This window comes from Chionomys nivalis, chromosome 1, assembly GCF_950005125.1.
Source record: "Chionomys nivalis chromosome 1, mChiNiv1.1, whole genome shotgun sequence".
In the NCBI taxonomy this organism is placed as follows: Eukaryota; Metazoa; Chordata; class Mammalia; order Rodentia; family Cricetidae; genus Chionomys; species Chionomys nivalis.
The window spans coordinates 122,292,943-122,562,543 of NC_080086.1; the positions used below are offsets into that span (position 1 = coordinate 122,292,943).

Below are 269,601 nucleotides of genomic sequence, written 5' to 3' on the forward strand. Positions count from 1 at the left end.
CCTCTGAGGAGAAAGACGCTTGGGAAGCGCTCAGAATGTCTAAAGTTTCAAGACTATAGTATGGATAACAGCTTGTTGAGAGTGTTGATCTATGTATCCTCAGGAGCATCGATGGGTTTTCCCTGCATGCCACTGTGGGAAGTCCTCTTAGAGCCTGGTCTGGGACCAATAACTAACAAGGAGCTTAAAGAAGAGTTAAGAATGCCCAGGCGGTGGTGGCACACATGTTTGATCCCAGCACTCGGGGAGGCAAAGGCAGGCAGATCTCTGTGAGTTCAAGACCAGCCTGATCTACAGAGGGAGTTCCAGGACAGCCAGAACTACACAAAGAAACCTTGTCTCCAAAACAAACAAACAAAAAGAAGGGCTAAGAGGCCTTCTGGGGAGGAAGTATGCGAGGCTATGGGCTCAGCTCTGTATTCAAAATGGAGCTGCCAAAAGCACGAAGATGGGACTGTATGTTAAGTTTTCACCGAGGGAACACGACCTCATCCAGGCCAAGTGAGGTGAGATGAGCGTGAATCTCCTACCTCCCCTCTCCGGTCTGCCTACTGGATGCAGAAGACTCCGAGGCCATAAGGAAAGCAGAGCCATTAAGTTCAGGAGCCTGGACCCCTGAGTCACCATGTGGACGGCCTCCTCCTAGCCAGGAGCACCCCTCCCCCGCATTAGACAGTTTAGACAATTTGGTGAGAATTTGCCTCTGTGGTGTGCAGCCAGGGAGATTTGTGGGTCTGTTTGTTTTATCAGCAAACATTACCATGAGGCAATCCCTTGATGAGGGCAAGACTGAAGAAGAAAATGGCCCAACACTTCTAGTACCTTCTGGCCTACCTCCAACACAGGCTGGGAGCTGTGGTTCGTTTCCCTTCTCTCGGCCTTGATGGCATAAGCATGCTATGTCAGAAACACAGATGAGTGCATTTGTGTCCTCTCAGAACGTCAGAATTTGTGGAATAACGAGAAATCCACAAGGTACAGCTGTTTTGCTGGCAGCATTTTAGCAAGTAGCCCCGCTTCCCTTGATAGCTCTGGCCAAGGCAAACACTGGTTCTTTTACTATGATCCTAACTGCTAGTAGTAACACTCAGATCATATATCATCGGCACACAGAATGAAGAGGGGGAGAAAGGCCACAGAAGAGTTCAGAAGATTTCAAAAGAGACCAGAGAGGCATGAAAACACAACAAAAGTATCCATAGGTCTGGCAGTGGTGGCGCACACCTTTAACCCCAGCACTGAGGAGTTAGAGGCAGGCAGCTCTCTGTGAGTTCAAGGCCAGCCTGGTCTAAGAATGAGTTTCAGGACAACCAGAGCTACAGAGAAATCCTGTCTTGAAGAAACAACAACAAAGTCAGCCAAACAAACAAAAACAAGAGTCTCCACAGGGGTTAGACTATGAACCATGCAAGGTTGGGGGGTTGCTGGAAACATAACCAGACTCACAGGTTTGAGCAGAGGTGCAGGGAAAGGCACTGTAGGACTGTGGAGGCCTGTGAAGCAAAGGGCAGAGCCAGGTCAAGACAGATGGACAGACAGAAGACCATGATAGACAAACAGAAAGACAGGCAGATGACAATTTCAGTCGACTGGACTAGCAGTGGGAACCACACCAAATGGAAGCCCAAGGACAGAGGGGAGCTGTCTTTTGGTCCCTTGACACACCCTCTTGCCTGAGCTGGGTGGCCAGGTGACAAGCTGATGGGGTCATTGTTATTATTGGGTTAAAATGTCTCCCTCTTTTGGGGGCCCTTCAAGGGAGTTTCACCTTTTCCGATCTGGTTTTCCTGACATGATTTTGACATGCCGTTTGCTTCTGCGGTCTCAATTTATTATAGGTTGGCACCCAAGAATAAGTCATGTGCCAGCCTCTATCACATGGTTGGTACCAGCAGACGGTGCTGCTCACACGCCTACCAAGGTACAGAGTTGTCCTCCACCCTCAAAATGGAGTTTCTTGGGCCAACGCACAGTCTGAAAACCACTGTTTTACACAATCGAGAGTGACTTAGGATCCTTGCCTTACACATCTTCCTGTTCCCATCCCAGGCCCTGCCCATCTGGCCATGCTGACTGTCTAGCTGGTTCCTGTTTGAAGTCTATCTCCATTCCAGCTGTTAGCAGCATCATCTTAGGGCCTCTCTACTCTGCTTTGGGGCTCCCTAGGATCCCAGTGCCTCTTCTTTCCTTTCCAGGTTCTACCCCATCCTTTCTCAGAGTCCAGATGAGCCCTGCCTATACAGCAGGCTTACAATGATGCAATGCCTCCATGCTAAAGGCTTTCTGTGCCTTGTCCATTTGACTAGGAGCAAGCTTATGGTTCAGACAATGGACCATCCATCTGCCTCTGCACCTGGACATCATGATCCCATTTTACAGATGAGAAGACCCGGGCATGGAGAGTCTATGTCACCTACTCAGGAACACATTCTAGGACTAGGCTTAGAATCCAAGAGTGAAGCTTGTACTCTAACATCACTATGTCATGTTGCCTGTAAACCACAGATGTTCAACAGATGTGTTCAGTAAAGTAAACGGGGCTGATTGGTTCCCTAGAGGGGGCTCTGCAGTATTGTGATGTGGCATCCTGAAAAAGATGGCATCTGGGGACGGTCACGTAGCCTCACCCACCTGGCTTACCTTTCAAGGGTCTCAGGAGTGTGTATATGTGTACTTATATGTATGCATGTGCCCTACATAGGTCCAGCAAGGGAAGTACAAGGAGAGATATGGAGTGCTATCCAATAAAAATAAGATATAAGCCGGGCGGTGGTGGCGCACGCCTTTAATCCCAGCACTCGGGAGGCAGAGGCAGGCGGATCTCTGGGAGTTCGAGGCCAGCCTGGTCTACAAGAGCTAGTTCCAGGAAAGGCACCAAAGCTACAGAGAAACCCTGTCTCGAAAAACCAAAAAAAAAAAAAAAAAAAAAAAAGAAAAGAAATAAGATATAAGTCACAAATATAAATGCATATATGAGGGGCTGGAGAGATGGCTCAGCAGTTAAGAACATTGCCTACTCTTCCAAAGGTCCTGAGTTCAATTCCCAGCAACCACATGGTGGCTCACAACCATCTGTAATGAGGTCTGGTGCCCTCTTCTGGCCTGCAGGCATACACGCAGACAGAATACTGTATATATAATAAATAAATAAATATTTAAAAAAATAAAAATAGGCCGGGCAGTGGTAGCGCACGCCTTTAATCCCAGCACTTGGGAGGCAGAGGCAGGTGGATCTCTGTGAGTTCGAGACCAGCCTGGTCTACAAGAGCTAGTTCCAGGACAGGCTCCAAAACCACAGAGAAACCCTGTCTTGAAAAACCAAAAAAAAAAAAACCAAAATAAATAAATAAATAAATAAATAAAAATAAAAATAAATAAATGCATATATGAAGCTTTTCTAGTAGCTACACTTAAAATGGAAAAAAAACATGAGAAAACAAAAGAAATATAATAAATGAACCCTAATATCCTCTATTTGAGCCATTTTATAAGAAATGCTATCATTTTAACATGGAATCAAAGAACGAAAAAAAATGGAAGAAGAAATATATGACTGCTTTGTTGTTGCTCTAAACCTACGAAGTCCAATGTGCATTCTACATGGTCAACACTGCTCAGTGAGACCAGCCACATCTCAAGTGTTTGTTGCCACTGTATTGCACGGCACAGCTCCAATCTGGGCAGTCGAGGTCAGCATGACCCCGAGAATATGTTCTAGAAGCCTCAACATTGTGTTTCCTAAAGCTCTGGAAAGCCCAAGTGGTCAGGCCTCGCTTAGCAAAGCTCGACACGACTCTGTAAGTAGCAGGCGGGGAAATCCATGCTACATAAACACAAACTGCTATGTGTTAAGATCCAGGGAAAGCGGCAGACAGTTTTAATCTGCTGCAAACCCGGCATGTGTTTGTACTTTTCTATTTACAGTAGGCCCTGTGAGGCGGAGGCCTGTAAACAGCTCAAGCAGCGCCAAGTGGCCCAGCACTCCACACAGCTGCACCGCGTTCCCCAGACCCTCAGGTTACAGACCAGCCCAGATTAAACCAGAAAGTTTTCATGACCAAGGAAATGTGAGGGGGAGGTGGGAATTGGAGCAAAGAGCCAGGCCAGGAAATTGTTGCCAGCTGTGGTATGTGGACGCCAAAGATGGTAGACGCCTTGAGTCCTGCCCTGTGTCATCTGGGCTCCGAGCGTCTACACCTAGGAGAGGGACTCCAAAAGCTCTAGCTTAGCCGGCTGGCCGAGAATGACCCGCAGGAGGCTGGGCCATCACGGTCAGTGCGTGGCTTGAGCAGGCACACAGGGACCCTCGCTCAGCACGCCGCCTAACTTATAAAGTTTTGTACTCCCACCTTGCAATTCTTCACTTTTGAACTGTAGGCTTACGTTTTCATTTTGTAGTGGGCCCTGCAAACTGCGGATCTAGCCAGGGTTAGAGGCTGATGCGGGCAACAATAAACCCTTCCGGCCCAGGATTCCTGAAGGGGAGGGGTTGGGTGCGCTGAGGTTGCCCCGCAGTGACTCAGGAGAGCCAGGCCCTGGAAACAGCACGGGGATGTTGTATATCCAAAGTTCAGCTCACATTTAAAGAAAAATACCACAACCATTTCCTACCAAAGTTTAAGTCTTTACTCTTTCGCATACAAACCCCACATATTTTTAACCTACCAAAGAATGTGCCTTTTAAAGCTGGTTTGCAGCCCTTCCTGAGGCTGAGATCCCTTCTCCCTGCTCAAAGGGAGAGCCCTAGGGCCTAGAGAGCTGTCCTGTTGGCTTCAAAGCCACATCCTACAAAGCTGGACTTGGAGAAATAATGAGCTGGGGTTGCTGGGCCACCCCTAGATTTACCAAGGCCCCACGGATCAGGGCAGGTAATTCCTCCTGGAGGAAAGTCACAGAACTACCATTGTCTCCTGCTCCTTCACCTCTCAGGAATACCTTCTCCGTAGTTCTTCTGTCCACCTTAATTGTCCTTTCTTTGGCTGGACAGTCATCGTTAGCGCACAAATGTGTCCCCAAACCCCACATCCTAAAACAATTCCAGCAACAAATATACTCGGCCACTCCCTGCTTATTTCCCTTGAGAGCAAGCTTTCTGGAAAGAGTTATCTAAACTTGCTATTTTCGGTTCCTTTTGCCTTGGTCCTTCTCTCTAGGTTTTGTAGGGTGTGTGGGTGTGTGCACATGTGTGGGCACATGTGGGTGTGTGCACATGTCGGTATGTGCACATGTCGGTGTGTGCACATGTGTGGGCACATGTAGGAGCACACAGAAGTCAAAGGTTAACCTCCTCCTGTGTTATTCCTCAGCACCCAGCCACCTTGTTTATGAAGCAGGGTCTCTGACTGGGACACCTGTGTGAGAGTGTTCTCAGAGTTCAACCGAGAGAAGAAAGGCCACCCTGTGGGGTCCCAGACTGAGAAGCAAGCTAAGCATTGGTATTTGGGAGGCAATGTGACCAACTGCCTCACACTGCTGCCTCCATGCCGTCCCCACCACAATGGGGAGTCTCTCTGACCTGAGAACTAAAGTCCCTAATACAAAGTCCAAAGACCTTTCCTCCTTTATTTTTCTTTCATTTATTTATTTAGGGATTGTGTGTACATGTGTGTGCATTAAACCCAGTACCTCACACAAGGTAGGTAAACACTCTCTCCACCTCTGAGCTACAGCCATACTTTTTATTGCCATTTGTTTCTTCTATTTTGGTTATTATAATCGCAGCATTCTTCCCTTCTCTCTCCTCCTCTAAACACCTCCACATTCTCATCTTTGCTCTCTTTCAAATCTATGGCCTCTTCCCTTTGTTATTACATGTATACACATGCTACATCCATCCTTTTTAAATTATCAATTCATTCATTCATTCATTCATTTATTTATTTTAGATAATATCTTGCTAAATTGCCTTGCTAGTCTGCGACTCAAAATCCTCCCACCTTGGCATCCTGAGTCCTGGGACTGCAGGTGTCTGCCACCGCACCACCTTACAGCTACCTTTGCTACTATTGTTCCTTCCTGCCTGCCTCTCCAAGATCACATTTGAGTTCATTTCCCTTCTGCAGCAGACAGCTCTTTGTTGTGAGTCACCAGAGGATGAGATTTCCTGGCTTTGTGTTTCTCAAAACACCTCTATTTCTCCCCTGTCTTTGTTTGCTTCCACATAGTAATAGTTGGAAGCTAGTGATAGTCTTTGGGGCTTCATTCAATTGTCTTCTGGATTCAGCGGTCTCGCTGGAGAACCGGCCATCAATCCGTTGCATCTTTCTTCTGGCTTTTAGGATTTGTGTGTGTGTGTGTGTGTGCGCGCGCGCGCGCGCGCGCGCGTGTGTGTGTTTACTTTTCAGTATGCACTCAGACTCCCCATAAGGGATAAGAAGAGCTATGGGAGGGAAGGAAGCAGCATGCTCCTGTGACCTCAGACCAGACAAAGGTGTCTTCTTCATGATGATCAGAGGAAGCCCTGGAGATGACACCATACATCTGGCAACCACCACAGACACGAGGACCTGAATTCTTTCCCAAGGATACTGTTGAGTCCGATCACTGACCTGCAGGATCATAGCCCTAGGCTAAGGTAGAGGGAGATGGAAAGAAAGGAGTGGAGGGACCCCTACCTGAGCAGTTAGCATCCAGGAATCCAGAGCTACCTTCTGACTCATGGCCCTTGACCCATGGCATGTGAGAGCACATGACAGACGCCATGTTCCGGCAGACACAGTAAGAGCCAGTGTCATGCTAAAACCTAACATTCCCAGTCAGATGAGTGCAGTCACAAGATCAGTACCACGAGAGAAGGACCTTTGTCTGTTGTATTCATTGCTATGTCACTGGCTCATAGACGAGCATCCATCTGTCGTGTAGCAGGCACTCAGTGCACATTTATCAAATTAATTGAATAGGATGAACCTTAGTTTCTGCCTCAGTGGGATTCTCCCCCCACCAGGAAAGTGATACATTTGTCCAGCCAGACAAGCAAGCATCTCCATCTCCAAATCAAGACAACCTCTTCTAGCTGTGTGGTCAGTCTTCCTGGGGAAGGGGGGCCTTTCTCCTGGCTCCTTGCACAGGCTGAACGACAAACCCATGGTCTCCCACTCCACTTCATTCTTGGTCTGCATTTGAGAATCCTGCAGCAACACAAGCAGTTAGTCATGGTAGTTGATGCAAAACACTTTCTTTCTTTTTTTCTTTTTATAAGAACAGGGAATACGGCTCAGTCACCAATGTACTTCCCAAGCAAGCACGAGGATCTGAGCTGAGCTCCAGCACCCATGAAAAAGCCAGGCACAGCAGGACACCCATACGCAAGCCCCAAGGAAGTGGAGCTAGGCCAGGTCAGCCAGTCAAACTGAAGACTAACTCCCAGGCTGCAAGAGACCATGTCTAAAAAATAGAGTGGAAAAAGGGAGAAGGGCTTGTGTTGTGGGTACCAGATGATAGGAGGAAAGACACTGGATATATGCATGAACTTGTCAAACAATAGACAATACTATTAAAAAAATAAGGTGGGGCTCTATTGAGGAAGACACCACATGTTAACCTCTGGCCCACACATGTGCGCATACACATACATATGCACACAAAGGGGATGGTGTTGATGGAATATTCATATGAGTTATGATGCTATCTTTTCAGAACCCAGGGCTGCCAATCTAACTGCCCCTGTGTCGGGGGCAGCAGAAAGAAAGGTTTGGGTGCAGCAGGCTTAGTTAGCAGAACAGAGGCTGGTTGGGAGCCTCCACCCAGTGTGTTTATCTCCAGACAAGCCTTCATGCAGTGTCGCGAAGAGCAAGGAACAAGAGCTGTGAAGAGCTGCCCGCCGAAGTCTGTATTTAAAAGTCTAGCCTTGGGAAGTTGCCAATAGAGAACCTGAAACTTTCTGGGCCGAGCACCCTAGGAAGAAAGGGTGTTGCTGGCATAGGACCATGTGGGATTCAGAGGGTTTAGAACAAAAGGAGGTCTTCTAAGCATAGCCTGGGTAAGGCTGGAAGCCTGGGCTAGAACATGGATGGGAATTAATAGCAGGCACCTACTTTATATTCTGTGTGAGACTGCCATGGATATGCAGTTTTACATGCCTGGAGACTGTAATAAAGATTACAGCACATGCAGAAACATGGCTGAGCAGACACAGGCAAAGCAGTAGGCTGGCCTATCTCAAGTGAAGATTCCAGGCTCAGTTACCATAACCACGACCAGAGCAGAACCAGGCCTGTGCCTACCTGAAGCAGTGTGTGTGTACCATGGGACCAACATACTTTAAGCTGTTCCATCTCCTAAGTATTTCTAGACAAAGATAAACACGCCCAGAAAACTGACCTGCCAAACAGTAGAGAAAAGACGTAGCATTCTGAACTCTGTTTAGCAAATGGCTGGAAAGGTTAGAACGGAAAGCTGTCTCCATGAGGATTAGGATGCCTTTCTCTGGGTTTCTCTGGGTTTGTCCAGGGAAATCCCTGGGTGCTCTCTGACCATGGCGGCCCCCACTGATAAAGCTGGGCTTCTCTCCTTTCTGTTCTCTTTCCAGGGAAAATCAGGGCCCCACTCCTCAGGACACCCAGCCATAGTCAGGCTCTTTGAAGAGACGACACACAACGTCCAGACAAGTCACTGGACCTCCAGAGCTCCAGCTGACGCAGTCTTGTGCCACCTCCATCCGCCCAGAAGGGTGACAGAGGAGAAGCAGATTTAGGCTTTGGGGTTTTATGAAATTGCTTTGACTTTCTTGTTTGTTTCTGCAAAAGAAAATACTCATCCCTGGTCCCGGGGGAAGCAGGGAGGGGTGACCTGCAGCCTATTTCCACGGTGGTCAGTCCCCCCTAGGAGGAAGGGAGCACACAATTTGAAGAGCCAGGCCCCTGCTCCTGGAATGGAACGGACGAGCTGCTGGGCTGCTCCTTGCAGACTGTAGCCATTTCTCAACGACTTTATTTCATTTGTTATGCTCACTGATAGCCTTATTAGGTGATGTGGAAAGAACGTTGTCTTAGTTTAGGTTGCCAAAACAAACAAACAACAAACAGAGCACACCTCGGCTGGTGGAATGATAGCCCATCACCGTGTGAAAGCACTTCCCGCGAAATCGAGCCATTTAAGTTTGCTCGCCGGAGCCTAGATAAAGGTGAAAGGACAGAACCAGCTCCACAAAGGGGGCCTCTGATCTCCTCAAACATCCCGAGGCCCACATGCACAGCTGCACACATACAAACTCACACAATGACAATAAAGTTTAGGGCCTGGAGAGATAGTTCCGTTGCTGTTATTCCAGAGGACCCGAGTTCCGGTCCCAGCACCTACATCAGGCAGTTCACGACCACCTATAACTCGAGCTCCAGGGCACTTGGCACTTCTGGCCTCCTCTGGCACCTGCACACACATGCAACCCCCACATAATTACATAAAATATAGTATTTTTTAAATTTATCCTATCTGGGAGCCTTAAGCAACATTTATTTCTACAATTGGGAACCGGAAGTCTGAGATTAGGATTCATGGCAGGCTCCAGTGAGGGACCTCTTCGGCTGACTGTTATTTACTTCCTGTTGTGTGCTTTTATGGTGGACACTCTGTTGTGTCTTTTTTACAAGGGCATGGAAACTATTTGTAAGGGTTCTGACTTCATAAGCTAATCGTCCCCTGTCACCTTCTAGCACACTCCATTAGCCACGCCCTGTGCCTGTCTTTTGTGTGGACCCCAACTTTCAGCCCATTTTAGAAAAGAGACTCTGTAGTGTTCATTAACTCACTGGAGAAAGATACAGAGAAGCTCCTAAAGTCAGCCCTGTGGTTCCAGATCCCCAGCCCTACCCATCACTTCTGTGTGCTCCCGGGATTTGCCCTTCTTATACCTTTGTGCCATGCTGTCTTTGTAATCCACATCACAGAAAATATCTAGACCGGAGGAAAAGAACCCAGTCCCTGCTGATCTCTGTCCATGGCTGGTTGTGTGGTCTCAGACACATCCTTTGTTCTCGTTGAGCCTCTGCTTTTTCATTTGATAGTGATGAATCTGTACTTGTCTTCCTATCAGTTGATGGAAAGATCAAGTAAAGTTAGAATATACATGCAGAAAGAAAGAACCAATATTGTTCTGGTCTCCACTGGCCCTCTGCTGTTTTTCCCTCCATAAAGGACCCAGATAAAGGCTAGCTTTCAGCCTGGCTCCCAGAATGAAGACAGAGGTATGGGTTTAAGGGTGAGCCCAACATCTACCACGAGTAAGAAATAAAATGCTCTATTAAGACTCAGGCACATTTGTTGCTGCAGCCTTAGCTAGCACGTGTTAGTTGATGCTCTGTCCAGTCCTTCCAGGTTCTCCCGCTCGAAGCTGAGTATCATCGACTTGTATATACATACATATATATATATATATAGAGAGAGAGACTTGTATATATATATACGTATATATATAGAGAGAGACTTGTGTATATATATACATATATATATGGAGGCAGAGGCAAGATACACAAAGATCATCATAGGTTCAAGACAAGCCTGGCAGATAGATAGCAAGTCCAAGTCAAGGCTGCATAGTGTGATACTGACTGAAAAGGTAGATAGGTAAACAGACAGACAGACAGATAGGTTTGGTTGGTAGATAGATAGATAGATAGATAGATAGATAGATAGATAGATAGATAGATAGATAGATAGACAGATAGATAGACAGACAGACGGACAGACAGATAGATAATGTCTTTGCATAACAGTCAAGTCCTCTAAAAACAGCAGTGAGATGAAGAACAGCTTGAGTTCTTCAAGAAAGCTCCTTCCTCCCCAGCACAGGAAGTCAGACAAGGAAATGGCAGACAGCCCCTCAGCTCTCAGTCCTGCAACTGCTGGCCATGGCTGGAAGCCACAGTCTCCCAGGCCTCTCCATGGTGACAGGAAACACAGCTGCTTCTCATTTGCCACCTGGTCTAAGCCAAGACCAGCTCTTCAGCCAACCCACAGGAGTCTCAGCCAGGCTCTCTGGGCCATGGCTTCTAAGAGAATCTTGCCTCTTTCTCTAAGAATGGGACAGGCGAAGGAGAGGAGCGGACGCTCTGAAGGCCCTGCAGGAAGAGGCATCATTGCTGTACACAGACCACTGTGCTTATAGTTACTCCCTCCTGTGCCCACAAGAATTATCCACCCAGTTTCAGACCCTGGGGACTTGTGATGAGTCCTGGAGAAGGACCTCCCTTTCCTTGCCCAACTGGCACGGTGCTGTGTAACTGGCCTTGGCCATGTTAGGATACACATGCAGAAAGAAAGAACCAATATTGTTCTGGTCTCCACTGGCCCTCTGCTGTTTTTCCCTCCGTAAAGGACCCAGATAAAGGCTAGCTTTCAGCCTGGCTCCCAGAATGAAGACAGAGGTATGGGTTTAAGGGTGAGCCCAACATCTACCATGAGTAAGAAATAAAATGCTCTATTCAAGACTCAGACACATTTGTTGCTGCAGCCTTAGCTAGCACGTGTTAGCTGATGCTCTGTCCAGTCCTTCCAGGTTCTCCCGCTCGAAGTTGAGTACCATCGACTTATTTGTAACCCAAGATCTGAAATTCCTGCCCTGCTTCTGTTTCCAGTGTGGTGGCCTCACCTTTCTCGTGGTCACTTCTGGGCATCAGGTGCCAAGTATACAAACTGCCCTGGGCCCCTCAGTAATCAGGCCCTCTTCTTCCATTGCAACCATCCACCCTTCTGCTTAAACTTCCCAAGCACACTTGCGAGTGCCTCCCTTCACGCTCATGAATGAGCTACATGCCACTCACTCCCACAGACAGCCCAGGGCAGCTAGAGGAAGCCAAATTCAGGCACTCCCTTTGCCTTCCCTGACAGAGCCTGTACCTTCATTCTGATGGGATCCCACAGGTGTGAGCAGGGGTGACCTTGGGGAGAGGAATTCCTTCCTCCAACTCCCAGAAGGTAAAGCAAGTCCCTTCAGTCAAACCTGTGCCTCTCCTCCAAACAGGATCTGGACCTGGACCTAGGGGAAAAGAACCAACCCCTCTCAAGCCAGACTTCCCTGCAGCCCTGGTCTTGGAAGGAGGCTCTTTTTTGTTTGTTTTGTTTGTTTTTTGAGACAGGGTTTCTCTGTGTAACAGCCCTTGCTGTCCTAGAATTCACTTTGTAGACCAGGCTGGCCTTGAACTCACAGAGATCCGCCTGCCTCTACCTTCGAGTGCTGGGATTAAAGGCGTGCGCCACCAGCATTAACCATCTTCTTTGCCATTGCAGGAGCTCTCCCCACCTGAGGCATGATAAACTCTACTCTCTCATCTGCCAGGTCTGGCCCCATTTCTCTGTCCACAAGGTGTGGATTCCCACACTTTTATCTCAAAAATGAGTTGTGAGCATCAGCTTGGAGCCCAAGACACTTCCTCCCCTCTGCTTCCCATGGCAGAAAATTTGAAGGCTCATTCTCTGCGCCACAAAAAAAGCACAATTTAAGGATGTTATCAAAAAGAAATCTGTTCAAATGGTTCTAATGGTAAATTCTACGTGTTTTCAATCAAAAGTCTTTAACTTTTAATTTTTTTCTTATTTAGTTTATATTCATAATTATAAACTTACCTCTGCAATCCAGCTAGACTTTGAGTGGAACGAGGAAACTATGGAACCCGAAGAACTTCAGTGAGAGCAGAGATTATAGGGTGTTTCAAGTAGACAGGTGTTGTCTGAGGTTTTCTGTCCTGCCCAGTCCTTGTTCTGCCCAGTTCCTCCAGTCGTTAATTCCCAAAGAAATCACACAGAGGTCTACATTAACTATAAACTGATTGGCCCATTAGCTCAGGCTACTTATTAACTCTTATAACTTATATTTAGCCCATTATTCTTGTCTATGCTAGCCACATGGCTTGGTACCTTTTTTCAGCAAGGTAATCACATCTTGTTTCTTCTGTGGGCAGGCTCACAACCGCAGAAAAAGCTTCCTTCTTCTCAGAATACTCCTGTTCTCATTGACCCGCCTCTACTTCCTGTCTGGTTGTCCCGCCTATACTTCTTCCTTCTTGGCTACTGACCAATCAGTGTTTATTTAAAATATAATTGACAGAATACAGACCATTCTCCCACACCAGATGGGGTGGGGACACTCTCCTGAGCTACAGAAGGATTGGTCTGGTGGGTAAGATGCCTACAAATCAGGAGATTTAGAGTTGTTCACAGCCAGCAATGATGATCTTCTTGCTGGTCTTGCTATTCCTGGACCCAAACGCTTCAAGGCTTCCACGATGTTCATGTCTTCTTTCACCCCACAAAGACCACATGTTTGCCATCCAGCTACTCAGTCTTGGTGGTGCAGATGAAAAATTGGGAACTATTTGTGTCTGGCCCAGCATTTGCCATAGACAAGATGCCAGGACCTGTATGCTTCAGGATGAAGTTCTCTCATCCTCAGATTTCTCCCTGCAGATGGACCTGCTGCCAGTGCCATTATGGTGTGGGACATCACCACCCTGGCACGGGAATCCAGGAATAGATCTGTGAAAGGAGAAACCCTTATATCCAAATCTATTCTCTCCAGTGTTCCGAAGGCGAAAGTTTTCTATTGTCCTTGGAACTCTGTCCGCAAACAGCTTGAAGGAGATGTGGCCCAAGGGCTCACCATTGGCTGTGATCAAAGAACACAGTGGGGTTGAGCATGGTTGCAGGAAGTGTTGACAGTAGACAGTGGCGTCTGCAAAGTTACTTTTAATTTTTTTTTTAAATGAAAAGTAATTTTCTAGAAAGAAAAATCAGTTCAAAGCCAGGGATGGTGGCACATATCTGTGATTCTAGAACTTGAGAGGCTGAGGCAAGAGAATTGTTAGTTCCAGGACAGCCAGGGCTAACAGAGTGAGACCTTTTCAGAAAGGAAGATTGGGAGAGTAAGGGATGAAGGGAGAAGAAGGGGGAGAGAGGAGAAGGAGAAGGAAGAGGAAGACATAATCTCTTCAAAGTAACTAGATTTGTCCAATTCATGCCTCCATTACATCTCTGGTGCAGAAGAGACATGAAGTGTATCACCGGTGAGCCATGTCCTCCTAAAATGAAGCACTTAGCTGGACAATTGCCAAGCCGTAGCAGAGTCAACTTTCTCCCAGCAAGCAAGAGGGGAGCAGTGAGCTGGTGGGGAGCAGCTCTGCCGTCCCATGCTCTCACGGGAGTCCTTGGGCAGCCCGCTCCACAGCCTTCCGTCCTGTCTGTCTTTGTTCTCCACTGATAACACAGCCTCTGCAAACAGAAACAGCACTTGGTCATGTTTGTTTTTCCCTCTTCCTCTGCTCCTCGCTTTCCAGTTCTGTTCCAGATCGCCACGAAGAAACAGCAGTAACTTCAGCAAACGCAGAGGCCTTAAAATGAGTTTGCCAGGGAAGCACTTTTGATGTTTTTCTGGAGGGGAAGGCTAAATTTTTACTTATATCAGTATGAGGGTGGCACGGTGAGCATGCAGAGATTAGAGGTTTGAAGTCACCAAGGCCTTACTCAGAAAGTGTGTTTGCCCCCTGAGCTTTCCCGCTGGCCCTATTTAAGGTGGGCTCTCACAGTCCCAGGCTGGCCTTGAACTTGCTATATAGCCCTTGACTTTCCAACCCTCTGATCTCTACTTCCAGGGTGGTAGGGGTTACAGGTGTATTCCACCATACCCAGTTTTATAGAGTACTGGGTCAAACTCAAGCCTTTGATCATGCCAGCCAAGCACTCCCCTGGAGGAGCTGCATTCCAGCCCCTGGATCACGATTGTTTTATTCTGAGACAGGTTTCATTACTTAGCCTTTACAGATCTAGCCTTCTCTGTGTAGACCAGGCTGGCCTTGAACTGCCTTCAAGTGCTGGGATTAAGGGTGTGCTGCACCACTCCCAGCGAATTGCCATTTGTCACTTAACATTTCAGAAGCATTTGTAATGACCAAGAACCTTAGCTGTGAGTCTGGAAATGCCAAAGCCAGGACACAGAGAAAATGAGAATGAATCAGCCCTACCTGGCTATTCTAGTTGTTATTAGCAACCATGACACCTATCTGATCACTGTGTGATTTCTTCGAGGTCACAGTGGCTCCTCATGTGGACACATTGTCTTAGGTCACTTGTAAGTAAGGCCGCTGTCAATGCCCCATTTTACACGTGATGAAAAGAGGCTCAGGGAATGTACATGGCTGCCCAAAGGCATTTGAACTTAAATGGAGGGCTTTTTGCTTTCCTTTTTAATTTCAAATATAGAATTGGCCATCCAACTTTAACCCTTGATTCATTTAATTTCAAAATTGAAACATGAATTTTGATGATTCCCAACACAGTGTGGCCTATTAGAATAGAACGCAATATATTCTAGTCTATAATCAATATAGAATAGATGCCTTATAATTCAAAATTTTCTACAAGTCACACTTACACAGAAAAAAGAAAAGAAATAAAGTAAAAAGACCTAGTAGGAAAAGGGGGGGAGGGAGGAAGGGAGGAGAGCAGAGGAAGCAGTGTGCAGTAGAGAGTCCCCATCTCTCCCTCGACCAGCAATAGTCACTTAGTTGTGGCCAAGACCCCTGTCTCGGGTTAAGGAAGAGATTACAGATTTTATACACTCTAATTTTTTTCAGAAAGCCAAAAACTGAGGTAAAAACAGGAAGGGGCTTGAGATGTTTCTCAGAGGACGCACTAAGATAGTCCAGTTGAAGGCACCATTGCATAACAGGACACCCTTGAGCCAGTGAGAGGACTCACTAATTCAAGTAACTGTCTGAGGGCTGATTCTCCACTATGGGCTCTCTCCAGCCAGTTCTCAATTTAGAACAGCCACCAGGATCATCATGCCAATCAAGTGTAAACCAAGTGTCTGAAAGCTGAGCTGGGCTGGGTGGTGGTGGCCTTTAATCCCAGCACTCGGGAGGCAGAGGCAGGTGGATCTCTGTTAGTTCAAGGCCAGCCTGGTCTACAGAGCAAGTGCCAGGACAGGCTCCAAAGCTACAGAGAAACCCTGTCTAGAAAAACAAACAAACAAACAAAACAAAATAAAAAACAAACAAAAAGCTGAGTTGGCCTTAACTGAGAGGCTCCTTGCCCCAACTGCTCATCTACCAATATAACTGTTCTCTGCTCTAAGACCTCAGGAGAGATCTTTGTCTCCACCCTAACACTCACCTCACTCCTGCCTCTGTTCATTCAATGAGCATGAAAAATAGAGGTCTCGCCGGGCGGTGGTGGCGCACACCTTTAATCCCAGCACTCGGGAGGCAGAGGCAGGCGGATCTCTGTGAGTTCGAGGTCAGCCTGGTCTACAAGAGCTAGTTCCAGGACAGGCTCCAAAACCACAGAGAAACCCTGTCTCGAAAAACCAAAAAAAGAAAACAAAAAAGAAAAAAAAAAAGAAAAATAGAGGTCTCCTCTATCCCACAATAAAAATGGGAGATGCTCCAAATAATACCACCAATAATAATCAAGGCCACACGGCACATCTCCATTCAGACTGCCTATGCATCAGGTGAGCCAAAGGCGAGCATGGCTAATGATCACTGTTTTGAGAGCTCAGTTTTGATGGCTTGAAATAAATTTAAACTTGAACTCTGAAATTTCATATTAAATTATTTTAATAGTCTTTTTGTACAGGGAACTAAACGCAAGCTAAGCAAGTGCTATGCCCCCGAGCTACATTCCCCAGCCCACTTGGTTTTGTAATAGGGGCTCACTAGGTTGCTCAGGCTGGTCTTGAACTCGCTCTGTAGCCCAGGCAGGTCTTCTTGCACTTGTGATCTTCCAGCCCCAGCCCCTCCAAGTAGCTGAGCCTTCATCACCAACCCAGCTTCAGGTCTATACATACATTCTTGTAAAATACCAAACTCAAGGCTGTGTCTAGGCCAGCTACCACCACTACCCCCAGTTAGAAAGAAAGGTGATGCTTGGAGCATCACAAAGCATTACTGCCATCTAGTGGTGGCCTTGCAGTCACAAGCAAGTTCCCCAAGAGGACCTGATCATCTTCTAGGAATGTTTTTCAGTAGGTGCTCTCTGATCATGGTGTGTCCAAGGGAGCGTCTTAAAAATGGACATTGCTGAACCCTATAGATCCTGGGTCTCCATGACAGACTCCAAACACCCACACTTAAAGTGAATGTCCCAAGTGATCTTCAAGCATGCTAAACTAGGGAGAACCATCCATCTAAAGGACTTGTCTAAATGACGCAAGCTGAGAAAATCCAGAGGCAGCAAATGTTGGAGGACTCATTCACCCTAACGCTGAACAGAGCGAAAACTGCTGTTCTCTGAGCCTGCTGGGCTCCATGGAGCTGTTTTATGTAGGAATAACACCCTGTGCACTGTACACACAAAGCTAAAAAGAATCTAAATGCACGAGTGCTCTCTCTCTCTCTCTGAAAAACCCCTGTTGGCAGGTTTCTGTAGCTCCCCTCCCCTTGTCACCCAGCCTGCCTCTGTCCCGTCCCTGTCTAGATCCAGCCAGGTGAACCCCTTCATAGACCCTCCCATCTTTCTCCCCTGCCTCTGCAATCTTTGCAAAAGGTCCAGTCAAGCCATAGCAGCACTCCCGCCCTTCCAAAGTGTTCATCCCGGCGTCACCTTCTCAGAAGTCTCTTTGGGGAGCCTTTTAGGCTAAAGTGGGTACCCCCTTTCTAGACCCCGCAAAGTGCCATATGCAACCACACTGCTTGTCACACCCCCACACAACTGCAAACTTTTCATGGACAGAGCTGTGTCTCCATGCCTCCGCAACCTGGCCAAACCTCTACCACGTAGCTAGCAGGCTTCGTTCAGTATTTGCTGACTGAATAAGTGTTTTCAAACACAACAAAACGTCTGTCTGATTTTTTTCAATGATAAAGTAGTAAAACTGGGAGGGGTGCGGAGAAAGGGCAGGAACAGAGCAACCTGGGAATGTCCTCACCACCTCCCAGGAAAGGAGTGATTTCCCCAGAGGACAGAGGCCTGTCACATCTTGCCCAGCTAATCTGACAGAAGCCAGCTGCAGTGGTTGTCCTGCCCTGGGGAAGGCGTGCTGAGGCTGGGAACCACATGCCGCTGTTTGCCCTTGGGGACAGGGGCACAGGGGGAGGGTAATTGACTTGTCTCCCGATTTATTTATTAATTCCTAGCTGCACCATTTGATGTGGTTTCCAGGAGGCACGCCGTTGAAATCTGTTCACTGCTTTCACTGCCTACCCCCCACCCCCACCTCACCGCACTGCAATGGCCCCTAGGGAGCCTGGTAAACCTCAGAGCCAGCTCACCAGCAAGACTCCAGGCAGGCAGGGTCTAGACATGGTGCCACCACACAGGAGAGATGGGCTCCGGTGAAGGGCTCTGCACCCTAGGCTGCAGATTTGGGCATGGTGAGATGAACAGACAGCTCAGCAGGATGCTCAGGCCTGCCTCTCCTTGGGATGTCCCTGGGAACAAGTCCCCAGTCATGAAAAGGAAGGAAGACCCAGTGAGCTGCCCGGCGTGTTGGAACAGATCTCTCATCCCAGCACTGGGAGGTAGAAACAGGAGGATCAGGAGTTCAAGATCATTCTTGACTACAGTCAAGTTCAAGATGAACCTGGGTTACAGGAGCCCCTATCTCAGGCATGTGCTTACAAACACACACACACACACACACACACACACACACACACACACATGCCACACACCAAGCAGGGGGTGAGGCTGTAACTCCATTGACAGAGTGTTTTCTAGTGTCCACTGGGCCCTGGGTTCAGTCGCCAGCACTGCATAACCTAGGCATAGTAGCCAACCTGGGCTACACAAGACTTTGTCACAGAGAGACTAGGAAAGAGTTGTTGGAAATGAGGGGTCCTGGTTTGTCTGTTTGTATGGCTCCCCTGACCACAGGCATTGGGGGTCACCCTCGGTGAGCAACAGTATTTATCATGGTGCTAGGCTGATGTCCTGACTTTGTCCCCTGTTTCAGGCTCCCCAAATTTCTGCCTGTTTCCTATAATTAATATAAATAGTTTTCATAATCACAAGAGCAAAATAAAGAAAGAGCAGAAGGTTGTGACCTAGGCACGAGCATGCATCTAAACCTGCATCCTGCACACAGCCTTGTGACCACACTTGGACAAACAGGGTCACGATGGTCTGCATGCATGCTGTGAGGACACCATGGAAGATACGTGGTAGGGATTTTGCTCCTCGGTGTCCCCATTTTGCTCCCCCACCCCCTGATCCTCCCTACAGAAACTGTTTTTCCTCACTCTCCTTTGAAGACTTTTCCCCCTCCACCCAGTCTGTTCCCGGATTCTCCTTCCCCCTCTAAAGACTCAAATGGACTCGGTCCACACCAGGACCTGCCCTTCAGCTCCACTGAGCCAGTCATACAACCCAGGAAGTCTTTTTCCCTCTCCACCCCCACATTCACAAGCATACATACATGCACACATATGCACATGCGCACACACACCAGACTCTGTGAGCCTCTCTCAGAAGAGTGTCTCTACACATCTTGGCTCCAGGTACATCAGGGCCAGACCGAGAACCTCTTTCTCTGTGTGTCTTTTACTTTTTTTTTTTTTTTTTTTTTTTTGGTTTTTCGAGACAGGGTTTCTCTGTGGTTTTTGGAGCCTGTCCTGGAACTAGCTCTTGTAGACCAGGCTGGTCTCGAACTCACAGAGATCCGCCTGCCTCTGTCTTCCAAGTGCTGGGATTAAAGGCGTGCGCCACCACGGCCCGGCTGTCTTTTACCTTTGTCATAGACTCTGACCTAGGCTAAGAGAGGCCAGCAAGGTCCTTGTCTCCAGAGCAAAGCTTAACGGAATGCCCCAAACCTCAACGATCAATTCAAATGTTTGAAGAAGTATTTTTAAAACTCAAAATTAACTCCAAATATCCAGGATGAATGAAATGTCAAAACTTTTAAATAAAGACAAGCTCCCAGTGACTGATTTTGTGTGTGCCTCAGGCACAGTTGAGTTTGGCCGAGCATGGTCTCCAGAATGAACCCATCTGTAACAGAAAAGAATATGTGCCTCTGAGCCCTGCGCCCAGCGAGTCTGTGCCTGTCCTCTGTACAATGACATTATGACGTGAGGCGCTCAGGGTCCCCAGCAGCCCGTGGGACACAGCCCTGGAGTCACCAGGACTCAGGAGGTCAGCTATGTGGCTAGTGCAGCAGGGTCAAGCATTCCAGCCCTGGGAGGACCTGATCCAAGAGGCGGAGGCCAACACGTGATGAGTGGACAGAGGGATCAAGAGATGGCCTAAGGAGGTGAGGGGTCAGGAGCTGAGCAGGTCTTTGTGATGTTTCCTCCCAGCAGCTTCAGACCTGTTCAGGCGGGTCTGCCTGCCTACCCACTCGAGGTCATGGCAAATGCCACCTCCATTACTTCCTCAGGCAAACAGATGCCTCAAGGAAGGACACCTGGCCCCTGAGTCCTTAAGACCAATGAGGCCATTACTCCAGAGGACTCCGACCAAGTGACCCACAGCCTGGCCCACGTGACTTGTCAGGACTTCTGAGTGTAGGAGTAGAGATATGTATATATCTCCCAGGATTCCAATTACTCAGCTCCTAGGGACCCTATTCCAACCAGGGAGGGTCACCTTGGCCTAGAGGTGACCCTCCCTGAGCCAGGAAGGAAGCCCAGGGCTGCTCATTTCCTCTTCCCTGCCTCAGGAACCTCTGAAGTTCCAGGCCAATGTCATCTCCAAGGCACAGGGGAGTAGGGGAGGGTGGCGGAGGGTGGGATCTTTCTTCACACTGCCAGAAGCACTGAGCACCGAGTGGCCAGGAGAGGCTGGATGTAGTGCAGCCAGTAAATGCCATGGGTACCCGAGGAAAGGCAAATGCAACCACGGCCCCCGTTCTGAGGTGAAATCCACAGCCGGCAAATGCCAGGGGTACCCGAGGAAGAGCAAAATGCAACCACAGCCTGCGTTCTAAGGTAAAACCCACAGTCTACACTCTGTGTGTAGTGTGCATGTGTGTGGAAGGGACAGGGGACAGCTCCAGCCTATAGCCTTCTGCTAAAGAGGCCCAGGCAGGCTGAACTCACTTGAAGCAGGTCTCCGGTAGGTTTCAGTGGGCTTTGTTGTCAACCAGAAATTCTTTTTGTCTTGGGAGCCTGAGCTGCAATCACATTTACTCACTCAACAAACACGAGTCTCCCACTATGTACCATGCCTGAGGCTTTCCCACCCAGGCTGTATGTACCCCTAAGCATACTGTACACACACCCAAACTGAGCACTCTTTCACCGGGGCTGAGTGCAACAGCCATTGTGGTTGTGTGCAGCTGGTTCACACAGACAGCCACACACACACAGTCAGGACTCTCTTCCTTTCTGCTTCTTCCCAATGGATGACACCAACTGCTATTATCGGACACGGGACTTGGGTACCAATTGGTGAAATATCCAGGGGCTCATTGTGGAGGCCAGAAACCCTGCCTTAGGGCCCTGTCTCTGCCTCTCGGGCCCTGGTCCATTGCACTGTGAGGAAGGAGTGCTATCAGGCTGACACAGGATTCACAGGTCAGGGGACTCCAAACACAGAACCAAGATCTGAAAAGAAAAGACTCGAAGGTAACACGGTTCTAACACACTGCTCCTAAGCCACAGCCCCACTCACAGTCCAGTTTTCCGCACTAATGCCAGCTCTGCCTCATCCACAACGTGACTTATCACGAAGCCAAGCTGTCTTCAGGGGAACCCCTACCCCCCCATACACACACACTGTCTTCAGGGGAACCCCTACCCCCCAATACATACACTGTCTTCGGGGGAGCCCCTACCCCCCAATACACACACACTCTGTCTTCAGGGAAACTCCTACCCCCCATACACACACACACTGTCTTCAGGGAAACTCCTACTCCCCCATACACACACACTTTCATCAGGTTAGCCCTGTTAAGAGTTCTCAGCAGCTCCCCACCACCTAAAGTGAACATTGACCAGCATTCCAAATCCTTCTGAGAACTGAGGGGATCTTCTTGACTCCTCTCTCCCTTGTCTCTCCCAGAACCCTTCCACCCAAGCCAATGGGCACACACATTCTAGCTAGACGGTGCCCTTTTACATCTATGCACGTTTTGCAAAGCCTATCCGTATCTCCCCCACAACCTCCAACCCCTGTCCCTTTCAGCTGGCCCTCCCTGCCGTGCCCAACTAAAACTAAGGCTACTGCAAGGAAACTTCTCTGGTGGCCACAGCTGGGTGCTGCTCTCTTTACCTACTCGGTACTCTCTAGTGTGTTATCCCTACACACACACACACACACACACACACACGTATACACAGGTACACACACACGTGCACACACACAGTACACATGTACACGCACGTGCACACACGTACACATGTACACACACGTGCACACACACGTGCACATACACACACGCACATACACACGTGCGCGCCAACACACACACACACATCTCCTCCTACAGGGAAATTGCCTCTTGCCCACTAGAGCCCCAGTTAACCTCAGAGTTGAGGCTGGGGCCAGGTCGCCCCTCTCCTCTTTGCCTACTTATTTCCCCGCAACACAGGGCTGGGTACCCTGGCACAGGCTCTGTCACCCACTTAGCCCAGTTGAGCCTCAGGGTTGATGTGTTGTCTCTCTCCAGAAGGGTGTGACCCCAGCCCCCTGTGGAAGGCATCAGCCTCTGGCTGGGTGGCTCTGAGGCTTTAAGTCAGGCCGGGGCCTGCTCAGCTGGGTGGGGACCGCACACATTCCTTCGGAATTAAGCAAGGTCCCGCTGGCTCCAGGCTCCTCAGGATGGAGATCATCCGGTTTGCTTGTAGAGCAGCCTTTCTGTTTCCCCGGGCTCTGAGCCCGTGTGGTTCCAAAAGAAAGCTCTTCAGTCTCCCAGGGCAGTGACCTCAATAGCCACAGGGAAGGGTGAAAGGTCACATCTGTGGTCATTTGGAAGCCTGGGTCAAGGCCAGAACCTCTGCCCTCTGCCACCCCCTGCCTCGCATTTCTTCTGTCATGTATCTACCACACTTATACACACATGCACAAATGTATGCCGACGTGAATACACAGACACATACACAACCACACAGAGACATGTGTGATCGTGTACATACAAGATATTCATATAAACACACAGAGTGTTCCCACATGAATGTGTAAGAATACATGTGTGCAAAGAGACAAATACACACTGACACACACGCACAAGCAAACACAAACCCTATAGTAGCTGAAGGAATGTGCTCATGACAAGGCCCACAAACGTCACAGTTTCGTGACCGACCTTTATCTCCACTGAAATCACACAACCCCTTCCATTAAACTTAGTCCACGAGACTAAGACAAACATGTGACCGTGCCTAGGTTCAGTCCCCGTAACTAACCGCAGTGACAGGACCTACTCCAAACCAGCTCGGAGCCCTGGACGGTCATATAAGCCTCTGTGACCCCAAAGCATGGTGATTCTGTATGAAAAGACAGTTCTTTTCCATCCACCTTCCTGCCTTCACCAGAGATGAGCAGATACACCAAGAGAATGTTTTTCTGCCATCTGCAGGAAATCAGCCCATAAGAAATACACAAATTGCTCACCGTTGTGTCCAATGCAAGTATAAAATCATAAAGATTTCAAAGAATAAAAGTGTCCGTAACAGGGAGGCTGGGGAGAGGACCCAGCTGGTAAAGAGTTTGCTGTGCAAGCTTGGAGACCTGAGTCAGCACACCTGTCACCTCGGGGTGCCCCAGTGGAGGCAGGAGGACCCCTGGGGTTTGCTGGTCAGACTATCCAGTCAGATATGGATGCCCCTGGTTTGTTAAGAGACCTTGTCTCAAAAAATAAGGTGGAGACTGATTGAGAAAGATACCTAATATTGACCTCTGATCTCCGTGCACAAGCACACACACAAAGACACACAGACACACACATACACACAGAGAGAAGAGACATTCACACACAGAGGTATACAAACACACAAATGTCATGACGTAAATAATAACTCTTAGCTGTTGTGCAATCCCGCGGCCACCCTGCATATGACCCCCGTGACCTCCATGTCATAGGCTGAACTGGGCACCCTCAAACTCCTGAGTTGAGCCCCCTAGCTCCCGGCACCTAGGAATACAGCCATATTTGGAAAAGAGAGCACAGCCGGGCACTTTAAGATGGGATTGCTAGGGTGGGCCCTGACCCAGTCTGGCTGGTGTCCATATAAGGAGAAAAGATTAGAGCACACAGAGCCCAGGGGCTCAGTGTAGAGGGGGCCACCGTGTGAAGAGGTGACAAGCTAAGCAGGGAGGCTAAAGAAGCTTGATCTTGGACTTCCAGCATCCAGAGTCGTGAGAAAACACATTTTTATAGTCCAAGCAACTGGCGATGATGGCATTTGCAGTGCGAAGGCTGGGGCGACCAGGCCCGGAAAGCCACCAGGTAGCACCGGGAGCTCTGAGCGCTGGGGCTGAGCTGCTGTAGGGCTCTCTGCTTTTCTCCTGCACAGGAGTAAACTTCTAAGCCCCTCAGCACAACCTGCTCCTGGTTCAAAGGTCACCTTGCAAGCACACCAGAGGCCACTGGGCAAGGCAGAAGGGCTCAGCACAGAGAGCGGGTAGGCCTCTTAAGCCTGGGCCAGCTCACGGACTGGCACAGAGTCCAGCGTCTCTCCTTGAGCTAAGGAAGGGCTTGGCAAAGCCGTCTTGTCAGAAACCCACGTCCACTCGGAGCAAGCTCAAATTAGTTTGCCCTGCTGCTCTCAGCTGGTTGCAATTGCGGCCCCTCGTGCTAGGATTTCACTTTCGACACTGATTTATGGGAAACACAAGGGTTGCCTAAAAATCACTTGAATTCCTGCTCAGTGAAGCAATGGTTCAGCGAGGCAAAGAAGGAACGAGCCCAGCCCTGCCACCCCACAGGGGTGGGGAGATGAGGTGGGAGTGTCCCCACAGAGGGGAAGACGCCCAGAGATCAGAGCCACTCGGGTGGGCCATCCCACCCCCAGCCCCTCAGGGGCCGCAAGGGCTCTTTGGAAAAATGACATATTCACGAGATCAGATTCTCAGCGGCGCTGAAAATAAATGAGCCAGAGGTATACATGTCAACAGGCATGAATCTCACCCACATGTGGAGAGAAAAGGCTAATCACTGAACATATACTACAATGTCACAATTTAAACGAGATCTCAAGTGTGCGAAACAACCCTGGGAATGCCCTTTAAAGACTTACACATGAGGAGGGGAACAAGAGAGGGTAATGGGAGGTGAATGTGATCAAAATACGTTATGCATGTGTGTTAAAATGTCATAATAAAACCCATTATTAGGTATAATTAATATATCCTAATTTTTTAAACTATCATAACAAGTCAGGCAACAGCTGCATATTCCTGTTATTCCGGCACTTTGACACTGAAGGCAGGAGAAGCAGAAGTTCAAAGGCAGCCTGAGTTATATGACATTTCTGAGGCCAGCCTGAGCTATATGACAGATCTGAGGCCAGCCTGAGCTTCAAGAGACCTGCTTCAAAATAACAGCAACCAAAACTTGCATGCACTTTTAAAAAACAATAAAGAAATTAGAGAAAAATGAGAACCCTCAAATGTAGGCTAGTGGTTACTTTGGCAGGGGGGGTGACAGAAGGGACGTGCATTCAGGAGCTGCACATTCGGGAGCTGCACATTCGGGAGCTGCACATTCGGGAGCTGCACATTCGGGAGCTGCACATTCGGGAGCTGCACATTCGGGAGCTGCACATTCGGGAGCTGCACATTTGGGAGCTGCACACAGGGGCTCTGGATGTATTGCTAATTCTGTTTCTGAGACTGGTTCACAGCTCCATAGGTGTTCATTATATCACACATGCACGCACACACACACACACACACACACGCACGTTGGTTAGTCTGTTGTTGTTTTATATTTAACCTTGTTTTGGTCTACATTTAAAGATAAAGCAATGTTTTCCAGACTCAGAGTCAGGCATGGCAGGAGATTTGCTGTAGGGTCAAGGCCAGCCTGGGCTACAGTAGCAAGACCATGCTCTGGAGAAGAAGGACGAGGGAGAGGAGAGGAGAAAGATTATTTTTTCATTTTTGCATATCAGGTCCCCTGACTGAAAGTCCCCCTGAGCAGCATCCCAAGTGGCTCCGTGGCATTAAGAGTTGACATTAGGAGCTACCCCATGGAGAGAACAAACATCCAGCCAAGCCTCCCGCTTCTCTTTAGGGATAGTCTCAGAACAGACTGCCACAGAATGGGGTGGCCTTCCTTGTGCTCAAATCTGGAGAGTAAACACACTGGGGGCTCCTGCCTGAGGCCTCAGAGGGCTGCAATCACCTTACAGCCCTGCTCTCCCAGACTGCTTAACCCTCACAGGCCCTGGGACCCTCCCTGCACACCACTCCAGAAAATCTAGTCCCCTGCAGGGCTGCATTGGCCTATCGGCAGGGCAAGCCTGAACCACAGTTGGGGCTGTATAGCCCAGTTGCCCCAAGTGGCCCAGAGTGTGCCCCCCTCCCCCACTTTCTTCCTCAGTTCCTCCAGAAACTGAGTCTGGCCCTGGAGCCTACTGATCTCCTGCCTCCCAGCTGCTGCCTGGTTTGTTATAGCTGAGTCTCACCCTCCAGCACCCAGTTTGTCTGGATGTTATCTGCAAACATGGCTGACTTCTGGAAGCTAGAATTGCATCTTATTTATTCGTTCAACAAGCATGATAAATACTTCTGATGTACTATACGCCTTGCAAGACGCTGGGGATTGGGTCTTACTCAGGAAGATCAGACCGAATTACGGAGCCAGAGTGACAGAAGGCTAGAGTCACCAGCAGGGAACCTGGAGACTGGGTGAGGACCTTCTAGTCAGAGCCATCACACACGCACAAGGGGAACACAGGGGTGACGTCACTTCTAGAGGTCACATGTTAATAAGGTACAGAGTCAAGATGGGTCCCAGAAACTACAGGACCCTGAGACCCAGTTGAATGTCCCTCCTGAGCTTGGTAGTCAGCGCCATTCTTGGAAAACCTGCTGGTGGCAGAGTCAGGCCTCTGGGAGCCATGTCTCCCCTCTATCTGGAGGACACACACTGGAAGTAAGCGGGGGTCACATTCACAGTGCCAAATCTCAAGACAAAATCTGCACTCCCCTTTTTCCCAATAGGGTAGGGGTGGAATCTGAAAACCTGAGGATCATCTCTTAATAGGCAGTGACTTCTGGGACGCGCCCCCTCACCCTGAGAAGCACAGACCCTCACCCTGGAATCTGATCTTAACTTCCTCTCTTCTCACCTGCCCCTGTAGTCCTTCCCTCCCATCCAGCGGGCCTCAACCCATGAGTACCGACACTTTTGGTGGGGTCGCAAATCTGATATCCTGCATATGAAAGAGTTATGTTGCAATTCATAACAGTAGCAAAATTATAGTTACAAGGTAGCAATAGAAATAATTTTATGGTTGGGAGGGCAGTTGCCACAACATGAGGAACTGTATTAAGGGTCGCAGCATTGGGAAGGTTGTGAATCACTCCCAACATAAAAATGAAGCAAGGCTCCCTAACTGAGCTTTCTACTCTCTACTCTTTGGTCCCGGGACCCCCAGAGGTCGAGCCTAGTTTCAACTCCCCAGAACCTGCTAAAGGGAAAAGCAGGGTCCCGTGTCTCTGTCCGGAGAGCAGAGCAGCTTGGGTGGCATCCGACTCAGGAAATAAGCCGGGTTTCCAGCTTTTCCACACGAAGCGCTCCCTTTCAAAGCCCCGACTCAAGGATCCCCACATGAGTGCAGGGCCGAGTGCACAGCCCAGTGCACATCTCAAATGACAGCTCTGCCCCATTTCACAATAGCACGGCGACAGCCCAGCCCCATCCAGTCTGAGACTGTTTTGCTTGGCCCGCAGCATGTTTGACATGAATCCTGTTGCCAACATTGTAACACTAGGAGAGGTCACATAAAAATCCAGATTTGAAAGGAGAAGAATGGCTTCCCTGAACTAGTTCACTCACCCTCCAAGGAAGAAGCCCCTGTCCACCCCACCACTCCTCATTGTCACCCCCTCCCCATTGTGCTCACCCCGAGGGCCATTTGTTTCCTACCATCTGCCCTGTCTCTCCTTTCAACATGTTACTTTCCAGGCCACAGGGGCTTTGGAATTTGTGAATTCTCATTTTAGGGTCTGAGGATGATTTTGCCCCTGGAAAATGTGGCTCGGTGGTCTATGAATTCTGCAGGCCCGCTCGCTCTCCCCAGGCGGCAGCTCTCTAGTGGGGAGGTGAAAGGCCAGCTGGGCGGGAGACTCACACTTAGAGCTGGGACTTGGTGTGGAATGCAAGGAGAGGCCCTGAGCCAGACCATGAGAGAGCCATCCTCAGGAAGGCATGGAAGCAAGGTCAGAAATGAGCCTGGGGTAGGCTGTGTGCTGAGAACTGTGATCATCCAGCCTCACCATGGAGGATCGATATTTTTCTCTTTAAATCTTAAAGTGGGCTCATTTCTACAGCACAATATCGCCCTTCAGCCTTTTTCCCTACCCCAGACTCAAGACTTCCCTCATCTCTGTCCACAGAAAGGGGAGGCATCACCAAGGTCTTAGTCAGGTCCCAAAGACCTCGAAACAGACGGCCTGAGAGGCTCCGTCCCCGCAGAATGCACAGAAAACCCAGTCATCTCCATCTCTGACTTAATGCTTATCTGCCATCATACGTTTAGAAAAGTCTTCTTGGAGAAAAACCCAAGATGGAGATAATTGAAACCACTTTCCTGCTAACTGGGGCAGAACAGTCCTGATATGGTGTGAGAAAGGCTAGGGAAAGGGTATCTGTTCTCCGCAAATGAGTGCCAAGCTCCCTCCGGCTTTGACGTCACTACTCTAATCCATCATGACTACTCCTACTAGGCCATGGGCTCGGCCTCTGCACACTGTGGGCTCCAAGTACCTTGGAGGGGGGCTCGCTAGCTGTGGAGGGTCCTGCATGGAGCCACCGGCTCTCCCGCCTAGCCCAGTTTGGTTCTCTGATTGATGCGTTAGCGTGACAGTCGATGGAAGCCACCAGGCTCTTCTCCAGCCAAACGAGGGACTCTCTTTGCCTCTGGCTGACTCAGACCCTTAACTCCTGACATCCCTCTCCCTCACCAGCTCATGCCCTTTCCCCCTCTAAACTTTGGTTCTGTGGCTTCTTTCTCACTGCCCCTCCCCCGACAAGTCCACAGAGCATCCTACCCCCACAAGAGGTGGGCTGCCAACTCTGAGAGAAAGCAGTAGGGACAGTCAGAGGAAGCTATGCAGAAAGGAGTCAGGCATAGGCAGTTTGCCTCCAGATTTTTATAGCTGCAGTCCAGAGCCGACCAGGACTAATGCTCTTTTTGCCCTGAAGCCAAGCACCCTCCCTTTTAACCCCTGCTCTCATCCTCCTCACCCTCCCTTAAGCTACCTCCTCCAGGCCTTTTAACTGCCAACAACCTACTTTCTCAACTTTGATTTATGGTGACCAGAGGGATAGAAAGAAGTTAGAGCTAGCCCCACCCCCAACATCCTTTTAAAACCACCCAACATTCTGGGCAGAACTTTTCTATTGAAAGGCAATCACAAGCCTACACAGTCCCATATGGAGCTGCACACAGACACACACCCTCACAGCCAGAGATAACAGGGTCAAGCCCTCCCCAGACCCACTGCCCACCCCAGCACGCTCTCTCACACGCTGGGCACTCGGGCACACGCCCCACCAGCCTGCCCTGCACCATGAGCCATTTGGGCCTTCTTTTGAGGAAAAACACTCGGCTCCCAAGAAGGTTCCTGACAGGGCCGTTTTTTTTTCCAGAGCCGCTGGATAAATTGCTTTTGTGCAAAAATAAACACAAGTGAACTGCATTAGCTGAGCGAGTGACACATTAGTTACAGATGCAGGGCCTGTCAGAACATTGAGGGAACAGCTTTTATTGGGGAAAGGCTGAGAGACTCATAAATAACCAGTTGGCAATCTCACATAAACATTTGTGCGTTCACATAAACACCGCCTACCACAAACGGGGCCTGGCTGCCAGGAGGGCTTGGAAGAGCCCTTTCTGCCCGTCCTCAGAGAATAACGAGGAGGCTGGAGGTGGCGAAGGGTCACAAGCCCCCTTTCTCCCAGAGTTCCCTACTTCTTGGACCCGCAGCCTGTGCTCTGTGGGGTGGAGAGAGAGATCCAAGTTCTAAATCCTAAGCGTCCGCCAGAGAAAGAGGGTCAATGCCCAGCTCCGATGGAACAACTGGTCCATTTTCCTCCCTCGACAGAGAGCTTGCATTCGCTGGCCCAGAAAGCAGAGAATGGTGTGCTGTTGCACTGGGGGCTGGCCTGCCCAATAAAGCCAAGAGAAGGATTTGAAAAGAGCTTGGAAATCCTTCTCAATACAACCCCAGTGGTTCCCATCAGAATCGCTGGGAAAGTGGGATGAAGCCAGTATCCCCCCTCAGCACCAAGAAGGAAGGCTACAAAGGGTGGCACCAGCCTCATCCCGTTCCAAGACACAGGGCGCCTAGGCTTCCTCCCACTGGCTCTTGAGATTGTCCTTGCATTGGCCTTGAACTTCCTTTCTTTCCTCTGAGACCAATACTTCAGACCACATCTGTTTGAGACCACAAAGAAGGGCAAGGCCGGCCGTATGGACTGACCAACCAGCTCGTTCTCACTGCTTTCCCTTCTGTACCAAGCCTGGTCCCCTCACACTCCACCCCTTTCCCAAGCAAATGGCCTTTGGAAAGTCTCTGGTGCCCTTATTTGCACTGAGGTGAATGAAGCCTTGCTATTGGGCTATGTGGCCTTCGTTTGTTTCCGTCCCCCTCCCGCATGAACAGGTAGGATTCAGTGCAAGCAGACAGCCTCAAGCTTCATGGCAAGTTTTAGACTAAGCTAAAGGGGGAAAGGGAAATTGAGGATTTTCTGCCACCCCCCCCCCCCGCTTGTATTTGGGATTCTTTTAGGAATGAGAGTATAAAGACAAAGGAGAGCTCCCGGTTCTCAAGATACCTCACACCAAAGACTGGCCCCAGCACCAGCAAGTGCACCCTCTTCTCTCAGCTCAGCGTTCACTACTCACCGATTTCTGCCACGTGAAAGACCAGATATAACTAGACTGAGTACCTTTCTGTTTTGTCCATTGTGTTCCTCTATCTAGTCCCATATTTTCTTCAATCTGGCCTCCCTCGCTGTCCCCCATGCACCTTGGGGGTCCAGCCCATCTGAATTAAATACTCATCTGGGCCTATAACTTTAGACTTAATTATTGGATGCCTTTCTCCTTCTGCAGGCCCACATCCAAGCCATCTATCCAGACACCTTGGAAACTGCCTTTTCCTAGAGTCTTCTCTCAGTCTCTCTGTCTCTCTCTGTGTTGCTCTGTTTTTGTCTCTGTCATCCTGTCTCTCTGTCTCTCTCTCTTTCTCTATGTCTCTATCTTTGTCCCTGTCTCTCTCTGTTTCTGTCCTTCTGTATCTGTCTCTGTGTCTCTGTCTTTGTCTCTGATTTCCTGTTTCTCCGTCTCTGTCTTTGTCTTTTCTCTCTCTCTCTCTCTCTCTCTCTCTCTCTCTCTCTCTCTCTCTCTCTCTCTGTGTGTGTGTGTGTGTGTGTCTTTCTGTCTCTGTCTCTCTCTCAACCCTTGGAGAACACTTGAGTGTCTTACTGTTAACTTTACCTCTTGCTCTGGGAACCAGTATTTCCTTGCATCCCACCCCCTCCCAGGGTTTAAGCTCTCAGACCGGGGGCATCCCTCCTTCAGATTCTCCCTCCTCCAAAACACTCATCCAGTATCCCTAGGAAGTGGTACCTACGCTGAAGCGGTGAAGGGAGGTGGTGATACAGTCTGGAGTTCTGGTTCTGACATAATGGGATGGGGTGATGGGGTGTACGGAGGGAGATGGCGGCTCTTCTGGAAACTGGCCCATAGCCTTCCCCTAGGCAGCCTCCTTTAGGCTTTCATTTTGTAGCGGAATAACTCTGCTTTGGAAGAAAAATTAAGATGCCAGGCAGGTGCCAACAGCCAAGCACCACGGCTCTATTGACCAAGTCTCTGCCATCTAGGCTCTTCCTTCCTGTGAACAAATGGAATGCTTTATGGGAAGCTAGGAAGAACAGTCCTAGATGGCAATGTGGAAGGTTCTTTGGCCAAGACAGCCCTCAGGAGGGAACACAGTGAAGCCATAATTTATTGCATTCGATATTTTCACTTCCAACCTTATTTTTATAGACGTTATTTCATAGGCTACAGCTTAAACACAGATGGAAAAGATTCTGGGTTTGTAATAAGAGATGGGTTCTGGTGGGCCCACCCCGCTGCTCTACGCCTGTGAGTGAGTGAACACACATGACCGTGGCCTTAGGTGGGGCTGGGAAATGCCTTTATTGTGTATGTAGATTTCCATCTAACAGTCCGCGCTCCTCTCTTCTTCCACATGGCTCTGCCCTCTGCACGCTCCCAGGGGACAACGTGATGAACATGATGGCGGGCAAGAAGAAGAAAGGACAGAGCAGCCTCTGCAATGGCCTTGCCTGGGTGTGCTCTTCTTTGAGTCCTCAATGTTCTCAGAGCCAAAAGGCCCAGCTGCAAAGAAGGAAGGTGGAGGACGCCTGGTATTGTCTCCATGACTGTGCTGTATGAATTGCCTTGCCCTTGGCGGGGATGGGGTCAGCATCTGGTTGGAAAATAGCTTTTAAATCCTTCTAATGTTGCCTGAGGTACTCTCCCTCTGTGCTGTGGCACAAAGTTCCATCTCAATGAACATCTTTAAAATCGGGATTGAGGAGCCTGGGGGAGAGCATGGTTAGGAAAATGCTTGCCTTCCAGGCACAAGGACTGGGCTTCAGGACAGAAGCTATGCTTGGTGGCATGGAGGCAGAGACGGGAGGATTCCTGGGACAGTGCATGCTCTCTAGGTGGCTGTGCCTACTTGACTTGTACCAGGCCAATGAGAAACCTGCCTTACAAAAGGAAGGAAAGAAGGAAGGAAGGAAGGAAGGAAGGAAGGAAGGAAGGAAGGAAGGAAGGAAGGAAGGAAGGAAGGGTAGGTAGTGACTAATGAATGAAATCTAAGGTTTCTAAATACCACGCCCGCCCCCCCCCCCCCATCACGTAAATGTACACACACACACACACAGGCATACTCACATAGAACATGACTGAACCTGGTGTGGCAAGGTTTGTTGACCCATCCTTATTTAGGGAAAAGAGAAAAGGAACACGAGAAGGGACCGAAAGTGGTAAATATTTGAAGGGAAAGAAGTAAGAGAGACATAGGAATGTAAGAGGAGCGTGGCTCAGACTGGAGCCAGGAGGTGGACCCCAGAAGACATGTCCTAGCCTAGCAGGAGTGTCCTGGCCCACAGCATGGCCCACACACATCCACAAACTCCATGAGTGCAGGCTGAGGCCAGCTTCGCTGCTGGCAAGCAGCGTGCCTACCCGAGCATGGCAGGCAACTTGAAGACATGCCTTAGCAGCGGCCCTCCCTGCCCTCCCTGGGGGAGCTTTTCATCAGACTTTATGGAGCTTTGGGAGTTTGTGTCAGGCTCATGGGGAGTCAGATGCAAGAACAGCCCCCACACAGCTTTGAGGCCAGGGGAAAGCAAACACAGGGAGGAGAGACCCGGGGAGAAAACCCTCTTCTGATGACTCTGTCCTTGTGGGGGGACTGCTCTGTGGGGTGACATACCTAGGAGAGGCTGGGAGGCCATTCCTGAGTGGCTCTACCCATGAGGACCTCTTGGCAGAGCTCTGTGGGAGATGGCTGCTGGTGGACTGGCAGAAAGGTTTCTTTGTTTGCATTGCGGACATTTCTGTACTACACAGTCACCACAGTAAATTCTTGGGGCCCGTTCTTGGGATATCCTTGAGGGTTTGACAGACCAAAGGAGGTAAAAATCTGTACTGAGAAAGTCTTCTACCGTCTTAGACTTGGTGACCAGTCAATTGTGCATGCTCACCTGAAGCAAAGTTACACCAGCACTGAGGGAGTCAGGAAGGAGCCGAAGTCACACCAGCACTGAGGGAGTCAGGAAGGAGCAGAAGTCACACCAGCACTGAGGGAGTCAGAAAGGAGCAGAAGTCACACCAGCACTGAGGGAGTCAGGAAGGAGCAGAAGTCACACCAGCACTGAGGGAGTCAGGAAGGAGCAGAAGTCACACCAGCACTGAGGGAGTCAGGAAGGAGCAGAAGTCACACCAGCACTGAGGGAGTCATCAAGAAGCGGAAACTTTGAAACAGGAGTGAGTGAGGTTCTGCTTCAGGTAGCAGAGAGCTTCAGGAAGGCAGTGCCCACCACCTGACCTACTTGAGAAATCCGGCCCAGGGACCCAGAAACTACATTTCAGAAATGGTTCTTATGAATAAAGAAGATCCGCAGCTTCTCAACTCCCTTCTTTGGAGGAAATGCATCCCCATATACACTCTAGGACTGGTGGGGTTACCTGTCAATCACAAGGCTCCTCGACAAGCACTCTTGAGAACCAATTTGAGCTCTAACTCTGCACTTGGACTTTTCAACCCTGATAATCTATATATGCCCTCTTAACTCAAGCCTATTTGAATTGGTCTTTGGCCATTCACAGCTAGAAGAAAAAAAGTCCCAACTAGTACACATGGGTAAGAAGCGAAATATGCTTCTCTTAGACACGGCCAACCCATATCCCACGGGCCACATGTGCCGCAGCATAGCTCTGACTGTGAACCAACACAAAATCATAACCTTACAAAAAACAGCATGAGATATTCGGTACTTTTTTTTTTGGTGACTCAATTGTATGTTCTCGGGTGTGAATTTTGTAGCCAGTATTGTGTTGCAATGTCAGAAGGTTGCCATGCCTGCAAGTTTAAGCCAAGGAACTAAATCAGAATGAAAATGTGTTTTCCCAGGAGCAGAGGCCCATAGACGTCTGGAAAAGGAGCAGAGAAACTGGGACAAGAAGGGTGGACACAACAGGCGAAAGACACCCCTACTCTGTCCCTGCCGTTGGAAGAACCCACATTTCACACGAAGGTGCTCACAGGCACACACACGTGTACAAGCACACTTGTACTCTAAAGAGGGCATGGGTCCTTGTCTCCCTTGGAATCCAGCTCTCAACCTCAGCACGTAAGGTCTCCATCTCTAAGTATCCACTCTCGTGACTGACACTTTTAAGTCCTCGAGTCAACAGGAGACTGAGTCTGTTTGTTATGGCAAACCTTGAATCACGCTGTCTCCCATTTTAGCGGTGTTGGACAGACTGAAGGGTGCAAGCGGGTAAAAGAAAAACACAGATGGATTCGTCAGTCGAGTCCTTCCTCACGAATAGAGTGTGATAGCAGTGTTCCATGAGAGTGGCAAGCACACATCCTGTTCCGTAGGTCCTGGCCCCTCGGCACAGTGTTTGCCACATTTGCAAACCACAGGTGTGGAACACTTTCTGGGATACATAATTTACGATCCACCTACATTTGCACATATGCATCTCAAGATGCAAATGCATGAAGCGTGAGACTGACTCTTTACATTGGCAGCTACCCAGACACGGAGCAACGCCACAATGGCGAATGATTCATTAGTATAAACATGTCTACTAAGGTATCACCAAAATTTTCAAACTCAAGCTTAAAGTTAGCCTTACTTAAACATTTTGTTAAACTTTATGTGTGTTTGGTGGAACTCACCAGTTTGAAATTCTGGGAGATCGATGTGGCTTGAATGTAGGATGTCCTCCATAGGATCACGTGTGTGACACTTGATCCTCAGCTAACCGTGCCTCAGAAAGTTGTGGAAACTTCGGGAAGTGGATCCTTGATCAGGTGGGTCACTATGGGCAGGTACGGATGTTCTGTAGCCCAGCCCCATCTCCTGTCATCTTTGCCTCCTGACTGATAATGTCACAGTGTCACATTCCTGTCACGGTGCCTCATCAGCCATGATGGACTATAACCTATACCCATGAGCTGAAATAAACCTCCCCTACGTCACTGTTGCCAGGCCTTTTGTCACAGAAGCAAGGAAAACAGTGAATACAATCATTTTGAAGATTTTTAAAGACAACAGTATTTATTACATTTATTGATGTGTCTATTTCTTCATTTCAGATTCGTGTATGTGCACTCACACCACAGCACACACGTGAAGGACAGAGGACAACTTGCAGGGGTCAGTTCTTCCCGTCCACCTTGTGGCTTCTGGGAATCAAACTCGGGTCCTTGAGCTTGGGGGCAAGCACCTTTATTTGCTAAGCCATCTCAATGGCTCTAAAGCTAAGCTTTTTAAAGTTTTCGTGAGAAGGGATGGTTAGATGGTTCACCAGATAAAGTATTACCTGCACAAATATGCAAGCTGGACTTCTGTCACCAAGCATCCAGATGTAGCACAGATGTGGGTACCTGAAATACCAGCACTGGGGAGGAAGAGACAGGCCCTCCTGTGATTTGTTGACCAACCAGTCCAACCAAATTAGCAAACTACAGGTTCAAGGACAGACCCTGTCTGAAAAAACAATGTGTGGTTAAGAGAGACGTCCCAAAAGGCCCTCATACACACATGCACACCCCGTACAAGTAAATACAGATACACATTTTTACGCGAGAAGCAATCTTAAATTTAAACTTTTACAGTGAACCCTGCCGTTGTAAAATTAAAAGAGGTGACGTTCCTGTGCCAATTCCCGTCTCTGCATAATAAACTGCAAACCTTAGCTGCTCACAATGAGTGTCTGCTCTTCCACAGTTCTCCCAGTTGTCTGTGAGGCATGGTTGCTTGGCGATGTGCATTTCTCATGCAATCAAACAGAAGCAGGGCCTGAACGCTGAAGCCAAATGCAGCCTTGATGGGATGGTGTGTACAAGATGGCAGCATCTACATCCTCCTTCCCTGCCTCAAGACGGATAGAGCAAATGGGATATGCTTAAGCATGTTACTTTTGGGGATGTGGGTTTCTTATGGCAGTCTTGACTCTTTCATGAATAACAATTTCAGAGGAATCAAACTCTTGATACGATGATAGGCCTACCCCATGGTGAGCATTCTTTTTGTTTGTTTTTGAGACAGAGTTTCTCTATGTAATAGTCCTAACTGTCCTGGAACTAGCTCTGTAGACCAGGTTGGCCTCAAACTCACAGAGATCCACCTGTCTCTGCCTCCCGAGTGCTGATATTAAAGGCATACGCCACCACCACCCAGCCAGCTGGGAGTATTCTTTTTCTAAAGATTATTTTATTGATTTTTATTGATTTCTACATTTTTCTCTGCTCCCCTCCCTATCTCTTCCCTCCCCTTCAATCCTCTCCCATGGTCCCCATGCTCCCAGGTTACTCAGGAAATCTTGTCTATTTCTACTTCCCCCACGGTGAGTGTTCTAAGACCTCAGGTAGAGACCAAAAGCCTTTGATGATCCGTGCTCGGAAGTCATGTAACATCATGGTCACTGCTTCCATGGGTGAAAGTCACAGAGGCGACCCAGATTTAAAAGGGTGGACCATGAAAGCAGCTGATAGCAACAAGTATAGTTCATTGCTGCGGTGCGATGGGAGGGCTGTCTCTGAAGAACAATTACCCGTGGTCTGGTTCCAACGAATCCCCTTCCTCCAATGTGCAAAAACACCTGCCCACCAAGACCTCCTAAGGCCTCAGCCATTAACACCCTCAGACTCAGGTTCCAAAACCAAGACTCAAGCATCTAAGTGGGGTACAGGTGCACACGCGACCCTTCAGGTCCTAAGGTTGTGAGCCAAGAGACAAGTTACCTTTCCACACAACAGTGGGGCGGGCACAATGGGGGAGCAACGGGTGCTCACCTCCCAAAAGGAAGAGCAAACCTGCCACCCCGCTCTGCATAGGCCTCCCGCTCTTTCATTAGGCCTGTGTCTTCTCTCCAGAAGTGTTTTCCTGGTTCCAAACTCCTAACGACTGTGCTGGTTAGCTTTCTGTCCACCTGACCCAGAAGATGGAATCTCCCTGGAGGAACTGTCGCCCTTAGCCTGGCCCACACACAAGCCTGTAGGGCACTTTCTTGACTAACAGTTGACCTGGAAAGGCATAGGCTATGATGGGCAGTGCCACTCCTGGGCAGGGGGTCCTGGGTTGGATAAGGAAACCCACTGAGCAAGCCATGGGGATGAGCTACATGGTCCCTGCTTCACTTCGGGTTCCTGGCCTGCTCGAGTTCCTGTCCTGGCTTTCCTCAGTGATGGACTGGACTCAGACAAACCCTTTCTTCTCCAAGATGCTTTGGGTCAGAGAGCAAAACTAGAACAATTGTCCTTCCTTTTCTTTTCTTTTTTTTTTTCTTCCTTTTCATAAGAAATAACCAATAGCTATAGTCAAGAGACTTGTTTATTTGAACTATACTTCAGTCCAACTTGTAGAATTATTTTCAAAACTTTGTGGGCTTGCTTTTCTCCCCCCCCCCACTTTTTAACTTTTATTTATTTATTTTTTTAAAAAATTAACTTTAATTTTTAACTATGCAAATGTGAGGAGGGGCATTTGCCCATGAGTGCAGTACCAAGGAGGCCAGAAGAAGACATAATAAGATCCTCTGGATCTGGAGAAACCAAGGGCCACAAGGTGCCCGATGTGGGTACTAGGAAAGGGCCAGTAAACACTCTTAACCTCTGGGCCATTTCTCCAGCATCTGCAGGCTTTTGTATGCTACATTCTAACTTCCTCCATTAGACAAAAGCAACAACCATTTATTTACTTTAAGGTTTATCTTGACTTAAGCCACCAGTATGGAGCCTGTTGAAGTCCTTAGAAGCCCTGCTGTCCGGAAGAGCTGAGAAAGTATCTCCAAGGTCTTCAGAAGCCTTGCTGTCTGCCCACGAGGCCTACGAGACATGCCCTTGAGTGTTACTGAGGCATTACCGAGGGATTTGCAGCCACACCCTTGGCTTCCTCTCCTTCTCAGCCCACAATTTACTGGCAGCACCCCGGCTTGCGCCTTTGCCCTGAAGCCTGTTCTTCCGTTGAGAGCCTTCAGCTGGAACAGCGCTACTGCCTCCTTAGATTTCCTAAATTCCGCTCCAGAGTGGAACAGTGCCTTCCTTAGTTCATGGTTACCGGCTCTTCTGCCCAACAAAGTCAGCTGGGAGAAGAAGACGGGGCTCTTTCATGGCATTGCTTGGAAATCGCTTTAGACAAGACTCCCTACCGCCGTGCCAGTGACGGCGATGGCCCCACATAGGCCAGTGATGAGCTCATGCCTCCTTTGCTCAGGTTTCCTCCCTGCATCCCAAGACTCCAACCATGTTCTCCTCAATGCTCCTCCGTTTCCGCCTTGTGAGGGCCCCAAAGCAAAGGCCACGGTGGGTGTCGGGTTTTATCTCTCTGTTCACCACTCCCAAACTGTGGTACTGGCCTTCCCAAGAAAGGCCGAGAGAACACTTCCGTTGTTTTAGTGCTGTGTGCTCCTTCCCCAGTGAGTGAGTCTGAGCTGGCCTGTGACTCACGCTAACAAATGGAATGTGCTGGAAATAAGCTGCCTAAGTCTGGAAGCGCTCTTTTAGAGTACTGCCAGCTCCTCTTTCTCCCTTCCGAAACACGGCTGGGAGTACTGAGCGCCTTGCAAGACTTCCAGCTACCCTGCTGGAGAAGCCAGTTGCTCCATTAAGAGCGGTCCACAGACATCCAGGGGAGAGGGAATGGGCCAGTGCTGCCTGCTTTCTGCCCAGTCAGCCTCTTGTGATCCCAGACACCCTTCCCTGACCACGGCCTGAGACTCCCAAGCAAGAGCAGTGGTGGATGCCCTGATAAGCACACAGGACTCCCAGCACCACAAGAGATAATAAAGTTGTGGCTGCTCTGGTTTGGTTTCAAATTCCATTTTGTTGGTGGTGTTTTTCTTTGTTATTTTTTTCACTTTTAAAAGATTTTTAAAAATTATATGTATGTGCGTGTGCCTTCACGTGGTTGTGTGCACGTGAGTGCAGGTGCCCAAATCAGCCAGAAGAGGCATCAGATTCCCTGGAGCTGGAGCTCTAGGGGCTTGTGAGCTGCCTGACGTGGGTGCTGGAAATCTCGGATATTCCCTAGATGCCCTCAACCACCTAGCCTCATCTTTAAAATTAGCATACAGAGTTACAGGCTCTTTTAAGACATCTTCTCTCCTTTGCTGGTGGAGCCTCCCCACTCACTGCATGGAGGCTGTTTTAAACCACCAAGGTTGGGAGCAGTTTGCTATGCAGTAACACATAATCAAGACAGCCTTAAATACGGCATTATCGTCTTAGTTTTAGTTCTTTGGCTCATTCCTACCACTAGAATGCAAATTATGAGTTCTTACCTACAAAAGCATGACTAGCGATTTTATTAACACTGAAGGAAATTGAAGTTAGGTAAGAACTATGTGGTAATATATATGTATTTCTCTAAATACCATTGCCCATAATCAGAACCTTTATATTCTTAGTAATAAATAAAACTCTGCCATCTTTTATATCTTATATATTTTCCTTCATCTAAAACTCATTTTATATATATTTTCAATTATGCCATTTTAATTTTATCTCTTTTATGACTTTTATTACATTTTTTCTTATTTTTATTTATTTATTATTTATTTATTTATTTTTGGATTTTCGAGGCAGGGTTTCTCTGTAGCTTTTTGGTTCCTGTCCTGGAACTAGCTCTTCTAGACCAGGCTGGCCTCGAACTCACAGAGATCTGCCTGCCTCTGCCTCCCGAGTGCTGGGATTAAAGGCGTGTGCCACCACCGCCCAGCTCTTATTTTTATTTTTGTCTTTGTTTATTTTAAGACATGGTCTTACTATGTAGCCCTGGCTAGACAGGCACTCACTATGTAGACCAGGCTGGCCTTGAATTCATAGAGATCTGCCTGTCTCTGCCCCCGAAAGCTGGTGTATGCCACCACATGTGGCTTCTTTTTTATTTTAAATTTATTAATTATTATTAGGGGGCACATATACCATGGCACACATGTGTCAGTCAGAGGACAACCTTCCAGAATCGGTTCTGTTCTCACACGGCGGGTCCTTTGGATGGAATTTAAGTAGTCAGGCCTGTGTAGCAAGTGCTTCTACCCACTGAGCCATCTCCCTGGCCTTTTATTTATTTATTTGAGATGGGGGTGTCACTGTGTAGCCCACATTGCCCTTAAACTCACGGAGTCACTCCATTCTCAGTCTCCTGAGCGCTGAGTTTTAAATGGGAGCCACCATGCCTGGCTCATGTCATGTTAAATCAGGATTTGCTTGTTAACTTGATTGATGGCACCTGAGGATGGAGACATAAGGACTGTGTCTCCCTTAAACTGATGACATGAGTGTCCAAAGGGCTTTGACAGACAGAAGTGAAACCGAGCACTCATAGAGACCAGAGAGAGTACAAGGGTGACCTGAGGAGACGAGGGAGGAGTCTTGATGAAGCGGCATGCTAAACTGCCCACCTGTCTGTCTGCTTTCTCAGGCAGCCGCTACTCCACTGGCCGAATCTGAATGGCCTGGGCCATGGTAAAGGAACAGAGCAGAGCTAAGCAAGCCCAAGGCCACCCCAAAGCCTGATTAGCCCAGAGGGCATCAGGTCTTCTGGAGGTCCCGGGCTAGAGCCAGGGCCCAGTAGCCCCACACAGTGAAGCCCAATGAGAATAGGTCTACTGATCATGGAGATCCAGGCTCCCCACCGCATTTTTGGGTGTCTGGGGTGTGTTTCCTATCCCTCCCCGCTTCCTAGACTCTCTTCTGAGAAACTCTAGTCTTTTCTTAGCAAAACGGTGGTGGGAAGAATCTGTCTCTCGCCGGGGAGGAACTGGGGCAGGGTCGGTGAGGGAACTGAATTGAAGAGATGGCAGCAACAGCCACCTCTCTAAGATTAGAAAAACCAAGGTGTGTCCAAGGCCAGGAGCACACATGTGTCTTAGACCCACAGGACCACACGGACAGACAATCTGGCCCCCAAGACAGGTGCTTCCTTCTAGCATGTGGGGCCACTGGAGTCGGCACATGGGTGAACAGCTGGCACAGAGCCAAGACTCATGACAAAGGGTGAGCCCCTTCTCTTCCCCACCCAACATGGGGCTTCCGGCAAAGCTTTTCGTCCCTTTGTGTCCCCATTTCCCATGAGCAAAAATAAGGAAGATGTGGGGAGAGAGAAAGGGAAAGAAGGAGCGGAGAGAAAGGAAGAAGAGATGGAAGTTAGCCTTGCCAGCTGTTGTTAGTGTGCAATGGGAAACCCGGGTGAAATTCTATGGATGGAGGTTGGCACCAGGGAAGTTCACATGTGCAACAGAGAGGATAGTGGTGAGGTGGGACGACTCCATGCTGGAGAGCAGCCTGGGATACATAAGAAGACCTCAGTATCCATGATTTTTATGCTTAAGACGCCTCCGTCTTGCCTACCATGGAGCTTGTTCTCTGACACAATGACTCTGGCTCAGGTTTAAGCCCCGAGACTGCAGACCCTCAGGTGACTTGGGTGAATCCCTTCCAGAGAGATTCCACTCTGACGCTAACCTCAGCAGAGCCAGTCCTGACTGGCCTTGATTGTGTGGGGCGCCCCAGCTTGCACTGGCTCCTGGAGCCTTCCTCTAGTGAGTGTTCACTCCCTGAACTCTTCTCAAACCCATGACCACTCAGCTAGGGCCATGACGAGACTTCAAAGGAAGTACAGAGCTGCCAGCTCCTCCTGGCTCCTTTCTTTGTGGACAGACCTCTCTCCCGACCCTCTGGAAGCTCAAGGAACTTCCCAGTGGGGCCCAGTTGAGAGACTCCAGCTAGGGAATACTCACCCAGCCCTGACATAAAGGTGAGGAAGATGAGGTAGTTTGAGAAACACATGGAAAATGAAGGCACTCACTCCCTACCTCTCCCCACCTCTCCAGCACTCAGAGGATGGGTGGGAAAGAGGCCAGAGGCCTTGAGGTCCTCCAAGGCCAAAGCATAACATAAGTCCATGAAGTCCGAGACCCGGGCTCTGCCCTAAGTCTCACAGAAGGAACAACACCCATGTACAACTCTGCTTGAGCCTATTGAACCGTGAGCGTCTATGAGCAAGACGGCGGAAGAGGGACACCGGCCACATCTGCTGCCTCTCATATTAGACAGTCTGGACTCACATCACAACTTTACCAATTATTAACTCCGTAACTTTGAATTGGCAGCTAAGTGAGTCCATTCACCCATCTGTTAAGCGTGGTAAATAATAATCATTAACTCATGACACCGCTGTCAAGATTAAAGCACTTAATCTCTTTATAGTGTTATATAATGTCTCTGGGGTAATAAATTCCCCATAGGTATTAAGTCTAATTATTACATGGGCTTGAGTATCTCCACATCCTCAGGTATAGAATCAGGTAAACTTATTGGTTATCTTAGTCTGGGTTACTATTGCTGTGATGAAATGCCATGACCAAAGGAACTTGGGGAGGAAGAGGTTTATTCAGCTTATGCTTCCTCATCACAGTTCATCATCCATGGACGGCAATACAGGAATGCAAGCAGGGCAGGAGCCTGAAGGCAGGAGCTGATGCAGAAGTCATGGAGGGGTGCTGCTTACTGGCTTGCTCTGCCTGTTTTCTTACAGAACTCAGGACCACCATCCCAGGGAAGGCACCACTTACAATAGGCTGGGCCCTCTGCCATTGATCACTAATTAAGAAAATGTCCTACAGTCCAATCTTATGGAGGCATCTTTCTTTTTCAGTTGAGGCTCCTTCCTCACTGATGACTCTAGCTTATGTCAAGTTAACATAAAACTAGCTATTGATGTAAAAAGTACATTGTATCTGTATGTCTTTGATTATGAGGGTGAACCCATCTGGGTATCTGTGTTTCTGTGAGCGTCTGTCCTCATCCGAGTGGGCTCAGCTCATACTGACTGCATCCTCTCTGGGAGGGGCAGATGCTCAGTCAGCAAGGGAGTAGGTTCCCCTGGTGGATGAAGCCTACAGCATACGTACCTGTTGTTTCTGCGGGTTCTGCTATCCAGAGTGGTAACGCTTCAAGCACACGCAAGACTGGGATTTTATGAGTCTGCTTCTTTCTTTTGCCTCGATGAGGACCCTGTGACATGCATCTTGTCTAGCCTGAGACAGCCAGCCCTGCATAGGACTGGGATTGTCATCAAAAGAGAAGAGCTGCAATGTTTGTCACCGAGTTGAAACAGTCTGTTACATAGCCCGCTCTCTAGAGAGCAGATTTGCTGGATTCCTGCCTCTGTCTCCTTGGGTGTGACCATAAGGTTTTATGTAATAGATGCCCAGGCCAGAAAAGAAAGCATTTGGTCCTCTCCTGTCTATGGAATGGGGGATGGTGGGAAGGGACTAGGAGGGAGGAGGCCAGATGATCACATCTGGCCCACTGGGTTCTCTCTGGAGATGGGTCCATGCTCCTAACCTCCCTAAGAACTCTGGGAAAAAGCGGCAGCCTCCCAGCTGCTCCAAACCACCCTGGCCTCTGCCTGTGACCACAGGGCTTCAGATCAGGGCAGGGGAGCCTCAGAAATGCAACTTTCACAAGCCGGCTTCAAATCCCACAAGGCCTGACTGCTGAACCAAGGGTACAACAGTCCAGCAAGGGAACTCCACAGGCAACAAGGAATCTGGGTCCAGTGGCTTCCAACCGGCCCAGGAGGGACTGGACCATGGGTTATGTAAACTCAGCTCAAGTATATCAGTGGTCAGGGGTGAGAGCAGTTCTGGCTGGGAAATTGGCAGTCACCACACCCCAAACCCCAACTCCTTCTTCTTGCCAGATGTCACTCAGTTGTCCTTGTCTAGCCACACATCCTAACACCATGTCAGTGGGAAAAACTGTGGAGAGTAACCTGAGAACTAAGCTCTTTTATGTAAGAGTTGAGATTGCTTCATGGGACAGGCTAAGTTGTCAGGCCCCGTGATGTTTAAATCACACTGAGCATTTAATTGTTTTTCTCACTAACCATTATGGAGGGGTTGGGAGAAAGGCCAGTTTGGTTGTAAATTAATAAATAAGAAAATTTCTTTTTTCCCCTGCACAGATGAAGTCTGAATTAAATTTCCAGCCCTGTTGCATACACAGAAAAAAAGGCTCTCCCACTGGTCCGTCTGACTACTGACCTAACAGAGGGTACATCCTGGCCTTCTGGACCCCAAACTACCTCCTCCCAGAGGGATGAGACATGGCGACGGCAGAAAAGGACACGGTCACCCTTCACCCTGCGTACTCACGCCTTGGTCCTCGTGTGCTCACACACCGGGGCCCACCTCCTAACCTGATCTGTGTGGATTTGTTGTTGTTTTGCTTTGGAAATGGGGAACAGAGTTGTTGTTTTCTCTCCGACCCCTTTTCTTCCTGGACACTTAGCATCCCTCCTTCTCCTGACCCCTTCTGGTCCAGAGATGTGGGAATGGGGACTGCAAGGGAGCAAAGATCTCCTCTGAAGGCCTACACAGTCCTGTGAGGAGGGCAATGCTGCCCCCTGCTGGCCCCATATGAGAAACAGTCCACATTTCCCTGGGAGACAGGATCTGACAGAGACAGGATCCCCTTTTCCAAAACAGCCTCTGGCCTTCTTTCCTTGGTTATCTGGTGTGCAGGCTGAAATATCAGCCCCCCTTTTCCAACGGTTTGGAACTGTATTTGACCATCAATGCTGTTTTCATCCATATGAATGCCTAGATTCTGTGCAGGTGAGAAGGGATATTTACCACGCGAGCAACGTTCATTAGTGACTTTTAGCCTTTATTATGTTCCTTCGACGACTATACGTGAATATGGCATTGGATGGTCTGGATTCCTTTGGTCTAGGCACCTTTGTTAATTCTAGCATCAGTGATCACATTGGGGGCTCCACAACAAAACCGCAGAACTCTTGGAAGGCAGGATCCTCCCAACACACCTCAGGGGTGTTCTTGTAAACTACTTGACAATGTTCTCTTCGGTCGACATCACACTGATGGCCGAACTGCCCTTTCTCTTTAAAGTGTGTGTGTGTGTGTGTGAGTGTGTGAGTTTGTGTGTGTGTGATGTGGCAGAAGGGGATTCATGAGCAGATGTCTGTCCTAGGGAGCATTAACTGTCAAATCGACAGTCTAGAATCACCTGAGTCTCAGTTGAGGAACTGTCTTTATCAAGTTGTTCTGTGCGTACATCTGGGAGGGGCTGAATTAACGGGACTAATTGACGTGGTGGGTCCTAGCCCACTGCGGTGGCACCATTTCCTGGGCAAGTGGTCCTGAACTCTATCAAAAGGCTATGGGCATGAGCCTGTAGGTGAGCCAGCAAGCAGCGTTCCTCCATGGTTTCGGCTCCAGGTTCCTGCCTTGAGTTTCTTCCCTGACTTCCCTCAGTGATGGATTGTAACCTGAAGTGTGAGCCAAATAAATGCTTTCTTCTCCAAGTCGCCTTTGGCCACGACATTTCATCCCAGCAATGGACACCAGACTTAGACAAGATCAATTACAGCCTTTCAGGGGGTAATTTGCTCTTTCGCTGTGCATTTTAGGGATGAAACTCAGCTCACCCGGCTTGCCCATCAAGAGCTGTTACCTCTGGAGCCTCTCACTGGCCCTGCTCATCATTTCTGTGGCATTTTCATTTTGTAGATGGCATTTGTCCATTTTACAGATGAAGAATTGATACCCAAGAGAAAAAACAGCACTCCGCCTAAGGTCACATGACTCACGTGACGACCAGTGATGGTTCAAAGGCTAGCCAGGTGCTGGGTGCTCAGAACAGTCTTCCTCTAAGAACAAAGTTATTCCTTATTGTCTTTCTTTCTTTCTTTCTTTCTTTCTTTCTTTCTTTCTTTCTTTCTTTCTTTCTTTCTTTCTTTCTTTCTTTCTTTCTTTCGACAAAGCTCATAGAGCCCAGACTAGCCTTGAATCCATGAAGGATGACCTTGAACTTTTGGGGGGTGATGGGGATGATTTGAGATTGTTTCTCTGTATAGTCTTGACTGTCCAGAAACTTGCTCTGTAGTCCAGGCAGGCCTCAAACTCAGAGATCCGACTGCCTCTGCCTTCTGGGATTAAAGGTGTGCACCACCATTCCTGGTTGACCTTCAATTTTAACAATTTATTTACTTATTTGGAGGGATGAAATCAGGCCACGGTGCTCTCATGAAGGTCAGAGGTCAACCTTCGGGAGTCAGTTCTCTTCTTTCCCCATGTGGGTCCCAGGGACCAAACTCAGTCTTGGTCGCAGGCACCTTTACCTGCTGAGCCATCTCACTGGCCCCTGACCTTGAACTTTTGATCTTTCTGCCTCCACCTGCGAACTCCATCTATGTACTGAGATTACAAGTGTATACCACCATGCCCAGTTTTATGTGGTACTGGGCATCAAAGAACTCTATCTACTGAACTACATCCTTGGCCCTGTATGTTTATATATTAAATACAAAAATGAAAAGAAGATTCACCAGAGATACTTATTTTAAACGCTGAATCTTGGATCTGTCCTTGCATTGTCTATTGAATGAAAAATAATATTTTAAGAGCCTGAAGCGATGGCTCAGAAATTAAGGGCACTTACTGCTCTCGCAGAGGCCTGGGTTCAGTGTCCAGCATCCACATGGTAGCTCACAACCATCTGTAAGTCAAATTCCAAGGGATCCGACACTCTCTTCTGACTCCTACAGGCCCTGTGCAGACACGGTGCACATACATACTTGCAAACAAAACAGTCACACAAAATAGATTATCAAATCTTTTTAAAATGGGATTTTAAACATACACCAAAATATTTAAGCTGATTTTTATGTGACCAGTTGGTGAATTAAAAATAACTCTTATCTATCTTTGCTTTTTGCAATAGGGTCTCACCCTCTACCCTAGGTCCATCTGGAACTCACTATGTAGCCCAGAGCAGTTTTAAACTCCAGCAATCCTCCTGCCTTCAGAATACCAAGTACTGGGATTACAGGCAGGAGCCACCAGGCCTGGGTTTAGAATGAAATGTGGGGTGGGACAAAAATGTCCAAAGTGGGATTCCTACGTCAGCCCTCAGTCCAGAGACCTAGAGAAATGTAGAGCTACAAAATCAAGCTGCTGTCCTTAGCGGCCCCGCCCTCCGCCACCCTTCCTGAAGTCCCCGGTACTGTTCCTCAACCCTTTCCCATCAGTGATGATGGGGTTTTGATGCCTCTTCCAGGCTAAGGGGCTGAGGATGCCCTGGGGAGGGCCTATTCTAGGAAGCTCTGAGGACAAAGCTGTGGCTTTTGCCTTCAGATAGACATATACCTACATGCCATCCTCCAGGTCCAGGCCTTGCATACCACAGCACGTGGTGCTCTACCCGCAAGCTTCCTACCCAGCTTCATGGTCTAATTTCAGATCACAGGCCAAGTCCGTCATGAAGCTAAAGCTCACTAGAAGATGTGGTGTGGGCTGTGCAACAGGCGTAAAGCTTCGCTGGGTTTGAAGGGTTGAGTCCCAGCCTGGGTCCATGGTCATTCACATGTAAAACAGCTGGTAAAAACAAAAACAAGCAAACAAACCCCACAGAGGGATATTTCCCCAAATGGTAAGTACAGTGAGAAGACATATGGGGGGCATTTTAGTACCCACGGAGATATCCTATGGTCGGCAGATGGAAGAAAATCGGGGTGTCTGTCTCTTTTTTCTAATTGGGTCCTCAGAACGTGGTACTCTCCTGTTCAAACCCGCTTCTCAATAGCTGGGGCTACTTGGCTCTGCCCAAGCCCCATCGTAAGGAAAAATTATGGGGAAGGGATGCAGTGCCACCGTGTGGTGGAAGACTGTCTGTTCACCCAGGGATAACTTTACTAAAGACCCAATGGAACTTACTAGTTCTTTGTGAACTCATGGGAGGAAAGTGATGAAGACTACCCAACCACCCAACTAAAGCCTAGTGTTCTGTGCTAGGCACACTCCATCACTGCCAGCTCCTCTCTTAGCAGATGTCTGAGCTTGGGCAGCTATAGAACCTATGGCGTCTTGGTGGGCTTTCTCTAGAATGGGGATAGCAAAAGCATTAGTAGTGACTGGCTATGTGCAGTGTTCAAGGAGAGGAGACTCAGAAATGGTGCCTCTTGCACAATCATGATGACCTGAGTTCAGATACCAGGACCCACATAACAAGCTCCTGGTCTACACAGATTTTAATCCAGCCCAAAAGGGATCGAAGGCCTTCCTTTGGCCTCCACACACCCACACACGGACACCTCCCGCGTCCCACCACACACACAAGCCCAAATGCAGATGCACAAATAAAAATAATGGTTTTAAAGAAAGAAACTAGAGTTTCTTCTCTTTCCTTCTGGGATGGTCTAGGAAATCCAAGAGTGTGCAAAGGCAGGGCTGAGAGAAACCAAAATCCAAAGCTTAAAATGAGCAATTCCCTTGCCTCAGCTTACACACACACACACACAAATTTGCTAGTTCTCCTTGGAACCCCTTCAGCTTAGAGCGACAGGTCAACCTGGTGTGCAGGGCTGTAGGGATTTCTCAGAACTGGTCACCAAGTCCTTACCTCTCCTCCAAGTCCTGCTCAAGGGCTTCCTGAGTGTAGGTGACAATCTCTAGAGCTGCAGCCTGGGGACCTGCATGGCCACACACTCGCCAGGCAGGTCTCATGTATTCCTGTGGTTTGTGAAGCATACTGCAGTGCTCCTCGGCAGTGATCCTCCCTGGAGCCCAGTGGTGGTCCCCCCTGGAGCAAAGTGGTGATCCCTCCTGGAGCCCAGTGGTGGTCCTCCCTGGAGCCCAGCAGTGGTGCTCCCTGGAGCCCACTGTAAGCCATACTCTTCAAGTAGACAGTAAGCCCCATGGTCTCAGGCCCAGTACACCTCAGTGCTGAGACCTGGGGAAGACTCCAGTGAACTGTGTAACACCAGGCCCCAGCTGCTGTCTGGACAGTACACCTGTACATGAGAACTGGGCATTGGTTCTTCACTTAGCTTTAGCGTCTGAGCCTATGTGTTGTTTCTGTACCACCCTTCCATTCATTTGACGTGTGCTGTGGGATGTGGGATGCCCCTCTGTATGCTGTGAATATGTTTTACTACCACTGGCTAATAAAGAAGCTTTTTTGGCCTATGGCAGGACAGAATATAGTTAGGCAGGAAATCCAAGCAGAGGGACAGTGAGAGAAAAGGCAGAGTCAGGGAGGTGCCAGCAGCCACTGGAGAAGAAAGATGTGAGGTAACAAGCCACATGCCTCTTAGTAAAATATAAACTAATAGAAATGGGCTAATTGAAGTTGTAAGGGCTGCCTAGGAATATGCCTGAGCTAATAATAGGCCAAACAGTATGTAATTAATATTAAGTCTCTGAGTGGTATTTTAAAAGCGGCCGTGGGACCCGGCGGGACGAGAAACCTCCAGTTACTGTTGTATGCTTACTGATTGGCACCATGGGACCTAATATCTGAATGGAATGATGGGTGGTGAACCATTAACACTTGGAGAAACGTGATTCCCCCTTGCCCCTGCCTCCACTCCCGTTTGTAGAGACCGGGTCTTGTGAGGTAGCCTTGGATGACCTGGCCTCAAACTTAGGGCGATTCTCCAGCTTCAGCCTTTCGAGGGCTGGGTCTACGGGTGTGCACCACATAGCCAGCAAACATGGTCGTTTCAGATCATCCTAAATATAATAAGCAAGAGCTAAAGCGAGTGCAGTGAGGGGGCAACTGTACTCAAGCTCATCTCTGAGGAAGGATGACTGAGCCCAGATGGCTGACAGGCCTGCTACCCTAAGATTTGGGGAAGATGATCAGAGATAAGGACTGGCTTTTGCAAAGGCCCAGAAGCAAAAACAAGGAACAGAAGCAGAAAGCCAGGTTGGCCAAAAATTAGAGAGCCAGGTCAGAGTAAAAGGACTGGTAGGTGGGCAGAAGCCAGTTTAAACACCCGGGCCTTCGGAGCCATCTGCAGCCCTGTGCACTTCAGTCTGCATTCAGGAAAAAGCCATGAGGCAACAGGAGCTGATTTGTCTTCTCTGGGCTTCTGGATGGCGAAGAGACTCAAGAGGGGTAAGAAGCGGAGTAAGGTAATACTTCAGAGTCTTCTGCCAGGGGCTGTCAAGATGCTCAGTGGGTAAAAGCACGTGGTACCAAGAAGGACAACTGGAGCTCAATTCCTGGCACTCACCTGCTAGGCGGGAACGTACTCCCAAAAGTTGTTTTCCGACCACTACTTGTGTGCCACGGCGCAGAGACATACACATGCATGCACAAGCATGCAGACACACACTAAATACGAATTCAAAGAGTCTGGCCAGGCGTGATGGCACACACTTTTAATTCCTGCACTCTGGAGATAGAGGCAGGTGAGCCTCTGTCTACATAGTGAGTTCCAGGACAACCAGACTACATGGTGAGACCTTGCCTCAGATCAAACAAAGAGAGTCTTCTGTGGTCATCCAAGAAACCCAAGTGTGACAAAAGCCGCCATGGAGAGGTGTGAGGACTGCCACTGGAGACATCCAGGACCTGATGACGGACGCGGGACAGTAGACAAATATGGTCAGCCCCTAAACTTCCCAGTCACAACTCAGCCGCGTGAAAGGTGAAGGAGGTTTTCTGATCTGAAAAGTCTAGGGCAGATCTGGGGAGGCCGTCTCTGAGTCCCCTCCCCTCGGTAGAGACAGGTATGCCACACCAAAGAGCTCTGGTCGAACCCAGAGCCACAGGTGTTTAACCTCAGGCCAGTTTAAGGATGAAAGATTACGGCAATTTTCAGTTTAGCCAGAAGGGAATTCTCAATAAGAAAGCACCAGCCTTTCATCCCAGCCTTTGGGAGACAGAGATAGGTAGATATCTGTGAGTCTGAAGACAGCATTATCTACACAGTGAGACCCCATCTCAAAAAAGGCCCTGAACAAGGGTGGGGGTGGAGGGTGGGGGTTGAGATGGGTGAAACCTGGTGGTCTGGTTCAGTGGATGAGGTCATTTGTCACCACTCCTGATGGTCTGAGTTGGAGCCCAGGACTCAAACAGTGGAAGGAGAGAACAAATTCCTAAAAAATGTCTTCTAACTTTTGCATGCACACTGTGGTCCAGACACCACACACACACACACACACACACACACACACACGTCGCATACTATACACAATAAACAAATAAATGTAATTGCTGACTCGAAAAGACGATCAAAGTAAAATGTGGCAGCCACCTCAGGCAAAACCCATCATTGTCACACATGACAGACACTCAGGTCTGACGACTTCGAAAGGCAATGTTTTGTAGTCACACAATCAAGCCACAGGAAGCGCGAGTGGGGGTGGGAGGGAGAACTCTTAAGAGGCACGGGTGCAACGGGTGTAGTGGTCACCACGCGATAAATAAATCTTTTAAAATCTTAATAAATAAATAAAATTCAAAATTGAAAGTGGTTACCTGTCGTTTAACTACAGCACAATCTGGGTCTCCTTGGGCATGCTCCAGTGGCAGGAGACAGCCGTGGAACAAAGCTGCCAACAGTCACGGGCACACGGAGGTTAACTGTGCAAGCTCTCCTCTTTGGGGCAGGCTTGCATTTTCCTGTAGCAGAGACTGGGGCTTTGGTTTTATGCCGCTGGTTTTAAGTGGGCTCATTCGTCCAGATGGCCGGCCTCTGGCTGTATTCTGACCTCCTGAGAGTTCAACAGGAGCATCCCATCCCTCCAGCAGGCACAGGCCACTTGCTCCATGGCTAAAGGGAGCCAAATGGGAGAACTGAGTCAGGCAGGATCTGTGGCAGCTAGCCCCCAGCTCTGCCTGGAGACTAAGACATGACCGCAGGGATGATGGAAACCACACACTACAAAGACATCCTGAGAGAGAGAAAGCCAGTGCCGCCATGGAGGAAATACGGGCCCCAGGTGGGCTGCTTTCCAATTTTTCATTAGAAGTTAGAACGTTAGATAGCTCATTTCTGCGAATTTTGCCCAACATGAACGTAAATTGTCTTTTAAAACGTAAACATTTTGTAAGCCAGTTCCAGCAAGCTAAATGAAGCCTGACTCCTGGCCAGATTTGTTCTACAGAGTGCCCTGGGCCCCGACACTCCCCGTGCAATGGTAACGCGTCAGTAGCTGACATTCTTAGCAGTTTCTGTCACAGCTGAGGTCACACAGCTGAAGTGCAGATCGACAAGGGACAGCAGCCAAGCCAGGCAACCACACAAACTGAACTCCGAACTGGAGGCAGCCATTTGACGCTCTCCATTAAAGCACATCTTTGTCATCTGTCAAGAACATTTGTCCCTATTGACTATACTCTGCCTCCAGACTCTACCAAACTGCACTCCTTTGGGGTGTCACTCACAGCATTGATGAGCCTGTCTTCAAGCCACCCACAAAGCTGACGTCAGCCTGGGGTACATCAGGTTTCTCTCCTGCTGGGAGCCGTTCTGCTACCATGTCCTTTACAGTTCCTGTACCTCAGATTCAGTCACCTAACTCCGTTGTCCACAGGCCTAATCCCTTGGGCCTGGAGATAACTGTGCTATGGCATCTTGGGGTTCATTAAGCTTTTTCTCACAGATATTTTTACTTGATTAAAAATATTATGGTATGGGAGGTTGCACCCGGGCATGTATGTGCCACAGTGTTCATAGGGACACTACAGAGGGTGGCTTTGGGGAGCTGGTTCTCTCCTTCTGCCTTGGATTCAGGCATCAAACTCAGGTTATCTGACTTGAGTGCCAAGAGATTTTACCTCACTGAACCAGCTCACCTGCCCTTGGTTGTTTTCATTGCTCGTCAAAGCCTGAACCCCCCTATCAACGCCACTGCAAAATTAGTCAGATCATACACTTTCCAATCTGTTGAGGTGTTGCTTTTTCTTTCTTTGCCCAACAATAATTTCCAAACAATAAAATAAAATCCAAACAATAGTTTAGATTTCTAGATTATGCTAGTTCCGCTTCCTATCTGACCAGAAATTAGTTTGCAAAGTCACTGGCTAGGCCAACTGCAAGCAGGAGGGACCAGAAGCAGGTTTAAGAAGAATACTGGCTATGGAACAAATATTTCTCAGAACTGAAACATCCTTCCTGGTGGGAGGTTTGTGAGACCCAGGAAGCGAACTAAACTGAGAATTCTCCAGAAGCTTCCAGAACTTAGAAGATTCCAAGGCCCTCTCCAAGATCAGATGAGCGTTACTAACTGCTGAAGGGAGGAGACTTAACTCACAAGCTCCTTGCAGGCCTTGCAGAGTCCCAGGGCAACAGCTCTTCGGGGTGGGCTTCTTCGTGATATATGTAGATACACACACTCCATAGTAACCCCACACCCACACTCCGCGTAGCCCTGTAAACCCATTGGTTTGTTGTTAGATTTTGGTGAAACTGCTTGATCTGCTAGTGCCGGGACAGAGAACAGACCCATCCTTACCTCCCCGGGGAAAGTCATACCCTGTTCTGATCCTAAGAGTTACTAGAAAAATGGAACTAGCTGCCTTAAAAGAAAGTTCTACAGGGGGGCTGGAGAGATGGCTGAGTGGTTAAGAGCATTGCCTGCTCTTCCAAAGTTCCTGAGTTCCCAGCAACCACATGGTGGCTCACAACCATCTGTAATGAGGTCTGGTGCCCTCTTCTGGCCTACAGGCATACACACAGACAGAACATTGTATACATAATAAAATAAATTAAAAAAAAAAAAAGTTCTACAGCTTTAGAATTGGGTTCTTCCGTGTGGCTGGACAAGGGCATCTTCCAACGGTCTGTGTTTGTTCATGGTCAGTTTCTGTCATCATGACAAAACACCAGTGAAAAACAAATGTTTCTTCTGTTTATGACTGGTGCTTTGCTTCCCGCAGATGGCAGGAGCGGGCAGTAGAGGACCGGGCTCAGCTGCTGGGAAACAGGGAGGAAAGTGTGGGGCACAAGGTGACGTCCAGAAGGGCACCCCCCCAGGGACCCACTTCCTCAGCTGGGTCTCCCTGTCCAACACATCCCCCACTTCCCAACAGTCCAATGAAGAACCCTCCTCACCCAATCACTCCTCCAAAGCCCATCAGTTGGCTCGTGGTTTGGGGGCGATGTTTTAACACCAAGCCGCAACAGTAACTGCCGAGGGTTGGAAGTGGACACTTGGCAAATGTGATCACTTTTAATGCCATGTATGTTTAAAAAATCAATTCTCTTTTGAAAAGAGATTTTTCCAACCAATTTTCTCTTGGAAATGCTGTTTTGTTTTTGCTTCTAACATTTTTTTGGCAATGAAGATCATCTGTACAATAGAATACTGTTTACTAATCAAAGAAACACAATGAGGGTTTGGGGGCCTGTGAGATGGCTTATCTGGTAAGCATTTCCATGCAAACCTGAGGAACGGAATTCCATGCCCAAGTTCTAACCCTGGAAGGGGAGGACTGTCCTAAGCTGTCCTTTAACCTCCAGCTGCGATTGGTGGCAGGGATCTCAGGTCTATGTTGTTGTTGTTTAAGATTTGTTTCTAATTGTGTGAGTGTGTGTCCTTGCTCTTGAGTGTTGCTGTCCAAGGAGGTCAGATAGCAGGTCCCCCTGGAGCTGAGTTACAGGAGGGTGTGAGCTGCCGGAAGTGGCTGCTGAGAGCTGGACTCTGGCAAGAGCGGTGCCCATTTTTAACCACGAAGTCATTTCTCCAGCCTGTTTGTTTGTTTAAATAAGCAAAGTTTTTATTTTATTTTTCACGGAACTCACATTTGTTTCCCGGCTCGGGATTCACTGGGCCTCCGTTCTGCCGAGCAAGAGTTCGTGTGTCCAGGGTATGGGAGGGTGCGGCCTGAGCGCGAGGGTTAGGTGAGGCATCCCTGTGTGCTGGATCCCGGGCTAGGGCGGCTGCTAGCTGAGAAGACAAGACGCCTCCTCTGGTGACCGCCATTCCTGAGTGATAGCAGTGTTAGGAAGGGGAATGGAAATTTCCCAGTCACTTGTCCCAGCTACACACGCCAGGGGAGGGTGGGGTGCCTTGACCCCGGGTTCGGGGAGGGGCTGCAGGCAGGGGGTCTAATGCTAGGGAATGGGGCAGGTCCCTCACCCAGGTGCCATGCTTGTGGTCCATTTGGTCCTGGAGAACCACCCGGAAGCAGTGGTCTGGATCCGGGCGAGGGCAGCGACGGAGAGCCCGCAGGAAGCCACCCCGCTACAGGAGAGCCCGGGACCTCGGTGTGCATTCCTGGTCCTGGATGCGTTTTAAACACCCGCCTAAAGTCCGAGAACAGCAGTCGGCAGCCGTCGGAGTTCCACTGCTGGCTGGATACTGCTCAGTGGCAAAGCCGCTCGGAAAACGAATGCACCACTCCTCAGCGAATTGTTTTCCCGTTCGGGCTAAGGCAGGAAGCGAGGAGACTAAGGGAACCCTAATTTCTTCCTGTACTAATACAAAATAACCGCAAAGCTTAGCTCCAAAAGGATCGTGCTCCAGGTGAGGCTCGAACTCACAACCTCGGCATTGCTCTGCATGTACTGCTGTATAAGTACCGCGCGCTAACCGATTGCGCCACTGGAGCTCCGCTGTGCCGGCCTCGCGAAGGCTCTATCAGGCCCAGGGAGGCGTCGGTGGAGCATGCGCAACCGCCGCCACGGGCGCCGCTCGGGACTCCAGCCTCCTGTAACTCCGGAGCGGACTCACGGCTACCAGCCGGTGTCTGGGGACCGAAGGATCCGGGAGAGACTCGGCGAGGGTTCCCCCAGGGGCCGCGGGGACGGGTTCGCACGGCCGAGCCTGCAGGGGAGCGGCGGCGTCCTCCGCGGGACTGCGCTCCCGGCGGCCCAGCCCCCAGCACGCGTAGGCCGGCCTGGCAGGGGCGGACCGAGCGACCCCGCGGCTGCCGTCCCCGGGAAGCGAACCCCGAGCCCCGACCCGCCCTTCCGATGGCGCGGGGGCGAGCGGCAGAGGCCCGGGCGGCTCGGCCCGAGGGGGCTCGGGGTCCAAGCTGCCGGTGTTTCCTTTCCTGTCATCTTAAAACCAAGTTTCACCGTTTAAAACCAAAAGAGCTAGAAATCTCGGAATATCCGTTTCTTTCCCCAAACTAGAAATACCGGAACACCGGACCCAGGCCCAAGTGATGACTTATGGGCCCTGTGTACTCTGTGAGTCCCTTTTCCTCGTTACAGAACGTTACAAACACCGTGCTTTATGAAAATACAAGGGGAGAGACTGGAGGTTCAAAATACCGCAGAGAAAGCGAGTTCGGTTTCCATCACCCACAACCTGCGGCTCACATCCCTCCTTAAACTGCAGTTCCAAACACACACCTACACTTAATTTAAAAAATAAATCTTAAAAAAGGGGGGGGGGGAGAAAATAGCAGGAAGGCTACTTGGGAAGGAGACAAAGGGCAGGTGCGGGGTATGAGAAGGTAGAGGAGAATGAGTATTATCAAAGTACCCGATAGGCTTTCATCAGGGTCGTGAAACCCATCACTTCATACACAGAGTAGATGCTGATAAATGCTGGGTCTGTTATATTCGTTGTAGTGCTATGCATTCGTTTGTTTCATCTTATAACAACAACAAAAACACTGAGGGTATTTTTTTTGTCCTAGGCACTTTGCATCCCTCAGGTGGTTAGCAATCCTTTCCAAATCCACCCCTCCCACCCACCCCCAACCCCCGTCCTGGGGTCAGGCTCTCACTCACTTTGCCACCTAAGTTCCTGCCAACATATTGGTGACCTTGTTTGGTGACCTCTGCTTTCCTAAGAGAGAGAAAACCATCAGATTAAACAGCAGATTGGCCAGGACACTGGATGTGATGGGAGGCAGGGGTGGGGATGGACACGTGGGGCTTGAGTAAGTGATGAGGCAGCGTGAAGGCCATCACTGTGGCCAGCTCCGTGGTAACAGATTTGGGGTGACAAATGTGGCTTGGGGCCCAGCTTCAGAAAGCCTTGACATTGAGCAGGAGAGGTAATGGCGGCCAGGTTGACAATGTGGACATGTCAGAGTCTTCACACAACGGTATCGAGGAAGGCGTCTTTAGAAATCTGAAAGGCCAGAGGAAGGCGTCTTTAGAAATCTGAAAGGCCAGCCAGATGCGGTCTTACTTCTAACCTGTAATTCAGGGACTCAGGTGAGGCAGGAGGATTGATGTGAATTCATGGTCAGCTGTGCCACTGTTCCATGCCAGCTTGAGCTACATTATGAAACCATGGTACAAAACAGAACAAATTAAAGAGAGACACACACACAGAGAAAGAAAGAGCTGGTTGCGGTGGTCTTTAATCTTAGCATTGCAGAGGCAGAGGCAAGAGAAGCTCTCAGTTCCAGGTCAGTCTGATCTACAGAGTAAGTTCCAGAATAGCCGGGCTACCCAGAGAAACCCTGTCTCCAAAAACAAAAACAAAAACAAAACAACAACAACAACAACAAAAACCATAGCAGCGGAGTGTCCAGTGTCCACATGCAGACTGGAGTGTCTGTAGAGAAAGGAGTCAGATGAGTCCCCCCAGATAGTTTTGTAAAATTCAGGAGACATACACCAGAAAGGGGTGACCAGTACTGCCAGCGCAGCCTGGATGCCAAGTCCGAGCGAAGGATGTCAGGATTAATAAAACACGTATTCTGGATGTTGCAGAATCAGAAGCTCTTCATTGTACATCACCAAGGGGGTTTTATACCAAACCCAGACAGGTGGGCCAACAGGATGGAGACCTCACCGCTAGATCCTCAGGTTAGGGCATACTCAGGAAGCAGGTAAACAACTCTGAGAGCATGGAACTTGTAAGTTTCTTAGAAACCCAGAACAAGGGCAAGAAAGGTCACCAACAGGGGAGGTGAGGCCAGGACCGCATTAGGTCCCAACACAGTACCCTACCACCAGGCCTCGAGCATGTCACGGCAAGACGTGAAATCACGGTAAGACATGAAGTATGCTGCAGCATGCCGGCCTCTGGGCTCCTGAGAGTCTGGGTGGGCAAGTCCAGGGTAAAAGAGGGCAGCATCGACTTTGAAGAAAGTTCCTCCCTGACGCTGGAAATGGGTGAGAAGGTAAATGCATGGAGGGTAGGGGCTATTTGTTTCTCAATGCTGTAAAGAGGGCACAGCTCTCAGTAAATAAGAGAGTTGTGAAGCCGCTTAAGGCATCTTCCCAAATCCACTAGCATTTGGGGAATCTGTCCCGTGTGGTGCTTTGAATAAGAATGGCTCCCATTGGTTTACGTCTTTGAATGCTATTAATCCGGGAGAGGCACTACTTGAGAAGGTGTGGCCTTGTTGGAGTAGGCGTGGCCTTGTTGGAGTAGGCGTGGCCTTGTTGTAGTAGGCGTGGCCTTGTTGGAGTAGGTGTGGCCTTGTTGGAGGAACTGTGTCACTGGCTTTAAGGTTTCAAAAGTCCATGCCAAAACCCAGAGTCTCTCTCTCTGCCTATGGATCATGGTGTAGCTTCCAGCTACTGCTCTTACGAAATCAGCTAGGGTTCCTGGATGGGGGTCATTAAGACTGAGGAAATGTCAGATGAAAGGAACTGAGACAGAAAACACAGGATAGAATTGGGAGGTCTGGCTTCCTATGTATAACCCCAGCAGCACAGACATTAAGGGCAACATTGAATAAATGGGACCTCCTGAGACTGAGAAGCTTCTGTAAAGCAAAGGACACTGTCATTAAGACAAAAAGGCAGCCTACTGACTGGGAGAAGATCTTCACCAACCCCGCAACAGACAAAGGTCTGATCTCCAAAATATATAAAGAATTCAAGAAACTAGACTTTAAAAGGATAATTAACCCAATTAAAAAATGGGGCACTGAACTGAACAGAGAATTCTCAACAGAAGAAGTTAAAATGGCCAAAAGATACTTAAGGTCATGCTCAACCTCCTTAGCGATCAGAGAAATGCAAATCAAAACAACTTTGAGATATCATCTTACACCTGTTAGAATGGCTAAAATCAAAAACACCAAGGATAGCCTTTGCTAGAGAGGTTGTGGAGAAAGGGGTACCCTCATCCATTGCTGGTGGGACTGCAAACTTGTGCAACCACTTTGGAAATCAGTGTGGCGGTTTCTCAGAAAAATTGGGATCAACCTACCCCTGGACCCAGCAATAGCACTCTTGGGAATATACCCAAGAGATGCCCTATCATATGACAAAAGCATTTGTCCAACTATGTTCATAGCAGCATTATTTGTAATAGCCAGAACCTGGAAGCAACCTAGATGCCCTTCAATGGAAGAATGGATGAAGAAAGTGTGGAATATATACACATTAGAGTACTACTCTGCGGTAAAAAACAATGACTTCTCGAATTTTGCATGCAAATGGATGGAAATAGAAAATACGATCCTGAGTGAGGTAACCCAGACCCAAAAAGAAGATCATGGGATGTACTCACTCATAATTGGTTTCTAGCCATGGATAGGGGCCACTGAGTCTATAATTTGTGATCCTAAAGAAGCTAAACAAGAGGGTAAACCCAAGGAAAAACATATAGATATCCTCCCAGCTATGGGAAATAGACAAGATTGATGGGCAAAAAAATTGGAATCTTGGGGGTGGGGTGGGATGGGGATGAGGGGTGATGGGGAGAGAAAAGTGTGAAGGAGAGGATGAGGGGAACTGGGGGAATCGGGGTGATTGGGGTTAAAGGAAGGTTGGATAGGGGAGCAGGGAAACTCATACCTTAGTTAAGGGAGCCACCTAAGGGTTGGCAAGAGACTTGAACTTGGAATGGCTACCAGATGCCCAGGGCAATGTCCCCAGTTAGTTCATTGGGGCACCTGAGGATAGGGAACCTGAAATGAACCTATCCTATAATCATACTGATGATTATCTTGCATATCGCCATAGAACCTTCATTTAGCGATGGATGGAGATAGAGACAGAGACCCACACTGGAGCACCGGACTGAGCTCCCAAGGTTATAATGAGGAGCAGAAGGAGAGAGAACATGAACAAGGAAGTCAGGACCATGAGGGGTGCACCCAACCACTGAGACAGTGGGGCCGATCTATTGGGAGCTCACCAAGGCCAGCTGGACTGCTACTGAAAAAACATGGGATAAAACCGGACTCTCTGAATGTGGCAGACAATGAGAGCTGACGAGAGGCCAAGGAGAATGGCACGGGAACTTTCATTTGGCGATGGATCGAGAGAGAGACAGAGACCCAATTTGGAGCAACGGTCTGAGCTCTTAAGGTCCAAATGAGGAGCAGAAGGAGGGAGAACATGAGCAAGGAAATCAGGACCACGAGGCGTGCACCCACCCACTGTGACAGTGGAACTGATCTATTGGGAGCTCTCCAAGGCCAGCTGGACTGGGACTGAATAAGCATGGGTTGAAACTGGACTCTCTGAACATGGCGGACAATGAAGGCTGATGAGAAGCCAAGGACAATGGCACTAGGTTTCGATCCTAATACATGAACTGGCTTTGTGGGAGCTTAGCCTGTTTGGATGCTCACCTTCCTGGACCTAGATAGAAGTGGGAGGACCTTGGTCTTCCTGTAGGGCAGGGAATTTGGACTGCTCTTCAGTATGGAGAGGGAGGGGGAATGGACTGGGGGGAGGAGAAGAGGAGTGGGGATGGGGGAGGGGAGCGGGGGGAGGGGGCAATATGTGGGAGGAGGGGGAGGGAAATGGGAAACGGGGAGCAGTTGGAAATTTTAATTAAAAAGAATAAAAAAATGAGAAAAAAAAACATAAAAAAAAAGACAAAAAAAAAAAAAGAATTGGGAGGTCTGTTTGGTCATGCTGAAACAGCCAAACAGCCCAGAGTTTGTTTCTCAGAACTTGCTAATATGCAAAGCACAGCACAGAAAGTCAGTCCGTATCTAATCACAAGACCATTCCTGTCCTTGAGTGAGCAGCCTCCTAACTGCCGTGGCTTGCTGCTGGGGCAGCCTCACTTTCTATCTTGATTATCCTGAGGTTTGCCATCAGTGGGATACTTTCTACTTTCTGCTAGACAGAGTGTTCTTTTCTCAAGGGCAGAATCAGAAGTCTCTCACAGCCCTCGAGGTTTTTGGAAAGAGCAGAGCAAGCAAGCTTAAACTCAAATCACTTGTAAGTCAACATGAACTCCAAGTGGAAACTGAGTCACACCTGGGCTCCTACACAGCACCTGTCTGCATGCCACCATGCTCTCCTCCATGATGATAATGGACTAAAACGTTGGAACTGTAAACCAGCCCCCAATTAAATGCTTTCTCTTGTAAGAGTTTCCTTGGTCAGGGTGTCTCTTCACAGCAACAGAACACTGACTAAGCCACGAAGAGTCTCAGACAGAGCCACCTGGTAAATCATAAGCCGTAGAGTCACTACTGAGAATCCAGCTTTTGTTCTCCCGGTCCCATTGTATACCTGCTGTTTCATTAGCTCATCCAATAGTGGGGACCAGATAGTGTGGATATGTGTACAGATAGTGGGGATCCCCACTGTGTATAGGGGAAGATGCTATAGGGAACATCAATAGCTTGGGTCCCAAAGAAACTAAGGCTCTCAAGGAGGAACCTAGAGGGGGTAATACTGAGATGGGAGAAGGAGAGAGGGTGCCAGGACCACAGACAAAACCTTCTGAACGCTGCAGACTGCCTACCCTCCTCAGGCTGTCTCCAGAGATCAGGGCACAAGAAGTCTCTTGTCTCTATACATCCTAAGGAGCTCAAATTTCTTCCACCGGTTTCCTCTAAATCCGGAAGCCTCAACTGGAGAATGTTTTCCCCACATAACTCATTCCAGCACACTAACATTAATCTTCTAAGACTCGGTCTCACCACATAACCCGGGCTGGTCATAAACTCAGGACCCTCCGCCTCTGCCTTCAGAGTGTGGGTTCCCCCAGCCTATGCCATCAACCCTTCTGCCTTGAAATCATCTGAACCATTATGAAAGTTGTGTAATAAAGCAGTGATTTTTTAAAAATAAAATACTAAAATTTCTCTAGGTGGATGGGTAGTTAAAACCTGTGATACCTGTAATGTAAAAAGAGTCTCAATCTTTCCCATATACCAAATAACAAAATGTGTATTATGTAAGGTGTGGGGAAGGCTTTGCGGTGTTAACAGATAAGTTTTAAAATAACATTGTCATCTTGGCATAGGAATGAATGTACTGTACATTAAAATGTATGAAATGCAATGACTCATTGTAACATCAGAAATAGACAAAAACTGTTTCCTAAATGAATGTTTGGAATTTATGCCTTTTGCACTGAAAAAAATTGTTGTTTTTTTTTTTTTTTTACTTCCGTGTTTTTGTGTTTAAATGATGAGATGGACCAAAAGGGTTCCAATTGCCATGTGCATGTGCCATCCAGCAAATTACTAGAGTGGGCTCTGGCTGTCTTTATTCCTGACAGGGAAAGGTCAAACAGCATGTAATGGCCTCTATAGTTTCCCTTCATGGCTTTGATTTCTGCTATTCAAGAGGCATTGTGATGAGCCACACAAACATTTTGATTAGCTGAGTACAATTTGCGAGTCCGGAGAATGAAGTTCATCTTTATTCAAATCTATGGAACTGCCATTTTATGGTCCCCATTTGCCGTTTTATCAAACTTCTTATATTTCTTATTTTTAGCCAGAATTGCATTATGTATTAAGAAGCATAAATGTGCTGTACAGAAGCCAAATCCTTAATGGGAAGCCCCTGAGCAGTCACCATGGACAGACAGATGGTGTCTGGGTGCCGCTGTGGGTACTGGTCACAATCACCCAGGAGCTTCCGAAACGATTCTGTCATAATTGGAAGATCTTCAAAATTATTTTGGGGCTTTTGGTTTTTGTTGGTTAGTTGGTTGCTTTCTTGAGATAGGATCTCATGTTGCCCAGGCTGGCCTCACACTCACTGTGTAGCAGAGGCTGGTCTTAAACTCCTGATCCCCCTGCCTCTGACTCCACCCCCCAAGTGCTGGGATTACAGACATACACCACAGTACCTGGCTTTTAAGCATTCTTTAAAGTTTGTTGTTCTTTGAAACTGGACGGATGACTCAGAGGTTAAGAGCATTTGCTCTCTTCCAGAGGACCCAAGTTCAGTTCCCAACCCCTATGTTAGGCATCTCAAAACCCCCTGTAACTCCAGCTATAGAGGAGCTGATGCTGTCTTCTGGCATCCGTGTACACTCACACACATGTGGCATATATACATAGACACACACACACGGTCACATAAATAAAAAACAAATTTAAAAAAGAATTAACCACTTAAAATACACAAATGCTACTTTTCTTAAAATGAAAAGATGTCATGGGTTGGGCAGTGGTGGCACATGCCTTTAATTCCAGCATTCAAGAGGCAGAAGCAGGTGAATCTCTGTGGGTTCAAGACCAGCTTGGTCTACAAAGTGAGCTCCATGACAGCCAGAGCCGTAACACAGAGAAAACCTGACTTGAAAAACCTTAGAAGGAGAAGGGGAAGGAGAAGGAGGAGAGAGAGAGAGAAAGAAAAGATGCCATAGCCACCTATAACAGGGTGAACCACCTTGAAGTCTTTCCAATGTTCTGTGTTTGTCAGTGTCTAATTGCTTTCTACCCATGTGGTTCCTGAGTGCCCCCCATCACGTAAGTAAATGATCCTTTGTACTTTTAAGAGAGATAGCAGGAGAGTTCTAAGGCTTAAGTTCTAGGGAAGTCTCATGTAGGTGTAAGCAGATAACAGTGTGGAGGATTTGTAGCATGATTAATAAAAACCCAGAGACAGATATTGGGGTTCAACTTGAAGGTCAGAAAAGCAAAACAGCCAGTCACTGGCTCAGTCTGAAATGGTGATCCTGCCTCCAGGAATCCTCAGAATGAAACTGTGTCTGAGAGCTGTCTCCTCCCATTTTCTATTCCTCTCTAGAGCTGGAAGTAAAGGCATGCACTGCCCAGTTTCTATGGCAAACTAGTGTGACTATTGAGATTAAGGGTGTGTGTTACCATTGCCTGGTCTCTAAGGCTGACTAGTGGGGCTGTTTTACTTTTCTGAACTTCAAGTTAGCTTTATTTACTAAAATACAAATGAAATATTACTACAAGGATACCTGAAGTGAAGGAGCATGGGGCCTGAAGTGGTTTGAATGACAATGGCCCCCATAGGTCCATAGGGAGTGACATATTAGGAGGTGTGGCCTTGTTGGAGGAAGTGTGTTGATGGGGATGGGATTTATGGTCTTAGATGCTCAAGCCAGGCCCACTGTTTCTCACTCTCTTCCTGCTGCCCGTTGATCCGGATGCAGAACTCTCAGCTGGCTTTCCAGCACCATATGCTGCCAAGCCTCTGAATTGTAAGCCAGCCCCAATTAAATGTTTTTCTTATAAGAACTGTCGTGGTCATGGTGTCTCATCACAGCAATAAAAACCCTGACATAGACAGTGTCCTTCTCTGTGTATTAAGTCAAAACAAAGAAATGGTAAGAGCTGGTTGGATTATAAAGAATTCAAGAGATTGGTAACATACAGTGTTGATGGGAATGTGGGAAAAGGGACTTCTGATTTGGTTTTGTTTTTATATTAAATTATTTTATTTTATATGTATAGGTATTTCACTTGCATGTATGTGTGGGCTTCAGAGGCCAGAAGAAGGCTTCAGATTCTCTGGAGCTGGAGTTAAAAAGATGGTTGTGAGCCGCCATGTGGGTGCTGGGAATCAAACTTGGGTCTTCTGATAGAACAGCCAGTTCTCTTAACCACTGAGCCTTCTCTTTAGCTTCTCTACCCAAGTTTTAAATACACATAATCACTGATGCAACAGATTCCATCTGATACTGTCATGTAGACACACCTGAACTTGGGAGCAACTAGAACTGTCCAGTTGAAGATGTGCTGTATTGTAAAATGTACCACTATCATCAGTAAAAGGAAATTATTACCTTTTTAACACAGTACCATGACCTGTATCATTTGGTCTCTTAGAATTTTCATCTTTACTTATTAAAGCAGTTCCTTTAGAGAGATGCACAGTTTTAAATAATGCATCCCTTTTGATGCATACTGCTTTCATATTAGCTTTTAGCAATGTAGTTTCTTCTCCATAGGAAGCAATAAGGAGAAAAACTGCTCAGTGTGTTTAGAGTGTAGGGTGCTAGGAGCATTGGGTGCTGAGAGCACAACCTTGGGAGTTCATTTTTGATCTTACAAAGACTTCTTGTTTTTTTAAATTTTTTTTGTTCTTTCTTTCTTTCTTTCTTTCTTTCTGTCTGTCTGTCTGTCTGTCTTTCTTGTAGTTACAAAATGTCTGACTCCTGTCAGTAGGAGAGGGGTAGAGAAGCTGATACATCCAGTTAGTGTGACTGCATTACATTCTCCAAAAGGGGATTGTTCTGAGAGTGAAGACCAGCGAACATGAATTGTGACTGTCACAGACAATCTGACCACGTGGCCACCCTAATCACTGGCCATTCTAACCACGGTTCCTTTTTATATTACAATGCATGAATGCATAAGGTAGATTCGGGAAAGCTCTTTTTCGATGTTTTAAACTGCAAGGACACCGAGGATGGTGTCGGAGGCAGATTATCACTCCTCATCCCTCTCTGCCCCGCAGGGCTGGAGCTGAGGACCACACAACATTGGTCCTCCATCTTCTGGCGCCCTTTCTGGCCTTGTCAGCCAAGGTGCTAGAGACCACTACAGGGGCTTCTCACCTTCTGTCCAGTGCTTTCCTTCTGCCTCCTATGGCTCATTTGCCAGTGGGTGGCTTCCCACTTGGGATTGGACGACACATGTTGCCCACACACCCGCAGCTTTAGCCTGCATCTCTTTAACCAATTTCTCCGCCATCCAGTGGGCTGTCTCCACCTGTGAGCCCGAGGGCCCAGAAGATGCTGGAAGGAGCACCCACTCCTGCCATTAACACTGAGTTCTGGTTCTTCTGCATCCTCATCAATTCCTGGTGTTAGACCTTCATACGAGCTGCTCCTCTGGGTGTCAGTTTCCCTCTGTAGATTTAAGGATACTGAACATTTCTGGGTGTTCTTATTGTCCATTTGCATTTTTTCAGTGCTGGTAATGGGAATCGAACCCAGAGCCTTGTGTGTGAGGGACCTGCTCTACCTCTGAGCTATGCTCCAGACCCCACTCATGCTTCATCGTAAACGGGGGTTTGGATGGTTTGTTTACGTTTCTTCTGTTCATTTATATCCTTTTGTTTCGTTTGGGTCTTTTCTGGAGACTGATGATAAATTCTTTTATTATTATTTATTTTTGGTATATATGTGGGGTGCATGGGTATATGCAAGTATATACGTGCCATGACACATGCAGAGGTCAGAAGACAGTTTGCAAGACTCCATTCTCACCTCCCACCGTGGATCCTGGGAACTGAATCAGGTTGTCAAACTTTTTAATATTTTTTTTAAATTATGTGTGTGACCTAATGACTCTTAGAATCCCATGATACCTGGACTACAAGAAATGCCAAGGTTGGCATGGTCCACAGCATTCCAAACTCCCAAGACTAGACACACCTACTCTCATCCAAGTCATGTGGAAGTATGTCCTGAAGAGGGAGGAATGGTAGAATACTGGGGTCCCTGGGTTCTGGAGAGATGTTCAGTGGTTAAGTACACTTGCTGTTCTTGCAGAAGAGCTGGGTTCAGTTCCTGGCACCCACATGAAGACTCACAACCATCTGTAACTCCAGTCCCAAGAGATCTGGTGAGGACATCAGGTAGGCAGGTAGTACACATATATTCCTGGTTGTGAATACACACGTGTATCCTGGCTAATACACTTCAGTTAGCAAGAACAGCTAGTGAGAAGTGTAACTACAGAAGCCAAAAAGCAAGGTTAGTACATTTAGGGACTTTCCCAGATCCTGAAACTATGGACTAGGTCTTTGATGGACTGGGTCTTTGTTCCTGTTTTGGTGGGTATTGGGGCCTCCATGCTGACTTCTAAGATGAGAATGGTGCCTCCAACATGGTGTTAGTTGTGCTAAGGTCTCGGGGCCTGCTATACCTAAAACAAAAAACACTGAATGGTCATGGAAGCTCCACATCTGTTTTCTCAGTTAACTGAAGCCACCCCCATTTAATCACATGCACGCATAACCATTTCATTTGCTTCTGCTGCATCGGGTCAGTGATTTGAACTGTATTCTGCAAGGCAAATCAGCCACTTCTCCTGGGGTCATCTGAGCAGACCTAACACTGCTGGCCACTTCCTCTCATTCGCATCTTCCAGGATGCTAGCCCAGACTTCTGCACAGGGGGGCAGCAGTGTGCCAGATGATGCCTGGGCAGTTACAAATCTGTAACCAGCCTCAGAAATTCCAATTTGTAGCCAGCTACCTTCTCTGCAACTGGCCTGAAGTTGGGAAAGTCTTAAGGGGCTGATCAGGCTTGAGCCTGTGGGTCTGATACTGTCTCCATGTAGATAAGGATGGATTTGATGTTCACACTGCTGTAATCTGCTGTGTGCTAGTTGGGAGAAATACCCCACACAGTCAGGATTACAGAGCTGAACTAACTATGTTGTGAGAGTACGATGGAAGACTCCGAGTTTGGCTTGCTTCCCCCCTATTCACCAGCATAGTTCACAAGGTAGTCCTTTTATCCACAGAAAGTTATTTGTTCTTACATATTTGATGGGTACATGAAAGGGGGTATGGGGGGGGGGAGACAGATAGACCAACGGGTCCAAGTGACTGACACACCAGCTCAGTCTATGGAAGGACTAAGGGACCAGCTGGTTATCCATAGCCATGTTCAGTCAGACCAAGGAGTATCTAAAGTTCTCTATGACCTGGCTCACCGTGCAATCCAGGGGGTCTAGCAGTACCCCGCCCAGTAAGCAAGAACGCCTTGATGAACTAGGAGCCCAGGGTTGGTGTTGTTTTCTTCTGATTCCATGCCACAGATGAGCTTCTGTATAGAGGAAAGAAAAGGCAACTGAGAGCAGCCGATTTGATCTTGATTATTAACTTGATGGGATTTACAATCACCATGGAAACAAGCTTCTCAGCATGTCTGTGCGGGAGTTTCTAGTTAATTGAGCTGGGAAGGCTCACACGAAACGTGGATGGCATTAGTCTGTGAGCTGGGGTTTTAGGCTGGCTAAAAAGGGGGTAGTAGCTGAGTACCAGCACTGGTCTGCCTTCACTTCCCGACTGTTAACACAGTATATAACTGGCTGTTTCAAGCTCTTGCCACCATGACCTCTCCACCAAGAGGGATTGGACCCTAAGAGCCAAAATACATCCTTTTCCTTTCCACAGTAGGCAAAGTAACTAATACAAACAGGTAAGATCCAGAATAGATCAAGGATCAATATCCAGAAGGCCCTAATCAATCAAGAACTAATCAATAGCAGAACCCATGGGTAAAGGGGGAGCTATTGGGCTTTTTGATGCTGAAGTCATCCAGATAACGAGGAGGCCCATGGAATCCTAGAAGAATATTTTATCCACACAGTCCAAAATTAGAGTGGGCATCTTTTGTTTTGTTTTGGTTTTTGCTTTTTGTTTTCTGAGACAGGGTTTCTCCGTATAGCTTTGGAGCCTGTCCTGGTACTTGCTCTATAGACCAGGTTGGCTTTGAACTCACAGAGATCTGCCTGCCTCTGCTCCTAAGCGCTGGGATTAAAGGCATGCACCACAACTGCCTGGCTAGAGGGAATCTTGATAGTGATTATACAACTGTATCTTAGCCTGAATCGAGAGCATTCCTATCCCAAATTCTACTTACAGCCTCACTTATTCACATTATTTGATTGCATCAATTAAAATACAGAGTAACTACCATTCTGTCCTTTGTAGTATGAAATAGAACATCTGCTGGTTTCAAAACAGCCCCCCTCTCCGTTGATGTGAATTTATCCGCCCACCTACCTACCCAGCCCTCCCTCCATTTAATAACACCCAAAACAAACCTAACACATCATAGATCACTGTGTAGCCCGTGTCTTTGTTTACACCCCCTCTGGTTACTTATAGATGGGAAACATAAAGAAGGGAGTTGGAGTTATTTAGGTACCAAAGAGTACTCTGGAAGGAAATGTTTAGCAAAAATGTGCTAAATAAATATCTGCGAAGATAAAGGCGTAGAAAGGGGGAAGGGTGGTGGAGCGGAAACAGGAAATGCCCTGCCTGGTGGGTGAGATTCTTGCCGAATATCTGTCTGGGTTTTGACTTACACCGGGGGAGCTGCTAAGTCTGGGAAGTAGAGAAGTAAGTCTGCCCCGTGTGAGGCTGCAGACAAGGGCAGGTGGGCATGAAGGCCACAGAGGAAGACACTAGAAGTTCCTCTATCCAGTGGTTCTCAACATTCCTAACGCCTCAACCCTTTAACGTAGTTCTTCATGTTGTGGGGACCCCAACCATAAAATTATTTTCATTGCTACTTCCTAACTGTAATTTTGCTGCTGTTATGAATAATTAATGTAAATATCTGATATGCAGGATATCTGATATGCGACCCCTGTGGAAGGGTCGTTGATCCCCCAAAGGCCTGACCCCCAGGTTGGAAACTGCTGTCTGTGGTCTGCATTCTGGTGTCAGAGCCTGAGACAGTTTCTTCTTCCCCACCCACTCGTTTCTCTTGTTTATTCCCCTCCAGTTTCTCCAAGAATTCTTTTTTGTTGTTGTTGTTGTTGTTTGTTTTTTGGATTTTTCGAGACAGGGTTTCTCCGTGGCTTTTGGTTCCTCTCCTGGAACTAGCTCTTCTAGACCAGGCTGGCCTCGAACTCACAGAGATCCGCCTGTCTCCGCCTCCCGAGTGCTGGTATTAAAGACGTGCGCCACCACCATCCGGCTCCCCAAGAATTCTGAGTCCTGAAGGGAGAGGGGAAAGGCAGGTGGTCGGTCATACACCCCCACACTCCTCTCCATTCCCACACTCACATCTAGGTCTGCCCCAGGACAACGTGGGCTGAGGAGCCTCCTGCCTGGCAGGCTAGAACACCCAGGACCATCTTCACCTGTCCGTGGCTTGAAGCATGCAAGGGTGGTTTGTGGTGGCCCCCATCTGTAATCCCAGCGCTGAGAGGAGAGGATAGAGTTTGAGGCTAGCCTGAGTTACACAAGTTGGCCAACACCCTGAGTTACAAGGTGATTCCTTGTTTCAGAAACAAAACCAGATGACAAAATCCAAAAAGAACATGCAAGTGAGTGAGGGACAGGGAAGCTCGGTGACAAGCTTGCCTAGCAACCCGAAGGCCCTGGTTCGATTCCCAATAGAGTGACAAAGAGCTCAGAACAGCACAGGGCACCTCATTCACGCCCTCTACTGCTCGATGCTGACGTTGCTTCAGTTGGACTGAGCCTCAGCTGCAAAGCAGGGTGCACGGGAACAGCTTCCCACTTAGGGCCCGTGTCTAGCCAACTACACTCCGCAGGACACCAGCCTTGAACTCAGTGCTCCCGAAGAGACCCGATGCGGGCGGGAATTGACTCCGGTGATGGCCTCCCTGTGCTCACTGTCGCCTTCAGTGCGCTTTGCGCTCTAAGCGTCGGATTTTCAAACCTTTATTCTCCCTATCACAATATTTCCTTAGGGGAGGTGGTCTCTAGGAGAACTGAAAGCCGGGCATCCTGCATCTTACTCGGACCAAGTAGGTACCAGAATCCCTCTTCGGACCCAAGCAGCTAGATGCCCAGAGGATGCTGGCCAGATCCCAGGAGGTGGGTCTGGTCTGGGGCTTTAATCCCGGCTCTGGAGGGCCCGCCCACTTCGGTAGGCAGGGGCAGGGATGAGGTCCGGGTTCAGGACCTGAGGGCTCATACCCAAGAGTCACACAGCGGAGTGGCAGGGGGTTGCTCCGCTCTTTGTCCTCTGGGAGGTTAATTAAAGAGGTGACCCACAGGAGGCTGGGCAGACTGACCTCTCCAACTGCCCGATTGCCTGGCAACACGCGGTGGGCAGAAGAGTCCTGCCTGCCGACCATGGAGCACCGTGTGAAAGTGAAGGCTTGGGTAGAAGAGAATCGGGCCTCCTTCCAGCCCCCGGTTTGCAACAAGCTAATGTGAGTCCCCAGCACCCGTGACTTCTACCCACCCCTTTTCTTGTTCCTCTTCCCCCTCCTCTTCCTTTTTCAATCCCCTCCCGCCCTGGCCTGGAGTTCCCCAACCCTAGAAGTGTACCGAAGGGGGTTTGCCATCCACCTGGCGCTTTCAGGCGAGGGTGAGGACTGGCTGTTTCAGGTTTCAGTACCTCAGTCTGTTCCTCTTTCTGGAGACCACAGTAGAGACGGTGGCTTTGACTTCTGAGTCTGACTTGAGTGTGTCTGAGGCTGTGAGAGATGAAGTGGCAGGATGCGACATTCCTTCAGTGATTGAAAGCAGCCATACATACACCTTGGGAAAATCATGGTTTTCAATGCCCCAAACTAGAATTTAGGAATTGGAGACAGCTGGACCACACACCTCAACCCTGGCAAACCCTGAAGCCACAGTGTCAGAGAACCACCTTCTTTGGACGGTGTGTGTGTGTGTGTGTGTGTGTGTGTGTGTGTGTGTGTGTGTGTGTGTGTATGTCAGGGTTTCCATAGTGGCCTTGACTCACTATGTAGCTAAGAGTGGGCTTGAACTCCCAATCTTCCCGCTTCCACCTCCAAGTGCTCTTTCTGAGGTTCTGGGAGTAGGACCGCAGGGCTTCTCGTATGCTAAGCAAGCACTTTTCCAAACTGAGCTACACCCCTAGCCATGGGTGTTCTTCAGGCCCTCCCAGGCCTTCTTACCTATAGCACAACTGACCAGTTCACTCTGCCTTTCACCTCAGACTTGTCCCTCCATCGCCGTCCTCCCCTCCCTCATCTCCACAGCTGAGCTCCCTACACCCCCACCCCAGTGGTCCCCATATTTGTGTGTCTTTAAGTCATTTCCAATGGGTGATGTCCTAACTAGACAGCTACAGCCACTTACCCTCTGACAGGAGGATTAGGCCAAGTCTATGTACATCATCTCAGTGAGTTCTCGCAGCCGCCCACATGGGGCGGGATTTAATAAGTAACTTTCTCAGTGTTACAGAGCTAGCAAAGGACAGAGTCCACATGCAAGCCCAAAAACAGTTTGACTACAAAGTCCACGCACACCCTTGGTCACTATGTAATACCCCATATCTAACCGTTATCTCCCCTTGAAGCCTCTCTCTCCTCTCTCTTCTACCTCTGTCATTCCCTCTAGCTTGGAGATTTATCAATTTTGCTGCCTTCCTCCACTTCATCCCTGTCTTTAGTCTCTCATTCACACTCCTCCAACTCCTCCTTGTCCTCTCAAGGCCATAGCCACTTCTCTGAATCTGTCCGTGTCACCCTGGTCAGTAGTGTATCCCTCACCTCCAGCCCTGCCCCCAGCTTCCCAACCCTCTAGAACTCCTAGGTCAATCATAACAATCACAGGCCTTCCCTTTATTCAATCAGGAGATATTTGTTGAACACCATGATGCTCTGGACTTTGGAGATACGGCAGGAAGCAAACTGACAAGATGCCTTCCTTGTAGAAATAAGATTCTTGGGAAAGGGGATGTCAGTCAATATGAACAAGCCTTGGCGGTAATCCTCTATCAGTGGGAGGGCCGAGTTTTCACGGAGTCTTTGCCAAGCCTGGCTCTAGTTTCTGATTCTTTGCTGGCATCAGTGACATTCCTTGGTTTCAAATGCATGATCCCAGCATCCACTTCATCTTCTCAGACTCTCCCCTGTTGGGAGTCTCCATGTTCAAATTCTCATTCATAGAAACTTCATTTATGGGGCTGGAGAGATGGCTTAGTGGTTCAGAGCACTTGCTGCTCTTCCAGAGGACCAGGGTTCAATTCCTAGCACCCACGAGGCAGCTAACAACTGCGGTAACACCCTCATACAGACATTCATTCAGGCAAAACACCAATGCACATTTTAAACAAAACTCACATTGCACTGAGCAAAACACAGCTGAAACTATCGCCTCCTCCTGGTCAGGTCTGGAACTGTCGCTCCCTCCTGGTTAGGACTCCTGTCTCCTCATGGTGTTGTCTTTCTTTTTTGTCCCATCGACACTGCCCCTTACTGCAACAAGATGCACTGTTAGACAGGCTCTGGGGTTCACACCCAGCTCTCATCCCCTATGACTGTGTGATGTGAAGTGTAGCTCACTCCGTTACGACTTACTATACCTGCAACAGCCCTGTTTCCGAATAGGTTCACCTTCTGAGGTCTTGGGGGTTAGGACTCCACTATAAGAAATGGACCAGTTAGAGGATTCAACCTGTAACACCCCCAGAGAGGTTTTGCATTCTGATTGGGAGGCAGGGGGGCACAGTTCTCAAACTTGTTCAAGAACCTTTTGTATATCACTTAGTAAAGTCTATTAATAAAAGGCCAAAAAACTGGCTGAAGGGATGGGTCAGTGGGTAAAGGCACTTGCCCTCACAAGCCTGAAGGCCTGAGTTCACACGCTAAGACCCATGTGATGGAAAGAGGGAACTGATTCTCAAAAGCTGTCCTCTGACCCCTATATTTAACAGCCTATGTGATCATCACTGGGAGACGCCAGAGAAGGAACCTGAAGGCAGGAACTGGAGCAGAAGCATGGAGGGGTGCTGCTTGCTGGCTTGCTCCTCCTGGCTGGCTCAGCCTGCTTTCTTATAGAACCCAGGACCACCAGCTCAGAGATGGCATCACCCACAGTGAACTAGGCCCTCCTCCCACCAATCATCAATGAGATGTCTGGCTCATAGACCAGTTTGATGAGGGCATTTTCTCAGTTGAGGTTAGCTCTTCCCAAATGACATGAAACTATCTGGAACAAAAATATATAACAATAATAATAAACCTATGATATGAATTAAAGTCACCTCTCCAGATGAGGGAGCTAAACCCCAGTAAAGTCAACTAACATGCCCAAGATTGCAAGAAAGCTAAACTGATCTTAGGAGGCTGGCTCTGGTGCTGTGTTTTGGAACACATGTCACACATGTGTCTGTTTCCCCTGCTAGATGTCACAGTCTCCTGAGTCCCCTGAGTGTGGTCCTCAGTGGTGCCGAATCTCACAAGCAGACAGGTCGGGGTCTCCGCTTAGTTCTCCTAACATTGGGATCCTGAGTTTGGCCCAGGGCCGTGGAGCGTGATGCTTTCCCATGCTGCTTCCTTGTTGGTCAGAAGGCATGGAGACACACAACCACATACAGTGATTGTAAAATGCACGAGGAACAACTTGGCCATGAGGGGGGGTTCTGTCCTTCCCCAGATGCATGCACCAGGCCTCCTCCTGCACCCAAAGGTCCCTGTTCTCCTCTCATTCGCAGGAGTTGATTCAGGTCCTGTTCTTGCCTCTTTACCACAGGCACCAGGATCAGCTCAAAATCATGTTCGTGGGAGGCCCCAACACCAGGAAGGATTATCACATCGAGGAGGGTGAGGAGGTAGGTTGTGGATGCTTTCCCTTGCCATCCTGATGCCACTTCTGGGGGAGCAGACACTTCCATCCCAGGGCTAGAGCGAGTGGCCCAGAGAAAAGCAAACATGACTGCCACAGGAAGGAAAAATGGCTGCCTTAAAATTGGGGTGTCTGCAGGTGTACCTTTGGTTGCCTTGTGCTCCGGGAACTCTACTGGAGAGGCCCTGTGATTGACAGGCTCTTGCTGTGGGGTCTCCACTTTCATGGACATATGGAGGTGTATACTGAATACACATGATTGGTCTCGCATATGAGACACAAACCCTGAGGGATTCCATTGTACTCTGATTCCAGAAGCCAGCCTCTCTCTCTCTCTCTCTCTCTCTCTCTCTCTCTCTCTCTCTCTCTCTCTCTCTCTCTGTCACATAGCGAGCAAGGTGTCTAAGGACACAAGGAAGTGGAAGGGAAATGTTGGGTGGAAAGATAACAAGGGAGGAAGACCATGATTGGTGCTGAAGAGGGAGTAGAACAAGGTGGCCCTTCTTACTGCTGGAGAGGACCAGTCCTGAGTTGCTAGGGGCTACGATGAGTCAGAGTCTGGAGACTGAATTCTGTGCTTTTCCGCTCACTTACTGAAGCCGTATCCTAGAAAGAGCAAAAGTTAAGTGTGATGGCACACACCTGTAATCCCAGCTTTCTAGAGGGGCGGTAAGGAGGATCAAGAGTTCAAGGACAGCCTAGGACACTTGTTTGAAGAGAAGAGGAGCAGGGGGAAGAGGAGAAGGAAGTGGAGGAGGAGAAGAGGAGGAGCAGCAGGGGGAGACAGCAACAACCACTACCACCCCTCCCGGGAAACAGATCCCCAGTATAGATCAGGATGTGGTGGGAAAGGATCACTGTAAGGTGCCTCTTATTTTCTGGGAGACCTGGTTCTGGGCTTTGAACCTCCACCCGCATCACTGACATTCTCCACACCAATCTAGGACTGCTCACATAAACCCTTGAGAATTGCTCTGTCAGAAAATACTGAGGGCCCAGTGTGTGTGTTGGGCACCAGCACACTAGGCAGAGGGTGACGGCCCTGCGGCAGTGGCCTGAGTGAGCAGAACCAGTTCCACACACACACCTTTTCCCGACCATTAAACTCTGAAAACCTTTTCTGTGATTAAAAAAAAAAGATATGAAAATCTAAAACTACAGAGGGAGGCGGGTCATGGCTGAGTGGCTGCGGTGACTGAGGCCCAGCTAGCCTTTCCTGCTTGCCTCTGTCAGCCTCATCTCTACTCTAGGGTAAGCCTGCTGTCCGTGTCCACCCCGCCTGCCCCTGATCCATCTCTCTCATTCTTTGCATACTCATCTCAAGGTCTCTCCATGCTGCTCAGGTGGGTGGGTGTCTGTGACAGCTGGTTTGGATGTCAACTTGACACAAGTCATTGGAGAGCAAGGGAGTCTCTACTGAAAAAATACCTTGCCAGGCGGTGGTGGCACACACCTTTAATCCCAGCACTCAGGAGGCAGAGGCAGATGGACGGATCTCTGTGAGTTTGAGGCCAGCCTGGTCTACAAGAGCTAGTTCCAGGACAGGCTCCAAAGCTACAGAGAAACCCTGTCTTGAAAAAAAAAAAAAAAAGAAAGAAAAAAAAAAAAAACTCAGTAAGATCTGGCAAGCCTGCTGGGGCATTTTCTTAATTAGTGGGAGGGCCCAGCTCATGGTGGGTGATGCCACCCCTGGGCTGCTGGTCCTGGGTTCTATAAGAAAGCAGGCTGAACAAGCCAGGGGAAACAAATCAGTAAGCAGCACCCTCCATGGCCTCTGCATCAGCTCCGGCCTCAGGTCCCTGCTCTGTAGGAGCTCCTGCTCTGCCTTCCTTCACTGATGAACTGATGAGGAAGCCAAAGCCCTTTCACCCCCAAGTTGCTTTGGTCATGGAGCTTCATCGTAGCAATGAAAGCCCTAAGTAATACAGTGCCCACGAGTCCCGGGGACACTCTATGTCTGGATTCATCTGGTGGCTGAGTGATGAAAAGGGCTGGCTTCAATGTCGAGGGACAGCTTGGTGGCTCAGAGAACTCTAGCTGGAGGTAGGTTTGTGATATTTCGACCTACTGTTTGGCAGGAGGGCAGAGGTCGGTGCCTCCCCAGTCCCTAGGCAGCCTCAGAGCACAGCACAGGCGTGGCACCCTCTCTGTCCCTGCCTGTCCTCAATGGAGCCTGGGCAGCCCCTCTGAGTGTAAAGCACACGGGATACTGGCTGAGCTGGATTTCCCTTCTTGGCTGAGCTCCGGCCTCTGCAACAGCCCTTGGGTGCCCTGCACCCACACTCCCCACTCCCCCACTTACCCACCTCACGCTTTTTCTGGTGATTGCCAAGAATCAGGACAATCGGCTGGGAAGGAAACGAGGGTCCTGTGTCTGTGGAAAAAGTCAATGTGCACAGGGTAGAGACTTAATACGTGTGGGTCCTTACCTGTTACTGGCTCCCCTGCCTGTGAAGTCCTTTTCAGGGCACAGAAGCCAGACTCAATTTAATATCCGCGTGAGCTGGTACACTTAATCTTCTAGCCAGCCCTAGGCCTCAAACATCATTTACTTCCCTAGGAACGTAATTCCTTTTGGATTGCCCAGGGCTGATGGTGATTTCTACTGTCAGGGCAATGCCCTCTGTTGCCAGCCAGCCTGCCCCTTATCACAGGGAAGGCCTCTGGGCAGGGGGCAAGATAGGAAAATTCTACCTCTGCCATCTCGTTTGATCAGTGGCTGTTAATAATGTCTTGTAGTCAGCCGGGAGAGGGTTTGAAACTGTCCCCTTTCTCCCAAGGTTCCCTGATATTAGCAGGTTCTGGGGACCCTGGCCCCTCCCATAACCCTGAGGCACCTCCTCCCCTCTTCTGTCATCTATCATGAAAGGACCCAAGACTTATGCTGAAAATAAATCTCTCTCTCTTTCTCTCTTCCCCCCTCCCCGACACACAGAGGCATATACAAGCTCAATAGCTTCCTATGAGAAAACCTAATAGGTTTTTCTGATTTGTATTCGATAATACACAGTGTGTGTGTGTGTGTGTGTGTGTGTGTGTGTGTGTGTGTGGGAGATTAGACTCAGAGCCTCATACACACTGCATAATAAACATTCTACCATGGAGCTGCATCTTCAATCATATGGCTTATTTTTAATAATGAAAGTAAATAAGGTTCATTGTAGAAAACATAAGACGTGCAGAAAGAAACCTTTGCCTCACTCATAACCACGAACACCATCGCCTGTGTTACATATGGGCTACTGTGTAATTAGAATCCTCTGGGATTAATTTTTTTGCTTCCTTTGTTTTTGGAGACAAGGTCTCACTCTATAGGCCAGGCTGACCTCAAACGGAAGGCCATCCTTCTGCCAATCAGAGGTAGAATAGACAATGTAGTAGGAGCTCCCTAGAGAAAGCCCAGCCATCAGCTCAATCCACCTAGGCTGCCAACTCCCACAGACCAGCGCCAGAGCTTCTCACTGACCGGAGGAATACACATGACTCCCAGAGTCACGCACAGGCTACAGTCCCAACTTCAACTCCAGGACTCACCAGTTTAGACCAGTTGCCTTGAGCTCCAGCTTTATTTTCTTCAGAATGGGGCTAATGTTGATATTCAGATTGTTAGATCTCTGATGTGCAGCTGGGTGGTGGTGGTACACGCCTTTAATCCTAGCACTAGGGAGGCATAGGCAAGCAGGTGAGTTTGAGGCCAGCCAGGTCTACAGACAGACTTGAAAAGAACCTTTCCTTGAAAAAAAAAGATTTCTAATGTATGTGAACCAGTTTATGTTAAGGAGTATTTCTACTGCTGAGCCACTGAATCCTCTTATCCAGCCTTCTACAACCCACCTCCCAGCCAGGCACGTGTTGTTGCCTCCTGAGTACTCTGATGGTCGCCTGCATGTTCCAGATGTGACCCCTGTATGTCTCCAGCTTTTTTGTCTATGGCCTGGACCAGGGGGTGCAGGGGCCTCAGGGCAGCAGTGCTGGAGCTGTTCATAAGCCCGGAGGTCTTCAGGAAGCTGTTCCAGCTTTCTGGACAGAATTCAGGTCCTGGGCAGGTCCTGCGCAGGAACAGATGGAGCAGGAAGGTCCCAGGCGTTTTGTTTTTCCACAGGTGTTTTACCAGCTGGAGGGAGACATGGTTCTCCGAGTCCTGGAGCAAGGAAAACACCGGGATGTGGTCATTCGGCAGGGAGAGGTGAGGCTGACCCCAGGGGAAAGAAAGGCAGAGAGCGCCAGAGCAGAAATCCACCCCAACCGTTTTTCCTGTCCATCCTCTGGACTTTCTCTGAACACCAACATTCCCTCAGGTTTCCTGGGTAGATGCTGGGGGAGAATAGGGTCCAGAGTGGACAGGCAGAGCTTCCTGCTGCCCTGTGGGTCACCCAGCATACTGGGGGGGGCACTGAGGTCACCTCGAGGGATTGCAGCCATGCTGGACTCCTGTTCTCCATCCCTACAGATATTCCTCCTGCCTGCCAGGGTGCCCCACTCCCCTCAGAGGTTCGCTAACACCATGGGGCTGGTGGTTGAGAGGAGGCGGCTGGAGAACGAGCTGGATGGGCTGAGGTAATTGCTGGCTTCTGCCGTGTGGGCTCGGGTGATCAGAGGGCTAACAGCAGAGGGGCATAGTTCAAAACTATAGCAGGAGGGATCCGTGATAGACTCAAGAGGGCACTTCCTGGCCACCAAGAGACTAAAGGGCTTGGCAACAGGGGGTGATGGAGACCCTGGATTTGCTGGTGACCAGGGACAGGAAGTGGGTTTGGTCATGAGGGAAGAAGTGCTCTCTGGGTGTACATGACGTCTTTGGCTGGAACTGGCATTTGTGTTTTCTGCAGGTTTGCTAGGAAGCTGGTGGGGGCAGGCAATGCAGACTGGGAGAATGAAGGTCACATGTTCTGGTACAAGCAAATACTAGCAGCCTGGGACTGCAGAAGCTATCCTTGACCAGTGCCTGTGCACCTCAGATAACAAGCATGGACATCTGGCTGGCAACAGCTATGTGCCAGGCACCAGCTAGGGCATTCTGTGTATATTTATTTACCCTACATCCCGCATGATGCTGGGGGCTAGGTGCTATTTTACCATCTGCTCTCTTTGAAGCTCTGGCTACTGAGGAGAAAATAGGCCCAGGTAAAATAACTTAGCAGACCTGGCATTACTGATACAAAGCCAGCATGCATGCTGGATCAGCAAGGTGGAAGGGTAGAGTCAGACTCCATCTTCCTTTCCTTGAAACCCCTTTTCCCATCAGTCTCTAGACCAGTGGTTCTCAACCTGTGGGTCTTGACCCCTTCGGAGGCTGAATGACCCTTTAATGGAATCACTTAAGACCATTAGAAAAGTCAGACCTTTAATCTCAGCACTTGGGAGGCAGGGGAAGGTGGATCTCTGTGAGTTTAAGGCCAACCTGGTCTATAGAGTGAGTTCCAGGACAGTCAGGGCTACACAGAGAAACCCTGTCTCAGGGGGAAGAAGAAAACAGACGGGGGCGAAACATCAGGAAGATTAAGAACCACTGGTCTAGATTATTGTGTTCTAGAAGGAAGAATACTTCAAGCTCAGAGGACCAAAAATTTTCCAGCAACCAGAATCAGAATTCTTTGTCCTATATATTCTGTTATAATGGGCATGTCTTTTTTTTTTTTCACTTTCTTTTTCTTCTTCCTTTTTTTTTTTAATTTTACACTCCAGCCAACATGGTGGCTAAGAGGGGTGTGTCTGTGGTGTGCAAGCCCCTCCCCTCTGAGTGCTTAGGCCCCATCCCATACCTACTGACTCCACCCTTCCTAGGTCCTAGGCCCCACCTCCAATCCTCTAAATACTTCTTTAAATCCTCTAAAATACATCTTTAAACACTCATTTTTCAATGACTTGAAATCACACATATTTCTTGTCAAAGTTAAAAGCATAAGAATTCAAAATGAACTAACTTAAAATGACCTGCCACTAAAGGGAGGATTTTATAGTTTGTGAATTTAATTTTATTCCTCTTGTTCCCCCCAAAGAAAACAGAACCAAAAGCCCTTTGCCGTTCTCCAGCTAGGCATACATAAAGTAGTGACCTCTCTGTTCACTCGTCTCCCTCATAACCCTGCGGTCTTGCTGCATGTATAGGCTGAAGTTCTGCTTTGTTTGGTTTAAAAATAAAGTTTTGGTGTTGGAACCAGTGAGATAGTTCAGTGTCAAGGCTCTTGCTACCAAGCCTGAGACCCTGAGTTTGATTCCTGGGATCTGCATGGTAGAAGGTCTAAACTTTTGAAAGTTGTTCACAAAGTCCTCTTCTGACCTCCACAGCCCATTTCATGGCATGCCCACATACCCACTCCCAACAAATTAGTAAATGTAAGAAGAAATTCATGAGGCTCTGCGGACTTCTAGAATTTACAGTTTGCATAACTGAAGTCACATGTTCACTGAAGAAGTTCACGAGTATTTCTAAACTGTTAAAAGGTTTCTAAAAAATATATACTGCTAATGGTGATACCATAGTCTACAGCATAATGGCTCATTGTATAGGGAGATAGCTGGCCTTAATTATAAAAGGAGGTTCTCTAAGGGGCTTTATGGAGGATACTCTAGTGAGTTATTGGTGTCCTCAATAACATTTTATAGCAAATTCAATAACGGATTTCATCTGGCTGCTTTCGACCTTTAATAAAAGCCAGGGGCTCAACATTAAAATGCCACCCTGAAGGCCATTCCTAAGGGCACTGTGGCCCCATAATGAAGTTTCTGGTATCCAGTTTCCTCCCAGGGTAGAAGCTGGGTGGGTGTATGATGTATCTACTGCCTGTCTCTCTCCATAGGACTGTCCCCGCTTTTCAGGAGAGGGTTGAAAACCAGACAGAACTGGACTGATCTGGAACTGGCTCAGGGATTAAGCGTTCTGTGGACAGTTGCTCCCAGCACCTGTCTTGGGCCACTCCATAAGGGGCTAGCGGGACAGCACAGCTCTGCCTGCAGAGGGGATCCCTCTCTGTCAGGATATGGGTGGTTGCAGGGGTGACTGAGACTATGTGTGTGTGCCAGAGAAAGCCAGGGCTGTGCTCACATCCAAGGAGCAGAGGTGACCTCCAACCTCTGAAACAGAAGTCCTTCCCTCATGGTGTGGTGTGGTGTGATGTGTGATGTGTGTGTGTGTGTGTGTGTGGTGTGTGTGTGTGTGTGTATGGCACTTGTTGCTGAAGTTTCTCTGTATGATGACCCAGAGCCCGAAGAACAAACTTCAAGCTGCCCGGGACTCAGGCTCAACTTCAGCTTCCTTTTGCTAAAGACAAATACACTTGAACTGAATGTTCTCCAAGCTTCTGTCTTGAGTGTAGCCTGCCCTGCGACATTCAGGCTGTGTAACCCCACTGAATCATTGCTTCCGAGTCTGAGTCCTACCTGCTTTGCATATGCCAGGTGTAAGTGTGATCCCTGGGCTGTGCCAACAGAGGTGACAAAACAGTATGGCTATGCAGTGCCTGAGCTCAGTAAAGAGCCCGTAAGCAGAGCCCAGCCTGGGTCAGGCTGCCCCAAAGCTACCTCAGTGCGGTGTGGATTACCTTGAGCTCTGTTTTGGCAGGTACTATGTAGGGGACACTGCAAATGTCCTTTTTGAGAAATGGTTTTACTGCAAGGACCTTGGAACACAGTTGGCCCCCATCATCCAAGAGTAAGTCACCAGCTTGGCCCCACCCCTCGCTGTCCTTCAGCTTCGCAATGCCCACTGACCTGGACCCGTCAGGTCTGAGAGTGAAAGGGAGTCTCCCAGCTCTGGGATGGGATGAGAAGCTCTGCAGGGTTGGGAGGGAAAGCATGATGCGTGATCAAGTCATGTGAGGGGCTATGAATGTGTCCTGGCTCCTGGATATGGTATATGCCTCACTGGCATGATGACAGGAATGCGGCCATTCCTTACTGTCTGTTTGTCCCTGCAGGTTCTTCCGCTCTGAGCAGTACCGAACAGGAAAGCCTGACCCTGGTGAGGCCTCTGACAGCCACATTTTCCTTCCCTTTTTCCCTCTGTCCTGCCCTGTAGTGGAGCAGAGTGTCTTGACCAGGAGCCTCTTCCTGAGCCCTCTGTCCAGAACTTCAAGTTCTGAATAAATGACACCAAGCAGCAGCCCCCCTGTGGCTGTTCAACCATTAGGCTGCACCTAAGACCCATATCTGCTATTGAGTTAGGGCTCCTGGGACCCGGCTGTCCTGGGGCTGGGTGGGCTGAGCCTAGAGGTCACTGCTTGTCACTGTTGTCGTTGTCACAGACCAGCTGCTCAAGGAGCCGCCATTCCCGCTGAGTACGCGATCCGTCATGGAGCCTATGTCACTGAAGGCATGGTTGAGTGGTCACTCTAGGGAGCTTCAGGCAGGCACATCCCTCAGCCTGTTTGGGGACACTTATGAGACCCAGGTAATACAGCTCAGGGCCCTCAGCATCTATTCATCTGGCACCTGGGAAGTGAGTGTGTGTGTGTGTGTGTGTGTGTGTGTGTGTGTGAGAGAGAGAGAGAGAGAGACAGAGAGAGAGAGAGAGACTAAGAGAGAAGAGAGAGACAGAGAGAGAGAGAGAGAGACAGAGAGAGACAGAGAGAGAGACTGAGAGAGAAGAGAGAGAAAGAGAAAGAGAGAGAGAGAGAAGCGAGAGAATAAACTTCCTGTTCCCTCTCTGTCTCAGAGAGTAACAGTGTTTCTGTGGCTGGAAGTCTCTGGTAACTTCATGGTCCCTCAGACACTTCACTTTCAGAGTAGGAGCTTCTTCGCTCACTACCAGCTTCCTGGGTGCCTGTCACTTACCCACCCCTGGGCTTTTGGCACATGGGATCTTGGAAGCTGAAGGGAAAGAGTTATTTGGCCGAGGACTGGGCAGCAATGTGTAGCGACGATAAGAAGCTGCCCTTTCATCTTCTATTGCTGCTGCCTTAGGCTTCAGGAAGAACAAGACAGTTGCTATGGACAAATTAACCCATAGCTGCCGGTCATGGGACAGCTTATTTACTAGAGAGACCACGGGAAGTCCTAGGAGGATAAAGGAAAAAAGTCAAGGAAGGCTCCTGGAGGAGGTGGTGTACATATAGAATGTTTTAAATAAGAAAATTAGATTTATATATTTTATGTTTATGTGTGTTGGCCTACATGTATGTAAACACATTGCTTGCCTGGTGCCTGTGGAGGCCAGAAGAGGGTGTTGGACCCTCTGGAGTTGGAGTTACAGATGCTTATGACCGTGAGTGTCCTTTGAGAGAACAAGTGTTTTTAGTCACTGAGCCATCTCTCCAGCCCCCAAGTAGAATCGTAAAGCAAGTGTAAAGGTTTGCAGGAGGAAGGAAGTGAGGCGGACAGAGCATTTGAGGGAGGAATGAAGGACTGAACAGCCTCGCCCTGCAAGCCGCAGAGGCTAGTCAGAGCTACAGGGAAGTCACTAACTCTTCCTGGAACTCTGCTGAGCAAGACTAAGGGAGGGGTCATGTCCTAGAGACAGTGGGGCTTCACCCAGGTGTCAGTGAGGAGGCTAGGGTGGCATTTCACAGCTGTTGTCCTTCCTTTGTGAGGCTGGGTCAGAGGACGGGAGACCTACAGGGATTCAGGCAGTCCCGCGTGTGGTAGCTTGTCAACGGCACAGCCTACATGGTTAGAAATAGTCACTCTGGGTCAGCAAGATGGCTCACTGCATAAAGGTGCTTGCTCTGCAAGCCTGGCAACCTGGGTTTGATCTTTGGAAGCCACATAAAGGTGGGAGGAGAGAACTGATTTTGTAGATCATCCTCTGATTGCCAAAGCGTGTGTGCTCACACATACACACCATGCGCTCACAAATGGTGGTGGTGGTGACGGGGACGATGATGATGAAGAGGAGGAGGAAGAGGAAGAAGAAAGGGAAAAGAGAGAAAGAAGAGCAGGAGGAGGAAAGAGAAAACTCTCACCCCAGGACAGGAGGCCCACAGAGTATAGGCTTGGGCCACTTTTTCGGTGCCAGGAACACCCAAAGCTTATGAGAGGCTGTGATAAGGGAACATAAAACCTGAAGACCCTTCACCCATCACAGCCATAGCAGTGCCCCCCCCGTCTACCTGCTCTAGTTTTCCATAGCGAAATATCTATTTCCCCCTATTACAGCCAGCAGAAGCACCAGCCAGCCCCCCAAGGGTCATAAGGCCGATAGGCCTCAACCTCTCTCCTTCTCAAGTCACACTCTGAACATCTCACGGGAAGGGTGGAGGAAAGCTGGGGAGCTGGGGTGAGAGTGTCTGAATGTGAGCTGGTGACATGCTTTAGGAGGAATGGCAGAGGGCGTGTGTGAGTGTGTGTGCGCATATATGCATGTGCGTGTGCACGCGTGTGTGCGTGTGTGTGTGCCTATGTGTATGCATGTGTGTGTGCGTGTGTGTGTGCGTGTGTGTGTGTGTGTGTGAGAAGAGAGAGAGAGAGAGAGAGAGAGAGAGAGAGAGAGAGAGAGAGAGAGAGAGAGAGAGAGAGATCATGAGCAATTATGCATAATGAGTGAGCAGCCCCTGCTGCCAGGCTGGTGGCAGAGACCCTCCTTTCTGATCCCTGACAAGTAAAGCCTTGTCATATGTGAGGCTGTAGCACTGCCTTGTCTTTCCCTTGAAGGTCATCGTGGTTGAGAACCAGGGCCAGGGCTATCTCCTAGATGGGGCAAGACCCCCACCCCCTAAACTCTGCTTTGTCTCCCACCAGGTCATTGCCCATGGACAAGGTAGCAGCAAAGGCCCAAGACAGGATGTGGACGTGTGGCTGTGGCAGCTGGCAAGTGGGATCCCAGGACAGGGTGGCACAACTTCTTGTCCATGGAGATGGGGTTGTTCCTGGGCCTCAGGTTCCCAGTGAGACCTACTCTTAGAGCCCGCTTGCACGGCAGGCTTGGGGCTGTTAAAGTAGGTGTGGAGACCCAACAGTTCTCCCATCATCTTTTGTTGTTCTGTTTTATTTTTGTGGTGTTGGGATGGAACCTAGGGCCTCCTGCAAGGCAAGAGGTCTGCCATCAAACCACCACGACCCCGCACCACCCCTCCACCTCACCCTCCAACCCCCACCCCTCAACACACACCCTTTTCTTACTGAGACAGGGCTTCACTGAGTAGCTCAGGCTGGCCTTGAACGCAGTCTCACTGGCCTCTTTGATTCTTCTGTTCTTTCACAGGAGGGTTCCTCTACGGTGACAATGGGAGGACAGTGTGTAGGCCTGGCCCCAGATGACAGCCTGCTGGTGCCCGCTGGGACCTCGTGAGTACATGCGAAGACTTTCCGAAACTGTGCAACTGCCTCCTATCTCTGGGATCTTTGGGCTCAGGCCATGCCTGATTCTTGCCTGTCTGTGTCTCCACAGGTACACGTGGGAGCGAGCACAAGGCTCTGTGGCCTTGTCTGTGACACAGGACCCTGCCTGTAAGAAGCCACTGAGGTGACCCTCGTGTGTGGGCCCCAAGAGTCATAGGGTGCCTGAGAGCTGTCCTGGAAGCTGCCATTTCTAAATAGCTCTGCTAGGATCATTGCATCTTCATGGACATGAAGCACCTTAACCAGCCCCTTGCTTGGCTGTGGCTTTTCCCTATCATCCACCCTCCTGCTGTCCTCAGCCCAGGATGCCAGACTCCTAGGGCACTAGCAGCTTCCCTCTCTTCTAACAGCCATAGCCGCACATTGTTCAGCTAAATACGTATTGTCCCCATGAGCCCACCCTCCTGCCCCCGAGAAATCTCTCAATAAAGGCCCCTGGTGAACGAGGGCTTGTGAGTTATAGGTGGCGGACCTTGTGTTCCTCTGTGATGTGTTGTGTCTGAGGTTTGGGAACACCAGTGACCGTAGGGTGTCACCACCTCTGTGGATGGGCATTTCTCCCCATGTATGCAACCCTGACCCACACATGTGCGGGTCCCGCCGTGGTTGTACAGCTGAGTGCCTCTTTGTCTCTTTCTCTGTTCCCATTCATTCACTAGCTGTTAACTGAAAAACAGCAAACCCCACTCTGCTGAGTTTCTTTCTCAATCACGGAAGTCATTCATGCTAACTGTGGAAAATAGAAATCTTTACAACATAAGTCCCCGCCCCCAGAGTTAGTTACTACTCACAACTGCTACAGGGGAGGAATGGGAAGTGGGACATCCATGAAGAGACATGGACAGCCTCCCTGGGCACCTGGGCTCAGCCAGGGACTTCAGCCAGGGACTTCAGTGAGAAGCCTGAGCCTGCGTCTGCACAGCCTGAGCCTGCAAGCCTGAGCCTGCATCAACACAGAACAGACCTGGGCTTAGAGGCAGAGGTTCATCTAGGGAACTCCCCTAGCCTGGTGGCCCACTGCTCCAACACACTCCACTAGAGGGCAAAGAGGGCCTGACTTTGCTGAGGGGTATTCTGGCCCTGAGGGATGTGACACCGGCCCATGCCTTCCTACCCCAAACCTTTGCCTAAGCAAAGAAGGATCACGTGGGTGCCTCCAAATGTCCGCTGGTCCCTGCTTGACTGTGCTTCTGGGTGCCAAACCTGGGAAGAGAACACAGCATGCCTCGAGACACTCTGAGGTCAGAAGGGGTGGCTCCATTTGCCAGGCTTCCTCATTTCCTTCCTCACGACTCCCTATGAAGGTGACAGCACCTGATTTTACAGAGTACAATGTTATTAGAGTTTAACAGAAAACCCCAAAGCAGGCAAGCTATAAATCTCTGCAGCACCTTTTGAGTCGGGCCAGACATGCAGCCAAATGTTAAAGAGGAAGGGAGGGAAGCTTTAGAGAAAATAAGGAAGCCTGGATGTTAGAGAAAGTGTGCTTAGACCCAAGCTAGGAAGAAGAAGGAGAGCTGTGCTCTCCCGAAGAAAAGACAGAGTAATTCGGCTGCACCTCCAGAAGCAACTGCGCTAGGGGAATGGGAATTCTAGGAAGGAAACTGCATCATCTCACTAAAGGGAAGATTGCTCCTCCTGTCCCCTTAGCATGGCTTAAAGTACATATGCCTCCCTAGAAATGATCTCTCAGTCAAGGGATTGACCTGCCCAGCTGAGTGCTAGGTCTCCACCCGGGCTAGAGAGAATTCTCTTGACCGGAAGGACATAAGTTTCCCTTTATTGCTATAGGGACACTGAAGATAGACTGAGTCCCAAGGTGGGGGCCTCAGCTCTCCAGGGTTCTGGGTGTTGAGCATGGGACCTAGTCCCCTCTCCACAGTTGTCTCTGGGGTTTTCGTCCACTTTAGCTTGCCTGCTTGAATCGTGTAGGAGGTCTCAGGAAAGCAGGGCAGAAGCCCAGGAGGGAGACACAGCAGAGTAGAAAAAAACAGGCAGGACGGAGGCAGGCTGGGAGTCAATAGGAGGAATGTATTTTGAAACCAGTTTGCATGCTGTCCCTACCCACTTCCCTTTTCTGAAAACTCACCAGTGATCTCAGAGGAAAGCTGGTGGCAGGAAGGGCTGTGGGCCACCTATGCAGCCTCCGGGTCACTCCTGTCCTGGCTGCTTTTCTGTCTGTACTGTTTGCCTCCATCTGCTCCTCCCTTTGCTGTCACTGTGTCTTTTCCACACTGGTAGGGCCACTCTCCAAGGCTGTCCCAATGAGCAGAAGGCCAAGCCCAGGTCATTCAACCTCAGCTTGAGACTGAACATTTCCAAGTCAGCTGCCTCTCCCTTAATGGACCAACTGACACACTGTTGGCCACCCAAAGTGCCTATCGTTCAGGTATCTACCCAGGTTTGTGCTCAATGAGGTTGGAACAGCCCCCGTGCTGGAGTGAGACCATGTTGCTGTGGAATAATTGCTTTCTACACTATGAAGATTTGTCACTGTGATTGGTTTAGTAAACAAATTGACCGGCCAATAGCTGAATGGAATAGGGTTAGGCAGGAAAGCCAAACTAAGAATGCTGGGTAAGAGAAGGGTGGAGTCAGGAGTAGCCAGCCAGACTCAGAACCAGTTGGACACACAAAATGAGATAGAGGTAAAAGCCATGAGCCTCATAGATTAATAGAAATGGGTTAAGTTGTAAGAGCTAGTTAGTAATAAGCCTGAACTATTGGCCAGAAATTTTAATGACTATGTCTTCGCATTGGTTATTTGGGAGCAGGCAGTTAGGACAAGAAAACCTTGCCTACACCACATGGCATTGCCTTCATTCTCCCCACCCCCTTTCTGGACATCTTTCTGCCAACACCTCTCTCTGAGCCTCCTACCCCATCTCTAAAACTAGCTGGCTGTTTCAGCCCAATCTAATGTAAGAGAAATGTTGAGATACTCTCATGTCTGCATTGATGTTTTTGCCTGCCTAGAATAGGCACAGGGCTGCCTTAAGGAGCTGGGGAAGGTGTGGACCCAGCTCCCAGCCAGCCCTGGAACCTTCCTGTGGTTTTCATTATAAGCTCAGGTTCTTGCTGAGCTTGCCAGCGCCCCTCCTGGTGCTTGCCAGCCCTCCTGCTGCCTGCCCCAAGTTCCCCAGGTCTGCCTTCTCTGAAGGAGCCCTTGTGCCGCTGTAGGTAGACCTTAGATTGCAACTGCGATCACCAGGGAAAGTAGGGCCCCATGTACCTTTCTCTGGACATGCTCCTCCATTTGTGGAGTGAAAACCACAACTCTGGCCCTTGTCTGCTACAGGATGAAAGACGGAAATAAGCCAACAGCAGAGCACCAGAGAGGAAGGTACCTAAGGGGAGCAGGAAGGGAACAAGAGGAGAAGAACAACAGAGAACCATCTGCTCTCTACAGTAAGGAGAGCAGTAGGAGGGAGTACACGGTGAACTGGAGATGTTGGGGCTCTAGTTCATACTGTGTGAGTATGGGCCAGCACTTGGTAAGCCTTTCTCCCAGTATAAGCTGCTCCTACTGACGGTACAACATAGCAGCATCCATGGCTTCCCTCCCAACATTCCTGCATAGGGGTGAGTGGGGCAGGAAAGCAAAGAGCCAGTAGTCATGAATGCTCACCCAGCATTTTCTGGGCCTCCCACACAGCTAAAGGCTATGTGAAGAGTAGAGGACTCTCCTTTGACCTCAGGCCGCAATTCCTGACAAAGGCACACAAAATCAGAGCTTATGGGCACCACCAGGCTGAGCAGGGAAAATGAGCCGTGAAGAGTGAGCATTGCCCCGCGACAACACTGGCGGAAGAGCAGGTTCAGAGGAGAGGCAGAGGGTTGAGCGCACACCCTGAAGTGCAGGAAGTGCAGGGTGTGCAAGCCTCCAGGGAGACCACACGCAGGAGTGCCCTCAGAGCTGGACCGGGAAGGCAGAGGTAATGGTAATGGATGCCATTCTCAGTAAGAGAGTAAAGTGGGCCAAGAAGCATTCTTTAAAAGTCCCTGCAGGTAGGGGGCACACACAAAATGAAAGAGCCAGAAAAATGTTCAGAAGAAAGCTTTAAATAGAAGATGCGGGCTGGAGCGAGGGAAAGAGAACATTAGGGAAGGCAATCTCTTTGCCCAAGTAGAGAAATTTCCATTAGAAAAGAAGGAAAAAACCACCATTTGTGAAGGGAACATGGCTTGTGTAAGAACAGAGCGTTTTCAAAAGTGCTCTCTAGCTACCTGATACAGGGACGCCTAGTGCATGTTAATAATGTACTATACTATATACTATACTAGAGTATAGTAATATACTATCTATCTATCATCTATCTATCTACCTATATAGTATATGTATATAGTTTAGTACTATAGTTTTAAAATATAGACCAGTACTATATTGGAAAAAAAAGCTTGCTAAGATATGAAAAGTTGTAAGCTTAGGTGTGGTGGCACATGCCTGCAATCCCAACATGCAAGAAGATGAGGGGTGCAAGTCCAACCTGTGGGGGTGGGGCAACCAGGAGCAGTGTCTCACTGTGTCTCTGAGTAGATCATAAAGAGGTTAATGCAAATTAGGAGGGGGTGGCCACAGTTTTGAGTGCTCAAGACGCTCGGATGGGATGACACTTAGACTTTTGGCACTTTAGACAGTCATTAATGACTTTATTGACAGCAAGTTCTATGAGTGGCTGGACCAGGGCAGAATGGAAACCATAAAGTAGTGTAATGGGTTGAGGCATTACTGAGATTTGAAGTAATGGAGACACACGTCTCCTCTTTCAGTTTCTTTGCCAGTAAAGGGAGAGAAAGTGAGGTAAGCAGAGGACTGAGGTTTTGGTGGGTTGAGTCTTCTGTCGTCTTGTGGCCCTAGAGGAGGAGGGAGAGGTGAGAACAAGGGTAGGAATGAGCTAACAGTGATAAGCACTGTAGACCACTCTATTCTAAGACCACAGGGCTGATTTCTTTAGCCCTGAGATAGATATTATCCCATTTTGCAGATGAGAATTCGGAGGCACAGATAGGTTGGGTGACTTTCTCCAGGTTCCACAGCGAGTAAGTGTTCATCTGGCTTGAGTCTGGATACCCTACTGTAAAGGCCTAAAGGGAGTGGTGTAGCAGGAAGGTGTGTCCTTGATAGAGGAGGGTCCTTTCTCAGCTAGGGGATGACATTTGAACAATGCTGACCTCTAAGGAAAGATTCTTAAAAGACTTGGCTCTGTAGGGTGAGACACTAGGGCACGGTGCAGGATCAAACACCTGGTTCTTGGAATACAAGAACAAGCTCCCTGAGAAGAACCTACCCACGAGCCCCTGAGCATGGTACCAAAAGGGGCCTGGAGACGCGAGCACCCACAGTGCTGTTACTGTGACTTTATGTTCCCTTAGCCGAGAAATTTTGGCTCTAGGGTATGAGGACATTTTTGGATATTTCCAGGAGCTGCAAGCAAACATTCCTTTGAACTGGAAGCTAAGGGCCAGCTAATGGCTCAGTGGGTTAAGGTCACTTGCCACCAAGCCTGATAATCTGAGTTCAGTCCTAACATCCACATAGTGGAAGAAGAGAACTGACTCCTACAGGTTGTCACACACACACACACACACACACACACACACACACAATGGAACATGTGCACCAGCATACACACACTAAATAAATGAATCTAAGTTTTAAAAGATGATTTGGAAGGTAGGTTTGACTTCGTCCTGGATGCTTTGTGCTCCTGGTATCTTTGAGTCAAGAGACTAATGTAGAAGTCACAGTATTGGGCCGGGCGGTGGTGGCGCATGCCTTTAATCCCAGCACTCGGGAGGCAGAGACAGGCGGATCTCTGTGAGTTCGAGACCAGCCTGGTCTACAGAGCTAGTTCCAGGACAGGCTCCAAACCACAGAGAAACCCTGTCTCAAAAAACCAAAACAAAACAACAACAACAACAAAAAAGTCACAGTATTGGGAAGAGTTATTGATCTGTACTATAGGAAGAAACGGGACTGCTTTTTCCACAAAGGAAATAAGGTGGAGTATCTGGAGTGCAAGAGACCCTTTGGGGTGTACTCTCTCAGTGTTGCCAGTAAGGTCAACAGGAAATGACAGCAACGCGATCCAGGTGGGAGGACAAATGGCCCAGATCCTGTAGGCGTGAAGGGATGAGCAGCGAGACCCACTGAGGGGCTTCTGGGAGCGGAGGAAATGCAGAGTGGGTGCTAGAGAAAGGTAAGCTATAAATACCAGGTAAGGCCATGCGACCAGTGACAGACATGATGATGCAGCGGCCATTGGGTGTTTCTGTCTTATTTTGTTAAAACTATGCTTGTCTGAAACCTGCATGCTACAGTACTTATCTGCTAGGCAAGATGTGCCCACTCGGGCAAAAGTGGCATGACTATTATGGGGTAGCATATGAGGCCTGTTACCCAGGAGGGAATTCGTGTCTGGTCAGAATCCTGTGGCTGGGGGCGGGGGAGGCACAAGTTCTAGAGGGGAGCCTACTACAGCTGTCCTGTGGAATAGCCACGTTGTCACAGTACCTTCTAAATACTTATTGTTCTATCCATACATTTGTGCTGCTGTCTTCAGCCTTGATTAGAGAAACCTTTTGCAGTGTCAGGATGTTGTGGAATATTAATTTAAGATGTATTGCATCATTTATGCTGTGGAATATTTGTTTAATGATTCAAAGACGTGTTACATTAGTTTAATTAAATAAAATTAACCTGGAGTCAGGAGGCCGAGTCAGCAACTAGCTGACAGGAAGTCAAGCCCAGAGGCAAGGGGTAGATAGGATAATTTAAGAAAAGATGGTTAGAAACAGGTCAGGCTAAGGCCAGGCATTGATGAAAAAGAGTAAGCTTCCATGTGTGGTTATTTGGGAGCTGGGTGGCGGGCCACTCAAAAGAGCACAAATAGTAAAGAAAAAAAACCAAATAACAGCGGGGTTGACACAGAAATGCATAAGTAGCAGGTCGAGTGCTGAGGGAGAGCAACTGTAGGTGCTTTGTCCTAAAGACGTTATAACAATCTCCCCAACCCCAAAGCTCACAAAGAGGATGGGGAGTGCTGGGGCTGACACGGCCATTTTGCTCAGGAAGTCGGGGTAGCTGCAGTTACCTGTACAAGATCAGTCAACATTCCAGCACGGATGGGACAGGGGCCCATGAGGAACCATCCATGCTGAAGAGCTGTTGGCTGCTGATGGCTGCTAGGGAGGAAAAGTCATTTCTCTTTTCTTTAAAACATACTCTAGATTTATTTTTATTTTATGTGTATAGGTGTCTTGCCTAGGGGTGTATCTGTGCACCATGTGTATGCATTGCCCACAGAGACCAGCAGAGGGTGCCAGATCCCCTGGAACTGGAGTTACAGAGGGTTGTTAGTGGCCATGTGTGTGCTGGGAGCCAAACCTTGCTTCTTTGCAAGAGCAGTCAGTGCTCTTCCCCCCCTCCACACACACAGCCATCCAGGTCCTAGAAAGTCATTTTCCTTTGGGAGTGTGGCTGCCGGCAGGTTACCTTTGCTCCAGTGACAGGTCCCACACCTGCACACATGTGGACCCCACAGATAGGATTCAGTGGATTGTGAGGAAGAAAAAAAGGGACATGAAGTTGGGGACAATGTCCAGAGGGAGTTGGATGTGATAAAATTACATTGTATACATACATGAAATGATCAAAGAATAAATAAAACGCTATATAAAAGAATGATTATTCTTTCTTTCTTTCCTTATTTATTTATTTATTTTGGTTTCTCGAGACAGGGTTTCTCTGTGGCTTTGGAACCTGTCCTGGAACTAGCTCTTGTAGACCAGGCTGGTAAGAATGATTATTCTTTAAGCAGATATTTGATTTCTTTTGTTTATGTAGTGTAATATTGAGATGATATTCACATGTAGGTGCTGTAAATACATGTCATCGTACCTAAGTTACGGGACACTAAAAAGCTAAGCACTTCCCAAGGGATGTGGACACTTATTCTCAGGGGTCAGAGATAGTATATTTGTGGTTGTATGTGAGATAGTTATACCATTTTAGGTGGCATTATGACTTTATTATTGTTTTCATTGGACAAGTAAGAATGACATAAGGAAATGTGATTATCTAGTTGACAAGGGGCCACTGTACTAAATCCCCCTTCGTGTCTATTGTTCCTGGGCCCAAGAGATGGATCATCAGGCAGGGTGCACGCAGACAATCTAACAGTCCAAGTTCTAGCCTCAGGACCTCCGTGGTAGAAGGAGGGAGCTTCAGGGAGCTATCCCCTGACCTCCACATATGTTCTGTGGCATACAGAAACCCACATGCATGCATACATACATACATACATACATACATACATACATACATACATATTTGAACAAAACCAAATAATGCTTATTTTTAAAATAAACAATATCTAAGCAACCCCAACCAATACACCCTCTCCTTTGGTTTTGTTTTTTTAATCACCTATCATGTAGCCCAGCAAACCAGGGTCCTACACACAGGTTGGAAGGGTCTCTTGTGAGTCTCCACTTACTTTATCCTATAATTGCCTCACCAGGGCAATTGAGGCAGTACGCTCAGTCACCTGATATGGCAGCCCTGCACCAGAGCACGGCAACTTCCTCTGCACCTCCCCAAGCACCCCAACATGTGTTCCCAGGACGCAGTGCTAGCCACAGCCGTGCAGAAGTGACTCTGGGTGACCAATGGGGCGAGATCTGCCTGTTGCTCCCACCTCTAGGCCTATGCGACACAAAGTCATTTATTTGAGGGCACAGCTTCCTGAAGCTACCACATTCTCAGGATGTGGCTGCTGAGACAATAACAGCACATTCAACCCGGGAGAACGGTGGCTGAGAGTTTGGGGGTGGCCTGTCACCTCTCCTAGACCCTGGGAGCACGCAGTGGCACAGAGTCCCATAGATGAGGTCCCCCAGATACCAAAGTCTGGAGGGAGCATGAGCAGAACCACCCGCCTGAGCCCAGGAAAAGACACCGTGACACTAGGCAGGATTTCCAGAAATTTATTGGAAACACAATACAAACTGACAGATAGATGGTCTCTCCTACAGACAGACAGGCCACACTGGCTTGGCGTGGGAGAGAGTTTTCCCGAGCACTGAGGCCTGCTCTGGTTAGTGCTCGTGGCAGGGGGGAACCAGAGACTCAGAGGAGAGGAACAGGCAGGTGGGGCACATGGAAACCAGGACATGGCTTTCTAGAAGGAAGCACAATGCAGGGTGCTTGGGTGGGCAAGTTACTCCAAAGGAAAGCAGGGACAGCTGTGAGGAAAGGCTTTCTCTTCCTCCCAATAAAGCTCTTTCCTCCCCAGCAGGATGAAAACCCAAGCAGGCCACTCCTCTGCCTCCTTCCCCAAGGTCTCAGTACTGCCAGGCTCTGCAGACACAGCTGCACCTGCTGCAGGGATGCTCACCAGCCCTCCCCTGCTCTCCTCTGTCGCATGCTGGGAGCTGCGCCTGCATGTTCCCAGGGTAGTTGGCTTCTGGCTGGAGCCAGCTAGTGGGAGGCACCCACAGAAATCTATAGGGCAGGAGGAAGAGGCCAAGTTCCTTCTCCCCTCTCTGACTCCTCATGGCTGTGGCTCCTTCCCAGTGGCCCTGGCCTCTTCACTGTACTTCCCCTCCCCCCTACTGTTCTTGCTTCTGTACAAACCCTAAAAAGAAGTTTTGCTTTCCTGGCTGAGCCCTGAGTGACAGACATTGGGCCACAGACAAAGCAGTACTGTGGGAGCTTCCAGCAATTTCCTTTGGTCCCCTGCTTTTGCACACCCTTAGTCTGTTAGAGTGGTGCTAATGTCTGGGGACAGAAGGGAAGCCTTGCAGTTCCTTGTATCCTCCCCGGGGGCCTAACACTACTAAATGCCTGTGAAGATATAGCCTCACTTCGTCTACTCATCTGCTCACAGAGCAACGGGGACATGCCATTGGTACACACGATGGCAACACTATGGGCCCAGAAAGGCTGTGATGGGAAACCTTCTCAGCACCAAGTGCTCAGAAAGGCAAAGACAAAAGACCAGGTCCCTTGGAACCTGTCTTATTTCTCCTGGAGCATTCCTTCAGCATTCTGTGTCTTCCCAGTTACCAGGAGCAGCAAGTACACTTAGTTATTTAGGGAGGGTGGGGCTGCAAGAGCCAGCTCTCACATACAAGGAGAGAAGGAACATTCTGGATCCATGGTGCTCAAAATGAGCTGTGCTTTTCCCAAAGCTAACTGTGACTAGGCTAGGGCAGGCCTCCTGTGCCTCTACCAGCCCTGTGGAGGACCTTCTCCTGACCTCTTGGACTTGGTAGAGAGAATGAGGCCTCAGTCATCAGGATGAGTGTTAGCATGGTGAGCTGTCACCCATGATGTGACAGGGTAAAAAGGAAGGTGAACAGGGAGGCAACCATTTTTCCCTGTGTCTGTAGGCCACATAAACCCAGGGCGGGCCCAGAGACAGACAATTGTGTTCTCTCTTCCTTTTCTTTAGAGAGGGAATACCCCAGTGTTCCATCTCTTGGGTCTTTGCCGATGGGAACTCTATAGGGAAACACCAGCCATTGCACATATTTCCTAGAGCACCGCTGACCCAGACCCTCCCGCCCCCCCGCCAGCCATAGCCCAGCAGTGATGCCAACTTGTCATAGCTGTGTAGAGGCCTATGACGAAAAGCAATTCCTAGCCGGGCAGTGGCGGCATACACACCTTTAATCCCAGCACTTGGGAGGCAGAGACAGGCGGATCTCTGTGAGTTCGAGGCCAGCCTGATGATCTGCAAAGCAAGTTCCAGGACAGGATCTAAAGTTACAGAGAAATCCTGCCCCTCCCCTCAAAAAAGGCAGAAATGCAATTCTTCCCCGGAGAGAGTACTGGGAGAGGACACGGGACAAGGCAGCACTCTGACAGTGTCCTCAACCACACACCCTTTCTCTCTGCTGCATGGAACCAGACTTCCAGATTTCACCATCATCCTTGTGATAACTTATTCTTCTCGGTGGGCGTGGGAAGGTCAATTCCAGCTGCAACCACTCTGTCCTGCAACCAGCTGCTTGGAGTACCTCCTATCAGCCACCGAGCTGCTTCAAGACAAGGTGGCCACAAGGTCAGGCTCGAGTTGTCTGTCACAGTGTTGGGACTCTGTGCTCCACAGCCTGTCCCTGCTAATGGAGAGGTGGCCACGTCCTCTGCTCAGGGACTTACTTTGGCGACTGCAGTTAAGTGTGGAGGCTGGCAGAGGAGCCATCTGGGATGTCACAGCCAGGGCAGTAAAATAGGCAGGTCTCCAGGGGCCCCTTACAAACACTCACAAAAATGCTGGAGGAGTAAGGAATCACAAAGCCATCTACATAGATTCATATCTACAAATAGGATTTCCAACCTTTACCCCACCCTCAGGCCCAACGGAGTCTACTTAAAATAAAATGGGGATTTGTGACCCACTAAAGGACCCCTCCACTCCGGCTATAGGGCTCTGTCGGCTGGTTTAGCTATAAGGGAAGAGGGCAGCAAGCCAACAGCTTGTCACAGTGATGTGCACGCTCGGCGTGATTGACACCTGCTCTCTGCAGAGCTCTCCAGGACTGAAGGGAAACCAATCCAACCCCCCAGTTCCTCTCCAAACAAACAAAGCAGATGCTGAGAGTCACTTGCAGGCTGGCCAAGGTCGAGAAATGTCTGTGCCCCAGACCCTGCGGCCCACAAAGTTGGGGGAGCAAACCCTGTAAGGATGCGGATAGGAAACAGTAATTTCCCCGGTGAGGAGAGAAAGGCAGCCTATGGAGAAAAAGCCAAGAAATACAACAGCAGGGAAGTATTGTGAACCGCAGAAACACTGGCACGTTCTGAAGGGGAAGCCACTCAGAAAGACGCCATCCCTGCTGTACATAATTTCACAGCAGGAAACAGTAGTACGGACACATGCAGGGCAGTGGGGCTCCGGGCTCTCAGCAGCCTCCATGGCTAAGCTAGCTGCTCCTGGGAGCTGGGAACTAGGAAGCAAGAAGGCTAGTAGCTCTCTGCTTGCCTCGGTTCTCAGACAGGTCCAGTCTGGGACAGCAAGGTCTCCGGGAAGGAAGCTAGGTGCCACTGGCACACACATGGAGTCGCAGATAGGAATTGTTCACTCCTACAGTTTCTTCCCAGCCCCGAGGCCTCCAAGGGCTGTACATGGAGCTCTCCCACTGAAGCGGCCACCTTTTCCCAGGCATGGCTGTGACCACCAGCGGAATAGTAGCAGGTCTTGAAGAACAGGATGGAATAGGGATAGCTCAGTCGGACACGCAGCAGGTAAGTTCTGAAGAAGGGAAGAAACAAGATCAAGGCTAAATGGTTTCTGGAAGTGGAAACAAAGTAAACCCAGAGGGCAGAAGCCTCCCCACCAACAGAGCAACTGCCAGGGAAAAGATGGCTCACGGTATAATTTAGAGATAGACCAAAGGGAAAGTTCACCTAGGTCAAGAAAATGTCCAAGTGACACAGAAGCATCCAAGTTAAGCTTTGGGTGCTGGTGCGGTGGCTGCTGGTGAGGCTACTGCACCCCTGGCCAGGGGTTCTGTGTTCATCCACAGAACTTATGGAACTTCCTGCCGATTTGGAGGAAGTGAGCACACCCACCTGGGAGCAGTCCACACTGTTTTCAGCCGTTGTAATCATCGTGATGTCAACCCTCAGGGGCTTTAAATACACTCTGCAGGAGACACTTTGAGCCCCAAGTGTCACAGTGTTAGAATCACCCTGACTCTGTCAACACTGCACATCTGGTCACGTGACAGAAACGAACTGAGCAGCAGACATGGCTGCCAGCATTATCACTGCTGTCTTCCATGACATAGCAGAGTGTAGAGGATGCTTGGACATTTTCTCCCATCACTCAGTGCAGCCCAGGCAGAACCAAAATGTTTACTTTTACAGGTTTGATCCTGAGGACAGAGGATGGGGCTCAGCTAGAGCATCACTTCCTAAGACTTCTGGGAACACATATGCACAGCCTGGTATCCAACAGGGACTCATCAAATGTGTTAAGAGGCTCAAATTCGGTTCAGGAATCAATAAACAGCTACTTTCCTGGTCCTCTTGTGTGTTATGTAATTGCTTGAACCATTGTCGGAACCTTAGAGATCAGAAAGACTGAGTACTTGCTTAAGGGCACACAGTGAGTACACCAGAGGCAAGATTTGAACTCAGATCAAGTTTTTCCAACTCCACTGAGCCTCCCATTCTCCATCCAGCCCAATGTTCTAGTAACAGCCCCAAAAGAGCATATTTCAATGTCTGAGTTATGAGTGTGCCAATATCTCTCAGAAGTCTGCTCCCACACCTCCAGTGGGAAAGGTGCGGAACCTGTTATTCACTCGTCCCAACAGAAAAGGACCACATGCTTGAATATATTACACAGAGGCCATGTTTCTGACCTACCATGGTGAAGTTTTGCTGAACTTACCTGTTTGGGGTTCAGAGCAACTCTCTCTGTTAGCTGTTTGTTCGGAATATGGAGTCCAGGCTCATACCTGCTTTCCCCACACTGGCTGAGACACACCACCTCTAAATATCCCAGCCGAGTCCCAGTGCTCACATCAGCCCTCAAGGGGCTGTCATTTCCTTCCTTCCTTCCTTCCTTCCTTCCTTCCTTCCTTCCTTCCTTCCTTCCTTCCTTCCTTCCTTCCCAGACCTTCCCCAGCCCCAACACATTTCCCCGAAGCAAGAACAATGGGCGCCTTCAGGACTCCAGGTACACGAGGCAGCAGTAGCAGACGGCCCCAGGAAAAGGTCTAATCCCCGGGTCTCCTTCCAAGCCTAGAGGTAGCCTGGGTCATTTCTCTTTCTGCTCATGCGCAAATGTGTTCATCTACACTGGCCACTTTGGTCGTCGCTAACTCCGAATCATGAGCACTTACTTTGTTTTCTGCCAAATGTTCCCTATTGGTTTGACTACTCAGAAGTGCTTGAAGCCCGTGGACTCGGAGACTCTGCCCTCTGACCAACCGATGCCACAAAAGCAATCTCTTTTACAGTCTCTAGTTGCAGGCTTCCGAGTTCATGTCCTCCCCTTCCGAAAACCAGAGAATTCACCATCCGAATCTTGGAGGCTGGAAAGCAGATGGCGAGTGAGACTGTGTATTTAAGAAACTAGACCTGGGCCAGTGAGACGGCTCAGGAAGTAAAAGGCACTTGCTCGTGTGCAAGTCTGATGACCTGAATTTAACCCCTAGAACCCAGTGAAGGGAGTTGTCCTTTCCATGTGTGGCCTCACATGTATGCATGTATGACAGCGTGTGTGCACACAAACACACACACACACATGCACACACACACAAACGCACGCACGCACACGCGTGCCCAAAAGTTAGACCTAAGGCTGACTGTGAACCTGAGAGCCCAGTTCAAAGAGTCCTCAAAGGGCTCAGAAAGTGATACCAGGAATTGGAGGGGAACAAGGGAAGTAAGATGAGCTGGCGGGGGCTGGAGAAGCACTCCAGGGCTCTCCGGAGCCCAAGTCCACGGGCAACTGACTGCTTCCCACCACGGCTGTGTATGTCTGAGATAACAGGTGTCAAGCGCATTTGAGAGAGCAGGTGAGTGGGCTTTAAGTGGTGACCCTTCAGCCACGTTCCGGGGAGCTTCCAGAGTGCAGGCAGCTGAGCATGTGCCCTCTGGGGAAGACACAGGAGAAAGCTTTTCTGGGGACTTCGAGGAGTGCATGTGTCAAGATGCTGGCCTTTGGAGCCACTGAGCTACCACTTAAACTCAACACCCCAGTGGGTGTTTCCTACAGTATTGTAATACCCAGGGCCTTACCTGTGCTAGGCAGGCACTCTGCCAGCCCTCGGGCAACCAGAAGAAAATCTCTAACTCAAATGCTAGAGATCAAACATAAAAACCAAGACATTATCAGTGTCCTCTGGGAAGCAACAAAGAGTTTTCATAAAGCATAAACAGCAAGATTTTTTTTTTTTAAATTTTTAAACCAGGAAAACCAAGGTGGAGAGGCACGGAAGGGTGATGGTATTCTGATTCCTGGAATGGTAGGTTAATTTATATTGGACTAACTCTTCGCCCAATCAAATCTTGGCAAAATTAAACAAACAACAACAATAACAAAATCCCCCAACTCTTTGGAGGTAGTGATGAGGTTGTGAGCCTAAGACAAAGGGGGGCTAGGTGAGGGCTACTCTCAGCTGCTGGCTTCCTGCAGCAATGACATGAAGGAAGCTCACTCAGGCAGAGAGCTGTCGTCTAGCTGGGATAAGTCAGCAGAGGTCAGTTTAACGCTGTCTATACAGCTGGAATCTGGAGGAAGACACCTTAAAAAGGAAAAGGACTTGGGGAGCCCTCAGATGTTCTTATACCCCCTCCATCACAGGCTTGTTCCTGACCTGTAAGTACAGAGGGAGGTACAAAGCTCACTGGGAAAGATGGGAGGGGGTTTCAATAATTTGAGAGGGACATCAGCAGCACCTGGGTTGGGAAGGCAGAAAATTGGGAGTTTAATTTCTACCGACTTACAGGGGTTGGGTTAACAACATTTTCCCCACTGAAAACCACGAGGCTAAGCAAATCTAAAGATCTCTGCTCTTGCCAGGCGGTGGTGGCGCATGCCTTTAATCCCAGCACTCGGGAGGCAGAGGCAGGCGGATCTCTGTGAGTTCGAGGCTAGCCTGGTCTAGAAGAGCTAGTTCCAGGACAGGAACCAAAAAGCTATGGATAAACCCTGTCTTGAAAATCCAAAAAGAAAAAAAAAGATCTCCGCTCTTTAAACCAGTGGTTTCCAACCTTCCTAATCCCACAACCCTTTAATACAAGTCCGCATGTTGTGGTGACCCCCAATCATAGAATTATTTAACTGTAGTTTTGCTATGATTATGAATCATGATGTAATATCTGTATTTTCCAATGGTCTTAGTGATGTCTGTGAAAGGCTCATTCGAGAAGGTTGAGAACTACTGCTTTAAGCCTCCAGAGATGGCTCAGTAGTTGCATGGGGGCCAGACTTTGGATCTCCAGAAGCTACAAAAAATGCCAGGTTGGCATCATGGTCTGTCTGTAATCCCAGTATTGCAAAGGGGATATGGGGATACCCAGAAAGAGCTGGTTAGCAAGACTAGTCACATTGGGCTTGACTGAGAGCCCCCGCCTCAGTGAGGTGGAAGAGTTGCTCATGATTCCCAACACTGACCTTGGCCTCCACATTACACACGCTGGTAAGCCCACACTGGTAAGTTCACATGCATGCCAGGATGCACACACATCACACACACTGGTAAGCCTACACGCATGCCAGCACACACACACACACACACACACACACCACATACACTGGTAAGCTTATATGCGTGCCAGCACACACACACATCACACACTGGTAAGCCCACACTCACACATCACACACACTGGTAAGCTCACATGCATGCCAGCACACACACACATCACATACACTGGTAAGTCCACATGGATGCAAGCACGCACACAGACACATGTACCTCCTCCCCCTGAGGAGAATGGAAAAGGGTAAAAAATAAGAATCAAGGTGATTCCCATTTATCGACTTGCTAGAGCAAAACTGAGGACATGGCAGAGAAAATAGAAGCCAGAGTCTCTGCAGTTTGTCACTCACGGTAACTGGTATTCTAAGTATCAGAGGAAAAGCAGGAAAATGGAAGAATAACCAAAGATAAAGGCTAGAAGGAGCAGTCACAGAATCAAACCATCTGCTGTAGACATGTTAAATAAGCTATAGAGAAAGCTGCAATGGCTGACAATGTGGTGTGGTTCATTCTTTCAAGAGATTGTGTCTCACTGTATAAACCGGCCTTGAACTTGACATGTGCCTATACGTGCCCTGAACTCGTGATCCTACTGTCTCCGACTGTGCGGGCATTACAGGCATGTACCACCATGCCTGTCCCTGTTTGAGAATTATAAAAGGAGGGGCCCGGCATGGTGGTACACCCCCTTGATACCAGCACACCAGAGGCAAATGCAGTTGACTTCTGTGAACTCAGGCCAGTCTGGTCTACATAGAAAGTTTAGGCCAGCCAGGGCTACACAGTAAGACCCTGTCTAAAACATAAAGAAATAAACACATAAATATCAAAGGACGAGAGGGACAAGCATGGTTCACACACCTTTAATTCCAGCACTCAAGAGGCAGAGGCAGGTGGATCTCTTTGAGTTCCAGGCCAGCCTGGGCTACAGAGATCCAGCCTCAAAATTTAATTAATTAAGTAGTCAATTAATTAAAATGGTAACAGAATATCCCTTTATGGACTTTTCAAGCCTGTGAGGGAATGATGTGCACTGGCTTTGGGGATGCTGTTTGAGTCATTTCATTTCAAATTTAGTAAAACAAGAGAAAGCTCATTAAGAACACAGGCCTGTGGTCACAGCACTCAGAAAACTGCACAGGAAGATTGAGTTCGAGGCCAGAGTGGGCCACACAGTGAGACTGTCTCAAGAGAAAAAGAAAGAAAAAGAGCGCTTGGCTAGCATGCACAAGGACTTGGGTTCAACACTAAGAACTGAAAAGAGCGACAAACTGAAAATGCTGGAATAGGATGTTTGTCTGACATGCATGAGCTCCTGGATTTGATTTCTAACAGTGCAAAAACAAAACGAACACCTAAAGACAATTTTCATTACATTTTATTATTTTTAAATACTTTTATAAAATTTTCATTACATTTTATTAACGTGTGTGTGTGTGTGTGCATGTGTGTGTAGACATGTGCGTACCACAGTGCACGTGTGGCAGTCAGAGGGCACTTGCAGGAGTCGGTTCTCTCTCCTTTCACCATGAGGGTCCCAGGGGTCAAATTCAGGTCACAAGCTTGGTGACAGTGCCTTTACCTGCTTAGCCATCGTTCCGGCCCTAAAAACAATTTTTTTAAAAAGAAACAAAAAAAAAAAAAGAAAAAAGAAAAGTGATGTGGCCAAACTGATATTAGAAAAAGTAGACTATTAGATAAGAAGTGATAACGATCACCTATTAGTGATAAAATGTTAAAAACACATAAAAGTAATATATGCGTATACACATACATGCAGCAACAGAATTTAAAAATATATGAGACAAAAACTGACACACTCATGGGGAGACAGATAAATCTGATCAGAAAGTTAAGCCGAGACAGTTTTCCAGAAGCCGGAGGACCTCCAGGCATGGACATGTCAGAGATTATCTGATCGTGTCAACCGAGGTGACATCTGCCCACTGTGGGCGGCATCAGAAAGGAGACTGAGTGTGTTCACTCTGTCTTCTTCCTGCTTCTAGATCTCATGTGACCAGCTGCGTCCAGCTCTTGCTGCTTTGACCTCCTCACTATGTGCACTAATACCCTGGAACTGTGAGCCAAATAAACCCTTTCTACCTTAAGTTTTCTTTGTCATGCATTTTACTGAAGCAACAGAAAGAGAGACTAAGGCAGCTTTTCCCCATTTCCTTGCTGGAGCCCGGGAGCCTTTCACATTAGTTTCTGGGGTTGACATTTACTTACTGGGACATCTACGTTCAATACTGAGAGGTTGAAAAGTACCTCACAAATACTGCTCTTTGGCAGACCTTGGTTACGTTCCCAGCACCTACACCCATCTGTAACTCCAGTCCTAAGGGAATTTGTCACCCTCTTTTGGTCTCTCTGGGCACCATGAACACTTGCGGTGCACATATATGCAAGTGAAACAGCCATGCACATAAAAGTAAATAAGTCAGGCGCAGTGGTGCAAACCTTTAATCCCAGCATGTGGGAGGCAGTCTTGGGTGGATCTCTGAGTTTGAGGCCAGTCTGGTCTACATATCAAATTCCAGGATGACCAGGACTACATAAAGAGAGCCTGTCTTGAAGAAGGAGGAGGAGGAGGAGGAGGAGGAGGAGGAGGAGGAGGAGGAGGAGGAGGAGGAGGAGGAAGAACAACAACAACAAATATTTTTAAAACCAAACATGGGGCAGTACTGATATCCAAAGAGCTGCTTAGACATCTGTGCCTTGTCATTGATGGTGAGACTAACCTAGGTAAACCTTTAAGAAACCAAATCCCTTCCCTGTCTTTGCCTTCTTTGCTTTTCCAACATCTAAAGGCTCTCATACTTGAGACTCAGCTCTCTAGCCTGAGGTTTCCTCCAGGAAGGGTTACCAAGGTGGGGAAATCCAGGGACAGATTGAGTTTAAAGGCTTTAGTAATGACCTATGAAGGTAAACAACACTTAATTGAAGAAGTCAGCATGGGCCCTCACATCTGTCACTCTCCCAGGACCCCCACATTGAGGGCTCCAAATTAGTCTCTTGGGAACACACTAGTATTTGCTCCAGAGACAGACACGTGTTCTTTGGGAGACAGTGTGCTATCAGCAAACTCAAGCACAGGGATGGTCAATCTGGGATCCTTCCAGATATTCTAAAATCCAAGGCTGCTGATTAATCATGCCTAGTGTGCTTGGGTCTATCTTCTTATACAATCCCTACCCATATGGCTTCATAGACTGTGGAAACATCCATGATCCTCAATGATCCAGTAGCCTTCAAGCCCTCTCAATGCACTAGGATCTACACCATACTGCTTCACCTTTAATAAACCCTGGCCAGATGACCCTTTGTACTTTTTTTGTATGTGCCCGGCTGGACCTGGGACCTGGGGCCACGTGCACAGTAGGTGTTGGGGACTGTGGACCTCTAGGCCCTGAATTTTCTATGACCCTTTGCCTTGTTTTCCTGTGCTTGCAGCTGTTATGAGCAACTTATGCTAGCAGCTGCTATTAGCTCAAGACCCCGATGGCAGGGGAGTGGTTTCTAGTGGTTTGCAGCTGATCCCAAGAGATAGGGCGTGGTCATTAGTCAGGGACGACCCAAATATAAGCTGCCCTGGAACACAATAAAGGGACATTCTGAGTATTCTTGTTTCAAGGATGACCCATGTCTCTGTCTGTGTATGTGTGTCTTTCAATCTCCAGGCCCTTGCCTGACTCGTGGAGCCACCTGTAGTGCAGGCTGTGCGCTACAGGCATAGTGCTGTAGTGCACGCAGTACAGGTGCTACAGGACTGTAGTACACTGAGCAGTATGGACGCTAGGCAGGCAAGTGATCTACCACTGTTCCACATTCCCCAACTCCTAGTTGCCCAGTCTGGCCTCTACATTGCCTCTGTTTCCCCAGTGCTGGGATTAGAGACGTGTGCGGCCACAATCGACCTGTGTAGTGGAAGGGATTAGCTCAGGGGTCTGCAGGCACTCTACCAACCCAGCGACATCCCCAGCCCCAAACAATGTCTTTTAAATATAGAATTCCGAATATATATTTAGCCACATTATGACACTACACCTGAGACTGGAGGACCAGAAGTGAATCTAAAGATACTTCACCTTCTTCTATAAGAAATGTTTTAGAACATTCAAAAAGAAAACTGTGGTCTTTGGAAATGACACAAAACTGCTGACAGAAGGCAGCGAGGGCCCAAGCATGCCTGGGCGTGCCATCCGCTGTCCCCGGCAGTCTATTTTTACTGGCATTTGTGGAGACAGCAGATGCAGTCCCAGAGCTCCAATGCCGGCACAGTGGCTCTCACCACCACCTTTGCCAGAGCCGGGAGGCCAACACTTGGACTTGTTGAATCCTCGGTTGCACAAACAAGCCGTGGAAAGGGCACGCTTCACACCCCAGATCATAATATTGTGCTTGGAGAGCCGTCCAAGTCGATACCTCCTCCAAGGGGAGTTTGAGAAGTGACATCACTCAATTCGGAAGACAAAGAACAATCTAGAGTGTAGCAGTACGCCTCAGGGGAAATAAGCCAGGAGAGAGGATTAAAAAGGGGGTGATTACACAGTTCATCACTTTGCCTGCCCAGTTACTCTGGCTCCATCCCATATCTCTTTGGGACCTACTGCTTTGGTTTCCTCAACATACGAGTCTTGCTCAGTACCCCTAAGACAGTAGTCATGCCATCCTAGACAGAGGTTAAGGGCGCCTCCAGCTGTGCCCACGGTCAGTATCATTCCATAGCAGGATTTTCCTCCAGGTCCCCATGTGATGACGATGGAGCCATAGCATGCAACCATAGTGCTGTAACAAAAGGCCTCTGGACCAACCGAGGTCCAAGCAGCTGACACGGGTGGGAGGGGACAGCGTCTTCCCAGGAGGTCAGGGGAGGCTGAGAGGCCTACTCAGTCCATCTGCTCTCTTCTTTCCGGGGTTTTTATTTTTCAGATTTAGTCTTCACTGTGAAAAACACTGCTGTCTGAAGATCTTGATGTTCCGTCCCTCTGCTGTAGGTTTCTAATTATACAAGCCTACAAGTGGGCAAGCCCTCTCCAGAAACGTAATTCCCATCTTTATTGCTCCTAAGAATTAATTAATCAAAGGCAATTTCTCTGTAGATGCCACACCCCCTCATGTGCAAATGTACATGGAACATAACAACTATCTATCTCTGCTTTCTCAGGAGCTGGGCCCATAAGGGAAAAGCACTGAGCGGTCCGAGTCACGGTAGGGGGACCACACTTTTGGGCAAGAAATAAAGATAGCTGGATGTGTAGCTCAGTAGGAGATCACTTGTGTAGCATGTACAGTGCTCCAAGTTCAGTTCCCAGCAATGGGAAAAAGTGTGTGTGTGTGTGTGTGTGTGTGTGTGTGTGTGTGTGTAGCTAGGGCATGACATGGCCACTACACTCATGAACTCAAAGTAGCTGAGGTTACCTGCACAAGAGGGGACCATGTTCCAGTGAATACTCCCCCACTCGTGCTCTTGCGAGCCTGGATAATTAAACTCATTGGGTCACAAAAATACAGAAGACAAAAAGTAAGAGGGGGACATGTTGGGAGGAGGGGAGTCAGTGGGAAGGGGAAAGGGTGGTAGTGAAGATGACCCAAATTCATTAAATGCATGGATGAAATAGTCTATGAATAAAAAAGAGATATAGCTATAAGGAACAAGCTGACATTTAATTTTTATATGATATATAATTCACAAGACTACAAAACTGGTTGTTATCCTAGCTTTCATTTTTCAAACAAAACTTTAATAGTAATTTTCCAAGTCTTTCTCCTCCTTTTCTTGTGATAGGATCTCATGTAGCCCAGGCTGTCCTCAAACTTGCTACTAGGCAAAGGAAGGCCTCGAACTCCTGACCTTCCTGCTTCACCTCCCAAGTGCTGGGATTAGAGGTGTGCACCACCACACCCACTGGAAGCTAACCTCCCCCCATATGTGTATGTGTGTTTGTGTATACACGTGCGTACATGTAGATCAGAAGTCTACCTTGGGTGCCACCTACCTTTTTAATATTTATTCATTTATTTATTTTTGAGACGGAGCACATCAAGTAGATCAGGGAGCCCAAGGAATTGGCCTTCCTTGAGCTGGGATTATGAGTGGGTATATTAAAAATTATTTATTTACTTTTTTATACATGTTTTATCTACATATATGCTTGTGTACCACAAAAGTGCCTGGTGTTCTTGGGGAAGGTCATGCGATCCCCTGGAACTGGACTTAAAGATGGTTGTGAACTGCCATAAAGGTTCTGGTAACCCAAACCCAAAGCTCCTCCTCAGGAAGAGTGGCCAGTGCTCTTTCCTGTTGAGTCATCTATCCAGCATGTCCTCCTCCCCTCCCACCCATTTTTGGTTTTCACACTGTTTCTCTGTATAGTCCTGGCTGTCTTGGAAATCACTCTGTAGACCAGTCTGGCTTTGAACTCAGAGATCCGCCTGCCTCTGTTTCCGAGTGCTGGGATCAAGGCAGGCACTAGCACCCCAGTTCTCTCCACCCCTTTTAGAAAAGGCGGGCTCTGGAGATCAAACACAGACCCTTACACATGCAGGGAGCACTGCTACCCACCGAGCTGCAGCCCGGGCCCTGGAGATAGAACCTGAACACTACTGTCAAACACAGACCCTTACACATGCAGGGCTAGCACTGCTACCCACCGAGCTGCAGCCCGGGCCCTGGAGATAGAACCTGAACACTACTCAACACCAACTGTAGGGCAGAGGCTGCAGGGAAGTATCTGGTTTAATTTAAACACATTGCACCTTCTTTTCTTTTTTCCCTGTCCCTTCTGGACACAGGAATAGGAATGCTACCGGGGGCAAGATACGGACAGGGAGGCTGTGGAGAGTAGAGATAGAGAGAACAGACTTTGTTAGACAGGTACTTCACAGTCTGAGCAAAAGGCAAATGGAACAAAACCACAAGATACCAATACCTACTATGTTTTCCTGTGTATCTGCCAACAGATCTCATGGCTTACACCCAGGAAACATCAACATATCCCATGAACATGCCTCACACAATACACCCTAGGGTCCTTATTCACCTGGAAGACAACACAAGTTGGGAGTTCAAATCCCACTGCAGCTACTTGTTAACAATGTGACCTTGGGCAAATCACTTAACTTTTCTGAGCTATTCAATATTTTTCCACTACAAAAATGCAAATTTCACACTTACATTATAAGTGGGGCAGTGGTGATGCATGCCTTTAATTCCAGTGTTCGGGAGGCAGAGTCAGGCAGATCTTGGTGAGTTCGAGCCCAGCCTGGTCTACAAAGCAAGTTCCAGAGCAGTCAAGGCTACACAGTGAAACTCTAATTCAGAAACTAAAACCAACCAACCAACCAACTAATCAAAAAATCACTTATATCATAAAGTGTGGGGATGGTGAAGTGACACAAAGTGTGAAAAATTTAATCATGAGAATAGTTCTGTAAGGCAAATGTGATCCCCACGTTACAGAGTCAGAGAAGAAACAGGTGCAGAGAAGCCAAGCGAGTCACCCAAGGCCTCACGGGAGCCATTAGACAAGTCTGAGTTCGAATCCAGCTCCTGCAAACACTTGGCTGCCTGTCTCCACTGCCCACAGCACAGATGCACCCATCTCCCTTCCTGCCCTCTCTCAGGCTCCCAGAGAGACACAGAAAGCTTCCCTTAAAGGGCCCACCCATGAGTACTTGGCATTCCCTGAATGGGAAACCGTGTGGCAGTTTCTCAGTCTGCCAGCAACGCCAATGACATCAGAGCACCACTGCCTGCGACAGAAAATGGGTGTGACGGTACAGGGCACAGCACAGACCACACCCATTCCTGCTCCTTGGACTGAGGCTTCTGATGTGTGAGTCCATCTTTAATGGTAGGGTTAGTCCCACAGGGTGGGGACGCCTTCGGGCTGGCTTAACTGAGTGCCTGCATGCTTGTCCTCTGCCCCCAGTCTACACTGGGGACAGGTAAAAGATAGCAACTCTCAGGAAAGCAGTAAGAAACTGTTTGTTTTGCAGGATGGGATGGCCTAGGACGTAGCTTAGCTGCTAGACTGCTTCCCCAGCATGTACAAAGCCTTGGGTCAGGTCCCCAGTGCTGGACACACTCCCGCACTCAGGAGGTGGAGGCAGAATGATCACACGTTCAAGGGGGTCCGTGACTACTTATGGAGTTTGAGGGAAGCCTAGGATATGTGAACTCTTGTCTAAAGGAAAAATTATTTTTTAAAAAGTGCCTGGGAATATCCTTTTTTCTTGCAAATATTGAGAGTTTCCACCATCAGGAACTGGAAATACACCTTTGCTTGCCGTCTACCACTGAGGTGAACAATGCTACCATGTTCATCTACCACGATGTTCCAACTTCGCCACAAGCCTAGAACTACAGAACTGAGGGACGTGGACTCTGAAGCCCATGGAATCATAAGCTAAACAACTTTTTTTCTGCCTAAAAGAAAAGAATGAGATGGAAAGGCAAGGGTGGGAGAAGAGAGAAGAGGTGGGGGAGGAAGCTGGGAGGAGGAAGTATCCAGTGGAAGCAGATTGTTTCCAGTCAAATTAGTTCCATCTATCGACACCCTCGACAGTGTGCTCTGCTAATTAAGTAGTTGTGCTAACTGATTTCATTATTGCAGCACACAGGGCAAGTCTTTCCCACGAGTCTGTAACCACTCTGAATGCTAACTACGCCCTGAGAACTCAACACTCACCACATACTTTCCAGTGCCGAGTTAGTCAGGACCCGTGTCCTGAGAGAGTAAGAAACGGGGTTGTTGTTTCCAGTGTAGGGTCCACTGGGCATTTATTTCTGTAACAGTCTGGTCTCTTGGTTCCACTCCCAGCATTCTCAAGGCTTCCTGACACTTGAGACCAGGTCTCTAAAAAAATTTCTCTCTCTCTCTCTCTCTCTCTCTCTCTCTCTTTCTTTCTTAAAGATTTCTGCCTTCTCCCCGCCACCGCCTCCCATTTCCCTCCCCCTCCCTCGTCATCCCTAAGAGTAATCCGGGTTCCCTGCCTTGTGGGAAGTCCAAGGACCACCCACCTCCATCCAGGTCTAGTAAGGTGAGCATCCAAACTGCCTAGGCTCCCACAAAGCCAGTACGTGCAGTAGGATCAAAAACCCATTGCCATTGTTCTTGAGTTCTCAGTAGTCCTCATTGTCCGCTATGTTCAGCGAATCCGGTTTTATCCCATGCTTTTTCAGACCCGGGCCAGCTGGCCTTGGTGAGTTCCTGATAGAATATCCCCATTGTCTCAGTGTGTGGGTGCACCCCTCGCGGTCCTGAGTTCCTTGCTCGACAGAGACCCACACTGGAGCACCGGACTAAAAAAATTTCTTTTGCCACCGGTTTCCTCTTCTCCCAGAAGGGGATGCTAGAGAGCCACAAGGCTCCTTCCTGTTCAAATCAGCCACACCCAGGCAGGTTTAAGGAGCAGTTCCAGTCCCAAACCTAGATCCACCACACATCCCGAGAGAGGCCACCTCCTCACCCCCGGAGGCTCCTGCAGTGCTCCCCAAGCAGGGCTGTGGGGGTCTCTTAGGCTGCTGTTTCCTCTTCCTTTTCCTCCTCCTCCTTTTTTTTTTTTTAACCCCCAAGACAGGGTTTCTCTGGATAGGGGTGCACACCAATGCCTGGAATCATCTTAAGCTTCTAAATTGGGATAATTCCGCTTTCTTGAGCCCTCTCAAGCCAAGAATATACACACCTGTTTCCTGTATCCCACCAAGATAGTCGATCTGTTGTGTTGTTCTATCGACTTCATAAGAAGTTAAATTAGCTGTTAAAATAGCTTATAGAGTTTCTGTATTTACCCATATTGCTTTTAAAAAAAAAATCTTAGGACTGGAGAGAAGGCTCAGCCATTAAAGAAAGACTGAGCTCACAACCAAAAATATAAAGAAGCATTTAAGTTTTTAAGTATGTGTGTGAGAGAGGCTATGTGCACATGGCTGCAGTGGCGGTGGGGGGCAGAGAGGAAGCTGAGGTAGAGGCTGTTGCGAGCTCCCTGGCATGGGTGCTGCACCTTCTGCAAGAGGCGTATGTGCTAACCTCTGAGCTGTCTCTCCAGCCCCTTCTGCTTTAAGATAGAGTCTGCTATGTAACCCGGGCAGGTCTACAGCTAAAGATCCCTCCCACCTCTTCGTCCTGAGTGCTGGGTGCTGGGTGTGCACCAGCTCACACTCTGCTTGCTCTAGCCATCACTAGAGCTGACTCTGAGAGTAGCTGTACCTGAACTGGAGTCCGTCTGTGTCATCCGCCATATCTGGTAACTGGGGAAATTACAATCTGCTCCCCTAGGCCCATTTTCCTTTGTATAATTTATATTGCACACCCAAGTGCCTGGCACTGGGCTAAGCACATAGCTACAATGGTATGCAAAACAAATTCCCTGGCAATCCCCACCCCCCCAAATCTTCTTGTATTAACTGGATGAGAAGATATGGGTTACTTTAGCCCACCACAAAGGCACATTGTCACAGGCCTCCTTTCCAAGCTGTGACAGCAGATCAAAGAGTTTTAAAGGAAGAAGAGTTTCAATAACCGAGTGTCTTTGGAGAATGAGGCAGATGTCTTTCCCCAGCAAGGTGCTGGCCCTGTCAGTATGGCATCAAGAACTCACCGTGTTGTGCCCACGTGTCCTCTCCAGAGCACAGAAGCAGTGGCCCACAATGGCATTCATTCAGAGGGAAATGGGACAAACCACTGCAGAGGGGACTCCCACAGGTAAAGCCCACGACAGTGAGCACCAGGGGCTGAAAAGACCATCACAGCCGCGATACAGGGCTGGACCTGGCTCTCGAATGGCCTCAGAAGGAAGGCTTCCTAAAGTGGGTATTCCAACATCGGTGACTGTAAGGACAGACGAAGGGCTGGGGCTGCACCTCCCTGGCAGAGTGCTTGCCTGCTGCTGTGGTCTGAACGTGAACTGTCCCCCACAGGTTCACAGGAACACTCAGTTCCCACGTAGTGGCCCTGGAGGAAGTAGGTCACTGGGGGTGGACCTTGAGATTTTACAACATTATCCCATTTTAGGTCACTGTTTCCTGGCTGCTGGTGCAATGTGACCAGTTGCCACCCATTCCTGCTACCACGCCTTCCTTATCACTACAGACTACATCCCCTAGAGCTGTGAACCTTCTTCAAGTTCCTTCTTTTAAAACAATGTGTGTGTGTGGTAGGTGTATATGTTTATATGAGTATGTGCACATGTGTATATGTGTGTGTGGTAGGTGTATATGTTTATATTGGTATGTGCACATGTGTATGTGTGTGTGGTAGGTGTATATGTTCATGTGGGTATGTGTACCACATGTGTGTGGGCGTGGTAAGTGTATACGTTCATGTAGGTATGTACACGTTTGTGCACACATGTGTGGAAGCCTTCCCTATTGCTGTCCACCTTGTTTTATTTTGAGACACGGTCTCTCACTGAACCTGAAGCTCAGAGATTCAGCTAAAGTGACTGGTCACTGAGCATTAGGGACCCTCTTGTCTACACACACACACACCTGCTCACCAGCCCTGCACTAGAGCTGCGGACACAAGGCATGAGGCCTGGCTTCAGCGCAGGTTCTCGTACCTGTGTGGTGGGTACTGCACGGACTGAGCCGCCTCACCAGCCCTTCAGCTGCTTCTCGTCAGATCTTTTTGTCACCGCAGTGTGGAAGGTGACTAACACAAGTAGTTAGTGATATGGAGCCCTGGTTTTAACCCTTAGCACCACATAAAATGGGCATTATGGCACACACCTGTAATCCCAGCACCTGGGAGGGAAAGTCAGAAGAGCAAAAGTTCAAGTTTGTCTTCAACTACCTAAGTCTGAGACCAGCCCATCTCAAAAAAGAGGAAGAGGAGGAGAAATCACAACCTACTTTTTGTTTCTGAGGTAGGACTGTACAGCCACGAAGAACAAAGAATATGATCAGATAAAAAAGAAAGAGTCAATATTCTATTTAAGCCTGAACCCAAAGTCCCTCAACTGTGGGTAAGAACAAGCTGGAACGAAATCCGATTTCTCCATTTTGACAGAGACCTTCCCTGGTCTTCTATTGTCTCCACAGCAGGCACGCGGGGGACAAGGAGCCAATGTTCTTACTACCATGACGGTGTTTGTGTAACCCAGACTCTTGACGGCCACATTTATAACACACTGTACCTTACTTATGCAAACTGAACTCCTCACCTCCACTATTTCACCCCTTTTGGCACGATTATGGCCATCAAACGTCACAGTAAACGGGAGTCAGCCATGGGATATTATTATTAGAAGGCCTATTCCATATCCTCGCTCTAGGGCCTTGTTATAAGTAATTTACTGTCACTGAAGAATGCAGAGTCCATAAGGCATGGAAAGCCTGGGGAGAGATTTACTCATAAATAAATGCCAATGCTTAAACAATAATGACAGCTTCAAACTCCAGGACGACTGAAATGAACAATATACGCTGCCTGGCTGATTTATTACCGCGGTGGTTAGGGTCCAAATGGTGAGATAATTCAATTCCACCTGAGGAGTCGTTACATGGCCGAGCCTAAGAGAAGTGATTTGGATAAGAGGCGATATTTCTCAGGTTTTCCATTTCAAACAAATTATTTCTGTATTTAGGGTATCATTCAGGCAATTCCTTTCATGATTTGTGGCACTCTTGGGCAATTAAAATAATGATAAGGTGAGATAACTCAGAGACAAACGCCAAATCCAACGTGATCACAGAATACTGAAGAAGCCTGAGAGCAGGCTGACGGCTCGACACAGGGCAAAAGGATCCTTCCTAGGCCAGGAAACCTACACGGAGCCGTGAGCCTGCACAGCAGCAAGATTTCTCAGCAGGAGCAACTGCTAAGGACAGATGCCCCTCCAAACTGCTCCTTACAGACGTGTGCACAAGGCATCTGCCAGGCAAGTGGAGTTTACACTAAGCAGAGTCTCACTGGCCCATGGCAGTTCCCCCTTACCAACTCAGACATTCACACCAGTCTTGGTGTGGAATCTATTTTGGGGTTTTTATTTCTTTTGTGTGGGGAGGGCAGGAAACAGGGGGAGCAGAAGCTCACCTAGCCCAGGCTAGCTAGCCTCAAACTCATTTGGTAGCTGGAAGTGGCCTTTAATGCATGGTTCTCCTGCCTCCATCTCTGGAGTGCTGGGGCTACAGGCCTTAGCTGAGGACACCCACAAGCAGGGAAGGTCAGAGTGGTCCTGGCTGGTCAGAGCAGGAGTCACGGGTTTACGTACCATCCAGGCCATTGTGATGACTGTAGTTTCTTTTCCCCAGAATGCTCAGAGACGTGTGATTCGGAGTGGTGAGCATCCGCTTGGTGGTTGGCGTTTGCAGGCTCGGTGGAGATCGAATTACATTAGGTTTCTTTGCAGGATGGATCTCTGATGGGGGGAGAAAGGCTGATCAGCTCAGAACATGGCATTGGAAATCTGTATGGACTCTGATGCCAGCTAATAGGCACACATCTTTCTTAATGAGCTGAGAGTCCTTCCTTAGGAGCCAGCCACACACTTGCATAATGAGGGAGCTTCAAGGGTTGTTACCATGGCTCTGCTCATCAAGGGAACCGGCTCCTCCCCTGCCGGCTAGGGCTCTGAGCCTCACTTGGGTTGTGAAGACAAACAGAAAAGCCCACTTCTGAAGGTCACTTGCAAACATGAGATTTGCTAAGGGAATATAGCACCTGGCTCCTCGGCACATCAGAAATCCGAAGATCAACTGCAGGGGCAGCCTCAGAAAACCCCAGCCTGTGCTTTGTCCACCAGGAGCATGCAGGCCCATCTGGTATGTGAGCGTTCTAGAAATGAGATCCCTCCTCTGGCTGTGCAGTCAGCAGGTCTGGGACCAGCCCTGAATACTCTTAAGCCAGAACATTTCCATAAGGGATGAAACTTGAAACCGAAGGTCAAACACCATAGTTAAACCGTAGATGGCACACTTTGACCCAGGCCATGTCACAACACTGTAACGTGTGCAGGGTGCGTTGTTTAGGGTCTTTACTGTGTGCCGCATAGCCCAGGACCACTGTTCTCTCCACAGACACGCAGAAACTGCAGTATCACGGGAAGTGATTTCAAGACCTCCGGCCATTGTTAGTATGAATACCCCTGCTCCAAAGCTTCACCCGTTTGCTGTTCCTCAGGGTTGTCACCTAGCACATCAACTACGCTCAAACCAGTCTGTCCTCTCACCTGTTCAATGTGAGGACCAAAATAGCCAGATTTACAGAAATTTAGGAAAAGTTACTCAGACTGTTAGAACAACTATACGACTTGGTCTGATCAAAATCTTACAATTGGCCGGGCGGGGGTGGCGCACGCCTTTAATCCCAGCACTCGGGAGGCAGAGGCAGGCGGATCTCTGTGAGTTCGAGACCAGCCTGGTCTACAAGAGCTAGTTCCAGGACAGGCTCCAAAACCACAGAGAAACCCTGCCTCGAAAAACCAAAAAAAAAAAAAAAAAATCTTACAATTGTCAAATTTTAGGTCTGGCTGGCTTGGCAGTACCGTCTGACACTAACACTGTCTTCCCACAGGGCACGGAAGGCTCACCAGCCTTACTTCACCCTGAGGGAGACAATGAATTCCCTTAACCTTGGGTGCACTGAAGCCTTTGTCTCTCTAGTTCTTTCAACCTTGTGAGGTGAGAATACTGTTCCTATTCTTTTTCATCCATTCAAAACCTACAAAATTTTCAAGGCTAAGATAAATTCCTACTGCTTCCAAGAAGGCAGACCTAGCACTCGCCAGAGATAACCACTCCCAGGGGGGTGGTACAGCACTTGCCTGTCACGCATGAGGTCTGGGCTCAATTCCCCATCCCCTCACCACACACACACACACACACACACGTCCTCCCTCCATGCGCCCAGTGCATTAAAGTCTCTAATTTATCACTTCTAATGCTTTGTTTGATTGCTTTTACTGAGTGCTTTCCCCCACTTAACCTGAAGGCAAGGTTTATTTATTTGGTGTCCCCCAAATTATATTCTACAGCATCTGGAATACAGCACAGACAGAGACGGGGCTCAGCTCAGTTGGTGAGGGTGGAACAGTTGGGATTTATCTGGTAGGGACAGGGGTAAGTTTGCCCACAGGAGAAAGGCACAGAAGGTGGTCTACTCTGCAGTGCCAGGTGGGAAGGGGCTCCGGGGCGGGTCCCAGAAGAGACTATAACAGGACCCTTCAAGTACCATGAGCCAGGCCGTGCTGATAACCACGTGATGCGTGGGGGGATGGGGCGGTGAGAAAACAAGCCTTGCTTTTCTTCTGTAACTTGTCTGGAGACAGGAACTCCAGCAGCTGAGGCTGACCTTGAACTCCTAACCCTCCCTAGTGCTGGGACTAGACAGGTACTCCATGGTTATTTTATTTTATTTAGGCAGGCTCTTTTGTAGGCCAGGCTGACTTGTACTCACTACGAAGCTGAGGCTTCCAGTTCTTTAACCTTTGAGATCTAAAACAAGAGCCGAGGTGGCAGAGTAACATCAAAGATGGAGTTATGGGCTTCCCAGTCAGACAGCACATCCCAGTTCAAGGGCACCCTTTGATTTTTCAAAGATTAGATGCCTGAAGTCTGAATACTTCAAACACCTAAGATTTCCTGACGGCAAAATAAGGTTCAATGCACCTCAGAGTATTTCACCTTTAATGAGAAAATGAAAAAGAAATATTGGAATCTCAAAACATGTGTTCTTCTTACTTCAGAAAGGAAGCTCATTATTCTCTACTCCATTTATCTTAAAACTTTAGGAAAATGTTATTGCTTAGTAATTCCTAACACTACTCTTAGCTATATTTATTACAACATGATTTCCGAGTCACTAGAAAACAACAGAAATGCTTCCATTCCAGCACAGTCAGGGCAGCAGAGCTACAACGTTCATGTTTCTGAGCACTGGGATGCGAACCCAGGACACTGTGCATTCTCGGCATGTTCTCCAGTGATCTACACACTTCCACTTTATGGGGTGTGGGTTGTTTTGTTACTGTGGTTTTCTGTGTGTTTGCCTTTTGTTTTTGAAGAAGGGCATTTGCTTTTGGGTTTTGTTTTGAGGCAGGATCTCATTATGTAGCCAAGGTGGACCTGCAACTCCTGGTCCTCTTGTCTCTACTTTCAGAGTGCTAAGCTACAGCCATATGCCACCACTCTTGCTGCTTTTGGTTCTTCTTCTTTTTTTTTTTTTAAATAAAAATTTATTTACTATGTATACAATATTCTGTCTGTGTGTATGCCTGAAGTCCAGAAGAGGGCACCAGACCTCATTCCAGATGGCTGTGAGCCACCATGTGGTTGCTGGGAATTCAACTCAGGACCTTTGGCATAGCAGGCAATGCTCTTAACCGCTGAGCCATCTCTCCAGCCCCCTGCTTTTGGTTCTTGAGACAGGGTCTTGCTAGGTAGCCCAGGCGGCCTTGAGCTCACGGATCTTACTGTCTCTGTTGAGTGCTGGGATTACAGGCATGAGTCATTGTGACTAATTGGTTTCCTTTCTTTCTTTCTTTCTTTCTTTCTTTCTTTCTTTCTTTCTTTCTTTCTTTCTTTCTTTCTTTCTTTCTTTCTTTTTTTGGATTTTCGAGACAGGGTTTCTCCGTAGCTTTTGGTTCCTGTCCTGGAACTAGCTCTTGTAGACCAGGCTGACCTCAAACTCACAGAGATCCGCCTGCCTCTCCCTCCCGAGTGCTGGAATTAAAGGTGTGCGCCACCACTGCCCGGCTTTGGTTTTTTCTTAAAGTAAACTGAAAATCAATTTAATTCAGTTTTTAAAGCAATCCTCTATTTACAGGGAAAGGTATATTAGAGATAGCATAGAGATCTAAATAAAAACTAAAATGTTTAGGATATTCATCCTGTATTATTGAATAATTTTGAAACACCCCTCCCTTATTTGTTAGCTTCCTTGTTTTTGCTCTTGTTTTCAGACAGGCTTATGCCAGGTGCCAAGGTGCTCTTGAATTTACCGCAATCCTCTGCCCCGACTCCCAAATGCCGGGATTAGAGGCAGAAGCCACCATATGTGACTTTTCCTCTTTTCTTAGACCTATCACAGTTAATACAAATTTCAATTCAACAAACAACTAGAAGAAGTAAAGCATATATACTTAACTCCATTCAATGATAATAAGTTTCTAGTCCAAAATGAAACTATACGTATAAAGGCACCCGATTTTACCCACTCGAGGCCCTGCACGCAGCCCGGGTGCGCATTTGGAGCAGCGAGATGCCTACAACACGTAAAGACGCCTCAAGGTCCCCCTGTGTTAGAGATACCCACCTAAATACCCAATGATACACGACAGAGGTTTCCTAGTGCTTTTGTTTTTCAGCGGGCTTCCAGAAAGTTCGGCATGTCTGTCTGCATCTGAGGAGAGAGAGAAACACGGGACAACAAGTGAGGTGGCTTCTTCCAGCTTTACCACACGCCACAGAAATAAAAGGTGCAGGTGGAAACAAAACAGAACTCCCGCCACATCCCCTACTTCCTCGGGCTTCGAGAAAACGGTTTGAGCTTTGGGTCCCTTTACTGAACGGGGTGGGGGGGCTGGCAGCGACACTCACATTAACGTCATGTGAGCGTGGGTCTCTCACACCATGTGTGCTCACCTGAAAAGTGATAGAAACAGGCTCCCCTTTGAGCGGTGACATTTTTACATTATGGTAGAAAAATAGTCACAGTACACTCAAGGTGGGACCAATTCTAATGTAAGATTAATTTGGTTTGAGAAAAACACAAAATGACAAACAACAGCTGGCAATGCAACACAGTCACCACCCCGTGTTAGCTGGAGTGGGCCCTTCTGGGAGGCCTTGACCTATCTGACAAAACTCAACTCCATTAGACGGCAGTCTGGCAGAGCCATTTGGTTTTCACTATTCTGGTCTTCATTTCATACAATGCTATTTGGGCTGAGGTTTTAAAGGTTCCTATGTGGATCCAACAGTCACACTGTGAGGGCGGACACTGGGCACTAAGTTTCTGTCCCCTCATAGCCTACCATAAGATATTTCAGGAAAGGAAGTAAGGCATACAACACAAATACCATACTCTCAAAGAGCTGTCGTTAGGATAGAGTCAGCGAAACGCTACCACGCCAAAGAGCTGAGGTCAAAATAGCTGAAGGGACTAAAGAAAATGTGTATGAAATCTTGAAAAAACAGCCCTTCACAAAGTACCTCAGTGGCTTTAACTGATACAGATCTATTATGTTTATGCTTGGCCCCATCTCCAAATGTATGGCAAACATGTCCTCCGGGTTTTCTGATCCTGCTGGGATCGCTCCCAGGCACACATCCATAGGTCTTCTCTGCATTTACTGTAAACACACATGACTCAGTTTGGAACCTCAAATAACTTAAAGATTGACTTTGTCATGAGCAGTAGCCCTTTCTCGTCAAGGAAATGTTTTTAAAAACTATTAAACAGATGGTGGAAATAGCATTTTAAAAACCATGAAAATAGACAAAGCACAAGCTGCAGGTAGCCTGGAAACACCAGGAGTCTAAATCAGCGCCCAAGCCCTGTTTACCTATTACATAACCACTGGCAACTATAAATGATCCCGTAGTTCCCTCGTCACTCAGTTGATCACCTTTGGGAGAGTTACTAAATCGTGAAGTTTTTTACCTGTCACTGAATAATGATGATGATAAAGGCAGAATTGAGCACATTTTTAACAAGCATATTTAGAAACCCAATCTAAACAAAGATCAGAAGCAGTCCAAACCATGCACGGATCAAACAATAGTCAAACCACTAAACATTTACACTAAAGTTCCCTCTTCTTATGACAACTTTACCTAAAGTTCTAGTCATGTTTGGGAAAGAGATAAGAGGAAATGTTTTTTTGTTTTCTTTTCCATTAATTCAAGTAGCTTGAGAGAATCAGCTTGGTAGATTGATCAGCATTTTGGACAAAGGCACTCTTCATTGTCCTAGGGACAAGATGAACTTTACCCTTCAGTCTGCACCACCACCAGGGAAACTGCCTCCGTGGCTACAGCTGACAACACCAGGACATTACTATCACTTTGATGAGAGCCAGCAAATGCTTCAAAGACGGTCATCAGCACCGGACCCATGGGGTTCACTTTGAACCACAGCAAGTTGCCTCTAGTTTCTCACACTGCTAGCACCAATTATGTGGCTTTCCCAGGGAAAATTTACAAGTTTCCTCCGGAGATCAAAGCTCTCTAGCAGGATCTATATTTCACTAATAAGTCTATTTTAAAGGAAGTTGTTGGTGTTGGCAGTGATCTATCAATTATAAAGAAATTAGGATAAAACGGGCTAAGATGGCCCTAGCCTTGCTCTACCATAAGAAAAATGGTAGCCATTTGGTAGGAAAAACCCATTCTGGAATGTTCACAAACCGGATTATCTGATCCACATTGCTGTAATCCTGGTCTACCGCCAGGTTACGCCACACTTCGTGCCACTCGTCTGTCTTGATCCCCGAATTACTCACCATCCCTAGCTCAACAGAGACGGGGCATCACAAGAGTGTGGATAAGAGAAGCAGCTAGGGCTGCCCACAAGCCAGAGGGAATCAAAGCTGCCCAGAATGGAAGGCAGAATCTCACGGTCACTGACGGGGCACTAGGCGCATCTCCTTAGCTTCCTACAGCAGGGCTTGCATCTCTCTGAGGTAAGCATGTAAGAACAGTCAAACTTTCATGCCAGTTTCTGGTCCTTTCTCTATTGTTTCGGAAGTACTGGGGGTGGAGCGAGATTATAAAATAAAAAGACTGCAAAATAGATGAAATTAAGACACACAAACAAGGGCTGGGAAGATGGCTCAGTGGGTAAAAGTGCTTGGGCCACAAGTATGGCAACCTGAAATTTGGAGTACAGAATTCAAGCATGCCCCCAGGGGAAGATGGGAGATAAAGGCAGGGGAGTATCCGGAGAGCAAAGGACAGCTAGTCCGGCTTAGGAAATGCTGTCTCAAATGAGACAGGCAAGGGCTGACAGCTGAAGGTTGCTTATGACCTCCACAGGTATGTTCTGGCACATGTGTGCCCACACCTCACTCTCCACACTAGTAACCACACACACACACTCACGCAAAACATAAAATTCATAACAAATATATTGATGTGGGTTTTCAAGATCTCTGTCAAACAAAATCACCAAAAGAATGTTTAAACATAGGATTCAGGTTCTGTAACCATTTTTGATGGAAACATTTAGCTGTGTATGGTGGCACTTTAATCCCAGCCCTTTGCAGGCAGAAGAAGGCAGATCTTTGTGTGTTCAAGGTCAGCCTGATCTAAAGACTCACTCTCTCTCTCTCTCTCTCTCTCTCTCTCTCTCTCTCTCTCTCTCTCTCTCTCTCTCTCATACACACATACACACACACACACACGATGTTTGGAAAATACAACACAGACAAAGGTCAAAGACAAAATGGGAGAAAGGTATCTGTAACACAGATCTAGAAGTAACCTTGCTAAGATAAGTTTCCATGGATCAGGAAGACGTCTAACATAGCACAGAAAAGGGCAAAAACAGCGGACAGAAATACACACTGCCTTCCAATCCTTGCAGAGATTTTCTATGTCACTAGCAATGCAGAACAGAAGCTAGTAACCAAGCCTCATCCATCACATGGCTAAGGGCGTCAAAGATGGGTAATATCTCTGCCATGATTCTTGAGAATTGGACATTCATCCACTCAAGACAGTGGTTGAGAGTATAAACTGGGTTTTAGGAAGGCAACTGGATAATAGATATTAAAATTCAACACGCATGATGACAGTGGCTGCCTCTGAAGAACACACATCAAGATGGAAAAAGGTTATGTGATTCAGAACCAATGCATACTTAAAAAACAATTTTTTTAAGGACCAGAGAGCACAGCAGTTACAAGTACTTGTCGCTCTGGTTCCCAGAACCCACACTGTTGCTGGAAATCATCCGTATCTCTAGGACTTAGGGAGCTGACCCCTTTTTGATTTCCATGTGCTGGACATAGATGTGGTACACATACAAACACGCAGGCCAAATACTTATACACATAAAATAAGTAAATTTAAACTTTAAGTAACCATTCAAGAAAAAATTCTGACTGAAGGTAAATACTATGAAAAATGGCAAGAGAAGGAGGCCTAGATGGCTCTCTCCCGCCACTTTAGGGCTTGTGGTTTCAGGAAGGTTTGTGCGATTGCTAACAGTAGCTTTGGTTCTTGTTAAAACATCTGACAAAACAACAACCAAACCTCCCCATGTGACAAATATCTCAAAAAATAGGGTCTTGGATGTTTTCAAAGTTGATTTCACATCTTTAAACAAACAAACAAACAAATCTCTTCAAGAGACACTAAGTGACTTCATGATGGGGGTCACCACTGCTGTGCGAACTGGGGACTTAGTCAACTCTGCAAGCGAGGGAGGGGCAGGCGAGTCATCAGACCTGCTCCGCTAGGGAGCTTAAGCCATGCTGCCGATGCCCCTTAAGTCAGCTTCAGTGTGAGGATTCTAAATGACAGGTATCGATCCTTCTGTGCCCAGGCTTGTAAACAGTTTTGGTACATACATATCACATAGGTATTCTGTATGCTTGTGTTTTTGTTTTGAGGTAGGATCTGGCATTGAACTCACTATGCCTCAAAGGAGTAGCAATCCTCCTGCCTGTCTCCTGAGTGTTGAGATCACAGGCACCTGCTGGGAGGTTTATGTATTTAATAGGAAATACATTTCCATAATATATGAGCAATGAGATAAATCTCACCCCGTTTTCCCTAGCCTCTCACTTCCCCTCCCAGTTACTACTACTTTTTGCGAAATTTCCCGTTTGCAGTATTGCAAGCCTTAGTGCATGCCCCTTGATGAAAAGAAAAGGCTGATGAGTGCTCCCATAACCAATTAAAAATGCCCTCTTAAAATAGGGATTCCCTACTGAGACATGCTCTTCAGTGCTGGACTGTGCAACACAGAACCTGCAAGTTCAGTGGCTTCCCTCTTCTGTATCCTAGCGCCCTGCATCCCTACAACACTGGCTACAGGGCTGTGTGAATGGAACTACTTTCCAACATTGTATTCAGTACAACTTTGCTCTTCAATACTTTAGAATCACAAGCTTCCATCTTATCTGAAGTATATCGGAACTGCATCAATAGCACTTGTTATTTATAGAATGGCAATCAACACTGCCTTTGAGAAACCAAGGAAAGCTTACGGGAAAAACATAGACACACACAGACACACACACAGACACACACACACATAAACACACACATATACACACACATGCCCATATAAAACACAGACACACACATACACACATATAGACACTCACACACATATATATACCATATACACAAATGCCCATACAAACACACATGTACACACAGATACACACAGATACACACATGCAAATACGCATACACTTACATAGACACACACACCACACACACGCTCATACAATACAGACACACACACATCACACACATCCCCACACAATACACACAGACACACACACACTGAGGGCTATTCATTTCCAATGGATCAGAGAGACTAAGTTGCCTATGGACATTAGGTTACTCACAGTTAATCACACTTCAGAGCCGAGATAAAACATCTCCTGAAGAGGTTACAGCAAAGCACAGACAGAAGTGAAAAGACGATGTAAAATCAATTAGATGCTAGAAAAGCAAGCGTTCGGTAAGTACATTGGGAGCAACACTGAAATTTTAAGTCGTGTGATTATGGATTTCAATAAAGATAAATACAAAGTAGAAAAAATATTAAAGTTTTTTTTTTTTTTAAATTTCATCACAACAAGTGACTGTTCTTTCATTATTATTTCCCATGTACTTGAACAAACAGAATACAGACAATTTAACCCTAAACCTATTCCCAGCAGTGTGGACCTTCAACTAACACAGACGAGAATGTAGTGACACAGAGACACAGTTCATTAAGAACAATCGGACCAGAGGCGATGTGCAAGCAAGCTGAAGATGAGCAAAGAGCCAAGGCGAAGGCAGCTCTCCCTGAGCGATCTGTGCTGAGCGACGGCTTCCCTTCCATTCCCTAGAAACAAAGACGATGCTGGGCCCCAGCCAACTGGGATGAGAGAATTCCATTCATTTTCTGTCTCAAATGTTTAAATTACCTCCTTTAAGAAATTATATGGAAATAATAAGTGTTTTAAATCAGCTCAAGGGTTTGGGTGGATATATTTATTTTCCTGTTCCTTAAAGTGAGAGATAAAACAAAAACACAAAAACAATTCTCTGAACTCAAAAGCGCCAGGATGAAAGCAAAGGCAAGCCTAAAATTTCAAATGCTCACGACCTAACACGGTGGATTCCCTCCACGTGGGAGACTAAACTCTTCTTACAGGCTTTTCACCTCTAAGCTTAAACACCTTTCAACTTTCTGCTGAAAATTATTTTTAGAAATAAGAAATTCCTTTTCCGTCATCATTCCTTTTATGGGCATCTTCTTCAAACCAAAGTGGACATCTCATAATAATATGTTTTTACGCTTTTGGTTTTTTGAGACAAGGTCTTATGTCACCTAGGCTGGTCTCAACTCCGTATGTTGCCAAGGAAGACTTTCAGCTACTGGCTGATTCTCCTGCCCCTTCCTCCCCAGGGTTACAGGCACACATGGGCCACCACACCCTGTTTCATAATCAATTTCTTATTTAATAGAAATAAATTTCTTTAAGTTTTTCTATCTGAGTTTTCCTGAGTTTCTTTAAGATTTTCTATCTGTGAAGCCTACAGCCATTTTTTAAGATCCTTTAGGGGGAATCTGTACGGCTCTACCAGCCTCGTATGCCTCCGCAGCTAATACAAATCGTGTGTAGGTTATCGGGTATGTGGCAATGAGAGAAGCGACCACAGGTCAAGCAGATAACCTTTGCTCTAACAACAGCAACAAACGAGAAACATAAGCAAGACTGAATGTGTTGGAAACAGGAGCCTGAGTCAGAGATGCTATGAGATAACGCATGATTATGAAATGGAAACCAAACTGGACAAAGACTGTTCAGCCACAATGGTGCTAATTTGTAAAAACTAAACACGCATGTTCAGGAAGTTTTCTTAAAGAGCATTCTTACTTAGATTTACTTGAAATTTATTATGCTGTCTAACAAATACGGGATTAGTTATGAAGCACTGTTCTCTACAATCTGAATGAGGACAGCAGAAGGCTCCTGGGAGGGTAGGGGATTTGCCGAGACATACTAACTAGTATAAATTAGTAAATTTTATTTGAACCTAATGGATCCTTAAGACAGGATTGTGCTGTCTCATTGGGGAGTTTTATCATAAGACAGTCCTTTGGGTGTACACTGCCACACTACCAAACAGGCAGAAGTGCTTCGGTTAAGGTCCCTCTGGGCCATGTGTCGCAAAAGCCCACTGGGTAAGGTCACCTCCCCACCTTCTGATTAGTTCTACTCTGAAAATTTACAGGGATTTCAACACTGTTTTTAAGGGTGACATGATATAAATGGCAGCAGACAAGAACAATGTTTAAAAAAAAACAAAGGCTGTACACAAGAACTTATGTTTATTGCAAACAAACAAACAAAAAGAGAGCGAGGGAGAGAGAGGATGGTGAGAGGAGCGGAACGGTAAGGCTAAGAATTGAAAAGCGTCTTACATTCTGCCCTAATGGCAGCATAATTAATAGCAACAAACGGCCGTCTCGCTGCCTGCCGCAGCCGCAGGGTGTTTTTGCAGACCTGACGAGCAATTTTTGTGAAATATGTAGTATGAAGGAAGAAAGCTTGGCGGGTCTTCACTGCAGACTTGGGACTCCCAGTGTTCCGGACCGGCATGCCTTGCATGGCCTGCCGGGACAGGTGGCTTCTCACACGTGGGTCCTGCAATTGCGGAAAACAATGGGGTTTACAGAGGAGAACTTGCCAGAGCACAGGGCTACTTCCACCGTGTTCAACGTCCTAGGAAGCACTGTAACTTGGGAGTCTGCCCCTTGAGGGAAAAGCAGTGTGCATGGTTGGTAAGAACGTGGGGGCGGGTACAGCATGGCAGGATGGCACTCAATCCCAGTTCACATGCACATGCGCTATCGGTAGGAAGCTGCCAGAGTGGGGCTGTTTACTGTGGAGTCCGGGGCCGGCATCGGCTCCACTGGGACCAGCTTCACTCTGGTAGACACTGGTGCTTGACAGCCTCAATCTATGAGGATTGCCAAGGTCACCCTTCAATTACTGTTGACCCAAGACCCGGCTCTTCTTGTCCCTCCACAATAGCCGAGGGAGGGAAGAGAATGTTTAATGCCTGCTTGGTATTTGATGTAATAAGGTTTGCAACAGTATCTAAAGGTTACAAGCTGTTTTGAAACCAAGACTGCTTATAAGACCCCACTCAGGCAAGCGCCTCCCACACACCTTATCCTTTTGCCTGAATAATCTCAAAAGACCAATATTTTGAATACCTGAAAAAACACAATTTGTCTCTGCTTCCATGTTCACATCCAGCCTGAGTGTGCAATGCTGTGATTAACTCTAAAACCCAGCTCTGTTCATTTGTAAAGTGTCCTGTGTGGCATTCCCACTTCCAAGGAAGAAGCCAGTAACCGGGAGAGATGGCGTTTTTGCTCCTGCAAAGACCACACTCACGTACCTCTGCAGTAGGGCTGGGAGACTTCTGTTCTTCTGACTGGGTGGGCATTTTCAGACCTCCATACTTTTTCCAGTACAGCCAACAGGTCGCACACAGTCTACACTGCATATTAGGTGGGCCCCAGGAATACCATTGGTGAGACTGTGTGGCTAGAGACAGAGGGAGAGGGGCTATGAAATTCGTGGTCTCACACTCGACCTCAGAGACACCCTGAAGCGACAGCTAGCTTACACTGTTGTCTTCTTCCCAAGGCTGTAGGCCAGGCATGACGGTATAGCACACACATGATGGTATAGCATACACATGACGGTACAGCACACACATGATGGTACGTACAGCACACACATGATGATGGTATAGCACACACATGCATTTTTCAGCACTTTGAATACACCGAGCCGTTTGTTTCTGCCACACACCAGTGTTTGTCACGTCTATTATAAGAAGCTATTGATGACACATCTTGACTCATGCCTTAGGCTGCTGAGATTTTGGTTTGTTAATTAAAAGTGATTTCATTATGTACATGTCTGGATATTATTGTTATTAAGCTCCTCAGCAATGTTTAAAACCTGAACCGTATGGTTCAGAAGCTCTTGCAGGGATTAATAAGGTACTCAAGAGGGGACTCACTGGTAAGTCAGGAGCCAAATAAAACCAGAAATCTGTCTGTTGTTTTTTACACAGGAAACAAAAACCTTACTTTAGAATTTCTTTCTAAACACAGACTGTCCTGAAGACTCTAAATCCCTATCACGTGAGCACGTGCAGCAGACATGGCGTCATGTTTAGTAAGGCCTGACCCTGCTGATTGACTGCTTGGCTGGTTAAGCTTCTTCAGTTTAACCCTGTCCCTCAACACTAAAAGGGAGAGCTAGGGACAGATGGGGACAGCGGTGGTGACAGGTAGTTAAAACCACAGCAGAGACTGCAATACCAACTCTGTGAACTGTGCTCCCCTTGCCTATAAGCTAACACCATCTGGGTGAAGCCATCAGCTGGCACAGGAGGGCATCCTCTAAGGAAAACCTCACAACATGCAAAGGGGAAAGTCAGAGCTACAGTGCGGCTCAAAGGCAGAACGTAGGCTGGGTATACAAAGGCCCTAGGTCTGATTCCTACTTCCATAAACTCCTCAAGAGCGAATTGCTTTTATACAATTCAGAATAACTTACACATTCATCAGGTGCTGCTCTTTTGGGTGTGGGGGTTTTGAGACAGGGTTTCTCTGTGTAGAAAAGGCTGGCCTTGAACTCACAGAGATTTGCCTGCCTCAGCCTTTTGAGTGCTGGGATTTAAGGCGCGTGCCACCACCGCCCAGCCATCATGTACCACTCTTGGAAGATTCCTTTTAAAGAGAAGCTTAACCCCCTTTTCTCTTTTAACTAAAACAAACAATAAAGATGACTTTTTGAGACAGATTTCATCAAAACATTTTAGTTACATGTGTATATGAGTGCAAGTGCCCTTGGAGGCCTAGGTGTTGGATTCCCTGGAGCTAAGGTTACAGATGACTGTGAGCCACCTGACGTGGGTGCTGGGAACCAAACTTGGGTCCTCTGCAAGACCAGTGTGTGCTCTTAACCACTGAGCCATCTCTCTAGCTCCCAGTTAACTTTGTTTAAATAGAAATAAGAAGACCCAAGGTTGTCTTCTAGCCTACATACATGCATACACACACATGCGCGTGCGCACATAGACACACATTCACCTCTATACATATGTGTACTCACACAGGAACATACATATACAGCAGAATATCATTGTGCTGTGGTTCAAATTCTCAGCAGGCTGAGCCAGGAGGACAGTGAGTTAGAGGTCAGCCTGGGCTTCATAGGGAGACCCTGCCTCAAAAACCCAACCCAAAGCAACAATGACAGAAAGGAGAGTTACTGCTGTTTGAGATTTTAAGTAAACATACATGGTGTCAACTACAGATCAGAACATCTCACCAACCCCATATAACACAAGGGCACACATAATAACCTTGCAAGCAGAGATAAATACAGCAAGGCCCGAGGTTAAAAGCAAATATCATAGCATGGCATTTCCTCAACTGGTTTCCTGGGAGCCTAAGGGCTGTAGCATTGGTGTCTCCACACCTGCCTCTCCTCCAGAAGCATCAAGCACATTTAATTTGTGGGAGGACGCTGAGGAACTCCAAAAGGGGATGTGCTATGTAGCACAGTACCATGGTTTGGGCTAAACTAATACAACTGCACACAGTTAAAAAGAAAACAACAAAACATGCCAGCAAACACAGAGCCCACGGAGGAAACCAGAGCAAACGCACACCCTCCTTATCTGTGTGGTGCAAGGGTACCCAGCGAATGCCCCTTTGCTCCCAGTGGGAGACCAGAACAGGCACCCGCTCACTTTGAAGAGATACCACCTGCCTCTGCACAGCAGTAACATGACTTCTAGAAGTTCTCTCTTCCTCCCTTCCTCTGCCCCCCACCCCAGTGCAGGACAGCTCCCCCACCAACCGGGCACCGCCTCTGAACACTCACCATAGCAGCTCTCACAGGCTCGCCCGAGGAGGGTGTTCTGGGGCTGGAACGTCGTCCCCACAGCTCCGTTCACAGTGCCAGACTTGCCATTGCTGGTGGATATTTGGTTGGGATTTGGTTTGCTGCTTTCAATGAAACGTAAAGTGAAATGATAAAAATAATTTGTAGGACAAGGCAAAAAGCTGGCACCTCTTTACTAATTTACCTTCACTAAAATACAAATAAATACTTATTATATTTAGTGAAGAAGAAACAGACCGGCAAAACCAGGATGCTAAGATGAACCCAAGTATGGGAGGCGGTAGAAGAGAGCGAATGAGAATGCAGGGTAATGACAGGCACGCATGAAGATGCTATGATGAACCCAGGACTTTGTATACTAACCTAAAAAAATAACAATAAAACCAAAAACTTAAGGAAACACACGCACACAAAACACCCTTAATACATTGACACACATGATTCCAGGAACTTACATAAGAGGGCGTATCTGGTGGAATGGTAAGAAATAAATAAAAAGAAATAAAACCAAGGCACTCATTTATGACAAATAAAGCTATAAAACAGCCATTGTGCCGGTGAATTCGGCATCCCCTGTGTCTACATCAGTGCCACTGCTTCACAGCACACTGTGCTTTTGAAAGACAGGAGTCGCTAGACTTTATTCTCATCATAAATTTTCCTGAGAGAATATTTTTTTGGATTGAATAAATTAAGCTAAAGGCAGTGCTGTGTGACTGAGATAGCCCTGGCACCACTCCTGGGGGGGTGCTGTGTGACTGAGATAGCCCTGGCATCACTCCTGGGGGGGTGCTGTGTGACTGAGATAGCCCTGGTACTGCTCCTGGGGGTGCTGTGTGACTGAGATAGCCCTGGTACTGCTCCTGGGGGCATGCTGTGTGACTGAGATAGCCCTGGCACCACTCCTGGGGGGGTGCTGTGTGACTGAGATAGCCCTGGCACCGCTCCTGGGGAGGGGGTGCTGTGTGACTGAGATAGCCCTGGCACCGCTCCTGGGGGGTGCTGTGTGACTGAGATAGCCCTGGCACCGCTCCTGGGGAGGGGGTGCTGTGTGACTGAGATAGCCCTGGCACCGCTCCTGGGGAGGGGGTGCTGTGTGACTGAGATAGCCCTGGTACTGCTCCTGGGGGGGGTGCTGTGTGACTGAGATAGCCCTGGCACCACTCCTGGGGGGGTGCTGTGTGACTGAGATAGCCCTGGCACCGCTCCTGGGGGGTGCTGTGTGACTGAGATAGCCCTGGCACCGCTCCTGGGGAGGGGGTGCTGTGTGACTGAGATAGCCCTGGCACCGCTCCTGGGGAGGGGGTGCTGTGTGACTGAGATAGCCCTGGTACTGCTCCTGGGGGGTGCTGTGTGACTGAGATAGCCCTGGCACCGCTGGGTGTGGGTGACACTGTGGCTTTGGCAGTGTCCCAGAGCGGGTAGGGTGGAGCAAAGACGCAGCTGAGCCATGTGGGGCCACCCTCCACCCCACAGTGGAGGAGCACCTGTCCTGGGCTCAAGATAAAAGTCCATATTACGTTTGAAGTTTTATGAGACAGATTAGCATTTAAGATGAGGAAACCTTTAGATACCCACCCCCCATTTAAGAAAACACTTTTAGGAGAAAAAAAGACATGGGTCAGAAGACTAACTTAATTAGAGACACTGATAAGACTAAGTGCAAACACACCAGAGACAGAGTCAGGGCAGCCATAATTTTTCACATAGCCCAGACATATCGTGGCGCTTACTATGTAAACAGAGCTGCCAGCAGGATAGCTCCTGCCCTGAGCTGGCAAATACAGAGTCAATGAGTAGTCAACAAAGACCTGCCACAGGAGAGCTTTCTTCTAGGGGACCTTTCACCTCTGTTACACAGTGAGACAATATCAAACAAACCAATAATAAATAAATGAAACAAGTTTTATTGTTGCTGTTTGTTTTTTAGAACAAAAAGAAAAGAAGTGGGGCCAGGCATGGTGGCACACGCATTTAATCCCAGCACTCTGGAGGCAGAGGAAAACAAATCTCTGTGAATTTGAGGCCAGTCTGGTCTACACTGTGAGTTCTAGAACATCTGGGGTTATGTAGAGAAAGACCATGTCCCAAAAAAGGAAAGAAGGAAAGGAAAGGAAAGGAAAGGAAAGGAAAGGAAAGGAAAGGAAAGGAAAGGAAAGGAAAGGAAAGGAAAGGAAAGGAAAGGAAAGGAAAGGAAAGAGTGGTTCAGAGAAACTAAAGTTCCCAAAAAGGTGTAACATTTCCAATTGAAAAGGAATCTACCATGTAGCAGCTGTGAAATCATGCTTCCCACCACTTGAAGTCAAGCCAGAAGTTTCCCAGAAATATGGAAACTTGGCATTTAAATGCAGGGCTAAATATATGAGTCTAAGAAAAGCTGATGCTGGCCTGGGAAGAGGGCTCGGCAGTTAGGTGCACTTGCTGCTCTTGCAGAGGCCCTGGGTTTGATTCCCAGCACCCACACAGTGGCTCACAATCATCCATAACTCCAGTTCTAGGGGATCCGATCCCTCTTCTGACCTCCCTGGACAAAACACACACACATGATACACAGACATACAAGTAAGCAAAGTGCTTACAGACATAAAATACGTAAGTAAATCTAAGAGAAAAAAGAGCGGATACTATCTTCAGTTGAGGTGCCAGGAAGAAGACAGGGGCACAAACACAGCTGGCTGTGTAAATGGGTTGCACAAAGTGCCTGGCTGAGTAAGCCACTGTTTGGAATCACAGTGAGTACTGCAGACCCGAGGACCACTGAGGATAGCCACCTAAAGATTAAATCAAGGACACTGAGAAATGTTTACATTGACACTCCATGAAACTGTCCTTTCTTTAATCCACCCTCCCCTGATCTGTGCTCCAGACTCCTACCATCTCTGGCCCCCTGGAGCATTTTGGACATATCATTCTCTCCTTGGACCCTCAAGTTATTATTTATACATAATGGGAGTTATGAATGGTTGAGAGTCACCATGTGGGTGCTGGGAATCAAACCCAGGTCCTCTGCAAGAGCAGCCAGTGCTCTTAACCACTGAGCCATGTCTCCAGCCCAACACTGGATCTTCTTAGGCTCGTGTATTTAAGTTTTATCTTTTCCCATTTGACAGAGTCTCCCTCTGCCATTAGCTTGTCTCTGTTCACGAGCAGTTTCCGCCACTCCACGACATCACAGTGACTTCCAAATCTCAGAGTTCCTGACTGTACTGCGCCAGCATCCAGCAATGCTCATCTCACCCCGTCCTTGAAACACACCCTGCCTTTCGGCTCCCCTGACTCCGGCTGTCCATGAGCAGCTATGAGACACTGTTTGCTCTAGAAACACGAACTGATTCCAAGTTCCCTGCAAAGCCCCTTTCTGGACGCTCTCCCCCGGAGATCTAATCATGATTTGAAGTGGCATCATTCTCTGCTCAAGTTTACAGTGTCTCCAGCTGAGCCCTTGCCCCTGAGTAAGGTCAGTATGTTTAGTATATACTGGACACATATCCACAATCCTTTTTTTGATAGAACAAACCCAAAATGGCCTAACCTGATACTTTACCACCATTTCCGAGCTTAGTGACTGGCAGGACAACCCACCCAATGGTGGACTCAAACGTGACGTGCCAGTTGCCTCCTAATACAGCATCATCTCCAGAGCTCTTTCCAGGTCGAGCTGATATCATCTCCACTCCTGAGAACCCATAACTCGTTCCCCATAACTACGCCACTACTTCCTGGATCCACGTTCCAAATGCAGCCTGCGATCTTTTTCAAGACCATGACATGTCTTCATATAAAATTCTTCCACTCTTCAAGTCATGGGGACCCCATACTACCTGCCCCCTCCCCACCAGGTTGGCTCTCTCCACACTGCCATCCCATCTTTCTCTGGGCTCCTCAACTATGCCCAGCCCTGTCCCAGCTCAGGACACCATTGGCTTAGAAAGTCTGTGTTGCCTGTTCAGTACTTCTACCATCAACAGAGTACTTCCTCAGGGACATAACAAGCTACTCACCGCCCCTGCCCCCCCAAGCTATCTTCTTGGTCACTATTCTCAGCACACCAGGTCTGTACTGTGTGCCTCCAGGGGGCAGCTGCCTTTAATCTTCTCCCCTGGTACTAATACAGCACTGTGACTGTAAGAGACTTAAAGACACTGCTAGGCTCAAAGTATGACAAAGAATTCTTAATCTATTAAAAAAAAAAAACAGCATTCTAATTCAGAATTAACTTGGAAATTCATTAAAGGACTCAGATTTACATACAGCCCCGAAACCCAGCGTATTTTCAAATAATGCACATTGTTTATGAGTATGATCAGAATGTGTTTGTTCTCCAAGGATCACTTTGATCAGAATGTAGAAAATTTTTCCCGTAAAGGGCTCAATGGTTAAAAAGTTCAGGTTTGGGATAACAGAGTCACAAGCACTAAATTCTGCACTTGGACTGCAAAAGCAGGCTTAGACAATACGTCATGCACAGCCTCGGGTGACAGTTGACGTTCTATCCAGACTAGTGTCGGGTCCCTGACTCGGATAAAAACAGCCATGGGCCACTGAGCCTTGGCCACTGCTGCTCTCTCTGAGGAGACAGCACTGCGGGACCAGGGAAGGCCACTTCATGAAAGCTCAGGCTTTGAGTCACAATGTTTTCTTTGTGAGATGACACATTTAGAATCCGTAAAGTAAATATATAATTTTAAAGGATCTCAAAATGACCCTGCAGAAGAAAAAGGATAAGTATGGGACGAGTAAAAGCCAGTTTTAAAAAACTCAACCAAAGTCTAGCATAGTAGTGAATGTCTTTAACCCAAGTGCTTGGTGGGGGGCAGAGGCAGGCAGGTCTCTGCGTTTGAAGCCAGCCTGGTCTACAGAATGAATTCCAGGACAGCTAGGGCTACACAGTGAGACCATATCTTGGAAAAAAAAAAGAAAGAAAGAAAACCAAAAACCAATACACCCCTCAACACACAAAGAAAAGCCAACAAAAAAGTAAACTAGTTTTATGTATATACATCTTGAGATAAAAGATTATCACGAGCCGAGCGGTGGTGACGCACTCCTTTAATCCCAGCACTCTGGAGGCAGAGGCAGGCGGATCTCTGTGAGTTCGAGGCCAGCCTGGTCTACAAGAGCTAGTTCCAGGACAGGAACCAAAAGCTACGGAGAAATCCTGTCTCGAAAAATCCAAAAAAAAAAAAAAAAAAAAAAAAGATTATCACGAAAGCCCATACTTCATTGTCCATGAAGCCTCCTATATGTAAAAACATGTATCATACAATATACTCAAATCCAGCGAAGAAAAATGTATATAAAATGACTGAATTTCGCTCAAAGAATTAGAAAAGTCTTGGAACAGCAGAGAGAAAGTTGTAGTAAATCTGAGTGACCAAATCTAAGACCTCAACAACAAAAGAGTGCAAGACACTGAAAACAGCGAATAAGACCCAAACTGACATCCACATACATGACAATTACCTGTAAACCCCAAAGACAGAATGCTGGAAACACTCAGAACCTACCGATTGTTTACAAAGCATGGCCCAAGAAACAATGTAAAGTTCTCAACAAATCATGCAAACAACATACCTCAAAAGGATGGCACACACTAACTAGACAGCACTCAGCCCACGATGCGGAAGCTTATGGAACACAGTTTGCTTCGTGTAACAGACTTAGCTCCTCTCACTTGCCACGTAGCTCAATGCAAATCCAATGGGCAGTGGTTTACCCACAACCCTTATGCCGGGTTACACAGGGTCCTGTCACCTACTCTTTTCTTTCCTAAGTCATTTCAGTGGGACAACAGAAAACAACTTTTGGACTTTGAGGAGGAAAAAGGTAAGACACACAAAGAAATTCAGGTTTGTCACAATGAGCAAATGACATGTTTGGAGTGACAGAATTAAGAGCAGGATAAATATTTCATAAAACCAGTTACTTACTAAGTTGGGATATATACTTGTTTCAGTTTGCTCTCGGCTTCGGCTGCTTTTAGGCGTTTCTAATTCGAAAGATGAACAAAACAGTTTACATAAAATGCATACTAATTATTAACATCTCATAGCCTTAAAAACACAAGAAGATAAAGATTACAGCACAATTCTTATGTTAAGATTTCTATCATAAACATATTCTAAAGCTTTAGTAACTTGAGAACGTCATTCTCAGCTACAGAAATGTAAGCACACATAAAGTTTCTGAAACAGATTTTTAAAGTAAAGCAATGAAAAGTTCCACTTCCCAATCTTTTATGAAGAAGTGTGTGTGTGTGTGTGTAAAATTGAACCCGGGGCCTCGACACATGCTAAGCACATACTCTACCACTGAGCTTCACCTCCAGTCCTCAGAGGACATCAACAATAGCTGTTCTTAGTTTTGTAAATTCAGTTTTCTATTTTAGTTCTTGTCTTTCTGGAAGGAAAATGTGCACATATACTGTCCCACCACCACCACCAACACACACACACCAAACAAAAACGTTGCTTGTAAAAAATATTTAGAGAGAGCTCTAAAACCCATGCAAGACTTGCAGTGACGTCTGCAAGAGGAAATGACTATAGTTACTCAAAAAAAAAAAAAAATAACCTAAATAAGCTTTACCCTCAATTGATGAACCATATGTAATAACTGTTGTCAGGTTTGAGATAGGGTTTGGCTGTGTAGCTGAGATGACCTGGAACTCACTACTGTGCTGGTCAGCCTTGCCTCAAACTTCCAAGTGCAGGGTTTACGGTGCGCGCCTCTACACCTGGCTCTGATGTAACCTTAAACCTCGGCTGAGCTCACAGACGCTGTACTGAAGCCAACCGGGAGCCAAATGCAGGGAAGGAGAGGGAAGGAGAGCACATCTCAGATCTAGGTCCTGATCAATGTAAAATTAAAAGCAAATAGAAGGGAGAAGAGCACACGGTCCCCAGAGAGACTACAAACCCAGCCTTCAGTTGTCCAACCAAATGAAAACAAAAATATTCAGGGCTAACCTGAAACTTCAAATGGAGACAACATTTTTGGAAAATAATCTTTTCCAAGAACATTTAACTAAGTATCTTTAGTGCTGTGCCTGTTCCTTCTTAGGGGACACTTCCTGACTTGAACAGCACAGGTTTCCAGGCAGCAGAGCCTTCATTTCCACCACAGTTGTTTAAAATATGCACTTTTTGCATTACATATGGTGTTGACACTGGGAATTGTTCAATACACTGTGGATTTCTATCCACTATTCATGACCACGGCAACTCCTGGCATGTGGGAGCCATCCTTAAGATGCATTTGTACAGCATCCAGTACAACAAGCCACTGGACAGCTTGCACATTTAGGCGAATGCTGTCTGTTTTTAATCTCTGCCTTGTTCTGCATGTGACTGCAAGACTCTAAAACAGGCCTTTACTAAGGTCATTTCCCCAAAGGCAGGTTTTTCAAAATAAGTAACTAAGAGCTATATGAATTTAGGACATTTGGGAAGATCTCAAACATTAAATGGTTCCCTTCTCCATGACTTTGGAGGAGAAAGGATCAAATTACAAAGACTAAGGCTACCATACCCAGGCTTGGTGGCAAACACCTGCAATCCTAGCACTCCAGACTGAAGCAGGAAGAACTCAAGTTTAGGAACAGCCTAAGCTACCCAATGAGACCCTGTCTCAAAATAACAAATGTGTTACAATTAAGGTCAAAAGCTGACAGGAGGACTGGGTATGCAGCTCGGAGGCAGAGCGCCTACCTACCATAGACTAGGCCTTAGGTAGGCTCCCTAGCACTGCAGAAGGGACCTCAGACGGGGTAGGCTCTAGAGCTTGCAGAACAGACCTATAAAAATGTCATGGAAGGAGGTTTCATAAAATCACTTAAGTATCTGATGGCATCAGGCTCAATTTTTAATCCATAGACATATCCTCCATGGGTTCATGACAGGGCTAGATTTCTAGTACACCCCACTTGTCATAAAGAGATGAAGCCCCAGCCATACAAGGGAAACAAGGTCTCTCTATTGTTGTTCTCAAATTGTCACGAAAGCAAATGCTGAGAACAGTAAACTATTAAGATGAAAATATTAAAAAAAAAAAAGACATGAAATCGTGGGATTTAAGTAGTTCTAGGAAAGGTCAAACAGGCTCGGGATTAGTACATTACTAGCCAACACTGACACAAACAGAAAGCACGCTGAATGGTGCTGGTGGCACGGAAGTTACCTGCTGCACGTATCTGTCAGTAGTTTTCCACATGTAGTAATATTCAATGATGCTCGTCAAGGACTTCCACGGGAGCTGAAAGACATTTACGATGATAATGAAAACAACCCACAGCATAAAGTGTTTTCCTTCAAAACCACTTACTGGAAATGAAGGATCTGTATATTAGACTCGTTCTAGAAATAAAATCTTAAAAAAACCAACAAAATTAATTCTTAGCAAAAAGTATACGTTATATTTAATAAGAGATCCCATTCAATGCATGCACTCCATTCCTCATCAATTTGATTAAAAATTACTAACATCATCACTGGGAAGATTTCCTGACTTACTCAGGAAAGGTTTTAGCCCCATGAAGTAGTGACAGGAGAGACTGAAGAACAATTAATTAACTAATTAAAATGGGCCTTTTGCATCATGCTAGGCAGCTGCACTACCGTAAGTTATGTCATCACCTCTGATGCATAATTTTAGAAATACTATTTAAACAGTTCAAGGCTGAGTTACTCTAGCTTTCAAAGAGGTCACTGCAACTGGGTATCTTCTATTGGTCTCTGGTGTAATATTTCTCAACCCTTTCCTGACAACTCTGTTTTGTTTTATTATAAATAAAACAACAGGCTACATCTCTGGGGGTGTTTTCTATTTTAAAAGTAAGTTTGCCTTTGCTGTTTTCCCTAATACTTAAAAAAAAAAAAAATCCTACTCATGAGTTCTAGACCTAAGAAGACACTTTTCAGAGCCCTCTGCAGATGAGGTCATCACCCAGACAACTGAGAGCGGTAGGCCTCCACGGGAACAGGAAGGGTTGGCAGGGCCATCTTGAACTGTGGCTGCTGTTGAGAAGGGAACTCAGCCCTCTGACTCCCAGCATGCCATAAGGAGGAGCCACTTAAAACCACACCCTTGGACACCTAGCAGCTGTGGGACTTGGGACCCACTTGGCACCACCCACGCCAGCCTAGACTCCATCAACTAATTTCCTTACATGTTTGACCTAAAGAAGCCAGGAATTTCAGAGAAAGGCAGTGTTTGCAGCTGACTTGGACGGCAACTTAAACAGTAATTACAAGGTCATAACTTTTGCCATTTGCAGGAACACGGCACAGTCGCTAGTTCTGGGGTGCAGCTGAAGCAAATAGCTATTTAGGATTTTCAGTTTTAAACCCAGTGCATTCATCTAATGGGAGTTGCCTGAAAGACGGTGAAAGGCAACTTCAGCAGGGCCCCAGGTCAGCCATGCTGTGGTTTCTAAGCAGGCTAAAGTCATTACTGCCTTCTCTCCTAAACAAACAAGGATCTGACAGGCATTTGTCTGGAAAGTCGAGAAAAGGAAGCCAAGTGGCCATGTAAGCCCAGCCATTTTACATTGTATGTCATCTGGTCCATGAAGCCCATACAGGTCTAGCCCAGCACCAGCTCCTTCCAACCAGGGACAGTGGCAGGCAATTAACAATTGATTCAGTGCCCTCTCTCTCAACCTCAGTTACGGCTTCAGGAGAGCTCCTGCGACACCCACTCCCAAAGACGTCAACACCTGTCAGAAGGTGTCTTTCAGGATCAGTGAGGTCACACTACAACACCAGCAATGACCCAGCCAGCCACGAGACACATTACACTCACCACCTGAACGGAAGGAAAGCTATTCCAGATAGCAGAGCATGGTGTGACATGCCTCTAGCCCCACCCAGCTTTAGGATTCTGAGGCAGGAGCATCAAGCTTGAGGCCAGCCTGGACTACATGAGACCTTCTTTCAAAAACCAAAAGAAGGAGGCTGGAGAACACATTTTTTTTAAAGATTTATTTATTTATTATGTATACACTGTTCTGCCTGCACACCAGAAGAGGGCACCAGATCTCATTATAGATGGTTTTAAGACACCATGTGTTTGCTGGGAACTGAACTCAGGACCTCGGAAAGAGCAGCAAGAGCTCTTAACCTCTGAAACATCTCTCCACCAGCCCCCAGAGAGACACATTTGCTGCTTTTCCAGAGGACCCTGTTCAGTTCCCAGCATCCACATAGTAGCTTACAATCTCCTATACTTCCAGTACTGGGGGATCAATGCCCTCTTCTGGCTTCTATGGGCACCAGGCATACATGTGACATGCAGACACACATGCAGACCAAACACCCATGTACACAGAATAAAAGTAAATAGTAAAAAGAGAACTCCAAGTCTTGTGGTTCCTATTCACTGCTGCCCCAAACAGCATAATTGGCTAAATATGCAAACATAATAAAAGGCAGCAGACCAAATGGAAGAGTGGGTTTAGTCACACGTGCTCACGGCCTGAAGGATGTGAGAGCTGCACCCGAAAATGGAGTAACCAGTGAAGTCATGGAAATGAAACTTGCCAGCATCAAAAGGATAATGTGTCGCTTGGATACTGCAGAAGGATCCCATGGGTGGATATGATGAGCTTGCTGGAATAATCCTGCAAGCTAGCCAGGCAGTAAAACCCATTAGGTGAGAACTGGGATGGGGGTGGGAGATGCTAGGAGAGCGAGCCGGGTAGGGAGACTTTCCTGGTGGGCGAGGAAAATGTCTAGCAGAAGCAAGAAACTCAGATCTCTGTGGTCCTGTGAGACACCAGTGAAGGATGAAAACTCAGCAGTAAAACAAGCCCCAAAGCTGGGACAGCTGAATGGAGTCTGCACCCACCCCACCCCAAGACCTGAATGGACCAGACATGCTCATTTCAGCATACAAACACTATTATACTCAGTCTGCTAGTGTTTTTACAAGGTAACTCTGCATCTAAAAAAAAAAACACACCAAAAAACAAAACAAAACAAATCCCATGAAATGCAAAAAAGCTAGACTATAAATAACCCATTGTCAAGGAATTAAGTAACAGACAGACCTCAAGCTCTAAACTAGCCCCACATGGTAGAACACTCAAACACAAACTTTAAGATAACCGTATGGATACAGTGCACTTTCGTGGGTGTGGGGTATGGGGACCAGCCCAGAACCTTGTGCAGGCTCACATGCATCTCTATCCCCTGCCCCCAAAATTAACACTGACCATGTTAGCTAGAAAGGAGGACAATATTTAGGATTGCAGGGAATATGTAGAGAATTTCATCAAGCAAAAAAGAGGGGTATGGCTGATGTATGGTTTTGGCATGTGGATTCTGTGGCTCTCATTCAACAGATTTGAAGTGTGAGCCTGTGGCCACTGAGTCTGTGTGTTAGCATCACAGATGGTCGAGCCTGTCTGGAAGCCACTGGGGACAATGGAGCTATATCTTGCTAGACTGGGAGCCACAGGAGCTGTATGGGGCCTGGGACCTGAGAATCAGGGATGAGCAGCCAGGGGTGGGCAGCTGAGTCACAGAGGTCAGTTTGGACAAGCACCCAGGCTTATGATTCTATGGCTTTAGCCCCACTGTCCCGGGCTTTGTTTAGGAAGTGTGGGGTCGCAGGGCTCTGCCCTTCCAACGGCTCGCAGCTCAATCAGGTAGGATCTTGCAGGTCAAGGGAACAGGTTTAAAATCGTGCCTTGTTTTTGATGCTCAGTGAGGCCTAGCAATTCACAAATGACAGCCACAGAGGGGTAGAGAAAAAGACTACACTCTATGTTCTCTGGTCCTCTCAGGAAAGATGGGATTGCTCCTTCCACCACAAACATGCAAACCCACAAGAAAGATGACGCTGCTGCCATCAAGGGGATGGGTGCTGCGAGAAAAGAACAGCCTAGAATGGAAAAAGAGAGAGAGGAGCCTGCCACCGTGAGCAAGCTAGCTAAGGGCAGGGTTCCTGCCACAGAGCAGACAAGCACCAAATTCTGAACTATCACCGGACACAAAGGAAACAGGAAACCCTTCACTTGAGCGTTTCCCATCTCATCCATTATGAGAACAGTGTGTTTTTGCCATTGTCGTGAGAGAGGACCTCACGTAGCCCAGACTGGTCTCAGAACTCACCAAGTAGTTGCGTGTGGCCTTGAGCTCCGGATCCTCCCGCCTCTGTCTCCCAAGCACCAGTTTTACAAATGCGTACCACACCATATTTGGTTCAAGATTTTGTTGTTTATAACAAACAAACAAAACCATTTATTTATTTGTTTGTTTGTTTGTTTATTATGAGTGTGAGTACGTGCACACGCGAATAGTTTGCGGTGTCAGTTTTCACCGTCCACCACGTGAGTCCAGGGCAGGAATCTCAGGTTAGAAAGCTGGGCAGTTAAGTGCTCTTACTGGCTTAACCATCTCATTGACCCAGAATAGGATCTTCGGGAGACTTTTGAGCTTGCACTTTTAGCTGAATTATGCTCATAATTTTTATATCAATAACACTGTACTGCTATGACCACCTGACCATAAGTCTTTAACAAAGTGTAATTTCTAGGCTGACCTTGAACTTAAGATCTTCCAGACCCAGCTGCCTGACCATAAGGATTACAGAGACCTGTCACCTGCCTGATTTTAGAATTTAGTACTATAGCACATAACAGTCTAGGTGTGCCTGAGGTTTTGTTGGGGCAGATTTCATTGAAAACAACAACTTATAAGTACTGTGCCTGAAATCTAATGTATCAATCTACATTGATAAGTAACAATTTTATGTTTTATAACTAATTCAAGAGATAGTCAACAAACTAAAAGGCATGGCTCATATCTAAGTGTGATAGCCAAGGAGTGGATTCTTAGGTCAGTACAGCCGTATACGCTTGTAATCCCAACACTCGGGAGGCAGACACAGGATGACCTGCCCAGGTTTGTACCAGCTAGGGTTACACAGTCTCGCCCTGCCACAAACAAATAAGCAAACAAACATTTTTACAATTAAAATGAAGGATGGCTATTATAGAAAGCAATTTATGAAGATCTCAAGCAAAACTTATTTTTCAAAGAGAAAACTAAAGAAAGCAAGACTTCTGGGGTGGTTGTGCAGTTATAATGCCCGCTACTCCAAATGCTGAGGCAGAAGCTCGCAAGTTCAAGGGAAGCCTGAGCAACTTAGCAAAACTCTGACAAAGAAGGCTTGAAAGGGCTTGGGGTTAGAGCTCAGTGATGGAGTGCTCCCGACACACCAGAGGCTCGGGTTTGCTCCCTAGGACAGAAAACTTAAAAGTAGGTCTTCCCAGGCACACATGCACAACAGTAACTGTCAGTAGACATGTTAGGTGTGGTCATTACTTCTCAGTATGTGTACATCACGCTGTGCAACTTGAATACACAATTTCTCAATGTATCTAAAAGGGAATAGATTTTAGACATAATAAGATTGATTCTAAGTAGAACATTGCATATCATTAAGAATCAAAGACAAGCTAGGGGCAGTGGTGCTGCACGCCCTTAATCGCAGCTCTTGAGAGACAGAGAGGCAGGTGAATCTCTGTGAGTTCAAGGCTAGCCTGGTCTACAAGAGCTAGCTCCAGGTCAGGCTCCAAAGCTACAGAGAAACCCTGTCTTGAAAAAACAAAACAAAACAAATCAGAGACAGTTGGGAACTGAAAAGCAAATCCGGCTCTTTTGTTTGGTCAAGGTTACAGCTATGTTACAAATACACATCAACAATTGGTAACACAACTTGAGGAAGTCTGAGCAGACAGAGAGAGTACACACAGACTGTAATATTTAGCACAAATGCTTAGAAAAGTCCATATTTCCTCTTGGAAATCAGAGAGCTACAGAGGGTAAATTCATGCAACCAAGGTGTGTGTATTCCAGAAGCTCAGGACTCCTCGCCCTGGGTCATAGTCACAATACAAAGCAAATGTCAACTGCTTCCTTCTAAGTGACCCATCATTCTATTTTAAGTGAATAAAATCACTGTCAGTGGCTAAGGGTGTGGCCAGTGGCAGAACATATTCTCAAGGTCCTGGTACCAACAAAACAGTTAGAGGCGCACTAAACGTGAAAGAGTTAACAAACAGACAAATCAACATTTCAGTCTCAACCACCCATTTATGGTTTTCCACTTACAAAGTCCTGACGGATGTCATTGAAGTCTTTGCCATACTTCTCCAGTGCTTCTTCGAACAAGCTGGCTTCGGAGGCCGACCACTCCTCCATCTCATCTCTGCACAGGACTGGTCCTCCAAGTGGCACAAGGACACTGATGGCACTGCTCAGGTCATAACTGTGCCTGTACAGTGTATCCATGGCGTGGAACTGGGGAGAAGAAAAGCGAAAACCAGCACTGAATGCAGATGCGCGTAATTAACAGGATCCTTAGGGGTTCCTTTTAAAAAACAAATCAAACAGCCAAACACCACCGAATAATTGTTTGAAGAGAATGCTTACTGGCAAAAGAATGCTAAGGTGTTTTAAAAATACATCCATTTGGAATGACGGCAACCATGAAGATCCAAATTCTCAAAATATTCAATTAAGAACACAATCAATTTGACTTCAAGATTTCGTTTACTTAAAAATACCCAAGTCACTGCAATTACTGTGGAAGACTGGCATAACCAGCACTGATTAGGAAGGCACACTATGCGTGAGAGAGAAAGCATTGTATTAAAAACATTGATTCAAGTTAGAGAATAATGTACTATTAAAAAGAACAAGAGATGGAAAGAAAAATCAGAATAGTGCATCTTATTTAAAGCAAAATTATATATCTGGGCCAATGAGATGGCTCAGCAGTAAAGGTGCTTGCTGCCAAGCCTTACAGTCTGAGTTCAATTCCCTCACTTACATGGTAGGAGAGAATCGACTCCATGACACACATATACTCACACACATACATATATACACATAAAATAAATACGTAAAAGAAATACATATTCATATTAAACACAAAACAAACAAGATTAGAAATCCATGTTCTAATGTAACTTGGTTGAGACTTTGACCAAGAACAGATGAGCAGTGTGGGCTTCTATAGATGATAAGCAAGGGTGATTTGAGAAGGGAACAGAGGTGAGGACATATTTAGGAGGGTGTGGTGGTGCTCCCTGTCATGCACCAAGTGTTGGGCTCAAATCCGCGCGCCCTACGCGGATATAAAACTTCACAACTTTTGATAGTTTATCTATTGAAGAGAGTCCTTTACACATTTTCACAGACGTTTACGAATGCCCAGAAAACGGCAAAGTAGGACGGTCAGCCCTGCAAACACACACATGTGCACACACATACACACGTGTACACACACACATGCACACACACGCACACACATGCACATGTGTACACACACATGCACACACACACGCATGCACATGTGAACACACACATGCACGCACACACACTGACACGCAAGACTGGCTGGCAAGGCTATCCTGCCTCTGTGTCCATCCCACTATCCACACAGGCTTTGGAGCACATGACTGCCAAGCCTTGCATCTTTTACACCATCACAACAGGTCAATCATTTAAAACTTCACAAGTGCACAGGATGTGGTAGTGCACACCTTTAATCCCAGCACTTGGAGTCAGAGCAGGCGTCTTTGAGTTACAGTCAGTTACACAGTGAGAGTTTGTCACTCAATAAAACACATACATTAAAAAATAATTAATTAGCCAGGTGGTGGTAATGTGTACCTTTAGTCCCGGCATTCTGGAGAGGCAACGGCAGGGGGAGCTCTGACTTCAAGGCCAGCCTGGTCTACAGAGCAAGTTCTAGGTCCAACCAGGGCTACGCAGAGAAATTCTGCCTCAAAACACCAAACATCAACAATAATTAATTAATTAGTTAAGGTATATATTTACAGTTGGGCATGGTAGTACATGTTTGTAATCCTAACACACTCAGGAGTGAGGTAGGAGGATTACAAATTTGAAGCCAGCCAACCAGTGAAACCCTATAACACAACAAGGATGCATTCACACTGTGAGATATTAACCAAAATGGCCAACACGGACATAGAAATTGAATTTGTTGACAAAGCCAAAGGCAGCAACTGGTACAGATCTGTTTAGTGACTGAACAGGGTTTGGCGTTAGCTTTAAAACAAATCTCTGGATTCCACAAAACAAAAAGTCCAAGAGAAAATGCCATTATCAGACTCCCTTGACAGTCACAGCTTGGCGACCGTCTGAGGTGCTCATTTGCTGCAGGCGTCAGTGATGGACAGTATTCTCTGAGAGAAGCTCTCTCTGCTGCACCATGGCTTCAGAACGCTAGCCCTGCTCTTGCCTCCTGTCACACCCGGCCAAGTTTCACAAGCAATGAGTCTAGCTAACCTCACCCACTAGACCCTGTGATTTAGCTGTTTCTTTTATCTCCAAATCTGAGTACTCTTTCTGACCATCTCATTATAAAAACAGAGAGATCAATAGTACCTAGGGAGTCTTTCAACTAAGGATAGGGCCATAAACTGTTATTTTAATATCCTAAATTGACAACAGGTAATAAAATTGAAAAAAAAAAAACCTGAAAGACTAGGTAGTGTTCAAAAGCCAATCCCACCACTTGGGATGTGGAGGCAGGAGGATAAGGAGGTCAGTGTTATCCCTGAATATACTAAGTCTGTCTCAAAAAAACCAAAAACAACAAAGCCAATAATTATACAAGGGCTCGAGTATAGCTCAGTGCCAGACTTGCTTGAGGTCCCAGGTATGATCCTCAACATCCCCCTCTAAAACCTTATGCAAACTTACTGTGATGATGAAATTCCTCAAAAGGTAAAAGTAGTTTTTATAACTAACTGGTGCTTTGAAACCAAATGTCACAGAATTAAATATCTGTCTCAGGTAACAGTGCACCGATCAGCTGGTTGGAAGAAACCACAAGATAAACCACAGCACAAGCCATGTGCAAGGATGTCCCCTGTCTCTAGTCATTGAGGAGGCTCAGACTGCAGGACAGCTTCCAGGCCACCAACCATCTCCAGCCAGCATTAAAACCACGAGACTCATCTCAAATAAGTGAACTGCAGCTTGGCAGAGAGGGCAGTGCAGTTGGTAGGAGCTGGTTGCACAAGGCACCGCTGAACTTGATGGGACAATTTCACGATGGAAACCAGAGGGTCCTATCTCTCATAAGGCCCTTTAATCTCATCTTTCTAAGACGCTCAGATGTTGCTTTTTGTGTGGTCTAACTGTATTCTTTAAAAGCCTTAAGTAAAAGAACATAGTTGCCATACCCAAAGAAAACAACATTCAATAAAGAAAATAGCCAGGCGGTGGTGGCGCACGCCTTTAATACCACCACTCGGGAGGCAGAGGCAGGTAGATCTCTGTGAGTTCGAGGTCAACCTGTCTACAGAGCAAGTTCCAGGACAGCTAGGGGCTACACAGAGAATCCTTGTCTCTAAAAACCAAAAAAACAAACAAAAAAAAAAAAAGGAAGAAAATTTAAGAGACCATACAAATTGGGTGGTGTACACTCCAGAATATGGACTGGGAGGGCACAAAGGACACGGTGGGGACCCTACACTGTATCCACACCTAGTAGTGCTTTTACACTGATGTATGCAACCATGAAGTTCACTCCATGGATGAGATATAGTGTACATATATCTCAACTTAAAATTTGAAAACTAAGCATAAAACAACCCAAGTCCCTCTCAGATAAATGCTTTGCAAAGACCACATCTTTTCAATAAATACAAACACACGTTGCAAGATCCATTCAAATCTAAATTTTGAAAATCACAACCAAGCACAAGTTGTTCCCTCTGCCAAAAAGCAAAGGTGTTGTCACATTTCATCCCATTCACAACAGATGGCAGTGACAAACAGAAGTATTTTAGGAGGAAGACTGACAAGAAGTCTCGGTGGAGGGGTTTTCATCTTTTGTTCACTAAATAGAACCATGCTGTGGCAAACTGGTTTGTTGGTCAGTAAACATTTCACCTTCTGCCCTGGACCTCCCTCCACAGGAGGCTACTCTGCCCCACGCAGATATCGGGCTTTTGGCACATGATTTGCTTGGCCAGCAGCATGTTAAGATATAGGACATAGCTGGGCAGTGGTGGCACACACCTTTTATCTCAGCACTTGCCAGGCAGAAGGAGGGTGGATCTCTGAGTTCAACGCTAGCCTGGTCTGCAAAGTGAGTTCCAGGACAGCCAGGGCTACACAGAGAAACCCTGTCTCAAAAAAAACCAAACCAGAACAAAAACAGAAGGGGGGGGGGGTATATGAGACAACCAATCTTTGGTGTGTGTTTGTGCATCTGGCCTTGGTCTCTTGTGCTACTGCCTTGTGTTCACGGAGGATATGAAGCTAGGAGATGCAGGAGAGCGGACCTGGCCCAGCGCGTAGCTTGGCTGAGTCTAGTTCACTGGAATCCAGACGATCTGCAGTTGAGTGGCTGAGATGAGGCATGCACTGGATAAGCCTCTGAATTCTGGGGCAGTGTGTGAGCAACGCCATTTGAGAACCCACATTCGTGGAGGTGCTCCAACCTTCGCAGCTGGTCTAGATGGAGCTGTTTCAGCTCAAGATTGATGGGTGATGCGGGGCGTTAGGGCCCTGTTCTGAGACAGCGCTTCAGTGTGCCCCATCAGTTGGCTGCGACTTCCATTCAGACTGCAGGGAGGACCACCTCTGCTAGTTTTGCAATCCCGCCTGCTGCCCCTGCACTACAGCAGTGTGTGGCCTGAAGCTTACTAGGCTCTGCTTTCCAGGGAATGCACAATCCCATGTGCCCCCACTGCACAACACTACCTTACACGCACATGTTTAACACTAATTACTCATTTGCTCAGGCACAATTTCATAAAAACCTTACATTTTTAAAGCCAGCACAAATTACAGCATTCAAGATATTAAGTCAGTTCAAAACATACTGAACTCAAGCTTTCTCTCTGAGCAGAAGGTGAATATAAACTCTTAGGAATAAATCTGAAACTATGATCCAAACAAAAGTTTTTATATATAAAAAGTGTACCATCCACTTGCAATTTTTGTTTTGATAGGAACAAAATACAGAGAAGGTCATATTTCCTTTTTTTAAAATAGGGAAGGATTTACTTTTTAATTGAAAATATTCTTTTCTCATACAATATATCCTAATTTCAAGCCTCAGAAGAAATTCCAGTTGGGCATGGTGGTGCAGACGGATAATCCGAGCACTTGGGAGAAGGAGGCAGGAAGATCAAGAGGTCAAGGCTAGACTCAGATATATACTGAGCTTCAGGCTAGCCTGGGTTATGTGAGATGGCCTCACACTACACTCCCACACCCCTCTGTTGTATAGGACTGAGCTCTGAGCCCAACTGCTGCCAGCATCCTGAGTTCAGCCGTGCCATGTGCAGACATTCATCACAGCTAGACCTGCTGACAACTGATGCTCCTTCTGAGTACAGGAGGGTGGGGAGGAGAGTGGGGCCTGGACTCAATTATCCAGTCACACCTCCCAGCCAGCTGTATGCAACTGTACCCTAATTGTACCTGGTGTCAAGGAGATGTAGAATATATAGACTGGGAAAATATGGGTGCTGGTGGTGGGAATATCTACCATCTATGCAGCCCTGGGGAAGCTAGCATCCATGTTGGAAGCAGACCTTCCAGTGTGGTTGCTACAGGGTCACCACACTCTGCAAGTAACCCTAATAACCTTGCTGGTTCTCTAGGGTGAACTCTGGTGGACTCAAACTATAGCTTGGCATTGGGGGCATGGTGTAGGAGGTTCTTCTGTCTATGTGTTGCTTTCATTGGTTGAATAATGAAACTGCCTTGACCTTTTGATAGGGCAGCCCTTAGGTAGGCAGAGTAGACAGAACTGAATGCTGGGAAGAAAAGCAGAGTCAGGCAGACACCATGGAACTCCTGCCTAAGATGGACACTGGTTAGAATCTTGCCCATAAGCCACAGTCAGGTGGCAATACACAGATTAGTGGAAATGGGTTAAATTAATGTGTAAAAATTAGCCAATAAGAAGTTAGAGCTAATGGGCCAGACAGTGATTTAAATAAATACAATTTCTGTGTGATTATTTCGGGTGTAAGCTAGCAGGGCGATTGGGACAACAAGCAGCCTGCTCGCTCCCTACTACAGGGGCCTTATGAGGTAGGGGTCAGGTGTTGCTTTGCTACCTCCAAAAATATAGAATTTGAACCATATTAGAATAACTGGGAATATACACATTTCCTCTGTAATTCTGCAAAGAATTAATTTACATTATAAATTTTATTTCATCAGAAATAAACTAATACTTCAAATTAAAAGGTATAAAATTAGGAAATAATTAGAAGCATATAATAAGGAAAATGCTATAAATCAAAATATTCTAGTTAAAGTCATGCTGGTAGAGAAACACTTATAATCTAAAACATATAAAGGAAATACAAATAAGAATATGCTAAACAAAGAAAACCAGCCTACAATTCACAAGCACAGAGAATCTAGACAACAATGAGGACTCTAAGAGAGACATACATGGATCTAATCTACATGGGAAGTAGAAAAAGACAAGATCTCCTGAGTAAACTGGGAGCATGGGGACCATGGGAGAGGGTAAAGGGGAGAGGAAAGTAAGGGAGTAGAGTGGAGAAAAATATATAGCTCAATAAAAATAATAAAAATGAGATAACAAGTCATGAGCCACGTGGCAAAGCATAAATAGAAATACGGGCTAGGGCTGGAGAGGCAGTAGCCATGTTTATTGCCACAACTCTGTGGAGTTTTAAGGTCCATGCCACCACCAAGAAGCTTGCCAGTGACTACACATAAATACCATTTAAGTGTCTGGTGGCAGAGCTTTTTAAAAGAGCTGCAAGGTTTTTGCCACTAATGCTGAGTCAGGAAGCCTCTCTTAAAGGAGCTGTGCCTCTGCTTGCTGCCAGTAACAGATCCTCCTGGAGAAAAGACAGTTGCCAAGAAGCTGTGCTTAACTCTGTTCTTGTCAGTCTCGAATCCCATTTTTTAAAGCTTTCTCAGGCTTTATGTGGCAATTCTTGCGAAATGTTTGGGTGCCATTTATAGACAGAAGTTTCTGTCACATCCGGTCCTGCATCCATTCAGTCCCAAAGAAACACACACAGCCTTATATTAATTGTAAACTGTTTAGCCTATTAGCTTAGCCTTATTATTAACTAGCTCTTACAACTTAAATTAACCCACAATTCTTGTTTATGTTTAACCACATGGCTTAGTACCTTTTCTCAGTGAGGCATTCTCATCTTCTATATCTGACTGGTGACTGCATCTCTGCCTTTCCTCTTCCCATAATTCTCCTTGTCTGGCTGCCCCGCCTATATTTCCTGCCTGGATACTGACCAATTGGTGTTTTATTAAACTAATATGAGTGACAAATCTTTACAGTGTACAAGAGTATTATCCCAGAGGAATATGGCAAAGCTCCACCACGAAGCTAGACTCTCAGAAAGCTAAGGAATGGGGCAGAACCATCTGCCAAAGCCGCAGTTTTAATCCTAGCTATGCAGCTTAGCAGATTAAAGACTCACATGGTCAGAAGAAAGATAAGCAGTAAAGACAGATTCAGATTTTTTTAAAAAAATCTCTAAATGGTTTAAAAATATGCATAGGCTTAGGAGAGAAAAGATAGAAAAAGTCCTATAAAAAAAAAAAAGAAATAGAGTAGCTGGGTATGGTGCCACACAGCTTTAATGCCAGCACTTGGGAGGCAGAGGCAGGTGGATCTCTGAGTTCAAGGCCAAGCTGCTCTAGAGTGAGCAACAAAAAGATACAGAGAGAAACCCTATCTCAAAAAAACAAAAATTTAAAAATAAAAATAAATAAACTTTTTGAAAAAAAGGCCACATAAATATGGAAAATACAGAGAGAGTCTGAATACTGTATATTATTATGTTATCTTTGAATTGTTTGACTGCTAAGGAAGGAGAAACAGCTGCTAAATGATATTTGATTATAAATGCTGCTGGATTAATTCAACCTATATACTTTGAAAATGCCTTGACTTCAAAGTTTAAGTCAAGGGTTGGAGAGATGGCTCAGTGGTTAAGAGCACTGCCTGCTGTTCCAAAGGTCCCGAGTTCAATTCCCAGCAACCACATGGTGGCTCACAACCATCTGTAATGAGATCTGGTGCCCTCTTCTGGCCAGCAGACATACATGCAGGCAGAGTACTGAGAATAATGTATATATAATAAATAAATAAATCTTTAAAAAAATTTAAGTCAAAAGATATGCTACTTTGGAGGTTTTGCTTTTGTTTCCACAGCAAATGAGAGGCTGTAGATTCATTCTAGGTTAAAGAAAATACGGTTTGATTGAGGAAGATCCCCTGAAAAATCTCTAATGGGAAGAGATGGCTCAGATGATCCAACATTTCAGAGCACCTCTGTTGCCGAGTTCTACATCCAGAACAGCTTCAAGACTGCTGGCTGAGATGATCCAACCTCAAAAGAATATTCCAGTCAGGACTTGACCATAATCGTAAATTTTCTTTGGGTCCCCATAAAATTATCAATGCCTCCAATCAGCAGGAAATAGCCTAGGAAACTACATATACATTCCCAAAAAATGGATTAAGGATGTTTGTCTTTGTTTACAATGTTAGTTACAAGTTGTTATAAATAATGGTCAGGAAAAAAAAAAGCTGAACAAAGGAGATTAGATTCAGAGTTCTTATTCTGAAAAGAAAAAAAGGGAAAATATTGTGGGATAATGCTCCTGTACCCTGTAAAGATCTGTCACTTGTATTAGTTTAATAAAACATTGATTGGCCAGTGGCCAGGAAGGAAGTAGAGGCAGGACAACCAGACTAAGAGAATTATGGGAAGAGGAAAGGCAAAACGCAGTCACCAGTCAGAAGCAGAGGAAGGAAGATGAGAATGCCTCACTGAGAAAAGGGACCAAGTGACATGGCTAAACACAGACAAGAATTATGGGTTAATTTAAGTTGTAAGAGCTAGTTAATAATAAGCCTGGGCTAATAGGCCAAACAGTTTATACTTAATAAAGCCTCTGTGTGTTTCTTTGGAACTGAAAGGATGTGGAACTGAGTATGATAGGAACTTCCGTCTACACAAAGCTATCACGGAAAAAAAACTCTCTTGTGTGTGTGATATTTCTTTTCTTGACACAAAGACAAAGAAAGACTAAGCAACAGAATAGTACTAAAGGGTACCACACAAATGACAAAGTCTATTAGCTAGATTTAGGGCCAGAAAACGGTTGTTTCTTTTTCTTTAATGGACATTACTGGACAAGTGGTCTACAGGAATAAAGACCCTTCATTAAACCATTGTCACAGTGCCATATTATACCATGTTAGTACAGGAGATTATTATTTAGGCACAAATACTTAGTAATAAAGAAATATCCATTCTGAAATTCAAGCTGTCTGGAAATAATATATGTATAGTTAAAAACTGACAGGTGGCCATTTGAGTAACTTGTGGGTAGTTAAACTTGATAGGTGGCTGTTGTGTTTGGCCTGAGTACCTGCAGTTGGCCCCACAAGACTAGACCAAATCAGAATGGAGCCCCCTCTGCTAAAGTCGACTGATTAAACTCAATAGGAGTCTCATATCCACAAATGTTAGGGCTATCGAGGAAAAAAAAAGAATAAAGTGTTGTCCAATGCTAGAAATGTAAATAAAGCCAGTTAGATTCTTACATCTGTTGTTCAAGTTTGTCTCTTGACCATAGAGAGAAAGGTGACGGAGCAGTCAAGGTACAAAGGTAATGGCTATGGAACTGACCTGACAGGAACACAGGAAGTCTTTGTATTAGACTCCAAAATACAAAGTCATAGTTCTATATTATAAGCATAAACTGTTACCAACTCATATCTGTACATCCAAAACTTCTTTATTAAAATTCTCAACTGTATTCCCTAAATGCAGTGATCTTCTGAAGTTTCCTATGGTGGTGTCCAAGTAAAGTACTGGCTGAAGAGGCCCAGTGGGTAGGATGTTTCACTGAATATGCACAAAGCCCTGGGCCCAATCACCAAATAACACCAGTTGCAGATGTAAACCCTAATCCCAGCACCCAGGCTGTGTGGTCAGGAGAATCAGAAGTCAAGACATGGGAAGTTCAAAGCTGGACTAGGGTAATTACAACCTTTCTAAAATAAATAAATAAGAGAGGGGAGAGGGAGGGAGGGAGAGAGAGGAAGGGAAGAGAGGAGAGGAGAGGGGAGGGGAGGGGAGGGGAGAAGAGAAAGATGAAAGAGAGGGAGGGAGGGAGGGAGGGAGGGAGGGAGGGAGGGAGCGAGCAAGCAAGCAAGCAGTATTTGGGGGTGTAGTGAGGGGAGCGGGCCTGCTTTTCGTCCTGCCCAGCTCCCACACAGCTAGCTTAGCCCCAGAAATAAGAACACACAAACTGTATTCATTTAAACACTGCCTGGCCCATTAGTTTCAGCCTCTTATTGGCTAATTCTCACATCTTGATTAACCCATTTCTAATAATCTGTTAGCACCAAGAGGTGGCGGCTTACCGGGAAAGATTCAGCATGTCTGACCTGGCAGCTGGCTCCATGGCATCTGACCTCACTTCCCTTCTTCCCAGCATTCTGTTCTGTCTACTCCACCTACCTAATTTTCTGTCCTATCAAAGGGCCAAGGTAGTTTCTTTATTAACCTATGAAAGTAACACATAGACAGATGACCCTCCTCCATCATGGGGGCAGCAACTGGGTTCAGTGTGTAAAGGCATTTGCCACCAAGCCTGACAATCTGAATTAACTTCCCAAGTTGTCATCTGACATGTATGTGCACAAGTGCACATGCATTTCCTAAAACACCAGAGTCAAAGAGAGGGCTCAGAGGAAGTACCAGCACTTGTCGTGCAAGTACCTGAACTTTTAAGAAGTCAGGTACGGATGGCTTCGCACACACTTGCAATCCCAGCACTGAGTGAATAGACAGGAAAATTGCTAGGCCTGGCCGGCTGCCAACCCAGATCATAAGGAGACTCTGTCTCAAGGGAATAAGGTGGACAGCAATAGGGTAGGATAGTTGATGTTCTCCTCTGGTGTCTGCATGTGTGTACATAATGTTCCTGGGCAGCACTTAGGGAGTTCAAGTGTGTTAGTGCAAGCTCAGCCTGCTCCACAGAGCGAGTTCCAGGGCAGCCAGGGCTACAGGGAGAAACCCTGCCATGAAAAACTAAAACAAATCTACTAACTTGGTGAAACAAAGGAGCAGGCCTGTCTCATCCGAAAACGGAAACTACCAGAGTCAGTCCCAGATTCTAAGTGAGCTCATGAGCTAACAGGCACGGTGCTCGGTGCCAGTCAGCAGTGAAGAGGGACAGGCACAGGCACTGACCGACAGATAGTTTAAAATGCTGGTATGTGAGAAGTGAGTGTTCACTAGAAGAAGGGAGGGTGAGAAGGAGAGAGAGAGACAGAGAATCACAAACAAAGGCCCAGGACAAGCCAGGTGTGGCGGCGCACACCTTTAACCCCAGCACTTGGAAGCATGAGGCAGGTGGACCACTGTGAGTTCCAGGCCAGCCAGAACTGCACAGTGAGATTCAATCAAAAAGAAACAACAATAACAGCAAAAAACCAACAATAACAAAAAAAATCAAAGCCAGGAAACTGTCAGGAGTCCTGAGGACACCAGGAGTCTGGAGAGAGGAAGGTATACTGGGGACTTGTATGTTGTCATAAATACGATTAAATGGTACTATGAACTCACAGGATGGGAGCCAGGAAGGAGGTGCACTTTTAGATCAGCTGCGTTTCAGCTGCCCCTGTATCTGAATCCATCTCTCACTAACCAGCACAGCCAGCCTTCCTCCGTCCAGACCTGCCACCAGAAAGCCTTGTCTAGTCCTGCCAGCACCAACCCGAAGGGACAAGTCCTTGTGCAGTTCATTTACCATCCTGGGGCCTGGGCTCATCACCTGTACAATACCGGATTTTCAATGCAACTACTCAAAAATTCACCCAATTACTTAGCTTCCAGAGTCCAGGCAGGAAAGTAAAGCCAGAGCTGTGCTTCTCCAGGAGCGAGACAGCAGGTCACTAACAATGCTGACGACGCTCTGCAGACCACGGAGTGGCCTTGTGGCCACCACAAACTCAGGGAGGAGTAGGCTGGTACTGTGCCAGTTCCAGTCACAAAAGCCCAGCGATGTTTCAGTACAGGTCAGACTGTATACATGTCACATATAACACTGGCGCCATGGCCGCAAGGCCTGGTGACTTCACAGCTATCTTTCTTTGTGTGAGACCGCCACAATGTTCCCACAACAGAAAGGCATGGTTTGACTGTAATACTGACCATTCCTCAAGTGAGGGGCTGTGGAGGAGAGGGGACCAGCTGTGTCAGTATTTCTAATTGATGCTCTCTCCCTGCATAGTATAGAAAATACTATCTATTTCATGAAATAAGAGACATGTATGAAACATCCATGAGTTCAGTGTATTTTGGTTTGTTTTGGACTTTTTGTTTTGTTTTGAATTTGTCTGGTTTTGGTTTTTCAAGACAAGGTTTCTCTGGGTAGTTCTGGCTGTCCTGGAACTCTCTGTACACCAGGCTGGCCGTGAACTCAGAAATCCGCCTGCCTCTGTTCTGTGAATGCTGGAATTAAAGCCAGGCATTGCCACCACCAGGCTGTGGGTTTTTTGTTTTGTTTTGTTTTGTTTTTTGGTTTTTCGAGACAGGGTTTCTCTTTTGTTTTTGAGTTTTGAGACTGTCTCATAACTGACTTTGAATTCTTGATCTGCCTGCCTCTACCTCCCAAGAGCTGGAACCGCAGGCAGGGGTAAACCACCATGCCCAGGGACTTCTGTATCATTTAGCAATAGAAATCTTGGATTAGCAACACTTGAAACTTGCAGTTTAGCTGCATTCATAACAGACCTCAAAATGAGGAAGTCAGACTCAGGCATGTACAATTAATTACCTGCCCCCTGTAGGGGAGACCCAGCCAATCACCTTGCTAGCAGGGGGCGGGGTCCCCCGAGGATATTTCTTACTTATAAAGATTGCGGGCTCCCAGCCGCCCGTTCTACTTTCCTGTTCTCCGCTGGAACTTCGGTTCTGTGAGTCTTTCCCTAATTAAAGCTAAATATTTTATTATAATTTCCATCTGCCGTTCATTTACGCCACAACAGCCCCCAAAATATTACTGATTCACAGACGGTCCATGAATGCTAAAAGCCTTCTGTAGGTTGTCCCCACATAAAATTCCCAGGGGAAATCGACAGTGAAAGGCCACTCTGAACCTTTCACACATCCCTTCTGGCAAGCAATCCCCAAACTCTGAACCCATAGTTGAAGCACCAGTTTTAACCCGGCCCACTCAATTTGTACATAAATCCCCAGGACTGTAAGATTCTAAGTGAGCCCAAAGCTACAGCAGTTTTAACAGGAGGTCTGTCTGTCTCTCTACCCCCATCTCTCTTTATCTCTCCACGTGTCATTCTGTCCGTCTGTCTCTCACACACACCCCTACATCTTCAAGCATATCTAACCCAGGAAGACCCAGCCCAGGCATTCTAATGAAGTGGAGGCAGAAGGTGGGTAGAAAGGGAACCTGCTGGAACAGGAGAGGACTTGGTAGAGACAAGAATGAATAGGATTCAACCTGACAGCCCACAACTGCCTGGGCCTCCAAGTCCACTTCTGTTTAAAAACAGAAAAATTATTACAGTAATGAGCTGGTGTGTCTGTGACGGCAGAAGCAGGGACAAGTGGATCTCTGTGAGTTCAAGGCCTGTTTGGTCTACAGACTGAGTTCAAGCCAGCCAGGGCCACATTACAAGACTCTGTCTCTGAACAGATAAATTTACTTATCCTGAATTATTCCGGCAATTTTGGTTTGTGATATAAAGGTGATTTTCAAACAACTAACAAAAGTAAACAAAACAAAGGGATGGAAACACTGGGAAGTCGGAGGGCATCTTCTTAAAAGGCACATGGTAGGCAAGCATTAAACCTGTTATACAGTGGCAAATACCTGGAATTCCAGCACATGAGGGTGGAAGCAGGAGGATAGGAGGTCATCTGACTTATGTCACACAAGTGTCACGGCATACACACCCACACATCACACACACAATAAGTACAAGTAGGCCTTCTGTAAACACACAGATGTGTACAATAAGGGTCTTTAAAGGGAGCCTTTTTATAAACAGTCCTCAGCTAGGCATGGTGGCATCACCTAACATCTTGATGACTCTGAAGGCTGAGGCAGGATGGCTGTCTTGAGCCCAAAAGTTTCAAGTTGCCCTGAGCAACACAGCAAGACTGCAGCTCAAAGGAGAAAACGTACATATACTGCTGTGATATTATATAACATAATATATATATAATGAAGAGCCTTCACTGAACTCTATACCCTCTTCCTGGACAAATCCCCTTGAGGCCACCAGCAATGGGACACAGATTTACTGTGACTTCACAAGATCACGTATGTGACACAATTGCTCACCCTGCAGACCACCACCCAGCAAATCAGCCCCAATCACCAACTGCCACACAGCTCAGTCCTGGTCAGGGATTGACTTTCTCACTCTGGATCCTCGGTCAGGGCAGAGAGAACCTGCCAGAGCCATAGGAGCAGATGTCTAGTTTTATAAGCACGCTTTCCTAAGAATGGCATTAAACAACAAAGGACTGGCTACAGATAACGCTCCATCTATACAAAGCAAGAACATGCAATGTGGGGGGGGGGGGATCCCAGGCTTTTAAAATATTAAGAGAAAACATTTGTTGTCAGCAATAGCAGACATGCCCAGCACATGTGAGGCTCAGTTCAATCCCATCAGCACCAACCATATCATCACCAAAGAAGGCAGACAGGAAAGCATGGCTTATGCTTCACAGATCAGGGAAACCCAGGGGGAGATTGGACGAAAAAGCTGCACACCAGATAAACTCAAATCTGCTACAAACAACATCCAGGAGATTTGGCTTATCAGTCAGTGCTTACTACGTGGAGCTATTCAACAACAAACAAAGCAACAAAATAAACTATGTGGAAACACTGAGATGGTCCAGGAGTAAAGGTGTTTGCTGCTAAGCCTGATGGCTCTGAATTCCACAGAGATGGAGGAAATACCAGAAAGCTGTTAATGTCAAGCTGTCCTCTGACCACCACGTACACACACACACACACACACACACACACACACACACACACACACACACACACACAAAGTGCCGATCACACTGTGACTGCATTTGGGGTTACGAATTTCCATCTTGGTGTGCAGAATGATTTTGCAATACATGGCTACCTTCTAAAGTTACCTGGGAAGCAGCGCTCCAATCAATACCAGCTGTAGCAGAAAATAATTGTACAAGAGTTGGCAAAAGATGTTGGGAAATTTACAATATGAAATTATGAGAAACAGCGAAGAAAAGTGTTTATAAGTGTAATAGAACATGAATAATAGGAGCCAGGTGCAGAGGCAGAGGCAAGAGGTTCTCTGAGCCCAGAGTTCAAGGCATTCTTAAACCTGAGCAACGAAGTATGAGCACAAGAGGATCCAGGTTTGATTCCCAGCACTCACGTGAGGCGCACACCTTTCTGTAATGCCAGTTCCAGAGGATCTGACGCCCTCTTCTGGTAGAAATGGGCACTGCATAAACATGGCACATAGAAATACATGCAGGCAAAACACCCATACACATAAAACATTTTAAAAAACTCTTCTTTAAAAAAAAAAACAATTTTGGAGGTACAAAATTGTACTCTGTTTCTATGATAAAAGAGTCTTCAAGTTGTAAACAACCAAAATACAAACTTATTTTGGAAGAAAGATTGGGCATTGATAGGAAAAAAACCAAAACTTTCTTTAAACATCATTCTAGCCTGCCATCATGTTACATGCCAGTTCCCAGTAGTGATGGGCCAAAATGGGAGGACAGAGTTCAGTGCCGGCCGAAGCTACAGAGCTTCCCCATGTCAAACAGGCAGAGGAACGCCAAGTGAGAGGCTTAGTTATACTTAGTCAAAGTCGTCCTCTGACCTCTCCAACCAAACCCACGACAGACATATGCATACCGTCACATGTGCCACACACTCACGACACAATAAAACATTAAACAACATAAAAAAACAATAAAAGCCGGGCGGTGGTGGCGCACGCCTTTAATCCCAGCACTCGGGAGGCAGAGGCAGGCGGATCTCTGTGAGTTCGAGCAGCCTGGTCTACAAGAGCTAGTTCCAGGACAGGCTCCAAAACCACAGAGAAACCCTGTCTCGAAAAACCCGAAAAAAAAAAAAAAAGAACAATAAAACCCACAACAAACCAGTAATCCCAGCAGAGGTAGAAGTGGGAGGATCAGAGTTTGAGGGCCATTCTCATCGACACAGTGAGGTCAAGGCCAGCCTTGGCTATGTGAGGCCTTGTCTCAAAAAATTATATATATGATTGTGTGTGTGTTTGAAATGCTTGAATACAAGCAAAATAAAATATGTATGAAAATGCCATAATAAAACCCATTATTTGTGCACTAAAAATTATTAAAAATTCACCTCAAAAGCAACACATAGTTACCACAGCAATAGTCTCAATAATGATAACAACAGTGATCTCTTATTTATAAAAAGGAATAAAATACAGTGAGTGACCTACAGCCGAGTAAATGAACAGAGAAAAGCACACGCGAGAAGCAGCAGCATATCAGAATGGTGAGGACCATCTTGGTACAACTTTCCCCCACTCTATTCCTTAGCGCTTCTTCCTGGTCCCAGCTCACAAACAAGAGGTGATTCAGAAGCCCAGCTAATCAACCAGCCTGAATCAGCTTAGTAGTGCGGGGCCAACCGTCAGAGAGCTCTGAGAACCCAGCATCCTTCGCATGGCTTATAATTACGCAAGCAGCAAAAGAATAACCTTAAAATGGTAAAAGGCATCTTACCAAGGTGATGTCTCGGGAGGCCGCAGCTGCACTCATATGCAAGCTGGGCTGCCTCACGGAGCTGCTGCAATCCAGGGCGCGGGCAAACGTCCCAACAGCACTGAGGAGCCAAACACAGAGGAGAACAGTAAGTTACTTCTTCAATAAAAGGTGACCATACTTATTTATCTTGTGGTATGAGAGTTTGCCTGCATGCAGGTAAGAGCACCATGTGCATGTCCACTGCTGGAGGAGGCCAGAGGGGGATGCTAGATCTCTTGGAACTGAGTGCCATGAGGGTGCTGGGAACCGGTGTTCTCTGCAGGAGCAGCAAGTGCTCTTAACCACTGAGCCATCCTAGCCCCTCTGTCCTAGGGTGTTTTCTAGGGCTGGGAAAACACCACCAACAAAAGAGGCTTGGAGAGGGAAGGGTTTATCTCACATGTCCCAGACCACAGTCCATCGCTGAGGAAAGTCAAGGCAAGACACTGGAAGCGGGGACTGAACGGAGATCATGGAAGGTGCTGCTTACTGGCACACTCTCCATGGCTCACTCAGCTTGTCTTCTCTTATGTTTAGGGGTGGCCCTGCTCTCCATGGCTTGCTCAGCTTGTCTTCTCTTATGTTTAGGGGTGGCCATGCTCTCCATGGCTTGCTCAGCTTGTCTTCTCTTATGTTTAGGGGTGGCCATGCTCTCCATGGCTTGCTCAGCTTGTCTTCTCTTATGTTTAGGGGTGGCCATGCTCTCCATGGCTTGCTCAGCTTGTCTTCTCTTATGTTTAGGGGTGGCCATGCTCTCCATGGCTTGCTCAGCTTGTCTTCTCTTATGTTTAGGGGTGGCCATGCTCTCCATGGCTTGCTCAGCTTGTCTTCTCTTATGTTTAGGGGTGGCCATGCTCTCCATGGCTTGCTCAGCTTGTCTTCTCTTATGTTTAGGGGTGGCCATGCTCTCCATGGCTCGCTCAGCTTGTCTTCTCTTATGTTTAGGGGTGGCCCTGCTCACAGTGGGCTGGGCCTTACCATATCAACCATTAATCAAGAAAACGCCCCTTAGACTTAAATACAAGCAAATCTAAAAGGGGCATTTTCTCAGCTGAAGTTCCCCCTTCTCAAATGACCCCAAATTGTAGCGAGTTGCCAAAAAACTAACAAGCATTCCTGCCTGTTACTTTTTGTTTGTTTGTTTTATAATTTATGTGTAAGAAGGGTGTGTGGGTGCATGTGTGTGTGTGTGTGTGTGAGTGTGTGTGTGAGTAGGATGTATGTGTGAGTAGAAGTGTGTGCGTGTGTAAGTAGGGTGTGTGTTTGTATTTTAAGGAGGATGCAAAGCCTTATATATGTGTATATATGCATGTGCACACATGCAGAAGGCAGTTCCAGTGGTAGTGGTAGGAGCTGCCACCCTTATTTTTGAGACAGTCATTCACATTAGAACTGAAGTGGGAGGGCAAGCTAGGGCACTCCCCAGTACTGGGCTTACAAGCACATGCCCGTCCTTCTACCCTGGTCCTGGAGTTGAATCCAGGCCTTCCTGTATTGGCAGCATGAGCTTTTATTGCCTGGCTACCTCTCTCAATCCTGCTTTTATGTTTTAACTGGAAACAGGAACTAAAGCAGAGACCGTGGAGGAGGACTACATTTGGGGGTGGTAAATAAGAAACTGTAAAGAAAGGAAAAGCATGTTTGGTAATTATCAATTGAAAAATATTTTTCTCTTTTAAGATATCATACAAACTGAGTAATACTGAGAAGTAAAATTTTCAAAAATTTGAAACTCCACATGACACAAGGAAATATTCCATGCTATAAAACTTTGCCTCATGTACAAAATCATTTGAGATTTTGCTCAAGGAGCTAAAGAGGTGGCTCAGGGATTAAGAGTGCGGCTGCTCTTCCAGAGGACCCTGGTTCATTTCCCAGCACCCAAATGGCAGTTTGTAACTGCCTGTAACTCCAGTTTCAGGAATCTGATACTTTCACACGGACATACATGCAGGCAAAAACATGAATGCACATGAAATCAAAATAAATAGATAATTTTTTAAAAATATTTTTTTTCAAAGGGTGGTGTAGTGGTGTGATCTCTATGAGCCTGAAGTCAGCCTCGTCTACAAAGTGAGTTCTAGGCCAGTCAAGGCTACATTGTGAGACCCTATTTCAAAACAAAATAACAACAAAAAGATATTGCAAAGTGGGGAGCTGTAAAGATGGCTGAGTGGTTAAGAGCACTGGCTATTCTTCCAGAGGACCTGGGTCCAGTTCCCAGCACCTACATGGCAGCTCCCAAATGCCTGTAACTCCACCTCCAGGGAATCTGATAATTTCACACAAATACACATGCAGGCAAAATATCAATTCACATAAAGTAAAAATAATACATCTTTAAAAAGATATTGTATGAAATTACTTTAAGGCTCTGTAAGATACATACAAAACATAAAGGAATTTCCTGTTTAGTCTTGAGATCCATCCCCATGACAACTCATCACATAGACAAAGATGCCAAATCCCAAACGGAACACAGAGCAGGACTCTGAGAAGCTCTGGTTCCAAGTATCAGCATATGCAGGTAATTATCATTCAAGCAAGGAAAAAAACAAACCTGTGTGGCCACAGAGAAGGGAAGAGAAGATGGAGTCTAAAATGCCAAGGGACAGACACATCATTTGGTATTCATATGTGCTCAAAAACAGGAGAAGGAAATCCACTGAGTATCTGACTACCGCTGCAAAGTGAGTTCTAAATACCAAGTGTGAAATCCCAATAACGTTTTTCACATGAATGTTATAGCAGAAACCCCTTCCTGTCTCCACAAAATAATCCATTTTCGCTATACCATTTTTAAAAAGCAGCTTCCACAGCACTGGCTTCCGTTTGTAACGACCTAGAGTGTTTTGGTATGAAAGGAACCTTAACCCCAGGAGGAACAGGATGAATGGACCGCCTGCTTTGCTAGACAGTTAGCCGGGAAGATTTCATCACATCATTTTACTTAAAATCTAATATATATGAAAAGGCAAACCCTACCACGCCATACAGATATTTAGTTCTCACAAAGTGAATATGCCTAGGGTCCAACCAACGCCCAAAAGAAACAGAAGGTGGCCAATCCTTCCCACACTCCCTCCCAAAAGGAACCACCATCCTAGAGTCTAAGAAACAAAATAAAACAAAAACACAGCTAAATGTGGTGATCCACATCTTTAATCCAGGAGGCAGAGGCAGGAGGATCTCTGTGAGTTCTAGGCCAGTCAGGGCTACATAGTGAGACCCTGCTTCATATAAAAGCTAACAACAACTACAAAAATCACACCAGGACAGTGCCTCACTACGGAGCGGAAGCTAGCCTGTGACGTCACCTTGGCCTCCCAAGCAGCAGACCCACGCCTACACAGGCCCCGCACCTGAGCGTACACTATTCTCTCCCCCTCGTTTCATCCTGTGGAAGTCATCTCAGCTGTTAGCTGGAGTGACAGGAATGCATTTTCTCTGATTCTGTTTCCTAACCCCGTCCCTTCAGCTGGACAATACTCCAGTATGCAGATGCTGCTATGAAAGCCATTTGCATGCGCATCTTCCAGTACCCAGGACACTCTCTTCCTGAGTGTGATATTAGCATAAAACTTACGGGCTGTGTGGGGAGACAGTGTCAAGCACTTTTCCAAAGCAGCTGTGCCAGCTGATAGTCCCACCAGGGAGACGAGACAATGTCGATGGTCCCAATACCTACACTAACCTCAGCACTTGAGAGTGTAGGGCTTGGCTGGTATAACTCAGGTCAAGTCCCGGCTCTGCAAAGTAAGAGGGCAGGGGTGGCGGGGGTGGCGAGGGTGTTACAACCGCAGTAATGTGGTTGGGATAGGTGCTGGGCATGAAATTTAACACCTGTGCTCATGGCATCCAGGAAGCCGAGGCAGGAGGATTGTTATAAGCTTGACAGTTTCTCTATAGAGAGCAAGGTCTTGTTTCAAAAAATAAAAAATAAAAATAATTGGCTTTAATTTGTATTTAGATTCAGTATTTTGGGTTTTTGTTTACTTGTTTAATTAAACATTTTAAAGTAATTTTCATAAAAAGACCACCTTGACAAGGTTTCATAAATGTGGATAACAAATAGTAGTTTGATTAAAAAACAAAAAAACAAAACTAAACAAAACAAAAAACCCACCAGAATGTAAATCAAATTGGCAAACTGCGGGTCTCCCTAACAACCCACTACTCCGGTACTGTCCTGTTCATATGGCCACTGCCACATTCGTGGCTCATTGCTTCTTCCAACTCTTCAGCCTCCTGCTCCACTGGCGGGCTACCGCCCCAGCAATGTACACCTAATGCTCCCACCCAATCCTTGAGCTATGAGTGTAGGGGCTCTGTGGTGGTTTGAATGTAACTGGCCCCATAATCCCAAAAGGAGTAGCACAAAGAGGAGGTGTGACTTTGTTGGAGAGGGAGTGGTCTTGTTAGAGGAAGTGTGTCCCAGTGAGGGCGGGCTTTGGGGTTTCCTGTGCTCAGGATACTGCCCAGTGTCTCAGTCAGCTTCCTATTCCCTGCAAGATGAGGACTCTCAGCTATTCCTTCAGCACCCTGTCTGCTTGGGCACTGGCATGCTCCATGATGATAGTGGAGTGAACCTCTGAAACTGTAAGGCAGCCAGCCCCAAGTAAATGTAAAAGCTGCTGTGGTCATGCTGTCTTTCCACCATAAAATCCCTAACTAAGACAGGCTCTGAATCCGAAGTGTCTGGCCATTAGTAGAGTGTGACCTTCCACAATGACTGTCCTTATTGACAGTCTAGGACTATTTTAACATAAAATAAGAAACTATTACAGAGACCCTTCTGCTTATTATTTGGGTTGAACTGATTCAAATTATTTTGCCATGTCTGATTCATGTAAGGAATTAAACATTATACATTTGGTTGCAGTCTCTTATAGCCATAATGTATAATATATCCATTAATGGTATGAAATAGTTTGTGCATTACATAGTCTTTTCAAATAAATGAACACAGTACAAACACATAAACAATCATACTTTGTAGACCTTCATTTCAATATTAGAGAATTTGGCCCTTTATTACACAAAGTTCAAATTCTCTCATTTTAACAGATGTAAAGTACTACCCCATTGTACGGGGGTAACTCACTCATTCCTCAGCTGCTTGCTGATGTCCACTGGGGCTTTGTCTAATTTATCTGCCGTGACAATGGCATGCTCATCTCATTTGCTTTCTCTTTTGTGGCAGTTTTCCCCACAAGCCTCATTTACTTTTATCATTGAAATAAAAATAAAATCCTGCCCCTACTCATTGCTTAAGGAGAAGCAAGGTAACCAAGCCTTGGGGGAGGGGGCTTGCAAGCAGCAGCCTCCTTACCAGGCCTCATGTGGCCTCTCCCCTCTTCTCCTCCCTCTCACCTTCATTAGGGGCTTGGATTTTTTGAGTCAGACTCAGGTAGCCCAGCTAGCCTCAAACTCTCTATGATCCCAGGCTAGCTTCAAATTCCTGATCTTTCTGCATTTACCTCCCAAGAACTGGGATTACAGGTGTGGGTTACCTCCCCTGGATTGAGTGACACATTTCTACTGGCACCTGAATAATCCAGTTTAGAGTTCAGCAATGTCCAAAATAAAGGGCATTTCTTTCATTAAAGATATGGGATTCAGGTATTCCATTTCTTCCTTATGCTTCTAACTTTTAAACACACACACACTATTCATTTATGTTACACTTGTCCTTCTGGTAGCTGCTGCTGGCTGAGGTTTTTAGCACTGCTGAGGATGAGAGCTGGGATGCTGCACATGCTAGGCAAGCAAGTGCTCCACCCCAGCCCTCGCTTCCACTTTTGTAATTAAAATTAAACATTTTCACTTATAACAAATTAACGGCAGTAGATCGCATTATTTAGTAGACAAGGTGACTAGATATTGGTTTTCTCACAGGACTAGAAAAAGAAAAAGATAACCAACGGAGTGGGGGCTGGACTATAAAGAAAGGATATATAGCAGGCATGATGGCACACACCTTTAATCCTAGTCCTTAGAAAGCAAAGGTGGATGAATCTCTGTAAATTCAAAGCCAGCAGGGCTACACAGAGTGACTCTGTCTTTAAAAAAAAAAAAAAAGCCGGGTGGTAGGTGGCGCATGCCTTTAGTCCCAGCACTCAGGAGGCAGAGACAGGTGGATCTTTGCGAGTTTGAGGCCAGCTTGGTCTACAAGAGCTAGTTCCAGGACAGGCCCCAAAGCTACAGAGAAACCCTGTCTCGAAAAAACAATTAAAAATAAAAAATAAAAAAAAGGAAGGATGGAGGGAGGAAGGGGAAAGGGAGAAAGGAAGGAAGGAAATAGGGGGCTGTAGAGACTGCCACTCTTACAGAGGACCTGAATTTGGTTTTCAGTACCCATGTGGTAAATCACATGTGTCTGTAGCTCTAGTTCCAGGAAATTTAATGACCTCTTCTGGTCTCCAAAAGTAAAAGGCACACATATTGTACATATAGATACATTCAGGTAAATAATCATACATATAAAATAAAATAGTATCTTTTTTTAAAAGGAACTATACACAAGTGTAAGTCAAAAGACTGAACTGGATAATGGCATACTCACCGGGCTACAACTAAAAACTGGTCAATCTGTCGATCCGTAAGTGGACTATTGGGATCCCAAACTTTAACTTCCAATTTTGATTGTTCCCTCTCATCTGAGTCTCCTGTCCAGAAACAAAGGAAAGGGATTGTTGTTTATACTGTGGCATATGGTTGATGGCTATGGTCACCAATGTGTTAGATGCTCAAATGTCAGGAAAACAGTAATCACATCTGGGTGCATCCTTTGGTACCAGGTGTGTAGAGATGGTGATACAAGCAAACCAACAACGTGGCATGCATCAGCACCAGAACCAGCATCAGTATCACCAGCACTAGCACTGGTACAAGCACCAGCACCAGCATCATTAGCACCAACATCAGCATCAGCAGTATCACCATCATCAGCACCAACATCAGCATCAGCAACATCAGCACCAGCATCAGCAGCATCTCCTGAGACCCTAGGCCAGGTGTGGTAGTGCATTCCTATAATCCCACTTGGCGGTAGAGAAAGAGAAGAGATACAAGTTCCAGAGGAGCCAGGACAACACAATGAGGCTCTATCTTAACCACAGAAAAATAATTGCAAGACTGTATAGCTTCCCACTTATTTTTGTCACATAAAGTTGAAGAAACATAGATCCAGAAATGTGCCTACACAGCCAACCATTTCTTCAGTATATTCCTTACAAGTACCAGGTCCTCCCATATGGAAGGCCCAATGATGCATTACACATCCTAGAAGCCCTTTCCAGGACAACTGGAATTATCTGCTTTCTATGTAAAATTCATCTTAGTTGTATCAGCTGCCACATTTTTATGTTATATTTAAATCAGAAACACTCAAGGATACCATTTATCATCATTTCTGTTGAATACTGCTTGAAAAACTCTGTATGATATACTGGTATATGAATCAAAGGAATAATAAGTTACTAGAATAGCATCATAAATATGAATTTAAGAAGCTCAGTGGAGATTCCAAAGAAAATATAAACAACATTGACAGTATATTTATATAACTATTAGAACTTCCAAAGGAAAAATAATTTGAATAAATAAACAGTGAAGTGTTAGGTCTTTCTGATGGCATTTTTGTACAACTCTCTGATAGGATAAATTTATAAAAACTTACTTTTAGGAGCAAATAAATTATTTTATTAATCTACTAGTCATTTACAAATCTCAAGACAGAGGTCTGGAAATAGAGGTCAGTTGATAGAGTGTTGCCTAGTGTACATCAGGTCCTGATCCTCCAGAGGGGTGGGGTTGGAGGATACAGAGAATCAGAGGGAAAATAGGAATGAATATGAACCACACATTAGATCAAAGTTCAACACATTAACCAAGTTTTTTTTTTTTTATTTTTTTGTTTTTGTGTTTTTTTAAGACAGGGTCTATTTAACCTTGGCTAGACTGGCCTGGAACTCACTACTAGACAAGGCTACCCTCAAACTAACACAGATCAGCCTGCCTCTGTTCCCAAGTACTTAATGGCATGTGCCATCACACCCGTCACACACTAACAATCTAAAGCTTGAAAACAGCCAGAGCCTGAGAGGTGGCTCAGTGAGTGATGTGCTTGCCACGCAAACGCAAGGATCTCACTTTTATCCCCAGAACCCATATGAAAACAGTATTTGGGCACAGTAGTGCATATGCCTGTGATGTGCACTGAGGAGGAGGGTTGGGTGATCCCTGGCACCTGATGCGAGCCAGTCCAGTGAAATCAGCAGGCTCCAGCTCCATGAAAGACCCTGACCCTACCTAATGCTGACCCCTGGCCTACCGCACCCCATAGTCATACACATACATGTATGGAACACACACATACACACACATGTGTGGAATACACACAAACAAATCAAACAAACCACATCCACGAAAACAAACAAATGTGAAGTCACGAAGGGGTAAGTGAGCAAGTAGATTATTCTCTGATGCTTGCTATGTTTCTAAAATTAGAAGGTTCAAACTGTTGAACTCTCCACTACACTTCTTCCCCGAGGACAAGAACCTTCATGTTGTAAGACACCATTTCCCAGGACTTGAAGCCAAAGCACGCACCTTCTGGTAGCATGTCTGGAATGTCGGCCTGGTACTTTGGTCCCACTCTGATTTCTCCTTTGTCGGCTAATAATGTTTTCACTGAAGGATCATACACCAATGAGTAGAAGAAGGTATCCTGGAAAAAAAATGACAAAAACCACCTAAGTAAACCAAATACTTCTATGTTTTATAAAGCAATAAAATTAATATCACAGAAATGAAAATTATAACCTTAACTTCTGAATATATAAAATTTCATTTTAGTGAACAAATTAATAAATCTTCAACGAGAACATGGCAATACTGTCATCATGTACAATAGCACAGAATTACATAGAGCCAAAACAAATAACTTCGAGAAGAATATAACATTCTACAATTAGCTTTAATATAAAAGAAAGTCATCAACTACTCTAAATAGAGTTCTGAGAGGGTAGCCGGAATGGCTAGCAGGGAGGCTGAGGCAGACAGATATTTTCAGACAAGTCTGAGCTACACAGAAAAACCCTGCTTCAAAAACAAAATGAAGCTGGAGCTTGGTGCTCCACATCTTTAGTCCCAGCACTCAGGAGACAGAGGCAGGTGGATCTCTGTGAGTTCCAGGCCAGCCGGGGACACATAGTGAGGCTGTCTAAGAAACAAAACCCCACATTGACTGAATATACAAGAGTAGAACTTATATGTAGTTTTTAAAAAATATTTGTTTATCAGTGTTTGCCTGCATGTATGTCTGTGCATCACATGCATACCTGGAGCCACAGAGGCCAGGAAGGGTACCAGATCCCCTGGAACTGGAGTTCCAGAGCGTTGTACACTACCATGCAGGTGCTGAGAATTAAGTCCAGGAATTCGCTACAGCATTAAGTGGTCGTAACCACTGAGCCATCTCTCATGCCCCTTTACATGTGGTTTGTTGATATCACTATACAAATACCATTTAATTATTATTATAATTGTAATGCACAGTCATGTGTATAATGGCAGACACAGCATAACAAAACACACGATTACCACCAACCTACACATTAAGCATTCCATTGATTCTTTCAAAAGCCCAGTAGGCCCAGAAAGATGGCTCAGAGGGTAAAGGTGCTTACAGCCCAAGGTTAACAACCTGAGTTTGATCCCTGGAACCCACATAAAAAGGTAAAAGGAGAGAAATATCTCCACCAAGCTGTCCTCTGACCGCCATATACATATAATGGCATCTGTGTCTGCCCATCTCCCATCACATATATGTACATGTGGGCAGGCACACACACATACACTAATAATAGATTTGTTTTTAAAAACTCTAGGGCTCCAGTGCCCTAGAGTTAATAAGCACAATGGCCTGGCCGCCTGTTCTTATGAAGTCTGCAGAGCCACTAGAGTGTGAGGCATTTATTCAAAAACAGACCACGGGATGAAGGAATGAGAACCAGGGATGAAAATCCTCATCTGCATCCTGGGCTGTACGTACTTCAGTAAGCCTCTCATTGGAACTGACAAAGAGATGCCACTTTTGCTAATTCTGCCTTCAGCCAGGACAACGCAATTGCCAAATGCACTCCAGCCGACGCCATCTTGCCGGGATGGCACAGTAACACTCAGGCACAAAGGAAAAGAGTTCAGGGTATGGCCTTCATGTGAAGTAATGGGGAGAAAGCACAAAGCGAAAGTGACTGCAAATTACCTCTTTTTCAAGGTATGACAACACCGACTCTGTCTCATTCAGCAGGGCAACACTGCATTTCCCCCTGTTTAAAAGAAAAGACAACACGATGGGCATTACATTCACAGTGATTGCTACACAAGCTAGGGATATCTAGACTCCCAGGGTTGATGAAGGTCTAGATGGCAATGAGGGACGAACTGAAACTCTCCAGACCAGCTCTGCAGCCCTGCACTCAGGGAACCTGTACAATAAAGCTTCATTTATAGGCATTTACAGAGGCCAGTCAACTCCAGCTGTGTTACCAGACAGCAAGTCATTACAACAGACACTTTAAAGGCGCTTCCTAATCATTCAATAAAAAAGAACTCAATGAAAGCTTCAGAGTAACAGCGAGATTCTCGACCTATAAAAGCACTGAGGTATCACACACAAGAGGTCTTCAGTCAATCCCCATACAGCCTAGAACATAAAATAATAGACTCAACCAGTGACCTGCAGGAAAACTTGGAAATAATGGATTCACATAAAGATGCAACCGACTTGCCTTTACAGGAATTGCTCTAAAGCAATTAGTTTGATTTTCTTCTTTCTCTTTCTTTTCTTTTCTTTTTTTTTTTTTAGACTTTCTCTGTGTTATTAGTCCTAGCTGTCTTGGAATACTCTCTGTAGGCCAAGCTGGCCTCAAACTCAGGGATCCTCCTGCCTCTGCCTCCCTAGTGCTGGGATTAAAGATATGCACCGCCACTACCCAGAAACAACTTAACATTTTAAGAGACCATTTTCTAAGATCCTGGAGGAGGGGTTTTTTTTCTTTTTCTTTTTCTTTTTTGTTTTGTTTTTCAAAAGTACCCTAAAATTTGCTTGTTTGAACCAGGAACAGTAGCTCACACTTGTAATCCTAGCACTCTTAAGGCCTGAGCTTTGTAGTGCGTTCCACACCTCTCTGGGCGTGTTGGTTTGAAAAGGAAATGTCCCCCACAGGCTTGGGCATCTGGATAGTGGGATCTCAGCTGGTGGCGCTGTTTGGGGAGGCTTGGATATACAGCCTCGCTGTTGGGGAACTCACCACTGGGGGCAGGCTTTCAGATCACATAGCTCCTATCCGCTTCAGTTCCTTCTCCCTGTTTCCCCTTTGCAATTGTGGATGAGAACTCTCAGCTTTCCGCCCCTGCTACCACACTTGCTGCTGGCTGCCCTGCCTCCTTGATGTGGTGGGTCCCATCCCTCTGGAGCCACAGCTCAGATAAATTCTTTCTTCTGTAAGCTGCCTTGGATGTGGTGCTTTATCACAGCAACAATGCACCAGGCCATTGTGTGAAATCCTGCTCAGAAACAAAGGAAGAGAACAGAAAAGAATAGCAAGAATGGCGTATGTAGAAGCCACCTGCAGAGAAACTGAAAATGAGTACAGAATGGAAATTAAGTACATGACTGCCCTGGAGGTAGGGTGTGTGTGATTTAAAAAAAAGAAGGTAAAGCTAAAAGAAGGATCCCAAGCAGGTAAACTGCACAGGTGTGTATAGATACTATAGATCATATATCAGACAGACAGACAGACAGACAGGACAGATACACATACAAAGCTGCAAATTCTATATCAGGTTTCTTGGACTTGGCACCTTGACTGACATTTGGGAATAGGCCAAGTGACATTTGTTGCTGGGCTAGGAGCAACTGAAATCTTTACACCTGATGACAGCAGCACCTAATCATGACAAACAAAACTGTCAAGGAATATTAATGTTCTGTGTGGGGGCTAGCCTTCACTGAGAGCCGCCATTTTACAAGTGGGGGAGTGTAATAAATCATGGTTTTAGTAACTGGATCGTGAGACCAAACATTTTAGAGTGCTTACACAAGTACAGAATGTGATTTTGGCTGGGTAGTGGTGGCATACGCCTTTAATCCCAGCACTCAGAGGTAGAGGCAGGCGGACCTTTGTGAGTTCAAGACCAGCCTGGTCTACAGAGTGAGTTCCAGGACAGCCAGGGATACGCAGAGAAGAATATGATTTTGTAGGTTTTTAGATTCTAAAGAATAGGGCAAAGAAGAGAAATAGTCTGGATACTTCTATACATTTCTAATCAAATACTTATTTTCTGTTGTGACACTTTAACAAATGTGAACAAGCAGAAATTAAAAGAAGGTGATTTGGGAATCTGCAGATACAGCCCAGCTGAAAGGGTCCTTGCCTTTCATGAGCACTGTGTTTGGTCTCCAGCACTTCAGAAACCAGGAGAGGTGGTGCCTACCTCGAGTCCCATCACTTGGGAGGTAAAAGCAGGATGAATGAAAGTTCACAGTCCTCCTTGGCTACCTAAGGAGTTCAAGGCTACTCTGGGTGACATACACCGTGTAAGAACAACAACACCAGGAAGACACCTCAACACCCACTTGAGTAAGTGAATTCGAGAATTAAAAAGTCAAAAAAGAAAGATGAAGTCTGAATTTAATGTCAATGGATTTAGTAAATAAGAGGGAATGACCTAGTAAATAAGCCGTGTTTGGGGAAGTTCACTGTGGCAGTGGCAGGTGAAGAACACAGACCTGGTGACAAGTATGGAAAGAAACGGCCAAAGAGGACTCAGAAGGAAAGCCCTCATCTTGGCCTGCCTCCCTTTCATCAGAGGAACTGGAAGTTCCAAAGTAAGGATGTGAAGACAGTACTCTCCAGGACAGACAACAGATACATCATGGGAACAGCAGGGAAACCCAGACAGCAGCACTCACAGCACGTCAGGACAGGGAACAATGCACAGAGCATACTGTGCTGCACCCAGACACAGATGGACAACGCAATCATCAGTACTTCAGGGCTGTGCACATCAGCCTTCCTCACGGCTGTGCCCTTGACTGGAAGAGCCATAGCTGGTGGAGAACTATAAGGAAGCTGCATCTTCCAGACACGGTAGGATTGATGTATACACCAACTCTCAGAGACTGACAAGACCTGCCAGGTTCATACCAGACACAATCCCAGCACTGAGAAAGGGGAGCAGACATGGGGTCCTGCCCTTAGCCAACTTTACAATTGCTGCCTGCTGGGAAAGAGAAAATCCAGTAACCGTTTTCTCCAATAGAATGTCGCTCGGCTTATCAACTGCAATCCAGAGCAGACCCCGTTCCCAGGAGGAGTTGGCCAACACAAAACAGACTCCATGGCTTTTTATGTTTTGTTTTGTTTTTGCTTTGTTTTGTCTGGCTGTTTATTTTTGGGTTTTTTTTTTTTTTGGTGAACTTTTTTTGTTTCATTGATTTTTTTAAGTTTGTCTGTTCTTATTTTTGTGTTTTTTGTTGTTATTCTTCCTGTTTATTTCTGAGAGAGAGAGACAGAGAGGGAGGGAGAGAGAAAACATAAAATTGGGTGTGTAGGGAGATGGGGAGGGTCTGGGAGGAGTTGGGAAAGAATATGATCAAAATATGTATGATCCAAATATGTTATATGAAAAGATTTTAAAAATTCTTTTTGAAAAGCATTCTAGGGACTGGGGATAAACCTGTACTAGAACACCCGCTTAGTATGCAGGAGGCCCTGCAAGGCATGGGGAAGGGAAGTCTGGAGTGAGAACTTCAATATGTAAGCTATGGCAGGGCTTCCTTTCTCACTGGATTTCCTTCAAGTCCTCATTCTATGACAATGCTAAGAGCAGAACTAAGTGTACTAAGTAACTTCATCATGCTAAAATTATTTTTATAGGAAAATACCATTGTTTAACTTAAACTTCATCTGAGTTTGAATAAGATGAGCCAGCGTTCATTTTAATTTTCTAATCATAAAAGTAATTGAGTTTTGTTCAAATGCCAACATAATCAAATACTTAACAAAAGGAAGTTTTTCTTCATAGAACTTTTCCAATCACTTTACAAACAAGGAAGTGTATAGTTTTAGATCACCACCTTCATACTGCTGTCTACCAATGGTTTAGACAGCAGTGATGGCCAGTCACACCCAAAAGCAGAGAACCAAACAGCATGTGGTGGCTAAAATGGGCATGGCCCCACAGGCTCATATACTTGAATCTCAGACATCGGGGAGTGGTACTGGTTGAGAAGGATTAGGAGGTGTGGCCTTGTTGGAGGAAGTGTGTCACTGAGAGTGGACTTTGAGGTGTCAAAGGCCCAAGCCAGGACCAGGGTCTCATCTCTGTCTCTCTGTTAATGCTTCCTCCCCACCCTCCTCTCTCTCTTTCTCTCTTTGCCTATGGATCAGGAAATAGCTCTTAGCTACTTTTCCAACACCAAACTACCTGCCACCATGGATGATAACAGGCTAAACCTTTGAAACTGTAAACAAGTTACCAATTAAATGCTTTCTTTTATAAGAGTTACCAGCTGGGGCGGTAGTGGTCACTCTTATGCAGATCTCCAACGAAAAGAAACAAGTGGGGCAAGAATAAATACAAAATATACAGTTTGAGAGGAGCACCAGGAAATATAAAGGAGCCAAGATCATTGCTCAAGGGGATGAAAAGTTCAGAGAAAAACCTGAGGCTAAATGGAATAAAGGGAGTGGTGACCTCAGGGCAAGACCCCATCCACCTAAGCTTCAAATGTATAAAAAGGAACTAAAGAAAAGCCTAAACAGTGAAGGAAACTATCAGCATCAGAAAGCTGGTGTGAGTGTAACTGAACAGCAGGATCAAGTTCAAACCCCATCAAGCAGTAGAGCTTGGCAGCTTTGGTCACAAGGTTATGGCTTTAGCATCACGCACACAGGAAAGGGTATGAAATCTCTCTGTGGCTAAGCCTCTGAAGCTAGACATGTGCTAGGGGTGACCCTGCATGGAAGCCCAGAGAATTCATTCATGAAGCTGTGAAGGTGAAGCCTGAATGTCAGTGGACACCAAGATGTTGGGAGTGCCAGAGTCGTGGGACATCTGCCAAGAAAAGGGAGACTGGGTGTGGAGCCAGCCCATCAGAAACAAGAGTGTTGCGGTCAGTGGGAAGTAAAGGTCTGAAGAGTGCGCTGACATTAGACTTAGAGACGCAGAACTTGGGAGTTGTTCTGCTGGGTTTTGGATGAGCTTTGGTCCAGCATTTCCTCACTATGCTCCCTTTCCTCCCTTTTGTAATGGTAATTCATATTCTGTGCTATTGAATGTTGGAAGTATGTGATCTAATTTTTTACTTTATCAGAGGTTGCAGTTAAGAGATTGCCATAGTCTTAGAAGAGACTTTGAACTTTGGACTTTTAAACAGTGTTGAGACTGTGATAGACTATGGGGACCTTTGAAGTTGGGCTGATTGTATTTTTGCTTTATGATACTGCTACAGGTTTAATTCATCTTACAATTCATAGTCCATCATAGAGGGAACCTTGAACTCGAGGCAGGAACCTGAAGGCAAGAATGGAAGCAGAGACAACAGGAAAGCATTGCCTACTTGGCTGGCTCAGCTACACCATCCGGGACCATCTGCCCAGGAATGGTACCACCCACAGTAGGCTAGACCCTCCCACATCAATCATGAATCAAGAAAAAGCCCATTGACATGCCCACAGGCCAGTATGATAGAGGCAATTCCTGATTGAATTTTCTCCTCTTCCCAGGTGACTCTAGTTTGTGTCAAGCTCACAAAAGCTGACTAGCAGAGACTCCCTTATCTTAATTATTATAATTTGTACAATTATCTTAATATCTAATAAAAGCAACACACATTCTATTGTTTTATTATTTTTCAAGAGCAATTAATGGCTCTCAAACTTTTTGACCTTACATTTCAATTTACAACTCTAAATATTATTGACAATGCAAAGACCTTCTGCTTACGTGAGTTATATCTGTCAAAAATTTACCACGTTAGAAACTAAAACTGAGAAAAATATGAGTATATTTTTCAAATTAATGAAAAGTATTATTTTTCAAGGTGGGGTGGCACACATCAATTCCAGCACTCAGGAATCTGAGGGAGAAGAATCTGAATCTGAGGTCAGTCTAGGCTACAAAATGAGTACTGTGAATCTGAGGTCAGTCTAGGCTACAAAATGAGTACTGTGCCAGCCAGGGCTAATGAGACTTGAATCTGAGGTCAGTCTAGGCTACAAAATGAGTACTGTGCCAGCCAGGGCTAAATGCCATCCATACATAGACAACAGTCCCCCAAAGAAAAATAATATTGTTTGATATTTTTGCAAGTATATTCAATTTCTAACTTAAGAAACAAATAATCAGGGGCTGGAGAGATGGCTCAGAGGTTAAGAGCACTGGCTGCTCTTCCAGAGGTCCTGAGTTCAAGTCCCAGCAACCACATGGTGGCTCACAACCATCTATACTAAGATCTGGCCTCCTCTGGCGTGCGGGCATACATCGAGGCAGAATGCTGTATACATAATAAATAAATAAATCTTTTAAAAAAGGAGAGACAGCCGGGCGGTGGTGGTGCACGCCTTTAATCCCAGCACTCGGGAGGCAGAGGCAGGCGGATCTCTGTGAGTTCGAGACCAGCCTGGTCTACAAGAGCTAGTTCCAGGACAGGCTCCAAAGCCACAGAGAAACCCTGTCTCGAAAAACCAAAAAAAGAAAAAAAAAAGAAAAACCAAAAGAGAGAGAGAGAGACAAATATTCTCTCCCCTTCAGTGAAATATAACTGATATATATATAAAAGTATACATTATTAAGCCGGGCGGTGGTGGCGCAGGCCTTTAATCCCAGCACTCGGGAGGCAGAGGCAGGTGAATCTCTGTGAGTTCGGGACCAGCCTGGTCTACAAGAGCTAGTTCCAGGACAGGCTCCAAAGCCACAGAGAAACCCTGTCTCGAAAAACCAAAAAAAAAAAAAAAAAAGTATACATTATTGTATGTGATGGTTTGTTATGCACATTGGCAAACAACTGACAACTAGAGATTTGTGTAACAGGTAGTCTTCATTTTCAAGTTAGTCAAATGCATCTAAACAGCTAGGTTTCATCTTCCAATGGTAATGTGCCATGAAACTGCCAGTTTCGTTCATAATTCAAACAATTCTATGACTATTTCTCTCAAGAAAACATCACACTTCAATAAGCAAAAGTAAATTTATCTGTACTCCCTGTTTCATTATAAAACACTTTTTAAAAGAAAAAGAAAACAAAAGAGAGCATGGCATGGCAACACACACGCACTGGGGCAGAGGCAGGCGGAGCTCCGTGAGTTCAAGACCAGCCTGGTCTGCAGAGCTAGTTCCAGGACAGTCAGGACTACAAAGGGAGACTCTGTCTCAAAAAACAAAAACAAAGAGAAAAAAGGGGGAGGGCATGGTAGCTAAGACTTGTAATCCCAGCGGCTGGGAAGTGAAGGCAAGCAGATCTTCAGGCCTCACGGCAGGCAGCCTAGCCTCATCAATAAATGTGAGGCCCCAGTGAGAGTCCCTGCCTCAGAAAACATGGGATAGCCTATAGAGAGGGTCACTGGCTAAGAGCAGCTGATCTCCATTCTCAGCAGCCACGGGGCTTCACGGCTGCCTCTGACTCCAGCCCAGAGAAGGAGGGTTTGAACCACTTTTTTAGTCTCTGCCATCACCTCACACATGCCACATACAGCCACCCCAGTGTACACACGAAACAGTAAACAAGTAAATCTCTGCCATCATTCCACACATGCTACATGCAACTCCTATCCCAAAATGCACACACAAAATAGTAAAAAAGTAAACAAATATTTTTCAAAAGGTAGACAACACCTGAAGAACAATGTCCACAGTTGACCTCTGGGTTCCACATGAACACGCATACATGTATGTACAGAATATATGTGAAATATGATACATAACTTACGATATCATAATATATAATGCATGTTTATTTATGAAAACCAGGCTCGATGTTCTAAATCCCAGCACTCGGGGGGCATGAGCAATGGTGGAGCAACTCATTACAGCCCTGCAGGTGGGCCTGCTGCTCAGAGACCCTATCTGCTCCCTGCTTAACCTGGACTGCCCTGCTCCGGCGCATAGTTGAGATCAGTCTGGACTACACAGTACTTCTAGGGTGGCCTGAGCTATGCAAGGCTGTCTGTAAGAAGAAAGTTAGACACATCCTGACACCAGTGTCCTCACCCTACAAACACCAGACACAAACACAAACGCTGCAGTGAGCCCGCCCACAGACCTCTCGCTGGCCTGACACGTTTTCATTTCTCCCATCACGGTTGCTGAAAAATGCTCAAGGTGACTTTGCTTGGCAGCAGTCTATAGAGGCACCCCCCATCCAATCCTCTGCCTTGTGGGCCATGTAGAAGTTTGGCATTGACTCCAAACAAGTTGTTTCCCACCCCAACGTCCTGAGCAGCCTGTCTATCACACACCCAATCTTTAATTCCAATTCTAGTGAGATTTAAATAAAATTCAATTCCAATTGCTCTCAATCTCAAATTCTATGTAAGGTCAATTGTAAATGAAAAGAGATTATCTTTTATGTATTTATTTATTTATCTTTTTTTTTTTTTTTATTTTCGAGACAGGGTTTCTCTGTGTAGCTTTTTGGTTCCTGTCCTGGAACTAGCTCTTCTAGACTAGGCTGGCCTCGAACTCACAGAGATCCGCCTGCCTCTGCCTCCTGAGTGCTGGGATTAAAGGCGTGCACCACCACTGCTCGGCTTTATTTATTTATCTTAATAAACTTTTATTTCCAAGAATAAAACTAAGGCTGGGCGGTGGTGGTGCATGCCTTTAATCCCAGCACCTGGAAGGCAAAAGCAGGTGAATCTCTGTAAATTTGAGGCCAACCTAGTTCCAGGCCAGCCAGGGCTGTTACACAGAGAAACCCTGTCTCAAAACAAAAAAAAAAAAAAACCCAAAAACAAAAAAGAATAAAAATTAAAGCAGGCTCTGTGGAAGTTTCTAATCTGAATGGCCTTGTGTACAGCTCTCCAGAGGGGAGGAAAGATACCAAGACGCTGACCTCTGAGATCTTGCAGCCTAAGTCGGAGTCTAAACAGAACTATTTAGGCAAATTTTACATAAGGTGCAAGATTTTAACAGTTGTTCAAGAGACTCTCAGAACTGAATTAAGACAGACAACTCCTCATTTGGAGCCGCCACATGGCAGCCTTAGACAAAGACGCATTCTACAGATGGTGGTTAAGCCATTCTTCTGCATGGCGCCAGCGATGGGGATGGCGGCGTCTGGATTCTGGTATACTAACCTGACAACTGTTCTAAAGAGTCTCAGGCTATCTGCGAAGCAGAGACTGGGCCTTCAAAACTTATCCTACTACTACCGTCACCAAATCTAGGTTTGAAATAGCTTCTCTGGCCCCTTTAAGAAAGCACTATGGCTCAGAAGATAAAGAAAGGCATTTGCCACTAGCTAAAGGGAACAGCCTGAGCTTGATCCCGGCCTGAGTTCAATGCGCAGGACCTATATGGAAAAATAAGCGACCGACTTTCACAAGTCACCTCCATACATATACTGTGGCATGCACATGCCCACAGGCCCAGACACAAATCAATAAATAAGTGTAAAGAATAGTTTTAATAATAATAGCTATAATAAAAACCCATAGCTGGGCAAGCAAGTGGTGGTCATGACAGTAATCCCAGCACTAGGGAAGCCGAGATCAGGACTGACAGGAGTTCCAGACCAGCCGGCTCTACAGAGTAAAACTTTCTTGAAGCAAACAAAGTTCAATAATTATTTTTTAAAATAATAAAAATAAAAAGCACAGTTGGACTGAAGATACACAAGACCCTGGATCCAACCCCAGAACTGGGGGTGGGGAGATGAGGGGATGATACCAACAACAACGAGTACGATGCCCAGCACAGCCAGAGCTAAACATGAGGAAGACAGGTCCCTAAACTAGGGCAAAGTCCACTAGCACGGATATATAGATGTCTCCATGACTGTTCATACTTTGCAACAAGAGACGCCTGGAGAACAAATATTCAGATCCAAAACCTGTTACTAGAGGACACACTGAGACTGACACCAGCATCTAAGGCAAGTTTTTTAAGGCACACTGAAGCCTAATTTTAAAGGCTGTGGTCCAGATCTTAGGGCTATAGAGATGGAAAGAATTAGCTCTTTTTAATTATGACTAGCTGTGCCACAAACTGGGAAGAGATGGAACTGTTACATGTAGCAGTGCTGTAATTAACAGCTGTTGAAAGGCTTGGCTTAGTGCATCTGAGATGTGGGGACGCTCAGGCCAGACACAACCATAAACCAGGGGAAGAGGGCTATTTCCTGGTTTCTATATGCAGCTAGCATTGTAACATTATCTTCTGGAATAATAATCCAATTTACACGCTTAAATAGCTTTAATTTTAGATCTACCCAACTGACTTGAATCTACAGAAGAATTCTGTGAGGCTGACATTCAGAAAGCCTACCTACTCAACAGGTGACTTCAGAGCTCTCATTGTGCCTGATGTTTTTCTGGCGCTAGCTGTGCATGAGTCATTAGTGAAGCTGAATATCTGCAGTTCGGAGTCAGACAATATCTAAACGTGCAATTTATGAAGTGGGAGATTTAGGCAAGAACGTAATTGTTTTGTGCTTTTGGCCCCCTCATCTGTAAACAGGGATAATAACAGATCTACTTAGAGAGTCACTGTGAGGATTAAATACTTGAAAAGCAGCCCTACCATAAAAAGCCCAATAGCTGTTAGAACACGAAGCACATATAAACCCAGGCCATTTGTAAAACTGATTAATGCCACAGAGCAGAAAGAGGGCTACACTTAGAAATGAGGCAAGTAGCAATGGGCACATCAGCCCCTCCAACTGTAACTGTGTTGCCTTCCTCAAACTTAGAACATTTCTGTCTTTTAGAGATGAATGAAGGACTGCTCATCAATCACAGGATGGTCACTAAACGAGCATGCAGTATTTGCTACATGTATGAAAACCTTCAAATGTACACATAAAATGGCTTAATGCAGCAAGATAAACAATACCGTTGACATGACAATAAATCGTTGTGCTTTATGTGCACCATAAAATCTTTTATTAAAGGGCCCAAGCCACAGCAGATGAGTAAAGGGTACTGCCTCTGCCCTGCTCCTGCACCTCTGAAAATGCACCGGATGGATTCTCACTGTTCATGTTCCATGCCAGTCTGCTCCGAACAAGCCCAGGTCTTGCTGTCTTTCTCATTTCTGCTGGAGTTGAGAGGGAACAAAGCGTTGCTTCTGAGCCACACACGGAGGCTTACAGCAAGTGAGCACTAAAGTTCACCTACTCGAGGGCTCGAGAACACCACAGTCAGGCTTTCCCCACATTCCATTCAGTAGGGAGGAAATTCTGGGCACTTGATGGTGTCTCTGAGAACAAAAAGTCAGTATTCACCAAATTGCCCGTATAGCTGCCAAAGAACAATGGGGCTTCAGCAATTTTCTCCTTTTAAAGCAGAAGCAGGTAGGGCAGGATTTCAACACCAGGAAAATGTCAAGACCACTTTCCCGAGCCCTTGTTCTAAATCAGCATGTGGGCTGCTCAGCCAGGCTCTGTGTCTTGCTAGAGACTGCTTCAACTGCCTTCAAGCATTTGCAAAAGGGGGCCATAGAGGAGAAAGCACGACTTCGCTCTCCTTTCTCTCAACCCAGAAAACACACAGGAAAAAGGCATAAATGTCTCTTCGACATAATTCAAAGCATCGTCACTAGGTAAAGCCCTTGCATAAGTGTCTTGATAATTATATTCCAATACACTCTCTCAGGCCTTATGGAAGATGAAAAACACCATTTTTCCATTCCAAGCAATCTGTTAAAGAAAACCAACATTACTTGTAAACAGATTCCAAGCTATCAGAAGGGTAAATTAAAAATACACTGTGTGTTTTGGATATATTCTTTAAACCATTTGTCAGATCTAACAAGAATCTATGACCACAACTTCTTTTTTTTTTTTTTTTTTTTTTTTTTTTGGTTTTTCAAGACAGGGTTTCTCTGTGGTTTTGGAGCCTGTCCTGGAACTAGCTCTTGTAGACCAGGATGGTCTCGAACTCACAGAGATCCGCCTGCCTCTGCCTCCCAAGTGCTGGGATTAAAGGCATGCGCACCACTCTGGCCACAACTTCTTGAGCTCAAATGAATCTTTATATCCTAGCTTCTTCCAGCTAAATAATCACAGCCTATGACTTTTTAGTTATGTACATCTTTAAGAAAATGTCAGTTGGGTACAGGGATGCATGCCTATAATCCCTACTACCTGAAGGGTCAATGCAGGAAGATCAGGAGTTGAAGGCCAGCCTCGCTATCTGGCAGTTAAGACCAGTTTGGGCTATAAGAGACCTTATCTCAAAAAATAAAAATGCACAGGTAAAAAATAATGTATGACAATTTCATAACAAAAACCATTATTATGTAGAATAAACAAACACTAATAAAATCCAAAATAAAATAATCTCACAATTATTCGCGTCCTCCAGATTATAAAGCAAGGACTGGATCCCACCAGTGCCCAGGACAAAGGTCATGAGCCCAGTTCAGTTGCAGAGCACTTGCCTAGCACTAGTGAGGCTTCAATTTCTAACAAAAACACGTCTGTTAGAGTTTTAAACCAAGCAAATGCACAGAGCTGATGCCAGCATTGGGTTTTCATCACAGCGATGCTCACAAGAAAATAAAAAGCCATACATCCTATGAGGGCTAGAGTCGTGTGTCTGCAAACCAAATCCTGTGTTCTTGTGTTCTGGCCTTGTATTCTCATTGTATCATTTGCAAGGATCTAAAGAAGCACTTCCCAAAGCGTATCTACTAGACATTGCTGTGTGTGATGCTAACACACTCAGATAGATAAACTGTTAGTGATGAGGCAACGAGAAGACGCCTCATCACTGTGGAACCTGCAGGCCCTCTGTATGCTAATGCACACCATAAATTCCAAGATCATCTCCAAATATGAAGTCTGCAGGATGCCAAGCTGAGCAAGACTTTGAAGAGAGTTTTTGAAGGGCTTTCAAGAAGGCTTTGGTCTGGGCGTTGGTCACCGTGTTTCAGGGCACTCAGGGAAGTCAGGGAAACTTCTAAAGGTCTCACCTGATATGCGTTGCAGGAAGAGATTCATACTGGCGGGACAGAAAGAGCTCCCTATGTTTCAACTGATGCTTCTGCTTCTCAGTCAAGTCAGCCTCAACCGTCATTTCCGTTTCTTCCTCTGTTTCTTCTACACAAACAAAATCCAAAGAATCCATTGTTACAACTCATGCTGCCTCTTGGGCTATTAAAACAGAGTGAACTGGCAGGTCAAATTCATATTTCATCTGATAATTTCTTCACAATAATCACTTCTGAATGTCACATTAAACTTTTCGTTGCAATCCCAACCCTAAAATCAAGCTCTCAAGGCTGCCAAGAAAGAAGAAAAAAACCATTGTTAAAATGGCAGAACTGGACATGGTGGCATACACCTGAGATCCCAGCACTTTGGAGGCTGAGGCAGGAAGATCACTAATTCAAACCCGACAGTGAGACCTGTCTTAAAACAAATAATAAGCAAATGAATGAGCTAGTGAGCCAACAGTGTCTGGATGGCTGGCTCGGTGGTCAAGAGCACTTGCTGCACGATCAAGGACCATGGTTAGGCCGCATAACAAGCCAATGTCCTTACAAACACCTGTAGCCCCGCTTTGGAGAATGAAGATAGGGGTCCGCTGGGGTTTGCTGTTCCCAGCTTAGCAGAGACCTTGCCTTAAAGGAACAGACAGAGAATAATGGAAGAGGATACCCAACAACCCTCGGACACACCTGAAAACACACATGTGCGCACACAGATACATACAAAGACATTTCTTCAAAATAATAAGTAATATTAAAAGTAAATGACTGCTAAAAGTGCAGCTAAGAGCTCAGCTGTGAATGGCAATAGCATATGCCTGAAATCCCAACACTCAGGAGGCTGAGGCAGGAAGACAGGGAGTTCTGAGCTAGCGAGGGCAACAGAGTCAGGGCTGATCTCAAAACTCCTTAATTTAAATAAAATATAAATGGAGCCAGCTGTGATGGCATATGCCTTTAATCACAGCACTGGGGAAACAGAGGCAGGCAGATTTCTATGAGTTTTGAGGCCAACCTGTTCTATATAGCAAGTTCTAGGCCAGCAATAACTACATAGTGAACCCTATCTCAAAACAAACAGGGGGGGGTGGACAGGACGAAGAGATGACAGACAGACTACACAGCAGAACTTCCAATTGAATAACATAAATAATAAACCAACTGAGAGATTAGAATTGAGGAAATAGTCTCAGAAATTAGAGCCTGAAGCAGAAAATGAATAAATGAAAAACAAACAAAACACTAAGATATTTTTTTAAAACCCAGGCATGGAGCTGGGAGTGCTGAGCACAAAGAAAACCTGGGATTGGTACCAGGACTGCATAGGCCCCAAGTGGAGGTGTACACCGAAACCCCAGCACTCAGAGACGAAAGAATACGGATCAGAGAGGTCATCATAGGCTCTAAGAAAACTGTCTCAAAAAACAAAACCAGTATTGGAGGTTCTCATCCCTACCCTGTGTGTACAGGAATCAGACTTATAATACCTACACCCTTTTTTGTCTTGTCTGAATACTATAAACCAAATCACTTTTGCAGAGGAAAGCATACTTGTAATACCAGAGACTGAGGCAGGAGGCTGGAGTTCCCATCTAGACCCTATTTCCATAACAAAAACCTATGAAGACCAACATCACAGAGGGAAAAGAAAAACGGCCCAGAAAGAAAAAAAAGGAAGCTAGCCATCTTTTCTGTCTTTCCTCTCTGCAGCAGGAAGGGGGTTGCTACTGGAAACCCATCCCTTCCATCAGGGAGTAAACCTCCAGCACCTCCACACACTTCATTTGTTTAAAAGTGGCAACATAAGACGCTGGAATAGAATTGAAGCTACTCGTTCCTGGTGAGCTTGTGTTAAGATGGTGGTGCAATGTCTCCCAAGAGGAGAGCAAATGATCAACACTAGAATTGTAGTCAGTTCTCCAGTGCACGAGCAAAGAGGTCTTCCCATTCACTCAATCAGCGTTTGTGAGGAGTGAGGCGGGTGCTATTCCAGGAACTACTCAGTGAGCAGTGACTGAGAAATGACTCCTAGCCTTGGCCACCGAGAAGCAAGGCTGGCAGCAAAAATGAAGCAACAAGGTTCTACATGGTTCTTGTTCTGATTTTGGGGCACGCTAGCCAGGTAACAAGCTGGCCTCACACTCACCACCTCAGGTATTTTTCTACTGCGGGGACAGCACTGAGCAAAGGCAGCTCAGGGGAGGAAAGGGCTTATTGCACCACACTTCTAGGTGACAGTGCATCATAAGGCAAGTCAGGGCGGGATCTCAAGACAGGGCAGGGCGGGAAGCTGGAGACAGAAGCTGAAGCAGAAGAAATTGAAGGGTGCTCCTTATGGCTTGCTCTTTATGGCTTGCTCAGCCTGCTTTCCTTTTGATTTTTGTTTGTTTGTGTTTTTTGTTATTGTTTTTTTGAGACAGGGTTTCTCTGTAGCTTTGGAGCCTGTCCCGGAACTAGTTCTTGCAGACCAGGCTAACCTCAAACACACAGAGATCTGCCTGTGTCTGCCTCCTCCCAAGTGCTGAGATTGAAGGTATGCGCCACCGCCCAACAGCCTGCTTTCTTATACAACTTTCTTTTATAACCCCGACCATCTGCCCAGTGGTGGCACCCCCTACAAGGGTTTTTCCCTCCCACATCAATCATAATTAAGAAAATGCCTGACAGACTTGCCCAAAGGCCAGTCTGATGGAGGTACTTTCTCAACTGAAAGTCCTCCTTCCCAAATGTCTTTAGCTTGTGTCAAGTCGACAAAAAACTAGCCAGCACACTAACCATCCTCTGGCCTTCCTCTCCTGAGAACTGAGATTATGGTGTGTGCTACCAAACCTGGCTGGCTACATGATCTTTTTTCAACATTACATTTAACATCTTTAAAGAGAAAAGGGACAACAATATCATTTACAGACAAAATTCTGATTAATTTGAGCTACACAACTTTTAAAAACTGTAATGCCTCTGGAGGCTCCCTGGTCCCTTGCAGCCTCACCTGGAGCAGACTGTGTGGCTATGGGAAATAGCAGGAGTGCAGCGACTCAGAGGGAGGCTGCAGGAAAGAGGAAGAGGGCTGGCTGCTCTTCATGCAGGAAGCACAACTCTCAAGTTACCTGGAACATCTGGCTTCACACTGAACCCTTTATCATGAGACCAGAGGAGCCATACAGACAGCAGGAAATCTAACTGTCACTATTCTTATTTCAGGGCCCAGGACCATAGAAGGTACTGTATCAAACAAAATTCCCACAACTCTTTATCAATTGCAATAGGGCCTGTCATCTTCCCTAATTTCAGATTTTAAAAATCTGAATTGAAAACAAGCCTGGAAAACTGACTGGTTCTAAAAGCCTCACCTAGGAGCAGGCAGGTTGGCTCAGCAGATAAAGGCACACATCACAAAGGCTGACGACCTGAGTTCCAATCCCTGGGCCCCACGTAGTGGAAGGAGAAGAGCAACTTCTCCAAGTTGTCCTCTGACATCCATATACGTGTGGATGTGGTCATGGGAACACACAATCACACACACACACACACACACAGTATCAGAGGAATAAAAGAAAGTGGAGTCTCGCCATGCTCAAACCAAGCTTCCTTGAATGTTCTTTCTGAAGCCGTACCCAGGAGAAGCACAGCCCTAAAGGAGTCATCCCCGTCCTACCAGGGGAAATGGATAAAGTTGTTGCTGCATCGGCACTATCAGCACAGCAAACACCACATACAGAATTATGCTCTTTACCTAACTGGAGTTTGATAAACTGTTGCTCCAGAAGATATGCTGACTGAACTCTAACGGTGCCCTGCAGAGCAAAAAGCACCAATACATATCACAGCAACAACAGCAAACCTCACCCTTTTTTGTTGTTTTGGTTTGGGCATTTTTGGTTCTGTTTTTTTAGACAAGGTCTCACTGTGTAGCTTTGGCTGTCCTGGAACTCGCTTTGTAACCCAGGCTGGCCTCAAACTCACAGAGATCCACCTGCTTCTGCCTCCTGAGTACTGACTGGGATTAAAGGTGTGCACCACCACACTCGGCTTGTTTCCTCCCTCTCTCCCTCCCTCCCTCCCTCTCTTTCTCCCTCCCTCCCTCCCTCCCTCCCTCCCTCCCTCCCTCCCTCCCTCCCTTCCTTCCTTCATGTACCTGAGGGACTAGAAAGATGGTTCAGTAGTTAAGAGCACTGCCTGCTCTTCCAGAAGACCCGGATTTGACCCTCAGCACCCATATGATGTTTCAAAGCCATCTGTAATGTCAATTCCAGATCTAATGTAATGCCCTCTTCTGGCCTCCACGGGCACCAAGCAAGTCCAGGCATACATGAGCAAAACACTCATACACATAAAATAATTTTAATAAAAAATAAAGCATGTGTGTAAGAGTATGGGAGTGTATGCCACAGGGAGCACGTGGCATACATCTTTAGAGAGCTGGTTTTCTCCTTTCACCGTGGGATCTGGGGAACAAGCTCAGGTCATCCGCCTGCTTGTGTGGCAAGTATTTTCCCCACTGAGCAATCTTGACAGCTCTTAAATCTTATTTTCTTATACAACTAATGGTACTGGTTGAAAAGTTCTAAGAGCTATAAAGTACAGTGTAACCAAAGAGGAAAGTCACCGCCACAGAAGCATGGAAGCATACTCTACAATCCCAACACAACAAACAGGAGGAAGGTCATGCAAGTTCACTACCCAATGACTTTGAGGCTAGCTGGGGTACATGGTAAGAACCTGTCTCAAAACCACAAAGAAACAGCAATGATAATAATACATTTAACAAATGTCAGCACTTGTACCCTAAAAACAACACTGCCAAAGACCAAATCAACTAAGAAACAACCCATGCTCACTGTTTGGAAGAGTTAAAACGGCTTGAAAAGGCAGTAAATTCCCAGGTTGATCTACCCCATTCCTAATAGAATTCCAACTGCCTTTTTCATTAAAATTAACACAGATCTGATTAATCATACAGGCATTTATAGACCTAGAGTAGCTAAAATAATCTTGAGTAAGAATGAACTTAATTAAGGTACATCTCAACCCTACAGCAATATGGACTGTGGGACAGGCATTGGTGCGGACACATGGGAGAGCAGAGGACAGCAACAGCGGAGACCCTGAACATACAATCCACTGATTTTACGCAAGGCAACTCCCACACCTCAAACTACACACTAAAATGAAAAGCAAAACACACACACACAAAGGCTAACCGTAAGAGCTAAGATTCAAAATAAAACAGGTATCCCCATGACCTTTCAGACCAGGAAGTGGTATCTTATAGTTACTATATGCAAAAGCATAAACAAGTAGATATATTGAACCTCATATTAAAGTTGTGTGCTAAATGTATAATATAGAAAGAAAGGAAAGAAGGAAGAGGGAAGGAAGAGAAACTGGAACCACAGGCAGGCATATGCCTGCGGCTTTCCAGAAAGCAGTCCAGCCCGGTCCATGAGCACCAGCTTCCGGGAGACCCCGTCTCAAAAAAATTAGAGTGCGATTTCTATGGTTTGAAAAAGGATGACCCCACAGGCTCATATATTTGAATGCGTAGGGAGCGGCACTATTTGTTGGAGTAGGTGCGGCCTTGTTGGACGTGAGTGCAGGTATTCCTGGAAATCAGAGGCATCAGGTACCCCTGGAGCTGAATTACAGGTGTTTACGAATTGCCCAACGTGAGTCTTCTACAAGAGCAGTATGTGTTCTTAACCTCCCTCAGAGCCATCTTTCCAGCCCCCAATTTTTGGCTTGTTTGTTTGTTTGTTTGTTTGTTTGTTTTTCCAGACAGGGTTTCTCTCTGTAGCCATGGTTAGTTACCCTAGAACTCACTCTGTAAACCAGGCTGGCCTCAAACTCAGAGATCTTCCTGCCTCTGCCTCCCAAGTGCTGGGATTAAAGGCACGCGCCACCATGTTCTGCCAGCAATTTTTTTAAACAAACAGCAAGTACACAACCCACTAGCAGGGAGAATGAAGGTCTCACAAGCAATCCAGTCTCTTCAGAACTCTGGAGCACATGCAGGGAGGACTGACAAGCAGGTGGGTGCCAGTTTAGTGCCACTCTGAACGTTTTCCTGACCTCACAGACCCCTCCAAGGGGAGTGGGAAACAACCAGCCAATGCACAGAAAGTCAAGCAGGAAAACACAACCCTCGCCTGGAGCACAGCTACGCTTTTCCCCAGCTTTAAGAAGCCTAAGCCTGTCTCCGAAATGTTCCTTTCACACAGTGAGCGACCATGACTCATCAGCTGTTCTCTAGCGAGCTAGGATCCCATCAAGAATTTAAGCTATTTCTGTTTTACATTTATTCAAAGAAAACTGCATCTGGCAAAGGCTACCCAACCTTATCATATATCAAAGTCCATCTGGAATTCTGTAGACTTAGCATGCCACCATGCAACTTTCCGCTGCTATAAACTGTGAAACTTAAGAAACAAAATAAAAGAACTAGAAGTGTTTTGGTTGGGGTTTTTAATGCGGTGAGAGAACACCATGACCACAGCAACTTCGAGAAGAAAGCGTCTACCTCAGTTTACAAGGCTCAAGTCGGACCACACCACTGAGGGAAGTAACTCACACAGGGCAGGGACCTGGAGGCAGGGACTAAAACAGAGGTCATGGAGTCATGCTCTCCATGACTGGCTCTGCCTCTTTCTTACACCATTCAGGACCATCTGCCCAGGGTTGGCACTGCCTACAGAAAGCTGGGCCTTCTCCCATCAATCATTAATCAAGAAAATGTGAAGTCAGCAAAATTTAATCAAGGCCTTTCTCAGTTATGGTTCCCTCATCTCAGATAAATGTAGGTTTGTGTCAAGATGACAGAAGCTCACCACCACCATCTCATCCAACTCCCAACTCGCTATCAGCACCGTCCTCCCAGAGCATCCGCCCAACACCGTCCTCCCATAGCATCCTCCCAGCACCATCCTCCCGGAACATCCTCCCAGAGCATCTGCCCAACACCGCCCTCCCGGAGCATCCTCCCAGCACCGTCTTCCCAGAGCATCCTCCCAGAACTGTCCTCCTGTCCCAGAACTGTCCTCCTGGAGCATCCTCCTAGCACCGTCCTCCCTGAGCATCCTCCCAGCACTGTCCTCCCAGAGCATCCTCCCAGCACCGTCCTCCCAGAGCATCCTACTCCTGAATTTACTATCAACACTGTCTTCCCTGAGCACAGCTGGACATTTCTTCTCACAACAAAAACCAAAAAGAAAAAAGAAAAGAAAAAGTCTAGCTATATGTCTTAGTTAGGACTTCTATTGCTGTGAAGAGACACCATGACCATGGCAACTCTTATAAAGGAAACCATTTAACTGGGACTAGCTTACAGTTTCAGAGGTTTAGTCCATCATGGCAGGAAGCAGCATGCAGTTAGACATGGTGCTGGAGGAGCTGAGAGTTCTATACCTTGATTCACAGGCAGCAGGCAGAGAATTGTCTATACACTGGATGTAGCTTGAGCACATATGAGTCCTTCCAAGCCCACCCCCACGGTGACGCACTTCTCCCAACAAGGCCACATCTCCTAATAGCGCCACTCCCTATGGGCCAAGCACCCAAACACAGGAGTTTAAGGGGGCCATTCTATTCAAACCCCCACACTGTGTTCCACATGCCAGAAAGCCCAGTACTCTAGAGACAGAGGCAGGAAAGATGTCGGTGAGTTCAAGACCAGTCATAGTAAATTCCAGGCAGTCAGGACTACAATTTCCAAACCCACATGTGGACCCAACTCCACAAAGCTGTCCTGAGCGTCACACATGAACAAACATACAAATAAACAAATAAATGTTTTAAAAAAGAACCTAAGATGTGAAGGGGTATACTTAACTGAGGGAGAAAGAGGGTAATACAGGAGGAGGGGAGAAATAAATAACACTAGGATGTTTGAAAAAACCTATTCCTTCACAAGCATACTTAGTAATACCTACATCGTGTGTGTGTGTGAGCGTGTGTGTGTGCGTGTACGTGCGTGTGTGTACATACTATATTGTTTTATTATTACAGGGTGATAATACTGCCCAGGAGCCATAGACATTCAGCAGAGTCCAAGAGGCCCCCTCCAAATACAGGCCATTGCTATTGCCCTTGGTTGCCTCCCAGATCTTCAGACCCATGGCTGAAGACAACACACACTCTGGTCACATGACTTGGAGGATTATAGGTGCTCTGACTTTGATGCCTCCTCCCGGGTACTAGCTCCCATAGTATTGGGAGATGCTATACGAACCGCCAAGAAAGAAAGGCAGCCAACAGCCCTACCCGGCTGTAAAGCTTTCAAGCCACATGACTGGCCTCATAAGATATCCCCAATAGTGGCCAACAGCTGTCCAATTGGACTTCAGGCCTGCTGAGAACGAGAAAACTCATGCCTGGTACTGTAAACCTAGTCAGGAACCCATGGCTGGAGGGGGCATGGACCCTGGAGGAGAAGCCGCTAGAGCCACCTTCCTACAATAGCACAGTTCCCAACTACACTCAGTCCTTATCTTTGCACCCCTGCGTGCAGCTCTCATCCCTCCGCGGACTTTCATTTTGCAGCAGGCAGAGGCCATTCCAGAGAGATCGACAGCACAGAGAAGGAGGGACAACACAACCCTAGATGTATAGCTCGGAGGACACTGCAGAAGAAGGATGCTGTAAGTGCCGGAGGACCTGGACAACTGCTGCAAGGTGGTGTCTTCTGGGGACAGGGATGCTGCACCCGTGACCGCTCAACAATATGGCTGCCTGCACAAGTGGATGGGGAAATTTTTGGTTTTGCTCTGTTTTTTGAAATAGGGTCTCTCTATGTAGCCCTGGCTGTTCTGATACTATGTAGGCCAGGCTGGCCTCAAACTCACAGAGATCCCCCTACCTCTGCCTCTCAAATGCTAGAAATAAAGGCATGTACCACTATGCCCAGCAGATGGCGTAAATTTTAAGAACGACCCATTCCAAGATGAAGAACTACAGGAAATCAATGGCTGCTGAGGGAGAAACAGCTTTTTCCAAGGAAAACCCCTGGTAATTTTCCCAGTCACAAGAAGTTGGCCCTAAACACATGTACACAAGTGAGTGACACAAAGTGGACTTAGTAGGGTGTGTGTGTGTGTTTGTGCAAAAAACGATAATTTTTTAAAAGGTCATGAATTTGAGAGGAAGTTGGGTAAGTGAGAGGGAGGGGTAAAAATGATGTAAATAGTATAATCGTGTGTGAAATTCTCCAAAAACATCACATTTTAATTTTTTTAAAAAAAAAAAACTTCCTGTTTTGATAAAAAAAAAAGAAAGAGAAAGAAAGAAAGAAAGAAAGAAAGAAAGAAAGAAAGAAAGAAAAGAAAAGCTCTTCAGAGACTTGAGTGGTTATAAATCTAAGCATCAACCATGCCATGTGTTTCCATGGAAGTCACGTCCTCCCTTCTACCTGACCTCAAAAAATAAATAAATAAAAATAAATTAAGAAACAATACCGGAAAGTTTGCCTTCTTGTGGCTATCATTTCGGGTTCCAGGAAAGAGCTTGGAACACACTTCCCAGAAGAGCGAGTGCTAGGACATAGAGGAGCTGCTGAAGCAAGGTGGAGGTGCCCTGGACGCCTGTGTGGACCACAGCCTGGAAGGAAAGGGGTAGGAGGCTGACCCCTGCCCTCCCTGAGGGGAGAACACAGCTCTCGGTAGGATGGCCTGCATCCTATCCTGGGCTGACAAAACCCTGGGTTTGCCACATCTCAGTCACCTCATGTACGCAGCCTCTAGTCCCATGCAAATTGAGGACAGCTAGTTCCCTCGGCCTTCACACAACCAGCTGCAGTAGCATGGTCCGGCCTACTTGTGCTACCTTAAGGACGAAGGTTCAAAAGCCTGCAGAGCATGGTAACTCTATAACACCTATAACCCCAGTATTCTGGGGGCAGAGGCAGGAGGATCTCCATGAGTTTGAGGCCAGCCTGGCTTACATAGTGAGTTCCAGGACAGATAAGGCTACATAGAGAGGTCTTGTCTCAAATAAGGAAGGAAGGAAGGAAGGAAGGAAGGAAGGAAGGAAGGAAGGAAGGAAGGAAGGAAGGAAGGAAGGAAGGAAGGAAGGAAGGAAGGAGAAGAAAAAGAAGAAAGTCTCCAGCTTGCTACAAATGGCTGTAATCTAATAGGCACACCTGTGAAAAGCCACTGAGTTACACACTTTACCATCCAGAAGGAAGGAAGGAGAAGAAAAAGAAGAAAGTCTCCAGCTTGCTACAAATGGCTGTAATCTAATAGGCACACCTGTGAAAAGCCACTGAGTTACACACTTTACCATCCACTGCATTTCATACATCAATTTAAATTATTAAAATGCAATTGCTTCTGCTTCTACACAAATGGAAGTAACAGAGATCATATCTATCTGACTATTAGAAACAAAACAATTAGTGAACACAAAGACATAAGCATCGCTTCTTCCAGCACTGGGCCACTGACATGAGATGATGATGAATGGAAGGAGATCCCTGGGACACCAGAAACAAATGAGGTCGACCTGACACTCGCCACACACCTTGTTCAATGTCTTGGGGGTGGTGTCGGAGAGAGGGGTCAGAGGTTAAGAGCACTGGCTGCTCTTCCAGATGACCAGGTTCCATTCCCAGCACCCACACACAATTAACAGCCATTTGTAGCTCCTATGCCCTCTTCTGGTCCCCACAGGCACTGCATGCACATGTTGTGCAAACATATGCAGGCAGAGCACCCATAAATATAAAATAAAATTAAAAAATTAAAAACAACAGGGAGGGAAAGAGAGGCAGGACCTGGTAGGCAGAGTGCCCCAAAAAAGTAAAACAACTCAGAAACGGAGCTCCAGAGAGAAGGGACCTGGAGGCCTGCAGGAAGTCCAAAATAATTGCATCCCAGAACCAAGGTTCATATGACTTACGGGAATACAGCACCACTCACAACCATGGACACAGTTGTACTCAGCTACAAGGGCCTCTGCTAGAACAACAAGCACACTTCACTGCTGAGGCATCGCTCCAAACCAGAAACCCTGCCTCTTCCGTGTAATATTTTTAGACACCTAAAACTACAGAATAACCATACAAAATGTTGGTCAAGTTTTGAAGGAACTTAGAACTTGCCTCCACTGCCAGTGGGAGTAACCTGTGTTGATAAAGCGCTCCCACAAACAGTTTGCACTGCCTTTCAAAAATTACAAAATAAACTAGATGGTGCACATATCTACAATTCCAGCATTCAGAAGCCTGAGGCAGGAGAATTGTGAGTTTGAGGCCAGCATGGGCTAGAGAGTTAAAACCCAATCTCAAAAACAAAATGGAGTCACTGAGATGATTTAGCAGGCAAAGGTGCCTGCTGTCCCAGCATGTACTCAGAGTTTAATCCCGAGGACCCATGTGAAGTTATCCTCTGACCACATGTGTGCACATACATTCCCTCCTCCAATACACACCAAAGAGTTAAAGGTAAAAAATATATCGTGCAAAAAGCAATTTTGCTTCAACCCAAGAGAAAGGCAAAGTCCATCTATAGATGAATGGACACACCGTTATATTCACACAACGGGCTACTCTGTCACCGAAAAGTTAAAGGAAAAGAAAGTTGTTAAGAGTTGCCAGGAGGCAGTGTTTGAACACCTTTACTCCCAGCACTTGAGACACACTTGGAAGGCAGAGACAAGCCTCTCTGAATTTGAGGTTAGCCTGGTCTACATAAAGAGTTCCAGGACAGCCAGAACTACATAGAAAGACCCTGTCTCAAACAAGAGAGAGAACTGCCCTCTGGCCAGGCATCATAGTGCACAACCTTAATCGCGGCACTCAGGAGGAGAGGTAGGCCAGCCAAAGCTACACAGTGAGACCTTATCTCAGACAGTTGCCCTAGGATTGGAGATGTAACTCAGTTCTAAACTGCCTGCCTAGCATGCACAAAGCCTATAACTGAGTGGTCTGGAGGTGGGGGCAGGAGGATCAGAAGTTCAAAGTCAGTGGGATGGCTCTGTGGGTAACGGTCCTTTCAGCCAAGCCCAATGACCTGAGCCGGATTCCATTACCCACAGGGTGGGAGAAGAAGATGGACTCGTACACGTTCTAGGGCTCCAAACTGTCATGTCTGGCAACCAAATTGGGAAAGCTATGCTGTGCTATGTTCCTACAAACCAAAAAAGGCTCAGGCATTGTCAGCTCCAGAAAGGAGATCCAAAACTGTGCTCCCAGCTTCAGAAGACCATCCCTCCTGCATGGCTGAGTCATCTGAACGGCACTCTGCCAGCACAGCTCCAAAGAGAGCTCAGAGGGTCCGCGCACCCACGAGGTTGGTTCCCCAGGTTAGCCGAAGTAGGATCTGCTCTGTCGGCGTCGGTAGGTTTCCATTGAGAAATCCAACCCAGGCTGCGACATTTCTCTCACTGACTCTAACGGATACAAAAGCTATGCTTTTCCACATCGTATGATGTGCAGAGAACTTGATTTAATCCCAACATAGGGAGGGAAAGCAGAAAGCCCTGACAAGCCCTTTGAAAGAGTAAGAAGTTAGTTAAGGGCTAGGATGATGGCTCAGTGGGCAAAAGCACTTGTTTCATGGTATGAAAACCTAATTTTAATCCCCAGGACCCACGTGGAAAAAACAGACGTGGAGTCTATACAGGGAACTGTACCCACGAGAATATCTCAAGCTCACAGGGCAGCTGGTCTGCTAAATACAACGGAAATCAATAGCAGCCCTGCTTCAAAGAAGAAGGTGAGAACCAAGATTCAAAAGTTGTCAGCCTTGATATGCACATCACACACACACCTACCCACCGAGGATGCACAGGCCCTGGGGTCCATCCTCAACTCCCTCTCAGAAGGGTAAAACAAAGCAGAACGTTTTAAGTCGCAGTAGGAATACAAAGAATTTCCTGAAGTAGTCAAGCGAAATGACAAACATTTGTAATCCCAGCACTAGATAAAGAGAGGATGTGATATTCAGTTCAAAGACAGCCCAGAACAAAGCAAGGTTCCATTAAAAAACAAAAAGTTACTGAAAAAAATTATTGGGCGGTTTGGATAAGAATGGCCCCTATAGGCTCATATATTTGAATGCTTGGTCATCAGGGATTCAAACTGGAAAGATGAGGAAGTGTCGCCTTGTTGGAGGAAGTGTGTCACTGGGGGTGGGCTTTCAGGTTTCAAAAAAAAATAAAAAAACATGTCAGGACCAGGTTCCCTCTCCCCTCCCTCTGTTTATGGATCAGGATGCAGCCTCAGCTACTTTTCCAGCACCAAATGCCTGCTTGTTGCCACGCCCTCCACCTGATGATAATGAACTAAACCTTTGAACTGTAAGCCAGCCCTGATTTAATGTTTTCTTTTTAAGAGCTACTGTGATCATGGTGTCTCTTCACAGCAATACAATAGTGGGTAAGACAACTATATACTTCAAAAAAATATTTTCTTTGTTGCTGTTCTTTTCTTTTTTGTTTGTAGAGACACAGTCTCCTGTAGCATGAGTTGACTTCAGACTTTCTAAGTGGCTGAGGATGACCTTGAACTTATTCTCTTCTCTCAGAACCTGGTGTAGGGATGACCGGCATGCATCCCCAAGTGTGGTTTCTGAGGTTCTGGGGAGCAAAGCCAAGGCTTCATGCAAGACAGACAAGCACTTCCCAACGCACCTGCAGCCCCAGGCCTCAGAAGACTTTCTTTTGACGAAAGAAAGCCAAGTATCGGGAGACGGAGACGGAGGCCAGAGGAACGCTCCAAGTGTGAGGCCAGCCTGCTCTACAGGGAGCTCCAAACTACACACTGAGACCTCATCTCACAAAAAAAGAACAAAACAAAAAAGATCATCTGTGGAAAACTTGAGACTAGCTACACTAATTATAAAAATGGCTTTCAGTCAACTGCTCATGAAAATATAAAATGTGAGCATGTAGTTTTCCAGCCCATAAATCATGTCACATAATTATAAAAGTAAAAGCAGCACAAAGCCTTGAAAAAAAGCTTAGGAATTAACCAATTACTAGAATGCTTCATTTGGTGATCAATAAGCAACGTGACATAAATTTTAAAGTAGGAACACAGTACTTGCTGTTTAGAAAAATAGAAACCATTAACATTCGAAAGAACAGATCAATAAGAAAATGTATACCATAAAACATAATTAACTTGTCAACTAATAAAACTTTGTAATATTTACAGTTGTTCATAATCTGGCTAATGAGACACAAACTCACTGTAACTGCTAATTATAAAATGTCATTCACAAAAAAAAAACATTATAAAACAGCAAGAGGAAAATAACCTTAGAGATGCAAGTTTATTACTTTAATGCTTTGATAGAAAATGGATTTTATGACAACTTCAACCAAGCAGCAGAAGCAGTCTGGAGAGAACTGAGAAGTGCCACCGAGGACGGGGGTAGAAGTGCCAGAGGACGGGGTAGAAGTGCCTTCAAGGATGGGGCAGCACTATCTCACATGAGACAGGGTGGATCTCGGATTTTTATTTTTTGAGACAGTGTCTAACGTTCCTCAGGCTAGCCTGAACTCCTAATCCACCTGCCTCCACCTCCCAAGTGCCTGTACTACAGGCAGGCACCACATCACCTGACAGTGCCTTAGAACTGATTTGAAAGGAGAACATGGGACTCACAAGGTCAGGTTCTCATCAACTTGAAGGAGCCAGGCACAATGGCACACTTTTTCCCAGTTCTCAGTAGCTGAATTAGAGGCCAATATGGGCTATATGAGTTGACAGTCGACCTGGGCTATGCTATGAGACCCTGTCTCCAAACAATAACAACTACAACAAAATAACAAATGGACTACATCTCACAGAATAGATGTCTCTAAATAGGCATCTGAGAAGAAATGCCCAGAGATAACAAAAACATCACCAAAGACACACAGCAGCTTACTGATGTGGATCTCACATAGAGACATTCAGTGCCTTTTCAGAATGTCTATGTTAAAGAACAAACCACTGGAAGAGAAAAAACAGAACAGTAGAATAATAATCTACTGAGCTAGGTGCAGTGACTCAGCCTTTAATCCTGGCACTCAGGAGACAGAGGTTAGCCAAGTCTACATGGAGAGTTCCAGGACAGCTAGGACTACCATAGAGAGAGACTCTGACTCCAAATGGGGTTGGGGGCGGGATCTGCCTGACACCATACTTAACAATGGATACCCTAGAGCAATCAAATTTCTTTAAAGTTCTAAGAGGCCGGGCGGTGGTGGCGCACGCCTTTAATCCCAGCACTCGGGAGGCAGAGGCAGGCGGATCTCTGTGAGTTCAAGGCCAGCCTGGTCTACAAGAGCTAGTTCCAGGACAGGCACCAAAAACTACAGAGAAACCCTGTCTCGAAAATAAAAAATAAAAATTAAAAAAAAAAAAGTTCTAAGAGAAAAATATTTTGAACCCAAAATTCTATAAAGATTCCAAATAACAACATATTCGAGGACAGAGACATTTTAAGGAATGCAAAGATTTAGAACATTTACCATCAACACCTTTTATGGAAAAAAATTAGAAAAGGACGTATTTCAGCAAAGTGAAACAAGGCAAAAATAAGGGTGATGTTGACACAAGAAGCAGTGAAGGGAAGAAAGTGCATGGGTAGGAAATGAGAGTCTTTTCTGAGTTTTTATTAGTGTACGTATCCTATGTGTATGAGTAGATGACCATGCACCATGTGTACCTGATGCCCCTGGAGCCAGAAGAGTCCCCTGGACTGGAGTTAGATGGCTGTGAGCAACAATGTGAGTCCTGGAAATATAACCTGAATTCTCCGCGAGAGCAGCAGCACTCTGAACCTTTGAGCCATCTCTCTAGCCTGGGAAACACAAGTCTTCAGAAGTAGATACGGAGCCAGGCATGGTGGTAGCAGCCTGTAACCCCGGCATTTGGGAGACAGAGAGTCGGGCTGACCTCTGTGAATTCTACATAGCGAAACCCTGTCTCAAAACCAACAAATAAATAGGTGGGAAGGCAGCTGAGAGGCACAGAGAAACACAGTGGCAGTGACAAAGAGGGAAAACATGCGACTCCAACTGCAGTTGCTCAGAGGGAAGGAACCAGAAGCCACGACCGCAAGCCAAGCCTGGAGGCCCTGATGACAACACACACAGTCCTAGCAGCGAGAGAAACCCACAGGTCTCTCAAGCCCGAAGTCAGCAGAAGGGTTGTCTGACAGAGACTCCTCCTACGGTAAGGCGAGGTCTGAAGAACATATTGCAAAAAGCCACAGCCATAACAAACAGCGAGACTGGAGTGCAACACTCTCCAAACAAAGGGAAGTGCAGAAGCAGACAAGCCACTCTGAGTTGTTCTAGCAGACCTGAAGAGAGAAGGCACAAAGCTCTGGGATGGGGAGTGCGGGGAGGTGTGGAGGGACTGGGGATAGAGCTAGATGGTAGAGTATTTGCCTAGGATGCTCAGAGCCTGGGCTGGATCTTCACCATAAGCCGCCAGGTGAAGCTACACAGGCCTATCATGCCATCATTGAGGGTACAAGTAGGAGGATCAGAACTTTGTGGTCATCCTCAGCTACAAAGCAAGTTAGATATGAGACAGCCACCCCCACCCCAAAAAGACAACAAAGAGTGTCCTTAGTTAGGGTTTCTATTGCTGTGACAAGGCACTATGACCACAACAGCTCTTATAAAATAAAACATTTAATTAGAGCTGGTTTACAGTTTAAAGGTTTGATTTATTATCCTCAAGGCAGGGAACGGCATGCGGGCAGACATGGTGCTGGAGAAAGCTGAGAGTTCTACATCTTGATCCACAGGCAACAGGAAGTGAACTGTCACACTGGGTGTGGCTCGAGCATATACAAGACCTTAACCCCCCCACACCCCCCTCTTGAAGACACACTTCCTCCAACAAGGCCACACCTCCCTTTGGGCCAAGCATGCAAACATATGGGTCTGCAGGGGTCATACCTATTCAAACCACCACAAAGAGAGAGGAGAAATGACAGCAGGAAGGGAAAGAACACCCGTCCCCAAACTATTCCTGAAAGTAGAGAGGAAAGATAAACAAATCTCACTCCACAAAGCAAGGTTACACATGCCAAACCAAGAAAGATACAAGAACGAAGAAAATGAAAAAGTTATAGCCTCGTTCCCTGGATAAACGTAGATATTCTCAATAAAATACCAAACCACTAGGAAAGCAGAACAAGTGAAAACAGTGCAAATTAATGAATTAAAATGCCTTCAAACCAAATTCAGCAAAATATTAAAGAGATTATACACTAAGATTCAATCAGTTTTGTTCCAAGAATTCCCCTTTCACCAAAGGGAAATCAGTAAGTAAAGCACAGCACATAAATCAAATCTAGGACAAAAATTAAACAACCATCTCCATATACACAGAAAAAGCCTTCGACAACGTTCCACATCATTTCACAATAAGAAGCCTGGAGGAATTTGGAATGGAAAGATATCATCACAATATGACAAAGGTAAGACAGGGCAGACTCACAGCCAACACTACAGCAAACAGAGAAGAGGCAAACACAGCATGACAAAGGTAAAACAGGACAGACTCACAGCCAACACTACAGCAACAGAGAAGAGGCAAACACATTTGCTCTGAAGTCAGGAGAGTCCGCTCTCTCCATACTTTTACAGTACAGTGCTTGCACTCTCCAGCACAGTAAGAAATAAAAAGGGCACAAGTGGGGGGGAAAAGTCAGATTATCCGTATTTGCAAATGGTGATGTCTACACTTGAAAGACCCTCCTCAGCCAGGCGGTGGTGGCATATGCCTTTAGTCCAAGCACTTGGGAGGCAGAGGCAGGTGGATCTCTGTGAGTTCGAGGCCAACCTGGTCTACAAAGCAAGTTACAGGACAGTCAAAGCTACACAGAAAAAGCCTGTCTCAAAAACACAAACAAAACAAAACAAAAAGTTGGGTGACCGTGGCTCACATGCTTAATCTCAGCACTTGGGAAGCAGAGGCAGGTGGATCTCTGCGAGTTCCAGGCCAGCCTGGTCTATAGAGTAGTTCAAGGACACCCAAAGCTACAAAGAGGAAACCCTGTCTACAAAACCAAACAGACAAACAAAAAATCTCAAGGACATACCCTCAAGGAAAAAAATCCTAAAGTTCATATGAAAACACAAAGACCTTGAATAATCAAAGCAATCCTAAGAAGAAAGAGCGAGGCTGGGGGTCTAAAATATCTAGCCTCAAACTGTACCAGCGCCATAGAAACAAAAGAGCATGTCCTGGCACAAAGCACACAGACCAGTGCAACGGACTAGAGAACCCAGAGCTGAAAAGGGCACACACTGCTGCTCTTCTGAGGACCTACGTTCAATTCTCGGCGCCTACGTGGTGCCTCATAACTGTCTGGAACTCCAGTCAAGGGGATCCAATGCCTTCTTCTGGCCTCTGTAGGTACCAGGCATGCATGTGGTACACAGACATACATGGAGGCAAAACCTCACACATATAAAATAGTAATTTTTCATTGAAAGAGAGAGAAAGCCAGAAACAAACCTACACAGCTACAATCCCTTAAGTCTGACAAAGGTGAAAGGGCAGGCTTTCCTACAATGGATCCTGGGAAAACTGGTTGGCCACGTGTAGAATGAAACTAGACCCTCTCTCACCCTGCTTGAAAACCAATTCAAACTCGATCAGAGACCTTAATGTGCACCCTGAAAGGAAAAAAATTGAGAATACACTTCAAGATGAAGGATAAGCAAGGGGTTGCCGAAAAGTCCTTCAATAGCTCAAGATAAGCCAGGCGTGGTGGCACACGCCTTTAATCCCAGCACTCGGGAGGCAGAGGCAGGCAGATCTCTGTGAGTTCGAGGCCAGCCTGGTCTACAGAGCAAGTTCTAGTACAGGCTCCAACAAAACAAAAAAATAGCTCAAGATGATAATTCAGAGAATGACTGACACGGGGGGAGGGACTAGAGAGTTGACTCAGAAGTTAAGTGTGCTTGTTGCTCTGGTAGAGGACCTGGGTTCGATTCTATACACCCACATGGTGGATCACAACTGTTCATAACTCTACTTTCAGTGGATCTGACACATTTTTCTAAACTCCACAGGCACCAGGAACACATGTGTGGGGCACATACATGCATGCAGCAAAGCACTCAAACAGAAAACAAATAGTCTGAAAATGAAAAAAAAAAAAAAAGAATTGACTACTTGCAGCCAGGCACACACCTTTAGCCCCAGCCCTCTGGAAGCAGAGACAGGCAGATTTCCGTGAGTTTGAGTCCATCCTGGTCTACACAGAGAGTTCCAAGCCAGTGAACCCTGTCTCAAGGGGGGAAATGTAAAGAATCGACTAATTTAATTGAATAAAGTTAAAAAGCTTTCTCATAGCAAAGGAAAGCAGCAGAATGAACAGACAGCCTGCATAATGGAAGAAAGTCTTTGCCAAGTAAACAACTGATGGGAGATTAAATACATTGCATCTATAAAGAACTAAAGCCAGACTTAGTGGCTCACACCTGTAATCTCAGGACTGGGGCAGATGAGACAAAATTGCCAAGGATTTGAGACCAGCCTGGGCTACGAGCCTGCACTATGTGTAGTGTGAAACCCTGTCTCAAAGAGATAGAAAAGAAACTCTCAGGTGTGATGGTGCACTTGTGTGATCCCAGCACTTGGAAGGTAGAAGCAGGAAGATCAGGATTACAAGGTCAGACTCTCATGTAGTAAATTCAAAACCAGCCTGGGGTTCACAAAAAGTAGTCTCAAAAAAGGAGAAAAAAAATAGGAAGCCCACCTGTTGTGGCTTGAATGAGAACAGCCTCATAGGTTCATATGCTTGAATACCTGGTCCCTGGTTGGTATAACTATTTGGGAAGGATGAGGAGGTGTGGTCTTGCGGGTAGAGGTGGGAGGAGAGAGGAGGGAAAAGGGAAAGAGAGGCTGACTTTAAGGTTTCCAAAGACTCAGGCTATGCCTAGTATGTTCTCTGCTTCGTGGCTGTGGATAAAGACGTAGATTCTCCGTTGCTACCCTGCCATGTCTGCTGCCTACTTTGTGCTACCTCTCGTCATCATGGACTCTAACCCTCTGGGACTGAAAGCCCCAATTCAACACCTTCTTTTTAAGTTGCCTTGGTCATGCTGTCTGATCAAAGCAATAGAAAAGTGACTAAGACAGTATCCCAGTGTCAACCTTTGGTTCCCATATTCACACATGCACACATTTTAAGCTACACAGCCCCCCAAAAAGAAAACTTACCAATTATACTATCTATAGGAATTGTTTATATCTAAATGAGATTTGGTAGTTTTTCTAGTAAAATTTTAATTTCTTGTATACCTCATACTATAAATGTGTAACAATAAATACTTGGTGGAAAATTGCAAATATTAGCTGGCTATGGTAACAGACCTATATTTGGAACATTTAGGAGGCTGAGGCAAGAAGATTACAAGTATACATGAAGTTGATGCTCAAAAACAAAAATCATAATGCTGCATGCTTGTTTTAAAGACAGAAAAAGTTTCCTCCATTGAAGTGTCACAATGAAATATAAATTTCCTCAAATCTGTACCCACAATGAAACTATAATAAGTAATAACAAAAACACTACCCTGAAGGTTACTTTCAAAATTTTTTATTTCAATATGTTAATTTCTTAATAAAAGTATGCATGATATAATCTAAAGAAGTGTGACCTGGGTCTAGGATGTACCTCAGAGGTAGAGTACTTCCTAGAATGAACGAGACTTTGAGTTCACTCCCTAACTCATACACACACATATTATAAATATATAAACCATGCTAGTATATATAAATTATATCTCTGCAGCTAGCCTGTGGTAGTGCACGTCTTTAATCCCAGCGTTCAGGAGCAGAAGCAGGGGGATCTCTGTGAGTTTGAGGCCAGCCTGGTTTACAAGAGCTAGTTCCAGGCCAGGCTCCAAACCTACAGAGAAATCCTGTCTCGAAAAAATGATAATAATAATTATTATTATTATTCTATCTCTGTATGTACATGGAGAGAAGAAAGAGAGGAAACAAATACTACCCCAAAACTATTCCCATTTAAACTGCAAGGAGGGCTGGGGAGGTGGCTTAGTGGTTAAGAGCACTGGCTGTTCTTACAGAGGACCTGGGTTCTACTCCCAACACTTGCATGGAGGCTTACAACTGTCTACAACTCCAAGATCTGACACCCTCACATAGACATACATGCAGGCAAAACACTAATGAAAGTAAAACAAAAATAAATTATAAAAAATGCAAGGAAAATTAAAAGACACAGAAAGGGGGTTCCTCAAGATGGCTCAGGGGACAAAACTGCTTGCCACCAAGGCTGATGATCCACAGAACTTCAAGAAGGTGAAGGACAAAGCTGACTCCTCCACCTAGGCCTGATGGCACACACAATCGCATACACACATACAATATATATAAAAAATTATTTTTTTTTAAAAAGAGAAGGGCTAGAGAGTTGGCTCTAAGTCAAGAATATTGGCTGGTCTTCCAGAGGACCTGGATTTAGTTCCCAGCACTCATAGCAGCTCACAGCCATCTGTAACTACAGTTCCAGGGGATCCTACACCCTCTTCTGCCTCTGAAGGTACCAGGCATGCATGTGGTGCACAGACATATACGTGTGTAAACAAAGATTGCTCATTAGTTTCCCGGCTGCCCTGACCAGAATAAGCACACAGAAATTATACTAATTACAACACTGCTTGGTCAATAGCTTAGACATATTTTTGGCTAACTCTTATATCCTAAATTAATCCATTTTTATTAATCTGTATTGTCATGAGGCTGTGGATTACTGGTAAAGGTTTGGGCGTCTTTCTCCTTCAGCCGCTACATGGTGTCTCTCTGACTCTGCCTACTCTTTCTGTGTATCTCTGCTTGGAATTCCTACCTTGCTTTGCTCTGCTAAGCCATTGGCCAAAACACCTTTATTCATCAACCAATAAAAGCAACACATATACAGAAGGACATCCCACATCATACATGCAGGCAAACACCCATACACCCAAAATAAAAATTAAATCAAAAAACAAATAAGAGGCCGGGCGCAAGCCTTTAATCCCAGCACTTGGGAGGCAGAGGCAGGTGGATCTCTGTGAGTTTGAGACCAGCCTGGTCTACAGAGCTAGTTCCAGGACAGGCTCCAAAACCACAGAGAAACCCTGTCTCGAAAAAAAAAAGAAAAAGAAAAAGAAAAAAAAACAAATAAGAGACAAAAAGCTTTGTAGTCATAGAAAGCATTATCCTCACATCATGAAAAACACATGAAAACTTCCCCCCCCCCACCCCGATCCAAAAGAAAGCCGTTTCACTTACTAGCATGCTTATCGGCAAGCATTATTAGCGTGTTGGAGATATCACGTCGTCTATAGAAGCACACAACTTTTGCTTCCACGTTGCCACTCGCAGTCTAAGAAATGAGAAAAACAAAAGTCATATGGGACCTGAAGTCTCAATGATAAAATGTGCTTAAAAACTGAATGTGGCAGCATGTGCCTATAACCTCAGCCCTTGCAAAGCTAACTCGGAAGGACTGTACAAAGTTCGCAGCCAGTCTGATCTACATAGAGAATTCCACACCAGCCAGGGCTACGTAGCAAGACACTATGTCAAAAAGCAAACAACAGCAGCGAAACCTGGAGAGAAGGAAATGGAGACGAGCTCCCGCTAACTTTGTGCGCATGTGTGTTGTGAGACAGGGCTTCACGTAACCCCGGCTGGCCTTGCCTCCACCTCCCCCAGACATTCACAGCCTTACCAGCCAGACTGATCCTTCCAATTTTAAAAGCCACAAATAATTTGTTCATGGTACTGATTTTAATCATCTTTGAAAGCATTGCTGTACATTGCTCAAACCCATCCCCAGATGACACAGATTAAGTGGAATATCACCAGCCCCAGTCCTGGGATGACTCTCCGCAGGGGGCAGTAGCCAGCATGCAGAACAGAACTGCAAAAACACCTCCACACGGTCAATAGTCTCAGTTTACCTTCAAGTAGGAAACCATGCAAAACTGTAAGCTCCCAACACAGAAGTCTCTCTGACTAGTCTAGAATACAATCTGCATTCAGCTCGGCTGTAATTTACTGCAGCTGAGGCCCAGGCTCCTATTCTAATATCTATAAATTCTGCAGGCTTTCAAGCAGGCCAATCACTCACTGGCAAGTTCTTCATAAAAACACATAGATTCCAATAAAATGTTACTGTAATGTCCAATTTCTAACATACGTGGCACATGCGTGCAGAATGTATTTGGACTTAAAGATGTATTCAAATAGAAAGACTGTATACCATAATAAATTTGTCAATTTTATCAAGTTCAGCAGCAACATTTTAGTTCGGCAGCAAATATTTTAGTGAGAAATGGTTCTGTGGAAATATTGCCCCTTCAAATTGAAATCATATTAAATTCCTACCCAAATGCCAATACATTTTGTAATGTTGTGATCAAACTCATCCCCCAGAAGCAATGATCCAGCAATCTGCTAAATGAACAGGCCGATATTTCCATGTAAATAAAATCCAGGGCTCCAGTCTCTGTGCTTTCTCATCTCCGTCTCATTAGTGAGCTCACCTAAGAGCAACGCTCTACAAAGATGATCAAATTCTCGGTTAAGCCTGCTTGAGGGATAAAGCCATAGTTCAGAATATTTCTTCTTTTCCTTTTTTTTTTTAGTTTTTCGAGGCAGGGTTTCTCTGTAGCTTTGGAGCCTGTCCTGGCACTAGCTCTTGTAGACCAGGCTGGCCTCGAACTCTCAGAGATCCGCCTGCCTCTGCCTCCCGAGTGCTGGGATTAAAGGCGTGCGCCACCACCGCCCGGCTTCCTTTTTTTTTAAGACAGGGTTTCTCTGTGTAGCCCTGGCTGTCCTGGAACTCACTCTGTAAACCAGGCTCAAACTGTGTGATCGCCTGCCTCTCCCTCCCAAGTGGTGGGATTAAAGGAATGTGCCACCCACCCACCCACTCTCCTTCTTTTAAAGACAAGCTCTTACTATATAACACAAGCTGTCTTAGAACTGGTAATCCTCCTGCCTCAGTCTACCAAGTGCTGAAATTAATAGGTGTACAGCATCATACGTGGACATAAAAATTGCTGGGTGAGATTGGGTGTGGTGACGAACACCTCTAGTCCCAGCACTCAGGAGGCAGAGGCAGGAGAATCTCTGTGAGTTCAAGGCCAGCCTGGTTTACACAGTGAGTTCCCTCTCTCAAAAAACAAAAAAACAAAAAAACAAAAAAACCGGGCGGTGGCGGTGCACACCTTTAATCCCAGCACTCGGGAGGCAGAGGCAGGAAGATCTCTGTGAGTTCGAGGCCAGCCTGGTCTACAAGAGCTAGTTCCAGGACAGGAACCAAAAACTATGGAGAAACCCTGTCTCGAAAAATAAAATAAAATAAAAAAAAAAAAACATAAAAACTCTTTAGGTCCGGAGATGGCTCAGTGGTTAAGAGCAGTGGCTGATCTTCCAGAGCACCCATGCTCAATTACCAGTACCCACAAGGCAGCTCACAACTGTCTATAACTCCAGTTCCAGGGGATCTGACACCTTCACACAGACAGACATGCAGGCAAAATACCAATGCACATAAAATAAAAATAAGTAATTATAAGTAATAATATCCTCAGGACTAAGGGATATAGCTCAGTGACAGGGTGCATTCTTATAATGTGCACAGCCTGGGGCTCAATGCCCAGCAACAAAAATCTTCTCCTGGGCCACACACACTCTTCACTATTGGATAACTCACAATAGTGCAGTATTGTTCTTGTCTCACGACTACAGGACTATTGTCCTTCCCCCAGGACTATAGTACAGCATGGTTCTTCCCTTCCACAGAATACACAGAAACCATTTCTCTGAAGCTCTGCTATTCTAAACAATGATGCACTGAGCAGTGGCTAGTCTGCTGTGCTTCTCTTGTGTAAAGAGGTGAGTGCAGGGATTGAGGGTGTATGTGTTATAAATGTTAAACATTAAAGTTGAGCCTGGTGGACTTCTACTTCTAGAACCAGAGAAACAGAACACCAAGAATTGAAGACAAGCCTGGCCTCTGTCTTTTTTTTTAAGACTTTGTCTCGAAACAAAAAACGAGGGCTATGAAAGAAAGAAAAAGAAAAGAAATAAAATATGCAGTCTCAATCTCTGTTTTTACGGGATGTGTGTGTGCATAATACTGGGTGTGTTTTGTGTGTGTGTGTGTGTACATGGGGGAATATGTGCTGCTTTTATTCATTAATGAATAAAGAAGCTGCTTTTGGCCAATGGCTTAACAGGATATAGCCAGGCTGGAAAAGAAATAGAGAGAGTAGGTGGAGTCATGGAGACGCCCTCAGCTGAGTAAGCCATCACCACGTGGTGATACACAGATTAATAGAAATTGGTTAATTTAAGATGTAAGAGCTTGCTAGGAATACACTAGCGTCATTGGCCAAGCAGTGTTGTGATTAATACAGTTTCTGTGTGAATATTTGAGGTCAGGGCAGCCGGGAACAAACAAACAGCCTCTAACAATGGGGTAAAAGAATTTTTCTCCTGTTTTACAGTGAGCTCAGAAAGGGAAAGGCAAGGGATGTACCACTGAGCCACACAGCCTTGAACTAAGTATCTGAAGGTGATAAACGATGTGGAAAAAAAGCAAGCAGGAGGCATTTTTATTTGTTTTTTGGGGCGAAGCCTCCAGTTGCTGGAGCTGGCCTTGAGCTCTCTGCTGGTTGATAAGGACTTCCCATCCCCCAGCCTCTATCTCCTCAGTTCTAGACTGTCAGCATGGGCTGCCACACCCAGTTTTTTCTATGCTGGGCACTGAACCTAGGAGCTCTGAGTTACCACCTGAGCTGGACTTGGCACTTTCTGACCTGAAAAAGCATAGGTGAGGTGACGGAAAATATGTATTTAAGAGATGAACAAGCCAGCCACAGTCTCACAAATAAAACTACAGAAGTGTTAACCGTAAAAGGTCACACACAGGATAGCCCTCTGTAAATATGTAATCTGGAGTTCAATTAGCAACCTCTTTTGAGTTGGGGGTGGGGTTGGGGGGGTGATAGAACCCAGGACCTTGCACAGCCTCCTTAAAATTCTAGAACTTTTTAGATTGGAAACTAAAACCTCCTGCCAAGCATAATTCGATTCTGTTAAAATTTTGTGCCCTTTTGCTGTGTGTGGTGCACGACACCAATCCCAGACCTCAGAAACAAGCACCAGGAGTTCACAGCCAGCCTGGACTTCATTGCAACCCTGTCTCAAAACCACTTCTCTTTTTTATTTTCCCCTAGTCTATACTCAGAGACTAGAGGAAGAGTACAGAGGAAAACACGCATGTACATATAAATTTATACATACTACATTGTGTTTGCTTTCAATACTTGTTTTCCCAAACTAGTGTGAATCATAGCCTTTTGCTTCAGTCAGTAACACATTGTAAGTATCTTAGCATAAACGGTTGGCACATAATTAAAGGCATTAAATAAACAATTGTTGAACTAATGACTTTCTGAATTTCTCATGTCTATGCTCATACATAGCATTACTATTTACCAAGTACTTTGATTCAACTTGTTTTTCTTTCCTTTTTTGTTTTTGTTTTTCTAAGATAGGGTTTCTCTGTGTAGCACTGGCTGTCCTAGAACTCACGCTACAGACCGCTCACAGAGATCTGCCTGCCTTTTCTCCTCCCCTCTTCCTTGCAAACCATCTGATTTTCCTAACCATTGTGTTTTTACACTGGCCTGGAACTCCCCAGGTAGGTTCACCGGGTTGGCTTGTGAGCCCCAGGGCAAGGACTGTAAGCAGGAGCCACTAAACCGGTTTCTCTTTCTAGTTTTGAATATGGGTTCTGGGAATTGAACTCAGGCGCTAAAGCTTGCAAGGCAACTGCTTTACTAACTGAGCCATCTACCCTGCCTCTCATTTTGCTTTTCTAGACAGTCTCAGTAATAAAACCCAGGCCAGACTTGAACTACATATAATATTCCTGTGTCAGTCTCTCAAGTGCTAGGATCACATTGACTCATTTTACAATTTTAAGGTTGATGGTGGTGGAGAGACAAGACCTCACTCTCTAGCCCAGGCTAACCCTGAGCTCCCATGTGCCTGACTATAAGCATAAACCGCCATGTCTAGTTTAGAAGGATTCTTCCTTCTAAAGCTAGGAGAGGAAACTATTAATTCACTAAAAATTGCAAAACACAGCACTTGGGAAGCTGAGGCAGGAGGATTGTGATTTTGAAGTCAGTGAAAGCCTGTCTCAAACAAACAAGCAAAATACATACTACAGTTCTAAATAGGAAAAGGAACGGAGTTCTTCAACGGCCCTGATCTTTTAGCGCTCAAATCAATTGAAGAGATCTGTAATCTTTTACTCAATATCATCACACCAAAAAAAAAAAAAAAAACCTCTATAAAAACTAAATACTCAGAAGCATGCAGAACGCTGAACTATGTGAAAGTTTGACTTTCACACTCCGGAACTGAACACGCCTTTAATTCCAGCACTGGGGAGGCAGAGGCAAGCAGGTCACTGTGAGTTCAAGGCCACCCTGGTCTACAAAGTGACTGCCAGGGCTATCACACAGAGAAACCCTGACTAAAGGGTTAAATAAATAAATAAATAATTCTTAGTCTGGAACTGAAAGGAAAAATCACCCCTAGGGTTTACCCCTAACAGAAAGCACCTTGCTGTTCACTCCTCACCTTGTTGAGTTCTTCTATTCTTCTGATTAGGTACGGGTTGCTGGAGGAATTCTCAAAGTAAACATAATCTGCAATCAAAAAGTTACAGGTCTTTTCAGGAAATTGTTCACAGTAGTCAGCTTCCCTCCTGTTTTTTAGACAGGGTCACATGGTGTAGGCCTGGATGTCTTAGAGCTTGCCATGTTAACCAGGCGGGCCTCAAGCGCACAGAGCCCTGCTCGCCTCTGCTAGGATTAAAGTGCTGGGATTAGAAGCCTGCGACAGTTTATTGGACTACAACTTTCTGCAGCAGGTAACTCACCTCAGTAAGTAGGTAGGTTACACCCACCTTACCGCAACCTCAGTAAGCTGTACCATGTCTGTTACTTTCCTAGAGTCCCCACTTCTGAGTAGCCCAAACTGATTTACAACTCAGTATCCCCCTGCTTCAGACTCCCGAGTGCTGGGACTGGCAGCACGCACCACACCCTGCTTAGGTTTCTCTCACTTTTGCTTTTAGAAATAGTTTTCCATTAGTCCAAAATGGCAAGAACTAGCTATGTAGCTAAGACTGGCCCTTAGCTCTGAAGCTTCCTGCTCCCACCTCTTACAGGCTAAATTTACTGGCACGTGCCACAATGCCCAACCTTAAATTAGTTCCTTAATTTCAAAAAGAAGCCTGACTTGGTGTAATGAGGTGGGGTGGTAAAGACAGGATTACAAAGCAGGGGCCGGGCACAGTTATACAGCAAGACTTTGTTTCAAAAAAAGAAAAGGGGGATTGGAGAGAGAGAAAGAGAAAAAACATAAGCCTTAAGTCCCAGCACTTGGGAAGCAGAGGCAGACAGATCTCTGTGAGGCCAGCCTGGTCTGGAGTGAGCTCCAGGGCAGCTAGGGCTATGTAAACACCATGTCTCAAACAAAACAAAACAAAAACCACCACAACAATGTTACATCTTCGTCAGTTATTTATCAGAGCTCACTGAGGCATGCTCCCAGCCCAGCATCTGCATCCTCTCCCTCCAATTCAGTCAGCCCTGGAGAACGTTTCTTACATAAAACTGTTGGCCTAAGACAAATTCAGAGCAAAGAGGAGGGCTTACCAGCCCAACTTCAATTCAAGCATCAACTTAAAAAAAAGGAAAGAAAGCCAGCGGGCAGAGTGGGTAAGAGAAAGCTTGGTAACAAACTTTTCCATGCTCAACCTGGGAAGGTGAGGAATAGGGCAGGGCTACTTGTTTGAGAGGCAGGGCTGTCTAGGAAGGGTGTTGGGATCTTTTTACCCTTTTATCATATTTGATCCAACTCCATTTAGGCCCTTTTCTTATAAAGAAATCATGGCAAGTTTTCAACTAAACCTGAAGGATTTTTCCAAGCGTGGCTTTTCCTCCAGAGTGGCTGGAAACTTCCCACTGTGTGTTTACCTGAGAGACTAGACTGCACAGTCACTGTCTACCTTCCCGGCTCTCTACTGCTGAGTGGCCTCATTTAGCCAGGCCATTCCCCACCATCATCCATCAGGAGCTCAGCTAATGAGCAAAGAAGGAAGAGCAAGTCTCACTCACAAACACGCCACTTATCTGAATTATTATTTTACCAGGAAGGAGGGAGGGAGGGCGTCGTGAACAGGGAAAGTTTGTTTGACCTTATTTCTCTCTTCTGCAGAAGGCTGGGAAGACAGACAGCAGAGCCAACGTCTAGGCTGGGCTCAACTCCCCACCTGGGGCTGCGGTTCCCTGCCCCCCCCCCCCACACACACACAGCCTCCACTCCTAGGGGGGCTGAACGAAAAACCGAAGGGAATGGGGGTGAAGCAGCGAAGGTGCAGAGCCCTGGATCAGCAACAGGCCTGTCCAGCTGTGCCCCCTATATGGGCCACCATCGCCCCCAGCCCACACTAACACCGAAGCAGAAGCAGGGTCGGGGAGGGGGAGGTTGTCCCCAGCACCCCCCACACACCCCCAGTGCCCAAAAGCCACGCGAGGAAAAAAGCCACTCGGCTAGGGGGCTTGCAGGGGCCCTGTCCCTTTGGGGCGTTCGTAAAGAGGGTGTCCGATGCGTGTCCCCAGAAGAGGCCTGGCCCTGAGACGCCGGGCAGCGGCGGTGGGGGAGGGGAGTGGGGGTGGGGAGCCCCCTGCGCCCCGCCCGCGGCGCCCTCGGCCCGGGCTCCCGGGCTGCGGGCGGTAAGCGTGCGCTGCCCGGACCCCCGTTCCCGCCGCCCGCGCCCCGACGGGCCGGGAAGGGCCGAGCCTCCCTACCTCCGACCCGGTACATGTTGGCCGCCATGTCCGCCCGCCCGCCCGCGGAGCCCGAGCCGAGCCCCGCCCGCCGCCGCCGCCTCAGCCTCGACCGCCGCCGCCGCCGCCTCGCCACGGGGGAGGGGGAGGGACGGGGAGGGGACACCGAGGGAGGGGGCTGTGCCCGCCCCCAGCGCCGGCCGAGCGTCGCCGAGCGGGCCCCGGAGGCCGGAGCGGCGGGGACGGGCTGCGGGGACCGAGGACCTCGGGGCCACCCGCATTAGCGTCCGAGCACACCAGGGCCGGGGGCTGTGGAAGAACCTGGGTGGGGACAGAGGCTCAGCCACTCCGAGCGTCTCCCCTGCCCTCGTCACCTGTCCGCCTTGGGACAGGTTCTCCTTTCCTGCTTCTGTCCCCGGGGACAACCCTCTATGTGTGACCTCAAGCACATGAACGCCCTTCTGGGTACAATTCTCCGATTTAGTAAAGGCAAGCGACTGATGCTTGGCGTCCCTCCCTCGTGGTGAGAGGGTGTTTAGTGGCTTTAGAGCCTGCAGGTCCTGGGGCCGAGAAGACCCTACCTACTTGCAGCTTGCCCAGTCTGAAAAGAGCTAAAAGAAGCTGGCTATCCATCCCAACCACATTGGCAGGTCTATCATGGTTGTGCCAAAACTGAACTGAACAAAACCGACTCCCCCACATCCGCAGGCCTCTAAACAGGCTCTGTTTAAGGCGCGTGCTTTAACCAGGAAAGACCTTTGGCACGGGAAGGTTTCCTTTGCCAGTAGAGGAACAGGGGCTCCACAAGCTGCCACTGCCCCAGCAAAAGGAGGAAGTCCTGTCAAACAGTTTGGTGTAGCTGGTCACCTAACTGGTTTTATGTCAAAAAGACACACACCCCGCCTTTTTTTTTTCAGTATTGGGGATTGAAGCCAGGGCTTTATGCATCGTAATCACTGAACTATACAGTCCCAGTTCTTCCGTGTTTGTTGGTTGGTTTTTAAATTTCTAGTACATTCATTTATTTATTATATCTGTGAAGTCACAAATGCCATGACACCTAGGTGTAGGTCTATTATATGGGCCCGGGGATTGAAGGTAGTCATTTCAAAGGCTGTAAGCACTTGGCACCTACTTGAGCTATCTCATCAGCCTTATTTATGTTAAGCAGAGTCTCAGCTCAGACTGGCTCTCCTCACCTCCTGTCTCTCAAGTGCTGGGATTGTATGACAAGTGTGGGGTAACACACCCCACTGGAAAGTTTGTAAACGGTTAATTTTCCCACGGATTCCCCTTTTCACTCAGGTTTTTGGCCGTCTAGGGATACCTTCTTGACTGCCTCGTCCCAAGAACACACGACTTCCTTTAGGAAACCCGAGCCATTCCTACTACACCCAGACCTTGTTGCATAATAAACACTATGCTGATCGTCCACTAGTGCCTGGTGACACTGACTGAGGTCTGTGTCTGGGTAGGAGGTGTCCCCAGAGAAGGAGACTGCATTTTGGTTGATGTTCCTTTATCACAAAATATTGTGAAAAAAAATTTTTTTATGAATAGTTGAGGCAAATAAAATAAATACGCTTTTGCCATTGTTACACCGGTTATTCTGTGGCCTGTTTTCGCATCTGCAAAACGGAGAGGTGACTTCCACTGCTCAGGTGTGCTAAGGGTCCGCTGTGATGACATCTGAAGGTGCTTTGAAAGCTCTGGGCAAACAGAGGGTGTCTGTTGCTCCCTTTTTGTCCCAGAAAGCCTGAGATTCCAGAGGAACTGGTAGAATGCTCCAAACTGTTAGCCCTCCGCTCTTGGGGACCAGAGGAGACCAAAGGACTCTGGTACCGTGACAGCAGAGCTGTTATTTATCTAACTCTTTCACGGGAGATTCCACCAAAAACATCAGGACTTATCTGCACCACTCTCTAGTTCCGAGCTAACGCACCAATAGGCTGAATAATTCACCTGGAATAGTCTCCTGGCATCAGTACTAAATGTAATTCAGTACTTCCCTCTGGCCCACAACAGCATGAACCACAACGTCTGTCTCCTAATAAGAATGCAGCCTGGAAACGTCAAGGATATAGGTCACAAGTTTTAGAAGGTTTGCTCATAATGTTTTAAGTAATAAATGAACAAGGGTTGGGGAGGTAGCGGGGGCAGGGAGGAGCTCAGCTGGTAAAGATGCTTGCTGCCAAGCTTGGTGACTGAGTTTGATCCCTGCAACCCACACGGTAGAAAGAGAAAAACCAATTCTTTTCATATTTTTGTTTTTTCAAGACAGAGTTTCTCTGTGTAGCAGCTCTGGCTGTTCATGAGATCTGCCTGCCTCTGCCTCTTGAGTGCTGGGATTAAAGGCATGTGCCACCATGCCCGGAGAGAAAAACCAATCCCTAAAAGTTGTCCACATAGCCAGGCGGTGGTGACGCACCACCAGAGCTAGTTAGAGGACAGGCACCAAAAACTACAGAGAAACCCTGCCTTGAAAAAAACCAAAACAACAACAAAAAAAGTTGTACATCATGGCCTACATACATGCACAATTACACGCTAAGTTTTTCTTGAAGCTCAGTTGGGAGGTAGAGGCATGAACAGCACGAGTTTAAGATTATCCTAAACTGCATAGCAAATCTGAGCTAGGCTAGGCTCCATGGCTGGAGTGCAGCTTAGTTGACAATATTTAACTACCATTCATGAAACTCTGGGTTAGATCCCCAGTACTGAATAAACCCAACCTAATAGCCTATGCTTCTCATTCCTGCACCCAGTCCTTGGAAGTGGAGATAGGACAGAGAGCTCAAGGTCCTCCTCAGCTACACAATTTGGAGCCATCCTGGACTACATGAGACCCCATCTCAAAAACAGTAAGAATCGTCTTCCTCAAAATATTGCTATGTTCTTGTTACTTCCTTGTCTGCTTGTCTCATTTCCTTGGGTTTTTGAGGTCCCTAGTCTTACCACAGTAAGTATGTGACAAGCGCTAAGAACATTTCCCACGCCTGTCTACACTCAACTTTCCGCCTTAGGATCAGCCTTAGCCTGGAGACCCCATTAAAGGCAGAGCAGGAAGTAATGATGGTGGCCAGACCAGACTCCCTCAACTCCCCTAGATTCTCTGTGTTAAGCCCCTCCTACCTCCAGCTCCAAGACAGGATCCTCTACATAAGAAATACTCAATATCTTAAAGAATGGGGGGGGGGGGGCCTTAGCAGTTAGAGCATATGTGCTCCTCCAAGGGACCCAAATTAAGATCTCAGAACCCATACCAGATGACTCACAATTGTCTGGAATTCCATCTCCAAAGGATTCGACATCTTCTGGGCTCTGCATGTACCTACACTCACATGCATATACCTACACACAAACACACATGCATGTACCTACACACAAACACACATGCATACATAAATAAAAATAAATCTTTTTTTTTTTCCGAGATAGGGTTTCTCTGTGTAGCCTTTGCTGTCCTGGAACTCCCTCTGTAGATCAGGCTGACCTCAAACACAGAGATCCATCTGCCTCTGCCTCCTGAGTGATGGGATTAAAGGCCTGTACCACCACTGCTTAGCTATAAAAATAAATCTTAAAATAAGAAAGAATAAATGGCAGTTGAGGTTGTAGCTCGTTTAGTAGAATGCATACCTAACACTCATGAAGCCCTGGGTTCAACCTCCAGCATTGAATAAACCAGGTGGGATGCTGCGTGTTAAAGATTTCATGTTTGTTTGGTCCCAGTGCTCTCCGGCCATTTTCAGGCATCCCTAAAGAAGAGATGTCTCCTAAAGCATGCCAGAAGCACCAAAGCAAATCAAGTCTTCCCATGGGTAAAGCTTCCTAGCATGGCTGTCGAGATTAAAGAAGCACATGGAAGGGACTGCCTGAGGCCACAGAGGAATCCTGTTGGAATCCAGGATCCCACCCTTTTAGCTGCCAAAAAACTTCAAATGAGCCAGCATATACCTATGATCCTAGCTCTCTGGACACAGAGGCAGGAGGACCAGAAGTTCAAGCCTAGCCTAGACTACATGAGACCTGAAAGGAAGACAAAGAAGAGACACTGTCACTGCCAAAAAGGCTCTTGCCACCAAGTCTGAAGACCTGAGTCCAATCCCTGGGAGCTACATGATAGAAGAAGAAAAGCAACTTCTATAAAATTGTTCTTTGTTCTTCCACATACATCACACATGCACACACAGACACATACTCACACACACAGACACACACTCACGCACACTTAAATAAATATAAGGATTAAAAAAAGAGCCGGGCATGGTGGCACATATCTTTAATCCCAACACTTGGTAGGCAGAGGCAGATGAATCTCTGTGAGTTCAAGGCCATCCTGGTCTACAGAGTGAGTTCCAGGACAAACCAGGGCTATATAGTGAAACCCTGTCTCAAAGGGGAAAAAATGTAAAATAAATAAATAAAACTTAAAAAGAGACAAAGAGTAAAAGAGAAGAAGAAAAAGAAAAAAGAAGTATATGGGATAGAGAATTTGGGTTTTGATCAATTTAGAGATGGAGTTCTTTTTGTTTTGGTTTTTTTCCTTCAGTTTTTCTCTTCAGGCACGGAATTTTCGTGAAAGGAAAAAAAAGTGTTCTGTGTTCTGGCCGCAGTCTGGAAGTCTTGTGATATTGAACCTCGGAAAGGAGCCTGGGGGCCTCGGGTGTAATTAATCTGAAGCTAGAGCACAGCTTTGGAGAAGAAACTGTGCCTTGTTTGTCTTTTCTGTGATTTATCACCCCCTCCCTTTCATTAATTTATTTTGTTTTTTAGCAAAATCTTTGGAAAAATCCAGCCTGTTTCAGATATTTAGGGAGGTCCTGGGCTGTAAAATGGACAAATGAATCCTAGTAGAAAGGCATGTGACATCAACAAACAAAACAAGAATGTCCCTAAGGAGAAGGGAAGCAGCACAGGGACCTTTACAGCTCCTCTGGTCAGGGCTTGCCATGGCTAAAGCATGGAAACCCAGAACAGTTCAGAAAGGCTTATTTTTCCTGAGATGTAGTCACACTGTGCAGTCTGGCTGGCCAGGAACTGGCAATGTAGACCAGTATGGTCTCGGCCTCCCAAGAACTCATATTAAAAGCATTCACTGCCAAGCCTGGCTGAGATTCTATATAGTTCCCTACTGCCCTCAGATTCTAGCCCCAGGAAGGCTCCTTCTCTGGTGAAGAGAGAAGTAGGATCTGGAAGTTACAGTGGGGACTGAGATGAGGGCCTAGGTGATTGATTAGTTGCTAATTGATTCTGGTGTTTCCGCTTTTCAGCCTGTTGTGGATTTGAATGAGAAAAGATTTGCCATGTAGGGTGTTGCGTCCAGAGAAGAAAATTCAGGGTGGGGCAATAGGAGATGTAGTAAGGATGTTTGCAATAATGAATCAGAGTCTGGTGTGGTAGCATACACATCTAATCCCAGCACTCAGGAAGCAGAGGCAGGAATATTTCTGAGTTCGAGACCAACGTGGTCTACATAGAGAGCCCAAGATAACCAGAATATAGAGAGAGAATATGTCTAAAAAAAAAAAAAAAAAAAAAAAAGGCGGGGATGGGGAGTGGGATGAATCAGGCTGTCCTACCGAGAGTTACTCACATAGAGGCAGGGGTCCAGGACAGGAGGGAAGGCATGAGGTGGGTGAGGGGAGCTAGTCCAGCCTAGAGCAGAGGCAATGGCTAAGAGAGAAGTTGACAGGTTTGTCGTTCGTAGAGGAGGAATAGTAAGATCTGGAGGCTTTCGGGAGATGCGGAGTGAAAATAAAGCCATAAGGCTTATACGCAACGGGCTGGAGACAGCGCAGGCAGAGGTCCCTGACTATAGGACACAGGAGCTGAGGCAAGACTCAGTTTGGTGATAGACAGGTTGGTTCCAGGTGCCTTTGGAAGTTTCTGGGTAGAGAATTCCTCTTTGAAGAATTTGGTGAACTGGCCTGAAGTGTAGGAGAAAGATCAGAGCTGTACCCCTTGTCACCATTAGCCCACAACCTAGGCTGTCTGGTCTCAGAAGTAAGCCAAACCCTGGCTGCAAGGGATGAAGTAGCTCCCAAGAGCAGAAACAGGTTTAACAAGTTGGGCTCTGCCCACGGAAGTCAGGTCCATATGTGCAAACAAGTTGGGCACAAGCAGTCACACAAGTCGCTGCTCAGGGCAGAGTGCCCAGGGCTGCCCACGGTCTAATAGAGTCCTGCCTCGACCCTCAAGTCTGGTAAAGAACAGAAAAGGGAAAGGAACAAATCCAGTCTGATTCCTCCACCTCACCTTTTCTACCCTCCCTTTCTCAGATGGTATAATGGGTTGAAGGACTCCCATCTCATCAAAGGAGGGAGAACACAAAGGAACGTCTACCTGGAATCTATGAATCTGGACTTATTTGGAAAAAGACTGTTTATAGGTGTAATTAAGTTGAAGATATCAAAATGAGATCATCTTGGATTAGAGTAAGCCTAAAATCCAAAGACAAATGTCAGGATTAGATTAAGATAACATTGAAGAGAAGGCCCTCTTAGGGGAGAGGGTGGATTGGACCTACAGAGAGAGACAAAGAACACAAAAATCCAATGGCGGAAGCTGGAGGTACAGCATTTGCCTGCCGTGTTTGAAGCCCTGGGTTCTTTCTTCAGCACCACAAAAAGAATTGGAAAAAGCCAGGCTGGGGGACATGATAGCCCATCCTATTAACTGTACCATACAGGAGTGAGAGGCATACGAATCTGGAGTTCAGGGTTAGCGTTGGCCACACTGAGAGTTTGAGGCAAGTCCAGGCTACAGGAAACACTCTCTCCAAACACAAACAACAAAAAATTAAACCGAGTAAGTGAATCATAGAGAAATACACACAAAGCGGCCCGACAGCTTCACAGAAACAGCTCAGTTTATCTTTCTTATTGTCTCTCCTACCTGTCCCAGGAAGCTTAGTGCTAATGGCAAAGAAAACCTGGGTTCACCGGGTGTGGCAGCACACACTTTTAGTCCCAGCACTCGGGAAGCAAAGCAAAGGGGCCTACTATGTAAGTTCAAGTCCAGCCTGGAGTTCCAGGAAGACAGGGCTACACAGAGAAACCCTGTCTTGAAAAAAACCAAACTGTAAGGTGGTCCTGCCCCCCCCCATGGTTGCATTTGCTGCCTCCTGGTTCCCCCTTGGGGCCACATGTAGAAATAAAAAAGAAAGAAAGAAAGAAAGAAAGAAAGAAAGAAAGAAAGAAAGAAAGAAAGAAAGAAAGAAAGAAAGAAAGAAAGAACAAACTGTAATAGTTTAATGGGAGAAGATGACCTTGGCAGGTTGGAGCCAAGGGACACCACAAAGTCACGCTATGCAACAGAGCTCACGTGGGAGTTTATTAGGGGTAGGTGCAGAGGTAACCTCTGAGTAAGGGCAGAAAGAAAGAGAAGGAGGGGTGAGAAGGGCCTGCCTTTTATAAGGGGATATAACCTATGTGCGTAGGGACAGCGTTCTACTCAGTGGCTAAGGTGTCGCATCTTGGCTGCTGCTGATGGTGTGCCCTGCTAGGTGCTAGAGAGCAGGCCAGTGTAAATGCCTGGACTCTAACATTAATGTTACTGTCTGCCCCACCCCCACCACAGCAGCCTGCCTCTGCTGCGGAAGCACTTACATCTCCAGGCACCTTTTTAGGTCAGCTATGCGACTTTAAACATGCCTGCCAGGCAAAGCTCGCTCTCTTGTCCTCATCTCTCTTGCCTCTTTCTCCTCTTTGTCTCTTCTTTCCTCTCTCTCTCTCTCTCTCTTTTTTTTTTTTTTTTTTTTTTTTGGATTTTTGAGACAGGGTTTCTCCGTAGCTTTTTTTTTTTTTTTTTTTGGTTTTTCAAGACAGGGTTTCTCTGTGGTTTTGGAGCCTGTCCTGGAACTAGCTCTGTAGACCAGGCTGGTCTCGAACTCACAGAGATCCGCCTGCCTCTGCCTCCCATGTGCTGGGATTAAAGGCGTGCGCCACCACCACCCGGCTCTCCGTAGCTTTTTGGTTCCTGTCCTGGAACTAGCTCTTGTAAACCAGGCTGGCCTTGAACTCACAGAGATCCGCCTGCCTCTGCCTCCGGAGTGCTGGGATTAAAGGCATGTGCCACCACTACCCAGAGCTTCTTTCCTCTCTTGCTTCTATTCTTCCTCTTGTCTGTCTGCCTCTTCCAGTCTCCACCGATAAACCTCTTGCACTAACTCTGCTGCACATGACATGTTTGCTTAGTGGCATACCTTGGCAGGGCCAGCAAAAAGGTACCCACTATCACGCTTCTTTTTATTTATCTTTTTATTTATCCTTTCACAAACACCAAAAAAGAAAAGAAAAGGACAAGGAAAAGAAAGAAAAAGAAAACCTGGGTTTACACATGTCTATTAAGAACCAGAGGGAACAGTTGGAGCAGTCAGATACTTTCTCTGGAGTACCCTCAAGCTGTGTCACATGTCCCCATGAACACCAGTGCAGTACCAATATAGTGATGCCCCAGTTAATGCCCCAGTGGACTTTCTTTGTTGGGCAGCCCTCCAGCACCTCAGACATTAGTCCATGTTCTCACGGTGCAGGTGAGCACTAGCGAGACTATCAGTCTCCAGTTTACAAAAATGTCCCTCGTTTGTTTTAGGGATGAGTGTGTGTGTGTGTGTGTGTGACACACACACGCACATGCATTTAGGTGCATGAGTACTTGTGGAAGCCGGTGGTTAAGGTCGTCCTCAGTCACATTCCACCTTTGAGATATGATTGCTCACTGAATCCGGAGCTCACGGACTCAGATGGCTCGTCAGCAAGCTCTGGGGATCTGTCTGATTCTGACAGCCCTTTCCATTCCCTTGCCCTGAATTGGGGCTACTGAAACAGGACCAATGTACCCAGCTTTTATGTGGGCTCTGGGTATCCCAACTCCGCTAGCACTTTACCACCTGAGCCATCTCCCCAAGCCTCGAAGTGTTTAGTTTTTGAGATCCTAAATGGCCCCATACCTTGCTCTGTAAACTGGGCTGCTATCTCCCTCCTAAGTGCTCGGATTACTGGTGCGCACCACTTCGCCCAGAAAAAAGAAAAGAAAAAAGCCCTTTCTGTTCACCAAACACCAACAAACACACACTGAACACAGAGAAAGGCATTGCAGATACGTCAGAGACCAAGCTGCACCAAGTACCTCTCTTCTGAGTTTATATTTTAGTGAGGAAAGCAGACAATAAATATACAAATAGGTAAATATATATGATAGAAAGTGATCAATGTTAGAGATTAAAATCAGGACTAGAGAACAACAATAACAATAACAAAATGTTGATGTGGTCAGGAAAAGCTTCTGGAAGACATAAGAAATAAACAGAGACCTCATTGAGAGGCTAGAGCCCTGGGACATCTGGGGCACAACATCCACGCAGAAAGAAACACACTTGCAAATCCCCTGCAGCTAGAAGCTGCTAGACCTCATGATGCTGTGCAGTAAGTAGGTAGGAAGTAAGGTGAGAGAGGTGACGAGGGTTTGGGTCACACACAGCCTGGTGGCTTCTGAAAAGGGTTTGGATTTTATTCTAAGTACAATAGGTTGCAGTTAAAGGATTTTGTTGTTGTTGTTGTTGTTGTTGTTATTGTTGCTTTTGAGACGGGGTCTCACTATGCAGCCCCGGCAGGCTGACCTAAAACTCGGAGAGATCCACCTGCCTCTGCCTGCTGGGATTAAAGGCGTGAACCACCACACACAGCAGTTAGAAAGTTGAAACATGGGGTGATGGTGATCTTACTTAGGTGATTTTTTTTTTTTTTTTTGGTTTTTCGAGACAGGGTTTCTCTGTAGCTTTGGTGCCTGTGGAACTAGCTCTTGTAGACCAGGCTGGCCTCGAACTCCCAGAGATCCACCTACCTCTGCCTCCCGAGTGCTGGGATTAAAGGCGTGCGCCACCACCGCCCGGCACTTAGGTGACTTTTTTTTTTTTTTTTGGTTTTTTTGAGACAGGGTTTCTCTGTGGTTTTTGGAGCCTGTCCTGGAACTAGTTCTTGTAGACCAGGCTGGTCTCGAACTCACAGAGATCCGCCTGCCTCTGCCTCCCAAGTGCTGGGATTAAAGGCGTGCGCCACCATCGCCCGGCTATTAGGTGACTTTTTAAAAGCTATTGGTGTACAGGTATGCAGTGGATGGGTAACCACGTGTGCGTGGGTGCCACGTATGCATGGGTGCCAGTGGGGACCAAAAGAGGGCATCAGATCACCTGGAGACAGATTACAGGCCACCTGACAGGGGAGTTGGGGCGTGAACTCAGCTCTCTGGAAGAATAGCGAGCCCCCTTAAATTCTGAGCCTAAACTCCACAGGCCCTGCGATTTTTTTTTTAAAACAGTCTACTCAGCCGACCCTCAAACTCAAACCCACATCCTCACCCTTCCAGTCACTGGCATTACAGCTGTGCTCCGTACCTAGTTTGACTTATGATTTTTTTTCTGATTCTTAAGGTCGCATTTATTTACTTGTGGGTGTGGTGTATGCCCTTTGGTACACACGTTGAAATCAGGGGACAGTTCCCGGGAGTTACCTCCTCCTTCCACCGTGAGCCAGGGACTGAGCTCAGGCCTCAGGCTTGGCAACAAACGCCTGTACCCGTTGCTCCATTTCAGCTGTCCTTGATTTCTGCTTGTAATTGTACTTTTCCTGTATCTGTGCCTGTGCCTTTGGGAGCTGAGTGCACCGCATGTGTACAGGTGCCCAGCGAGGCCAGAAGAAGGAGGGGAATCTCCTGGAACTGGAGTTATATGTGAACTGCCTGTGTGGGTGCTGGCAACCTTGATCCCTTACGAGAACAGTAAGCACACTGCTGGATTATCTCTCCAGATAATGATTTCTGTTTTAAAACATCACACGGGCCGGGCGGTGGTTGCGCACGCCTTTAATCCCAGCACTAGGGAGGCAGAGGCAGGCGGATCTCTGTGAGTTCGAGGCCAGCCTGGTCTACAAGAGCTAGTTCCAGGACAGGCACCAAAAACTTCAGAGAAACCCTGTCTCGAAAAATAAAAAAAAAAACAAAACATCACACTGGCAGCTCTGCAGAAGGCGCACAGTGGGGGAATGGAGACAGGGAAAGTAGAAAAGAGACTGATTTAGTCCAAGGAAAGAGCTGATGAAGGTTTGGAGTAGCGTGGCAGCTGTCAATGACAATGAATACACGTGTGTGTGTGTGTGTACCTGTCAGCCTCCTTAAATATATGCATATAGATTGCGCACACACACTTTGGAGGAGGGCAGAGATATGGATCAAGCCCACCTTCATGTATCATAGGCTGGCGTTCAAACACTGAGTTACACCCCTAACCCCCTTTCTTTCTTTTTTAAATTTTAATTTAAAACAGAGCCTCATGCACTAGGCGTGGTGTGGAATGACCTTGGTCCCGGAGTCATTTAGGTGATTCTCTATGAGTCTGAGATCAACCTGGTCTACACGTCAAGTTCTAGGTCAGCCAGAGTTAACATAGTGAGACCTTGTCTCAACAAACAAACAGCAATAACAACAAAAAGCCCTTACTAAATTGTCTAACCTGGTCTCAAGCACACCCGAGCCGGCCTTTTGTTGGTTCTTACAGACATCTGCCACCTTTGCCAACTCCCCGGCCCATCTTGTGTTTGTAAGTCTAGTCCTAGGAAACTGGAAATAAATTGGTAGGGTTTTAGCCATGAACAGGAAGGAAGACTCACTAACCTGCTCCACCTTTGGTCAAATCGAGGGACAGAGGCTGGAGTTTGTCCCTTTCTTCTGCTCCTTTCATCTTTATCCGTTGGTTTCTACGGCTACCCTTTCTAGAGAGAGAGGGCAGTTCATTTGTTCTCTTTGTTTCCAAAAGAACTAAAAATGCTGCAGAGCTCGAAGCTAAACTTTGAACTTTTGGATAAATAAATCATTGTTTTTGTCTCCTTTTATCTCTGCAAAGTTTTGGGGGAAAGTGTATTACAGAGCTGCCTCCGAGACACTGTTATTACACAGCCCAGCCAAGAGCGTGTCATTAGTGGCAACGGACACAGCGCTTCATGTTTAATTGCCCAGATCAGAGCTCAGGCGCCACAGAGAGGGCACCTGGAGGCAGTTTGACCTTTCTGAGGCTTTGGCTAAGGAGACTTAGAACCTGTCCAACCAAATCCCACCATTGGTTCCTTTCTGCAGGAGGAGACAGGCAACTCGTTGAAACCTCACCCATGTCCTTACAATGAAGGGTGGAGCACATGTTAGAAACGAGAGTTTTGAAAATGGGGAGGAAATTGCAGCATTTCATGGTTTCCTTTGCCCTTAAACTTGGCTGATGTTCTCTCCCCGGGCCCTGGTATTCACAAGAACCCAAGTTGGGACTTCTCTAAGTGACCCTCAAAGCTCCCTCCAGGTTAGAACATTCCATACCCATGGTATTTGCACCTACATCTATCAATACCACCCAACTTGCCCTCACTCCCACAGAGGCCCCTCCAAATTGGGCTGGAGTCCCGGCGACTCTTTCCAGCAGCAGCCTTGAGTTCCCGACCCTTCTGAGATTATCCATTATGCCACAGATTCCAGAAGCATCTGCAGGGCAGGCCAGACCCAGAGGCTTGAGGAATGGAGGTCCCCCACCTGCCAGAGGCGTGCTGCTGGGGTCAGATGTATTATTTATGACTCCTGTGTCAGCATGACGCCCAGGCACCCAGGGAAATGGAAAGGCACTTGGGCCTGGGCTAAGTAAACTAAATATTTAAACAGGAATCAGGAATTGAGGCAAAAATCCATTTTTCTTCAGTAAGGCGGACAGCGCCACAAACGACCTGGTACACACTATCCAAAGTGGAGAGGAAGGCTGGGGGCCCCTGGCCAGCGGCTCTTCAGAGCAGAACCACGGGCTTGTAGCAGGCAGAGGGAAGGATTGAGAATGAGACTGGGAGACACTAGAACAAAGCCAAGCTGAAGCCATTACTCTGGCTGTGTTCTCCTTGCCCAGTGAGCTCCATCTCCCTGTCTGAGAGATACTCTGAGCAGGGCAATGGCGGGGCACCCATGTAATTCCAGCTGTTGGGAGGCAGAATCAGGTCAGCTCTGTTAGTTCAGAGCTACATAGAGAGAATCTGTGTTGATAATAATGATGACGATGATGTTGATGATAATAATAACAAATAGAAAGAAAGAAATAGATGACTTCAAGGCCACCCTTGGCTATTACTTGGGTTTCATGGCAATCAAAATGGCAGGAACTAGAGCAACTGGTCACATTATACCCATCGTCAAGGGCAGACAGAATGAACGCATACGTGTTGCCAATGCTCAGCCCGGGTGCTCTACTTTTAGTCTTACCCAGAAACTCCTACCTAATGGTGCCACCCACAGTAGGTGAGTTTTCCCATCTCAATTAACATGATCAACATAATCCTCCATAGCCAGGCCCACGGGACAACCTGATTAGACAGTTCCTCATGAGACGCTTGCCCCACGTGATCCTACATTGTGTCAAGTGGACAGTTGAAATCAACCATCAGGCTAGCCTGGGCTATAGGAGACCCTGTCTCAACCTCACCCTGTGTCACGCCCCAAAAGGATGGTCTCGGTGTTTGTCCATCTCCCGTGTAATAGCACTTCTTTCTTTGAAAGTCACGGGGTAACGGGCAAGCATTCACCAACCGTCTTGTGTTGATTCTCCCGGTTCCAACAGACACAGGTCCCAGCCAGAAAGCTGACCTCCACCTTCTTCACAGACAGAGATGTATGGAGCCAGGTCCTCCAATAAAAAAAATAAAATAAAATAAAAATTCTCTAGATTTGAGGAATTACAAAATCTTCCAATGACCCACTACCTTTTTCCCCAGTTAAAAAGAAAACCCACTAATTAATTTATTTATTCTTTGTGTCTATGTATGTGTGTCTGTGCCATGACCCAGCATGAAGGTCAGAAGATAACTTGAGGGAGTTGATTCTTTCTTTCCACAATGTGGGTGCCAGGGATTGAACTCAGGTGATCAAACTTGGTAGTAAGCACCTTTACTCACTGAGCCATCTTACCGATCAGGTGTCATTTTTCTTTTCATTTTAGTTAGGATTTTATATCTACAAGTTTGGCCCTGCATTTCTTATTCTCCCGCCTCCACCTCTTAATGCAGGGGTTACTGGTTTGTGCCAATCCCCCTGGCTGACCAACCGTCATTTAATCTCCTTTTTCCTGTCACCTTCTCCCCACTCCCTGTGTGACCTCGCGCTTGTATTTCCACAGCAGCCTTTGTCCCTAGCCCTAAAGATGTGCTTTTTCTCATTCCCGGAGAGCACAAATGCCCTTTTCCTTCTCTCCTCGGAGGACAGCTGAGACAGGTTGACATTTTCCAAATTAACTTTTATAAGAATTTAGGAAATAATTGCAGAAAATACAAGCATGTAAGTTCAATTCAGTTCAACGTTTATGGAGAGTCTTTGTTTAGTGTCTCAGTCTGGGTTACAGTGATAAATGGAACACAGTTCCAGCAGTGGGGGAGCCTGTTATCTAAGGATGAAGCAGGAAAGAAGCAGGAGTGCTTACAATCTAGGAAGATAAGGGCCACAGCCATTCAGCCAGAGCAGTCAGATGGGTGTGTTGTATGCCCAGGGCTAGGCAGAGAGGCCTTGGCTAAAGGTGACCTTCTGCACTGTGTGAGGATGTGGGGGAGCAGACAGTGGAATTTCCTAGATCCAGATGATGGAGGTTTTTTGTTTGTTTGATTTTTTGAATTTGCTTTTTGAGACATGGTTTCTCTAGGTGGTGCTGGCTAGCCTGGAACTCACAGCAATCCTCCTGTTTCTGCTTCCTAGTGTTGGGATTATAGGACTACACTACCATTTCCGGCAGCAAAGGAATTTAGACCTAAAGCTAAAGAACATAAAAGAAATGAAGAGCTGGGCGGTGGTGGCGCACGCCTTTAATCCCAGCACTCGGGAGGCAGAGGCAGGCGGATCTCTGTGAGTTCGAGACCAGCCTGGTCTACAAGAGCTAGTTCCAGGACAGGCTCCAAAACCACAGAGAAACCTTGTCTCGAAAAAACCAAAAAAAAAAAAAAAAAAAAAAAAAAAAGAAATGAAGAACCAAACCGGGCGGTGGTGGCGCACGCCTTTAATCCCAGCACTCAGGAGGCAGAGGCAGGCAGATCTTTGTGAGTTCAAGACCAGCCTGGTCTACAAGAGCTAGTTCCAGGACAGGCTCCAAAACTACAGAGAAATCCTGTCTCAAAAGACCAAAAAGGGAGTTGCGGCGGGAGAGCAGCGGGGCAGAGAGCGTGACTCGCCTGCTCCAGTGCCACTGGTTCTCGCTGTGCTTCCCGCCGCCGCCGCCACCACCTCGCAACCATGTCGGAAGAGAAGCCCAAGGAGGGAGTGAAGACAGAGAATGCCCACATCAACCTGAAAGTGGCGGGACAGGATGGCTCAGTGGTGCAGTTCAAGATCAAGAGGCACACACCACTGAGCAAGCTGATGAAGGCCTACTGCGAGAGGCAGGGCTTGTCAATGAGGCAGATTCGATTCCGGTTTGATGGACAACCAATCAATGAAACAGACACCCCAGCCCAGCTGGAGATGGAGGATGAGGACACCATTGACGTATTCCAGCAGCAGACAGGAGGAACAACTTCCCGAGGGACCGTCCCCACACCTGACATCTGCTATTGAATGGTGACCATGCAGCCACACCAATCACAGAAGCGTCAGCAGAAGCCAGAGTCCCTGACTGGTTCTTCTCTGATGTGCTTGGAGCGGACTACAGACATGATGCAGGGATGAAAGTGTTGTGTAGCGCATTGCCTTTAGGGGAAAAGAGAGTAAGGTTTTGGGATTTGTTTATGTTTTCATTTCTGCTTCCTCCCATCCCTAAAATATTTTTCCCCAAACTTGGAGCTGGGTGTGGATTCAGCCTGACACCTGACTCTGACCCCCAGAACTGTGGTTGCTTTTAGAGTGATTTGCCCTGGTCAAGGAGAGAGCTGGTGGTCCCGTTACCCATGGGCTTACCTATGGGATGTTGAGATGGGAGAGAGGGACAGAATTGTTGTAGGTATAGAATATTAAAACATTGAAATACTATCAGTTTGAGCTTTGTCAAATGGTAAAGTTAAAGGGAAAAGACCATTGGAAGGAGTCCTTATGTACTGTGACCCAACTTCTCCTGACATGCCCCCTTTCTACTTGGCATCTGGTAATGGGTACATGGGCAGGGTTGGTAAGGTGGGACCCACTCTCTTTCCTTGTTATAATATAGAAGAAAGTAACTGCCATGTCTCATTTGGAAATTGAATGTGGCCTCAGATTATTTTCTAGTACTTGGTTCCAATGCATAATTATGGTTTCTGTGTAAGAAGGTAATTGGTTAAGTATCAAGCTTACAGTGATGCTGTGTAAGACCTGCTTTAAAGTGTGGTTGCAAAAGAAAGCCCAGGAGAGGTGACCTCATTCTCATGGATTATGCTCTGCGGCTTTCCAGATGTGTATTCAAATGATGCATCAGTGGGTGACTTCAGTCCTGCATTGTGGGGTCTATACCAGTTAGATGTGGATCGTCCTGCCTGTCATCCTTGTGTAAGGGTCCATTGCTGCTTGATGGCCATCTCTGCCTTTCATAGTCACCTGACACTGACCTACCATCTCTCGCTTGCTTAAAATCCCGAGGAAAATGTTGTTGTTTCCTGTTTCGCTGCCTGGGCTTGGGTGGGATGTCCGTTGGCCCTGTTGTGTTTATCCAGTTTGTACATTATTTGTCGTCCTTTACTTCTGTAAACAGTAAATATAGTTTGGTAAAAAAAAAAAAAAAAAAAAAAAAAAAAGAGAGAAAGAAAGAAATGAAGAACCAACCTGACCAGATTGTATTGAAGTGAGAAGTGTGAAAGTAGATTTATTATTATTATTATTATTAAACAAATGCCAAAGCACATTTGTGAAGGTCAGAGGGGCAACAAATTTCTCTCTTTATCACCTCTCTTAGGTCCTAGGGATTAAACTCAGGTTGGTATGCTTGTGCAGCAAGTCCCTTTACCTGCCAAATCTATTTTTGTTTAAGACAGGTAGCTGAAGCCGGGCGATGGTGGCGCACGCCTTTAATCCCAGCACTCGGGAGGCAGAGGCAGGCGGATCTCCGTGAGTTCGAGACCAGCCTGGTCTACAAGAGTTAGTTCCAGGACAGGCTCCAAAGCCACAGAGAAACCCTGTCTCGAAAAACCGAAAAAAAAAAAAAAAAAAAAAAGACAGGTAGCTGAAGTTAGACTGTGTGGTCACACCTTGCTATGTGACCAGAGCTGGTCTGAAATTCCTCAGCCTCCTGCCTTCACCTTCCCAGTGCTGGAATGATAAACATATTTATGCAGTGCTGGGGATCAAACCCAGAGCTTCATGCAAGCTATAATTAGTGTTGTCAGCTTGACAGGATCTGGGGTCACCTAGGAGACAAGCCTCCAGGCACACTCAGGAGGATTAGTTAGGTTCAGAACATGCCTGAGACACGTTGTTGGGTAGGTTCAGAGATGTGGGAAGAGACGCTGAGAGAAAGCAGTACCATTCCCTGGGTTAGGGTCCTGAAGTAAATACAAGAGGAAGGGCCAGCTGGGAAGAAACAGTCACCATCACCTACTTCCTGATTGTGAATACTGGATCCCGTCTAACCCGTATAACCAGCTGCCTTTGAGCTCCCACTGCCTGGAGTCTCTCTGTTGATGGGTCAGCTAGCTGAAGTAAACCTTTCTCTCTTGGGTTGCTTTTGTTACAGTATTTTAGCACAACAACAAGAAAAGAAACAAAGGCACCGGCTCAAGATTTATCTTTTTCTCCCTCCCCCTCCCCCGCCCCAAATTTGGTAGCTTTAGTGTTGGAACATCGTCCCAAGAATGGAACCATGGTGGGGGAGGGGCGGGGATTGAAACCAAGACAAGGAAGACGCCTGTGACCTGTTTCTTTAGGACACAGAATTGTTCTTGGATTGTGCTTTTGTGCCCCTTCCGGGTGGAGCAAAGAGGAAAGAGTTTACTTCTGATTATTCATTACAGCTGGCTGTTGTTATTTCTTTACGTGTCTCTGTGGCTTGTCCTTGGGATTGGCCACTTATTCATGTGATTCTTCTCAACCCTCAGAGGATAAGTTGTCTGATGCTCTGAATAAAACTATCGCATGAGGCTTTAGTTCACTTCATTTATTGGCTCTGTTCTCTCAGGTTCTGCTGCCTCTAGAGTGGGAAACAGTTTCAGTTTTGTTTTGTTCTTGAGACAAGGTCTCATGAAGCCTTGAACATGATATGTGGCCGAGAATGACTTTGAACTTGTTGATTTTTTTTTTTTGATTCAACATCTCAAGTAGTGGGATTATAAACTTGCTCCTCCATACCTAGCTTCATGCAGTCTTAATCAAACTCAACCCTCCACAACTGAGCTATATCCCCAGCCTCCCAAGACTTACTTTACACTCAACAGAAGGCAGGTAGGGGTTGTGTCTCAGCAGTAGAGCCCATCTGGTGTGCACATAAGGCCCTATGTGCCATCTCTTACCTCATAAGCAAACAAAAATAGCAAAAATATTCCGGAAGACGCTGAGGTATAGGACAGTTACCTAGCATGTGCAAATCTTCAGGTTCAATCCTTAGCACTCCAAATACAATTTAGTTAAAAAAAAAAAATTCCAATCCAGGCATGATTCATGCCCTTAATCTCAGACCACTGGAGGCAGAGGCAATTGGTTAGTTCAAGGTTAGCCTGGTCTGCATATCACGTTCCAGGATATCCAGAGTTACATAGTAAAAATCCTGGTTTTTTTTTCTTTTGTTTTAAAGGATCAAAGAAAGATTGATTGCAGAAAAACGAAAGTAAATTATAACTCATTGCCTAAGTTCCACTTTCTCTTTTGGGGAACCTCTTTATGAGGAGGGCAGAATTATTACCTTCACAGCCCTCTTAGTCACCACCAAAAAGTAAGCAGTACTTCAGAAGTTCCGGCTGTTGGAGTTGGAGAGAAGGCCCAGACATGGGTTCCCAGAACCCACATGGTGGCTCACAGCCCTCCAGAACTTCACCTGCAGGGGAATTTGATGCCTCTGAGGGGTCTGTACTCACGTGCACATATCACCTCCTATCATATACATAACTAACATATACATAACTTACATAACATATACATAACTTAAAATGAAATGTATCTTCAAAAAAATCACAGCTGTATGTGTCCTGAAAGATGAGTTTACCAGATCCTGGTGAGTCATATATTGTAATAAGTCTTTCTCTATTCTGCCAGCCAGCTCCCAAATAATGACAGGGAGACTTGAAAGCTTGACCTTTAGCTTAGGTTTGTTTTCAATTAGCTCTCATAACTTAAATTAACTCACACTTTTATTAATCTTTGCTCTATCATGTGGCTTTTACCTCTATCCAATTCTGCGTGGTGTGTCCAACTCATTCCACATCTTGCTGGCTTCTTTGCCTCTTCTTCCCAGAATTCTCATTATGCCTGGAAGTTCCGCCTATACCTCCTGCCTAGCTACGGGCCATTTAGCTTCTTATTGACCCAATCTGAAGGTGCTTTAGCAAAGACACATCTTCCCAGTGTACAAAGAGTATTCCTTAACAATATATGAGATTATTTGTGATTGTTTCATTTATTTTATTTGTATCTGTGAATGAGCGAGAGACTACAACAGACAGACAGACAGACACACACACACATACACAGGTGCCCACAGAGGCCAGAAGAGGTTGCTGGATACCCTAGAGCTAGAATTGCAAGTAGTTGTGAGGTGTCCAAGTGGGTACTGGGAACCAAACTCAAGTCCCCCAGAAAATTAGTGTCCTCTTAGCCACCGAGTCATCTTTCAAGTCCGTTTTGCTTTTGTCTAAACACTACTGCTGACTGAATCCAGATTTTCCAGCATGCTAAGCAAATGTTCTCTCTGACACTGAGCTGTATCTGTAGGCGTCTTTTACTTTTTATGTTGAGACAGAGTCTTACAAAGTTGTCCAGGTTAGCATGAAGGTGTACGGTGACCCAGCCAGATCTCTCTCTCTCTCTCTCTCTCTCTCTCTCTCTAAAGATCTATTTGTTATGTATAGAGTTCAGCCTGCAAGTAGGCCTGTAGATCAGAAGAGAGCACCAGGTCTCATTACAGACTATTGTGAGCTACCATGTGGTGGCTGGGAATTGAACTCAGGACCTAGTGGTCTTAACCGCTGACCCATCATCTATCCAGCCCCCCTCCCCCCAGTCAGATCTTGATCTTCCAATCCTCCTGCCTCACCCTCCTGAATAACTCAGATTACAGGCCTGTGCCATCAGGTCTAATGCCCACACAACTCTTAGTAGGAGGAAAAGAGCTGAGGATTTGGGAGTTCCTAATAGATGCAGTTACTTATGGGCCCAGCACATGAGAAATGTAGTTTTTCAAGCCTGGAAGACTACCAAGAATTCAAGAATTAGGAGTTTGACTTTCTTTTGCTGGAAAATAGGGGGTTCTTTTGTTATTAGTGGCAGTGTTTGTACTGTCTTTTTTTTTTTTTTAACATCTTATTTATTTTTCAGACCAAGCTGGCCTCAGTCTCACAGAGATCCACCTGCCTCTGCTTCCCAATTGATAGGGTCAAAGATCTATGGCACCACATCCAGCTTCCTTTATTTTATTTTAACTCTCAATAGTTGGCAATCCTCTCTAGGCTTCTGAAGAGTTAAGTGAGAAATGAAATGAACACAAGACTAACCAGACAAGGGGTGCTAGGCAAGCGCGGGGGGGGGAAACTGTTTATTTGCTGCTGGGAATTAAATGCAGGGGCTGAAGTAAGGGAAGCAGACACTCTACCTCGGAGCTGCACCCACAGCTACTTAATACGCAGCTCAGGCTGGTCTGGAACTCTTAGCAGTCTGTAGAGGCAAGAGGCCAAAAATAAAAGTAAAATTCTCATATTTTAACAATCAGGTCGCGAGCCAGATGTGGTAGTGTGCATGTATCATTCCAGAGCTTGGAAGGTCTGGAGGCAGGAGGACCAGGAATTCAAAGCAATTCTTGGCTACATAGCAAATTTGGTCTGTCTTTTTTCTTTCTTTCTTTCTTTCTTTCTTTCTTTCTTTCTTTCTTTCTTTCTTTCTTTCTTTCTTTCTTTCTTCCTTCCTTTCTTCCTTTCTTCCTTTCTTCCTTTCTTCCTTTCTCCTTTCATTCCCCCCTCTCCTCCTTCTCTTCTTCTTCTTCTTCTTCTTCTTCTTCTTCTTCTTCTTCTTCTTCTTCTTCTTCTTCTTCTTCTTCTTCTTCTTCTTCTTCTTCTTCTTCCTTCTTCTTCCTCCTCTTCCACCTCCTCCTCCTCCTCCTCCTTCTTTTTTAAGATAAGCTCCCTCTGAAAGAAAAACTGACCTTGAACTTGCTATCTAGCCTAGGGCAAACTCCTGACCTTCGCATCTCCACGCCCAAGGACACTCTTGGCTACTATAGGAAAACCTTTCTACACACACACACACACACACAGAGACACACACACAGACACACACACACATCCAACTGGGTCATAGCCATTTGAAGCCTTAATAATCCATGATATCTTACAGACACATCTTGAGAATTTTTTTTTTTTCTTTTTCAAGACAGGGTTTCTCTGTGGCTTTGGAGCCTGTCCTGGAACTAGCTCTTGTAGACCAGGCTGGTCTCGAACTCACAGAGATCCGCCTGCCTCTGCCTCCCAAGTGCTGGGATTAAAGGCGTGCGCCACCACCGCCCGGCTCATGTAATATATTTTTGTAAATTAACTCCCACTTTTTTTTCCCTTTCTTTTATAGTATGCATAAAAGGCCTTCCACATCCCACCCTGTTTTACAGGGCACAAATCTCCTACTTCAACCTCTTTTTTTATTTGTTTTTGAGACAGGGTTTCTCTGTGGATCTCTGGCTGTCCTGGAACTCACTCTATAGACCAGGCTGGCCTCGAACTCACAGAGATCCACCTTCCTCTGCCTCCCGTGTGCTGGGATTAAAGGCGTGCGCCACACCGCCTGGCCTGCATCAACCTCTTAAGTGTGGGGTATTACATAAGTAAGCCACCATGCCTGGCTTGAAATTCTGCCTTTTTTATTGTTGTTGTCAGTAATGGGAATTGAATCTGGTCCTTGATCAAGTACCCCTTACCATTTTGAGCTATAGCCCTAGTTCATTTTTGTTGTTGTTTGTTAATTTATTTATTTATTTTTGTTTCAAGACAGAGTCACGCCTAGCTGCCCAGGCTGGCCTTGAACTCATTCTGTAGTCCAGACCCTGCAGTCCCTTGCCTTAGCCTCTGACTAGCCAGGACTTCAGTTCTACATGCCCGTGCTGGGACAGGACCTACTGTAGCCCAGACTGGCTTAAAGCTGGTTGTATGGCCAAGAATGACCTTAAATTTTTGTTCCTTCTTTCTCTACCCCCCAGTACTGAGATTATGGGTGTATACCACCGTAGCTGACGAGGTGCTGACGGTCAAATCTAAGGCTTCTGCACGCTGAGTGCATCTCCAGGCCCAAATTATTACATTTTGTTTTGTTTTATTGAAACAGGTTTTTTTTAACATTTATTTATTTATTATGTATACAATATTCTGTCTGTGTGTATGCCTTCAGGCCAGAAGAGGGCAGAAGACCCCATTACAAATGGTTGTGAGCCTGGCGATGGTGGCGCACGCCTTTAATCCCAGCACTCGGGAGGCAGAGGCAGGCGGATCTCTGTGAGTTCGAGACCAGCCTGGTCTACAAGAGCTAGTTCCAGGACAGGCTCCAAAGCCACAGAGAAACTCTGTTTTGAAAAACCAAAAAAAAAAACCAAATGGTTGTGAGCCACCATGTGGTTGCTGGGAACTGAACTCAGGACCTTTGGATTAGCAGGCAATGCTCTTAACCTCTGAGCCATCTCTCCAGCCCTGGAAACAGGTTTCTTTTTTTCTTTTTTTCTTTTCTTCTTCTTTTTTTTTTTTTTGTAGCTCTGGCTGCCTTGAAATTCACTCTATAGACCAGGTTGTCCTCGAACTCACAGAGATCCCTCTGCCTCTCCCTCCCATCTGCTAGGATTAAAGGCATGGGCCACTATGCCTGGCTCCAGAAATTCTTAATTCTTATTTCTTTTTTAAAAGTTTTTTTTTAAAAATAGTATTTATGTACACATATGTGTAGGTACCTGCAGAGGCTACAAAGAGGGGATCTGGTCCCCAGGAACTGGGGTTCCAGGAGGTTATGGGCCACTGAACATGGACGCTGGAAGAGCAGCCGGTGCTCTTAATCACTGAGCCATCTCTCCAGTCCTCCAGAAATTCTGAATAAATCATAACGTTATAGTTTCATCGACATAATTTGTTTTACATATTTTTTTTTTTTTTGGTTTTTCGAGACAGGGTTTCTCTGTGGTTTTGGAGCCTGTCCTGGAACTAGCTCTTGTAGACCAGGCTGGTCTCGAACTCACAGAGATCCGCCTGCCTCTGCCTCCCAAGTGCTGGGATTAAAGGCGTGCGCCACCACCGCCCGGCTTACATATTTATTTTTTGATATTTGAGATGGTCTCACTATGTAGCCTAGAAATCACTATGCTGGGCAGACTGGCCTCAAATTCACAGAGATCGGCCTGTCTCTGCTTCCTAGGTGCTGGGATTAAATATATGTACCATATCCCAGCAAAAAAAAAAATTTTTTTTGCTAATTAAGGGGAAATTTAAATAGCAAGGACATGAACATAGAATTAGTAGAATCTGGTGGGCATGGTGGCGCATGCCTTTAATCCCAGCAAAGGATTAAAGGAGGAGGCAGAAGCAAGTGGATCTCTGAGAGTTCGAGATCAGCCTGATCTACAGAGTTGAGTTCCAGGACAGCCAGGGCTGTTGCCTGGAGAAACCCTGTTTAAAAAAAAAAAAAAGAAAAGAAAAATTAGCAGAACTTTCTGAGACCAAGTTTGTTGGTCCAGAGGTTATCGCATCTCTTGGGCGCCTGCATCTTCATTTCCTTATACAAACCCTGTCTCCCCAGGAGCCAAGAAGTCTGCAGAGGGGAGGGAAGCATGGAGACAGAGGGGGTGGCAGGAAGCTTCTTCAGCTTTCAGGGCCCCTCCCTCCACCCCCACAGCAGGGAGACTCTAATAAGATTTCCTTTCTTAAAGAAGCAAAGTTAGTTTACATAAACAAATAAGACCCCTCACTAATAAAGCTAAGGTGCCAGGCCACTAATGCCTGTGAGTGCCAGCCTGAAAGGAAATTTACTGCGGGAGACAGCAGGGAGCCACCCAGGGTTTGGAGCAAGAATGTAAGAGCATCTTAGAAACACCCCACAGAAGCAGCTGCAAGGACAGATTAGAGAAGAAAAGCAAGGCTGATAAAGGAGCCTGTGCCTATTTCAGTTTTCTGGTTGAGTTTTGATTTCTGTTAATTTTTTAAAAATTGTATTATAGTCATTGTGTGTGTTGTATATGTGTATATATGTGTGTGGTTGTGGGATGTGAGTGCTTGTGTGTTGTGTATGTATGTGTGGTTATGTGATGTGTGAGAGTGCTTGTGTGCTTTGTATGTGTATATATGTGCACATGTGCGTATGTGTGTTTATGTGTCTGTGTACATGTGTGTGTATATCTGTATGGTATGTACATGTGTCTGTATATATGTGTATGTATATATGTATATGTGTGTATGGAGTGTGTATGTTTGAATGTATATGTGTATGGCATGTGTTTGTAGTATGTACATGTGTGCATGTGTGTGTGTGCCTGTGTATGTGTATTTATGTGTATATATGCATGTATATATGTACATATGTGAATATATGTATGTTCTATGTGTGTATGTGTGTGCATGTGTGTATGCACATGTGTGTCTCTGTATATGTGCATGCATGTATATGTATACATGTTTACACATGTTTATGAGTGTATACGTGTATGTGTCTGCATGTATACATATACATGTGTATGTATATGTGCATGTGTGAGAGTGCTTGAGCCACAGCACACATGTAGCCAGAGGACAACTTCTACGAGGCAGTTCTCTTGTCCCAATGTGGGGCTCAGGGGTTGAACTCGGGTCACCAGGCTTTTTCATGGGCCCCTTGTTTTCTTTTCTGAGACAGGTCTGAAGACAGGATCCCAGGCTGGACCAGTGCTCATTATCTACTGGTTGGTTTATTTGGAATTTCTTCTTGTCACTGAATACGGTCTCACTCTAGCCTAGGCTGACTTGGAACTCACGATGTAGCCCAAAGGATGGCCCTAAAACTCATAGCAATTCTCCTGTCTCAGTCTTCTAAGTGTTGAGGTTACAGCTCTGTGCTATGTTTGTTCATATCTATGTAAACATGTGTGTATGTGTGTGTGATATGTGTATGTGTCTGTGTGCATGTATGTGGTATGTGCATGTGTCTGTGTATATGTGTATGTATGTGTGTATTACACACACACACACACACACACACGCTACCTGGGTCATATGGTTGTTCTGTTTTTTTGAGGAGCTCCAAGCTGATATCCACAGTGGCTGTATTAATTTGCACTATAACCAGCACAAGGGTCCCTCTTTCCCACCTCCTCCATCCTCAGACTTCTGGATGAGAGCTGTTCTGACTGGGGAGCTGGTATCATAAACTAGTCTTCATTTGCATTTCTCTGATACTAGGGTAGTTGAACACTTAAAAAAATTATTTGGCTATTCGTATTTCTTTTGAAAAGCGCTCCTTTCACTAACCCCTGTCTGACGTAGAGCTGATAAAGATCGTCTCCCCTCTGTGGGCTGTCTGTTTGCTTTGCTGATAGTTTTTGCGGTGTAGAAACCTTTTAATGTCACATCGTCCCATCTGTTGATTCTTTGGGCTAGTCCCTATGCTATTGATGTTCTGTTCAAAATGTTCTTTCCTACCCTGGTGTCTGAAGAGTGTTCTCTGTGCTTTCATCTAGAAGTTTCAGTGTTTCAGGTTTTAAATTAAGGTCTTTGATTCATTTCAAATTGAATTGATTTTTTTGTGTGTGTGTGTGTAAAGTAAAAAATATGAATCTAATTTCATTCTTGTGCCGGCGGATACCCAGTTTTGCCAGCACCATTTATTGAATATGTTCTTTTCCCACTGCATGTTTTTGTCTCCTTTGTCAAAAATTAGGTGGCCTTAACTTTACTGGTTTATTCCTAGGTCTTCTATTCTGTTCTACTGGTCTACCTGCCTGTTTTTTTAATGCCAGAACCAGGCTGTCTTTATCTCTACAGCTTTGTAGTGTAATTTGAAGTGGGGTGTTGCAGTCCCTCCATCTGTGCTCTTACTCCTTAAGATTGATTTGACTATTCATTGCATTTTGTGGTTCCATATGAATTATAGGATTGTTTTCTCTAGATCTCTGAAATATGTCATTAACATTGATTGATATTGCAGTAGGTCTGTGATTTAATTTTTGTAGCAGAGCCATCTTCACAATATTAATTCTGCCACTCTAGAAGCATGGAAGGTTTTGTCATTGCTTGGTGTCTCTGACTTCTTGGGTGGGGGGTTGTCCTTTTTTGTGATAGGGTCTCTCTACTATGAAGCTTTGTCCTGGAACTTGCTGTGTAGATCAGGTTGGCCACAAACCCACAAAAATCTGCCTGCATCTGCCTCCTGAGTGCCAAGATTAAAGATGCGTATAACCATGTCTGAATATTGTTCATAGGTGTGTTCCCTAGGTACTTTCTTTTTTTTTTTTTTTTTTTTTTTTTTTTTTTTTGGTTTTTCGAGACAGGGTTTCTCTGTGGTTTTGGAGCCTGTCCTGGAACTAGCTCTTGTAGACCAGGCTGGTCCCTAGGTACTTTCTTAAAGCTATTACTAATGGGATATTTTTTCCTAATTTCTTTCTCTGAGAGTGTTGTGGGTATCCACCAGAGAAGACTACTCAAACATGGTTTCTTTTTATTTTCATTTTTATTTATTTGTTTGTTTGTTTGTTTTTCAAGACAGAGTTCCTCTGTAGCTTTGGAACCTGTCCTGGAACTAGCTCTTGTAGACCAGGCTATCACAGAGATCCACCTGTCTCGCTTCCCGAGTGCTGGGATTAAAGGCGTGCACCACCACCGCCCGACCTCAGACATAGTTTAAGCCAACAGAAAGTCTTTATTAGCTGGCCAGAGTTAAGCACAAAACCACATCATGGGTTAACATACTTCAGTTAGCAAAGACAGTTAGCCAGAAGCAGAACTACAGAAGCCAAAAAGCAAGGCTAGTACATTCAGAGACTTTCCTAGAATTACGGACTTTGATGGATCAGGCCTTCGTTTTCATTTTAGCAGGTGGTGCTGTCTACAGGATGAGTTTCAATGGCTTGAATGGTACTTCCAGTATAGCATCAGTTGTGCTAAGTAAGGTCTATTAAGGTCTTGGGACCTGTAATGAGTACATTATTAATATATATGAAGGCTACTATTTTATACTGATTTTGTATCCTGCAACTTTATCATCTTTGTTAAACCCAAGAGTTCTCCACTAGATTCTATGGGATCTTTTATGTATAGAATCATATCTGCAAACCTAAATAGTTCTTCCTTTTTATACCTTTATGTTTTTCTCTTGTCAAACTGTTAAGAGCCAGGACTTTAAGAACTATATTAACTAAGAGAGGAGAGAGTGGGCATCCTGATGTCGTGCCTAATTGTAGAGGAAATGCTCAGTTTGTTTCCCTCTATTTGGTATAATTTTGGCTATAGGTTTGTTGTCTATAGCCTTTGATTATTCCTAACATTTCTAGTACTTTTATCATGAAAGCGTATTGAACTGCCAAATGCCCTTTGGGTATCATTCTAGATGATTGTGGGTTTCTACCCTTTAATTTGTTTATATGGTATTTCACATTTATTGATTTATGTCTGTTGAACCAACCTTGCATCTTCAGGATGAAGCCTGTTTGCTCATGATATATGATCTTCTTAATGTGTTCCTAAATGTGATTTGGAAGTACTTGGTTGGCAGATTTTGTGTCTGTTCACCAAAGAAATTGACCTGGAGTTTTCTCTTTTTGTAGTGTTCTTACCTGGTTTTGGCATCAGGGTAACACTGGCTTCATAGAAAGAATTCAGTAGTGTTCCTTCCTTTCTGTTTTGTGGTGCAAGTTAAGAAGAATTGATATTAAAACTTCCCTGAAAGTTTGATAGAATTCAGTGGTGAATCCGTCACCACCTGAGGGGAGACTTTTGATTTCCACTGCAATCTCATTGCTTGTAATAGATCTGCTGAAGTTATTCATGCCTTCTAGCTTTAATTTCGGTAGGCTGTACGCATTTAGAAATTCATCTGTTTCTTCTAGGTTTTACAGTTTTTCGGAGTCTTAGTTTTGAAGTATTTGCTAATAATGTTCCGGATTTCACCTGAGTCTGTTGCAATGATTCCTTTTCCATCTCCAAATTTGTTAGCAATGTCTCTCTCTGTCAGACTGGCTAAAGGCTTGTCAAGCTTATCAACTTCTTCGAAGGACTCTGGTTGATTGTTGTGTCCTGCTCTCTTAGAGTCTATTTCGTTCATTTCTTTCCTAATTGTTATTTCTTATCTACTGGGTTTGGGATTGGCCACTTGTGTTTTCAGGAGCCTTTGTTTTTTGTTTATTTGTTTTGTTTTTCACAAGGTTTCTCTGTGTAGCCCTGGCTGTCCTGGGAACTCCCTCTGTAGAGCAGGCTGGCCTCATACTCAGAGATTCTCCCGCTTCTGCCTCCTGTGTGCTGGGATTAAAGGCATGCGCCACCACTGCACGGCTGGCAGCTGTGTTACTGCCCCAGGAGTACCTTTTTTACTTTTTTTTTTCTTTTTTTTTAAAGACAAGACCTCGCTACGTAGGCCAGGATGACCTTGAACTCCCTACTGAGTGCTGGGATTAAAGGCTCGTGCCGCCACGTTCAACTCGGGAGTCCAATTTGAAAAACTCAGGTAGATAGGTTAGTAAGTAGATAGCCTGAGAGTGTCTTGCTTTGTAACTCAGGCTAGCCTCGGCCTTATTATCGCAACCCAGACTGGCCCCAGACTTGCACCGTCATTCTGCTACTGACCCGCTAGTTCTAGGACTACTTCCATGAGCCCCCATGCCTTTAAATTTTTTAAAATCATTTTAAATTATGTGTATGTGTGTATCTACATGTGGGTATATATGCATGTGAAGGTGCTCACGGAAGCAAGAAGTGTTGGATCCCAGGGAGCTGGAGTTACAGGCCTTTGTGAGTCACTTGACACAGGTGCTGGGAACCAAACTTGAGTCCTCTGCAAGAGCAGTAAGTGCTCTTAGCCACCGAGCCATCTCTCCAGGCCCACCATGCCCATCCTCAGAAGCTTTTAAAACATCCAAGTAAGAGAAGACTTTTGTACAAGCTTCAAACTCAGTTTGAAGCTTACTAATTAGTTCGTGGATTATGATATATTCAACAGAGGGAAGAAAAAGCAAAACAACCAGAGCTTCCAATGGCCCCTGGACCTGATGCTCAGTCTGCCCTCTACCCTTACCCTGGGCCTCCTGATTAGACAGACACAGCAGTCCCAGAACCTTCCAGTCCCACTTGTCCCTGAATTCCCTCCTGCTCCTGCCTCACCGCCTCATCATCGCTGCCTCCTTCCATCCTGCTTCAAACTAATCTCTGCCCTACTACCCAGCTCTCTGCATTGGTTCCCTGTGTTTTATTGGTCCCCATCATACATAGATAGTGCCCTCTAACATACCACATACATCACAGTGCCTCTAACATATCACATACATCATAGTGCCCTCTAACATACCACATATGTCATAGTGCCCTCTAACATACACATACATCATAGTACCTCTAACATACCATCATATACATTACTTTTAGTTCTGTTTTTCCTACCAAAAGGAGGGTAGCAACCCCAGAAAGTGTCCTCTGATCCTACGAGTTCTGCGGAGGGCATACTTCACCCACAATAAATAAATGTGGGAATAAACAGGAGAAAGAAAGACACGCTAGGATCTAGTTGGCCCGGTAGTTCTTTTCTGTAATCCCAGCACTGTGAGTTCGAGGTCACTGTGATTTTCAGGACTAGTGAGCCTGAGTGAGCTACAGTGAGACTCTTGAAACACACAGCAGCTGGGGATGTGGAACAGAGGTCAGGAGGGCTCAGTGCTCTGCAACTGAGTTCAGTTCCCAGCATCCAAGTGGTGGCTTTCAAACCATTTGTAATTCTAGCTCCAGGGGACCTAACATCCTTTCTTGGGGCCTCTGAGAGGACCAGGCATGTATGTGGTGTGTGTATATATATATATACAAGCAAGAAAAAAAACTAAATAAATCTTTAAAAACAAATGAAGAAAGCTGGGTATGGTGGCCCACACCTTTAATCTTAGTACTAGGGAGGCAGAGACAGGATCCCCAAGTTTAGGACTAGAGTTTCAGAACAGCCAGGGCTACACAGAAAAACCCAGAAAAAGAAAGAAAGAAAAAGAAAGAAGGAACAGAAAGAAAGGAAGAAGAAAGAAAGAGAACCACAGATGTCTGGGGCTGGAACCCCATGGTATGGCAGTGGGGTGTGTATTCCACATATGGAACAGCTGGTGTTTTCTCCTTCCAGATAAGAACAGGACCCAGAAACCAGCCAGCAATTTAGGGTCAGAAGCTGGAAGCATCTTTGGTTCTGTCCTGGCTAGAGGCTAAAAATGTCACAAGTGTTTAGGGGCCCTGTCATCTTTTTTCTGCTGTTTTACAGTTGCCTGGGAGTATGTGTGAAGGCGAGGTGAGAACTCCAGTTCAGACACCTGGGATCCACAGGCTCTGGGGCTTCCAGATAGGCCAACGGAGTGGCCGTCTTTCTCCTCAGACCTCCACCTGCTAAGGTAGGTTCAGGCTACTGAAGCTTCATACCCTTCCTCCTATATACCCCTGGTAACACTAGAAATGTAAGCACAGGTTTGGGGATTTGGGGGGATTTACATCAGCAGATGAATAAAAAGTTAAAGCTATCTGAGCTTTTTTCCTAAGTTCCAGCTCTATCCCTGGGTAGAGACCTGGCGATCTAGGCTATCTAAAATGAGCTAATTTTTTTCTTTCTGTCTTTTCATATGGGTGCCATGTGCATGCCTGGTGCCTGTGGATGTCAAATGGCAGCATCAGCCCTTCTAGGACTGGAGTTACTATGTGGGTCACTATGTGGATGCAGGGAATTGAACCCTGAGTCCGCCACAAGAGCAACAATTGCTCTTAACTACCAATTCTTCAGTCCCCCCCATTTTTTTCTTTTCTTTTTTTTTTTTTTATATTTATTTATTTATTCATTATGGATACAATATTCTGTCTGTGTGTATGTCTGCAGGCCAGAAGAGGGCACCAGAACTCATTACAGATGGCTGTAAGCCACCATGTGGTTGCCGGGAACTGAACTCAGGACCTTTGGAAGAGTAGGCAATGCTCTTAACCACTGAGCCATCTCTCCAGCCCCCCCATTTTTTTCTTATTGAAGATTTCTAGGCTGCTAAAAGCCAATGTCCCATAAACTCTGTAAAACTTGTATGAAATCTGTTAATTTCCCAAACCTTTTGTTTTCGCAAAGGCCCCAGCTGCATTCTTGTGACCTGATGGCCTGAAGGGGACTGGGTTGGTCCCCTCCCATTTTCCTTCATGTCCTTTGTACTGACTCCTTTAAAGTTAGCCAGTCTTGGAAGATGGTGACGTCAGGCCATACTCATTGGGGGGGAGGGGGGGAGACACAGTTGCCGTCGGCATTAGATTAACAACTAAGTGGACTTCCTGCCCAGGTGTGCAATGACCTTGCTAGCATGTCTCTGAGAGACAGAGAACATTTTTAACAGCTGCAAATATTTAGCCAGTAGCACCTCCTGAGAGGTATGGCTTGCCTGCTTTCTTGTTTTCTTAGACTCTAATAATACTGTCCTCAATATTTCCTTTTGAGTCCATTTTTAAATTCTTGTATTAAGAATTCCAAAATGAAGCCTCAGTTTCTGTTAACCCAGAAAAGCCTTGTTAACAGCTAAAAAATGACCCTTGGTAGTCCTCCACATATGGACTATGAAAATCATTGGTTTAAGAGACAAAGGGTCTGGTTGTTGATTTTCCAGGTCCCCTAACTCTCTTTGGCTACTGCTCACCTGAGTCAAGAAAGTCATGCCAGCACCCCAGCACCCCAGCCCCACAGCTTCTCCCCTGGAACACTACAAATGCAAAACAAGGAAAGAAGCCTCCAGGTGGAACATGCTTCCAGTTCCAGCAGCTTGGAGGTGAGGGTTGTATGGAGGATCTGGACTTCCAGGTCAGTGGGCTATTCTAGCAAGTTCTGGGGCCAGCCTTGGCTAGTTGACATTCTGTCTGAAATTTAAAAACAAAAACAAAAACACCACCACAACACCCCTCCCCCAAACAACAATAACAGAAAAATTGTTTCTATCAGATGTTACAAAACATTGGTTTAGCACGGGAATTTAAATATTTTATTCTTCCACCTTGTATGCAAATTATTATTATTATTATTATTATTATTATTATTATTATTATTTTGGGGGGTTTGAGACAGGGGTTGTCTGTACCTTTGGAGCCTGTCTTGGAATTCACTCTGTAGACTAGGCTGGCCTCGAACTCACAGAGATCTGCCTGCCTCTGCCTCTTGAGTGCTGGGATTAAAGGCACGTGCCACCACTGCCCAACTTTTTTTTTGTATGTAAATATTTTAATCCCACCAACAAACCTTTGTTCACACAAAGTCCCCTGCTGCATTGCAGGTATTGGATAGCCAGCGACTGTGACCACTTTTCACTCCCTTCTCCCTTCCTGTGTATCCATTCCTTTCAGATTAGTCACTGAATAAGACTCTAAGGTCAGACCCCAGCCAATGGGGAAGAAACACAGCCACCACTACATAAGAATAAAATCCAGTGCTTTTCCTGTCTGTGTGTCTGCCTTTCGAAGCACACACTCAAGATGGAGAGTACGGTTTGTCTTGTCCAGACACTTCCGTTAGAGTAATAGCCCTTTGAGACCCTGAACTTATTTCTAGCACAAATAAAAGCAGAAGCAAATCAAACCCTTTCAGAGGCTCTCCAGGAGATCCCCTGGAACAGTGTTCAAGGCTAACCCTTTGCAGTCTGTCCATAGCTTCCTTTCTCCTGGTCATACACACACGTTTTTGTTCTTATTCACTGGCATGAGCTATCTTGGTCCTGGCTCTCGGCAATTGCATCCCCCACCTAGCCTGCACCCTGGCTTCTCCACTACTGAACCCCTCAACCTCGACACTTACATCCATTACTTGACTCCCTCAGAACTCAGGTTGTCTGGGTTGTCTTCACTATGCCAATGGGCTACACATGCACATGTCACGTGATGGAATCAAAGCATTGAGACTTTGTTTTGTCATCATTGTTCTTCTCTTTCTGTCTCTCGCTCTCTTTTTCTTTCTTCTCCTTATTTCATTTTTTTTTTTTTTTGAGACAAGTGTCACTGTGTAACTGGCTGTCCTGGAACTCCCTCTGTTGACCAGGCTGACTTGGAACTCACAGAGATCCACCTGCCTCTGCTTCCCTGGGAATTGTTAATTTTTTTCAATTTTGTTTTATGTGTATGAGTATTTGTCTGCAGGTATATGTGTGTATCACATGCATTCTTTGGTACCCTTGAGGTACCTCAGAAGAGGGTGTCAGATCCCCTGATACTGGACTTACAGATGGTTCTCTGTGGGTGTGGGAACTGAACCCAGGCCCTCTGCAATCTCTCCAGGCCTCTGTTGTCTTTTTTAAAAAGTTCTAAATTTCATTTGTTCATAATTTAAAACCACTTATTCATTTGTTCATTCATTTATATGAGGCAGGATCTTGCTGTTCAATGAAAAAAATGACATAAAAGGGGGGACATGATTACTCCTAAAGTATGGGGATTTTTATTGCAGATATGAGGGAGAGAGCAGGCAGAGGGAAGAGTCCAGATTGAACATGGCCGGTGGACTAGACCAGACCATGAGAGATGGAAGGGAAAGCAAGATAGGAGCTGCTGACCAAGAGAGGTAATCTAGGCCAAGGGCCAAGAAACCTATGTAGCCAAAATGTTGGGAATTATTATTTTAAGGTGTGTGACTTTTGTTTATGCTGCATTTGTTTAACTCTGTGAAACTGTGATTCTTTCCCTGTTTAAAATGCCTGATGGTCTAATAAAGAACTGAGAACTGAACAGCTAATAGCAAGGCAGGAGCAAGGATAGGCGGGACTGGCAGGCAGAGAGAACAAATAGGAGACATGAGGAAGAGGAGGAGCAAGAGAACAAGGAGAGGAGGACGTCAGGGGTCAGCCACCCAGTCAGCCATGGAGAAAGAAGTAAAGAAAGGTATACAGAAATGGAGAAAGATAAAAGCCCAGAGGCAAAAAAGGTAGTTGGGATAATTTAAGATAAGATAAGCTGACAAAGAACAAGTCAAACTAAGGCTGGGCATTCATAGCTAAGAATAAGCCTCTGTGTGTGTGATTTATTTGAGAGCTGGGTGGTGGGACCCCCCAAAAAAGCCAAGAGTCAAACATCACAACACCAAAATGGCTGAACTATAGAAGGATCAGACTGGGGGCGGGGAAGGAAAGGGGAAGCCCCGCCCCTGGGAAGGAGGGGTTTAGGATAGGTGGGTAGGTTAAGGAGGTGGTTGAGACTGACCAGCTCTGTAGACTGCCTCTGCACACTGTTGTGGAATATTAATTTAAGATGTATTTCATTCGTTTATACTGTGGAATATTTGGTTAATAATGCAAAGATGTGTTGCATTCTTTTATGTTACATTTGTTTAACTCTGTAAAATTTTGCCGGTATAAAATACCGGATTGGTCTAATAAAGAGTTGAATGGCCAATAGCTAGGCAGGAGAGAGAAATAGGCGGGGCTAGCAGGCAGAGAATAAATAGGAGAAATCTAGGCTTGAGAGAAAAGAAGAGAGAAGAGGGAGAAAAGGAGAGGAGGCCGCCAGGGGACAGCCACCCAACCACATAGCCAGCTATGGAATAAGAAAGAAAGGAAGATTTATAGAATAAAGAAAGGCAAAAAGCCCAGAGGCAAAACATAGCTAAAGAAAAATGGGATAATTTAAGTTAGAAAAGCTGGCTAGAAGCAAGCCAAGCTAGCTAAGGCCAGGCATTCATAAGTAAGAATAAGTCTCCGTGTATATTTGGGAGCTAGGTGGTGGGCCCCCAAAGATTAAAAAAAAACCAACAGCTTGCCCTGTTTCTTTTTTTCAGATGCTGGGCAGAACCTAAGTATGTTTTTTCTGGTACCTCTCTCTCTCATACACATTGCCCTTGAGCTTCTAACTGAACACATTCTTAATTCTTCTGTCACTGAGACTAAGATCACCAAGAGGGGACCCCCCCCCATTTCCCTTGTATCACCTCCATCAGAAGATCCAGAATTAAACTTGGGTCATCAGGCTTGTGTGGCAAGTGAGTTTACTCACTGAACCATCTCAAAGGCCTGTTAAAGTTTTATGGGCATATAATAATGGGTTTCATGATGACATTTTCATACATGTATCAAGTGCTTTGATCATGGCCACCCATTACACTCTCTTCCATGCACTCCTAATGACCACCCTCCTCCCACTGCTACCTCCATGTTTTGTGTTTTTTAAAACAATTGAGTTTAATTAGGGTTACTAGGAGCTATTAACCAGATGGCTACATACATCACTGAAGAAAATCTCTTTTTCCTCCAGCAACCATTAATCACCCACAGCACCTCAGGGAGTGGAGGAAAGTTGTAAATTTCTCTTTCCTAATTTAATATCTTTTTCTTGTTTGAGACAGGGTCTCATGTATCCCAGGCAGGTCTTGATTTTACTATATATGATCTCCATACCTGGGCTATGCCATGTTAGGGTCAAATCCAGGCTTTTGTGCATGGTAGGCAAGCGTTCTACCATTCTATGTCCCAGCCCCTTATTTTTTGTTTTTGTTTTTTCTCTCTCTCGCTTTTTATACGAGGTGGTCTCATGTAGCCTAGCCTGGCTTCCATATGTGCTAAAGATGGTCTTGAAAGTCTGTCTCCTCCTGTTTCCATGCCATAGATGAGAGCTAGGGCCACAAGCACTTTCCCTACATTTTGATGGTAATTAGAAGCACATCGATTTTTCACTTCTAGAAATAAAGTAACTGGTTTTCCTAGATTCTTGCCCTGCGACACCCTATTGATCCCAGTCTTGGAAGACACAGGGATGCTGGAGTATTACATGACATTTTTAACTCACTACTCCTTGATCGTTCTGGGGAAATTAAATAAATAAGTAAATGACATTTTTAGACTCCTTCCCCTTTCCCCTCTAATTATCCCAGTCTATAAGCTACAATCACCACTCTGGTTTCTGAAACTAGAGATCTCCCTTCCACAGATTTTTTTTTCTTTTTTTTTTTTTCCTCTTGGCTTCAGCCTGTCCTGTTGTGCAGTCTGTCTGTCCTTTTGTATGCCTTTCCTCTGATTTTTCAAGAATAAAACACCTGGCTTCTATTGTTTTTTGCTGTTTGTTTTGCTAGAATCCCAGCCCCATCTGAGAGGAACCAAGGCCCCTGCTCTGGAAGGACTTTTTCCTTGTTCCCCTTTGGGAGGCTGCTGGGCTATAGGCTGCCTGCCCTGGGGAATTCTCTTTTAAACTCTAATAAAATTGTCCTTGAGTTTCTGATCGAGTCTATTAATTTTTTTAAAAGAGTTATTTATTTATTATGTACACAACATTTCTTCCATGTATGCTTGCATGCCAGAAGAGGGCACTAGATCTCATTATAGATGGCTGTGAGCCACCATGTGGTTGCTGGGAATTGAACTCAGGACCTCTGGAAGACCAGTCAGTGCTCTTAACCTATGAGCCATCTCTCCAGTTCCCCATTAATTTTTTATTATGACTAAACCCCAAGAGGGCACCCCGATATTCCCCATATGCAGAGATGCCATCAGGATCTGTCTTAGTTAGGGTTTCTATTGCTGTGAAGAGACAACATGACCACAGAAACTCTTTTTTTTTTTTTTTTTTTTTTTGGTTTTTCGAGACAGGGTTTCTCTGTAGCTTTGGAGCCTGTCCTGGAACTCCCTTTGAAGACCAGGCTGGCCTTGAACTCACAGAGATCCGCCTGCCTCTGCCTCCTGAGTGCTGGGATTAAAGGCGTGCGCCACTACCGCCCGGCTCACAGTAACTCTTATAAAGGAAAACATTTAATTGGAGTGGCTTACAGTTCAGAGGATTAGTCTATATTGTCATGGAGGGGGAAGGCAGCATGCAGGCAGACATGGTGCTGGAGAAGGAGCTGAGAGTTCTTACATCTTGAATCATAGACAACAGGAAATGATCTGACTCACTGGGCATGGCTTTAGCATATATGGTCCTCATAGCCCACCCCACAGTGACACACTTCCTCCAACAAGACCACACCTCCTGCAACAAGGCCATGCCTCCTAATAGTGCCACGCCCTTTGGGGGCCATTTTCTTTCAACAGGGTCTGTCACAGATTCTATCCACTTGGTTGTTTGGTGAGATTTGCAACAGCCTAAGAAATAAAACTCAGACGCTGGGCGGTGGTGGCACACACCTTTAATCCCAGCACTCGGGCGGCAGAGGCTGGCGGATCTCTGTGAGTTCGAGACCAGCCTGGTCTACAAGAGCTAGTTCCAGGACAGACTCCAAAAACCACAGAGAAACCCTATCTCAACCCCCCCCCAAAAAAAACAAAAACAAAAAAACCCAAAAACAAACAAAAAAAAACTCAGAGTGCTTAGTTTTGTCTTGTGTTTTTAAGACTGGCTCTGGCTGGTTGTAGAGCAGACTGGCCTTGAACTCACGAAGATCCACTTGCCTCTGCTTGCTTAGTGTTAGAGTTAAAGGCATGCTCTGCCACAGCCAGCCCAGTTGTTTCACTGGCTTTTTGTTTGTGAAATAATTCTCTAATAGCTGACCTACTAAGGATGATCATGAACTTTCCATCCTCTTATTCTGCCTCCTACGTGCTTTGATCACAAATGTATACAGTGTAATGGATTCATAAAATGCTGTGGATCCCCAGCGGCGGCAGAAACGCTGCAGGTACCCAAGCGGCAGCAGTGGGCCAAGTGGTGGCAGTCAGGGAGCTGTGACGTGAGTGAGAAACCTTGACAGGGCAGCGAGTCCCAGGCAGGGACGGTGCACTTCCCTGAGAGGCTGCAGTAGGCCATGAGGAGAGTCAGACAGATGGGCATGCCATGAGACCATGCTGTAGGTCTCTGAAGGCGGCTGTTCCTGGGCAGGGAGCCACACAGAGGGTGAGAGACAGAGACATGGATAGGCAGAGTGAGATTGGATATTTATTTAGTGGGTTATGGAGGGGAAAGGAAGAAAGGGGAGAACAGAGAGGCAGAGAGAGAGAGAGAGAGAGAGAGAGAGAGAGAGAGAGAGAGATGAGGAGAATGGAGAGAGGCAGAAGCTGCCTCTTCCGGGGGAGAGACAGAAAAGGAAAAGAGTCAGGCTGCAAGCAGGAAGGAAGACCTGCCTGCCTCAGCGGACAGGGGAGGGAGGGAGTGGGGCTTGTCTCTTAAAGGGACAGGACAGATCATTACACATAGCAAGGCATTTATTAAATTTATGAGGTATTGTTTAAATTTATTAAATTTATGAAGACTTGTGGATGCTAGGCTGACACTCTATCATTTGAGCTACACCTCCAACTCAGTGCCATTTGATTTCACTGAGAAAGAAGATAACTAAGGTGGTGTTTTGAATAATAATGGCCCCCATAGGCCCATATATTTGAATGCTCAGTCACCAGGGACTAGCACTATTTGAAATGATTAGAAGGACTAGGAACTATAGCCTTGTCAGAGGAAATGTGTCTCTGGAAGTGAGCTTTGAAGTTTCAAAAGCCTATGCCAGGCCTAGTGTCTGTCTCTCTCTGGTACAGCTCTCAACTACTTCTCCGACAGCATGCCTGCCATACCTACCACCTGCCATGATGATAATGGATTAAGCTTCTGAAACTGTTAAGCTGTAGGGCCCAGGGCAGCTTGGTACACACCTGCCACTTGACTACACTGCTGCCATGACAGACTCAATGGAGACTAACCAGAAAGTAAGCCTGTGTCTCAGTTTACTAAGGCACACTGATTCCAGGAAAGACCACAAACTGGAACCACCCAGGATCCACGCAGGGATGGACCAATCAGCATCCAAGAGGAAAGTATCTAACATACCAAAAGAAATATCTAACGTTTCAACCATTGTAGATAGATGTCCCTTAGCCCAGAACACACCCATCCCCTTTCACCAAGATACTCCTAGACAAATTTTAGCCAATTGGGGGTCCTGAAGCTTAGAAATCCCTCACCCCAACTTCTGCTATGATAAAAAAACAAAAAACAAAACAAAAAAAAAAACAAAAAACCCCAAAACCCTCCATCCCAACTGAGCTTGAGACTTTCTGATCATGTCAATGTTCAAACTTGAATAAAGGCTCTTTGCTTTTACATATGGGATTCGGTCTCTGTGGTGGTCTTTTGGGGGGGTCCCCGTGATCTGAGCATAATAAAGCAAGCCCCCACTTAAATGCTTTCTCTTCTAAGAGTTGCCATGGTCATGCTGTCTCTTCACAGCAATGGATCAGTGACCAAGACAATCTACTATCTGGTTGCAAGTCAGATGGCAGGGGATACTCACCCCAGCTTTGCTTATAAACAGGTCCAGGGAACAGCAGGGTCCCCAAGCCATGTAGGACAGAGGATGGAATCCTAATTCTAGTTCTCCAACTGCCTGCACCCCACACTGAATTCCAACTCTGTGAGGGTCCTGGCTATCCACTGGGCTAATTTCCCCTGTGATCTTCCTCTGAGCACAGCTACCCCATTAGCATGTGATAATGGAGAAGTCCAAGGTGCCCCCCTGTCTACCACACACAGTTAAGAGCTGCATTTGCAGGGTGCCTCTCTTCTCGCTATTAGCTGCGGCTAATGGTTTTCTATTAGAACTCCAAGGCCTCACTCTCCCCACCCTTTACCAGGTTATCTGTAGAGTGAATTCAGGAATAGCTCGGGGACTCTTCTTTCAGGCTCGCTGTGATTAGTGTGAATGTGAGCCCTTTAATTTCTTAGCATCTTTCTAAGGGGACAAATTCAAATACTGATCTTAAAAAGGAATCCAGGAGCCTGGGTACAATGGCACACATCTAAGAAGTTGGAGGCTTGTATAGCCATTCTGAGCTAACTTCAAGAGAGAGGGGGAGGAAGGGAATTCCTAGCTGGGAGTGGTGAAACACAGCTGTCATTCTAGTACTCAAAGTAGCAAGTTCAAGGGCAGCTTTGACTACAGCAGCAGATCCTATCTCCAATTTTTTTTTTGTTTGTTTTTTTTTTTTTTTTTTTTTTGTTTTTCGAGGCAGGGTTTCTCTGTAGCTTTGGTGCCTGTCCCGGAACTAGCTCTTGTAGACCAGGCTGGCCTCGAACTCACAGAGATCCGCCTGCCTCTGCCTCCCGAGTGCTGGGATTAAAGGCGTGCGCCACCACCGCCCGGCCTATCTCCAATTTTTTAAAAAGATTTATTTATGTGCATTGGTGTTTTGCCCGTATGTGTGTCTGTGTGAGGGTGCCGGATCTCCTGGAACTATAACTACAGATAGCTGTTAGCTGCCTGTGTGTAGCAAGCTTTCTTGTCGATCTTTGGATTGCCATCCCCCAAATATCGGCATGGAGACTTATTAATTATGAAAGTTTGGCCAGTAGCTTAGGCTTGTCCCACTGCCCTTATAACTTAACTTGTTTTTATTAATCTACGTTCTGCCACGTGGCTCAGTTACCTCTACTCTGTACCCTATATCTGACCTTTTCAGTGTCTCCATGGTGTCTCCTTGTGCCTTGATTCCTCCTCCTCTTCCTCTCTCTGTCCCCAGAAATCCCACCTCTCTTCTCCTGCCTAGCTCCTGGCCATCCAGCTCTTTATTACACCAATCACAGTGATACATCTTCACACAGTGTACAAATCCCACAACACATGTGGGTGCTGGGAATTGAACCTAGGTCCTCTGGAAGAGCAGTCAGTGCTCTTAACTGCTAAGCCATCTCTCCAGCCGCCCCCCGAAAAAAAACTTTAGTGGTAGTGGAGTGTAGTTGAGTGGCAGGGGACTTGCTTACTGTGGGAAATAAAATGGGGGTCACAAAGAAAGAGACCACCACTCCTACTAAAGTGTCTTGACTGGGCACAACTTTACTTCTACTCAGAAGGGTACACTTCTTACAGCAGAGAAAGAGCCAGTAGAGGGGGGCCGGGAGTGCACGTGGTTTTTATTCCAACTGTGTATTTTCCCTATTGGCTGTGGTCCAACCTCACAGTCTTCTGTGATTAGCTAGGTTTGCAGGAGCTTGCATGGAGGAAACGAAGGAAAGCAGGGACGTTGGGGTTGAAGACTTGAGTCGCTTGTTCAGAAAACACAGCAAGGCCTTTGTGGAACCCAAAGTTTTACAGCTTTGGGTGATTAAAGCATTTGCACAAAGGTTTTTCTCAGCTTGGGGGTTGGGAATATAAGATTTGAATTCTTTGTCATAAACAAATTTTGCCGGGCAGTGGTGGTGCATGCCCTTAATCCTGGCATTTGCAAGGCAGAGGCAGGTGAATCTCTGTGAGTCTGAGGCCAGCCTGGTCTATGGAGCTAGTTCCAGGACAGGAAAAAAAATGTTTTTAAGTGTTTGGCAGAAAAGACCAATATTTAATGTTTCTTACACTACTGGCACAAAACCATAGGTTTGATTTACAACACTGCAAAAAATAAGTTTAAAAATTAGGGGCAGCAAGGTAATTCAGCATATCTGGGGGCATGTTGTGCAAGCCTGGCAGTCTGCATTCCCTCTCTATAACTCACGTAAAGGTAGAAGCAGAGAACCAACTCCACAAGGTTGTTCTCTGACCTCCACATGCATGACATGACATGGGTGCTCGCATGTACGCAGCACATACACACACACCTTTTTAAAAATAATTCAAGGGCTTAGTATTGTAGTTCAATGATAGAGTGCTTGTTTGCTTGTTCAGTGCATACAATACCATGTTTCAATTTTCAGTACCTAAATAATAATTTGATTTACAATGATTATTGAGGTCAAGATGTGCCCTACTTCATCAGGGTGAATTAAGATTGTAGGAGCATATGTATTAAAATGGTATCAGACTCACCAGACAAAAGAAGGTATATAACTTCCTTGCCCGGACCCCACAAAGCTTTAGACACTTAACACTGCTGGTGGCATGGTTCCACCAACCTGTCATCTGATGCCTGTGTGTATGTGTATACGTGTGCGTCTGCCTGCCCGTACATGTGTGCACGCATGTGCCTGTGTGTGCATGTGTCTACGTGGGAACAACAGGCAGAGAATTCCTGCCTGTCCCTAAGCCTTTATTTCAGTTTAGTTCCTTGCTCCTGATGCAGCCTACCAGACTGCCATCCACCTACATTGGGCATGGATCTGCCTTCCTTTTCCACCTTGCAGCTGGACTCAACTTCGAAGTTTAGTTCTCAACCCTAACGCTCCTGGGACCTCAGCAGCTCACTCCCTGTAGCTGGCCCTGGGCTCCTGATTCCACACACACACACACACACACACACACACACACACACACTTTGAAACCTCTTGGACTCTGGTGTAGCTTCAGAAACTTGTATTCGTTCTGCAAACCACAAATAGCCGGGCAGTGGTGGCGCACGCCTTTAATCCCAGCACTCGGGAGGCAGAGGCAGGCAGATCTCTGGGAGTTCGAGGCCAGCCTGGTCTACAAGAGTTAGTTCCGGGACAGGCACCAAAAGCTACAGAGAAACCCTGTCTCGAAAAACCAAAAAAAAAAAAAAAAAACCCACAAATAGACACATAAAGTGATATCTGTGCTCTGTGGTATGAGTTTGTGTTAGTGACTAAGATTTGAATAATAGAACCCAAATCTGCCTCAGCCGGATTTCCAAGGTAGGTGAGATGATCTGGCAAATCGGACCTTAAAACTGCTACGTCTTAGCCAGGTGCTGATGGTGCACGCCTTTAATCCCAGTGCCAGGAAGGCAGAGGCAGCGAGAACTACACAGAGAAGCCCTTGAGTAAGCCAAAACTAAAACAAACAAAAAAGCAACAACAGAAAACCTGCTACACCTTATAGATTTACTGTTAATCAATAAATTCTGACAGTGTGGGAAGACATGACCTCGTCCATCTATGTTTCTGGCACAACACACTTATATAATGATTCAACTGCTAAGGATGAGGGGGCAGTAATAATTGCAATACATTTTGGTGGGAGAGCACGTGTTTGGCATACAGGAGGCCTTGGTTCACCGGCCAGCAAATCCCCCTCACGTCAGTAAATTCGTAACTGGAGCCCGCAGCTGGAGTTTCTTCAGCATGGTACACTGGAGGAGTAGGGACCTCAGGTCAGAAGGCCTGGTTGGACTTTCAACCCAAATCTCAGATAAAGGCACTTTGGCCTCCGGGTTCACATGTGTAAGGTATCTGCTTTATTTTCCCTTGCTTCCTTGAAAGTTGTATGTTTGCCCAGCTTGAAGCCTGGCCTTGAACTCCCAGGCACAATTCTCCCAGGTAGCTTGAACTCCTGTGAGCTGTCTGATCTTCCAGCCCCAGCAGCTTAGGTCACGCAATCCATTGGAAATGTTTCGCCAGCTTTAAATCGGCCGTGGACTACATACATACCGGAAGGAAACTACTTGTTATAATCCAGACCAGATGGCTGTGCCAACCATACCCCTCTGCCGCCGCCACATCTCTCTACACCTTCATACCTGATTCTGCACACAAGTTCCAAGCTACCAACCTACAAGCTATCGGGGGCTACTTAGCCACACACGGCTTATGGTGGATACACATTAACTACGTGGGTTCACCTGACTTCTCCCATGTCCTCAAGGTCATACATCTCTTTCCCCACTTCCCCTCCCCACTTCAGACTCACCGACCACATAGCGTGGATCCTCCTCCTTCCTCTGAAACTTACAGGATTCCCCTTAGAGCCCCTACCATGCTAGTTTTCCATGCTATTAATAATTTTTCTGGGGATGGAGAAATGACTCAGTGGTTAAGAGCTCTTGTTGCTCTTAGAGGACCAGGGTTGGGTTCCTAGCACCCGTGTCGAATGTGGTAACGTGACTTAGTCGTAAAGCAGGACTCCTATAAGATTCCAGATGACCGTTCTCAGTCAGTGTTTGTTATCCAGTTTTTGGTCAGCCCATAAAGGAATGTCTGTTGTGTCAGCCTGTCTGTCTCCCAAGATAGTCTATCTCACCTTGGGTAAACAATCTCAGGAAAGAGACTGCAGGAGAGACACACTGCTCCCTTTGGCCTCAAAAATTTCTTCTTTTCCAAGCCTCTCATCTCGCCCTATAAAGGGTCATGGTCAGCTTTTCCCCCCATTTCCCAAGAAAGAGAGGAGGCCCATCACTGGGTGTGGTTGTTAGTATTCAGGCATCTGTACTGGCCCGCCCTTGGGGTCCTGACAGGATACCTCCTCAGGTCCTCAGCCGCAGCCACTAAGAGCACCTCCTGCACATTTGCTACTTCCCTTTTAAAAGGAGGGCCTGCCCACCTCCCGTCTCTCTCCCTCCCTCTTCTTACTTCTCCCTCTCCTGTTACTCTTGTCCCCCGGGGACCAGTCTCTGTCCCCTCTCTGCCCCTCCTCTCTTCCAATAAACCTATGTGAGCTTTGTTGCATGGTGTGGCGTCTCTTCACGGTGTTTTAAAAATTACAACAGCAGTAACAAACACAATCCCGTCTGTTGTCTGTTGAAAGTCAACTTTGGTCTCTTTCTGCTGGCTCAGAACTCTAACAGAATGGCTCACAACCACCTGTAATTCCATTTACAGAGGATCTGATTCCTTCTGGCCTCTGAGACTATAGTGTGTGCGCTCTCCAAACACATACACAAATAAAAATAAATAAACCATAGCCAGTCGGCGCTGGTGCTTCGGCAGATGGAACTCTGAGTTCAAGGCCAGTCTGATCTATTGAGGGAGTTCCAGGACAGCCAGGACTACGTGGTGAAACTCAGTCTCGAAATGCGCCCCCTGCTGTGTAAATATTTTTAAAAGAGGTAATTCTTCTAATCTCTTACCCCACAAAACCTTTCACCTCAGTGTCCTTGAACCTCAAATGTGAAATATTTCACTACCCATTTAATCTAACAAGGTAAAGATCTACACGTAAGAAACCGGGCTCATTCTGTCTGGAAACCTCCTGCTTTACCCTTCACCCTGGCATTGTTCCAGCTCTGACCCAGTCTTTCTTCCCCAACTCCTGCGTTTCCCCGGGTTCTTTACGCACACCTAAGGGATCCCTATGTCCTGCAGTACTTTGAGGCCACTCATCTAATTTGCTCTAGTTACCTTGCTTTGCTTTGTTTCCATAGTTGAGGTCTAAAGCCAAGGGCTCTGTGCTTGCTAGGCAATTGCTCCCCCACTGAGATAAGTCCCCAGCCCCTCTCCTTTGCTTCACTGCCTCTAAAGTTCCTCCAGGCTGGAAGGACTACTGCTTGCTCCTCACCTCCCTCACCGTGTCATGCTCAGCGGAACCTCACTGTAATGCCAACACACTGAGGAGCTGCTCCAGGGATCCCCCAGTTTCCCCTAACGGTACCCGGTACCTGCCAGTCTTCTCGCCTTTGATTTCACCTGGCAGTTTCTAGCTGGAGGTTAAAGGCCCCTCTACCTAAGAGTGCAGGCTATCGGCGCCTCTCCTCTGGGCCCCCACAGCACGTCTGCATACCTTCCTTACAGCATCTTCCATGGAATACGAATTCTGGCATCTAATAAGAGCATACTTCAGAAATTGACATGAACAGGGTGTAAAGAAAAGGTGAGGTGCATGCCATGGGAAATGAAGCCAGACAAGCAAACGCTGAAAATCTGAAGAGCCTTAATTGCCCAAAGGCTTTGGGTTTTTCTCCGTAGGTGACAGCATGAATTTTAAACAGGACCGATACTGAGCTTCTTTTTGTTCATTTTGTCTGAGATGGAGGGAGGCTTTGTGTCTTACTCTGTAGCCACACAGGCCTCAAGCTTCCCGTCTTGCCTCAGTGTCGGAAGTTCTGGGATAACAGATGAGTGCCACCGCGTTTGTTTTAAATGCTGAACACTGTTGTTTTGTTTTGATTTGATTTTGAGATAGTATTTCTGATTCTGTAGCTCAGGCTGGTCTCAAACTGTTGGCAAACCCCTTGTCTCAGCCTCCCAAATGCTGGGATTATATCTATAATACACCATAGCTTGTCTTCTGTTTTTTATTTTATTTTTTTTTAAATAAATTAAGGGCCGGGCGGTGGTGGTGCACGCCTTTAATCCCAGCACTCGGAAGGCAGAGGCAGGCGGATCTCTGTGAGTTCAAGACCAGCCTGGTCTACAAGAGCTAGTTCCAGGACAGGCTCCAAAACCACAGAGAAATCCTGTCTCGAAAAAAACCAAAAAAAAAAAAAAAAAAAAAATTAAGGTTAGGGACTGGAGAGATGGCTCAGTGGTAAAGAGCACTGGCTACTCTTCCAGAGGTTCTGAGTTCAATTCCCAGCACCCACATGGTGGTTCACAACCACCCCTAGTGGGATTTGGTGCCCTCTTCTAAGCATAAAAGCATGCATGCAGATAGGACAGTCATATACATAAATAAATATATCCTAAAAAAAAGAAGAAATTATGTTTATTTATTTAGTGCATGCATGTATGTGCGCATGTGTGAGGCAAGTGGGAGGGTGGAGTGGAGAGAGAAAACATTGCGGTGCACATGAAAAGGTCAGAGAAAAACTTTCAGAGTTGTGGGTTCTGGGATCTGTACTCGGGTCATTAGCCTGGGTAGGAAGCCCCTTTTCCCAGTAAGCCATCTCACCACGCCCTTACTCTTAATTTTTTTAGAAAATGCTTTATTTATGTGTTTCTGTGCAAGTGTATGAAGCTGTGTGCAAGGGCACACTTCCTTGTGAAGAGGTAATGATTCCGTGGAGCCAGGAGTTAGTTACAGGCGTTTGTCAGGTGCCTGGCTTGTCACATGGGTGCTGAAATCTTAACTCTGAACCTCATGATTTTTTTTTTAAATTTTGTATGGTTTATTTAGCTTTATTTTATGTGCATTGGTGTGAAGGTGTCAGATCCCCTGGAACTGGATTTTCAGACAGTTGTGAGCTGCCATGTGGGCGCTGGGATTTGAACCCGGGTCCTCAGGAGGAGCAGTCAGTGCTCTTAACCGCTGAGCCATCTCTCCAGCCCTGACCCTCATGATTTTGCAGCAAGTGGCATCCACATTCTGGGCTAAAGGCCCTATCTTGAAAAATATTAATAACAGGCAATATTTTTTCTAAGTATGTCCTGATCACCCCTCTAAGGTAACTGCAAACCCAAATCTCATCTTGGTTGTCATGTACATTATTTTATCCATCCCAATTAGGACCCTTCTCCCCTTTAAGCCTCTGAAGATCAATGGACTGATTGGAGCCATTCCCTGGCATTTTAAGCTTTCCAAAGGATATAGGTAAAAGGTCCAGCAACTATCTGATCCAGCAGAGAAAACAGAAGTTGTTCCTCAACAAGAAAGAACAGACACACAGCCAGAAGGAGGCTGTAGAACACCTTATTCTAGTTAGTGGTGGTGGTGCATGCCTTTAATCCCAGCACTTGGAGGTAGGGACAGGTGGATCTCTGTGAGTTCAAGGTCGGCATGGTCTACAAGAGCTAGTTCCAGAACAGTCAGAGCTACAAAATAGAGAGGCCCCATCTCAAAAGAGAAAGAACGAAAGGAAGAAAGAAAAGAAAGTCTGATCAAGAGGCTGAGGCAAGAGAATAGTCAGGTATGTTGGGGGAACTCCTGAAATTCCAGTTCTGGGAGGTAGGTACAGAAGGATCAGAAGTTCAAGATTATCCTTGGCCATATAGTGAGGCCAGCCTGAGCTATATGAGGCCCTATTTCAACTTCATCTCCCTCATCTCCTCCAACTTTATCTCCCTCTGCTCCTTCCAAAAAGATTGAAGAGGTGAGTAGAGCCATTGCCTAAAATGTGAGACCCTGGATTTAATTCCCAGTATTGAAAAAAAGGAAAGAAAGAAGAAAAAAAGAAAGGAAGGGAGAGAGAGAGAGGGAGAGAGAGAGAGAGAGAGGGAGAGAGAGAGAGAGAGAGAGAGAGAGAGAGAGAGAGAGAGAGAGAGAGAGAGAGAGGAAAGAGAGAGCACAATGAAACGATGGGTGAGGTGCATTGTTTTGAGGAAAGACTTGGCCCAGCTATCCATTCACAAACAACTGTGCCCACAGCATCAGCCCTTGAGGTGTGTTCTGGAAAATGTCAGGATGTTTCCTCCTGGCATTCAGAAGGATTTGATTTATTTGTTATTTCTTCTAGGGATCTAATCCAGGACCTCTCTACAATGGATTTCAGGCCCATCTCTTTCTCCCTTTCTTTTTGAGACAAGTTGACACTCTGATGTCTAGGCTGTCCTAGAACTCACAATGTAGTGAAAGCTGACCTCAAAACCACGGGGATCCTCCTGCATCAGCCTTTCAAGTGAGATTACTAGTGTGAATAACCACGCCTGGCCAGCCCCAACTCTTCATCAAGGACTGTTAAAATGTTGCTTTTCTTTGATAGGTTGTTCTTATTTGCTGTCATCACTCCCCCCACATAATACACACATATACACACATACACACACATATACACACACACATATATACACATATACACACATACACATACACACATATATACACATACACATGCACATACATGCACATACATACATACACACACACACACACACACACACGCACGCACGCACACACATGCACGCACACACCCAATACCTTCTAGGTTAGACTTCATCTCATTTACTCTCACAGACCACCAAGGAAATACTTCCTCATTTCTTGTGACTTTCATCATCTTCTTCCATACAGGGCATAGCCCGCTTGCTAAAGTGCTTGCCTGGGTTCTTCCCTGATGATGTGGGATTCCCCTCTGTATGCTGTGAATATCATTGGTCAATAAAAAAACTGCTTTGGCTGTAGCAGAGCTATAGGGGAACAGAGCTAGGTGAACAGTGCTAGGTGAGAAAAACTAAACAGAATGCTGGGAGAAAAGAGGTGGAGTCAGAGAGAAGCCATGTAGCCCCTCTAGAGACAGACGAGAACTTTAGCCAGTAAGCCACAGCATGTGGTGATACACAGATTAATAGAAATGGGTTAAATTAATATGTAAGAGTTAGCCAGTAAGAAGCTAGAGCTAATGGGCCAAGCAGTGATTTAATTAATACAGTTTCTGTGTGATTATTTCAGGGCTAAGCAGCCCCCTCCTTACAACACCCTGAGTTGTTAAGAAATGTTCCAGATGAGAATCTCTACCCATCTAAGTGGTGTCATTGATCTGAGGCCCTAGGGTCAACAGGGCTATGGGATGCATCTTCCTAAGGGATGGGACCTGAATGCTTTTGCAGATGGATCTCAAATCTAGGATGAGCCCGAAGTCAGTAGCAAAGTGTATTGCAGCCGACCCACAAAGAGTCATATGAGCAAAGTGGGCATAACTCAGCAAAGCAGCTTACTTTAGCAAAAGGGCACACTCAACGCCCCAAAACAGACAGCAAGCACATTGGGGTCAGAGTTCACCTAGTTTTTGTTCTGATGTATCAAAACGTCTGTGTGTCTGTCTACATGTGCTCACATCCCTGTGTGTGTGCATGTGAGTGTGAAGGTCAAAGGTCAATGTAAGGCATTTTACTCTAGCACTCTTTATCATATTTCTGTTTGTTCGCTTTTGGTTTTTCGAGACAGGGTTTCTCTGTGTACCCCTGGCTGTCCCAGAACTCACTTTGTAGACCAGGCTGGCCTCAAATTCAGAGATCCACCCTGCCTGTGCCTCCCAAGTGCTATTAAAGGTGTAAGCCACTACACCCAGCATCAAGGCAACACTAATAAAGGAAAGCATTTACTGTACAGAGACAGAGACAGACTGGGCTTGGCATATGCTTTTTAAACCTGAAAGCCCTTCCACCCCTCTCCAATGACACACCTCCTCCAACAAGGCCATACACCTTAATCCTTCCCAAAACAGTCCATCAAATAGGGACTAGTCACTCAACCATTTGAGCCCATGGAGGCCATTCTCAAGCAAACCATCACAGGGTCCAAGGACGACTTTCAAGAGTTGATTCTTTCCTTCACTGTGGGGGTTCTAAGACTCAAGCTCAGCTCAGTGGGGAAAGATGCCAGCAGCCAAGCTTCCCATTTGGCTCATCAATTGGCTAGACTGGCTGGCCAATGAGCTATGGGTCCTCCAGCCCCTACCTCGCAGTGCTGGGACTATAGGCTTGTACTTCCTAGCCTGGCTTCTTCATGGATGCTGGGCATCCAAACTTAGGTCCTTAGGCTTGTCCAGTGAGCACTTTATTACTGAGACAACCCCCAGACTCTGAATTGATTTTTTTGTTTGTTTGTTTTTTGTTTTTTGAGATAGGGTTTCTCTGTAGCTTTGGAGCCTGTCCTGGAACTAGCTCTTGTAGACCAGGCTGGCCTCGAATTCACAGAGATCTGCCTGCCTCTGCCTCCCGAGTGCTGGGATTAAAGGTGTGCGCCAACACCGCCCGGCTCTGAATTGATTTTTTAAAAAGATTTATTTACTTATTTTGTATTCATGTGTATGTGTGTGTATGTACATATGTATGTCCCTGAAATCCCTGAACTCAGGAGGTTGAAGTAGAAGGATCAGGAGTCTGATGTAGTCTAGTCCTGGGATACAGGAGACTGTTTCAAGTTATTGGTTTTTGTTACATTATTGTTTTTATGTTTGTTGTTTTTTAGTACTACATAGTTGGCTGGTCTGAAACTCACTAGAGATCAGGCTGGTCTCAAATTCACAGATCTACCTGCCTTTGCCTTAAAATTGTCGCGTTATATCTTCATTGATTTATTTGTGTGTATTGAGGGTGCATGTGTCATGTCATGGGATGACTATAGAAATTACAGGACTTCTTTCAGGAGTTAGTCCTCTTATTCCACCATGTGGGGTCCAGGGATTGGACTCACGTCCTCAGAGTTGATGACAAGAGCCTTTAACCAGTGGAGGCATCTTAATGATCCTGCGATCATCACCATTTTATGTGTCTGTGTATACACATGCTTGTGTGTGCTCACTGCCTCTGTGAAGGTGCTCATGGAGGCCAGAAGAATGGTATCAGAACCCCTGGAGCTGGAGTTACACAGCTGTGAGCTGCCAGACATGGAAAATGTATAAGATCCTTGTAATAAGTTTAATATTGATTATGTTTCATTTTATATAATTATAATATCATATATTGATTAGATTAAATTGAAATTATAGTATTTAGTATATGCTGGAAAAAAATCTGGGCGAGGGAGCTGATGGAATAACTCAGTGACAGGATATGTGCTGAGTCTACAAAAAATTTTGGGATCAGAGCTGTGCTACCCAAATCCCCAATGAAGCACAGATCACCTCACCAGTTTCTTTTGACTGTTTTCACAGTGGCTACTGGAAATGCTATCATTTCATTATTTTTAGTAACTGATGGGCACCATGACCCTGATATGACGGGAAGTTTCATATGTGGTATTGGGCATGGTGGCCTGGGCTGCAGGTCCTATAGTCTCCTGAAGCAGAAAAACGACAGGTGGAGACCTGTGTGGTGATCTTGTCATCTTGCCCCCAAAGGGAGTAGGCTTCAGTGCACCCCGCTCAGCTTTCCATCTCTCAGAAGAGGCTTAGCTGTCTCCAAGGAGCCCCTCAACGTGCTAGGAATGTCCTGAAGGACATGGCAGACTGCCATGGGCCGAAGGACCTTCACACAGGGCAGTTCTTCTTGTGTGGCAAAGGAGAGTGTAACCAGAGTGTTGAAATAACAAGATTCGCTGTTTTTTTTTTTGGGAGGGTGGGGAGAAGGAGGAGGCTGTGGCAGCGGCAGCTTTGTGGCAAGGCCTGTGCTGTCAACCTTCAGTCTCTTCAAAGCCACATCTTCCCCGCTTGCTGAGATTCCCCCGGAGGGTCCAGATCCTTTCGGGGACTCTGACTTTAGGTAGAGAAGGGCGCTTCAGAGAGGAAGAAGGCTAAGACACAGGCTTTGACTAGAGAAATCTCCAGTAAAAGCACTCTGGGTGGCAGGGCCATACTTTGAGGCATCATTTTCCAAGGCCAATGGGCTGGGGAGACATCTAGTTCTCCAACCCCATTGTGGTGCTAAAAACCAACTCACATTCGTAACTTGGAGCCAAGTTCAAGGAATATAGACTGAACTACAAGCCCCTGTAGGATCCAGGTTGACTAAAACTTCATCCTTGACTCTGTAGCACACACCTGTTTTCTCAGCACTGGAAAGATATAAATAGGAGGGCCAAGAGTTCAAGGCCAGCCTCTGCAACAGAAAAAGTTTGAGGTCAACCTTGGATACTTGAGATTCATCCTCAAAATAAACAAACAAACAAATAAACAAACACATAAGTAAATTCAAGAACAACCTGGTCAATTTATTTAGTGAGCTCTGTCTCAGATTAAAGCAAAAAGCGTTGGGGGATGTTAGTCTAGTTGACTTTTTTTTTCCCCAGCATTCACAATATCCTGAGTTTCTATTTCTACCATCCTACCACCAAAATAACCCCAACAAACCAAAATCCTACACCCTATAAATTACTGGTGCACTCCCAAACCCCCCAAATGAAGCACAATATACATAGAAAAGGTGGTCAATGGATATACAGTAAAGTTTATGCCAATTTTCTTTTGGCTGCAAAAAAACTGTTGTGAGTTTAGCAGATTTTTGGGGAGACTCCTACAATTGAACAAAGTAATCAATCTAGCAAAAAAACAGGAGCTGTATAGCCGCAGGCCCTCAGCAGTGGGAGTTCCTGGACACAGTCTCTGGGGCAATGCTCTGGCTACTGCTGTTCAAGTTCTCGGGCTCTTTATTGATTCATTGAATGCTCCTGACTTACAGGCAGCAGAGAGTGGCTCACCCACACTGGGCCAGCTGCCAGCCCCCATCAGTCAGCCCTAGCCCAGACTGAGGACCCCAGGTGCCACCCACAGGTATGGGTCCTGATTCCAGAGTAGGGAAACAGCCCCGTGAATTATCATCAAACCTCAGATCACAGCCTGGGGCAGGGAACCTTAGAAGCTTCAATTTGTTCGCTGAAGGCCAAGACAGGAGTAGAGTACTAGGAATAACCACTTTACCTGGTGGGGAGGTGGGGTGGTGTATTCAGATAATCCCAGGACTCGGAGGCCAGACTGGGCTATACAGTGAAACTGTTTCAAATCTCCTACACACACCTTCACCTTTCTCCACTGGATTCTTTGAGAGGAAGATACTGTGAGTTGCCTCAACTTAAGGACTAGGTAGGTATTATCCACCTCATTGAGGTCAGAGTATCTGTATACATAAATTGTTATTATCTTTGGAGATAAGACCTCTCAATGCAGGCTGGAATGGCTTCAAACTTACCACACAGCCCACTCTGGCTTTGAACTTACCTCAGCGTCCAGAATGCTGGAACTGTAGATATAAACAACCATGCCCAGTACATAAGCTATTATAATTATTCCACAGCAGAGATTTGTCTTTTCTCTAGATTTATTTATTTCTTTATATAAGTGTAGATTAATGGATTATTTTTCTTATACTTCAGTTCAATGCACTATTGCTTTGTTATTCATACTGTCTAGCTTTGACCATTGGAGGTTTTCCAGTTGACTCGTCTATGGCATAATCATATTTCAATCCAATTACTTATTTTTAAACATTTTTTTGATACAGGGTCTCATATAGCCCAGGCTGGCCTTGGGTTTACCTCATGGCCAAGGATGACCTTAAACCTCTGATCTCCCTGCCTCTACCTCCCCAGTGCTGGGATTACAGGCATTTACCGCTACTATCCAGGGCTGGGAACTGAACCCAGGCTTGGGGTATGCCAGGCAAGACCTCTTCCAGCCGAGCTACAGCCTCGGCCCTCCAGCACTTCTTTGCCTTTTGGCATCGTAACTCACTCCAGGTTCCTCCTGTATACTTCCTACTCCAGTCCCAGAATTAGTTGTTTTCTCAAGGAGCCCTGGTCCTTTTTATTGTAGAATAGTATTAAAATAAAGATCTAAAACAATCACAGAAAAGGGATCAGAAAGATCGCAGAAGCCAGATGACCCAAAGGTCAGCTGTGAGGCTGTGTCTCCTAGAAATGCTGGGGACTCACTGGGTGGTGGTGGCACATGCCTTTATTTTATTTTCTTAATTTGGTTTTTTTGAAATAAGGTTTCTTTGTAGCTTTAGAGCCTGTCCTGGAACTAGCTTTTTAGACCAGGGTGGTCTCGAACTCACAGAAATCCACCTGCCTCTGCCTCCTGAGTACTGGGATTAATGGCATGCACCACCACCACCTGGCTGGCATGTGCCTTTAATCCCACCACTTGGGAGTCAGAGGCAGGCGGATCTCTGTGAGTTTGAGGCCAACTTGGCCTACACGACGAGTTCCAGGATAGCAAGAACTACACAGAGAAACCCTATCTTGAAAATCCAAAAGAAAAAGGAAAGGAAAGGGCAGGAAGGAAAGGAGGGAGGGAGGGAGGGAGGGAGGGAGGGAAGAAAGGAGGGAGGAAAGGAGGGAGGAAGGGAAGGAGGGAGAGAGGAAGGAAGAGAGGGAAATGAAAATGAACAAGACCTGAACAATGCCAATAGATATGCTAAATGGAAGGGGGGTTCCCCAGCCCTAGACAAAGATCTATATTCAACCTAGCAATGTTGAGAGTGAGATAATTGGTTCTACCCAGGGATGAATCACCTAATTGGTTATCCAATACTATGTGGTCAGTCCAGAAATCATACATACAAAGAACACTAAGTGGACTCAGCAGTTTCTATTTATATATTTATGTGTGGATATGATATTTATATATATTGTGACATATTTCAATATGATATATTTCAATAATAACTTAAGAAAGGCCATGAATTTGAGAGGAAGCAAGGTTGGTTGCCAGGGGTAGTTGTAGGGAGGAAAGTGGGGAATGAAGTAATCATATTTTAATTGAAAAAGAAAAAGATCGAAAACAAACTAAAACAACTAAAATGCAGATATGGCAAGGCCTTGTGGGGCATGCTTATAATCCTAGCGCTTGGGAGGTTGAGGCAGGAGGATCTGGGTTCATGGACTGCTTGGGCTA

At 46.3% G+C, this 269,601-nt stretch overlaps 3 protein-coding genes, 1 non-coding gene and 1 pseudogene across 10 annotated transcripts; 2 read left to right on the forward strand and 3 right to left on the reverse strand.

The window, feature by feature from the left end:
* Positions 1-13,136: 13,136 nt before the first annotated feature.
* LOC130878650 (peptidyl-prolyl cis-trans isomerase A-like) lies at positions 13,137-13,629 on the reverse strand (annotated as a pseudogene).
* Positions 13,630-56,142: 42,513 nt separating this feature from the next.
* On the reverse strand, positions 56,143-56,235 carry Trnai-uau (transfer RNA isoleucine (anticodon UAU)). The gene is given in 2 exon segments: positions 56,143-56,178; positions 56,198-56,235. It is a non-coding gene; the product is annotated as a tRNA-Ile (tRNA).
* A 15,172-nt stretch (positions 56,236-71,407) lies between these two features.
* Positions 71,408-86,624, forward strand: Haao (3-hydroxyanthranilate 3,4-dioxygenase). The gene is made up of 10 exons (XM_057784649.1): positions 71,408-71,607; positions 74,903-74,981; positions 79,098-79,181; positions 79,446-79,552; positions 82,557-82,646; positions 82,912-82,955; positions 83,239-83,384; positions 85,670-85,738; positions 86,133-86,215; positions 86,319-86,624. The coding sequence occupies exons 1-10, from the start codon at positions 71,528-71,530 to the stop codon at positions 86,395-86,397; spliced, it is 861 nt and encodes a 286-aa protein (XP_057640632.1). The 5' UTR covers positions 71,408-71,527; the 3' UTR covers positions 86,398-86,624.
* Positions 86,625-96,840: 10,216 nt separating this feature from the next.
* On the reverse strand, positions 96,841-214,962 carry Mta3 (metastasis associated 1 family member 3). 7 transcript variants are annotated; one of them, XM_057766368.1, is made up of 18 exons: positions 214,934-214,958; positions 212,344-212,411; positions 206,965-207,058; positions 184,695-184,821; positions 171,757-171,820; positions 170,100-170,217; positions 168,052-168,154; positions 161,466-161,565; positions 144,736-144,924; positions 138,797-138,871; positions 136,549-136,607; positions 130,598-130,722; positions 128,088-128,236; positions 127,102-127,324; positions 119,755-119,841; positions 115,715-115,861; positions 100,130-100,321; positions 96,843-98,529 (listed from the first exon to the last, which is right to left on the reverse strand). In XM_057766368.1, the coding sequence occupies exons 3-17, from the start codon at positions 206,984-206,986 to the stop codon at positions 100,164-100,166; spliced, it is 1,746 nt and encodes a 581-aa protein (XP_057622351.1). In that variant the 5' UTR covers positions 206,987-207,058; positions 212,344-212,411; positions 214,934-214,958; the 3' UTR covers positions 96,843-98,529; positions 100,130-100,163. The 7 variants fall into 7 exon arrangements, with proteins under 7 accessions (XP_057622362.1, XP_057622351.1, XP_057622306.1 ...); XM_057766323.1 differs by lacking the exon at positions 214,934-214,958 and adding an exon at positions 214,581-214,843; XM_057766334.1 differs by lacking the exon at positions 214,934-214,958 and adding an exon at positions 214,581-214,842 and having other exon boundaries at positions 130,598-130,719.
* Positions 214,963-229,850: 14,888 nt separating this feature from the next.
* LOC130881526 (small ubiquitin-related modifier 3-like) lies at positions 229,851-230,171 on the forward strand. Its single transcript, XM_057781138.1, has one exon. It carries the CDS (start codon positions 229,851-229,853, stop codon positions 230,169-230,171), a length of 321 nt encoding a protein of 106 aa, XP_057637121.1.
* Positions 230,172-269,601: the final 39,430 nt, after the last annotated feature.

Excerpts from the sequence above, each read along its gene's own strand:
- Mta3 (XM_057766323.1), bottom strand. The coding sequence starts at position 214,608 with ATGGCGGCCAACATGTACCGGGTCGGAG. Across the intron at positions 207,059-212,343 it reads GAATAGAAGAACTCAACAAG|ACTGCGAGTGGCAACGTGGA; the intron begins GTGAGGAGTGAA and ends CTCATTTCTTAG. Across the intron at positions 115,862-119,754 it reads GTGTATCATTGGGTATTTAG|AGATCCATCCTGCAAAGAAA; the intron begins GTGGGTATCTCT and ends TCCCCCCATCAG.
- Haao (XM_057784649.1), top strand. The coding sequence starts at position 71,528 with ATGGAGCACCGTGTGAAAGTGAAGGCTTGGGTAGAAGAGAATCGGGCC. Across the intron at positions 82,647-82,911 it reads TTGGCCCCCATCATCCAAGA|GTTCTTCCGCTCTGAGCAGT; the intron begins GTAAGTCACCAG and ends TTGTCCCTGCAG. Across the intron at positions 86,216-86,318 it reads CTGGTGCCCGCTGGGACCTC|GTACACGTGGGAGCGAGCAC; the intron begins GTGAGTACATGC and ends GTGTCTCCACAG.
- LOC130881526 (XM_057781138.1), top strand. The coding sequence starts at position 229,851 with ATGTCGGAAGAGAAGCCCAAGGAGGGAGTGAAGACAGAGAATGCCCAC.